The sequence below is a fragment of the Phyllobates terribilis genome, unplaced genomic scaffold (genome assembly GCF_046119375.1).
Source record: "Phyllobates terribilis strain yellow unplaced genomic scaffold, ASM4611937v1 Scaffold_10__3_contigs__length_209671492, whole genome shotgun sequence".
Classification (NCBI taxonomy): domain Eukaryota; kingdom Metazoa; phylum Chordata; class Amphibia; order Anura; family Dendrobatidae; genus Phyllobates; species Phyllobates terribilis.
In genome coordinates, this window is record NW_027362770.1 from 184,764,502 (window position 1) to 185,004,671 (window position 240,170).

At 48.3% G+C, this 240,170-nt stretch overlaps 4 protein-coding genes and 1 long non-coding RNA gene across 10 annotated transcripts; 3 read left to right on the forward strand and 2 right to left on the reverse strand.

The window, feature by feature from the left end:
- The first annotated feature begins 45,720 nt into the window (after positions 1 to 45,720).
- On the forward strand, positions 45,721 to 109,092 carry WNK1 (WNK lysine deficient protein kinase 1). Of its 6 annotated transcripts, XM_073650324.1 has the most exons (31): positions 45,721 to 46,474; positions 62,980 to 63,152; positions 67,400 to 67,620; positions 68,803 to 68,960; positions 77,030 to 77,118; positions 77,634 to 77,853; positions 77,940 to 78,222; positions 78,319 to 78,497; positions 85,657 to 85,890; positions 86,968 to 87,957; positions 91,060 to 91,128; positions 91,239 to 91,367; positions 92,072 to 92,269; positions 94,741 to 94,805; positions 94,915 to 95,077; positions 95,148 to 95,264; positions 95,355 to 95,528; positions 97,172 to 97,229; positions 97,349 to 97,474; positions 97,552 to 98,918; positions 101,120 to 101,203; positions 101,527 to 101,613; positions 101,972 to 102,041; positions 102,193 to 102,254; positions 102,332 to 102,903; positions 103,057 to 103,259; positions 103,347 to 103,526; positions 103,859 to 103,930; positions 105,283 to 105,324; positions 106,181 to 106,371; positions 106,515 to 109,092. In XM_073650324.1, exons 1-31 carry the CDS (start codon positions 45,941 to 45,943, stop codon positions 106,833 to 106,835), a joined length of 7,431 nt encoding a protein of 2,476 aa, XP_073506425.1. In that variant the 5' UTR covers positions 45,721 to 45,940; the 3' UTR covers positions 106,836 to 109,092. The 6 variants fall into 6 exon arrangements, with proteins under 6 accessions (XP_073506425.1, XP_073506426.1, XP_073506428.1 ...); XM_073650325.1 differs by lacking the exon at positions 103,859 to 103,930; XM_073650327.1 differs by lacking the exon at positions 85,657 to 85,890 and having other exon boundaries at positions 103,859 to 103,951.
- A 10,530-nt stretch (positions 109,093 to 119,622) lies between these two features.
- On the reverse strand, positions 119,623 to 129,667 carry RAD52 (RAD52 homolog, DNA repair protein). Its single transcript, XM_073650331.1, has 12 exons — positions 129,383 to 129,667; positions 123,840 to 123,932; positions 123,320 to 123,421; positions 122,727 to 122,820; positions 122,584 to 122,651; positions 122,186 to 122,304; positions 121,936 to 122,011; positions 121,504 to 121,697; positions 121,195 to 121,355; positions 120,917 to 121,009; positions 120,061 to 120,264; positions 119,623 to 119,870 (listed from the first exon to the last, which is right to left on the reverse strand). The coding sequence occupies exons 2-12, from the start codon at positions 123,918 to 123,920 to the stop codon at positions 119,818 to 119,820; spliced, it is 1,245 nt and encodes a 414-aa protein (XP_073506432.1). The 5' UTR covers positions 123,921 to 123,932; positions 129,383 to 129,667; the 3' UTR covers positions 119,623 to 119,817.
- On the forward strand, positions 129,496 to 148,225 carry LOC141164781 (uncharacterized). The gene is made up of 3 exons (XR_012250944.1): positions 129,496 to 129,888; positions 146,512 to 146,637; positions 147,055 to 148,225. It is a non-coding gene; the product is annotated as an uncharacterized lncRNA (long non-coding RNA).
- Positions 143,873 to 179,638, reverse strand: WNT5B (Wnt family member 5B). Its single transcript, XM_073650332.1, has 4 exons — positions 179,388 to 179,638; positions 159,129 to 159,376; positions 147,236 to 147,528; positions 143,873 to 145,640 (listed from the first exon to the last, which is right to left on the reverse strand). The coding sequence occupies exons 1-4, from the start codon at positions 179,621 to 179,623 to the stop codon at positions 145,182 to 145,184; spliced, it is 1,236 nt and encodes a 411-aa protein (XP_073506433.1). The 5' UTR covers positions 179,624 to 179,638; the 3' UTR covers positions 143,873 to 145,181.
- A 12,744-nt stretch (positions 179,639 to 192,382) lies between these two features.
- Positions 192,383 to 194,179, forward strand: FBXL14 (F-box and leucine rich repeat protein 14). Its single transcript, XM_073649389.1, has one exon. The coding sequence runs from the start codon at positions 192,667 to 192,669 to the stop codon at positions 193,867 to 193,869; it is 1,203 nt and encodes a 400-aa protein (XP_073505490.1). The 5' UTR covers positions 192,383 to 192,666; the 3' UTR covers positions 193,870 to 194,179.
- Positions 194,180 to 240,170: the final 45,991 nt, after the last annotated feature.

Here is a 240,170-nt window from a genome sequence, read left to right on the forward strand (position 1 = left end):
GGATCATAAACTCTTAAAGTAAGTGTGATGACCTTTAAGTATCATGGAATAAAAAAGCTAGAGCAGTGAAAAATATATACCAGAAATTGATAGGCTGCAGAGCATTGCATGGAGATACAAGGCAGTTTTCAGGACAGATCACACAAGCAGTGAAAAATATATACCTGTAAGAAGAGAAGAAAGATGAATATTAGCAATGCCATTTTCTAACTGCCAGGGCACTTTGCTAAATTATGGCACTTCGATAAAGTATGCATAAATGCTATATGCATAAATGCCCCCGCATAAATGCTGCCCCTTAACTAAGTCTCAATATATAGGGACGTATCTGCTTAGATCTGCACAGATTTAACTCATTAACAATCAATCACTAGCTTAAAAGACAACAGGAGACCATAAAGTGCAGGGAAAAAAAAACAAAAAAACAGACTAGTAAACTCGGCATGGATCATAAACTCTTAAAGTAAGTGTGATGACCTTTAAGTATCATGGAATAAAAAAGCTAGAGCAGTGAAAAATATATACCAGAAATTGATAGGCTGCAGAGCATTGCATGGAGATACAAGGCAGTTTTCAGGACAGATCACACAAGCAGTGAAAAATATATACCTGTAAGAAGAGAAGAAAGATGAATATTAGCAATGCCATTTTCTAACTGCCAGGGCACTTTGCTAAATTATGGCACTTCGATAAAGTATGCATAAATGCTATATGCATAAATGCCCCCGCATAAATGCTGCCGCTTAACTAAGTCTCAATATATAGGGACGTATCTGCTTAGATCTGCACAGATTTAACTCATTAACAATCAATCACTAGCTTAAAAGACAACAGGAGACCATAAAGTGCAGGGAAAAAAAAACAAAAAAACAGACTAGTAAACTCGGCATGGATCATAAACTCTTAAAGTAAGTGTGATGACCTTTAAGTATCATGGAATAAAAAAGCTAGAGCAGTGAAAAATATATACCAGAAATTGATAGGCTGCAGAGCATTGCATGGAGATACAAGGCAGTTTTCAGGACAGATCACACAAGCAGTGAAAAATATATACCTGTAAGAAGAGAAGAAAGATGAATATTAGCAATGCCATTTTCTAACTGCCAGGGCACTTTGCTAAATTATGGCACTTCGATAAAGTATGCATAAATGCTATATGCATAAATGCCCCCGCATAAATGCTGCCCCTTAACTAAGTCTCAATATATAGGGACGTATCTGCTTAGATCTGCACAGATTTAACTCATTAACAATCAATCACTAGCTTAAAAGACAACAGGAGACCATAAAGTGCAGGGAAAAAAAAACAAAAAAACAGACTAGTAAACTCGGCATGGATCATAAACTCTTAAAGTAAGTGTGATGACCTTTAAGTATCATGGAATAAAAAAGCTAGAGCAGTGAAAAATATATACCAGAAATTGATAGGCTGCAGAGCATTGCATGGAGATACAAGGCAGTTTTCAGGACAGATCACACAAGCAGTGAAAAATATATACCTGTAAGAAGAGAAGAAAGATGAATATTAGCAATGCCATTTTCTAACTGCCAGGGCACTTTGCTAAATTATGGCACTTCGATAAAGTATGCATAAATGCTATATGCATAAATGCCCCCGCATAAATGCTGCCCCTTAACTAAGTCTCAATATATAGGGACGTATCTGCTTAGATCTGCACAGATTTAACTCATTAACAATCAATCACTAGCTTAAAAGACAACAGGAGACCATAAAGTGCAGGGAAAAAAAAACAAAAAAACAGACTAGTAAACTCGGCATGGATCATAAACTCTTAAAGTAAGTGTGATGACCTTTAAGTATCATGGAATAAAAAAGCTAGAGCAGTGAAAAATATATACCAGAAATTGATAGGCTGCAGAGCATTGCATGGAGATACAAGGCAGTTTTCAGGACAGATCACACAAGCAGTGAAAAATATATACCTGTAAGAAGAGAAGAAAGATGAATATTAGCAATGCCATTTTCTAACTGCCAGGGCACTTTGCTAAATTATGGCACTTCGATAAAGTATGCATAAATGCTATATGCATAAATGCCCCCGCATAAATGCTGCCGCTTAACTAAGTCTCAATATATAGGGACGTATCTGCTTAGATCTGCACAGATTTAACTCATTAACAATCAATCACTAGCTTAAAAGACAACAGGAGACCATAAAGTGCAGGGAAAAAAAAACAAAAAAACAGACTAGTAAACTCGGCATGGATCATAAACTCTTAAAGTAAGTGTGATGACCTTTAAGTATCATGGAATAAAAAAGCTAGAGCAGTGAAAAATATATACCAGAAATTGATAGGCTGCAGAGCATTGCATGGAGATACAAGGCAGTTTTCAGGACAGATCACACAAGCAGTGAAAAATATATACCTGTAAGAAGAGAAGAAAGATGAATATTAGCAATGCCATTTTCTAACTGCCAGGGCACTTTGCTAAATTATGGCACTTCGATAAAGTATGCATAAATGCTATATGCATAAATGCCCCCGCATAAATGCTGCCCCTTAACTAAGTCTCAATATATAGGGACGTATCTGCTTAGATCTGCACAGATTTAACTCATTAACAATCAATCACTAGCTTAAAAGACAACAGGAGACCATAAAGTGCAGGGAAAAAAAAACAAAAAAACAGACTAGTAAACTCGGCATGGATCATAAACTCTTAAAGTAAGTGTGATGACCTTTAAGTATCATGGAATAAAAAAGCTAGAGCAGTGAAAAATATATACCAGAAATTGATAGGCTGCAGAGCATTGCATGGAGATACAAGGCAGCTTTCAGGACAGATCACACAAGCAGTGAAAAATATATACCAGAAATTGATAGGCTGCAGAGCATTGCATGGAGATACAAGGCAGTTTTCAGGACAGATCACACAAGCAGTGAAAAATATATACCAGAAATTGATAGGCTGCAGAGCATTGCATGGAGATACAAGGCAGTTTTCAGGACAGATCACACAAGCAGTGAAAAATATATACCAGAAATTGATAGGCTGCAGAGCATTGCATGGAGATACAAGGCAGTTTTCAGGACAGATCACACAAGCAGTGAAAAATATATACCAGAAATTGATAGGCTGCAGAGCATTGCATGGAGATACAAGGCAGTTTTCAGGACAGATCACACAAGCAGTGAAAAATATATACCAGAAATTGATAGGCTGCAGAGCATTGCATGGAGATACAAGGCAGTTTTCAGGACAGATCACACAAGCAGTGAAAAATATATACCTGTAAGAAGAGAAGAAAGATGAATATTAGCAATGCCATTTTCTAACTGCCAGGGCACTTTGCTAAATTATGGCACTTTGATAAAGTATGCATAAATGCTATATGCATAAATGCCCCCGCATAAATGCTGCCCCTTAACTAAGTCTCAATATATAGGGACGTATCTGCTTAGATCTGCACAGATTTAACTCATTAACAATCAATCACTAGCTTAAAAGACAACAGGAGACCATAAAGTGCAGGGAAAAAAAAACAAAAAAACAGACTAGTAAACTCGGCATGGATCATAAACTCTTAAAGTAAGTGTGATGACCTTTAAGTATCATGGAATAAAAAAGCTAGAGCAGTGAAAAATATATACCAGAAATTGATAGGCTGCAGAGCATTGCATGGAGATACAAGGCAGTTTTCAGGACAGATCACACAAGCAGTGAAAAATATATACCTGTAAGAAGAGAAGAAAGATGAATATTAGCAATGCCATTTTCTAACTGCCAGGGCACTTTGCTAAATTATGGCACTTCGATAAAGTATGCATAAATGCTATATGCATAAATGCCCCCGCATAAATGCTGCCCCTTAACTAAGTCTCAATATATAGGGACGTATCTGCTTAGATCTGCACAGATTTAACTCATTAACAATCAATCACTAGCTTAAAAGACAACAGGAGACCATAAAGTGCAGGGAAAAAAAAACAAAAAAACAGACTAGTAAACTCGGCATGGATCATAAACTCTTAAAGTAAGTGTGATGACCTTTAAGTATCATGGAATAAAAAAGCTAGAGCAGTGAAAAATATATACCAGAAATTGATAGGCTGCAGAGCATTGCATGGAGATACAAGGCAGTTTTCAGGACAGATCACACAAGCAGTGAAAAATATATACCTGTAAGAAGAGAAGAAAGATGAATATTAGCAATGCCATTTTCTAACTGCCAGGGCACTTTGCTAAATTATGGCACTTCGATAAAGTATGCATAAATGCTATATGCATAAATGCCCCCGCATAAATGCTGCCGCTTAACTAAGTCTCAATATATAGGGACGTATCTGCTTAGATCTGCACAGATTTAACTCATTAACAATCAATCACTAGCTTAAAAGACAACAGGAGACCATAAAGTGCAGGGAAAAAAAAAACAAAAAAACAGACTAGTAAACTCGGCATGGATCATAAACTCTTAAAGTAAGTGTGATGACCTTTAAGTATCATGGAATAAAAAAGCTAGAGCAGTGAAAAATATATACCAGAAATTGATAGGCTGCAGAGCATTGCATGGAGATACAAGGCAGTTTTCAGGACAGATCACACAAGCAGTGAAAAATATATACCTGTAAGAAGAGAAGAAAGATGAATATTAGCAATGCCATTTTCTAACTGCCAGGGCACTTTGCTAAATTATGGCACTTCGATAAAGTATGCATAAATGCTATATGCATAAATGCCCCCGCATAAATGCTGCCCCTTAACTAAGTCTCAATATATAGGGACGTATCTGCTTAGATCTGCACAGATTTAACTCATTAACAATCAATCACTAGCTTAAAAGACAACAGGAGACCATAAAGTGCAGGGAAAAAAAAACAAAAAAACAGACTAGTAAACTCGGCATGGATCATAAACTCTTAAAGTAAGTGTGATGACCTTTAAGTATCATGGAATAAAAAAGCTAGAGCAGTGAAAAATATATACCAGAAATTGATAGGCTGTAGAGCATTGCATGGAGATACAAGGCAGTTTTCAGGACAGATCACACAAGCAGTGAAAAATATATACCTGTAAGAAGAGAAGAAAGATGAATATTAGCAATGCCATTTTCTAACTGCCAGGGCACTTTGCTAAATTATGGCACTTCGATAAAGTATGCATAAATGCTATATGCATAAATGCCCCCGCATAAATGCTGCCCCTTAACTAAGTCTCAATATATAGGGACGTATCTGCTTAGATCTGCACAGATTTAACTCATTAACAATCAATCACTAGCTTAAAAGACAACAGGAGACCATAAAGTGCAGGGAAAAAAAAACAAAAAAACAGACTAGTAAACTCGGCATGGATCATAAACTCTTAAAGTAAGTGTGATGACCTTTAAGTATCATGGAATAAAAAAGCTAGAGCAGTGAAAAATATATACCAGAAATTGATAGGCTGCAGAGCATTGCATGGAGATACAAGGCAGTTTTCAGGACAGATCACACAAGCAGTGAAAAATATATACCAGAAATTGATAGGCTGCAGAGCATTGCATGGAGATACAAGGCAGTTTTCAGGACAGATCACACAAGCAGTGAAAAATATATACCAGAAATTGATAGGCTGCAGAGCATTGCATGGAGATACAAGGCAGTTTTCAGGACGGATCACACAAGCAGTGAAAAATATATACCTGTAAGAAGAGAAGAAAGATGAATATTAGCAATGCCATTTTCTAACTGCCAGGGCACTTTGCTAAATTATGGCACTTCGATAAAGTATGCATAAATGCTATATGCATAAATGCCCCCGCATAAATGCTGCCCCTTAACTAAGTCTCAATATATAGGGACGTATCTGCTTAGATCTGCACAGATTTAACTCATTAACAATCAATCACTAGCTTAAAAGACAACAGGAGACCATAAAGTGCAGGGAAAAAAAAACAAAAAAACAGACTAGTAAACTCGGCATGGATCATAAACTCTTAAAGTAAGTGTGATGACCTTTAAGTATCATGGAATAAAAAAGCTAGAGCAGTGAAAAATATATACCAGAAATTGATAGGCTGCAGAGCATTGCATGGAGATACAAGGCAGTTTTCAGGACAGATCACACAAGCAGTGAAAAATATATACCTGTAAGAAGAGAAGAAAGATGAATATTAGCAATGCCATTTTCTAACTGCCAGGGCACTTTGCTAAATTATGGCACTTCGATAAAGTATGCATAAATGCTATATGCATAAATGCCCCCGCATAAATGCTGCCCCTTAACTAAGTCTCAATATATAGGGACGTATCTGCTTAGATCTGCACAGATTTAACTCATTAACAATCAATCACTAGCTTAAAAGACAACAGGAGACCATAAAGTGCAGGGAAAAAAAAACAAAAAAACAGACTAGTAAACTCGGCATGGATCATAAACTCTTAAAGTAAGTGTGATGACCTTTAAGTATCATGGAATAAAAAAGCTAGAGCAGTGAAAAATATATACCAGAAATTGATAGGCTGCAGAGCATTGCATGGAGATACAAGGCAGCTTTCAGGACAGATCACACAAGCAGTGAAAAATATATACCAGAAATTGATAGGCTGCAGAGCATTGCATGGAGATACAAGGCAGTTTTCAGGACAGATCACACAAGCAGTGAAAAATATATACCAGAAATTGATAGGCTGCAGAGCATTGCATGGAGATACAAGGCAGTTTTCAGGACAGATCACACAAGCAGTGAAAAATATATACCAGAAATTGATAGGCTGCAGAGCATTGTATGGAGATCCAAGGCAGTTTTCAGGACAGATCACACAAGCAGTGAAAAATATATACCAGAAATTGATAGGCTGCAGAGCATTGCATGGAGATACAAGGCAGTTTTCAGGACAGATCACACAAGCAGTGAAAAATATATACCAGAAATTGATAGGCTGCAGAGCATTGCATGGAGATACAAGGCAGTTTTCAGGACAGATCACACAAGCAGTGAAAAATATATACCTGTAAGAAGAGAAGAAAGATGAATATTAGCAATGCCATTTTCTAACTGCCAGGGCACTTTGCTAAATTATGGCACTTCGATAAAGTATGCATAAATGCTATATGCATAAATGCCCCCGCATAAATGCTGCCCCTTAACTAAGTCTCAATATATAGGGACGTATCTGCTTAGATCTGCACAGATTTAACTCATTAACAATCAATCACTAGCTTAAAAGACAACAGGAGACCATAAAGTGCAGGGAAAAAAAAACAAAAAAACAGACTAGTAAACTCGGCATGGATCATAAACTCTTAAAGTAAGTGTGATGACCTTTAAGTATCATGGAATAAAAAAGCTAGAGCAGTGAAAAATATATACCAGAAATTGATAGGCTGCAGAGCATTGCATGGAGATACAAGGCAGTTTTCAGGACAGATCACACAAGCAGTGAAAAATATATACCTGTAAGAAGAGAAGAAAGATGAATATTAGCAATGCCATTTTCTAACTGCCAGGGCACTTTGCTAAATTATGGCACTTCGATAAAGTATGCATAAATGCTATATGCATAAATGCCCCCGCATAAATGCTGCCGCTTAACTAAGTCTCAATATATAGGGACGTATCTGCTTAGATCTGCACAGATTTAACTCATTAACAATCAATCACTAGCTTAAAAGACAACAGGAGACCATAAAGTGCAGGGAAAAAAAAACAAAAAAACAGACTAGTAAACTCGGCATGGATCATAAACTCTTAAAGTAAGTGTGATGACCTTTAAGTATCATGGAATAAAAAAGCTAGAGCAGTGAAAAATATATACCAGAAATTGATAGGCTGCAGAGCATTGCATGGAGATACAAGGCAGCTTTCAGGACAGATCACACAAGCAGTGAAAAATATATACCAGAAATTGATAGGCTGCAGAGCATTGCATGGAGATACAAGGCAGTTTTCAGGACAGATCACACAAGCAGTGAAAAATATATACCAGAAATTGATAGGCTGCAGAGCATTGCATGGAGATACAAGGCAGTTTTCAGGACAGATCACACAAGCAGTGAAAAATATATACCAGAAATTGATAGGCTGCAGAGCATTGCATGGAGATACAAGGCAGTTTTCAGGACAGATCACACAAGCAGTGAAAAATATATACCAGAAATTGATAGGCTGCAGAGCATTGCATGGAGATACAAGGCAGTTTTCAGGACAGATCACACAAGCAGTGAAAAACATATACCAGAAATTGATAGGCTGCAGAGCATTGCATGGAGATACAAGGCAGTTTTCAGGACAGATCACACAAGCAGTGAAAAATATATACCTGTAAGAAGAGAAGAAAGATGAATATTAGCAATGCCATTTTCTAACTGCCAGGGCACTTTGCTAAATTATGGCACTTCGATAAAGTATGCATAAATGCTATATGCATAAATGCCCCCGCATAAATCTTATCATGTATCTCTGTATACAGGGGGCTCCCCCTAGTGGTGACTGCAGACAGGATCTTATCATGTATCTCTGTATACAGGGAGCTCCCCCTAGTGGTGGCTGCAGACAGGATCTTATCATGTATCTCTGTATACAGGGAACTCCCCCTAGTGGTGACTGCAGACAGGATCTTATCATGTATCTCTGTATACAGAGAGCTCCCCCTAGTGGTGGCTGCAGACAGGATCTTATCATGTATCTCTGTATACAGGGAGCTCCCTCTAGTGGTGGCTGCAGACAGATCTTATCAAGTATCTCTGTATACAGGGAGCTCCCCCTAGTGGTGACTGCAGACAGGATCTTATCATGTATCTCTGTATACAGGGAGCTCCCCCTAGTGGTGGCTGCCGACAGGATGTTATCATGTATCTCTGTATACAGGGAGCTCCCCCTAGTGGTGGCTGCAGACAGGATCCTATCATGTATCTCTGTATACAGAGAGCGCCCTCTAGTGGTGGCTGCAGACGAATCTTATCATGTATCTCTCTATTCAGGGAGCTCCCCCTAGTGGTGGCTGCAGACAGGATGTTATCATGTATCTCTGTATACAGGGCGCTTCCCCTAGTGGTGGCTGCAGACAGAATCTTATCATGTATCTTTCAATAAAGGGAGCTCCCCCTAGTGGTGGCTGCAGACAGCATCTTATCATGTATCTCTGTATACAGGTAGCTCCCCCTAGTGGTGACTGCAGACATATTCTTATTGTGTATCTCTGTATACAGGGGGCTCCCCCTAGTGGTGACTGCAGACAGGATCTTATCATGTATCTCTGTATACAGGAAGCTCCCCCTAGTGGTGGCTGCAGACAGGATCTTATCATGTATCTCTGTATACAGGGGGCTCCCCCTAGTGGTGGCTGCAGACAGGATCTTATCATGTATCTCTGTATACAGGGACCTCCCCCTAGTGGTGGCTGCAGACAGAATCTTATCATGTATCTCTGTATACAGGGAGCTCCCCCTAGTGGTGGCTGCAGACAGTATCTTATCATGTATCTCTGTATACAGGAACCTCCCCATAGTGGTGGCTGCAGACAGAATCTTATCATGTATCTCTGTATACAGGGAGCTCCCCCTAGTGGTGGCTGCAGACAGGATCTTATCATGTATCTCTGTATAGAGGGAGCTCCCCCTAGTGGTGGCTGCAGACAGAATCTTATCATGTATCTCTGTATACAGGGAGCTCCCCTTATTAGTGGCTGCAGACAGGATCTTATCATGTATCTCTGTATACAGGGAGCTCCCCCTAGTGGTGGCTGCAGACAGGATCTTATCATGTATCTCAGTATACAGGGAGCTCCCCCTAGTGGTGGCTGCAGACAGGTTCTTATCATGTATCTCTGTATACAGGGAGCTCCCCCTAGTGGTGGCTGCAGACAGAATCTTATCATGTATCTCTCTATACAGGGAGCTCTCCCTAGTGGTGGCTGCAGACAGGATCTTATCATGTATCTCTGTATACCTGGAGCTCCCCCTAGTGGTGGCTGCAGACAGAATCTTATCATGTATCTCTGTATACAGGGAGCTCCCCCTAGTGGTGGCTGCAGACAGAATCTTATCATGTATCTCTGTATACACGGAGCTCTCCCTAGTGGTGGCTGCAGGCAGAATCTTATCATGTATCTCTGTATACAGGGAGCTCCCCCTAGTGGTGGCTGCAGACAGGATCTTATCATGTATCTCTGTATACAGGGAGCTCCCCCTAGTGGTGGCTGCAGACAGAATCTTATCATGTATCTCTGTATACAGGGAGCTCCCCCTAGTGGTGACTGCAGACAGGATCTTATCATGTATCTCTGTATACAGGGAGCTCCCCCTAGTGGTGGCTGCAGACAGGATCTTATCATGTATCTCCGTATACAGGAAGCTCCCCCTAGTGGTGGCTGCAGACAGAATCTTATCATGTATCTCCGTATACAGGAAGCTCCCCCTAGTGGTGGCTGCAGACAGAATCTTATCATGTATCTCTGTATACAGGAAGCTCCCCCTAGTGGTGGAGGGCCCATAGTGATCTTTTTAAACATGAGGTCTGCGCATCCTCTATGGGTCTACATAAAAGTGGGACCAGCTCTGACTTCCTAATCTACATTTTATATAGTATGCCATTATACAGACTTATTATAGCTCTGACCTACATGGAGCACCTGCAGGAGACTTGGACGCCTGAAGATATAGAACGATGCGAGATCTCCCCGTCTATGAATGTGACATTATGGAGGGTGATAACCAGCAGAGATGACAGAGGGTCTCTATCTGGAGCCCCAGTCTGTCTCTGCCTGACTCTTCTTGGTTGACCGTGCCTCCTCGCTGGCATCTCTCCATGTGTGCCAGCTGGGCCCAGGGAAGAAAGCCCAGTCTGTTTCATGACCACTTGGACTCCTCGAGACGCCTCCTCCCCCGCTTCTTACACTTTGTTTGTTGGGATAAGTGGAGGCTGAAGATAATAAGATCCAAGAAAACTGTGTCCTGTCAAGATGAGCGGAATGAATGAAGAAATAACACAGGGCCGGTGATGTCATGATACGAGAACTAAAGGAGCGCTGAGTGATGTCATCATAGAAGAACTAAAGGAGCTCTGTGTGATGTCATCATACGAGAACTAAAGGAGTGCTGTGTGATGTCATCATACGAGAACTAAAGGAGCAATGTGTGATGTCACCATACGAGAACTAACGGAGCGCTGTGTGATGTCACCATACGAGAACTAACGGAGCACTGTGTGATATCATCATACGAGAACTAAAGGAGCGCTGCGTGATGTCACCATACGAGAACTAAAGAAGCGCTGCGTGATGTCACCATACGAGAACTAAAGGAGCGCTGTGTGATGTCATACGAGAACTAAAGGAGCGCTGCGTGATGTCACCATACGAGAACTAACGGAGCGCTGTGTGATGTCATCATAGAAGAACTAAAGGAGCACTGTGTGATGTCATCATACGAGAACTAAAGGAGCGCTGAGTGATGTCATCATAGAAGAACTAAAGGAGCTCTGTGTGATGTCATCATACGAGAACTAAAGGAGTGCTGCGTGATGTCATCATACGAGAACTAAAGGAGCAATGTGTGATGTCACCATACGAGAACTAACGGAGCGCTGTGTGATGTCACCATACGAGAACTAACGGAGCACTGTGTGATATCATCATACGAGAACTAAAGGAGCGCTGCGTGATGTCACCATACGAGAACTAAAGAAGCGCTGCGTGATGTCACCATACGAGAACTAAAGGAGCGCTGTGTGATGTCATACGAGAACTAAAGGAGCGCTGCGTGATGTCACCATACGAGAACTAACGGAGCGCTGTGTGATGTCATCATAGAAGAACTAAAGGAGCACTGTGTGATGTCATCATACGAGAACTAAAGGAGCGCTGTGTGATGTCATCATACGAGAACTAAAGGAGAGCTGTGTGATGTCACCATACGAGAACTAAAGGAGCGCTGCGTGATGTCACCATACGAGAACTAAAGGAGCGCTGTGTGATGTCATCATACGAGAACTAAAGGAGCGCTGTGTGATGTCATCATACGAGAACTAAAGGAACGCTGTGTGATGTCATCATACGAGAACTAAAGGAGCGCTGTGTGATGTCATCATAGAAGAACTAAAGGAGCGCTGTGTGATGTCATCATACGAGAACTAAAGGAACGCTGTGTGATGTCGTCATGCGACAGCTAAAGGAGTGCTGTGTGATGTCATCATACAAGAAAAAAAGGAGTGCTGTGTGATGTCACCATACAAGAACTAAAGGAGCGCTGTGTGATGTCATCATACAAGAAATAAAGGAGCGCTGTGTGAAGTCATCATACAAGAACTAAAGGAGTGCTGTGTGATGTCATCATACTAGAACTAAAGGAGCGCTCTTTTATGTCATCATACGAGAACTAAAGAAGCGCTGTGTGATGTCATCATACGAGAACTAAAGGAGCGCTGTGTGATGTCATCATACTAAAACTAAAGGAGCGCTGTGTGATGTCATCATACGAGAACTAAAGGAGCACTGTGTGATGTCATCTTACGAGAACTAAAGGAGCGCTGTGTGATGTCATCATACGAGAAGTAAAGGAGCGCTGTGTGATGTCATCATACGAGAACTAAAGGAGCGCTGTGTGATGTCATTATACGAGAACTAAAGGAGCGCTGTGTGATGTCATTATACGAGAACTAAAGGAGCGATGTGTGATGTCATCATACAAGAACTAAAGGAGCGCTGTGTGGTGTCATCATATGAGAACTAAAGGAGCGCTGTGTGATGTCATCATACGAGAACTAAAGGAGCGCTGTGTGATGTCATCTTACGAGAACTAAAGGAGCGCTGTGTGATGTCATCATACGAGAACTAAAGGAGCGCTGTGTGATGTCATCATAGGAGAACTAAAGGAGCGCTGTGTGATGTCATTATACGAGAACTAAAGGAGCGCTGTGTGATGTCATCATACGAGAACTAAAGGAGCGATGTGTGATGTCATCATACAAGAACTAAAGGAGTGCTGTGTGATGTCATCATATGAGAACTAAAGGAGCGCTGTGTGATGTCATTATACGAGAACTAATGGAGCGATGTGTGATGTCATCATACGAGAACTAAAGGAGCGCTGTGTGATGTCATTATACGAGAACTAAAGGAGCGATATGTGATGTCATCATACAAGAACTAAAGGAGTGCTGTGTGATGTCATCATACGAGAACTAAAGGAGCGCTGTGTGATGTCATTATACGAGAACTAAAGGAGCGATGTGTGATGTCATCATACAAGAACTAAAGGAGCGCTGTGTGATGTCATCATATGAGAACTAAAGGAGTGGTGTGTGATGTCATCATACGAGAAACAAAGGAGCGCTGTGTGATGTCATCATACGAGAATTAAAGGAGCGCTGTGTGATGTCATCATGCGAGAACTAAAGGAGCGCTGTGTGATGTCATCATTGGAGAAGTAAAGGAGCGCTGTGTGATGTCCTCATATGAGAGCTAAAGGAGCGTTATGTGATGTCATCATACGAGAAACAAAGGAGCGGTGTGTGATGTCATCATACGAGAAACAAAGGAGCGGTGTGTGATGTCATCATACGAGATACAAAGGAGCGCTGTGTGATGTCATCATACGAGAACTAAAGGAGCGCTGTGTGATGTCCTCATATGAGAGCTAAAGGAGCGTTATGTGATGTCATCATACGAGAAACAAAGGAGCGGTGTGTGATGTCATCATACGAGAAACAAAGGAGCGGTGTGTGATGTCATCATACGAGAAACAAAGGAGCGCTGTGTGATGTCATCATACAAGAACTAAAGGAACACTGTGATGTCATCATGCGAGAACTAAAGGCTCGCTGCGTGATGACATCATACGAGAACTAAAGGAACGCTGTGTGATGTCATCATTTGAGAAGTAAAGGAGCGCTGCGTGATGTCATCATACGAAACTAAAGGAGCTCTGTGTGATGTCATCATACGAGACCTAAAGGAGCGCTGTGTAATGTCATCATACGAGAACTAAAGGAGCGCTGTGTGATGTCATCATCTGAGAACTAAAGGAGCGCTGTGTAATGTCATCATATCAGAACTAAAGGAGCGCTGTGTGATGTCATCATACAAGAACTAAAGGAGCGCTGTGTGATGTCATCATCTGAGAACTAAAGGAGCGCTGTGTGATGTCTTCATCTGAGAACTAAAGGAGCGCTGTGTAATGTCATCATATCAGAACTAAAGGAGCGCTGTGTGATGTCATCATACAAGAACTAAAGGAACGCTGTGTGATGTCATCATCTGAGAACTAAAGGAGTGCTGTGTGATGTCATCATATCAGAACTAAAGGAGCGCTGTGTGATGTCATCATACAAGAACTAAAGGAGCGCTGCGTGATGTCATCATACGAGAACTAAAGGAGCGCTGCGTGATGTCATCATATGAGAACCAAAGGAGCGCTGTGTGATGTTATCATCTGAGAACTAAAGGAGCGCTGCGTGATGTCATCATACAAGAACTAAAGGAGCGCTGTGTGATGTCATCATACGAGAACTAAAGGAGCGCTGCGTGATGTCATCATACGAGAACTAAAGGAGCGCTGTGTGATGTCATCATATCAGAACTAAAGGAGCGCTGTGTGATGTCATCATACGAGAACTAAAGGAGCGCTGTGTGATGTCATCATATCAGAACTAAAGGAGCGCTGTGTGATGTCATCATATCAGAACTAAAGGAGCGCTGTGTGATGTCATCGTATGAGAACTAAAGGAGCGCTGTGTGATGTCATCATAAGAGAAACAAAGGAGCGCTGTGTGATGTCATCATATCAGAACTAAAGGAGCGCTGTGTGATGTCATCATACAAGAACTGAAGGAGCGTTGTGTGATGTCATCATATGAGAACTAAAGTAGCACTATGTGATGTCATCATACGAGAACTAAAGGAGCGCTGTGTGATGTCATCATACGAGAACTAAAGGAGCGCTGTGTGATGTCATCATATAAGAACTAAAGGAGCGCTGTGTGATGTCGTCATACAAGATCTAAAGGAACGCTGTGTGATGTCATCATGCGAGAACTAAAGGAACGCTGCGTGATGACATCATACGAGAACTAAAGGAACGCTGTGTGATGTCATAATTTGAGAAGCAAAGGAGCGCTGCGTGATGTCATCATGCGAGAACTAAAGGAGCGCTGTGTGATGTCATCATACGAGAACTAAAGGAACGCTGTGTGATGTCATCATTTGAGAAGTATAGGAGCACTGTGTGATGTCGTCATACGAGAACAAAAGGTGCGCTGCGTGATGTCATCATACGAAACTAAAGGAGCGCTGTGTGATGTCATCATACGAGAACTAAAGGAGCGCTGTGTGATGTCATCATACGAGAACTAAAAGATCGCTGTGTGATGTCATCATTGGAGAAGTAAAGGAGAGCAGTGTGATGTCATCATACGAGAACTACAGGAGCCCTGTGTGATGTCATCATACGAGAACTAAAAGAGCGTTGTGTAATGTCATCATATGAGAACTAAAGGAGCGCTGTGTGATGTCATCATACGAGAACTAAAGGAATGCTGTGTGATGTCATCATATGAGAACCAAAGGAGCGCTTTGTGATGTCATCATCTGAGAACTAAAGGAGCGCTGCGTGATGTCATCATACAAGAACTAAAGGAGCGCTGTGTGATGTCATCATACGAGAACTAAAGGAGCGCTGCGTGATGTCATCATACGAGAACTAATGGAGCGCTGTGTGATGTCATCGCATGAGAACTAAAGGAGCGCTGTGTGATGTCATCATAAGAGAAACAAAGGAGCGCTGTGTGATGTCATCATATCAGAACTAAAGGAGCGCTGTGTGATGTCATCATACAAGAACTGAAGGAGCGTTGTGTGATGTCATCATATGAGAACTAAAGTAGCACTATGTGATGTCATCATACGAGAACTAAAGGAGCGCTGTGTGATGTCATCATACGAGAACTAAAGGAGCGCTGTGTGATGTCGTCATACAAGATCTAAAGGAACGCTGTGTGATGTCATCATGCGAGAACTAAAGGAACGCTGCGTGATGACATCATACGAGAACTAAAGGAACGCTGTGTGATGTCATAATTTGAGAAGCAAAAGAGCGCTGCGTGATGTCATCATGCGAGAACTAAAGGAGCGCTGTGTGATGTCATCATACGAGAACTAAAGGAACGCTGTGTGATGTCATCATTTGAGAAGTATAGGAGCACTGTGTGATGTCGTCATACGAGAACAAAAGGTGCGCTGTGTGATGTCATCATAAGAGAAATACAGGAGCGCTGTGTGATGTCATCATAAGAGAACTAAAGGAGCGCTGTGTGATGTCATCATACGAGAACTAAAAGATCGCTGTGTGATGTCATCATTGGAGAAGTAAAGGAGCGCTGTGTGATATCATCATACGAGAACTAAAGGAGCGCTGTGTGATGTCATCATACGAGAACTACAGGAGCCCTGTGTGATGTCATCATACGAGAACTAAAAGAGCGTTGTGTAATGTCATCATATGAGAACTAAAGGAGCGCTGTGTGATGTCATCATACGAGAACTAAAGAAGCGCTGTGTGATGTCATCATACGAGAACTAAAGGAACGCTGCGTGATGTCATCATACGAGAACTAAAGGAACGCTGTGTGATGTCATCATACGAGAACTAAAGGAGCGCTGTGTGATGTCATCATACTATAATAAAAGGAACGCTGTGTGATGTCATCATTGGAGAAGTAAAGGAGCGCTGTGTGATGTCATCATACGAGAGCTACAGGAGCCCTGTGTGATGTCATCATACGAGAACTAAAGGAACGCTGCGTGATGTCATCATATGAGAACTAAAGGAGCGCTGTGTGATGTCATCATACGAGAACTAAAGGAGTGCTGTGTGATGTCATCATACGAGAACTAAAGGAGCGCTGTGTGATTTCATCATACGAGAACTAAAGGAGCACTATGTGATGTCATCATACGAGAACTAAAGGAGTGCTGTGTGATGTCATCATCTGAGAACTAAAGGAGCGCTGTGTGATGTCATCTTATCAGAACTAAAGGAGCGCTGTGTGATGTCATCATACAAAAACTAAAGGAGAGCTGCGTGATGTCATCATACGAGAACTAAAGGAGCGCTGTGTGATGTCATCATATGAGAACCAAAGGAGCGCTGTGTGATGTCATCATCTGAGAACTAAAGGAGCGCTGCGTGATGTCATCATACAAGAACTAAAGGAGCGCTGTGTGACGTCATCATACGAGAACTAAAGGAGCGCTCTGTGATGTCATCATATCAGAACTAAAGGAGCGCTGTGTGATGTCATCATATGAGAACTAAAGGAGCATTATGTGATGTTATCATACGAGAACTAAAGGAGCGCTGTGTGATGTCATCATATAAGAACTAAAGGAGCGCTGTGTGATGTCATCATACAAGAACTAAAGGAGTGCTGTGTGATGTCATGATATGAGAACTAAAGGAGCGCTGTGTGATGTCATCATATGAGAACTAAAGGAGCACTATGTGATGTTATCATACGAGAACTAAAGGAGCGCTGTGTGATGTCATCATATAAGAACTAAAGGAGCGCTGTGTGATGTCATCATACAAGAACTAAAGGAGTGCTGTGTGATGTCATGATATGAGAACTAAAGGAGCGCTGTGTGATGTCATCATATGAGAACTAAAGGAGCGCTGTGTGATGTCATCATACAAGAACTAAAGGAGCGCTGTGTGATGTTATCATACGAGAAACAAAGGTGCATTGTGTGATGTCATCATATCAGAACTAAAGGAGCGCTGTGTGATGTCATCATAAAAGAACTAAAGGAGCGCTGTGTGATGTCATCATACAAGAACTAAAGGAGCGCTGTGTGATGTCATAACAAGAGAACTAAAGGAGCGCCGTGTGATGTCATCATAAAAGAACTAAAGGAGCGCCGTGTGATGTCATCATAAAAGAACTAAAGGAGCGCTATGTGATGTCATCATACAAGAACTAAAGGAGCGCTGAGTGATGTCATCATACTAGAACTAAAGGAGCGCTATTTGATGTCATCATACAAGAACTAAAGGAGCGCTGCTTTATGTCATAATAGAACTAAAGGAGCGCTGTGTGATGTCATCATACAAGAAGTAAAGGAGCGCTGCGTGATGTCATCAAAAAAGAACTAAAAGAGCACTGTGTGATGTCATCATACAAGAACTAAAGGAGCACTGTGTGATGTCATCATACGAGAACTAAAGGAACGCTGTGTGATGTCATCATATGAGAACTAAAGGAGAGTTGTGTGATGTCATCATATGAGAACTAAAGGAGCGCTGTGTGATGTCATCATATGCGAACTAAAGGAGCGCTGTGTGATGTCATCATACAAGAACTAAAGGAGCGCTGTGTGATGTCATCATATGAGAACTAAAGGAGCGCTGTGTGATGTCATCATATGAGAACTAAAGGAGCGCTGTGTGATGTCACCATACGAGAATTAAAAGAGCGCTGTGTGATGTCATCATACGAGAAACAAAGGAGCGTTGTGTGATGTCATCATACGAGAACTAAAGAAACGCTGTCTGATTTCATCATCTGAGAACTAAAGGAGCGCTGTGTGATGTCATCAGACAAGAACTAAAGAAACGATGTCTGATTTCATCATCTGAGAACTAAAGGAGCGCTGTGTGATGTCATCATATGAGAACTAAAGGAGCGCTGTGTGATGTCATCATACGAGAACTAAAGGAGCGCTGTGTGATGTCATCATATGAGAACTAAAGGAGCGCTGTGTGATGTCATCATACGAGAACTACAGGAGCCCTGTGTGATGTCATCATACGAGAACTAAAAGAGCGTTGTGTAATGTCATCATATGAGAACTAAAGGAGCGCTGTGTGATGTCATCATACGAGAACTAAAGAAGCGCTGTGTGATGTCATCATACGAGAACTAAAGGAACGCTGCGTGATGTCATCATACGAGAACTAAAGGAACGCTGTGTGATGTCATCATACGAGAACTAAAGGAGCGCTGTGTGATGTCATCATACTATAATAAAAGGAACGCTGTGTGATGTCATCATTGGAGAAGTAAAGGAGCGCTGTGTGATGTCATCATACGAGAGCTACAGGAGCCCTGTGTGATGTCATCATACGAGAACTAAAGGAACGCTGCGTGATGTCATCATATGAGAACTAAAGGAGCGCTGTGTGATGTCATCATACGAGAACTAAAGGAGTGCTGTGTGATGTCATCATACGAGAACTAAAGGAGCGCTGTGTGATTTCATCATACGAGAACTAAAGGAGCACTATGTGATGTCATCATACGAGAACTAAAGGAGTGCTGTGTGATGTCATCATCTGAGAACTAAAGGAGCGCTGTGTGATGTCATCATATCAGAACTAAAGGAGCGCTGTGTGATGTCATCATACAAAAACTAAAGGAGAGCTGCGTGATGTCATCATACGAGAACTAAAGGAGCGCTGTGTGATGTCATCATATGAGAACCAAAGGAGCGCTGTGTGATGTCATCATCTGAGAACTAAAGGAGCGCTGCGTGATGTCATCATACAAGAACTAAAGGAGCGCTGTGTGACGTCATCATACGAGAACTAAAGGAGCGCTGCGTGATGTCATCATACGAGAACTAAAGGAGCGCTCTGTGATGTCATCATATCAGAACTAAAGGAGCGCTGTGTGATGTCATCATATGAGAACTAAAGGAGCACTATGTGATGTTATCATACGAGAACTAAAGGAGCGCTGTGTGATGTCATCATATAAGAACTAAAGGAGCGCTGTGTGATGTCATCATACAAGAACTAAAGGAGTGCTGTGTGATGTCATGATATGAGAACTAAAGGAGCGCTGTGTGATGTCATCATATGAGAACTAAAGGAGCACTATGTGATGTTATCATACGAGAACTAAAGGAGCGCTGTGTGATGTCATCATATAAGAACTAAAGGAGCGCTGTGTGATGTCATCATACAAGAACTAAAGGAGTGCTGTGTGATGTCATGATATGAGAACTAAAGGAGCGCTGTGTGATGTCATCATATGAGAACTAAAGGAGCGCTGTGTGATGTCATCATACAAGAACTAAAGGAGCGCTGTGTGATGTTATCATACGAGAAACAAAGGTGCATTGTGTGATGTCATCATATCAGAACTAAAGGAGCGCTGTGTGATGTCATCATAAAAGAACTAAAGGAGCGCTGTGTGATGTCATCATACAAGAACTAAAGGAGCGCTGTGTGATGTCATAACAAGAGAACTAAAGGAGCGCCGTGTGATGTCATCATAAAAGAACTAAAGGAGCGCCGTGTGATGTCATCATAAAAGAACTAAAGGAGCGCTATGTGATGTCATCATACAAGAACTAAAGGAGCGCTGAGTGATGTCATCATACTAGAACTAAAGGAGCGCTATTTGATGTCATCATACAAGAACTAAAGGAGCGCTGTGTGATGTCATAACAAGAGAACTAAAGGAGCGCTGCTTTATGTCATAATAGAACTAAAGGAGCGCTGTGTGATGTCATCATACAAGAAGTAAAGGAGCGCTGCGTGATGTCATCAAAAAAGAACTAAAAGAGCACTGTGTGATGTCATCATACAAGAATTAAAGGAGCACTGTGTGATGTCATCATACGAGAACTAAAGGAACGCTGTGTGATGTCATCATATGAGAACTAAAGGAGAGTTGTGTGATGTCATCATATGAGAACTAAAGGAGCGCTGTGTGATGTCATCATATGCGAACTAAAGGAGCGCTGTGTGATGTCATCATACAAGAACTAAAGGAGCGCTGTGTGATGTCATCATATGAGAACTAAAGGAGCGCTGTGTGATGTCATCATATGAGAACTAAAGGAGCGCTGTGTGATGTCATCATACGAGAATTAAAAGAGCGCTGTGTGATGTCATCATACGAGAAACAAAGGAGCGTTGTGTGATGTCATCATACGAGAACTAAAGAAACGCTGTCTGATTTCATCATCTGAGAACTAAAGGAGCGCTGTGTGATGTCATCAGACAAGAACTAAAGAAACGCTGTCTGATTTCATCATCTGAGAACTAAAGGAGCGCTGTGTGATGTCATCAGACAAGAACTAAAGGAGCGCTGTGTGATGTCATCATATGAGAACTAAAGGAGCGCTGTGTGATGTCATCATACGAGAACTAAAGGAGCTCTGTGTGATGTCATCATACGAGAACTAAAGGAGCGCTGTGTGATGTCATCAGACGAGAACTAAAGGAGCGCTGTGTGATGTCATCATACGAGAATTAAAGAAACGCTGTGTGATGTCATCATACATGAACTAAAATAGTGCTGTGTGATGTCATCATACAAGAACTAAAGGAGCGCTGTGTGATTTCATCATACGAGAACTAAAGGAGCGCGGTGTGATTTCATCATACGAGAACTAAAGGAGCGCTGTGTGATGTCATCATACGAGAACTAAAGGAGGGCTGTGTGATGTCATCATAGGAGAACTAAAGGAGCGCTGTGTGATTTCATCATACGAGAACTAAAGGAGCGCTGTGTGATTTCATCATACGAGAACTAAAGGAGCGCTGTGTGATGTCATCATACGAGAACCAAAGAAACGCTATGTGATTTCATCATCTGAGAACTAAAGGAGCGCTGTGTGATGTCATCATACAAGAACTAAAGGAGCGCTGTGTGATGTCATTATACAAGAACTAAAGGAGCGCTGTGTGATTTCATCATACGAGAACTAATGGAGCGCTGTGTGATGTCATCAGACAAGAACTAAAGGAGCGCTGTGTGATGTCATTATACAAGAACTAAAGGAGCGCTGTGTGATTTCATCATACGAGAACTAAAGGAGCGCTGTGTGATGTCATCAGACAAGAACTAAAGGAGCGCTGTGTGATGTCATTATACAAGAACTAAAGGAGCGCTGTGTGATTTCATCATACGACAACTAAAGGAGCGCTGTGTGATGTCATCATACAAGAACTAAAGGAGTGCTGTGTGATGTCATCATAGGAGAACTAAAGGGGCGCTGTGTGATGTCATCATATGAGAACTAAAGGAGCGCTGTGTGATGTCATCAGACAAGAGCTAAAGGAGCGCTGTGTGATGTCGTCATACGAGAACTAAAGGGGCGCTGTGTGATGTCATCATACAAGAACTAAAGGAGCGTTGTGTGATGTCATCATACAAGAACTAAAGGAGCGCTGTTTGATGTCATCATACAAGAACTAAAGGAGCGCTGTTTGATGTCATCATACAAGAACTAAAGGAGCGCTGTGTGATGTCATCATACGAGAACTAAAGGAGCGCTGTGTGATGTCATCATATGAGAACTAAAGGGGCGCTGTGTGATGTCGTCATACGAGAACTAAAGGGGTGCTGTGTGATATCATCATACAAAAACTAAAGGAGCGCTGTTTGATGTCATCATACAAGAACTAAAGGAGCGCTGTGTGATATCATCATACAAGAACTAAAGGAGCGCTGTTTGATGTCATCATACAAGAACTAAAGGAGCGCTGTGTGATGTCATCATATGAGAACTAAAGGAGCGCTGTGTGATTTCATCATACGAGAACTAAAGGAGCGCTGTGTGATGTCATCAGACAAGAACTAAAGGAGCGCTGTGTGATGTCATTATACAAGAACTAAAGGAGCGCTGTGTGATTTCATCATACGAGAACTAATGGAGCGCTGTGTGATGTCATCATACAAGAACTAAAGGAGCGCTGTGTGATGTCATTATACAAGAACTAAAGGAGCGCTGTGTGATTTCATCATACGAGAACTAAAGGAGCGCTGTGTGATGTCATCAGACAAGAACTAAAGGAGCGCTGTGTGATGTCATTATACAAGAACTAAAGGAGCGCTGTGTGATTTCATCATACGAGAACTAATGGAGCGCTGTGTGATGTCATCAGACAAGAACTAAAGGAGCGCTGTGTGATGTCATTATACAAGAACTAAAGGAGCGCTGTGTGATTTCATCATACGAGAACTAAAGGAGCGCTGTGTGATGTCATCAGACAAGAACTAAAGGAGCGCTGTGTGATGTCGTTATACAAGAACTAAAGGAGCGCTGTGTGATTTCATCATACGAGAACTAAAGGAGCGCTGTGTGATGTCATCATACAAGAACTAAAGGAGTGCTGTGTGATGTCATCATACGAGAACTAAAGGGGCGCTGTGTGATGTCATCATATGAGAACTAAAGGAGCGCTGTGTGATGTCATCAGACAAGAACTAAAGGAGAGCTGTGTGATGTCATCAGACAAGAACTAAAGGAGCGCTGTGTGATGTCGTCATACGAGAATTAAAGGGGCGCTGTGTGATGTCATCATACAAGAACTAAAGGAGCGCTGTGTGATGTCATCATACAAGAACTAAAGGAGCGCTGTTTGATGTCATCATACAAGAACTAAAGGAGCGCTGTTTGATGTCATCATACAAGAACTAAAGGAGCGCTGTGATGTCATCATACGAGAACTAAAGGAGCGCTGTGTGATGTCATCATATGAGAACTAAAGGGGCGCTGTGTGATGTCGTCATACGAGAACTAAAGGGGTGCTGTGTGATATCATCATACAAAAACTAAAGGAGCGCTGTTTGATGTCATCATACAAGAACTAAAGGAGCGCTGTTTGATGTCATCATACAAGAACTAAAGGAGCGCTGTGTGATGTCATCATATGAGAACTAAAGGAGCGCTGTGTGATTTCATCATACGAGAACTAAAGGAGCGCTGTGTGATTTCATCATACGAGAACTAAAGGAGCGCTGTGTGATTTCATCATACGAGAACTAAAGGAGCGCTGTGTGATGTCATCAGACAAGAACTAAAGGAGCGCTGTGTGATGTCATTATACAAGAACTAAAGGAGCGCTGTGTGATTTCATCATACGAGAACTAATGGAGCGCTGTGTGATGTCATCATACAAGAACTAAAGGAGCGCTGTGTGATGTCATTATACGAGAACTAAAGGAGCGCTGTGTGATGTCATTATACGAGAACTAAAGGAGCGCTGTGTGATTTCATCATACGAGAACTAAAGGAGCGCTGTGTGATGTCATCAGACAAGAACTAAAGGAGCGCTGTGTGATGTCATTATACAAGAACTAAAGGAGCGCTGTGTGATTTCATCATACGAGAACTAATGGAGCGCTGTGTGATGTCATCAGACAAGAACTAAAGGAGCGCTGTGTGATGTCATTATACAAGAACTAAAGGAGCGCTGTGTGATTTCATCATACGAGAACTAAAGGAGCGCTGTGTGATGTCATCAGACAAGAACTAAAGGAGCGCTGTGTGATGTCATTATACAAGAACTAAAGGAGCGCTGTGTGATTTCATCATACGAGAACTAAAGGAGCGCTGTGTGATGTCATCATACAAGAACTAAAGGAGTGCTGTGTGATGTCATCATACGAGAACTAAAGGAGCGCTGTGTGATGTCATCATACAAGAACTAAAGGAGCGTTGTGTGATGTCATCATACAAGAACTAAAGGAGCGCTGTTTGATGTCATCATACAAGAACTAAAGGAGCGCTGTTTGATGTCATCATACAAGAACTAAAGGAGCGCTGTGTGATGTCATCATACGAGAACTAAAGGAGCGCTGTGTGATGTCATCATATGAGAACTAAAGGGGCGCTGTGTGATGTCGTCATACGAGAACTAAAGGGGTGCTGTGTGATATCATCATACAAAAACTAAAGGAGCGCTGTTTGATGTCATCATACAAGAACTAAAGGAGCGCTGTGTGATATCATCATACAAGAACTAAAGGAGCGCTGTTTGATGTCATCATACAAGAACTAAAGGAGCGCTGTGTGATGTCATCATATGAGAACTAAAGGAGCGCTGTGTGATTTCATCATACGAGAACTAAAGGAGCGCTGTGTGATGTCATCAGACAAGAACTAAAGGAGCGCTGTGTGATGTCATTATACAAGAACTAAAGGAGCGCTGTGTGATTTCATCATACGAGAACTAATGGAGCGCTGTGTGATGTCATCATACAAGAACTAAAGGAGCGCTGTGTGATGTCATTATACAAGAACTAAAGGAGCGCTGTGTGATTTCATCATACGAGAACTAAAGGAGCGCTGTGTGATGTCATCAGACAAGAACTAAAGGAGCGCTGTGTGATGTCATCAGACAAGAACTAAAGGAGCGCTGTGTGATGTCATTATACAAGAACTAAAGGAGCGCTGTGTGATTTCATCATACGAGAACTAAAGGAGCGCTGTGTGATGTCATCATACAAGAACTAAAGGAGTGCTGTGTGATGTCATCATACGAGAACTAAAGGGGCGCTGTGTGATGTCATCATATGAGAACTAAAGGAGCGCTGTGTGATGTCATCAGACAAGAACTAAAGGAGCGCTGTGTGATGTCATCAGACAAGAACTAAAGGAGCGCTGTGTGATGTCGTCATACGAGAATTAAAGGGGCGCTGTGTGATGTCATCATACAAGAACTAAAGGAGCGCTGTGTGATGTCATCATACAAGAACTAAAGGAGCGCTGTTTGATGTCATCATACAAGAACTAAAGGAGCGCTGTTTGATGTCATCATACAAGAACTAAAGGAGCGCTGTGTGATTTCATCATACGAGAACTAAAGGAGCGCTGTGTGATTTCATCATACGAGAACTAAAGGAGCGCTGTGTGATGTCATCAGACAAGAACTAAAGGAGCGCTGTGTGATGTCATTATACAAGAACTAAAGGAGCGCTGTGTGATTTCATCATACGAGAACTAATGGAGCGCTGTGTGATGTCATCATACAAGAACTAAAGGAGCGCTGTGTGATGTCATTATACGAGAACTAAAGGAGCGCTGTGTGATGTCATCATACAAGAACTAAAGGAGCGCTGTGTGATGTCATCAGACAAGAACTAAAGGAGCGCTGTGTGATGTCATTATACGAGAACTAAAGGAGCGCTGTGTGATTTCATCATACGAGAACTAAAGGAGCGCTGTGTGATGTCATCAGACAAGAACTAAAGGAGCGCTGTGTGATGTCATTATACAAGAACTAAAGGAGCGCTGTGTGATTTCATCATACGAGAACTAATGGAGCGCTGTGTGATGTCATCAGACAAGAACTAAAGGAGCGCTGTGTGATGTCATTATACAAGAACTAAAGGAGCGCTGTGTGATTTCATCATACGAGAACTAAAGGAGCGCTGTGTGATGTCATCAGACAAGAACTAAAGGAGCGCTGTGTGATGTCATTATACAAGAACTAAAGGAGCGCTGTGTGATTTCATCATACGAGAACTAAAGGAGCGCTGTGTGATGTCATCATACAAGAACTAAAGGAGTGCTGTGTGATGTCATCATACGAGAACTAAAGGAGCGCTGTGTGATGTCATCAGACAAGAACTAAAGGAGCGCTGTGTGATGTCATTATACAAGAACTAAAGGAGCGCTGTGTGATTTCATCATACGAGAACTAAAGGAGCGCTGTGTGATGTCATCATATGAGAACTAAAGGAGCGCTGTGTGATGTCATCAGACAAGAACTAAAGGAGCGCTGTGTGATGTCGTCATACGAGAACTAAAGGAACGCTGTGTGATGTCATCATACAAGAACTAAAGGAGCGTTGTGTGATGTCATCATACAAGAACTAAAGGAGCGCTGTTTGATGTCATCATACAAGAACTAAAGGAGCGCTGTGTGATGTCATCATACGAGAACTAAAGGAGCGCTGTGTGATGTCATCATATGAGAACTAAAGGGGCGCTGTGTGATGTCGTCATACGAGAACTAAAGGGGTGCTGTGTGATATCATCATACAAAAACTAAAGGAGCGCTGTTTGATGTCATCATACAAGAACTAAAGGAGCGCTGTGTGATGTCATCATATGAGAACTAAAGGAGCGCTGTGTGATGTCATCATACAAGAACTAAAGGAGAGCTGTGTGATGTCATCATACAAGAACTAAAGGAGCGCTGTGTGATGTCATCATATGAGAACTAAAGGAGCGCTGTTTGATGTCATCATACAAGAACTAAAGGGGCGCTGTGTGATGTCATCATACAAGAACTAAAGGAGCGCTGTGTGATGTCATCATACGAGAACTAAAGGAGCGCTGTGTGATGTCATGATACCGTTAACATGACCTTTGTGATGGTGCTATTGATATGGGCATTAGGATGGGGACTCCATGATGCCGCTGTCATTATGGAGGCACTGTGATGGTGCTATTGATATGGGCATGTAGATGTAATACTAATAGTGGCATATTCCTATAATGGTGCGATGTTAGGGGGAGGATTATGATGGCGCTGCTGACAGGGGCATTTCCCTAGGATTTTGATGCAGCTATTAAACTAGCACTTTGAGAGCAGTAATATGCACTGTTATGGGGGATCTGTGGATGACGCGCTGTTATGGGGGATCTGTGGATGACGCGCTGTTATGGGGGATCTGTGAATGACGCGCTGTTATGGGGGATCTGTGTGTGACGCACTGTTATGGGGGATCTGTGGATGACGCTGTTATGGGGGATCTGTGAATGACGCGCTGTTATGGGTTATCTGTGTGTGACGCGCTGTTATGGGGGATCTGTGGATGACGCTGTTATGGGGGATCTGTGAATGTCGCGCTGTTATGGGGGATCTGTGGATGACGCACTGTTATGGGGGATCTGTGGATGACACTGTTATGGGGGATCTGTGGATGACGCACTGTTAAGGGGGATCTGTGGAAGTCACTGTTATGGGGGATCTGTGGATGACACCCTTATGGGGGATCGGTGAATGATGCACTGTTATGGGGGATCTGTGAATGACGCCCTGTTATGGGGGATCTGTGGATGATACAGTGTTATGGGGGATCTGTGGATGACGCGCTGTTATGGGGGATCTGCGGATGACGCGCTATTATGGGGGATCTATGTATGACGCGCTGTTATGGGGGATCTGTGAATGACGCGCTGTTATGGGGGATCTGTGGATGACACTTTTATGGGGGATCTGTGGATAACGCACTGTTATGGGGGATCTGTGGATGACGCACTGTTATGGGGGATCTGTGCATGACGCACTGTTATAGGGGATCTGTGGATGACGCTGCTATGGGGGATCTGTGGATGACGCACTGTTATGGGGTCTGTGGATGACGCACTGTTATGGGGGATATGTGGATGACGCTGCTATGGGGGATCTGTGGATGACGCACTGTTATGGGGGATCTGTGGATGACGCACTGTTATGGGGGATCTGTGGATGACGCACTGTTATGGGGGATCTGTGGATGATGCACTGTTATGGGGGATCTGTGGATGATGCACTGTTATGGGGGATCTGTGGATGATGCACTGTTATGGGGGATCTGTGGATGATGCACTGTTATAGGGGATCTGTGGATGACACAGTTATGGGGGATCTGTGGAAGAAACTGTTATGGGGGATCTGTGGATGACACACTTATGGGGGATCGGTGAATGATGCACTGTAATGGGGGATCTGTGGATGATGCCCTGTTATGGGGGATCTGTGGATGACGCCCTGTTATGGAGGATCTGTGGATGACACTGTTATGGAGGATCTGTGGATGTTGCACTGATATGGGGGATCTGTGGATGACGTTGTTATGGGGGACCTGTGAATGACGCGCTGTTATGGGGGATCTGTGGATGACACACTGTTATGGGAGATCTGTGGATGACACTGTTATGGGGGATCTGTGAATGACGCGCTGTTATGGGGGATCTGTGGATGACGCTGCTATGGGGGATCTGTGGATGATGCACTGTTATGGATGATCTGTGGATGACGCACTGTTATGGGGGATCTGTGGATGACGCACTGTTATGGGGGATATGTGGATGACGCTGCTATGGGGGATCTGTGGATGACGCACTGTTATGGGGGATCTGTGGATGACGCACTGTTATGGGGGATCTGTGGATGACGCACTGTTATGGGGGATCTGTGGATGATGCACTGTTATGGGGGATCTGTGGATGACGCTGCTATGGGAGATCTGTGGATGACGCACTGTTATGGGGGATCTGTGGATGACGCACTGTTATGGGGGATATGTGGATGACGCTGCTATGGGGGATCTGTGGATGACGCACTGTTATGGGGGATCTGTGGATGACGCACTGTTATGGGGGATCTGTGGATGATGCACTGTTATGGGGGATCTGTGGATGACGCACTGTTATGGGGGATCTGTGGATGATGCACTGTTATGGGGGATCTGTGGATGACGCACTGTTATGGGGGATCTGTGGATGACGCACTGTTATGGGGGATCTGTGGATGACGCACTGTTATGGGGGATCTGTGGATGACGCACTGTTATGGGGGATCTGTGGATGATGCACTGTTATGGGGGATCTGTGGATGATGCACTGTTATGGGGGATCTGTGGATGACGCTGCTATGGGGGATCTGTGGATGACGCACTGTTATGGGGGATCTGTGGATGACGCACTGTTATGGGGGATCTGTGGATGACGCACTGTTATGGGGGATATGTGGATGACGCTGCTATGGGGGATCTGTGGATGACACTGTTATGAGGGATCTGTGGATGATGCACTGTTATGAGGGATCTGTGGATGACGCACTGTTATGGGGGATCTGTGGATGATGCACTGTTATGAGGGATCTGTGGATGATGTACTGTTATGAGGGATCTGTGGATGACGCACTGTTATGGGGGATCTGTGGATGACGCACTGTTATGGGGGATCTGTGGATGACGCTCTGTTATGGGGGATCTGTGGATGATGCACTGTTATGGGGGATCTGTGGATGATGCACTGTTATGGGGGATCTGTGGATGACACTGCTATGGGGGATCTGTGGATGATGCACTGTTATAGGGGATCTGTGGATGACGCTGCTATGGGGGATCTGTGGATGATGCACTGTTATGAGGGATCTGTGGATGATGCACTGTTATGAGGGATCTGTGGATGACGCACTGTTATGGGGGATCAGTGGATGACGCACTGTTATGGGGGATCTGTGGATGATGCACTGTTATGGGGGATCTGTGGATGATGCACTGTTATAGGGGATCTGTGGATGACACAGTTATGGGGGATCTGTGGAAGAAACTGTTATGGGGGATCTGTGGATGACACACTTATGGGGGATCGGTGAATGACGCACTGTAATGGGGGAACTGTGGATGATGCCCTGTTATGGGGGATCTGTGGATGACGCCCTGTTATGGAGGATCTGTGGATGACACTGTTATGTAGGATCTGTGGATGTTGCACTGATATGGGGGATCTGCGGATGACGTTGTTATGGGGGACCTGTGAATGACGCGCTGTTATGGGGGATCTGTGGATGACACACTGTTATGGGAGATCTGTGGATGACACTGTTATGGGGGATCTGTGGATGACGCTGCTATGGGGGATCTGTGGATGATGCACTGTTTTGGGGGATCTGTGGATGATGCACTGTTATGGGGATCTGTGGATGACGCACTGTTATGGGAGATCTGTGGATGACGCTGTTATGGATGATCTGTGGATGATGCACTGTTTTGGGGGATCTGTGGATGATGCACTGTTATGGGGGATCTGTGGATGACGCACTGTTATGGGGGATCTGTGGATGATGCACTTTTATGGGGGATCTGTGGATGACGCACTGTTATGGGGGATCTGTGGATGACACAGTTATGGGGGATCTGTGGAAGTCACTGTTATGGGGGATCTGTGGATGACACCCTTATGGGGGATCGGTGAATGACGCACTGTTATGGGGGATCTGTGGATGATACAGTGTTATGGGGGATCTGTGGATGATGCGCTGTTATGGGGGATCTGTGGATGACGCGCTGTTATGGGGGATCTGTGGATGATGCACTGTTATGGGGGATCTGTGGATGATGCACTGTTATGGGGGATCTGTGGATGATGCACTGTTATAGGGGATCTGTGGATGACACAGTTATGGGGGATCTGTGGAAGAAACTGTTATGGGGGATCTGTGGATGACACACTTATGGGGGATCGGTGAATGATGCACTGTAATGGGGGATCTGTGGATGATGCCCTGTTATGGGGGATCTGTGGATGACGCCCTGTTATGGAGGATCTGTGGATGACACTGTTATGGAGGATCTGTGGATGTTGCACTGATATGGGGGATCTGCGGATGACGTTGTTATGGGGGACCTGTGAATGACGCGCTGTTATGGGGGATCTGTGGATGACACACTGTTATGGGAGATCTGTGGATGACACTGTTATGGGGGATCTGTGAATGACGCGCTGTTATGGGGGATCTGTGGATGACGCTGCTATGGGGGATCTGTGGATGATGCACTGTTATGGATGATCTGTGGATGACGCACTGTTATGGGGGATCTGTGGATGACGCACTGTTATGGGGGATATGTGGATGACGCTGCTATGGGGGATCTGTGGATGATGCACTGTTATGGGGGATCTGTGGATGACGCACTGTTATGGGGGATATGTGGATGACGCTGCTATGGGGGATCTGTGGATGACGCACTGTTATGGGGGATCTGTGGATGACGCACTGTTATGGGGGATCTGTGGATGACGCACTGTTATGGGGGATCTGTGGATGATGCACTGTTATGGGGGATCTGTGGATGACGCTCTGTTATGGGGGATCTGTGGATGATGCACTGTTATGGGGGATCTGTGGATGATGCACTGTTATAGGGGATCTGTGGATGACACTGCTATGGGGGATCTGTGGATGATGCACTGTTATAGGGGATCTGTGGATGACGCTGCTATGGGGGATCTGTGGATGATGCACTGTTATGAGGGATCTGTGGATGATGCACTGTTATGAGGGATCTGTGGATGACGCACTGTTATGGGGGATCAGTGGATGACGCACTGTTATGGGGGATCTGTGGATGATGCACTGTTATAGGGGATCTGTGGATGACACAGTTATGGGGGATCTGTGGAAGAAACTGTTATGGGGGATCTGTGGATGACACACTTATGGGGGATCGGTGAATGACGCACTGTAATGGGGGAACTGTGGATGATGCCCTGTTATGGGGGATCTGTGGATGACGCCCTGTTATGGAGGATCTGTGGATGACACTGTTATGTAGGATCTGTGGATGTTGCACTGATATGGGGGATCTGCGGATGACGTTGTTATGGGGGACCTGTGAATGACGCGCTGTTATGGGGGATCTGTGGATGACACACTGTTATGGGAGATCTGTGGATGACACTGTTATGGGGGATCTGTGGATGACGCTGCTATGGGGGATCTGTGGATGATGCACTGTTATGGGGGATCTGTGGATGATGCACTGTTTTGGGGGATCTGTGGATGATGCACTGTTATGGGGGATCTGTGGATGACGCACTGTTATGGGGGATCTGTGGATGATGCACTTTTATGGGGGATCTGTGGATGACGCACTGTTATGGGGGATCTGTGGATGACACAGTTATGGGGGATCTGTGGAAGTCACTGTTATGGGGGATCTGTGGATGACACCCTTATGGGGGATCGGTGAATGACGCACTGTTATGGGGGATCTGTGGATGATACAGTGTTATGGGGGATCTGTGGATGACGCACTGTTATGGGGGATCTGTGGATGACGCGCTGTTATGGGGGATCTGTGGATGACGCGCTGTTATGGGGGATCTGTGAATGACGCGCTGTTATGGGGGATCTGTGGATGACACTGTTATGGGGGATCTGTGGATGACGCACTGTTATGGGGGATCTGTGGATGACGCACTGTTATGGGGGATCTGTGCATGACGCACTGTTATAGGGGTCTATGGATGACGCACTGTTATGGGGGATCTGTGAATGACGCGCTGTTATGGGGGATCTGTGGATGACGCACTGTTATGGGGGATCTGTGGAAGACGCACTGTTATGGGGGATCTGTGGATGATGCACTGTTATGGGGATCTGTGCATGACGCACTGTTATAGGGGGTCTATGGATGACGCACTGTTATGGGGGATCTGTGGATGACGCACTGTTATGGGAGATCTGTGGATGACACTGTTATGGGGGACCTGTGAATGACGCGCTGTTATGGGGGATCTGTGGATGACGCTGCTATGGGGGATCTGTGGATGATGCACTGTTATGGGGGATCTGTGGATGACGCTGTTATGGGGGATCTGTGGATGATGCAGTGTTATGGATGATCTGTGGATGATGCACTGTTTTGGGGGATCTGTGGATGATGCACTGTTATGGGGGATCTGTGGATGACGCACTGTTATGGGGGATCTGTGGATGATGCACTTTTATGGGGGATCTGTGGATGACGCACTGTTATGGGGGATCTGTGGATGACACAGTTATGGGGGATCTGTGGAAGTCACTGTTATGGGGGATCTGTGGATGACACCCTTATGGGGGATCGGTGAATGACGCACTGTTATGGGGGATCTGTGGATGATACAGTGTTATGGGGGATCTGTGGATGACGCGCTGTTATGGGGGATCTGCGGATGACACGCTGTTATGGGGGATCTGTGGATGACGCGCTGTTATGGGGGATCTGTGAATGACGCGCTGTTATGGGGGATCTGTGGATGACACTGTTATGGGGGATCTGTGGATGACGCACTGTTATGGGGGATCTGTGGATGACGCACTGTTATGGGGGATCTGTGCATGACGCACTGTTATAGGGGGTCTATGGATGACGCACTGTTATGGGGGATCTGTGAATGACGCGCTGTTATGGGGGATCTGTGGATGACGCACTGTTATGGGGGATCTGTGGAAGACGCACTGTTATGGGGGATCTGTGGATGACGCACTGTTATGGGGGATCTGTGAATGACGCGCTGTTATGGGGGATCTGTGGATGACGCACTGTTATGGGGGATCTGTGCATGACGCACTGTTATGGGGATCTGTGGATGACGCACTGTTATGGGGGTCTATGGATGACGCACTGTTATGGGGGATCTGTGGATGACGCACTGTTATGGGGAATCTGTGGATGACACTGTTATGAGGGATCTGTGGATGATGCACTGTTATGAGGGATCTGTGGATGACGCAATGTTATGAGGGATCTGTGGATGACACACTGTTATGGGGGATCTGTGGATGATGCACTGTTATGAGGGATCTGTGGATGATGCACTGTTATGAGGGATCTGTGGATGACGCTGTTATGGGAGATCTGTGGATGACACTGTTATGGGGATCTGTGGATGACACTGTTATGAGGGATCTGTGGATGATGCACTATTATGAGGGATCTCGGGATGACACTGTTATGGGGGATCTGTGGATGATGCACTGTTATGGGGGATCTGTGGATGATGCAGTGTTATGGGGGATCTGTGGATGATGCACTGTTATGAGGGATCTGTGGATGACACTGTTATGGGGGATCTGTGGATGACGCACTGTTATGGGGGATCTGTGGATGACGCACTGTTATGGGGGATCTGTGGATGACGCACTGTTATAGGGGATCTGTGTATGATGCACTGTTATGGGGGATCTGTGGATGACGCACTATTATGGGGGATCTGTGGATGATGCAGTGTTATTTGGGATCTGTGGATGATGCACTGTTATGGGGGATCTGTGGATGACGTTGTTATGGGGGATCTGTGGATGACGCACTGTTATAGGGGATCTGTGTATGATGCACTGTTATGGGGGATCTGTGGATGACGCACTATTATGGGGGATCTGTGGATGATGCAGTGTTATTTGGGATCTGTGGATGACGCGCTGTTATGGGGGATCTGTGGATGACGCTGTTATGGGGGATCTGTGGATGATGCAGTGTTATTTGGGATCTGTGGATGACGCAGTGTTATGGGGGCTTTGATGAGACACAGTATGTGGATACGTTCAGCCATTAGTGGAGCAGTGGGAACGTGTTGCAGATATGGGATCAGTGGTCGCCCTGTAATCCCGCTCACTGACCCCCCGGTGGCAGCTGTTGTGCGCGGCGTCACCTGTCGCCTGATCTGGAGGTTGTGTTGCTGGAATGTGAACGGCGCTGCGTCCTCGTATGTGAGCCGCTCTCTGGTGGATGAATCTGATTGGCTGCCAGCATATGAACTACATGAGTGTCAGTCCTTACTGCACATAGTATTCTATTCACAAACCAGGAGGCGCAGGATGAGCAGAGACTGTGACTGCAGCATCCATGGCTACAATCGGTGTTTTCTCTGGGAAAGGCCTTTCTGCTGCCCCTGATTACACGGTGGCGGCGCTGACGGTCACAGTTGTGTGCAGCAATCAGAGATGATTGAAGTCCGCCATCCAGCATGGCTCCACATGGGATCGGGGTGACGGGGTTATGGCATCTGTCAATTTCTGGGTGTCTGATTACAGCACATGCGGCGGAACCCCGGCCACTCTCCTGCCTCTGTGCCGCTGCCAGGACTCATACATCAAGGGATGAGAAGAGATCACTGCGGACAACTGGACAGCACAGAGGATGGCGGTGACACATGACGGCCAGCTGCGGCACACGTCAGGACCAAGGTGACAGCGACACGCCAGATATAACAGATATATAATATTCATACGGTATATTATATATGTGTACAGTGCAGTGGTATCATTACCGGTGCACAATATGATGGCATTACTTATGTATGTAATGTACGGTGGTATTATCTGTGTATAGTATGGCAGCAATACTTACAGTGGCATGTAAAAAGTTTGGACACCCCTGGTCTGTTATTGTGAACAGTGAAGCAAGTTGAAGATGAAATGATCTAAAAGGCCTAAAGTTACAGATGACATATTTCCTTTGTATTTTAGGCAAAAAAGAAAATATTGTTTATATTGTTTACATTTTAAAAATTACAAAAAGGAAAATGGGCCGATGCAAAAATTTTGGCACCCTTGGAGATTTTGTGTGCTCAGATAACTTTGACCAAGGTTTCAGACCTTAATTAGCCTGTTAGGGTTATGGCTTGGTCACTATCATCATTAGGAAAGGCCACGTGATGCAAATTTCCAGCTATATAAAAACCTCCTCCTCTAACCTTGTGCCAAAAACCCGCAGCCACAGATTCTTCTAAGCAGCTGCTGAGCTCTGACAATGCTGGAGGCCACGAAGCAGGAGAAGCTATAAGAAGATAGCAAAGCATTTACAAGTTGCCCTTTCCTCAACTCGAAATGTAATTAAGAAATGGCAGTTACCAGGAACAGTGGAGGTCAAGATAAGGTCTGGAAGACCAAGCAAAATGTGAGTGAGAGCTGCTTGTAGGATTGTTAGAGAGGCAAATCAGAACCTCCGCTTGACTGCAAAAGACCTTCAGAAAGATTTAGCAGACTCTGGAGTTGTGGTACATTGTTCTACTGTTCAGAGACACCTGCACAAATATGGCCTTCATGGAAGAGTCATCAGAAGGAAACCTCTCCTGCGTCCTCACCGTAAAATTCAGCATCAGAAGTCTGCAAAACAACATCTAAAAAGCCTTATGCATTTTGGAAACAAGTCCTGTGGACCGATGAGGTAAAATAAATCTCTTTGACCACAATGATCAAAGGTATGTGTGTAAGAAAAAGGGCACAGAATTTCAGGAAAAGAACATCCCGCCAACCATTAAGCATGGGGGAGGATCAATCATGCTTTGTGGTTGTGCTGCAGCCAATTGCACGAGGGCAACATTTCACTGGTAGAGGGAAGAATGGATTCAATGAAATTTCAGCAAATTCTTGATGCAAATACAGTGGGTATGGAAAGTATTCAGACCCCTTTACATTTTTCACTCTTTGTTTCATCTCAGCCATTTGGTAAATTCTAAAAAGTTAATTTTTTTCTCATTAAAGTACACTCTGCTCCCCATCTTGACTGGAAAAAAAAACAGAAATGTAGAAATTTTTGCAAATTTATTAAAAAAAGAAAAACTGAAATATCACACTTTGCCTCATTCTTCAAGCAGAAGATTGACACCATCAGACAAGACTTTCGCCTACAGTCCCCCCAGCCCCTCCTCATATCCTCTCAGCTCTCTTCTTCCAAATCCAGCTTCTCCACCATCACGGAAGATCAGCTTTCCTCTTTACTCTCCAGATCACATCTCACCATCTGTGAAGTTGACCCAATCCCATTCCACCTCATCCCAAACCTCACCACAGTCTTCATCCCAACCCTAACCCTAACCCATCTCTTCAAGCTATCACTAACAAGTGGTGTCTTCCCCTCATGCTTTAAACATGCCTCTATCACACCCATCTTCAAAAAGCCCTCCCTTGACCCATCATGTCTAACTATATCACACAAGGTGTGGGAAAGACTTGTGAAGTGAAACACAGAGGGGAAAGGGAAAGGGAGCCCAGACACTAGGGAAAGGGGGAGTGGGGACCTCCTAGTCTGGTCTAGTGTCACCCTGTCTCCACTAACGTCCCTATATTGCCTTTTCAGCAATTGTCGCACGCGTGCCTCGCCCTGTCTTTCCCTGGCGTATGGCTAAGGCTAGGGAAGGGAGGAGATGAGCACTAGTCGATCTCCACTAAACTCTACAGACAACAAGGGTAGACAAACAGGGGGGAATTGCTTAGCTTTAGACGACTCCAAACAAATGAGAACTCAAGCTCCAGAGAGGATGAAGTACTGCTCTTTAGTTATGAGCAAGCACTAAAATGCTGGGGTACTCGTTGCTCGGGTCGAGCAAATTGGAATACTCGGGTGCTCAACCCGAGTAACGAGCCCAATGTAAGTCTATGGGAAACTCGAGTATTTTTCAGGCGGCTCCTCTCGGCGGTTTGCGGAGGGCCTAAAAATTGCCCAAATCGATGGGAACAGTGCTCAAATGACATGGGAACAGCATGGGGAAGACCCCTGGAAGCATTTCTGACTCCCAGGTCACTGCTGTCAACAACGTTGTCAGAGTAATACGCCACTTTTACAGACTCACAATAAAACATACAAAAACAAAAACAAAATGGATTTTCCTGGGAAATATGTTAAGGAACATCCTTTCCAGGGTAATGACTTGTATATAAGGCAAAATAAATAACCAAAAACAAAAATATTCCTCCACACCTTGGGCTATGTTCACACGTAGCGATTTTTATGCGTTTCACTTTTGCATTGCTTTCAACCAAGCAATTGGAGCATTATATGGGGTCCATTATTCTGTATGGAGCATTATATGGGCCCATTATTCTATATGGAGCATTACATGGGGCCCATTATTCTATATGGAGCATTATATGGGGTCCATTATTCTGTATGGAGCATTATATGGGGCCCATTATTCTGTATGGAGCATTATATGGGGCCCATTATTCTGTATGGAGCATTATATGGGGTACATTATTCTGTATGGAGCATTATATGGGGTCCATTATTCTATATGGAGCATTATATGGGGTCCATTATTCTGTATGGAGCATTATATGGGGTCCATTATTCTATATGGAGCATTATATGGGGCCCATTATTCTGTATGGAGCATTATATGGGGTACATTATTCTATATGGAGCATTACATGGGGCCCATTATTCTATATGGAGCATTATATGGGGTCCATTATTCTGTATGGAGCATTATATGGGGTCCATTATTCTGTATGGAGCATTATATGGGGCCCATTATTCTGTATGGAGCATTATATGGGGACCAGTATCCTGTATGGAGCATTATATGGGGTACATTATTCTGTATGGAGCATTATATGGGGTCCAATATTCTGTATGGAGCATCATATGGGGTCCATTATTATGTATGGAGCATTATATGGAGCCCATAATACTGTATGGAGGACTATACTGTCCGGTCTGCACTGTGCGCTGTGAGGATTCGCCGGTTTCTGAGCTTTTGTAGAATTTACTATAGATATCGCTCATGTAATGGAAGAAGTGAAATCCTTGGCCTTGTACTATATATATATTTCTCTGCCGTATCTGTGCATCATGAATCGTGGTATGTGTTAAAGGGGCCACTGAGACTCTTTCACTTGGGGCCCATGAAAGCCTGGAGCCGGCCCTGGGAGAAAGAAATGGTAAGTGGGCGTGGATTGGGGTGTGGCCAGAATTTGCCAAGGCGCGCCACATGATGTGTCCCTCTTTCTCTTCTTCCAAAGTTTGGAAGTATGGACCTCTGCATACCTAACAGACCGGACATTCAGTGCCTCCCACTCACACTCCACCTCCTGATCACGCCCCCTATCTTCCGGTGTCTCCCGAGGTTCAGTTCTAGGACCCCTGCTCTTCTCCATCTACACCTTAGGCCTGGGACGGCTCATAGAGTTGCCTTGGGGTAACTTTGGACTCTGATCTCTCCTTCAAACCACATATCCAAGCCCTTTCCACTTCCTGCCGACTCCAACTTCAAAATACCCCCGGATCCGCACATTCCTCAACCACGAATCTGCAAATACACTAGTGCATGCCCTCATCATCTCCCGCCTCAACTACTGCAACCTCCTGCTCTGTGGCCTCCCTTCTAACACTCTCGGACCCCTCCAATCTATCCTAAGCTCTGCTGCCCAACTAATCCACCTGTCCCCCCGCTATTCCCCGGCCTCTCCTCTCTGTCAATCTCTTCACTGGCTCCCCATTGCCCAGAGACTCCAGTTCAAAACCCTAACCATGGTAAACAAAGCCATCCACAACTTGTCTCCTCCATACATCTGTGACCTAGTCTCCCGGTACTTACCTGCACGCAGCCTCCAATCCTCACAAGATCTCCTGCTCTACTCCCCTCTCATCTCCTCTTCACACAATCACATACAAGATTTCTCCTGGGCATCCCCCCCACTCGGGAATTCTCTACCCCAACACATCAGACACTCGCCGACCGTGGAAACCTTCAAAAGGAACCTGAAGACCCACCTCTTCCGACAAGCCTACAACCTGCAGTGACCACTGCTCCACCATAGCGCTGCACGACCAGCTCTACCCCCACCTACTGTATCCTCACCCGTCCCTTGTAGGCTGTGAGCCCTCGCGGGCAGGGTCCTCGCTCCTCCTGTACCAGTCGGTGACCCTTTTTCACATGTAAAGCGCCATGGAATAAATGGCGCTATAATAATAAATAATAATATGTGCAATGTATAGTGGTATCTTTTTCTGTGCACAGCATTTATTTTACTCACTTATATAGCGCCATTAATTTCACAGCACTTTACAGGCATCATCGTCGCTGTCCCCATTGGGGCTCACAATTTAAATTCCCAATATTCTGTATGGAGCATTATATGGGGTCCATTATTCTGTATGGAGCATTATATGGGGTTCAATATTCTGTATGGAGCATTATATGGGGCGCATAATACTGTATGGAGCATTATACGGGGCCCAATATACTATATGGAGCATTATATGGGGCGCATAATACTGTATGGAGCATTATATGGGGCCCATTATTCTGTATGGAGCATTATATGGGGTCCAATATTCTGTATGGAGCATTATATGGGGCTCATAATACTGTATGTAGCATTATATGGGTTCCATTATACTATATGGAGCATTATATGGGGTCCATTAGTCTGTATGGAGCATTATATGGGGTCCAATATTCTGCATGGAGCATTATATGGGGCCCATTATTCTGTATGGAGCATTATATGGGGTCCAATATTCTGTAAGGAGCATTATATGGGGTCCATTATTCTGTATGGAGCATTATATGGGGTCCAATATTCTGTATAGAGCATTATATGGGGAGCGTAATACTGTATGGAGCATTATATGGGGCCCAATATACTATGTGGAGCATTATTTGGGGTCCAATATTCTGTATGGAGCATTATATGGGGCTCATAATACTGTATGTAGCATTATATGGGGTCCATTATACTATATGGAGCATTATATGGGGTCCATTATTCTGTATGGAGCATTATATGGGGTCCAATATTCTGTATGGAGCATTATATGGGGCCCATTATTCTGTATGGAGCATTATATGGGGTCCATTATTCTGTATGGAGCATTATATGGTGTCCATTATTCTGCATAGAGCATTATATGGGGTCCAATATTCTGTATGGAGCATTATATGGAGCCCATTATTCTGTATAGTGTATTATATGGGGCTCGTAATACTGTATAGAGCATTATATGAGGCCCATTATTCTATATGGAGCATTATATTGGGTCCATTATTCTGTATGGAGCATTATATGGAGTCCGTTATTCTGTATGGAGCATTATATGGTGTCCAATATTCTGTATGGAGCATTATATGGGGCTTGTAATACTGTATGGAGCATAATATGAGGCCCATTATTCTATATGGAGCATTATATGGGGTCCATTATTCTATATGGAGCATTATATGGGGCCCATTATTCTGTATGGAGCATTTTATGGGGTCCATTATTCTGTATGGAGCATTATATGGGGTCCAATATTCTGTATGGAGCATTATATGGTGTCCACTATTCTGTATGGAGCATTATATGGGCCCATTATTCTATTTGGAGCATTATATGGCATCCATTATGGAGTATGATATAGGTCCATTATTCTATATTGAGCATTATATGGGGCCCATTATTCTGTATGGAGCACTATATGGGGTCCATTATTCTGCATGGAGCATTATATGGGGTCCAATATTCTGTATGGAGCATTATTTGGGGCTCGTAATTCTGTATGGAGCATTATATGGCGTCCCTTATTCTATATGGAGAATGATATAGGCCCATTATTCTTTATGGAGCATTATATGGGCCCATTATTCTGTATGGAGCATTATATGGGCCTATTATTCTATATGGAGCATTATATGGGGCTCATTATTCTGTATGGAGCATTAAATGGAGTCCATTATTCTGTATGGAGCATTATATGGGGTCCAATATTCTGTATGGAGCATTATATGGTCCCATTATTCTATATGGAGCATTATATGGGGTCCATTTTTCTATTTGGAGCATTATATGGGCCCATTATTCTATATGGAGCATTATATGGGGCCCATTATTCTGTATGGAGCATTATATGGGGTCCAATATTCTATATGGAGCATTATATGGGGCCCATTATTCTGTATGGGGCATTATATGAGGCCCATTATTCTATATGGAGCATTATATGGGGTCCATTATTCTGTATGGAGCATTATATGGGCCCATTATTCTATATGGAGCATTATATGGGCCCATTATTCTGTATGGAGGATTATATGGAGTCTATTATTCTGTATGGAGCATTATATGGGGTCCATTATTCTGTATGGAGCATTATATGGGGTCCAATATTCTATATGGAGCATTATATGGGGCCCATTATTCTGTATGGAGCATTATATGAGGCCCATTATTTTATATGGAGCATTATATGGGGTCCATTATTCTGTATGGAGCATTATATGGGCCCATTATTCTATATGGAGCATTATATGGGGCACGTTATTCTGTATGGAGGATTATATGGAGTCTATTATGTAACGGGTCTGGGAGGCGGAACCTCTGAGCAACTAAACAAGGGGGCGGTCCTTGTAAGGAAGCGGGTGGCTCCCAGGGGAGACGGGCAGGTAATCACGGCAAGTGACAGGGACAGTCTCTGGGTAGAAGGGCAGGTAGTCACGGCAAGTGACAGGGACAGTCTCTGGGTAGAAGGACGGGTACTCACGGCAAGTGACAGGGACAGTCTCTGGACAGGCAGGTGGTCACGGCTAGTGACGGCAGAGCCTCCAGGTAGGCTAGGAGGCAGGTAGCAGGTGAGCGCTCCTAGGTGAGCAGGCGAGAGTCTCTGGACAGGCAGGTGGTCACGGCAAGTGACGGCGGAGCCTCCAGGTAGGCTAGCAGGCAGGTAGCAGATGAGCGCTCCCAGGTGAGCAGACAAGAGTCTCTGGACAGGCAGGTGGTCACGGCAAGTGACGGCGGAGCCTCCAGGTAGGCTAGCAGGCAGGTAGCAGATGAGCGCTCCCAGGTGAGCGGGCAGGCTGGTCCATAGACAGACTGACAGGTGTCGGAAGGCAGACCGTCGGACCGCAGGCTTGCAAGCAGGTAAACGGATATCTGGCAGGTATCAAGCAGGAATCTGGCAGGTGACTGGCAGGTAACAGGCAGTAATCTGGCAGGTGACCGGCAGGTAACAGGCAGGAATCTGGCAGGTGACCGGCAGGTAACAGGCAGGAATCTGGCAGGTGACTGGTAGGTAACAGGCAGGAATCTGGCAGGTGACTGGCAGGTAACTGGAAACGGGACCTGAGGGCTGAAGCAGAGTGAAGGCTTTGCAACAACATTGCTCGGGCACCTCCATTTTGGAGGAGGTGCCTTATATATGGTGAAGTCCTCCGGCCATTGGCCGGGGACTCCTTAGGACGGCGCGCGCGGCCCCTTTAAGAGAGGGGGAGCGTGCAAGCGCGCGCCCTAAGCACCGTGGCCGGGAAGCAGCGCGCGCTGCCAGCAGAGCGGGAGGAAGACGCCGGGCACAGAGCGGAGAGGTGAGGGGAACAGCGTCCCTGCCTAGCAGGAGGCAGGGACGCCGAAGCTACATATTATACTGTATGGAGCATTATATGGGGCCCATTATTCTGTATGGAGCATTATATGGGGTCCAATATTCTGTATGGAGCATTATATGGGGCCCATTATTCTGTATGGAGCATTATATGGGGTCCAATATTCTGTATGGAGCATCATATGGGGTCCATTATTATGTATGGAGCATTATATGGAGCCCATAATACTGTATGGAGGACTATACTGTCCGGTCTGCACTGTGCTCTGTGAGGATTCGCCGGCTTCTGATCTTTTGTAGAATTTACTATAGATATCGCTCATGTAATGGAAGAAGTGAAATCCTTGGCCTTGTACTATATATATATTTCTCTGCCGTATCTGTGCATCATGAATCGTGGTATGTGTTAAAGGGGCCACTGAGACTCTTTCACTTGGGGCCCATGAAAGCCTGGAGCCGGCCCTGGGAGAAAGAAATGGTAAGTGGGCGTGGATTGGGGTGTGGCCAGAATTTGCCAAGGCGCGCCACATGATGTGTCCCTCTTTCTCTTCTTCCCAAGTTGGGAAGTATGGACCTCTGCATACCTAACAGACCGGACATTCAGTGCCTCCCACTCACACTCCACCTCCTGATCACGCCCCCTATCTTCTGGTTTCTCCCGAGGTTCAGTTCTTGGACCCCTGCTCTTCTCCATCTACACCTTAGGCCTGGGACGGCTCATAGAGTTGCCTTGGGGTAACTTTGGACTCTGAACTCTCCTTCAAACCACATATCCAAGCCCTTTCCACTTCCTGCCGACTCCAACTCCAAAATATCCCCCGGATCCGCACATTCCTCAACCATGAATCTGCAAATACACTAGTGGACGCCCTCATCATCTCCCACCTCGACTACTGCAACCTCGTGCTCTGTGGTCTCCCTTCTAACACTCTCTGACCCCTCCAATCTATCCTAAGCTCTGCTGCCCGACTAATCCACCTGTCCCCCCGCTATTCCCCGGCCTCTCCTCTCTGTCAATCTCTTCACTGGCTCCCCATTGCCCAGAGACTCCAGTTCAAAACCCTAACCATGACATACAAAGCCATCCACAATCTGTCTCCTCCATATATCTGTGATCTAGTCTCCCGGTACTTACCTGCACGCAGCCTCGGATCCTCACAAGATCTCCTGCTCTACTCCCCTCTTATATCCTCTTCACACAATCACATACAAGATTTCTCCCGTGCTTCCCCCCTACTCTGGAACTCTCTACCCCAACACATCAGACTCTCGCCTACCGTGGAAACCTTCAAAAGGACCCTGAAGACCCACCTCTTCCGACAAGCCTACAACCTGCAGTAACCCCTCGCTCCACCACATTACTGCACGACCAGCTCTACCCTCACCTACTGTATCCTCACCCATCCCCTGTAGACTGTGAGCCCTCGCGGGCAGGGTCCTCGCTCCACCACATTACTGCACGACCAGCTCTACCCCCACCTACTGTATCCTCACCCATCCCTCGTAGATTGTGAGCCCTCGCGCGCAGGGTCCTCGCTCCTCCTCCAGTCGGTGACCCCTTTTCACAAGCGCCATGGAATAAATGGCTCTATAATAATAAATAATATGTGTAATGTATAGTGGTATCTTTTTCTGTGCACAGCATTTATTTTACTCAGTTATATAGCGCCATTAATTCCACAGCGCTTTACAGAGATCATCGTCGCTGTCCCCATTGGGGCTCACAATCTACTTTCCCAATCCGTATGTCTTTGGAACAGCAGAATTTATATGGTTAATAGACAGTGGATTATTTATCTGTGCACAGTATGGCACAATGTGTAATGTATGGTTATATTATTTATGTGCACAGTATGGCGGCATTATTTATATGTGTGATGTATGGTAATAGTATTATCTGTGCACAGCAGGGCGGTATTATTTCTGCATGTCCCCTGAGCAGTGTAGAAGATCTGGGATTTTGCACTCTGCGGTCACGTGTTCTCCCTGCATGTTGCATTTTGTCATTGTAACACCCTGCTCTGGCAGCTCTGCATTGCTCACACATGACTCATCATCACTGAGCTGTTGAGTAACCATCTTATGGGGACACCCGCACATAGAACCGCCCTTTTAGTTCAAAACCCAGTAGGCCTCAAAATCATTTCAAAGACTACATTTCCCATCACGCCCTGGGGACTGCAGTGACGTCATTTCCCCCTTGGGCAAGGGAGAGTTAACTCGCATGCGTACATTGTTTTGGGCGTGACTACGTGTTTGGGCGTGGTCGATGAGGACCAAAACCAAACAATGGGCGTTGTCCTCGTCCTCAGCGGTTACAGTCTGAAACCGAAGGCGTGTCGGGTCTGTTACATGTGGTGGGCGGGGTTGCGTTTGTTAGTGGGCGTGTCTGGTCTGTGAGAGGCGTGTCCGGCGCTCGCTGTGTGTCGGCGCCGCGCCGCTGAGCGCCATTAGGCTGTGGAGTGTGAGGGGAGAGCTTCTTCCTGTCAGAGAGCGGCCTCCTCCTCTCATGTCCGCGTCTCAGCATGGCCTGTGAGCTCCGGCCGTGGGAGCCGACTCACAGCCCGCTGCCCGCCCAGGGCCCCGACCCCCGGCTCCGCTGAGACCACAGCCTGCGCTCCGCACCGGACACGACCATGTCCCTCGCCCCGCCGCGGCCTTCTAATGGCTCCAGCTCGGATACGTCGCTGGCGGCCCCCAGGGAGGAGGCTGACGGGAGGCCCGAGGAGTTCCGCCGCCGCCGGCACACCATGGACAAGGACAAGGCCGAGCACCGCTTCTTCCGCCGCAGCGTCATCTGCGACTCCAACGCCACAGCCCTGGAGCTGCCGTCCAACCAGTGCATCTCCCCGCCCGAGTCCGTGCTCTGCCTCCCGGCCGTGCCCGCGCTCTCCCGGCCCGAGGAGGAGGAGGAGAGCGGCCCGGACACCGCGGAGGCCGCAGCCCCGCCGCCCGCTCCCGCCGAGGCCCCGGACTCCCGGCTGCCGCGCTCCCTGCCCGAGGAGAGGGCCCAGGACGACAACGAGGAGCTGGAGACCAAGGCGGTCGGCTTCTCTCCGGACGGACGATTCCTCAAGTTCGACATCGAGATCGGGAGAGGATCGTTCAAGACGGTTTATAAAGGGCTGGACACGGAGACCACGGTGGAGGTGGCCTGGTGCGAGCTGCAGGTGAGAGGGGCCACAGGGCCAGGGGGGGTGGATGGCTGGGGTCGGCGAGAGGGTCTGCAGGTGAGTGGGGCTGGAAGACAGGGCCTGAGAGGCGGGCCTGCAGGTGACTGGGGGCCACAAGGCTAGTGAGAGGTCACAGGGCCGGAGGGAGACAGGGGCCCACAGAGAGGGTCTGGAAGGGCCCCAGGGCTAGGGCCAGGGTGGAGTTGGGGGGCTGGAGAGTGGGTCTGCAGGAAAGCAGGGCCCGGAGAGAGGTGACGGGGGGCCATAGGGCTGGGAAGAGAAGACAGTGGCCACAGGGTCAGACAGCAGCTAGGGGTGATGAGTGTCGGGGCCAGGGTAGAGGTGCTGCAGGCCACAGGGCCAAGGGAGAGGGTCTGGGGGTCATGGAGCGTTTGGGGAGATAAGTTAGGGGGGGGCCTCAGAGTCTGGAGAGAGGGGCTGCAGGTGATGAGGACCCTGGTAGTGGAGTCGGATTTACACTATAAACTGGATGTGGTTCCTTGTGACCTTTTATAACTGGAGCTTTTACTTTGGTGATGACTGGATGGAGGCCGGCGTCTGCGGCTGGAGTTGACGGGAGGGAGGCCGGCGTCTGCGGCTGGAGTTGACGGGAGGGAGGCCGGCGTCTGCGGCTGGAGTTGACGGGAGGGAGGCCGGCGTCTGCGGCTGGAGTTGACGGGAGGGAGGCCGGCGTCTGCGGCTGGAGTTGACGGGAGGGAGGCCGGCGTCTGCGGCTGGAGTTGACGGGAGGGAGGCCGGCGTCTGCGGCTGGAGTTGACGGGAGGGAGGCCGGCGTCTGCGGCTGGAGTTGACGGGAGGGAGGCCGGCGTCTGCGGCTGGAGTTGACGGGAGGGAGGCCGGCGTCTGCGGCTGGAGTTGACGGGAGGGAGGCCGGCGTCTGCGGCTGGAGTTGACGGGAGGGAGGCCGGCGTCTGCGGCTGGAGTTGACGGGAGGGAGGCCGGCGTCTGCGGCTGGAGTTGACGGGAGGGAGGCCGGCGTCTGCGGCTGGAGTTGACGGGAGGGAGGCCGGCGTATGGAGGGAGGGTCCTGTGAGTCAGGGTCTGGGTGAGCAGAGCTTTACTCGCTTGCGGAGTGGTGGTTGTGCAGATCACTACAGTCTGACCCTCCTGTATAACTTGTGGCATGCTGGGAGTTGTAGTGTCTAATCCGCTGAGCGCACAGGTTGCAGCCTCGCCTGGTGACTGATCGTGGCCTCTTTCGCTTGGGGTCAGTTTCTCGGCTTTCGAGTTTCCACATTATTAAAGTGAAGATCCCTGGAGAGGATGATGAGGTAGTAGTAGTGCCCTAGAGGAGGAACGCACTGCTCCTGGGAAAGTCTCTGCAGGCAGATACCACCAGGGGGGCAGAGTGGTGCAGGGTGATGGTCTCGCTGGGTATCACCACCCTCAACATCCATAAATTAGACTGAAGCTCTGCCACTTCCGGTGACTAATGTCTTTGCAGCTCTGAGCGTGGCACATACCTGTCCTGGAGACGCGGTGGTGAGGGCACAGCCTGGCACAGCTCATCTGCAGCTAATTATAGAGCAGGTTGTAATTATGCTGATTGCACGACGCGATCACCCGCTGCTCTGACCGGGCACCAATTAAAGGGCCGGCGACTGCTGCTCACCTGGCTGGCGGAGCTCCAGACTATGCACTTAACCTGTTCACTGCCAGCAGTTGGCATCATGCTTAGGTAACAGGTATTTCTTACAGCCGGTGGTCACCCAGCGCTTGAGGTGCCTCCTCGTAGCGAGACCTCTTAAAGAGACAGTAAGTCTGTAACCAATCTATTGTTCCCTGTTATCAGGCCGCTTATCTCTGGCATAGCAGCTTTGCGCTGTGAGGTCAGCGGCGCTCGGTGCAGTGAACGCTCCGTTTCCCTATAGGACTCGGCGTTGATTCTCACAGTTTCCAGTCCTCTAGAGACGCGTCCGACGCCCGTCCGCTCCCGGCCTCTGCTCCTTCAGGGCGCTTGGCACGGACTCTTTCCATCATCGCTCTCCTCCAGAGGCAGCACAGTTTTCCACAACACGCGGCACACAATGGAAAAACATGGCGACGGTGCGGACCGTGGTGATGGATGCAGAGCTCATCTCGGACTGTGATGAGCGGCGCCGCACGTGGTGAACCAGGGGAGGGCTTTTTTATGTCGTGCATCTGACTTATTTTATTTTTTCTTTAGCTGACAGCAATCCGTGATATTGAAAATGACGGCTAAGGGCGCATTGACTGGCGCTTTGTATCGCCCGCACTGGGCAGTGATATCTGTGTCTCGTGTGCGGCGCGGCCCGGGTGGTACAATGCCGCCCCATTGTACGCCGGCCGCTGCAGCACATTTCTCACATTCTTACTCTGCTGCGCACTGTGAACGGACATTTAGGTCTGCGGTGAAATATTCCCAAAGATCAGACAAGAAGCCGTAAAAAAAAAAAGCGTGGTGGGGCAGCCGTTCTGTGCTGTCTGCAGAGTTACCATCGTTTGCTTACAGTTACAGAAGATCTCTGCTTGTTGTCAGTGAATGGAGCAGTTATTGAATAACACGCATTTATTACTCTTTATCGTCCCGTTGCTCGATTATGATGAATATTCTATATTTTTCTTTTTTTATGGTAATTGTTCCCCGTCGCAGTTCCTCCGCTGGGTGCGGCCATGTCCTCCGCTGGGCACATGCTGTCTGCTCCGGCCGCTGCTTTGTGTCTCTGGCCGCACTGTGTTTGGTGACCTCTTGGTCAGGATGAGATCACTTCTCCCATACGGGCCGCCTCAAGTATGGGGGGGACACATAATTCTGCTCCATGGACAGCACAAGCCACTCGGCTTCTGGCCCTCAGAGAGCTAAATATATCCGGCCCCCCCACTGATTCCTAGAAAGTGATATTCTATAGTAAGAGCCACCGCAGCTTAACTGTGAGAGTGCCAAATCATCTCCAGACATCAGAATAGTGAGTGCAGCTCTGGAGTATAATACAGGAGGTAACTCAAGATCAGTAATGTAATGTATGTACACAGTGACTGCACCAGCAGAATAGTGAGTGCAGCTCTGGAGTATAATACAGGATGTAACTCAGGATCAGTAATGTAATGTATATACACAGTGACTGCACCAGCAGAATAGTGAGTGCAGCTCTGGAGTATAATATAGGATGTAACTCAGGATCAGTAATGTATGTACACAGTGACTGCATCAGCAGAACAGTGAGTGCAGCTCTGGAGTATAATACACAATGCAACTTTGGATCTGTTATGAGACTACAACTCCCAGCATCTGATTTATCTGCTTGTACTCTGCATTGCCTTTCAGTCCTGTGACAGTCGGCCTCTGTGGGCGGTCGTGCCTTGGGGCTGTTCCGTGCCGTCTTCCTCTTGTGGTCGCAGATTTGTAGCCTCAGCACTTCTGCTCGGTGACGACGCTGCGGCTGCTCCGCTTTATCGTACAGCAGAGCAGCGCGCGCTGGTTCTGTGATGACCTGCACAGACCTGATGCTTCTGTGTTGTCGCCTGTACATGGGGCTGACATCCGAGCATCAGCGCAGTGCAGAACTGCAGCAAACCCTCAGCTGTGACTGGCATTGTTGGGCCGTGTTTACAGTCACTGACACACAGCAGAGATGTTGTCGGGTTTGGATGAGGCCGCTGTTTACATGTCAGGGATAATCTGGACGATCACCTTCTCCGGCATCAGTGGCCGCATTGTAGACACGGGCCAAGGGAATCCCCGAATCCCGAGGAGTTCGGCCAAGTGACGACTAATCCCATGGGGTCACATAATAGATCGGTGACCCCCGAGGACAATGCCGGAGATTTCCTCCTCTTCCTTTGGGCATCGGATGCCAGGACATGGTGTTTTTCCTGTGTGCCGCCTCCCTGACAATGAGCAGACTGTCTGATCCGTGTGCTCGGGATAATCGCTGCTTCCTGCGCGCAGGTAATAGATGCTCTGCCCTCCGCGTGACCGATCTCCAGACAGATGGGCTTTGTGCGGCATTGCCGGCCGTCTTCACATGCCTTCTTGTCGGAAAGCTGGGTGACTACCATTACGGCTTCAGTGCCCGGTCTTATAGGGGCGCTCGCTCTCTGTGTATTTGGCAGTACCTCTGTACCTGGGGTCTCCTGCGGCGATATCGTACCTGTCTCGTAGCTGTCACCCCCTCGTGCCGCTCAGGTGAGCGGAGACCTTTCCTCGCTCCATAAACCTTTTACTCTTTCAGATCTGTATCTACGACTTCCTCATTTCTCCTCTTTATGTCGCCGTTAGGATGATTTATAAAAGCCTTAATCGCCCTTTATTACTGGTGGACAGAGAACATTGGAACATTAGGAGAGGCCCCAGGGGCCCCTGCTCCCAGCCGGCCGCTCCTCCACCAGTGCTATGCAATAACCAATGATGTAGTCAGCGAGGACGGATCATCAGCCATATACATATAGGGGGTCCCTGCACCCACCGCCTGGCGGCCGCTCGTCCGCCAGAGCTATGCAGTAACCAATGATGTAGTCAACGAGGACGGATCATCAGCCATATACATATAGGGGGTCCCTGCACCCACCGCCCGGCCGGCCGCTCCTCCACCGGAGCTATGCAATGACCAATGATGTAGTCAGCGAGGACTGATCATCAGCCATATACATATAGGGGGTCCCTGCACCCACCGCTTGGCGGCCACTCCTCCATCAGAGCTATGCAGTAACCGTTGATGAAGTCAGCGAGGACGGATCATCAGCCATATACATATAGGGGGTCCCTGCACCCACCGCCTGGCGGCCGCTCCTACATCGGAGCTATGCAATAACCAGTGATGTAGTCAGCGAGGACGGATCATCAGCCATATACATATAGGGGGGCCCTGCACCCACCGCCTGGCGGCCGCTCCTCCACCGGAGTTATGCAGTGACCAATGATGTAGTCAGCGTGGACGGATCATCAGCCATATACATATAGGGGGTCCCTGCACCCCCCCGCCCGGCCGTCCTCTCCTCCACCAGAGCTATGCAATAACCATTGATGAAGTCAGCGAGGACGGATCATCAGCAATATACATATAGGGGGTCCCTGACAACCCTGCACCCGGGGCCGACTACTTTTTAACTCCCTCTATAATTACAGACCGGGTCGCTGATTGTATCCGGTGGACACAGGCTTGTGACTAGGCGCTGGTTGTTCATACGTTCTCAGCGAGTTGCTATTTGAGCGCTTTCCCCCACATTGCGCAGAGTAGTTACTGAGGGTCACGGTGCAGTCAGCAGGAGGAGAAGGAGGTAACACGAAAACTCCTCTGGAGAGGAATGTGCATCTCCCTCATCAAACAAACGTGACACACGCATGATACATTTCCTCAGGAATCCAGGTCGCCTGGGAAAGCGCGGTGTAGCAGAGCAGAGGAGCCGTAGCATGCACAGGCTTGTCAACCCGCACTGTACCCACATTGCCTCATGGGAGAAAGGAAACATGGCGGCCCCGGCTGCTGCAGAACCCGCAGCCAGCAAAAAGCAACCTGCAAACGCCTGCTCCGGTGGTCGTGAGCGGCGGGGATTGTGCACTAAGGCTATGTGCCCACGATGCAGAAATGCTGCATATTTTTTCCGCTTCTCCCTGGCAGGAAAAACGCATGCGGATTGTACATGTGGATTTTACATGCTTTTTTCCCGCCAGGTAGAAGCGTTTGTCAAGCGTTTTTTCATGCATTTCTGCATGCGGGTTATCAAGCGCTTTTCCAAGCGATTTTTAGCATCGCTTGGAAAAGTGCTTGACAACTTGTTCACACTATATAAATCCATGCAACCGGCATGGCTTTATAGTAGTTTGAGCAAGTTAGTTAAAAAAAAGAAAAGAATAAGAATGGTAAAAAATAAAGATTATACTTACCTTCCGATGTCCTCCCGGTGTTTTCTCCACTGCGTCCGCTGTCTTGGGCGGCTCGCGATGGTGTGAAGGACCTGCGGTGACGTCATTGAGTCATGTGACAGGTCATCTGACTCAATGACTTCATGGCAGGTCCTTCACAACACCGCTACCCATACAGCAGACCAGACGGAGGGAAGAAAACACCGGGAGGACATCGGAAGTTTCTCCTCCAGACCCGGGTACCATCCGCACATTGAACAGTGTGATATCCGCATGTGCAGATGCAGTGATGCGGATGTCACGCGGTCCAATGCAAGTCAATGCGGGCGATTACGCTGTGTCCGCAAAATTAATGGACATGCTGCGGATTTTTCCGCAGGGATAAAAATTTCCGCAGCATGTGCATAGCACATGCGGATTATCATTGGGGACCATAGGGGACAGATTACCAAGTGTTTTTAAGCGTTTTCGCTGTGGAAATTCCACGACAAAAACGCTTGAAAAACGCATAGTGGGCACGCAGCCTTGGTGCCCAGTCATTGATATTTGTATGGGAAGGGTACGACTACCAGCCTGCTGACTGTTTCCAGTAATGGGTAGTGTCCTGCCTCAGACGCCGGCTCCTGTATTATTACCCTGCGCTGCTGCCGTTATTCGTTTCCTCATTCTTCACTGCGGCTCTGACATTGGATTTAGTGAACTATTTGGCCACCAAATGGCCAGCGGTATTTGTGAATCCAGCTTGATAATTTCCCCTAAATTTCTCACCAGTTTCCAGCACCTTTGGGATTTTGACACTCCGCCACCTTCTGTGACTGCAGACTGTGATCTGACTGAACCCTCACACTGTAGCAGCACCTCAGCAGCGGGGCACGGGGGAAAGGCCGCAGCTGTGTACTGGTGCTGAAATGAAAAGCTCTGCTTGTTGTCACCCTTTCCACCCCCGGCTGTGCGTTTCGCCTCCCCGGATTGGCAGCAAACAGAGCTCTTGGGATTGAGAACATTAAGAATTTTCAGGGACTTCAATGATGCACTGATGGGACACTTCCTCGGGGTCCCTGATGGGTTGGGGGTTCCTGGGGCAGGTTATGTACCATGAGCATATGTCTGGCAGTGGTGAGGAAGTTTCTCGCTCAGTCATTGGCTTATTGCTTGTTACGTAGATGCAGAAGTTTGGCGAGAGCAGCCTCGGAGCTGCGCTCCCTTTGGCCTCGTTCAGTAGATGTGTGTTGTACAGCTGGTGCCAGGCGGAGGGCACTGCCAGGGGTTAACCAGGAGCTCGGTGATTAGCCGCTGACTCACATATCGTTATAGTAACGAAACACCAGAGGAATAAAGGTGAGCACGTGCGGCCTCACCGGCGGGCGCAGCACCGAGGACGACCCACAGAGCAGATCCTCCATCCTGTCTCCCGGGGACAAGTCAGCTGAACTGCAGTTACTGGACATAATTCTGCCCTATTGGAGCAAAGCTGCAGTGTAAAGCACTGGAGTAGGACGGGGCAGGATCTGGCGAGCTGCCGCATGGATCCCCAGATCACCCATATCTGTAGTTGTAGTGTTCCCTCCAGCACAGTGTGGGTTAAGCTCCTTTACCTTTCTGTATGTTTCTGTAAATCCTGAGGATTTCCGCTCTGCAGGTCTCCACGTGCGGCTGCTGTAAGTCGCAGATGAGCGGAGCGGTCGGATGGACACAGGAGCGGGCAGCGGCTTCTTTCCTGCCCCGCTCGCGTGTCGGAATGTAAATGATCGGTGTAGAATGTGGCGCTCGGCGAGCGAGGACCAAACCCGAAACTTTCTGTATTTTTCTCTTTCTCACGTGGGTGCGAGAATCTGAGACTCATCAGATCACAGATGTGGTATTTCATCTAGGACAGGGGCCAGAATAATCTGCTAAATCATCCGTGCAGGAAGAGTGAGCGCTGCTCTGGAGTATAATACTGGATAAGTAATGTATATACATAGTGAGCACAGCTCTGGAGTATTATACAGGAGGTAACTCCGGATCAGTAATGTAATGTATGTACACAGTGACTGCACCAGAATAGTGAGTGCAGCTCTGGAGTATAATACAGGATGTAACTCAGGATCAGTAATGTATGTACACAGTGACTGCACCAGCAGAATAGTGAGTGCAGCTCTGGAGTATAATACAGGATATAACTCAGGATCAGTAATGTATGTACACAGTGACTGCACCAGCAGAATAGTGAGTGCAGCTCTGGAGTATAATACAGGATATAACTCAGGATCAGTAATGTAATGTATGTACACAGTGACTGCACCAGCAGAATAGTGAATGCAGTTCTGGGGTATAATACAGGGTGTAACTCAGGATCAGTAATGTATGTACACAGTGACTGCACCAGCAGAATAGTGAGTGCAGCTCTGGAGTATAATACAGGGTGTAACTCAGGATCAGTAATGTAATGTATGTACACAGTGACTGCACCAGCAGAATAGTGAGTACAGCTCTGGGGTATAATACAGGGTGTAACTCAGGATCAGTAATGTATGTACACAGTGACTGCACCAGCAGAATAGTGAATGCTGTTCTGGGGTGTAATACAGGATATGTAATGTATAGTGTGGCTACTGTGCTTTGTGCTATTTTCCCCTGTTATCAGCCCCTCAGTGACCCGGAATGTTGTGTATGACCCTATAACTGCAGGCCTCGCTCTGGCTGACGCTGTCGCTCTTGGGGGAAGATTTCGTGAGGTTTAGTGTAGGATCCTCTGTTTGTGGTTTCCGTTGTCGCTGCCAGATGTCTCTGTTCTGGGGACACTTCACTCCCTCTGGGAGCGGAGGAGAAACTTTTATTAATGGCCTCGAACCTTCATCTTATTTGCAGTAAGGATCTGCAAACAGTGGAGATCCAGCAACAGAGGACAGTGCTGCGGTCAGGAGCTCTGGGCTGTACCGGAGCGCTGCAGTTTGCAGATGTTCTGTGCCCGTGTACGAGTGTTGGCCGGACGACTTCTGGACTCCAGACCTCGCAAGTCCTGCTGGTTCAGGGTCTGGGTCATTGGAGATGCAGTTTACACCGGGCACAATATAGTGAAGAAAGTGGAACGCTGAGCGCTTCCTAAGTGCATTGCGTTATCTTGCTGTTGGCCAGCAGAATTGTGAGTGCAGCTCTGGATGGCACTGGAGTTGGAAACATTGTGTCATTTCCAGTTTAATTATTGTTTGATGTGACGTTCTGCGGCTCAGCCTCTGCTGTCAGTGATTGCACAGACCCAGCACTGCTGGCAGCTGAGGGTTTTGTACAGTTGTATCCGGTCTGAACAATCCACTACCTGATGGATTCTACCTGCGCTGATACATTGTAGCAAACAGTCCAGGAGGGAAGGAATTGTAGAGACTGGAGCTGTGGGAATCCGTGTGGGCCAGGTACCCACCCACAGAGGGACTGATGGCGGAGGGCAATGCTGGGAGTGGTAGTCGCAGATCCCCCTGTTCTTCCCCTTGTTTGGTCACTGCGACCCCCCCATAGACGGGATTAACCCCGATCAGAGGAATTACTGCGGATAAAACTCCTCCACAAAATGAGAAGAAGAAAGTCAGCGAGTCGTGTGCAGCGGGTTTAATGCAGGACAGATCGGCTTTCTGCTCCTCTTAAAGGGACAACGCACCTTTAATGCTTTGCCTTTTCATTGCTCTCTGTTATCACTTACAACCTATTTCTCCCTGTTATCAGCCATTTCAGGCCCCAATGACAACTACTGTGTGACATGTTCGCATTACTCAGCCCCTTATACCGCTCCAGCTCCCTTTTTATAAGCTCCTCGCTTTAGATTTTGTAGCGTTTGGGGTTTTCTTTCAGCTTTTTCTGCACCCTCCTGACGCTCTCCTTACCCATTCACAGAACACAGACTGCTGTAAACGGCAGATTCTTAAAGGGGAATACCCCATATTATTGCAGATGCTCCCCTTACATTTCTGGCCTTGTGGTTTAGCAGAGATGTGCAGGACACGGCGGCCTCTGCTCATCCTGTGGCTGCAGATCTGGTGCAGTGGGTCGGGGTTAATGCTGCGCAGTATAACCAGCTTCATACAATTAGTCGTCATCCCCTCCCCCAACCGTCCTGCGGAATGAGAGTCCACGGTGGGCAATGGGCTGCGTCTGTGTGTCAGAGATGATGGGGGTCTTACCTGTTGTGTTGATGGATGAAGGTCAAGAACTAATGACATTTTCTGGGGCAGATTCCTAGGTCGTGTCCGCACTTGTTACTTGTCTCCAGCCGGTGGTGAAACTACAACTCCTAGTGTGCAGTCATGTTGGCGGTTGTAGTGTTGTCACAGATGGACCATATCCTCAACACAATTACTTATGGTTTACTTTATCTAGTGCTGATATTGACTGTCGTCATGTCCTGTACTTCAATCACTTCCAAAACTGCAATCACAATTTTGGTTCCTTATGCTCCAGTCGCATCCAAAGCTGCATTCTCCATTCTGATTGCTTACTCTCCAGTTTCTTCCAAAGGTGCATTCTCCATCCTGGTTCCTTATGCTCCAGTCGCTTTCTAAGCTGCATTCTCCATCCTGGTTCCTTATGCTCCAGTCGCTTTCTAAGCTGCATTCTCCATCCTGGTTCCTTATGCTCCAGTCGCTTTCAAAGCTGCATTCTCCATCCTGGTTCCTTATGCGCCAGTCGCTTTCTAAGCTGCATTCTCCATCCTGGTTCCTTATGCTCCAGTCGCTTCCAAAGCAGCATTCTCCATCCTGGTTCCTTATGCTCCAATCGCTTCCAAAGCAGCATTCTCCATCCTGGTTCCTTATACTCCAGTTGCTTTCAAAGCTGCATTCTACATTCTAGTTCCTTTATGCTCCAGTTGCTTTCAAAGCTGCATTCTACGTTCTAGTTCCTTATGCTCCAGTCGCTTCCAAAGCAGCATTCTCCATCCTGGTTCCTTATGCTCCAGTCGCTTTCAAAGCTGCATTCTCCATCCTGGTTCCTTATGCTCCAGTTGCTTCCAAAGCTGCATCCTGGTTCCTTATGCTCCAGTAGCTTCCAAAGCTGCATTCTACATTCTAGTTCCTTTATGCTCCAGTTGCTTTCAAAGCTGCATTCTAGTTCCTTATGCTCCATTCGCTTCCAAAGCTGCATTCGGATTCCTTACGCTTCAATCGCTTCCAAAGCTGCAGTCACATGGCTATGATGTGTGAATGAGCCCCAGCACAGGCCTTGTGGGGTCTCGGACAAGCAGTTTGGGGTTGTGCGTCCATCACGGCAAGTTGGACCTGTAGAATTATGAGTGCAGCTCTGGATGTGACAGGAGCAGGGGGTGTACTGACCGGGCTTGTGCTCTGCAGTCCCCTCCTTGCCCTTGTGGGATTCTCAGAAAGGTGTTGGGGGGGTCCTTTGATGGATTAGTGGGGATCCCCGGGGGCTCGGCTGAATTGTGAACACATGTGGTGACCTCACGCGGGAGGAAAGTGCGTAGTAAAAGCATCAGCGAGGCTGGACGGGGGGTCCGCCAGCAGAGCGCCTTGGCCTGGACCCCTGACATAGCATCGCACAGTGACTCTCAGATCAGCAGGGGTGGGGTTAATCCTGCATGGCTTTACTTACATGGGGTCACAAGCAGCGGGGTCCCCAGCTTCACCTTCTGTGGGGCCCTTTCTCTAGGGGTGAGTTGTCCCATGTGAAATCTGGGACGGGCGATTCCTCAGGGGTTATAGTGTTCCCCTCCTACAGGATAAGGCGCGTCCCGCTATATAGGGCCTGTGTACACTGAGCAGATTACGGCATGCGTGCGCATAATCCGGGTCCGGCCGTCGCCGCTCACGTGCCGCTTGGCCCTAATGGATGAGATTAGCCAGAGCGTGATGGAGGATTCCTTCTAGAAACATACAAGCTTTTATGATCCCACTGGTAAAAGCCTCTGCTCCCTGCACTGACCCCCCCCCCCCTGCCGCTGGGGGGGCACGCTGCTCCCTGCACTGACCCCCTGCCGCTGGGGGGGGGGGCACGCTGCTCCCTGCACTGACCCCCTGCCGCTGGGGGGGGGGGCACGCTGCTCCCTGCACTGACCCCCTGCCGCTGGGGGGGGGGGCACGCTGCTCCCTGCACTGACCCCCTGCCGCTGGGGGGGGGGGGCACGCTGCTCCCTGCACTGACCCCCTGCCGCTGGGGGGGGGGGGCACGCTGCTCCCTGCACTGACCCCCTGCCGCTGGGGGGGCACGCTGCTCCCTGCGCTGACCCCCTGCTGCCCGAGGGGGGGGGGGGGGGGTTACGCTGCTCCCTGCGCTGACCCCCTGCTGCCCGAGGGGGGGGGGGCACGCTGCTCCCTGCGCTGACCCCCTGCTGCCCGAGGGGGGGGGGGCACGCTGCTCCCTGCGCTGACCCCCCCTGCTGCCCGGGAACAGGGAGTTAGAGTTAACCCCTCATATAACTTCCTCGTGGTACCAGAGCCCTTAGGTGGGGGAGGCGCTGGGCCGAGCCTCTGGGGCACATTTTTCGAGGCCTGGGCACCCTTGTGGTACAGCAGTGGTGCCCTTCCCCCAGGACGAGGGCTAAATGTTCATCGCCCCCATCATTCTCCCTCAGCTGATCTCAGCCGGTATAATCAGGGGTCACTGCCCGTCACTGCTGATATCCCATTACATCTGGATATTGGAGGAATTTCACCTCTCTGACCCCTTAGAAAAATTATAAAAACGTGATTGGGATTTTTCAGTGGGGGGAGGGGAACTGTCTGCAAAATCATGTCATGGCATCTGTGCCCCTGACCTTGGTGGCTGATAACGGGGAGCACTAGACACCCGGAGTAGCGCCCCTTTAAGCATCATTGTGAGCGGAGGACCAGAAAAAAGTGCAGCGTGGGCCCAAAGTAAGAGGAAGTAAAAGTGAAGAAAGTTTGTCATTTCCAAGCAGAAGTCGGTAAAAAGTGAAGTTTTGACTTTTTTTATGATTAGGAGTTTCTGCTTCTGACGCGCTTCACAATCCGGAGCGAGCGGACTACAACCCCCAGCATCCCAGCACACCCAGCCGCTCGCCAGGCAGCGGTCCGCACTTCTATAGGTCCCCAGTTATAAGCTAATGACTGGTCCCCAATGGTGAGACGATGAGTCCCCGGCAGGAAGTGTTCAGTTTCCCTGCAGCGCCTCCGCAGGAGAAATGGAGTATTGCATGGTTTCGGCGCGGCACCCCTGTATGATGTGCAGTGTCTCGGGAGGACGGTATTTTCCCTGCGCGCAGCGTACGTCCTGCTCTGCAGAACAGGAAGCCCCATTGTCGGGATCCTGCAGGAAGTCGCACATTCGCGTTGCCTTTTCTTGGGGCGGATGTGGTTATTACTGACGGGTGATGAAGCTGCGTCTAAATTTGGTTATATATATATTTTTTTCAATCTCTTGCAATTTCATCCGGCTCATCACAAGGTCGGAGATTCTCAAACTGCGCCTGGATGGATGTCTGACAATTTAGCGCCATGCTTTACCCTGCAGCATCGCTCTCGTGATTGACACACGTTCCCGCTCATTGTGTCTTCTGTGCATCTGGTTGATCCTGTAATCACTGCGGATGATGAGATCACTGCCGGATTATGGAGTTTCAGATCCCCCAGCGGAGCTGTAGTAAACTCCCCCCCCCCCAAAGAAAAAGAATGATCCCTCCACGTCAGGACCCCGGACGCGCGGCCACTTTTACCGTGAAGCTTTCGGGATTACTGAGGTTTGGTGATCCATTGTTCCCGAGGCCGGTGAGTAACGGATCAGTTTCCAGTAATCCCCCCGCTAATCCCTATAACCTCCGACAATTGTTCTAGTCCCGCGGTCACAGATCTCATCCCCGTCTTCATAAATTCCTCAAAAACACCTCATGGCGGAGGTTTCACACCCCCTGTGACCGGTCGGCCCTGCTTCCTGGGAGGGGGCGCACTTCTGTGTCTGCATCGGGCGATCGGGGTCACGTTGGTGGTCACCTGTATAATAGGGTAATGTTTGGAGGTTCCCTTTAATGGGGCCTTGTTTACTCCAGAGGGTCACGTTCTGATATTTTTGGGGTTAATCCCCCTAGCCGCTTGTTTTCCCAGCGTTGATCACCCAGAATGTTCGAGCTCCTGTAAACAGGCGATTGTCCGCCCGCCTCCGAGCAGGGGTTCGGCCGAGGCTCGTCTGTGGCCTCCTGTTATCCCGGGAATGTGCAGCCATTATTTCCCACCAGTTCTGTACATTAGTCTCGCAGCGGACATTTATTATACACCACGGCGCCCCCTGAAGCCAGGCGGAGGCCACTTCTGTCCATCGGTGCCCCCCGGTCATCTGACGTCCTTTAGCTGGGTATTGCGGGGTTAGGTATAACCGTAAGCTCAGAGGGTTGATCCAGATCCAGAGTTGTGATCTCCCCCCGAGTCTCCGGATTATGAAGCACCTGCCCAGATATATAAACAGTTGCGCCCCCCCTGTGCAGCGAGGGCGGGCGTCAGCAGCTCCTATTGATGTATTTATATGGCCGCCGCGGTCGGAGGGTTGTGTAACGTCAGGATGTCCGGCATACATGGGGCTGCACACAATGGCATGTGCTGGCCGCCGGCCACGGGCTGGAGAGGAGCAGCCGGACTAACACTCCCTGAGCACGACGGCACAGAGGGGCCGATATCATGTGATGAGGACCCCCCCTCGCCCCACCAAGAAAAAAATTGTGATAAAACATATTTTGATGAATTGTTTCTGCAGCGCAGCCGGCAGGAAGCTCGGTCACATCCTGCAGTGACACACGGCGGATCCTGCACGGGGTTAATGGGACATCCCGGCCGGGGGTCCGTCAGTACACCGCGGTAATAAAAAATACACTCACGGACGGCGTAAGAATAGATGCGTCCAAACGGGCGATGCGTGCGCTTATTTATACGGATTTAGTTTTGTGCGTTTTTTTTTTTTAGCATATTTTTATTTGTACTTTTTTTTTTTTAAAAAATTTGAATTTTATTTATTTTTTCGAGTTTTGACTTTTCCATTTATTTTTTTTGGGGAATTTTTTACTTTATTTTTATACTTTAGTGTTTTGTTTTCTATTAAACATTGTAATTTTTGTTACACTTTGCCATAGCCGCAGTGGCTGCCGGGCGGTTTGTCGCGGACTGCGGTTCCTGAGGCTTATAAATGCCCTTCATTTAGCAGCTGCAGTTTTCTTCTAGTCTGATTACCGGCCTGCATACGTCCATACCGCCGGCGGCCGCTCGCAGTCTGTCTGACTGGTATTTCAGGCTTACTGGGCTCTGTAACTGGTGCGGTGACCTGGGAGCTACGCAGGACGGAGGAGCCCTGTAGATACGCCACAATGGCGGCCCGCGTGCCCCCCCGGGCAGACAGAAGTGGGGCACAGTCACCGCCTCACCTGCTGCAGAGCAGCTTTACAGATACTTTTCCCTGCAGTCACCGCTCGCCGTTCCCGCAGCAGACGCTGTAGATGTATGGAAGCGTCAGCAGAACTGTGATTGCGGCTCTGTATGTGCCTGGAGTGTGTGGTTTGCAGGTGGAGCATGGCTTTCTGTGCTTGCTTCATCCTGATGTGAACCCCCTGCAGAGCAGCGCTCCTCTGTGCATCCTCGCTCTGGTTTGCAGACGCCTTTGTGGTCGTCCGCTCAGCGTTGAGGTGTGACAGGCGCCGCCGATCAGGACTGAGGTGTGACAGGAACAACAAGGCCGTCACAAACCAAGAACTGCAGCAGTCATCTGCTTTACGTCACTCCACCAGCGCAGGGCACACTATCTCTCTATGATCACCCCCTGGATTCCCCTGGGGTGGGATAGTCGGGGCACACAATCTCTGATTACCCCTGGATGCCCCCGGGCCGGGGTGGGATTCTTGGGCACACGTCTGCTGTTTCCAAGAAATAAACCACCTTCTGTTCCTAGAACGCGCAGTAAAGACAAAACCCTGTGATGCCGGAGCTGCGACATCCGGCCGAGCCTCGGGGACATCTATGGGAACAGGGCAAATTTCCCTTCTCCTATTTCTGTGCATTACTTCTAATTACCCCTAATATCCGTTTTTCTTGCGCTGCTTGGTGTACGCAGGCACCCTGCAACAAACAGCCCCCCTCCCAGTCAAATCGCTCATCAGTGGCCGGTTATGTAATGGGGCAGTCGGGCGCCATCTATCGATGTATCCGGTGGGTTAACGAGAAGGATGTTTGTCTGAAGTTAGGGAGAAGCATAGGGCTGCGTAGGAGCTGCGTACAGAGATCGGTGGTAGTACTAGGCGTCTGCTCCCCATTTCCCTCCTCAGTTACATATTTGGGTCAGCATTTTCCTTCTAGATATCTCCGGCAGGTTGGGGCTTGATGGCTGCAGAACGCTGTGGGATCTGAGTAAACGTCCTTCAGCGCTGCTGCCGCTGATATATTACCCAGGTGTAATGGCTGCTATTTCCGTCCTGCTAGCGGTGGCGGTGGCAGCCAATCTCCAGGGAAAGCGATTACACACAAATGTGGAGAAGGTCAAATTCGGACAAGCGATTGTCAGTCGTCACCGCAGGCTGAGATGTGGGAATGGGCGAACTGCAAGTGATGCCTGGGGAGGAAGTGATCGGGGATCAAGGTGATCCTGCAGATGGATTGCTCTGGCCTGGAGCGAGCACAGTGCGGCCATCATGGGGTTTTTGCACCCAGAAATTAAATTTTATTTTTTATTCTGACCCTCGCAGGACCGTAAACTGTCCAAGTCTGAACGCCAGCGCTTCAAAGAGGAGGCGGGCATGCTGAAAGGCCTCCAGCACCCCAACATCGTCCGCTTCTACGATTCCTGGGAGTCAACCCTGAAAGGAAAGAAGTTCATCGTCCTGGTGACCGAGCTGATGACCTCCGGGACCCTGAAGACGTAAGTCGCCGGCGTGACGCCAGTAAAGGGTCAGGAGGCAAAAAATAAATATTTATTATTATTATACACTGCTCAAAAAAATAAAGGGAACACTTAAACAGCACAATGTAACTCCAAGTCAATCACACTTCTGTGACATCCACCTGTCCAGTTTTGAAGCGACACTGATTGTGAATCAATTTCTCCTGCTGTTGTGCAAATGGAACAGACAACCGGTAGAAATGATCGGCAATTAGCAAGATACCCCCTATAAAGGAGCGGTTCTGCAGGTACCCTAGAGCAGGGTTCCCCAACTCCAGTCCTCAAGGCCCACCAACAGGTCATGTTTTCAGGATTTCCTTAGTATTGCACAGGTGATAATTCCATCATCAGCACAGGCAATAGTTACATCACCTGTGCAATACTAAGGAAATCCTGAAAACATGACCTGTTGGTGGGCCTTGAGGACTGGAGTTGGGGAACCCTGCCCTAGAGGTACAGTAGTATAAGGCGGTGTCTACAGTACAACCCACAGAAGTTGCTCAGGTAGTGCAGTTCATCCATGATGGCACATCAGTGCGAGCTGTGGCAAGAAGGGTAGATGTGTCTGTCAGCGTAGTGTGCAGAGGCTGGAGCAGATACCAGATGAGGGGGCCGTAGGAGGGCAACAACCCAGCAGCAGGACCGCTACCTCCGCCTTTGTGCAAGAAGGAATAGGAGGAGCACTCCCAGAGCCCTGCAAAATGACCTGCAGCAGGCCACAAATGTGCATGTGTCTGCATAAACGGACTCCATGAGGGTGGTATGAGGGCCCGACGTCCACAGATGGGGGTTGTGCTCACAGCCCAACACCGTGCAGGACGCTTGGCATTTGCCACAGAACACCAGGATTGGCAAAGTCACCACTGGCGCCCCGTGCTCTTCACAGATGAAAGCAGGTTCACACTGAGCACATGTGACAGACGTGACAGAGTCTGGAGACGCCGCGGAGAGCGATCTGCTGCCTGCAACATCCTTCAGCATGACCGGTTTGGCAGTGGGTCAGTAATGGCGTGGGGTGGCATTTCTTTGGAGGGCCGCACAGCCCTCCATGTGCTCTCCAGAAGCCTGACTGCCATTAGGTACCGAGATGAGATCCTCAGACCCCTTGTGAGACCATATGCTGGTGCGGTTGGCCCTCGGTTCCTCCTAATGCAGGACAATGCCAGACCTCATGTGACTGGAGTGTGTCAGCAGTTCCTGCAAGATGAAGGCATTGAAGCTATGGACTGGCCGCCCGTTCTCCAGACCTGAATCCGATTGAGCACATCTGGGGCATCATGTCTCACTCCATCCACCAACGTCACGTTGCACCACAGACTGTCCAGGAGTTGGCAGATGCTTTAGTCCAGGTCTGGGAGGAGATCCCACAGGAGACCATCCGCAACCTCATCAGGAGCAAGCCCAGGCATTGTAGGGAGGTCATACAGGCACGTGGAGGCCACACACAATACTCAGCCTCATCAGGAGCATGCCCAGGCGTTGCAGGGAGGTCATACAGGCACGTGGAGGCCACACACAATACTCAGCCTCATCAGGAGCATGCCCAGGCGTTGTAGGGAGGTCATACAGGCACGTGGAGGCCACACACAATACTCAGCCTCATCAGGAGCATGCCCAGGCGTTGTAGGGAGGTCATACAGGCACGTGGAGGCCACACACAATACTCAGCCTCATCAGGAGCATGCCCAGGCGTTGTAGGGAGGTCATACAGGCACGTGGAGGCCACACACAATACTCAGCCTCATCAGGAGCATGCCCAGGCGTTGCAGGGAGGTCATACAGGCACGTGGAGGCCACACACAATACTCAGCCTCATCAGGAGCATGCCCAGGCGTTGTAGGGAGGTCATACAGGCACGTGGAGGCCACAAACAATACTCAGCCTCATCAGGAGCATGCCCAGGCATTGTAGGGAGGTCATACAGGCACATGGAGGCCACACACAATACTCAGCCTCATCAGGAGCATGTCCAGGCGTTGTAGGGAGGTCATACAGGCACGTGGAGGCCACACACAATACTCAGCCTCATCAGGAGCATGTCCAGGCGTTGTAGGGAGGTCATACAGGCACGTGGAGGCCACACACAATACTCAGCCTCATCAGGAGCATGCCCAGGCGTTGTAGGGAGGTCATACAGGCACGTGGAGGCCACACACAATACTCAGCCTCATCAGGAGCATGCCCAGGCGTTGTAGGGAGGTCATACAGGCACGTGGAGGCCACACACAATACTCAGCCTCATCAGGAGCATGCCCAGGCGTTGTAGGGAGGTCATACAGGCACGTGGAGGCCACACACAATACTCAGCCTCATCAGGAGCATGCCCAGGCGTTGTAGGGAGGTCATACAGGCACGTGGAGGCCACACACAATACTCAGCCTCATCAGGAGCATGCCCAGGCGTTGTAGGGAGGTCATACAGGCACGTGGAGGCCGCACACAATACTCAGCCTCATCAGGAGCATGCCCAGGCGTTGTAGGGAGGTCATACAGGCACGTGGAGGCCACACACAATACTCAGCCTCATAAGGAGCATGCCCAGGCGTTGTAGGGAGGTCATACAGGCACGTGGAGGCCACACACAATACTGAGCCTCATCAGGAGCATGCCCAGGCGTTGTAGGGAGGTCATACAGGCACGTGGAGGCCACACACAATACTCAGCCTCATTGTGACTTGTTTTAAGGACATTACATCACAGTTGGATCAGCCTGTAGTGTGTTTTTCCACTGTAATTTTGGGGGTGACTCCACATCCAGGCCTCCATTGGTTAATAAATGTGATTTCCATTGATGATTTTTGTGTGATTTTGTTGTCAGCACATTCAGCTTTCTACAGAACAAAGTATTCAATGAGAATATTTCATTCATTCAGATCTAGGAGGGGGGATTTCAGTGTTCCCTGTATTTTTTTGAGCAGTTTATATATAAAAAGTAAATGGAAAGATAAAATGTAATAAAATAATAATTAGATGAAAAATAATAAAATATTAAAATTAATAACAAATTATACAATACATTTACATACACTCTTAGGACATGTCTGTCGTAGATAAGACATGAAGGAAATTTCCACTCGGCGGTGGAACTCGATGTGATCACTGGCACCCCTTCCCGGGGTGATCGCTGGCCTCTATCTCCATCTTTATATACATTTTCGCTGTATGACCTATTTTCGGCTGGACAGGACTTGCAGATATTTTTGTGGCGGTTTTTATCGGATGGATTGGGGCGATCGGTGTTTCTGGCTTCTGCACTACTTCTTCATGACAAAGGAATTCCTGAGTGGGGTACTGTGAGGAGAAAGCCGTCCCCGGGGTGGGGGGCAGCAGGAAGTTTAGGAGGAAATGGGTGGGTTTCGGCCTCTTTTGCTTTGTGCGTTTTGAGGTCTGCACACAGGGAAGGAATGCCGGGAATCCGGGACAGTCCGCTCCACATCGTCCATCGCTCCTCCGTCACCCGCTGCTGATTTAATCCGCAGGTGCCCTCTGCTGGCCGTCCCCTAGTACTACCGCCTGTGCATATTACAGCAGCAGCGGATGACGCTTATCACATGAGCACCGCCAGCTAAACAATGGGGCCGTTCTGTACCATAGATGTCGGCACCTCGACCACGAGTGCCCTGATGTCATGTCTGTATTCGTGGAGAGGGGAGCATGGCATCGTCCGCTCATCCTGATCCTCCTGGTGTCCTGAAGGCAATGTTGTCTTATTTTTTTAGCCCTGAAGCCGTTGATTAACAAGTGACGTGCAGGTGCAGCGCCTGGAGACTGCACCCACAGAATGCCTCTTTGTTGTCTGAGGTCTAGGTGCCACGTGCGGGCAGCGCCCACCTCTAAATTACTTTTATCGCAGGGTTTGTTCTCGTTTTTCCCGCTTATGTAGTGTTGGCACGGTCACGCTGGTTACCCGTAGGCATCGGCAGGACGGTGCCACATTAGTGCGGGCGTCGGAGGACGCCAGCGTTCAGCAATTAAAGGGGCTGTTATAATTAAAGTTCTGCAACTTTTCTAACTTAACCCCTTCCCGACATCTGCCATGCATCGTATGGCGGAGGCAGATCGGCCGAGGTACTAGCAGTCAGACCCACCAATTTCTGCAATTACAGGGGTTTTCCGGCGGCTTGACAGGTATTGCCCATGAGCAGCCATGGGCCACCGCCTCGGGGGCTCCAGACAGCCGAGTACACTACTCGCGCCACCCAATCCTAATTGTTTTTTCCGCCTCAGGTATCTGAAGAGGTTCAAGGTGATGAAGCTGAAGGTCCTCCGCAGCTGGTGTCGGCAGATCCTGAAGGGGCTGCATTTCCTGCACACGCGGACCCCCCCTATCATCCACAGGGACCTGAAATGCGACAACATATTCATCACCGGCCCCACCGGCTCGGTGAAGATCGGAGACCTGGGGCTGGCAACCCTGAAGAGGGCGTCCTTCGCCAAGAGTGTCATAGGTAGGTCCATGCGATCACTCGTCCTCCTCCTCGTCTGCCCTTCAGGGGCCGCCGCTACTTACATGTATGAACCTTCTGCTGGCGGGGGGCCGGGCAGGCAGTCACCCCTTTTAGCTATGAGTCACAGTGGGATTTATCAAGTCTGTTGCCGCTCCACTACTCACGTCCCTCCTGTGGGGGCGCCACTTATAAACAGCCCTATAAATGACCCCATAAATCAGTGACAACTGCATCCCCACATGTGTGCGGCTAAAAGTGGCCCTGCCGGCTCCGGCCCGCCCCGTGTTTCGGGGGGGGTCTCTTATAACGAGGGCGACTTGTGTTCTCCTATAACGTAGGGTATTCACTCACTTTCGGGCAGCTCTTAACCTTTTCTTTCCAGGATGGCTGATCAGTTTCCCAGGTCATAGACCGACCCCCTCCCAACCCCCCTATTACTGTCCCCGGAGCCCCCGCAGCACATGACGCTCCATCCTGACCACCTCTCTGTATTTTGAGTCTTTTTCTTGCCTGTAGGCCACGGGCTCCCCCATAATTGGCCGCAGTTGGCCATTTATTAGTGTGTACTGCAGTTTATGCCGTAAGTATGTGAAGAGCAGGGATCCGGTGAGTTCGAGTTCGGAGTGATTTTTTTTTCCCCCCGCCGTTTCCATTTTACAATGCGATGTATTTACTGCCGCTGCCCGGACTCGTGGCCGTTTTCCATTGCAAGGTTTCCTTCTCCTCATCCTCCTCCTGCGTCCGGTTCTCCCAGGTGAATGGAAAGTTGTGACTAACAGTCGTCTGTTCTTCCTCCCAGCAGCAGGTGGCGCCGTCCTCACAGGTAGGTACAGGTACCGTGCCGCGCTCCTGCAGCTCTCCATTTACTTGGTGATGGAAGGAGATTAACCCTACAGTGGCCGTAATCTTGGGGGTCGGGATTTTTGCCCCCCGTCCCACTTCCCTCCTGAGACCTTGCAATGGAAGACGTGTAAATTGCATTTTCTTTACAGCCTGACTAAGAAGCTTTCCTCCTCTTTTTTTTTTTCCTTTTTTTTTTTTTTCCTTCTTCTTCTTCTTTGCCCCCCACTGTCTTACTCACAGGTCTTCTGCCCCCGAACACTATCGTGGTGAGTAGTGCCGCCATCATCCTGCTCAAGACTATCAGGAAACTGAGCGTCTGAACCGTTCTTTTAATTTAAGGTACCCCTGAGTTCATGGCCCCCGAGATGTATGAGGAGAAATACGACGAGTCCGTAGACGTGTATGCGTTTGGGATGTGCATGCTTGAGATGGCCACCTCCGAATACCCCTACTCCGAGTGCCAAAACGCTGCGCAGATCTACCGGAGAGTCACCAGCGTAAGTGTCTGCGGGGAGCCAGCGGAGGATTGTAAGGAGAGCGGCGTGAAGAAAAAGTGTAATCTAGTGTGGCGGGGCTCTTTCGGGCAGCGGGGGCCTGTTCTTGCGGTCCCACAATGGGTGCCTTTTACGTGACATACCAGTAGATGGCAGCATTTTCAGCTTGTGACCCGTGTGGATCAGACTGTAATGTATTACCAGGGTAGAGGCAGTGGGTGCCATGCCCACTGCCACAGCCGTGCCATCAGGTGCTGCCACTATTCTTCGTGCGGTGGGCATGGCAGCTTCACCCGATCTCACTGCAGTGGTCTCTGTAAAGTGGGCACTGCCTGGAGAGGGGGCTTAACACTGGTGGGCAGTGGGGCAGTGCATGAGGCCGTAATCCCGCGCTGAAGCCCTGACCATCCCGAGCCACGCAGGCCATCATTGCAGAATGACCAGGAGATTATTGGGGGATGAGAGAGGGGCACATAACATTTTGGTTTCCGGCCGCAGTGTGACGTTGCAGCCAGCAGTGGGCGCACACATGAACCGCATTCCTTCCATTAGTGCTGGAGTTTTCTGCAGTCGCCTCCGGCACTACACCGGCCATAAAGCGGGATATTGTCGGCGCTCTGTTAAACATTTACACGTGGATGCCTTGTACCGAGACGGCACAGAACCTTCCGTACCGGGGCCTTCTTGTCCCGCTGCGCTCTTGCGTAATTCAATAGATTTTCCTGCATTTTTATTTTTTTAAATAAAAGAAAAATAATGTAATTATTGCATCACGCGGTTGTCCATTAGTCAGGAGTACGTAGTTGGTGTACGCTTTATACAGTGGAGGGTGTAGTCTTCACCCTTCTCTAAGGACCCCCTGACCCAGCAGATCTTGAACCCTGAATAATCGGCCTTAAAAATCTTCCTGCAGCGGCCACTAGTGGAGATTTGTAGGATTACATGCTGGCTATCTATGCTTCATGCTGGGAGTTGTAGTGCTGGTTGCGGACACCGGCAGCTCATTGAGGATTTACTTCTGTTGCTTTCAGCTTCACACTCAAATAAAAAGGAAAATGGGGGCGAGGAGTTTGTGTAAAGGTGACAAGTGATGTAATAACAGATTTATCCATTGTGACATTCGTAGAAGTTTTTGCTTTAAAAAAACAAAAAAAAAAAAGAGAAAAAAACCTAGCCATATACCAGGAATAACGTGCCCGACCTGTAAATCCTGAGGCTGTGCGGGCCCCGTACCTGCCGGCGATGTCACCGCGGATACATCATACCCGACACGCCGTAATGCTTAATAAAGAAGGGGGCCCCCCTACTGCTGAGCGTGACTGGGGGGAGGCAGGGGCACAAAGTATATCCTATACTATACCCCAGAGCTGCACTCACTATTCTGCTGGTGCAGTCACTGTGTACATACATTACATTACTGATCCTGAGTTACATCCTGTATTATACTCCAGAGCTGCTCTCACTATTCTGCTGGTGCAGTCACTGTGTACATAAATTACATTACTGATCCGGAGTTACCTCCTGTATAATACTCCAGAGCTGCACTCACTATTCTGCTGGTGCAGTCACTGTGTACATACATTACATTACTGATCCTGAGTTACATCCTGTATTATACTCCAGAGCTGCACTCACTATTCTGCTGGTGCAGTCACTGTGTACATACATTACATTACTGATCCTGAGTTACATCCTGTATTATACCCCAGAGCTGCACTCACTATTCTGCTGGTGCAGTCACTGTGTACATACATTACATTACTGATCCTGAGATACATCCTGTATTATACTCCAGAGCTGCACTCACTATTCTGCTGGTGGAGTCACTGTGTACATACATTACATTACTGATCCTGAGTTACATCCTGTATTATACCCCAGAGCTGCACTCACTATTCTGCTGGTGCAGTCACTGTGTACATACATTACATTACTGATCCTGAGTTACATCCTGTATTATACCCCAGAGCTGCACTCACTATTCTGCTGGTGCAGTCACTGTGTACATACATTACATTACTGATCCGGAGTTACCTCCTGTATTATACTCCAGAGCTGCACTCACTATTCTGTTGGTGCAGTCACTGTGTACATACAGTACATTACTGATCCTGAGTTACATCCTGTATTATCCTCCAGAGCTGCACTCACTATTCTGCTGGTGCAGTCACTGTGTACATACATTACATTACTGATCCTGAGTTACATCCTGTATTATCCTCCAGAGCTGCACTCACTATTCTGCTGTGCAGTCACTGTGTACATACATTACATTACTGATCCTGAGTTACATCCTGTATTATACTCCAGAGCTGCACTCACTATTCTGCTGGTGGAGTCACTGTGTACATACATTACGTTACTGATCCGGAGTTACATCCTGTATTATACTCCAGAGCTGCACTCACTATTCTGCTGGTGCGGTCACTGTGCACATACATTACATTACTGATCCTGAGTTACATCCTGTATTATACTCCAGAGCTGCACTCACTATTCTGCTGGTGCGGTCACTGTGTACATATATTACATTACTGATCCTGAGTTACATCCTGTATTATACTCCAGAGCTGCACTCACTATTCTGCTGGTGCGGTCACTGTGTACATACATTGCATTACTGATCCTGAGTTACCTCCTGTATAATACTCCAGAGCTGCACTCACTATTCTGCTGGTGCAGTCACTGTGTACATACATTACATTACTGATCCTGAGTTACCTCCTGTATTATACCCCAGAGCTGCACTCACTATTCTGCTGGTGCAGTCACTGTGTACATACATTACTGATCCTGAGTTACCTCCTGTATTATACTCCAGAGCTGCACTCACTATTCTGCTGGTGCAGTCACTGTGTACATACATTACTGATCCTGAGTTACACCCTGTATTATACTCCAGAGCTGCACTCACTATTCTGCTATTGGAGTCACTGTGTACATACATTACATTACTGATCCTGAGTTACCTCCTGTATTATACTCCAGAGCTGCACTCACTATTCTGCTGGTGCAGTCACTGTGTACATACATTACATTACTGATCCTGAGTTACACCCTGTATTATACTCCAGAGCTGCACTCGCTATTCTGCTGGTGGAGTCACTGTGTACATACATTACATTACTGATCCTGCGTTACATCCTGTATTGTACTCCAGAGCTGCACTCACTATTCTGCTGGTGCAGTCACTGTGTACATACATTACATTACTGATCCTGAGTTACCTCCTGTATTATCCTCCAGAGCTGCACTCACTATTCTGCTGGTGCAGTCACTGTGTACATACATTACATTACTGATCCTGAGTTACATCCTGTATTATACTCCAGAGCTGCACTCACTATTCTGCTGGTGCAGTCACTGTGTACATACATTACATTACTGATCCTGAGTTACATCCTGTATTATCCTCCAGAGCTGCGCTCACTATTCTGCTGGTGCAGTCACTGTGTACATACATTACATTACTGATCCTGAGTTACATCCTGTATTATACCCCAGAGCTGCACTCACTATTCTGCTGGTGCAGTCACTGTGTACACACATTACATTACTGATCCGGAGTTACATCCTGTATTATACTCCAGAGCTGCACTCACTATTCTGCTGGTGCAGTTACTGTGTACATACATTACATTACTGATCCTGTGTTACATCCTGTATTATACTCCAGAGCTGCACTCACTATTCTGCTGGTGTAGTCACTGTGTACATACATTACATTACTGATCCTGAGTTACATCCTGTATTATACTCCAGAGCTGCACTCACTATTCTGCTGGTGCAGTCACTGTGTACATACATTACATTACTGATCCTGAGTTACATCCTGTATTATACTCCAGAGCTGCACTCACTATTCTGCTGGTGCCTAATCACCAGAATTATAAGTGTAAACCGTTGACGTTAGAGGATTGTCTGGATTGGATTCAAGTGTAACAAACCCTCAGCTGTGATCTGCCAGGCTGAGCCTCAAGATATACTAAAAAAAATGCTTTTCCTGACTGCAGAGATCTGTAATTATTAACCGTGGAGACAAAGTTCCAGAACTTGTTGTTGTACATAGTTTGTGCCTTATTTCCCGCAGCGCCCCTTTAAGCCTTCAGGTGACTAGTTCATTAGGACCCTCCTCTGATATGAGAAGCCCCCTGCACGGCTTCTCTCCCCCCAGATTACTGTCCTGTATTATTCCTTAATCCCCTCAGTGTTAATTAGCCGTTTTGTAAATTCCTTTCCCGTGGGAGAAGATTTGGTGATGCCGTGTAGCTGCGAGCGCCCCATGTCTGCTCCCCCAGAGCCATGGATGGGGGGGTTCATGATGTACAGACAGTTTATATTTACGATGGTACTGGCCCTTTAAAATCCCCCTGGCAGCGACCCTGCCGGGACTGTGGCCACTGATTCTGTCTGGAGGGCTCCCGGTTGTCGGGCTGCGGAGTGTTTTTTACTTTTTACTCGTAGGGGGGGGGGGGGGTGTGCAGTTGTTTTGCAGCTGAGGTGTCGGCTCTTTTCATGAGTTCAGCACAAGGTCAGTTTTTCATGCGTCAGTAAATTAACATCAGAAAACATCAGCAGCTCCTGACACTAATTCACTGCAGGGGCCGGCGGCGGAGAAGGCTTATTCTTTTATATTCTTATACAGTTAGAGCCTATAGGATATATGTAGGGGTGTATGTATTCATGAGAAAAGTACACCCTCTTTGAATGTATGGGGACGTGACTGCCATTCTTTACTCTATCAGCCGTTGTGTTTTGCTGCGCGGGACCATCAGACTTGACCCAGTTTCGGCCGGGCGATCACTTTTGGATCGGTGACGCCGCGTTTGGCTCTATAACATTTTGGTAAACAAAGGGGTCCATGGGTCGACTCAACGACTGCCTGGTGCCCATGTCCTGTTGCTGCAAAACAAGTGCAAATCATCCCCCCTTCTCCACCACTGTGTTTCATACTTCTCCACTTTTGGTCTCGTCTCTCTTAAGGACGTTGTTCCAGAATTCTGGTGACTTTTTCATGTGCTTTGTTCGGTTTTTTTATTTTTAAGAAAGTTGCGGCTTTTATCCTTCCAAACGAGGAAAACTTCTTCAGCCTTTTTTTTTACTTTAATTGTAACACTCTAATTGAGGCCTTTAGAGTCTGAGCTTTAGCTCTTGGTTTTCTTACACACATTGGGGGCATTTGTTGGGACATCTGGTTTTGAATATTTTCACTTGTTTTCTCACTGTAAGATGAGGAGCTTTTAGTGGTTTGGACACAGTCTTTTAGCCCTTCCCAGATTGATGGCGGCAACGATCGCGTCTAAGATCATTGCTGGTTACACGCTCCTGAATGATGTGGACAAGCAAAATGCCAAAACTTCTGCTTTTATGGAGTTGGTTACGCACGGCACAACTTTGTGTTGTACAGAGATGTTCTGTCTGATGAGAGCCCCTGAGGGAGCAATCGCAGAGGCCATATACGAGACTGCTCCCTCAGGGGCTGTCACCCAGCTCTTCCAGCCTCCTGAATAGTAAGTGTGCTTGATAACACAGCGATATGGGGGCTTGTAGTTACAGGAGCTTGGGGCGGGCTCGATCGCTCCGGCAGAGCCGATAATTGGCTTTATTTCTCCTGCTCCGCCTCAATACAAAAATAATTAAATCCCAGCGGTCGGTCAGATTTCCTGGAAATAAACGTGTTTTGGTCCAGTCCGGTGACTTCTGGATACTGGTTATCCCAGCGCTGAGGCACACGCTGCCCGCCGGAGTGTGGGGGAAGGGGCGCAGTAACTTATTAGGGGAATAGGAATGCTACTGGTAATTATACCTCTTATTACAGCTCCGGTCTTGTCCAGCAAAAAAGATTCTAGAGATTGGATTATTTTCCTTAGTTGTGAGATGATGAAATACACAAAGATTTATAGGACTGGTTGGGAGATGTGGTCCCAGGACCTGGGCTGTGTGGTGGAGATGTGGTCCCAGGACCGGGGCTGTGTGGTGGAGATGTGGTCCCAGGACCGGGGCTGTGTGGTGGAGATGTGGTCCCAGGACCGGGGCTGTGTGGTGGAGATGTGGTCCCAGGACCGGGGCTGTGTGGTGGAGATGTGGTCCCAGGATCGGGGCTGTGTGGCGGAGATGTGGTCCCAGGACCAAGGTCTGTCATGTGGCGGAGATGTGGTCCCAGGACCAAGGTCTGTCATGTGGCGGAGATGTGGTCCCAGGACCCCAGGTCTGTCATGTGGCGGAGATGTGGTCCCAGGACCCCAGGTCTGTCATGTGGCGGAGATGTGGTCCCAGGACCCAGGTCTGTCATGTGGCGGAGATGTGGTCCCAGGACCAAGGTCTGTCATGTGGCGGAGATGTGGTCCCAGGACCCAGGTCTGTCATGTGGCGGAGATGTGGTCCCAGGACCCAGGTCTGTCATGTGGCGGAGATGTGGTCCCAGGACCCCAGGTCTGTCATGTGGCGGAGATGTGGTCCCAGGACCCCAGGTCTGTCATGTGGCGGAGATGTGGTCCCAGGACCCAGGTCTGTCATGTGGCGGAGATGTGGTCCCAGGACCCCAGGTCTGTCATGTGGCGGAGATGTGGTCCCAGGACCCCAGGTCTGTCATGTGGCGGAGATGTGGTCCCAGGACCCAGGTCTGTCATGTGGCTGCGTGTGATCACAGGACTGGGGTTGGGTTGCGCTGAATATGGCGGTAATAAATACCTGGTTATATGGGATTATTACACGTCTGACCTTCATTGTATGCTACGTTGCGGGACTGTGGCCCTTCCCTTTCTGTGGCGACCTGTGAAGGTGAGATGTGGAACTGACGGGTGAAGCTCTGCCGGGCCCCGTCCTGACATGTTGGGGGGAGCAGGCTAGGGCCGGCGTTGCCCCATTACTTGGGTATATTGGGCACGTTATGACCTTGCTGGCACAGAAGGGATAGTTGGCAGCGGGTAATTTCCGTGGTGTTGGCATATTACAGTGATACAATGTATTGCGGTCCCATCCTATCAGTGACTGTCCAGTAACCCCTTATTCTCTGCTGTTCACACCCGGGGGTGACACACGCGACCATGTTACAGAAGGGGTACGGTGCCATAGAGGAGACTGAGCAGTGAGGGGCCCCTGTGCTGCATGGCTGGTTACTCTGGACCGAGCGTGAGCCCTAGGGGGTCTGTGCACACGCGGAGAATATGCAGAGCACTTTCCACCTGGCACTGAAGGGTTAAGCTGTATGGGATGGAGCCATGGTGGACTGTGGTCCCTGGTGAGGAGGGGAGCGTGCTCCACCAATGGGGAGGGTGTGGGGGCCGGGCTGTGCACGGAGGGGGCTGGCACATTACCTGGGCTGCTTCTTCTCCCAGTGTAGGAGGCTCCGGCGTCCTCCAATAGTCCCAACACTATGCCCGGCTTGGTCACTGGTCGGCACCCTGCGCCCGCTGTGCGGTAATCGGGAGACCCCGCGTCTTCTGCTCCGTCCCAATGGATTATATGTGGAAGGATTTCTCCCCGGTGATCCTCATCGTGAGCTCCCGCTGCTGCTGCTGCTGCAGCGCCTCCCGGGAATGCCCGGCCAGTCAGGTGGGTGAGGTACTGGGGGAGCTGCCAACTCACACAGTGACAGGACACCTGCTGAATTCATCTATTGTCCTCTGGTATCAGCCACTTCAGCTTGTTTTGTTTGGTGGCATTAGTAGATGTTTGGGTCGCCTTCCCACCGCTGGTTAATGATACTATAAGGGGGGCACGTGACTCCCCCTTCCCCATCGCACTCTGGGCTCTGTCCACAATCACGTTTAGTAGAGCTGAGCCGCAATACCAAACCGACCTGTATCCAGTGGTGGCGCTGTTTTGTTGGCAGCTTTTTTCTTCCTGGATAGCTTGTTTTACCTGTGTGATTGGCGCACGTCGCCGCCATCGGAGGTGGCGCAGCACAACGTGAAGCTCCACAGCGCCCCCTCGCGTCCAGCGTGTAGATTGGCCGCTCCAGGAGCTGCGTTCACACCAAGCGTCCATTGTGCAGCGTGGGGGGGCTCTATCCATGTGTAATCACCTGACGACCCCCTCGATCCGCTGATCGCTCCTTTCTCCGTTTGCAGGGTGTGAAGCCGGCCAGCTTCGATAAGGTCGCCATCCCGGAGGTAAAGGAGATCATCGAGGGATGCATCCGCCAGAATAAGGATGAAAGGTAGGAACAATGAGTGCAGCACAGAGTATTTCAGCAGCACTCTGTTGAACATATAAGCATATTTGGTCACGTCCTGAGCTCTTCCCGTTACTGGTCCGATGCCATGTGACGGCATGAGGAGCAGTGGGAGGACCCGCAGTGCCTAAGACGGCGCCCCCTGTGGGCAGCCGCTATATGGCGGGTGATCTGGAGGTGACAGCTGCTTGTGTTTTCCGTTCACCTTTGCAATACTTTCCTGATCGTTAATATGGAAATGGCTACTTAAAGGGGCGGCCGCTGGCCCTCGTCCTGGCCCAAATGATTGGCGTTACTTCCTACAGAGCTGCATTCACAATTCTGCTGCGTGGCATTGCACCCGGCTATCAGTAGTATGAGCTGAGCTCCGATAATGCATTGCTTGAGTGCAGCTTTAGACCTAACTGGAGGGGAGGTTTTTGCAGAATTGATTGTTGCCCTCCACTTTTCTGCTAGTCTGTGGTCACGGCGTGGCTGACCCTCCCGTGTGTTTTGGGCAGGTACGTCATCAAGGACCTCCTGAACCACGCCTTCTTCCAGGAGGAGACCCGGGTGCGGGTGGAGCTGGCGGAGGAGGACGACGGGGAGAAGATCGCCCTGAAGCTGTGGCTGCGCATCGAGGACATCAAGAAGCTGAAGGGCAAATACAAGGACAACGAGGCCATAGAGTTCTCCTTCGATCTGGAGAGGGACGTCCCCGATGACGTGGCCCAGGAGATGGTGAGGGCCACATTCTGCTGCTTGGCATCTGGCTTCTTAAAGGGACACTGCACTTACTATCCCTTTAACTTCTGTCTCCTCTGCAGGTGGAGTCCGGCTACGTCTGCGAAGCCGATCACAAAACCATGGCCAAAGCCATCAAAGACCGAGTGTCGCTGATCAAACGCAAGCGAGAGCAGCGGCAACAGGTGCGGGAGGAGCAGGAGAAGAGGAAGCAGGAGGAGGGCGGCCTGCAGGTGCAGCAGGCTGAGGTGCAGCCCCACAGTCCCCCGGTGGGCACCGCTAAAACCTCCACGTCCCAGGTAGAGCCGGAGGAGCCAGAGGCCGATCAGCACCTGCAGTATCAGCAGCCCAGCATATCCGTGACCTGTGAGTCCAGGGGCGGATGGGGGGAGTAGTCCTCTATCGCAGTAGAAGCTCAGAGCAACCGCTTTATACTTCTCCTGACTTGTCTTCATTTCTTAGCGGACGGCACGATGGACAGTGGTCAGGGGTCCACGGTGTACTCTGAGTCCAGGGCTGCCAGCCAGCACGCCGTCTCCTACACCTCTCAGCAGGAACTAGGGGTCTCCTCCACCGCGGTGTCCGGCTACAGCAGTCCTAGCATACAGCCCCAGGCAGGCGGCTTTAGCACATCGGTAGGGGTAAGTGGCCGGGTACGTCCATTAGTTTCAGAGGGACAGACACGGGATAGGAATCAGTCTGCAAGCTTGTCCCCTTTTTACTCGCGGCCCGCCTCGGGTCCCCCCTTTTTACTCGCGGCCCGCCTCGGGTCCCCCCTTTTTACTCGCGGCCCGCCTCGGGTCCCCCCTTTTTACTCGCGGCCCGCCTCGGGTCCCCCCTTTTTACTCGCGGCCCGCCTCGGGTCCCCCCTTTTTACTCGCGGCCCGCCTCGGGTCCCCCCTTTTTACTCGCGGCCCGCCTCGGGTCCCCCCTTTTTACTCGCGGCCCGCCTCGGGTCCCCCCTTTTTACTCGCGGCCCGCCTCGGGTCCCCCCTTTTTACTCGCGGCCCGCCTCGGGTCCCCCCTTTTTACTCGCGGCCCGCCCCGGGTCCCCCCTTTTTACTCGCGGCCCGCCCCGGGTCCCCCCTTTTTACTCGCGGCCCGCCCCGGGTCCCCCCTTTTTACTCGTGGCCCGCCCCGGGTCCGTTGGGGAAAGTAGGAGTAGATTGAGCAGTCACATCCGGGTACCTGCCGCTTATCACTCCGTAGAGGTAACATGAATTCGGGACGTCCATATTTATTGGGGCCTCACCAGACTGCTGTATTAGCATGATATATTGCTGGGGTCTTTGCCTTCTGCCAGTATTAATGGGGTTATTGGTGGGGGGGGGGGGGGGGGGGGGGGGGCTGTTGTGGTCTCCCAGTGTAACCAGTGCTGCATGAGGTTCTCTTTCCCTTTGCATTGAGATATTTGCCTGATGTAGTGTAAATCCCTGGACCCCTGTCCTTTGCCCCCTGGACCCTCTGACACTCTTCCTCTGCCCCTCCCCTGCACGTCCCTTTTATTTACATTGAGTATTATAATTTATTAGCGCTAAGCTCCAGACAGGATGAGCGGCCAGAGGCCGGACCCCCCTGATCTCTTCCTGGGTTCCTTCTCTTTAAGTTATTCCTTTTCTTCACTTTTATTTAATCTGGTCCCTTAGTGAAATATTGAGGATCGGAAGCCACGATCCCAGAAATAGAGATGACGGGACCTGTACTCTCAATACATCTCGTCTTGTTCTCCAGTCCCACCCAGAGCTGCATTCACAATTCTGCTGGTTACATCCTGGAAGCCCTGTGTCGGCACACCAACCCTAAATCTGTTCCTTTACCCAGAATGCACTGCTGAGAACTCCATATTGTTCTGTCCGACAAAGTGCTGCAAAACAGGAACAGAATTGTGAGTCCAGCTCTGGGTGTGACTGGAGCATAATACAGGGTGTAACCATTAGAGCGTGCGTCACGCTGGTGGTTGTAATGGATATCCTCTCTCTGCACAGAGATTGTCCGTATAAACCGCAGTCAATCTGAACGAGCAGCGCTGCAGTGGAAAGGATGGCGAAACACAAAACTACATCCCGAGTCTGATATAGAAGAGGCACCTCAGACTTGGGTAGACTATTGTAGTCAAATGGAGCAGTGCTGCAGTGTAAACCATGTAGGAGAAACAGCAGAAGTCGGAGATGGGTGGATTGCCGACTACCGCCGGCTCCAGTAGACGTTTCACTTTCCTTTCTCTAATCCATTGAATCTGTTATTTTCTTATCACCCACGTCAGCGCCCAGAGAGAGAGGATCTGCCCTTCAAGGATCGGAAACCTACAGAATACGAGGGGGAGCCTCTAATGGTGTCAGTGTTTTCCTGTCCTTGGGGAGGGAATCTGCCCCCTGGGGCCAGTCCGGGGAGAAGATCATCATGGATTACTCGCCCTGATCCGGTCGTCTCCTGGGGACTTACGGTGTGCTGCCCGTGGCAGGTCAGGTGGAGAGCTGGGGCGCTGCAGCACATCCCCGGGGGAGTGCAGCTGCAGAGCGGTGGGACGGCGGTGTAAGTGATTCCGGGGACTGTGCGGGGCGCGTCCCACGTCAGGACCACGCTGCAAGTCTGAACAAGGCTGTGCCATCTGATCAGCGGGGTTCAGCGCAGAAGCGTGCTGGACTCACCAGAAGGATCGTGCCCGGACTTCATGACTGAGGAGTCCGCAGAGGAAGGCATCATTCGGAAGGTGCAATTCATCCTCCTAATCCGGCATCTGAAGGTTTCCGAGAGGGTGAGGCGAAGCTGTCAGAGGCGGGGGGAAAAAAAGATGGAGTCAGTCCTGCATTGAAGAAACCATGTGTGAAGAAATGGATATCAAAAGATTTTCTGCCCTTCATGGTATGTGGGTATTGAAGGCCCCCAGCTAGGAAGGCGGATGGTCTCCTAAGAGCCTGGGAGTCTTCTGCAGGTTCCTTTACGTTGGCCATAGTGGCCACCTCTACGGTCAGGTCCCCGATGATGATGGACCATCTGGAGGCTTCTCTGGAAATTATTACATCTTCTCTCACTATAATACAGGGGGCACGGCGTGTTTAGGAGATACGGTTCAGGTGGCAGCCAGATCTGCACAGCACAATCTGTTCTGTAGTCGGGAGATGTCCAGTCCATGTAAAGTCTTTGCTCCATATCCGGCCAAGGGGAAAGACCTGTTTGAACCTGTGTTGGACGACGTCCTGGAAAAAGCAGTGGATAGAAAAAAAGCGGTTCCCGAAGTTGATCTTGCCCTCGTGGACAACATTTTTTTCGAAGGAGATGTCGTAAAAGATCAGGATAAGTGGGGGAGACCAGAGGAAGAAAAGTAGAAGATTCATGTTTGTGGAGGTTCCTCCCCAGAAAGCAAAAAAGTCTACCCGGTCCCAGGTGGGGGAGGCTGTGAATCTTTCTTCCTGCCTGGTCTCGGATATCTGCAAAGTGGTGGATTCTCAATACCGAAGAATCAGGACTAAAGTTCCATCTGATCCTCCGAAGGGAAAAGAAAATCTCTTCAGACACAAGTCCCGAAAGCAGATGATGGTGGTGGTTCTACTTACCCCTCATTTAGGCAAAGAAGCCAGACTCTACTGTAAGTTCCTAAAAGTCAATACTTTCAGGATGGAATCCATGAGGTCTGTAATAAGCTTCTCTAACCAGATTGTTTCATTGCAGTTTGTAGTTCAGACGCCTCTTACCAGGTCACGATCTGAGTGGATCATCGTAAGTACGTGAGAGTGGCTCTCGCATAGAGGGGTAGATCCGGCACGTTCAGTTTCAGGCTCTTCCATTCTGAATATATATGGCTCCTTGGGTATTTACGCAGATGCTGTCCGAGATGGCGGCCAACTTTTGAGACCTTATCTGTACGATTTCCTGATAGTTGACAGATCCAGCCGACACTGCAGGGTCCAAATCGGAGCCACCCTGACGCGCTTAGGACGAATGTTAAAGTTAGTGATCGAACCTCTATCACAAAGGGGCACAAATATTCCTCGCCATGCTCCTGAATTCAATCAATCAGAGAAGTTTTCTTCCAGAAGAAAAGGCGGTATCTTCCCTGGGAGCCAATAAGGTCACAGCTTACAATGGGAATTCCTGGGGAAAAAAAAAACATTAAAGGCGCTCTTAGATGCCAAATTTACTCTTTCCAGCACTGCTAACCAGTCTCTCCTCTGGTGGCGAGAAGTGGAGAACCTGCCCAGACTGTTGCCCTGAATTATGAGATGCAAGTACTCAGGGCTGAAGGGCTCATCTGAGGGACTTGAGTCTGTGGTCAGAAGAGGGGTTCAGTTCCTCCAACCTGAAGGCACTTTCAGCAGTGAAATGGGCATTACTTTTGCGGATACTTGACCAGGAAAGAAACATCTTATCAGACAACCGTGTTATTGGGACATAAATCATCAAAAAGGGGAACAAGATCCAGAATCCCTGGTGGCATAAACCTATAAAATCCTTCAGGTTGAAGAATTGCATCCGTTATCTCTGTCAGTGCTTCACATAAGGGTGAAGGAGAATAGCAAAGTGGACCTTCTAGGTCATGGATACTAAATCAAGGTGTTGGAGCAGATCGTGAGTCGTTAGAGGTCTCCAGACATAAAGCAAACAAAATGGGAAAGTTAAAGTTTTGTTCTTTAGATCTTAAGAGAAGCCCTCAAGCAGGAGATGTGTTCCTCCTACGCAAGCGGGATTTCGGACTGACCGACAGTGATCATAGAATCATAGATGTGTCTGATAGGACATCAAGACTCTTCAGTGCTACGGACATGTGTAATAATATACGTAGGAAAAAACGTCACCCTAAAAAAGGACCTGGAAACTATATGCAGAGCTAATGAAGTAATAAAGTGAGGCTTGCAAGGGAGAGCAAAAGCAATAAAAAAGGATTTTGGGGGGGTCTCAAAAGTGAAACAAAAACCAAAGACTATAGGATTTTTTACAGGACGAAAAGGGTGAAGTGATCAAATGATGAGAAGACTGAACTTTTAAATTCCTATTTTGCATCTGTGTTCTCTAAGAAAGCAAATGTAACATCAACTAATCTTCATGGAGCGATCGAAGAAATAAAAGAATCCACACTAATATATATATATATATATATATATAGAGATATATATATAGAGATAGTGAGGGAACACTTAGCTAAGTTACATACATTTTTATGTCCTGGTCCAGATGAATTACATCCTAGGGTACTGACAGAAATTCCAGAGGAAATTGCAGAACCACTGGCCAGAATCTTTGAAAATTCCTGGAGAACAGGAGAAGTCCCAGAAGATTGGAGAAGGGCAAATGTTGTCCCCATCGTCAAAAAAGGAAAGCAGATGGAGCCAGGAAATTACAGGCCAGTTAGCCTTACTTCTATACCAGGGAATGACAGGCCATTGAGCCTTACTTCTAGATCAGGAAAGATCTTTGAACAAATTATTATGCAGCATGTATATAAGCACTTGGATGAGAATACAGTAATTAACCAGAGGCAGCATGGATTTGTAGCAAACAAGTCATGCCGGACTCCTCTAATTTCCTTCTATGACAGAATCACTGACTAGGTGGATCAGGGAAATGCAGTAGATACAGTATATCTCGACTTCAGCAAAGCATTCAATAAAGAATCTCTTGCTATCCTTATTGAAAAAATGACCAAGTGTGGGATTGACAAGACTAAGGTTAGGTGAATTCATAACTGGCTCAGTGATCGTACTCAGAGTGGTAATAAATGGTTGCACGTCCAATTGGAAGAGTGTTTCAAGTGGGATACCACAAGCTCTGTCCTGGCCCCAGTGGTGGTCATCATTTTTATAAATGATCTAGAGAAGAGAACTGCAGGGAAACGAATCAAATTTGCAGACGATGCAAAGCTAGGAGGGATAGCTTAACACTAGAGAAGACAAAGGATTCAGAAGGATATAGAGAAGCTTGAACACTGGGCAGCGACTGATAGAAATGGTATTTAACGGAGAAATGCAAGATTCTACATCCTTGCAAGAAAAATAAAAATGACATCTGCAGAATGGGAGAAATAGAATTAAGCAACAGCTCATGTGAAAAACAATTGGGTATACTAATAGACCACAGACTGCGCATGAGTCAGCAGTGTGATGCAGCAGCAAAAAAGGCAAACACAGTCCTGGGAAGTATTAAGAGACGCATAGAGATCACGTGAAGTAATTATCTCCCTCTACTCCTTGGTCAGGCCCCATCTGGAATACTGGGTCCAGTTTTGGGCACCACATTTTAAAAAATACGTTGAAAAACTGGAGCAAGTTCAGAGAAGAGCGACTAGGATGGTGACTGGACAGCAAACTATGTCCTATGAGGAAAGGTTAGAGGATCTGGGAATGTTTAGCTGGAAAAGAGAAGAATGAGAGGAGACTTAATGGCTGTCTACAAATATCTCAAGGGCTGTCACAATGTAGAGGGATCAGCTTTATTCTCATTTGCACAAGGAAACGAGAAAAGCAATGGGATGAAACTGATAGGGAGAAGATACAGATTAGATAGGCGGCCACGAGAGGTGGTGAGTTCTCCTTCAATAGAAGTCTTCACACAAAGACCGGACAGACATCTGTCTGAGATGGTTTAGTGACTCCTGCATTGAGCCCGGGGGTTGGACACGATGACTCCGAAGGTCCCCTCCAACTCACTTCCAGATCCCAGGGCCCGATTCTCCATCCCCGGGTATCCATCCTACACTTGACAGTCTGGAATTTGAAAGGGTTTTCGCCTAATCTGGTCTATATGTTGCAAAAATAAATTGGGAAGGGATTAACCACGAAAACATCCAGCAGATCATGGCAGACATTCCAATAGAGTTCAGGGATAAAAAAAAAAAAAAAAAAAAGATGTTGTACTCGACAGACCCATTCTAGAATTTCTCGAGAATGGATTGGAGAAGGGACTGTCTACAAGGACAAAGTTCAGGTGTCAGAGCTTTATACCTTTTATACCATTGTGATCTTGCAAGGAGTAGTTGGATTTCCAGGTCGATAAAGGCTAACTTTAGGTCCAGACCAATGTCCACCCCAAAACTGCCATCCTGGGACTTGAATCTGGTACTCGGTGCACTAAATAAGGCCTATGGGGCAATCACTGTAAACCATCCTTCTTGTGGCCCTAACCTCGGCCCTTATGGTTAGTGACCTTCAGGCCCTAGAAGACTTGGGGTTGTCTTCTGATCTTCCCTTTGGGAGAAGAGTTTTACAGGCAGTGGCCACTCTCTAAGGTTTAAGGGGTCTCTCCTATTCTCTTCGGTGTTGTCATGGGTGAACGGAACAGAAATTAATTGCTTACCGGTCATGGGGTTTTCTGGAACCCATGGCGGTACCCTTATCCCCTAAATTGGTGGGTCACTTTCCGATCTTTATTGGGTGGTTTTGGGCTCGCGTGGTGTCGCATAATAAAAAATTATTTTCGTTGAATGGTTTCTTTTGGAGGGGTGCTGATGTGATTGGAGAGGTTCCTCCTTTTACTCTGTAGGTTTCCTCTCCTTGGAGGGCAGATCCTGTTTCTCTGGGGCATTTTGATTAGTTTTGGAAAATCCTATAACCGGTAAGTAATTCAGGGCTTTCTCAGCTTTGTTTGGCGCAACCTGCAGGAAACATGTTGGGTTAAACGAAAGACAAGCTATTGATGGAGGTCCGTGCCAGTAGCCGGTCGCTAGTTGCCCCTTCCTGTCCAGTGGTCACCATCCATGCTGTCACCCCCTACCCCACAAGACTCCATTGTCACCAGCACTCGTCTTCACCTCCATTGTCCTGTTTGTTTTCGTGTTATGTTGATTTTCTGTGTTTTCTCTCCTCATAGCCACGCCGGGGTCGTAGCATGTCCGTGTGCGTCCCCGTCCGCTCCTCCACCCCTCTCCTGCCTCCGTACTCCCCTCCTCTGTCGGCCCCCGCCTCTCCTCACTGGACGTCCCCCGAGGAAACCTTTGCCGAAAAGCTTTCCAAGGCTCTAGAATGTATCCTGCCCATACGCTCCGGCAGCCCCAGCAAGCAGCAGCGGCGGCGATGCAGCATGCCCACCCTCTATACCAGCCCTGTATGTGTCCTTGCCTCTGCACCTCCCAGCATGGCAGCAGATAAGTCAGCATTCAATGCGGGCGGCCGGTGAGCGCTGGCGAGACTGGTGATGGTTTGGTGAAAGTAGCCGAGAAGGAGAGACCTGCACCAAAAAGTTCTAAAACTTTCTTCTAAACTTTGCCATTTCCAATCTCTCTGCTGGCGGTTTACTGCCGGTGACTGAAATACTCTACAGACCCGGTCGTCTCACACAGCTGAGGGTTTACTCCAATTCTCCAATTGTATCCAGTCCAGACCATCCTCAACGAGCTCCGGGTGGGATATAAAGGTCACCATTCACTGACAGCAATCAGAGATTTGGAAAGAATTGAAATAAAAAGTATTTTAGAACATTTAATTCTTTACGTAGTTGTGAAGACTCCCTAACCTATTAAAGGGGTCCTCCAGCGCCTGGAACACGATATCGGCCGGGCGCTCACCCACGCCACCGATGCCAATTTGAGCGGTTTTACGCCTTCCTCTCCTCGGCCTCCTCACCAGACATCGCCCATCTTGCCCCATACCGGCTGCATTAACGGTTCAATGGCGGCGTCAGCTGCTGACATGTTGCTGTTGCTTTCCAGTGACATGAAGTAATGACCACCATCCTCATTCTGTTCTTTGGGGAGTCTGGATGACTGTAGATCCTTCCCAAAACTGTGCAAGGCTGTTCCTTAAAGGGGATATTCACCCATCATATGGCATCGACCCACCGATGGGGGACCACCTATGTGGTGGCCGTTGCTGCTTTTCCCAATGTCCGAAATCTTCTTGCAGATTTATTTCTCAGGGTTCTGGGAAAGCTGGGTATAAGGTGCAGTCGTGCCCACCTGTGACAGCCCTCGTAGGGGTAAATGGTGATTTCTGGAAAGCAGCTGGTCCAGCAAGTCATGTCTCCGTCAATGCAGCCGTTGCGCCGGCCGCCATGCGTTCAATGGCCTGGTTCTCGTTGTCTGTCTCCATCCTCCCCTCTCCCCGTTGGGCGACTGTATTTTGTGCCATCTGTCTGTTTTCCTGCTGTCTAAACGTCTCACTTATCTCCTCCATATCGCTGCAGCCACAACCCACGGCGCATCCTTCACGCCCAGACTCGTCGCACTATTTCCCGACCATTCACGAGCGTCCCATTTCATTCTCTCCACCACCGACCACCGCGTCCCCAATGGCGGCAAGCACCCAAAGAAGAAAGAGCACGTCCTTCCTGGAGTCGCAGGTCCGCCATCACGGCCAGCCCCCCGTGCGGACACTTAGCCCCATTCCCCTCCTGGATGGGACGAGTGCACAGAGGATAACGAACCTCCGACATGATGGCGCTGGAGCGGCCGGAGACTCCCAGAACAGACCAGCAGAGGCCATATATCTGGCCAGCGTGCCCTATAACATACAGGCTGAAGGTTACGGCACCGCGGCGGCCACCGGGCAACCGAAGGATCCTATGATGGCACAAGTTGGCTCAGTGTATAATTATCAGACTGGTCAAACCTACCTGACCCGACCAGTGCTGAGACTGGAAACTGGTGCAGCCCAGCCGTCCGCTCTGGGCAGCATGTCTGCTCCGGTGACCGCCGAGCCCCATGTCCTGTTCCATCAGGTGTTCATGCCGCAGTCTGCTCCACCAGTCCTCGCACAGAGCACCGAAGGACAAGCCAGCTGCGTGTTTGAGTTTCACGTCCATTCATCTGGACCCGATGGTGCTGTGTACGTGCCCCACCGTGTCTACTGCGCCCGCTGTGGGTCTGGGGGGATGGAAGAGGTCTCCTATAGTACGCTGCTCCAGAACCGTCTCCAGACTGTGACTGAGGAGCAGAACGGACCCCCGGGCCCGGACCAACGGTGTCCGCTCATCTGTAACAGAGCAGAATACTCCAGCGACTCGTCCCAGAGAGACTCCAGAGAATATCTGTCTCTACCGCCTTCGGGGTCCAGCCAGAAGTTGGAGATGCCTCTGATGTACCCTCAGAAATTCCTGCAAGAGCCGCCAGTCGTCTTTTGTGTCCCCCCGTCCGGAGTGTCGTACTCTGCCCAGCCCGCCGTCTATGGCCACCAGGTTATTAGCTATGCGTTCTATCGTCGGGGGGGGCCCAGGACAGACCGTAGACCTCGCATCGCAGCCATACTGGATCAGACTCGACCCCGCACCACCGTAGGATAGCAGATGAGTTGTCGTGTTCCCTCGGTATCACTGCAGGGTCCCGCTCCATGTGCTGGTTCTGGTATTCTTGCCCTTCATTCTTGGTCTGGTCCATACTTTTGTATTTCCTCCTTTAGATGTAATGGCCTCCAGGGAGCGACCTAAAAATGTATGTGTATATTGAAGGGGGTCTCCACCACAAAAAAACAAAATTACCCTAATGGGAGCTGCACATTGCGGAACTACAGTGGGGAAAATAAGTATTTGATGCGCTGCTAAGTTTGTAAGTTTTCCTACCTACAAAGTATGGAGAGTTCTGTAATTTTTATCGCAGGTCACTTCACCTGTGAGACAGAATCTAAAAATAAAATCCAGAAAAATCACATTGTAAGATTTTTACATAATTAATTTGCATTTTATTGCATGAAATAAGTATTTGATCACCGACCAACCAGCAAGAATTCTGCCTCTCACAGACCTGTTAGTTTTCCTTTAAGAAGCCCTCCTACTCTGCACTCATTACCTGTATTCATTGCACCTGTTTGAACTCGTTACCTGTATAATAGACACCTGTCCACACACTCAGTCACACTCCAACCTCTCCACCGTGGCCAAGACCAAACAGCTGTGAAAGGACACCAGGGACAAAATTGTAGACCTGCACAAGGCTGGGATTGGCTGCTGGACAATAGGCAGCAGCTTGGTGAGAAGCAACTGTTGGCACAATTATTAGAAAATGGAAGAAACACAAGATGACTGTCAATCTTCCTCAGTCTGGGGCTCCATGCAAGATCTCGGCTTGTGGGGTAAGGATGATTCTGAGAAAGGTCAGGAATCAGCCCAGAACTACATGGGAGGACCTGGTCAATGACCTGAAGAGAGCTGGGACCACAGTCTCACACATTACTGTTAGTAACCCACTACGCCATCATGGATTAAAGTCCCCCTGCTTACGCCAGCACATGTCCAGGACCGTGTGAATTTCGACAATGACCATCTGAATGATCCAGAGAAGGCATGGAGAAGGTCATGTGGTCAGATGAGACCAAAATAGAACTTTTTGGTGTCCACTCCACTCGCTGTGTTTGGAGGAAGGAGTACAACCTCAAGAACAACTTCCCAACTGTGAAGCATGGTGGGGAAAACAACATACATTGGGGCTTCTTTTCTGCAAAGGGGACAGGTAGACTGCACCGTATTGATGGGAGGATGGATGGAGTCATGTATCACCAGATTTTGGCCAACAACCTAAAACTGAATCTGTCAAAAACTGAACTACTGTCTTTCCTCCCTCCACTAACCTACCTGTGCCCGATATTGCCATTTCTCTTTGTGGCTCAACCATTACTCCCCAGCAACAAGCCCGCTGGCTTGGGGTAATTTTTGATTCAGATCTTTCCTTCACTCCTCACATCAAATCACTCGCTCGTTCATGTCCTCTACACCTCAAAAACATCTCAAGAATCAGGACATTTTTCACCTTTGACTCGGCGAAAACTCTTACTGTCGCTCTTATTCATTCTCGTCTGGATTACTGCAACTCTCTACTTATTGGTCTCCCTCTTACTAAACTCTCCCCTCTCCAATCCGTCCTTAACGCAGCAGCCAGGATCATATTCCTCGCCAACCGCTACACCGATGTCTCTTCCCTGTGCCAGTCATTACACTGGTTACCCATCCAATATAGAGTTCAATTTAAACATCACGCTTACCCACAAAGCGCTCCATGCTTCAGTACCCCCCTACATCTCCTCTCTTGGCTCATTCTACCACCCTACCTCCATTCTGCCAATGACTTAAAACTAAAATCCTCCATAATCTGAACTTCCCATTCCCGTCTCCAAGATTTCTCGCGTGCTGCTCCAATTCTTTGGAATGCACTACCCAGGACAGTTCAATTAATTCCCAATACCCACAGTTTCATGCGGACCCTAAAAACCCATTTCTTTAGACTGGCGTATCGCCTAAACACACTCTGTCCGTCCCAGTTTTCCCCCATATTAAAATCTTCAATTTCAGGTTCATACCATCCATGCACATAATAGCCCCGGTCAGGACTGCACACATACTGGCAGGACACCAGTCCATGTATTAATTATCCTATATAGTATATCAAGGCTGCATTATACAATATATGTACTTTTTACCTTTTGTGTCTCCCCCATTTCCTCATAGACTGTAAGCTTGCGAGCAGGGCCCTCACTCCTTTCGATGTGATATGCTTATTCTGTATTGTCTGTATATGTCCCCCCTTAAAATTGTAAAGTGCTGCGGAATATGTTGGCGCTATAAAAATAAAGAAAATTATTATTAACAACCTCCTTGCCTCAGTAAGAGCATTGAAGATGGGTCGTGTCCGAGTCTTCCAGTATGACAATGACCTGAAACACACAGCCAGGGCAACTAAGGAGGGGCTCCGTAAGAAGCATTTCTAGGTCCTGGAGGGGGCCAAAATCCCTGCTTTATTGTGTGCAAACCTGGTCAAGAACTGCAGGAAACGTCTGACCTCTGTCATTGTAACAAAGGTTTCTGGACCAAATATTAAGTTCTGTATTTCTATTGTATCAAATACTTATTTCATGGAATAAAATGCAAATTAATTATGTAAAAATCTTACAATGTGATTTTCTGGTTTTTATTTTTAGATTCTGTCTCTCACAGGTGAAGTGACCTACGATAAAAATTACCGACCTCTCCATTATTTGTAGGTGGGAAATTTGCAAAATCGGCAGCGAATCAAATACTTATTTTCCCCACTGTACACCTAGTACGCTGGGGGTTGTAGTTACAGGGGCTGCTGCATGGGGTTGTCACTAGTGATTACTCCGCTGCTCCTAAGGAACAATTCGTAGCTGATCCCAATCCACAGCGCCAAATTTACCTGCCCCATGATTAGCATTACGTGGGCAAATTCAGGGCACGAAATGCGAGGGCAGGAGATGCTGCGGCTCAGTATTGGGGATCACTAGGGTTGTCATTCAGCGCTTTGACTTCGTCTTTTTATTGCTGTTGGCACAGGTACCCGGGCAGCCTCCCACATCATCCGTGCCCGGCGGTGTCGGCATCCAGATAGCCCCACACGCTCAGGTGACACTTTTGACCTCACCCCTTCCTTCCCCATTAGTGCAGCATCATCCTCGGCCATTATGGCTGCTGCGTCCCTTGTGCCCTTGTGAATATTTATTATCTCATTTCAGAGCGTGCAGCACCAGCCGCCCCCGGCCCATCCGACAACACAGTACCAGATGCCCGCTGCTCTGCCCAACCAACCGGCCCAGGTGCAGCCCATCATCACCCAGGTCCAGGTGGCTTCCACAGTCCCACAGGTGAGTGACGGCCCCGGGTGTGGAAAAGTGTGAGCTCCTCATAACCGCAAGTTACCTGCTACTCAGGTTTAAATGCCCTGTATAAAGTTATATAATACATTTGTCTGCAGCCACCACTAGGGGGAGCTCCCTGTATCCTGAGATACATTATAAGATTCTGACTGCAGCCACCACTACGGGGAGCTCCCTGTATACAAAGATACATGATAAGATTCTGTCTGCAGCCACCACCAGGGGGAGCTCCCTGTATACAGAGACCCCTAGTGGTGGCTGCAGACAGGATCTTATCATGTATCTATATATACAGGGAGCTCCCCCTAGTGGTGGCTGCAGACAGGATCTTATCATGTATCTATATATACAGGGAGCTCCCCCTAGTGGTGGCTGCAGACAGGATCTTATCATGTATCTCTGTATACAGGGAGCTCCCCCTAGTGGTGGCTGCAGACAGGATCTTATCATGTATCTATATATACAGGGAGCTCCCCCTAGTGGTGGCTGCAGACAGGATCTTATCATGTATCTATATATACAGGGAGCTCCCCCTAGTGGTGGCTGCAGACAGGACCTTGTGTATTTCTGTATACAGGGAGCTCCCGCTAGTGGGATAAAGTATCTCTGTATCGGGTGTCTCGTCCTGTGTGTAGACGCCGCTCGTCTCCGTATTTCCGTGCTGCTGACATCACATTTTGCTTTCTCTCCAGGGTTTTCCTGCTCCGGTTCCAGCCCATTTCCCTGTAGAGACCGGACCACCTCTTGCTGGTCACCCTCCGTCAGTCGTCTCTCCTCCCCTGGCGCAGCCCGGATACCAGGGTAACATGCCGCAGCCTTACATGGAGATCGGCGGCGTCCTCCCTGCAGCGCCACAGCCTGCGGTGCCTCCATCACAGCCCATCACAGAGGTACGCAGGCGATTATCAGTCATGGCAGCACATGATATACCGCAACTACTGACGAGGCTACGGCCGAGAGACCAGCGCCGCTGAGAGGACTGTGCAGATCAGTGTGGCTCTGTAGAAAACTACAACTCCCAGCATGTATTGTTGCATTAATTGGAGACCACTGATGTACACAAAGCCCCCACTGTGAGAATTACTGGGGTCTCCGCCTCTGGATGAATATTCCAATCTGTCAGCAATGTAATACTGAGCGTGCCCAGACCCTGCAGCCCCCAGTACTTGTAATATTGTGAGCACCTCTGGGCCTGTAGCCCCTCGTACATGTAATATTTTGAGTGCCTAGACTCTGCAGCCCCCCCATATATGTAATATTGTGGGCACCTCTGGGCCCGCAGCCCCCCATACATGTAATATTGTGAGAGCCCAGACTCTGCAGCCCCTCGTACATGTAATATTGCAAACACCTCGGGGTCCCGCAGCCCTCCGTACATGTAATATTGTGATCACCTCTGGGCCCCGCAGCCCCCCGTACATGTAATATTGTGAGCGCCCAGACTCTGCAGCCCCTCTTACATGTAATATTGTGAGCACCTCGGGGTCCCGCAGCCCCCCCGTACATGTAATATTGTGAGCACCTCGGAGCCCTGCAGCCTCCCGTACATGTAATATTGTGAGCGCCCAGACTCTGCAGCCCCTCGTACATGTAATATTGTGAGCACCTCGGAGCCCTGCAGCCCTCTGTACATGTAATATTGTGAGCACCTCGGAGCCCTGCAGCCCTCTGTACATGTAATATTGTGAGCACCTCGGGGCCCCGCTGCCCCTCGTACATGTAATATTGTGAGCACCTCGGGGCCCCGCAGCCCTCCGTACATGTAATATTGTGAGCACCTCAGAGACCTGCAGCCCTCTGTACATGTAATATTGTGAGCACCTCGGGGCCCCGCAGCCCCCCATACATGTAATAGTGTGAGCACCTTGGGCCCTGCAGCCCCCCATACATGTAATATTGTGAGCACCTCGGAGCCTTGCAGCCCTCTGTACATGTAATAGTGTGAGCACTTCGAGGCCCTGCAGCCCCCCGTACATGTATAATATTGTGAGCACCTGGGGGCCCTGCAGCCCCCCATACATGTAATGGTGTGAGCACCTTGGGCCCCGCAGCCCCCCGTACATGTAATATTGTGAGCACCTCGGGGCCCTGCAGCCCCCCGTACATGTAATAGTGTGAGCACCTTGGGCCCTGCAGCCCCCCCATACATGTAATATTGTGAGCACCTCGGAGCCTTGCAGCCCTCTGTACGTGTAATAGTGTGAGCACCTCGAGGCCCTGCAGCCCCCCGTACATGTATAATATTGTGAGCACCTGGGGGCCCTGCAGCCCCCCATACATGTAATGGTGTGAGCACCTTGGGCCCCGCAGCCCCCCGTACATGTAATATTGTGAGCACCTCGGGGCCCTGCAGCCCCCCGTACATGTAATAGTGTGAGCACCTTGGGCCCTGCAGCCCCCCCATACATGTAATATTGTGAGCACCTCGGAGCCTTGCAGCCCTCTGTACGTGTAATAGTGTGAGCACCTCGAGGCCCTGCAGCCCCCCGTACATGTATAATATTGTGAGCACCTGGGGGCCCTGCAGCCCCCCATACATGTAATAGTGTGAGCATCTCGAGGCCCTGCAGCCCCCTGTACATGTATAATATTATGAGCACCTGGGGGCCCTGGAGCCCCCCGTACATGTAATAGTGTGAGCACCTTGGGCCCTGCAGCCCCCCGTACATGTAATAGTGTGAGCACCTTGGGCCCTGCAGCCCCCCGTACATGTAATAGTGTGAGCACCTTGGGCCCTGCAGCCCCCCGTACATGTAATATTGTGAGCACCTCGGAGCCCTGCAGCGCTCTGTACATGTAATAGTGTGAGCTCCTCGAGGCCCTGCAGCCCCCCGTACATGTATAATATTGTGAGCACCTGGGGGCCCTGCAGCCCCCCATACATGTAATAGTGTGAGCACCTTGGGCCCCGCAGCCCCCCGTACATGTAATATTGTGAGCACCTGGGGGCCCTGCAGCCCCCCCATACATGTAATAGTGTGAGCACCTCGGGACCCCGCTGCCCCTGTACATCGTCCTCTCTCTCTTGCAGCGGGGGGACTCCATGTTGTGGCGATCGTGCTGTCACTGGTCCTTCTCCTGGGGCGTGAGTCTTCCACCTTCCCACTAGCATGGCTCAGCCCCCCGGGGTCCACGTCTCACCGCTGCTGGGCGATTGCTGTGTCTTCTGCTACTCACACTGCGGGGGTCCGGCTGTGCGGACGCTGCATGGCGGGGGCTGGGTACGGTCACCAGTCCTGCATGTTGAGGGCAGATCGGCGGGCGGTGCAGAGGGTCTTTGCTTTGTGTCAGGCCGGCATTGTACATTGCCATCATCTGCGCGGGTGATACAACTCCATAGTAAGTCTGCGCTTTATCTTAGGTGCCACACAGCGCTGCCCCTGTGGAGACACCGCAGACCACCCAGGTGGTCTCCTCCATGGACAGGTAAGTGTCAGATGGATATATACATCATGGGGTGTAAAGGATCACAAGGGCACCGGCCAAAAAAAAAGGACTTGGTCAAAGTTTAAACATTTTTTTCTTCCTCTTGCAGTGCCCACTCGGACGTGGCGTCCGGCCTGAGCGACGGCAATGAGGGCGTGGCAGCGTCCAGTGGAAGACACGAGGGCCGCACGGCCAAGCGCCATTACCGGAAATCTGTGCGCAGCCGATCCCGACACGAGAAGATGGCGCGCCCCAAACTGAGGATCCTCAACGTGAGTGACCCCTCCGGCGCTCTGTACGCTATGTGATCTTCGTGCGTCTTCATAACGAATCGTCTTTTAGGTATCGAACAAAGGAGACCGAGTGGTAGAGTGCCAGCTGGAGACCCACAACCGCAAGATGGTCACCTTCAAGTTTGACCTGGACGGAGACAACCCGGAGGAAATCGCCACCATCATGGTGAGTGACCTGCTTGTGTCAGGAAGACCGGATCAGTCTTCACGTCTCTCCCCCTAAAGCCGCTTTCTGTTCTTGTTTTCTCTCCCGCAGGTTCAGAACGTCTTCATCTTGGCCTCCGAGAGAGAATCCTTCGTGGAGCAGGTGAAGGACATTATCGAAAAGGCCGACGAAATGCTGAGCGAGGACGTGAATGCGGAGCCAGAGGGCGAACAGGAGGCGGAGAGCATGGAAATAAAGGACGACGCGTACTACCCGGAGGGACAGGTACCGGAGACGCTGCTCCCTCCCCAATCCTAACTACCCCCCCTCCGTGTCGCTGCTCCTCCTCCTCCTTCTCCCCCCTTCGTGTCGCCGCTTCTCCTCCTTCACGCCCCCCTCCCCCGTGTCACTGCTCCTCCTCCTTCTCACCCTCTGTCGCCGCTGCTCTTTCTCCTCCTCCCCCCTCCCTCTGTCGCTGCTCCTCCTCCTCCTTCTCCCCCCTTCGTGTCGCCGCTTCTCCTTCACGCCCCCCTCCCCCGTGTCACTTCTCCTCCTCCTTCTCACCCTCTGTCGCCGCTGCTCTTTCTCCTCCTCCCCCCTCCCTCTGTGTCGCCGCTCCTCCTTCTCCCCCCGTGTTGCCGCTCTGCCTTCTCCTCCTCCCTCCATGTAGCCGCTCCTCCTTCTCTTCTTCCCTCTGTGTCACCGCTCCTCTTTCTCCTCTTCCTCCCTCCCTGTCGCCGATCCTCCTCCTCCTCTTCCCCCCTCCCTCTGTGCCCACCGATCCTCCTTCTCCCCCCTCCCTCTGTCGCCGCCGATCCTCCTTCTCCCCCCTTCTCCCTCCTCTGTGTCGCCGCCGCTCCTCCTTCTCCCCCCTCCCTCTGTTGCTGCCCATCCTCCTTCTTCCCCCTCCCTGTGTCGCCGCCGATCCTCCTTCTCCCCCCTCCCTCTGTGTCGCCGCCGATCCTCCTTCTCCCCCCTTCTCCCCCCTCCCTCTGTGTCGCTGCCGATCCTCCTTCTCCCCCCTCCCTCTGTGTCGCGGCCACTCCTCCTTCTCCCCCGTCCCTCTGTGTTGTCATCGCCGCTCCTCCTTCTCCCCCCTTCTCCCCCCTCCCTCTGTGTCGCCGCCGCTCCTCCTTCTTCCCCGTCCCTGTGTCGTTGCCGCCGCTCTTCCTCCTTCTCCCCCCTCCCTCTGTGTCGCCGCCGCTCCTCCTCCTTCTCCCCCCTCCCTCTGTGTCGCCGCCGCTCCTCCTCCTTCTCCCCCCTACCTCTGTGTCGTTGCCGCCGCTCCTCCTTCTTCCCCGTCCCTCTGTCGTTGCCGCCGCTCCTCCTTCTCCCCCGTCCCTCTGTCGCCGCCGCTCCTCCTCCTTCTCCCCCTCCCTCTGTGTCGCCGCCGCTCCTCCTCCTTCTCCCCCCTCCCTCTGTCGTTGCCGCCGCTCCTCCTTCTCCCCCGTCCCTCTGTCGTTGCCGCCGCTCCTCCTTCTTCTCCCCCCTCCCTCTGTGTCGCCGCCGCTCCTCTTCCTTCTCCCCCCTCCCTCTGTGTCGCCGCCGCTCCTCCTCCTTCTCCACCCTCCCTCTGTGTTGTCGCTGCCTCTCCTCCTTCTCCCCCCTCCCTCTGTGTCGCCGCCGCTCCTCCTCCTTCTCCCCCCTCCCCCTGTGTCGCCGCCGCTCCTCCTCCTTCTCCCCCCTCCCTCTGTGTCGCCGCCGCTCCTCCTCCTTCTCCCCCCTCCCTCTGTCGTCGCTGCCTCTCCTCCTTCTCCCCCCTCCCTCTGTGTCGCCGCCGCTCCTCCTCCTTCTCCCCCCTCCCTCTGTGTCGTCGCTGCCTCTCCTCCTTCTCCCCCCTCCCTCTGTGTCGCAGCTTCTCCTCCCCCCTCTGTGTCGCCGCTCTTTTTACGTCTGTAACGTGCGGTGACTGCGTCTTCTCCTTCCAGAAGCTGGTGGGCGAGTTCAGGCATCCGGACCCAGTCTACTACTTGCCCCAGCGACCAGGTAAGTGGCGACCACCTCTCTCGTTGAGGGTTTTCCTGGGCGGTGCCCTTGCGGGGCGTCTGGCACGGTGAGGCCCAGGCTCCCGACCTGAGTTGCTGATTTACGGTTTTGTCCTCCAGACCTCGCCCCGATCCTGAACATGCAGGTGGTCCACTCCGCGGGGAGACGCTTCATCGTGAGTCCGGTCCCGGAGAGCCGCCTGCGGGAGCCCACCTTCTTCACCGCTCCGGCACAGGATCCTCCAGGTGATTGGTGGGGCTGAGCGCCGCTCTGTATACTGCCCCGTACATTAGGTGTCGTTCTCATCCTTTTTTCCCCTCAGTCCCAGCGTCTCACGGTCCCGGGATGAACCTCTCTCACTCCGCGTCCTCCGTCAGTCTGCACAACGCCTTCGCAGAGATGAAGCTGGCACAGATGGCCGAGGGTCCCAGCACGGCTCCGCCAATCTTTAACCAGACCGGACCCCCGTTCCCATCCTCACTGACCAATCTGGCCGGCTCTTTTTCATCCACGTTGCCCCCACCATCTGCCACCATCCCTGGCAGCTTGCACGCTGCTGCCCCACACCCGCTGGTGGAGCCGGTGACTGCTGCGCCGGCACGGAGTAGTGTGCCAACCTCGGTGCCTCCAATCACCACTGTGTCTGCTCAGCCGCCCGGCAGCGGAGAGTCTTCCGGTGTATCTGTATCCACTCCTCTCCCGGTGTCTGCGTTACCGGCACTTCCTCTGGTCATAGGGGTCTCAGTTGCCCCTGGTGCTATGACGTCCCCCTCTGTACAGCCTGCTCCTCCTGTCGGGACCCCTGCAGCGCTGCCTCAGTCACTGGTGTCTCCTCCGATGCCGCAGCCGATCGGCGGCATGGCCGGGAGCGCGCCTCACACCTCGGTGTCCGCTCCAGTCATCCCGAGCACCGGACCCCCAGCTCTGCTGAGCGGCAGCAGTTCTGCCCCGAGCTTTGTAGAAAGTGCCCCCGCGCCGCACCCCGAGGGCAGTATGAAGCCGGCGGAGGTCCCTGTGGTGGCCTCTACGGCTGGCATGTCCCTGCCCTTATCCGGGCCTCTCACCTATGCCGGGGTGGCAGCTGCAGGCCTGGCAGAGACTGGCAATCAACTGCTGATCCATCCGGCCCATCTGCCCCCGGGTGTTGCCACCACGCCGGTGGTGTCTCAGGCTGGAGCAGCTTCCACACCCCTGTCCTCCCAGGTCCCAGTGCCAGGAGCTTTGCCCTTGGGCCACCAAGTGCCAGTCCTTCAGCATTCTCTGCCGCAGGGCCAGCCGGGCACGACCCCTAGTCTCACCCATGCTCACTCCATCGAGGGCGACCCAGACAGCCTGAAGCCGGGCATCGATGACATCAAGACCCTGGAGGAGAAGCTGCGCACGCTGTTCAGTGAGCATGGCAACGTGGGCGCTCCGCACGGCCTCACCCCGCAGGAGGCATCTGGAGGACTCGAAGGTGTTCCCCTGCCCGGACCCCCGGCCACCACCGTCTCGTGCCAGACCAAGCCCACGCCAACATCACAGCCTTCAAGCTTGCCTTTGGGACCTTCTGGCGCTCCCATCCTGAGCCAAGGTCTGACCCCCGGGCAGGCGGCAACGCCAGTAACATATGTGATGGCCCCAGTCACCACGGCAACAGCAGGGAAAGCCGGGACCCCTCCTTCCAAGCCCCCACTCAGTAGAGTACCGGTAAGTGACTGTAACTGGGCGTAACCATAGAAACGAATAAAGGAAGCACCGACAATAGGTTATTATCCAGAGCTGAAATCACTCGGGATCAGTAATGTATGTACACACTGACTGCACCAGCAGAATAGTGAGTGCAGCTCTGGAGTATAATACAGGATGTAACTCAGGATCAGTAATGTAATGTATGTACACAGTGACTGCACCAGCAGAATAGTGAGTGCAGCTCTGGAGTATAATACAGGATGTAACTCAGGATCAGTAATGTAATGTATGTACACAGTGACTGCACCAGCAGAATAGTGAGTGCAGCTCTGGAGTATAATACAGGAGGTAACTCAGGATCAGTAATGTAATGTATGTACACAGAGACTGCACCAGCAGAATAGTGAGAGCAGCTCTGGGGTATAATACATGATGTAACTCAGGATCAGTAATGTATGTACACAGTGACCGCAACGGCAGAATAGTGAGTGCAGCTCTGGAGTATAATACAGGATGTAACTCCGGATCAGTAATGTAATGTATGTACACAGTGACTGCAGCAGCAGAATAGTGAGTGCAGCTCTGGGGTATAATACAGGAGGTAACTCCGGATCAGTAATGTAATGTATGTACACAGTGACTGCACCAGCAGAATAGTGAGTGCAGCTCTGGAGTATAATACAGGATGTACTCAGGATCAGTAATGTAATGTATGTACACAGTGACTGCACCAGCAGAATAGTGAGTACAGCTCTGGAGTATAATACAGGATGTAACTCCGGATCAGTAATGTAATGTATGTACACAGTGACTGCACCAGCAGAATAGTGAGTGCAGCTCTGGGGTATAATACATGATGTAACTCAGGATCAGTAATGTAATGTATGTACACAGTGACTGCAGCTCTGGAGTATAATACAGGATGTAACTCAGGATCAGTAATGTAATGTATGTACACAGTGACTGCACCAGCAGAATAGTGAGTGCAGCTCTGGGGTATAATACATGATGTAACTCAGGATCAGTAATGTAATGTATGTACACAGTGACTGCAGCTCTGGAGTATAATACAGGATGTAACTCAGGATCAGTAATGTAATGTATGTACACAGTGACTGCACCAGCAGAATAGTGAGTGCAGCTCTGGAGTATAATACAGGAGGTAACTCAGGATCAGTAATGTAATGTATGTACACAGTGACTGCACCAGCAGAATAGTGAGTGCAGCTCTGGAGTATAATACAGGATGTACTCAGGATCAGTAATGTAATGTATGTACACAGTGACTGCACCAGCAGAATAGTGAGTACAGCTCTGGAGTATAATACAGGATGTAACTCAGGATCAGTAATGTATGTACACAGTGACTGCACCAGCAGAATAGTGAGTGCAGCTCTGGAGTATAATACAGGAGGTAACTCAGGATCAGTAATGTATGTACACAGTGACTGCACCAGCAGAATAGTGAGTGCAGCTCTGGAGTATAATACAGGATGTACTCAGGATCAGTAATGTAATGTATGTACACAGTGACTGCACCAGCAGAATAGTGAGTACAGCTCTGGAGTATAATACAGGATGTAACTCAGGATCAGTAATGTATGTACACAGTGACTGCACCAGCAGAATAGTGAGTACAGCTCTGGAGTATAATACAGGATGTAACTCGGGATCAGTAATGTATGTACACAGTGACTGCACCAGCAGAATAGTGAGTGCAGCTCTGGAGTATAATACAGGAGGTAACTCAGGATCAGTAATGTATGTACACAGTGACTGCACCAGCAGAATAGTGAGTACAGCTCTGGAGTATAATACAGGATGTAACTCGGGATCAGTAATGTATGTACACAGTGACTGCACCAGCAGAATAGTGAGTGCAGCTCTGGAGTATAATACCGGATGTAACTGATTTACCAATCTGTATCTTACCTGTATAATGGAGTCCGTGTCAGATCCTTTGATACAGATATTGTACAGATGATGGGAGTGATGGTCCTTGAGCGCAGCAGTCCTCTCTCTATTTTCCATAGCACTAACAGGAATGCTCATTTCTAATCTATATCCGACATCCTCTTCATTGTCTGCAGTGCATGATGGGTACAGATACCAGTGGAGGATGGGGGTAGTAGTCTGACTCTCCCTTATGTGGGGTTGGGTGTGATGAGCAGGTTGTGTATGTCTTGCCTCTCTGATGGCGCTGCCTCTCCGTCCTGTAGGTGCCCCCGGCCGGGGCAGAGCACACAGTGGGCAGTCCGCCTGGTGAACCGCTGCCTCCTCTCCCAGGACCTTCACTAACTCAGGTGCCGCATGAGCCTCGTGTTCTTCCTTTTCTCTGTCCCCCATAACCCCTGAGCTCTGCACGTCTGTCTCCTCCTCTTTCTTATCCCAGGGCGGGGGCCGTGTAGTGGGGTGCACCGAGGGCGGGGGGATGGTGAGGCCGTGGGCGCACCGAGGGCGGGGGGCCGTGTGTTGGGGTGCACTGAGGACGGGGGTGCTGTGTAGTAGGGTCCACCAAGGGCAGTGGGATGAGGGGCCATGGGTGCACCGAGAGCGGGGGGCTGTGTAGTGGGGTGCACCGCACCAGGCCGGTGTTTGCTTGACCCCCCGGTGATTCTCATTTCAGTCCCAGCAGCCTCTGGAGGACCTGGATTTCCAGCTTAGACGGACGTTGAGCCCCGACACCGTCGCCGCGTCCTCCGCACCCAACGCTGTGAGTGTGACGCTGTGAGGGTACCTGATTGCTCAGCATGCCCGGGGGTCTTTGCTGCGCCCATTGCGGTCACTGAGTAAAAATAATGAATTTCAGGCCATTATCTGTGGGATGTTCCATCTAGAGGACGCACGGATATTGCTTGCGAATATGGCCGCCGCTAGTCTCTATAGATAGATCCAGGCGTGGCGGCTCGGCCCGATGCATCCCTCGTGACTTGCATCGTTATCTCCCTTGTGGACTATAGCGCCCTCTCATGGTGTGATTTCGTTTTTGTGCTTTGCTTTTTTGGCCTTTTACTGGGAGGTCAGGAAATATAATCCGGCGTCCATTCTGACCGCGTGTTCCTTCTACACAGCCTGCCCCCGCTGCCGGCCCGACGAGCGCCCCCGCACCTGCCAGCGCCTCTGCACAGCCCGCCGCCGAGGGTAAGTGCCGCACTGAGATGAGTGACTGAATATGGATGAATCTGTGTCTACCAATCCCGTCCTCCGTCTCGGAGCGATCGTGGGGGTCTCTGCACCCCCGGATTATGATGTATTTTTCAAAAACTAACTTCACTTTTTTTAAAAATTTCAGCTCAAGAACCACCAAAGCCAGAAGAGACGTCTGCAGGGGTCCTTAAGATGGGGCGATTTCAGGTTGGTGTGTGACGTCGGGGGTCCCGAGCTGCGGCGCATTGATGGCTGGCGCTGATGTCTCTGCTTTGTTTCTCCAGGTCTCTGTTGCAGCAGACGATGTGCTGAATCCTCCGGAATCTTCCTCTTCCTCGTCCACCTCCTCGTCCTCCTCTTCGTCCATGTCCTGCAGCAGCCCGGAGAGCACCTTGGTGGAGCCGCAGCGTTTGGGGGCCGCTCCTCTGGACATTGTGGATGGTGTCGGCTTCCCGCATCCCCTGGTGCGCAGCCCTTCCCCCAAACAGTCCGTTCAGGTGGGACGATTCCAAGTGACCACGTCGACGTCCACGGGCAGAGTCGGCCGCTTCTCAGTGTCTCGGGCCGAAGATGAACTTTCCCCAGGACACACGGACCTCGAGCCCCCTGGGTCGTCCTCTCCAAAGACTCAGCCACACCTGAACGGACCCTCGTCTCGCCCGGAGTCCTCGGCCTCCCTGAGTGACCCCCCCAGAGCCTCTCGCAATGACAGCCCGGTGGCGCAGCACTCCCTGGGGTCCAAGGTCAGCCTGCAGAGCCTCAGCAACTCCTTCAACACCTCGTACATGAGCAGCGACAACGAGTCCGACATCGAAGACGAGGAGCTGAAGAAGGAGCTGCGGAGACTGCGAGACAAGTGAGTGTCCGCTGGGGGTTATCCTGCGGGAGGACTGGGCTGGAGGCTTCTATTAATCCTGCTTCGGATGTAGCAGGGCTGTCTGGTTCTCGGTGACGCGATCAGCTCTGCTACATCGCCGGCTGCTTGTAACCTCGTATCTCTCGTCTCCAGACACCTGCGAGAGATCCAGGATTTACACGGACGCCAGAAGAAGGAGATCGAGCTGCTGTACACGGCGTTGGGAAAAGCGCCCCCTTCGGTTATCATCCCCCCCGCAGCGCCCCTCTCTGGCCGGCGGAGGAGACCCACCAAGGGGAAGGGCAGCAAATCCAGCAGAGGGAGCACCCACGGGAACCGCAGCCCCCATCACTCAGGTAGGGAGCAGTCAGTCACTGTGCACACAGGATGGAGACCCCCGGCCCTCGTCCCCGCTCCACCTCACCTATCGCTCTTTACTGTAGGCGACCTGTCCACGCAGAGCGCTCCGCCTGCGGCCCCTCCCCAGCAGAGCCTTCTCCTACCTCCTTGCAGTGTGGCACAGTCCGGATTCCTGAAACCTTCCCCTTCCAGCGACCTCCTGTGCTCTGCCTTCACCAGTGACGCCGCGCTGTCGGCACCGAGCTTATCGGGCCAGGGACAAGGTAAAACCTGCGCTCACTCCCCGACATTCAGTGCCGGCCGGGGAGGACCCAGAGCTGTGCATGGTCAGAGCTGGAGGCTGCCATCTCCTGGCCGATGGCGGTAGTGCAGTTCCTTGGTATTTTCACCCATTCATTGAATGGTGGTGGTCCCCGGACCCTCACTAGTCATTACTGATTACTATACGGTGCCCTGTGCTATTAGCAGTAGTGTTCGGTGCTGTAAATCCTCTGTGCTGCTGGGATGCGGGGCTCGCGTGTCGCTGTCTTGTCTCTGCTGTTGTATTTTTGTCTCTGTCCTTCTTGTCTCCTGTTTTATTCCGTTTCCATCACAGGCTGGGCCAAGTTTAACTGTGCGTCCGAGCGAGTCTCCTTCAAAGTGGCGGGCAGGAGGACGCGATTTCTCAGTACGCCCTGCTTGGCTCTTTGTGTGTAACTCTTTACTCCTTCCCCGTCTCTCCCCTCTGTCCCCTCCTGCTCGCATGCTTCCCCTCCCCCCCTAACTGGTACTGATCCGGCTGCCGTATAGGACGGGGCTGCAGGCCGGAGAGTGAGGGTCCGGGGAGTCGGGTACTGCCAGTCCTAGACTAGAGTAGTCTGCAACCCGGCTGTTGTGGAACTACAGCTCCCAGCATGCCACTGCCACACCACCTCGCTCTCCAGCAGCTGCTAGCTTTAGTTTTACAATAGGAGAGGTGGTGGGGCATGCTGGGAGTTGTAGTTTCCCAATTGCTCCCAGAAGAGCGAGCGCCTCGCAAAAAATCTTTTTTTTCCATGAACCTCATTGCTAATCGGCCATAAGGGGGCGCTCTTCAGAAACTTTGAACCCAACCTTTATTTTTTTTCCTCCCCGTGTTTTTTTTTTTCGGGACGGATTGTAGTTTTCACCATTCACTTTATAATCTCTTGAAAAACGGGGAAGACGTCCCAAGTGGCGTGAAACTGCTGAGAAAAAGTTACTCCGAAAACAATGATCTGGGAACGTCACTGTCGGGACAAACCCCTTTGCCCTCCCGCCATCGTGCGATGTCCGGCCGCTGCAGTTGCGGGCAGATGCCGGCTGTATAACGCAGCTCCAGACATGACATGTCTACTATTGCTTCACTTGTCTAGAAGGGGTTAAAGGCACAGGATTCCCAAAACACTGCAGAGAGGCTTCTAGGTTTGTATCCTGCCGCTCCCACTACAAGTCCCAGCATGCCGTCGGGTGTGCATTCCCGCAGCAGACGCTGCCGAGCTCCTCCTTGTGCAGTTTTCCTTCCTGTCTGGATCCTCCGTCCTCGTGATGTCACCTAATGGCGCGATGACCTCATTAGCGAGTACAATATACGTATCCCATCCTCAGCGTTTGTTACAATGTGTCAGCGCAGGTAACCTGCACATTCCCTATAGAGGAGGTCCCTGACCATCGCAGCTTTTTTTTTTAGGTCAGCTCATGAGCTTTTTCCATTAACGCGTCCAGTGCCGGCTGCCATCTTGGAAGCCCCTCGTGGTGCTGCTGCTGACTGGTCTATCGTCTGCTGATGCCCCTCCAGCTTCACCTCATTGCTCGGCTTGGCCTTAACCCGCAGCTGTGAGTGGATGTGCGGCCACTGGAGGCGCCGCTGCTCTGCTTCATGCCGCCTGCGCTCTGGCTGATCCCTCCCTGACCACTCGCTGCTTCTTCTTACTCTGATCTCCTCCTTCTCCCCCCGTTATCAGTTCATGCCGCCGGCTCAGAGCTAACACTTTTTTTTTTTTCTCTCTCTCTCTGCTTCAGGGAAGATGGTGAAAAAAGTCTGTCCTTGCAACCAGCTCTGTAGTAATTATCCTTTATATACATCTGTGTCGTGTCCGCGGATCACATCCTCATCCCACGTGTCCCGGCACCGATCATTGGAGCACCCGGGAAGGCTGATAATCCAGTCACTGGGCGCCTTAGAAATATAAGCACTTAGCGAGGACGTCTGTACATAGTACCTAGCAGCAGAATAGTGAGCGCAGCTCCGGAGTAGGCAATAAACCCCACTGCCTCCAATGAGTGCAAACCATCCTGTGGGCAGACAATGAGCTGCATGTGGTTGTAAAGACGCATTTTGGCACTTTTCATGTGAAAAATCCTACATACAGCCCCGACTGGGAGCGTACAGGACGGCCGGCGCGTTTCAAGCGCTAGTTCTTCCTCATGGCTGGAGCCGTCCTGTACGCTCCCCGTCATGGCTGCATGTATGAGATTTTTTTTTATCTTGGTGTGATTTTTAGGATGGATAGTGCCAAAATGCGTCAGACCATACGACTGAGGCCTCAGTAGCACCATTTTTTTTTCCCCACGGTCCAGTTTATTTGGATCAAACTTGTTGCAAAAATAAAATTAAAATAGACTTGAGTTTGTGCTTTCTTTAAAGGGTAGAAAAAAAATGGATGCAATGCGTATGTGAAAATCAGGTGTGAATAGGGTTTTAGGCTTGGGGTCTCAGCACACTAACCATCTGCTGTCCATAACCTACAACCATAGGGGGCGCCAGTCCCGTAACTAGCACAGTCCCATGTTCTGTGTAACTAATCATCTAGGAAGCATTCCCATTAGACGTGGAGGGCGCCGGATGTCCCGTGCGAGACGCCTCCGAGACGGTGCAGAAAGTCTTTCTTTACCCACGATCCAACTTCTTCTCTTGCAGGAACAAGCAGCACCAACACTGTGGCCCCTTCGAATTCTGCTGCCCCCCAGTCAAACACAGCCCCCGCTTCCTCCTCCAGCCGTAAGGGAACCTTTACCGACGACTTGCATAAACTGGTGGACAACTGGGCTCGGGACGCCATGAACCTGACTGGAAAAAAGAGCAGCAAGTCCGGACACCCGAGCTACGAGGTGAGCGGCGTCCGGCTGCTAAACTACGGCGTCCGGCTGCTAAGCTGCGGCGTCCGGCTGCTAAGCTGCGGCGTCCGGCTGCTAAGCTACAGCATCCAGCTGCCAACCTCCGATGTCTGACCATTTCATCTTTTATTTTTAAGGGACCTGGAATGGCACGGAAGTTCTCTGCCCCCGGACAGCTGTGCGTGTCTATGACTCCGTCCATAGGGGTCCCAGTCTCGATGCCTGCTGCCTCTGCCAACTCTTTGGCTCACTACCCAAAAGGAATCTGCCCGCAACAGTACGGCTTCCAAAGCACACCGTTCCAAAACCAATGGAGTGGACCTGGTGGGCCGTCGCCCCCTCAGCCCATTAGCCAGTTTGCCCCGACTGTGACTACTTCTTTACAAAACTTCAACATCAGCAGCAGCCTTCAGAAATCCATCAGTAACCCACAAGGATCCAACTTGCGGACTACCTAGGAAGACGGCCGGCTGGTGGACTGAAGACGTTCTGGGGGGCGCTGGCTGCGTCTATAGTGCGGCACCGACGTCCCGGCCGTTACGTGCCCCACAAGAACCCTTCCCACCGAGGAGGCAGGCACGGCGGTTACAGGGGGCACCCCACAGCCGTGCACCATCATACACTGGGGTGGCGTGAGATTGGGGACGGTGCAGGGCAGCAGCAGGGAGGCAGCGCCCACCCCGATCTCCGGTAATAGGTCATTAATGCTTTCAGAACTATTAACGGCGATTGACTGCAGCATTACAATGTACGGAATAAAAGTTATAAAAATATATATAAATATATAGAAGTTTATTAAACAGAAAAAAGTTAAAGTTTAAAAAAAAACAACAAAGTTCGGTGAGGACAATTCTCTGCCATCATTATGATGTGGACACACTGTGATATATAAATATATTTATGTTGTTGGACAACAGTAGTAATTAATAGCAGAACGTTAGAGGGTTACAGACGATGCGGAGCGGCCCGTTCCCACCTCATCAGTCACTTTAAATAAAAAAAAAACAAACAAAACTTTTTTGCTCTGTCCTTTTATTAGATTTAATGTGAATGTAAAATTGTATAAAGGTAACTTGAACCCAGCTCCTCCCCCCACCGGAATATTGTCCGCTGCGTATTTTAGTGCCTTGAGAACCTGGAAGTTTCTTTTCTTTTAAGACATGGGTCGATGTTTTGGATTTCTCCGGAGTGGAGGCCCCAGGTGGTGGATTTGTTGTTGTTAGACATGGGTCGATGTTTTGGATTTCTCCGGAGTGGAGGCCCCAGGTGGTGGATTTGTTGTTGGTAGACATGGGTGGAGGTTTTGGATTTCTCCGGAGTGGAGGCCCCAGGTGGTGGATGTGTTGTTGTTAGACATGGGTCGAGGTTTTGGATTTCTCCGGAGTGGAGGCCCCAGGTGGTGGATTTGTTGTTGTTGTTGTTGTTATGTAAGTGATTTGTGTTGGCATGGCTGGAGAGAAGTGAGGGGTTAAATCTGTGGCGCCCTCACCACCTAAAACTCTGCCGGTCGAGAGGTTAAATACTAAGTGGTGGAAGGAGGTTAGACGAGAGGTGGTGCTGGTCTGGTGTTTCTTCTAGTGAAGCTGTGAAGGTGCCTTGTTGTCCTGGTGGTCGTCACGTCTGTAGTTAGTCGCGTCCAAACTCCTCTCACAATCCGTGGCGGCATCTTTTATACTTGAAACCTGTTTTTTTTTTTTTTTTTTTCCTCTCACTTTCGGCACTTTTGAGAAAGCGACGTAACCTGCGAGCAGTATTATTCTGTCGGGCGGCACGGCTCGTCTTAAGAGTTTATACCAGGTGGATCTTTTTTCTTAGGAAGTCGAGCGGATCTGGGACTCGGGAGATCCCGCGCTGTCGTGTTTCATTGTTTCACCGTCCGTCTGTTTAGTAAAAGTTTGCAGTGAAAATGCAAAACTTCTTGCGATGTTCTCGGTCACCCCCCCCCCCCGGTCTTGTTTTTTTTGTGGTTCTATGCAACAACTCGCACTTATATCATCGGGGAAACGGACTTCAGTCGTTGTCTCCGCTTTGTGTAAAGGGGTAATTTACCAAAAAAACATCCCATGACGTGCTATGGCAGGCGAAAGCCCAAAGTGGAAAATCCCTTTAAGAAAACTTGTAGTGAATGTATCAGAAATGCTGATCATACCCGACCATTGTAGCCCCCCCCCCCCGTCCTGATGGTGCGGACCCCGAGCGTTGGTTTCCTATGTCGTCCATCAGTGCCGATCCTCCATTCCAGGGTAAAGCGGCGGCTGGTTGTCAGGAGCGAGGCGGGGGAAGGGTGGGATCGTCTGATAAGGGATTATTAGGCGGCAGGTGAATATTTATTTTACATACGTATTTTATCATTTTCTTCCGCTTTGAGATCATTTGTTTCTCCATCTACGTTGTGCATGCTCTTGGTTTATTTTCCACCATTTTTATTTTTTCCTTCCTGTGGACACAAAATAATTACAAAAATTAAGAAAAAAAAAAATGCTACTGACTTCTTCCTCGCTGTGTAGACGCCTTTGCATCCGGCCTCCCCGTACATGAGCCTCTTCCTGACATTATTTAACACTGTATTAAGCTGAAAGAAATGAGATTTGTGGGATCCCTGGAGCTGTGAATTTTCCCGTTTGCACTTTTGTCCTGCATCTTTCTGTACAAATTTGCACTTTTCTCTTTTTACCGCCTCTGTAGACTGATATTAATAAAAGAAGCCTTATTTTACCTCTGTTATGACGTCTGATTTGCTGTGGTTCTTCTTAAATCGTGGATTTCTTACTGCGCGCCACAGTCCCGCGCCGTCACCTCGTGTGTGTGAGATCATGTCCCGCGCCGTCCCATCGTGTGTGCGAGATCACGTCCCGCGCCGTCCCATCGTGTGTGTGAGATCACGTCCCGCGCCGTCCCATCGTGTGTGAGATCACGTCCCGCGCCGTCCCATCGTGTGTGTGAGATCACGTCCCGCGCCGTCCCATCGTGTGTGAGATCACGTCCCGCGCCGTCCCATCGTGTGTGAGATCATGTCCCGCGCCGTCCCATCGTGTGTGAGATCACGTCCCGCGCCGTCCCATCGTGTGTGTGCGATCACGTCCCGCGCCGTCCCATCGTGTGTGTGAGATCACGTCCCGCGCCGTCCCATCGTGTGTGAGATCACGTCCCGCGCCGTCCCATCGTGTGTGAGATCACGTCCCGCGCCGTCCCATCGTGTGTGTGAGATCACGTCCCGCGCCGTCCCATCGTGTGTGAGATCATGTCCCGCGCCATCACCTCGTGTGTGTGAGATCATGTCCCGCGCCATCCCATCGTGTGTGAGATCATGTCCCGCGCCATCACCTCGTGTGTGTGAAATCATGTCCCGCGCCATCACCTCGTGTGAGATCGCGTCCCGCGCCATCACCTCGTGTGTGAGATCATGTCCCGCGCCGTCACCTCGTGTGTGTGAGATCACGTCCCGCGCCGTCCCCTCGTGTGTGTGTGTGTGTGTGGGGATCGCATCCCGCGCCGTCTCCCCGTGCGTGCGTGAATGGGGAAATGCGTCCCGCACAGTCTCCCCGTGCGTGCGTGTATGGGGATCGCGTCCCACACAGTCTCCCCGTGCGTGTGTATGGGGATCGCGTTCCGCACAGTCTCCCCGTGCGTGTATAGGGATCGCGTCCCGCGCAGTCTCCCCGTGCACCATCCGTTTGGGGCCTTCTCCCATTTCTTTATATATGATTGTGTCACGGTCTCCCCATGTATGATAGTGCAGGACAGGTTGGCGCACAGTCACCTCACAAAATTGGGACCCGCTGCCCCAGGACCTCCGGCGTACTCTCATATAAGATTGGGACCCGCTGCCCCAGGACCCCCACATAAGATTGGGACCCGCTGCCCCAGGACCTCCGGCGTACCCTCACATAAGATTGGGACCCGCTGCTCCAGGACCCCTGGCGTACCCTCATATAAGATTGGGACCCGCTGCCCCAGGACCCCTGGCGTACCCTCATATAAGATTGGGACCCGCTGCTCCAGGACCCCTGGCGTACCCTCACATAAGATTGGGACCCGCTGCCCCAGGACCTCCGGCGTACCCTCACATAAGATTGGGACCCACTGCTCTTGGACCCCTGGTGTACCCTCATATAAGATTGGGACCCGCTGCCCCAGGACCCCCGGCGTACCCTCACATAAGATTGGGACCCGCTGCCCCAGGACCTCCGGCATACCCTCACATAAGATTGGGACCCACTGCTCTTGGACCCCTGGCGTACCCTCACATAAGATTGGGACCCACTGCTCCAGGATCTCCGGCGTACCCTCACATAAGATTGGGACCTGCTGCCCCAGGACCTCCGGCGTACCCTCACATAAGATTGGGACCCACTGCTCTTGGACCCCTGGTGTACCCTCATATAAGATTGGGACCCGCTGCCCCAGGACCCCCGGCGTACCCTCACATAAGATTGGGACCCACTGCTCTTGGACCCCTGGTGTACCCTCATATAAGATTGGGACCCACTGCTCTTGGACCCCTGGTGTACCCTCATATAAGATTGGGACCCGCTGCCCCAGGACCCCCAGCGTACCCTCACATAAGATTGGGACCCACTGCTCCAGAATCTCCGGCGTACCCTCACATAAGATTGGGACCCACTGCTCTTGGACCCCTGGTGTACCCTCACATAAGATTGGGACCCACTGCTCCAGGATCTCCGGCGTACCCTCACATAAGATTGGGACCTGCTGCCCCAGGACCTCCGGCGTACCCTCACATAAGATTGGGACCCACTGCTCTTGGACCCCTGGTGTACCCTCATATAAGATTGGGACCCGCTGCCCCAGGACCCCCGGCGTACCCTCACATAAGATTGGGACCCACTGCTCTTGGACCCCTGGTGTACCCTCATATAAGATTGGGACCCACTGCTCTTGGACCCCTGGTGTACCCTCATATAAGATTGGGACCCACTGCTCTTGGACCCCTGGTGTACCCTCATATAAGATTGGGACCCGCTGCCCCAGGACCCCTGGCGTACCCTCATATAAGATTGGGACCCGCTGCCCCAGGACCCCTGGCGTACCCTCATATAAGATTGGGACCCGCTGCTCCAGGACCCCTGGCGTACCCTCATATAAGATTGGGACCCGCTGCCCCAGGACCCCTGGCGTACCCTCATATAAGATTGGGACCCGCTGCTCCAGGACCCCTGGCGTACCCTCACATAAGATTGGGACCCGCTGCCCCAGGACCTCCGGCGTACCCTCACATAAGATTGGGACCCGCTGCTCCAGGACCCCTGGCGTACCCTTATATAAGATTGGGACCTGCTGCCCCAGGACCTCCGGCGTACCCTCACATAAGATTGGGACCCACTGCTCTTGGACCCCTGGTGTACCCTCATATAAGATTGGGACCCGCTGCCCCAGGACCCCCGGCGTACCCTCACATAAGATTGGGACCCGCTGCCCCAGGACCTCCGGCATACCCTCACATAAGATTGGGACCCACTGCTCTTGGACCCCTGGCGTACCCTCACATAAGATTGGGACCCACTGCTCCAGGATCTCCGGCGTACCCTCACATAAGATTGGGACCTGCTGCCCCAGGACCTCCGGCGTACCCTCACATAAGATTGGGACCCACTGCTCTTGGACCCCTGGTGTACCCTCATATAAGATTGGGACCCGCTGCCCCAGGACCCCCGGCGTACCCTCACATAAGATTGGGACCCACTGCTCTTGGACCCCTGGTGTACCCTCATATAAGATTGGGACCCACTGCTCTTGGACCCCTGGTGTACCCTCATATAAGATTGGGACCCGCTGCCCCAGGACCCCCAGCGTACCCTCACATAAGATTGGGACCCACTGCTCCAGAATCTCCGGCGTACCCTCACATAAGATTGGGACCCACTGCTCTTGGACCCCTGGTGTACCCTCACATAAGATTGGGACCCACTGCTCCAGGATCTCCGGCGTACCCTCACATAAGATTGGGACCTGCTGCCCCAGGACCTCCGGCGTACCCTCACATAAGATTGGGACCCACTGCTCTTGGACCCCTGGTGTACCCTCATATAAGATTGGGACCCGCTGCCCCAGGACCCCCGGCGTACCCTCACATAAGATTGGGACCCACTGCTCTTGGACCCCTGGTGTACCCTCATATAAGATTGGGACCCACTGCTCTTGGACCCCTGGTGTACCCTCATATAAGATTGGGACCCACTGCTCTTGGACCCCTGGTGTACCCTCATATAAGATTGGGACCCGCTGCCCCAGGACCCCCAGCGTACCCTCACATAAGATTGGGACCCACTGCTCCAGGATCTCCGGCATACCCTCACATAAGATTGGGACTCGCTGCCCCAGGATCTCCGGCGTACCCTCACATAAGATTGGGACTCGCTGCCCCAGGATCTCCGGCATACCCTCACATAAGATTGGGACTCGCTGCCCCAGGATCTCCGGCGTACCCTCACATAAGATTGGGACTCGCTGCCCCAGGATCTCCGGCATACCCTCACATAAGATTGGGACCCACTGCTCCAGGATCTCCGGCATACCCTCACATAAGATTGGGACTCGCTGCCCCAGGATCTCCGGCGTACCCTCACATAAGATCGCTGCTCACTCACACTTGAGAATTGTGGCCTTAGATGTTTTTATCAATGCTTTCAGCTGGGACTCGCACTCCTAGGACTGCGGACACTGGCGGCCTTTCCGGCAGCTCAGATGCGGATACTGATTGCAGCGTCTAAGGGGTTTATTTATATGAAAGCTCCACTGGTTTCTGCAGACGAGATAGTCTTGTGAAGACCGGGGGTCTTCTGTGGGCGTAATGTGACTCAGACAACACAGCGTGGCAATACTTTATTGAACCAGAATGCGGACAATAAACACACAGAACAGTCCCAGTAAATCCCCAAGATGGTAGAACATTACACAGTCTCACCCTTCCTTCTCCGCCCGCCTGGGATAGAACAGCTGCGACTTTGGAGACTTCCAGGGCCGACTACCTCAACCAGTAGCCCCCTGCTTCTGGCGGGCCCCCACAGAGAGAAGGGAGCAGCAAGCTTAGGAAGCTAGCAGTCCATCAAGGTACAAGGCCAGGAGACCCAAGGGTCCCACCCTGGCCTGTCCGAGAGTTTCCATGGGGCCAGATGAGCGGCGGGTCCCAATCTGGCTTCTCCGAATGTCTCCAGACAACATATCCATGGGGCCAGGTGACTTCTTCGTAGCACCCTGGTCTACCCAAAATGTATCCATGTCTCTCTGATAGTCAATGGAGCAGATCCGTATCTTTTCAGTCAGGGCCGATACCCTTAGACTAGAATCATGTAGAATACAAATCTGTGTCTCTTTGGGTAGTGCCATGCAATCCATCTACTGTCTTGAAGGTTGTCTCTCATTCTCCTTGTAAAATCTTTCTCCAATCTCTGTTTCAAGTGTGACTGCTACAAAAACACATGCCCCTTCTGCTTCTCTGGACTCAGCCCCCTGAATGGCAGAACTGCTCTCACCCTCCTCCCCCAAAGCTAAGTGTGCATCAGTGGAGGTATCTCTCGGGTGGACCACATCACTGGGGTCTACATGTGAGACTCCCTGGATCTTCTTTCAACACTTACACAATGGGCCTATGATTAGAGGCTCCTGAGATACTAATGAGATTAGTGGAACGCTGGACACTTTACACGATACATTAGTGTACATAACCTGACCAGCAAGCAGAACATTAATAAACACTGCCAGCAATCTCTAATAAAACACAATAGATTTGTTAATCCAAGAGAAATACCTTAATCGTCTGGCTAATTAAGATTTTACGCTGCATAGTCACAAGACTCTATGGGGTCGGCCCCGACTGCACCTTCCTCAGTGACCTCCCCATAACACTACAGCCCCAGTGGATGTCGGGGGGAGGATATCACTGGGTCATGACTATTTTTGCGCTGCGTGTGTCTCATCTGAGGGTCCGGCCCCCACTTTCCTTCCAGTAGGTGCAGACTGTGATGTAGGAGGCCGGGCCGCAGCGCTGTGCTAAGCATCGTCCTCCGGCTCCACACTGACAGATCGGGGAAAGAAACTGATGAACAAATAATAGATCGCTGCTCTACTAATATTAACCCCTTCGTGAGCTTGGATGTATAGATATGTCATAGGTCGTGTCCCGGCATTTGAGGCGGGCTCCGGCGCTGAGCCCGCATCTTTTCTGGCACATGACAGCTGATCATGTGACCTAACAGCCGCGGGGGGAGCCGGGATCCACCCGCTGAGTCCAACGTTAAATATCTCTGACAGCGGCTTGTAACTGAGAGCCAGAAGCGCGTCCTAACACCTGATCGCGGGGCACCGATGGGATGGCATGACAACCAGGGGTCTACAGAAGACCCCCCGTGCTGGTCATTGCAGATCTGCTATGAGCGCCGCCGGTGGTCGGTGTTAAGAGGAGATGAACATTTCTGCTACACATAGCGGAGCTGCAGCACAGCCATGTACAGCACAGCCATGTACAGCACAGCCATGCACAGCACAGCCATGCACAGCACAGCCATGCACAGCACAGCCATGCACAGCACAGCCATGCACAGCACAGCCATGCACAGCACAGCCATGCACAGCACAGCCATGCACAGCACAGCCATGCACAGCACAGCCATGCACAGCACAGCCATGCACAGCACAGACATGTACAGCACAGCCATGTACAGCACAGCCATGTACAGCACAGCCATGCACAGCACAGCCATGCACAGCACAGCCATGTACAGCACAGCCATGTACAGCACAGCCATGTATAGCACAGACATGCACAGCACAGTCATGTACAGCACAGCCATGTACAGCACAGCCATGCACAGCACAGCCATGCACAGCACAGCCATGCACAGCACAGCCATGTACAGCACAGCCATGTACAGCACAGACATGCACAGCACAGCCATGTACAGCACAGCCATGTATAGCACAGCCATGTATACTACAGCCATGTATACTACAGCCATGTACAGCACAGCCATGTACAGCACAGCCATGTACAGCACAGCCATGTACAGCACAGCCATGTACAGCACAGCCATGTACAGCACAGCCATGTACAGCACAGCCATGTACAGCACAGCCATGTACAGCACAGCCATGTATAGCACAGCCATGTATACTACAGCCATGTACAGCACAGCCAAGTATAGCACAGCCATGTACAGCACAGCCATGTATAGCACAGCCATGTACAGCACAGCCATGTATAGCACAGCCATGTATACTACAGCCATGTACAGCACAGCCAAGTATAGCACAGCCATGTACAGCACAGCCATGTACAGCACAGCCATGTACAGCACAGCCATGTACAGCACAGTCATGTACAGCACAGCCATGTACAGCACAGCCATGTACAGCACAGCCATGTACAGCACAGCCATGTATACTACAGCCATGTATAGCACGGGCTGCAGCACAGCCATGTACAGCACAGCCATGTATAGCACAGCAATGTACAGCACAGCCATGTACAGCACAGCCATGTATAGCACAGCCATGTACAGCACAGCCATGTACAGCACAGCCATGTACAGCACAGCCATGTACAGCACAGCCATGTACAGCACAGCCATGTACAGCACAGCCATGTACAGCACAGCCATGTATAGCACAGCCATGTACAGCACAGCCATGTATAGCACAGCCATGTACAGCACAGCCATGTACAGCACAGCCATGTACAGCACAGCCATGTATAGCACAGCCATGTACAGCACAGCCATGTACAGCACAGGCATGTATAGCACAGCCATGCACAACACAGCCATGTATAGAACAGCCATGTACAGCACAGACATGCACAGCACAGCCATGTATAGCACAGCCATGTACAGCACAGCCATGTACAGCACAGACATGCACAGCACAGCCATGTACAGCACAGCCATGTACAGCACAGACATGTACAGCACAGACATGCACAGCACAGCCATGTACAGCACAGCCATGTACAGCACAGCCATGTACAGCACAGCCATGTACAGCACAGCCATGTACAGCACAGCCATGTACAGCACAGACATGTACAGCACAGCCATGTATAGCACAGCCATGTATACTACAGCCATGTACAGCACAGCCAAGTATAGCACAGCCATGTACAGCACAGCCATGTATAGCACAGCCATGTACAGCACAGCCATGTATAGCACAGCCATGTATACTACAGCCATGTACAGCACAGCCAAGTATAGCACAGCCATGTACAGCACAGCCATGTACAGCACAGCCATGTACAGCACAGCCATGTACAGCACAGTCATGTACAGCACAGCCATGTACAGCACAGCCATGTACAGTACAGCCATGTACAGCACAGCCATGTATACTACAGCCATGTATAGCACGGGCTGCAGCACAGCCATGTACAGCACAGCCATGTATAGCACAGCAATGTACAGCACAGCCATGTACAGCACAGCCATGTATAGCACAGCCATGTACAGCACAGCCATGTACAGCACAGCCATGTATAGCACAGCCATGTACAGCACAGCCATGTACAGCACAGGCATGTATAGCACAGCCATGTACAGCACAGCCATGTACAGCACAGCCATGTATAGCACAGCCATGTACAGCACAGCCATGTATAGCACAGCCATGTACAGCACAGCCATGTACAGCACAGCCATGTATAGCACAGCCATGTATAGCACAGCCATGTACAGCACAGGCATGTATAGCACAGCCATGCACAACACAGCCATGTATAGCACAGCCATGTACAGCACAGACATGCACAGCACAGCCATGTATAGCACAGCCATGTACAGCACAGCCATGTATAGTACAGCCATGTACAGCACAGCCATGTATAGCACAGCCATGTATAGCACAGCCATGTACAGCACAGCCATGTACAGCACAGCCATGTATAGTACAGCCATGTACAGCACAGCCATGCACAACACAGCCATGTACAGCACAGCCATGTATAGCACAGCCATGTACAGCACAGACATGCACAGCACAGCCATGTATAGCACAGCCATGTACAGCACAGCCATGTATAGTACAGCCATGTACAGCACAGCCATGCACAACACAGCCATGTACAGCACAGCCATGTATAGCACAGCCATGTACAGCACAGACATGCACAGCACAGCCATGCACAGCACAGCCATGTACAGCACAGCCATGTATAGCACAGCCATGTACAGCACAGCCATGTATAGTACAGCCATGTATAGCACAGCCATGCACAACACAGCCATGTACAGCACAGCCATGCACAGCACAGCCATGTACAGCACAGCCATGCACAACACAGCCATGTACAGCACAGCCATGTATACTACAGCCATGTACAGCACAGCCATGCACAGCACAGCCATGTACAGCACAGCCATGTACAGCACAGCCATGTACAGCACAGCCATGTACAGCACAGCCATGTACAGCACAGACATGTACAGCACAGACATGCACAGCACAGCCATGTACAGCACAGCCATGTACAGCACAGCCATGTACAGCACAGACATGCACAGCACAGCCATGTACAGCACAGGTATGTACAGCACAGCCATGTATACTACAGCCATGTACAGCACAGCCATGCACAGCACAGCCATGTATACTACAGCCATGTACAGCACAGCCATGCACAGCACAGCCATGTACAGCACAGCCATGTATAGCACAGCCATGTACAGCACAGCCATGTACAGCACAGCCATGTACAGCACAGCCATGTACAGCACAGTCATGTACAGCACAGCCATGTACAGCACAGCCATGTACAGCACAGCCATGTATAGCACAGCCATGTATAGCACAGCCATGTACAGCACAGCCATGCACAGCACAGCCATGTACAGCACAGCCATGTATCGTACAGCCATGTATAGCACAGCCATGTACAGCACAGCTATGTATAGCACAGCCATGTATAGTACAGCCATGTACAGTACAGCTATGTATAGCACAGGCTGCAGCACTGCTATGTATAGCACAGCCATGTATAGTACAGCCATGTACAGTACAGCTATGTATAGCACAGGCTGCAGCACTGCTATGTATAGCACAGCCATGTACAGCACAGCCATGTACAGCACAGCCATGTACAGCACAGCCATGTACAGCACAGCCATGTACAGCACAGCCATGTACAGCACAGCCATGTACAGCACAGCCATGTACAGCACAGCCATGTATACTACAGCCATGTACAGCACAGCCATGTACAGCACAGTCATGTACAGCACAGCCATGTACAGCACAGCCATGTACAGCACAGCCATGTATACTACAGCCATGTATAGCACAGCCATGTACAGCACAGCCATGCACAGCACAGCCATGTACAGCACAGCCATGTATACTACAGCCATGTATAGCACAGCCATGTACAGCACAGCCATGTACAGCACAGCAATGTATACTACAGACATGTATAGTACAGCCATGTATAGCACAGACGATCAGAGATTGCAGCTTCACTTTTGGAACAAGTAAAACAGAAAAAATATTAATTTAAAACCACCCCCATTCAAAATAAAATAAAAAATACACATTTGGTATCGCTGCGTTCAGAAATATCAAAACATAAAGTACATTAATCCGATCGGTAAATGGCGTAACTAGAAAATAAATCAAAACACCAGAATTACATTTTTTGGTCACAGCAACATTGCAATAAAATGAAATAATAAGCGATCAAAACATTGTATCTACCCTAAATGGTATCAATAAAAACATCAGCAACAACTAATCCCTCACCCGGCCCCAGATCCCGAAAAATGGAGACGCTACAGGTCTCGGAAAATGGCGTCATTTTTTTTTTCTTACAAAGTTTGCATTTTTTTTCACCACTTAAATAAAAAAGAACCTGTACATGTTTGGTGTCTATGAACTCGTAATGACCTGGAGAATCTTAATGGGAAGTCAGGTTAGCATTTAGTGAACATGGTAAAAAAAAAAAACAACAAAAAAACAATTGTGGAATTGCAATTTTTTTTTTGAATCCCCCCCCCCATTTTCCATCAATAGAGTCATTCAAAAGTACAACTTGTCCCGCAAAAAACAAGCCCTTGCATGGCCATATTGACGGAAAAATAAAAAAGTTATTACTCTGGGAAGACGGGGAGCAAAAGCGGAAAATAGCAAGGTTGTGAAGGGGATAAAAGATATAAAAAAAAATACACGTGGCCATAAACGTCTGATCTATCAAAAGGAAAGTAAAAAAAAAAAAAAAAAGTTCAGAGCGAATAAAACATGATAAAATGTTCAATAATAAAACGTAACTTTTCTTTTATTAAACAAGAATAAAACATCACAATCCTATAAAACAAACCAGCAGATCTGTCACCGTCCGCAGGCGGGAACCCTCGCTCCTTTACTCGTCAGATGCAGAATTTAACGATCCATATTCTTAAAGTGACGGCGATCGGCAGGAGAAGGTGCGCAGGGAGACCTCAGTCACGTGGCGTCGAGCCGCCGCTTCTTCATGTCATGACAGTGCGGGCCTTTATCTTCAAAATATAAAAATATATACATATATATATATATATATATATATATATATATATATATCTATCAATAAGACACGTTTTATAAAAATGAAATGATTTGGGATTTAGAAAAAAAAAAAAGTATTAAAGCTTCATGACATCCTCGGGGAAGGAGCAGAACGGCCGCTCTATAAAAGCACATTTCTGTCACCTGTTCGCTGCTGTCCGGCTGCGTTTCCAACCGTCTGGTTCCAAGACATCGCTCTCATCGGCTGCCGCTCGTTGTTGGGTCTCTGGGGGGTCTTGCTCCGTGTCAGCATCTGATGGTGGGCGAGGGGGGTTCCAGCCGCTGCCGGCATGGTGGCGTTGGAGAAGCCCTCGAACTCTACAGGGATGTTCCAAAGCTCCGGGTCATCTGAAAATGCCAAAAAAATGAGAGATTACCAAAAAGTGAAGGCTGAGAATATGCAAGTGACAGTCAATTGACTGACTGTCCCTTGTTACATGACGGGTGCCGATCCTGTAAGAGCCGTGTTTTTCTAATCCTGTGCCCCCCTTTGTCGGGCAGAGCAGACTGTCCTGAGCCGCTCACCGTCCACGTCTGCTACGTGTCGTATATTATACGTGTGCTGTGCAAAAACCTGGGGCTGCGAAAAGGAGCGGAATATAAGATCGGCCGCTCAGGTGCAGGGGTCTGAGCCCTGTGGAGACGTCAGTGATTACGAGGCGGCGGCAGCAGTAGTGTCCACCTCATACGGACGCATATAGCGGCCCCTATAGACGGCTGGTGGGGCAGCGGCTTTTTCGTGTAGACATTTTCTCTTCCAGTCATAAACAGATGTCGGCCGGCAGCCGCCCCAATCTTATCAGCTCTTGAAATCCGACATTAGCGTCTACGGGGGTCTCGGTAGATTTTGGTGGGAAGCTTTAGTGTAACAGAAAGCAGTCAATGCACCAGATTAGCGGAAATATATTTATTTATTAAATGTACAGATCACCTATATTTTTGTGCCTTATATTCAAGCAGCAATTTCAGGTTTGCAAAAGGTGACGGTGCATAGCCTCACCTGGCAGATACTCATCAGGGGGAGCAGCTGCGGCCAGCACTGATGCCGGGGTGCTGTGTCCGACAGGTGGGACCCTCAAAGCGGTAGATGCTCCTGCAGAAAGGAGAGGATTAGGTCAGTACATGACACATCATTTATCTTTATGATCATCGTTAATGTAGAAGCGGATGAGTGTAAGAAGCATAAAGACCCCTGTAAATAAAGGCTCTGGCCCAGCGGTCACTGACTACCTACAGGGTCCTGGGAATCTTTTGTAATGAATTTGGCTTTATTCTCACCGCCTCTCCCTGTGTCCGTAGCGGGCCCCGGATCCCGGCATTGCTTCTTCTCCATCTCCTCGCGGAATCGCTGTTGCATTTGCTTTTGCCGCAGTTTGCGTTGGAACGTGGCGTCCATCTCGGGCTGAGCCACCGAACTCGCCAACCCACACCCGGAGCTGCTGGTATCAAAAGGAACATTTACAGGTTTTTACATTTAAATATTCAGGCAATTATGGCCACAATGTGTACACGGTCCATCCAATATTCCTCTTCTGGGTGATGGTACACGGATGCTCGGGTGCAGCCATTTCGCCTCCGGTGAGGTACCTGGGACCACTTTGGTTGTTGTCGCTGTTTGTTTCTTGCTGCCATTCGGTCGGTGACGCCTCTTTGGTCTTTTGCGGATCCGATGCTCCATCTGCAATTTTCTGTTCTTGAAGGAAACTATTATATCGCACGTTTTCCAGTGCGGCGTCGTAGTCCTGACGCTTCGTCTGAGCCAAATCCAGCTCCCCCTGAGGCTAAAACATGGAGGGAAAGAGAGATATTTTACCAATTGTAACACCCCCGAATTTACACAAATATAAGCAGCGCCCCTCCAAAAAAGCCGGGGTCTGGCAACTACAAATACTGACATCTGTGTCATTACAGTTTCTTTACGTCGATCTTCACAAAGTAAATCTGGGACTAAACCTGCCCCCTGGTGGACAATGGTGATATTACATGTAATTATTTAATGTCTTTATATAAATTTCTCACCAATTTTGGAAGTTTATTAACAGCGCGGAGATAATCTTTGTCCATTATGCAGTTGCCAAGAACATTGCCGAAGCACCTAGAATAGTAAAAACACATAAATTAATTGTGTGATGATCCCCGGGATAAATAAATATAATAACTGACCTTATTTAAAAAGTGCAAACTGATAAAACTATCACAAAGAGCTAATAAAAAAAGGCGACGGGAATTAGAAAGATTTTTATAGGTGGGGGGGGGGGATTTTTCTTACTTCAGCGCTCTCTTCAGCCCGTCCGTTACCGCTTCCTTCCGAGCTTTCTCCAAAGAAAGAGCTTTAGACTTCAGCCCCTCGCTGACGCCATAGCCGACATCTTCGTGGTAAGAGCCGTCCTACGTGTCACAAATGGAAGAGGACGGTGACTTCAGCCTCTCGGTCACTATACATACGCTTTCCAATGATCCAGTCTGGTTTGCAGGGATGGTGTGACGCAATGCTAAGTCTAGGGATGCTGGCAGATAGGACGCAGGTCGCAGGGCTCCCGTCGGGTGGCCACGGATAATGACGTGACCGCCGGACTGGGGTCCTGAGAATCTATTTGCTTATTTCTACAGTTCACAATCGATTGAATCATTCTATCTGCGCAGAAACGATAGAATAAAACAGATTACCTTCAGCTGGACCTTTACAAATGCGCAGACCCCGACATAAAACCTGCCGTTACTCAGGTCCACAAAATCTGCAGGAGTAGAAATCGTTCAGTAAATCTGCCGCTGCCGATCGTCCTCGTATCGTGGATGTTACCGACTCTCACCGACATTTTGCTGAGTTACAGAATGCGACCATCCGTTGTATCCAAACATCTCATTGGCCAAACTGATCACCTTGTGCCCCTCGATGTAACAGACCTGAAAAGGAAGAAAAGAAAATGATAAAATTATCGCATTTCATCCTCCCGGGATGAGCACGAATCTCCTTATTTTTGGCTTTGTGATGAGAGTGAGAAATGTAAGGCTTCATTCACACTCACAGATTTTTATTTGTTAACAAGAGGTAAAAAAAACGAGATTTTTTTTTACTGCTTCGGTAAACGCTCCGTCTTTGGAGCATTTTTTTTTTTCTCTTGAAGGTTTTATTCATTTTGTTTTTTGCTTTTTTTTATCAGGAGTCGCTGCAAAGAAGCGATAGGAGCGGTCTTTTTCCCTTCCAGGTTTTCTGAAGCAGAAAAAACACTGAACCTATAAACTGTGCAGTAGCTTTACAATTAACATGCAGAGGAAGAGTCCAAAGAAAACTTCTAAAAAAAACCTCTGTGTGCACACAGCCTTACAGTTCAGCGCCTAGAGTCCACAATAAGGGCACAGAAATGCCGCAATGGGGCTGTACGAGGCGGCCGTCGCCACCCACCTTCTGCCCCCCGCCTGCCTGCCGGCTGCTGATGTACTCCGGTCCGAGCTTCTGGCGCAGGGCGCTCTGTATGGCCTGGTATTCATCTGCACTGTACTTATGCTGCAAAGAGAAGAAGAAATAAAATTATAAAATAAAATGCAATAAAGCAGTGGGTTATCAGTAGTTGCCGATGTGCAGGGAAATCGTGTGACGTAGACACTGTGCTGGATCGTTCGCAGGATGGTGGTTCGGTCCTCACCAGTCATGAAGAGACGGCATATCCCACCTATATATTATCAGCTTATAATATATCCCTTCAGGACATCACAAGGTCCACGATCTGTGTCTGTCCAGCTGATGTAACACGTCATCTCCCAGCACATCCAGCCGGCAGCTGTCAGCACCTGCCGGATCGGTCGGTCATAGGATTCAGGGAGTTGTAGTTCGGCAGCAGAGCCGGACGAGAGATGACGATGATATCACTGGGCGGTAAGATATTATATGGACCCCGTGGTTATGTACAGGCACATCCAACTACCTGTCCAAAGCTCGGAGGTTGGCCCCCGCTAGGTCCCGTCTCCCCCGACTTCATCGCGTCTCTGATCTTTCCCACAGACATTGTCGTCCCCAGCTGGAAACGTCAAAGAAAACAGACACATAAACAAAAGGTTATATTATATACATACAGTACAGACCAAAAGTTTGGACACACCTTCTCATTTAAAGATTTTTCTGTACTTTCATGACTTTGAAAATTGTACATTCACACTGAAGGCATCAAAACTATGAATTACCACATGTGGAATTATAGACTTAACAAAAAAGTGTGAAACAACTGAAAATCTGTCTTATATTCTAGGTTCTTCAAAGTAGCCACCTTTTGCTTTGATGACTGCTTTGCACACTCTTGGCATTCTCTTGATGAGCTTCAAGAGGTAGTCACCGGAAATGGTTTTCACTTCACAGGTGTGCCCTGTCAGGTTTAATAAGTGGGATTTCTTGCCTTATAAATGGGGTTGGGACCATCAGTTGTGTTGTGCAGAAGTCAGGTGGATACACAGCTGATAGTCCTACTGAATAGACTGTTAGAATTTGTATTATGGCAAGAAAAAAGCAGCTAAGTAGAGAAAAACGAGTGGCCATCATTACTTTAAGAAATGAAGGTCAGTCAGTGCGAAAAATTGGGCAAACTTTCAAAGTGTCCCCAAGTACAGTTGCAAAAAGCATCAAGCGCTACAAAGAAACTGGCTTACATGAGGACCGCCCCAGGAAAGGAAGACCAAGAGTCACCTCTGCTTCTGAGGATAAGTTTATCCGAGTCACCAGCCTCAGAAATCGCAGGTTAACAGCAGCTCAGATTAGAGACCAGGTCAATGCCACACAGAGTTCTAGCAGCAGACACATCTCTACAACAACTGTTAAGAGGAGACTTTGTGCAGCAGGCCTTCATGGTAAAATAGCTGCTAGGAAACCACTGCTAAGGACAGGCAACAAGCAGAAGAGACTTGTTTGGGCTAAAGAACACAAGGAATGGACATTAGACCAGTGGAAATCTGTGCTTTGGTCTGATGAGTCCAAATTTGAGATCTTTGGTTCCAGCCACCGTGTCTTTGTGCGACGCAGAAAAGGTGAACGGATGGACTCTACATGCCTGGTTCCCACAGTGAAGCATGGAGGAGGAGGTGTGATGGTGTGGGGGGGCTTTGCTGGTGACATTTTTGGGGATTTATTCAAAATTGAAGGCATACTGAACCAGCATGGCTACCACAGCATCTTGCAGCGGCATGCTATTCCATCCGGTTTGCGTTTAGTTGGACCAACATTAATTTTTCAACAGGACAATGACCCCAAACACCTCCAGGCTGTGTAAGGGCTATTTGACCAAGAAGGAGAGTGATGGGGGGGCTAAACCAGATGACCTGGCCTCCACAGTCACCAGACCTGAACCCAATCGAGATGGTTTGGGGTGAGCTGGACCACAGAGTGAAGGCAAAAGGGCCAACAAGTGCTAAGCATCTCTGGGAACTCCTTCAAGATTGTTGGAAGACCATTTCCGGTGACTACCTCTTGAAGCTCATCAAGAGAATGCCAAGAGTGTGCAAAGCAGCCATCAAAGCAAAAGGTGGCTACTGTGAAGACCCTAGAATATAAGACATATTTTCAGTTGTTTCACACTTTTTTGTTAAGTATATAATTCCACATTTGGTAATTCATAGTTTTGATGGACAATTTTCATAGTCATGAAAATACGGAAAAATCTTTAAATGAGATGTGTCCAAACTTTTGGTCTGTACTGTATATTATATAAAGCAATGTACATATACAGTGTTATACAGGCGTATAATGATTATATACCGTACTATATAGGGGTGTAATGTACATACAGGCATGGCTGAAAGTGCTGACACCCTTGAAATTGTTCCAGAAAATGAAGTATTTCTCCCAGAAAATTATCACAATTAGGCTATGTTCACATGATGCGTTTTTTTTTTTTATGCAAATTTTCAGCTACGTTTTACAGTACCAGCAAAGTCTATGAGATTTCAGAAATCTCATGCACACATCTTGTTTTTTTTTTGTCAAAGAGCTGTCTTTTTGCAAAATGCAGCACGTCTCTTCTTTCAGCGTTTTCCACCAATTGAAAGCAATGAATAAATGCAAAAATGCAGCAAAAAATGCAGGTATTTGATGCCAAAACCTGAGGAAGTTGAATCAGATTATTTTTTTCATGCACTAAACTTTATCAGCATGCACAAGAGACAAAGGGACACTGACAAAAACGTGGAAAAAAGGGCACCAAAAAACTGCTGTTTTAGGTTGCTCTTTTACTGTCAAGAAAGCAGGTTTTGCTTGCAGAAAAAAAAACACAGCAAAAACGCAACATGTGAACATAGCCTTTTACATGTTTTCTTATACACAGGTTTATTTCCTTTGTGTGTTTTTGAACAACACAAAAAACAGGAAAAAAAGGCAAATTGGAGATAATTTCACAGAAAACCCCCAAAATGTTCCGGACACAATTATTTCCCCTCCATAATATTTGGTGTCGCCTTCTGGAATAAATTTCTGCAATCAGTCGCTTCCTATAACCATCAGCTTCTTCCTCCTCAGCTGGGATCTTGGACTCTTCTTACAATCGTCTCCAGGTCTCTCATATCTGAAGACGTCTTGTAAGATCTCTCCACAGGGGTCAATGGGATTTAGATCCGGACTCATTGCTGCCTCTTCAGAACTCTCCAGCGCTTTGTTTTCACCCATTTCTGGGGGCTTCTTGAAGTATGCTTGGGGTCATTATCCTGCTGGAAGACCCATGACCTAGGACGCACATCCAGCTTTCTGACACTGGGCAATACATTGCCACCCAAAATCCTTTGTAATCTTCAGATTTCATGATGCCTTGCACACAGTCAAGGCACCCAGTGCCAGAAGCAGCAAAATAACCCCAAAACATCAGTGACCCTCCACCATATTTGACTGTAGGTACTGTGTTCTTTTCTTTGTTGGCCTCATTCCATTTTTGGTAAATAGTAGAATGATGTGCTTTACCACAAAGCTCTATCTTGGTCTCATCTGTCCACAAGGCGCTTTCCGAGAAGAATTTTGGCTTAACCACATACATTTTGGTAAACTGAAGTCTAGCTTTTTTATGCCTCTGTGTCAGCAGTGGGGTCCTCCAGGGTCTCCTGCCATAGCGTTTCATTTCATTCACATGTGGACGGACACTTCGCGCTGACACTGATGCACCTGAGCCTGCAGGACAGCTTGGATTTCTTTGGATCTTGGTTGGGGCTTATCCACTATCTGGACTATCCTGCGACGTCTTGATTATGCTGTACATCGTGGACAAAGGAACATCAAGATCTCTGGAGATGGACTTGTAACCCTGAGATTGTTGATAATAGGACCTTATATGCATCCATACGGGTGCATGTGAAATCTATTTTTAATATATTGTTGAAATGAAGTTTCATTTTATTTATTCACTGTCTTTTTCCCCCTTCCCATTAGTCTATGGCCTTATTGGTGGTGTACATCCGTGAATAAATGTGAAGTGAGATATGACAAACTCTAATAATATAATGTACATATACTGTATATAGGGGTATCATGTACAGTACAGACCAAACGTTTGGACACACCTTCTCATTTAAAGATTTTTCTGTATTTTCATGACTATGAAAATTGTACATTCACACTGAAGGCATCAAAACTATGAATTACCACATGTGGAATTATATACTTAACAAAAAAGTGTGAAACAACTGAAAATATGTCTTATATTCTAGGTTCTTCACAGTAGCCACCTTTTGCTTTGATGACTGCTTTGCACACTCTTGGCATTCTCTTGATGAGCTTCAAGAGGTAGTCACCGGAAATGGTCTTCCAACAATCTTGAAGGAGTTCCCAGAGATGCTTAGCACTTGTTGGCCCTTTTGCCTTCACTCTGCGGTCCAGCCCACCCCAAACCAAGCAGCAGTCATCAAAGCAAAAGGTGGCTACTGTGAAGAACCTAGAATATAAGACATATTTTCAGTTGTTTCACACTTTTTTGTTAAGTATATAATTCCACATGTGGTAATTCATAGTTTTGATGCCTTCAGTGTGAATGTACAATTTTCATAGTCAAGAAAATACAGAAAAATCCTTAAATGAGAAGGTGTGTCCAAACTTTTGGTCTGTACTGTACATACAGTATATATATATATATATATATATATATGGGTATAATGTTCATATACAGTATTATATGGTGGTATAATGTACATATACAGTATTATATGGTGGTATAATGTACATATACAGTATTATATAGGAGTATAATGTACATATACAGTATTATATAGGGGTATAATGTACATATACAGTATTATATGGTGGTATAATGTTCATATACAGTATTATATGGGGGTATAATGTTCATATACAGTATTATATGGTGGTATAATGTACATATACAGTATTATATAGGAGTATAATGTACATATACAGTATTATATAGGAGTATAATGTACATATACAGTATTATATAGGGGTATAATGTACATATACAGTATTATATGGTGGTATAATGTTCATATACAGTATTATATGGGGGTATAATGTTCATATACAGTATTATATGGTGGTATAATGTACATATACAGTATTATATAGGGGTATAATGTACATATACAGTATTATATGGGGGTATAATGTTCATATACAGTATTATATGGTGGTATAATGTACATATACAGTATTATATAGGGGTATAATGTACATATACAGTATTATATGGTGGTATAATGTTCATATACAGTATTATATGGGGGTATAATGTTCATATACAGTATTATATGGGGGTATAATGTACATATACAGTATTATATAGGGGTATAATGTACATATATAGTATTGTATAGGGGTATAATGTACATATACAGTATTATATAGGGATATAATGTACATATATAGTATTATATAGGGGTATAATGTACATACACAGTGTTATATAGGGTTATAATGTACATATATAGTATTGTATAGGGGTATAATGTTCATATACAGTATTATATAGGAGTATAATGTACATATACAGTATTATATAGGAGTATAATGTACATATACAGTATTACATAGGGATATAATGTACATATATAGTATTATATAGGGGTATAATGTACATACACTGTGTTATATAGGGTTATAATGTACATATATAGTATTGTATAGGGGTATAATGTTCATATACAGTATTATATAGGAGTATAATGTACATATACAGTATTATATAGGGGTATAATGTACATATACAGTATTATATAGGGGTATAATGTACATATACAGTATTATATAGAGGTATAATGTACATACACAGTGTTATATAGGGTTAAAATGTACATATATAGTATTGTATAGGGGTATAATGTACATATACAGTATTATATAGAGGTATAATGTACATACACGTATTATATAGGGATATAATATCCATATACAGTATTATATAGTGGTATAATGCACATACACGGTATTATATGAGGGTATTATGTAGATATACAGTGTTATATACAGGAATATAAGGTATATATAGAGTATTACGCAGGAGGTAGGCGTCCTCCCTCTCCCTCAGACGCCGCCGTCTTCTGCGCCTCAGCTTCCGCTTGTCGTTCCCGCCTTCGGCCGCCAGCCGATCAGAGTCCTCGCTCGCAGTGCATGTCGGGATGCGGCGGCTTCACCTCAGCAGACAGTGACGGCTCTGTCCTGTGGTGAGGCGGGGGCGATAATGGCGGCAGTGAGGTGTGAGCGGAGCCCCGGGAGAGCACGGCGGGGGAGGAGGACCGCACAGAGCTGCAGGGCACCCGGGGAGCTCCAGGGGGCGCTCCTCAGGGCTGGAGCCCGCGGCCGCCATCTTGGTGCTCCAGCCACAGAGAGTGGGGTCGTGTGTGAAGAACTTGGGGGTGTGGGGGCTGCGGCTCAGTCACATAACTCATCCGCCCACCCTGTATGTGCTGACCGCAACTATAGGCCATCCAGCCGCTGACAGGGCATCCTGAGAGTTGTAGTTCCACATCAACTGAAGAAATCCCCCCAATAGTGATTACCAGGTACAGATGCATCTCACTAAATTAGACTATCGCCAAAAAGTTAATTTATTTCAGTTCTTCAATACAAAAAGTGAAGCTCCTATATTATATAGAGACATGACACAGAGGGATCTATTATATAGAGTCATTACACGCAGAGGGATCTATTCTATAGAGTCATTACACGCAGAGGGATCTATTATATAGAGTCATTACACGCAGAGGGATCTATTCTATAGAGTCATTACACGCAGAGGGATCTATTCTATAGAGTCATTACACGCAGAGGGATCTATTATATAGAGTCATTACACCCAGAGGGATCTATTCTATAGAGTCATTTCACGCAGAGGGATCTATTATAGAGAGTCATTACACGCAGAACGATCTATTATATAGAGTCATTACACGCAGAGCGATCTATTATATAGAGTCATTACACGCAGAGGGATCTATTATATAGAGTCATTACACGCAGAGGGATCTATTATATAGAGTCATTACACGCAGAGGGATCTATTCTATAGAGTCGTTACACGCAGAGGGATCTATTCTATAGAGTCGTTACACGCAGAGGGATCTATTCTATAGAGTCGTTACACGCAGAGGGATCTATTCTATAGAGTCGTTACACGCAGAGGGATCTATTCTATAGAGACGTTACACGCAGAGGGATCTATTCTATAGAGTCGTTACACGCAGAGGGATCTATTCTATAGAGTCGTTACACGCAGAGGGATCTATTCTATAGAGTCGTTACACGCAGAGGGATCTATTCTATAGAGTCGTTACACGCAGAGGGATCTATTCTATAGAGTCATTACACGCAGAGGGATCTATTCTATAGAGTCATTACACCCAGAGGGATCTATTCTATAGAATCATTACACCCAGAGGGATCTATTCTATAGAGTCATTTCACGCAGAGGGATCTATTATAGAGAGTCATTACACGCAGAACGATCTATTATATAGAGTCATTACACGCAGAGCGATCTATTATATAGAGTCATTACACGCAGAGGGATCTATTATATAGAGTCATTACACGCAGAGGGATCTATTATATAGAGTCATTACACGCAGAGCGATCTATTATATAGAGTCATTACGCGCAGAGGGATCTATTATACAGAGTCATTACGCGCAGAGGGATCTATTATACAGAGTCATTACGCGCAGAGGGATCTATTATACAGAGTCATTACGCGCAGAGGGATCTATTATACAGAGTCATTACGCGCAGAGGGATCTATTATACAGAGTCATTACGCGCAGAGGGATCTATTATACAGAGTCATTACGCGCAGAGGGATCTATTATACAGAGTCATTACGCGCAGAGGGATCTATTATACAGAGTCATTACGCGCAGAGGGATCTATTATACAGTCATTACGCGCAGAGGGATCTATTATACAGAGTCATTACGCGCAGAGGGATCTATTATACAGAGTCATTACGCGCAGAGGGATCTATTATACAGAGTCATTACGCGCAGAGGGATCTATTATACAGAGTCATTACGCGCAGAGGGATCTATTATACAGAGTCATTACGCGCAGAGGGATCTATTATACAGAGTCATTACGCGCAGAGGGATCTATTATACAGAGTCATTACGCGCAGAGGGATCTATTATACAGAGTCATTACGCGCAGAGGGATCTATTATACAGAGTCATTACGCGCAGAGGGATCTATTATACAGAGTCATTACGCGCAGAGGGATCTATTATACAGAGTCATTACGCGCAGAGGGATCTATTATACGGAGTCATTACGCGCAGAGGGATCTATTATACGGAGTCATTACGCGCAGAGGGATCTATTATACAGAGTCATTACGCGCAGAGGGATCTATTATACAGAGTCATTACGCGCAGAGGGATCTATTATACAGAGTCATTACGCGCAGAGGGATCTATTATACAGAGTCATTACGCGCAGAGGGATCTATTATACAGAGTCATTACGCGCAGAGGGATCTATTATACAGAGTCATTACGCGCAGAGGGATCTATTATACAGAGTCATTACGCGCAGAGGGATCTATTATACAGAGTCATTACGCGCAGAGGGATCTATTATACAGAGTCATTACGCGCAGAGGGATCTATTATACAGAGTCATTACGCGCAGAGGGATCTATTATACAGAGTCATTACGCGCAGAGCGATCTATTATAGAGTCATTACGCGCAGAGCGATCTATTATACAGAGTCATTACGCGCAGAGGGATCTATTATACAGAGTCATTATGCGCAGAGGGATCTATTATACAGAGTCATTACGCGCAGAGGGATCTATTATACAGAGTCATTACGCGCAGAGCGATCTATTATACAGAGTCATTACGCGCAGAGCGATCTATTATAGAGTCATTACGCGCAGAGCGATCTATTATACAGAGTCATTACGCGCAGAGGGATCTATTATACAGAGTCATTACGCGCAGAGGGATCTATTATACAGAGTCATTACGCGCAGAGGGATCTATTATACAGAGTCATTACGCGCAGAGGGATCTATTATACAGAGTCATTACGCGCAGAGGGATCTATTATAGAGTCATTACGCGCAGAGGAATCTATTATACAGAGTCATTACGCGCAGAGGGATCTATTATACAGAGTCATTACGCGCAGAGGGATCTATTATATAGAGTCATCACGCGCAGAGGGATCTATTATATAGAGTCATCACGCGCAGAGGGATCTATTATGTAGAGTCATTACGCGCAGAGGGATCTATTATATAGAGTCATTACGCGCAGAGGGATCTATTATATAGAGTCATTACGCGCAGAGGGATCTATTAGTCATTACGCGCAGAGGGATCTATTATATAGAGTCATTACGCGCAGAGGGATCTATTATATAGAGTCATTACACGCAGAGGGATCTATTCTATAGAGTCATTACACGCAGAGGGATCTATTCTATAGAGTCATTACACGCAGAGGGATCTATTCTATAGAGTCATTACACGCAGAGGGATCTATTCTATAGAGTCATTACACGCAGAGGGATCTATTCTATAGAGTCATTACACGCAGAGGGATCTATTCTATAGAGTCATTACACGCAGAGGGATCTATTCTATAGAGTCATTACACGCAGAGGGATCTATTCTATAGAATCATTACACCCAGAGGGATCTATTCTATAGAGTCATTACACACAGAGGGATCTATTATATTGAGTCATTTCACACAGAGGGATCTATTATAGAGAGTCATTACACGCAGAGCGATCTATTATATAGAGTCATTACACGCAGAGGGATCTATTATATAGAGTCATTACACGCAGAGGGATCTATTATATAGAGTCATTACACGCAGAGGGATCTATTATATAGAGTCATTACGCGCAGAGGGATCTATTATATAGAGTCATTACGCGCAGAGGGATCTATTATATAGAGTCATTACGCGCAGAGGGATCTATTATACAGAGTCATTACGCGCAGAGGGATCTATTATACAGAGTCATTACGCGCAGAGGGATCTATTATACAGAGTCATTACGCGCAGAGGGATCTATTATACAGAGTCATTACGCGCAGAGGGATCTATTATACAGAGTCATTACGCGCAGAGGGATCTATTATACAGAGTCATTACGCGCAGAGGGATCTATTATACAGAGTCAATACGCGCAGAGGGATCTATTATACAGAGTCATTACGCGCAGAGGGATCTATTATACAGAGTCAATACGCGCAGAGGGATCTATTCTATAGAGTCGTTACACGCAGAGGGATCTATTCTATAGAGTCGTTACACGCAGAGGGATCTATTCTATAGAGTCGTTACACGCAGAGGGATCTATTCTATAGAGTCATTACACGCAGAGCGATCTATTATATAGAGTCATCACGCGCAGAGGGATCTATTATGTAGAGTCATTACGCGCAGAGGGATCTATTATATAGCGTCATTACGCGCAGAGGGATCTATTATATAGAGTCATTACGCGCAGAGGGATCTATTAGTCATTACGCGCAGAGGGATCTATTATATAGAGTCATTACGCGCAGAGGGATCTATTATATAGAGTCATTACGCGCAGAGGGATCTATTCTATTGAGTCATTACACGCAGAGGGATCTATTCTATAGAGTCATTACACGCAGAGGGATCTATTCTATAGAGTCATTACACGCAGAGGGATCTATTCTATAGAGTCATTACACGCAGAGGGATCTATTCTATAGAGTCATTACACGCAGAGGGATCTATTCTATAGAATCATTACACCCAGAGGGATCTATTCTATAGAGTCATTACACACAGAGGGATCTATTATATTGAGTCATTTCACACAGAGGGATCTATTATAGAGAGTCATTACACGCAGAGCGATCTATTATATAGAGTCATTACACGCAGAGGGATCTATTATATAGAGTCATTACACGCAGAGGGATCTATTATATAGAGTCATTACACGCAGAGGGATCTATTATATAGAGTCATTACGCGCAGAGCGATCTATTATATAGAGTCATTACGCGCAGAGGGATCTATTATATAGAGTCATTACGCGCAGAGGGATCTATTATATAGAGTCATTACGCGCAGAGGGATCTATTATACAGAGTCATTACGCGCAGAGGGATCTATTATACAGAGTCATTACGCGCAGAGGGATCTATTATACAGAGTCATTACGCGCAGAGGGATCTATTATACAGAGTCATTACGCGCAGAGGGATCTATTATACAGAGTCATTACGCGCAGAGGGATCTATTATACAGAGTCATTACGCGCAGAGGGATCTATTATACAGAGTCAATACGCGCAGAGGGATCTATTATACAGAGTCATTACGCGCAGAGGGATCTATTATACAGAGTCAATACGCGCAGAGGGATCTATTATACAGAGTCATTACGCGCAGAGGGATCTATTATACAGAGTCATTACGCGCAGAGGGATCTATTATACAGAGTCATTACGCGCAGAGGGATCTATTATACAGTCATTACGCGCAGAGGGATCTATTATACAGTCATTACGCGCAGAGGGATCTATTATACAGTCATTACGCGCAGAGGGATCTATTATACAGAGTCATTACGCGCAGAGGGATCTATTATACAGAGTCATTACGCGCAGAGGGATCTATTATACAGAGTCATTACGCGCAGAGGGATCTATTATACAGAGTCATTACGCGCAGAGGGATCTATTATACAGAGTCATTACGCGCAGAGGGATCTATTATACAGAGTCATTACGCGCAGAGGGATCTATTATACAGAGTCATTACGCGCAGAGGGATCTATTATACAGAGTCATTACGCGCAGAGGGATCTATTATACAGAGTCATTACGCGCAGAGGGATCTATTATACAGAGTCATTACGCGCAGAGGGATCTATTATACAGAGTCATTACGCGCAGAGGGATCTATTATACAGAGTCATTACGCGCAGAGGGATCTATTATACAGAGTCATTACGCGCAGAGGGATCTATTATACAGAGTCATTACGCGCAGAGGGATCTATTATACAGAGTCATTACGCGCAGAGGGATCTATTATACAGAGTCATTACGCGCAGAGGGATCTATTATACAGAGTCATTACGCGCAGAGGGATCTATTATACAGAGTCATTACGCGCAGAGGGATCTATTATACAGAGTCATTACGCGCAGAGGGATCTATTATACAGAGTCATTACGCGCAGAGGGATCTATTATACAGAGTCATTACGCGCAGAGGGATCTATTATACAGAGTCATTACGCGCAGAGCGATCTATTATACAGAGTCATTACGCGCAGAGCGATCTATTATAGAGTCATTACGCGCAGAGCGATCTATTATACAGAGTCATTACGCGCAGAGGGATCTATTATACAGAGTCATTACGCGCAGAGGGATCTATTATACAGAGTCATTACGCGCAGAGGGATCTATTATACAGAGTCATTACGCGCAGAGGGATCTATTATACAGAGTCATTACGCGCAGAGGGATCTATTATAGAGTCATTACGCGCAGAGGGATCTATTATACAGAGTCATTACGCGCAGAGGGATCTATTATACAGAGTCATTACGCGCAGAGGGATCTATTATACAGAGTCATTACGCGCAGAGGGATCTATTATACAGAGTCATCACGCGCAGAGGGATCTATTATATAGAGTCATCACGCGCAGAGGGATCTATTATGTAGAGTCATTACGCGCAGAGGGATCTATTATATAGAGTCATTACGCGCAGAGGGATCTATTATATAGTCATTACGCGCAGAGGGATCTATTATATAGAGTCATTACGCGCAGAGGGATCTATTATATAGAGTCATTACGCGCAGAGGGATCTATTATATAGTCATTACACGCAGAGAGATCTATTATATAGTCATTACACGCAGAGGGATCTATTATATAGAGTCATTACACGCAGAGGGATCTATTATATAGTCATTACACGCAGAGGGATCTATTATACAGAGTCATTACACGCAGAGGGATCTATTATACAGAGTCATTACACGCAGAGGGATCTATTATACAGAGTCATTACGCGCAGAGGGATCTATTATACAGAGTCATTACACGCAGAGCGATCTATTATACAGAGTCATTACGCGCAGAGGGATCTATTATACAGAGTCATTACGCGCAGAGGGATCTATTATACAGAGTCATTACGCGCAGAGGGATCTATTATACAGAGTCATTACGCGCAGAGGGATCTATTATACAGAGTCATTACGCGCAGAGGGATCTATTATACAGAGTCATTACGCGCAGAGGGATCTATTATACAGAGTCATTACGCGCAGAGGGATCTATTATACAGAGTCATTACGCGCAGAGGGATCTATTATACAGAGTCATTACGCGCAGAGGGATCTATTATACAGAGTCATTACGCGCAGAGGGATCTATTATACAGAGTCATTACGCGCAGAGGGATCTATTATACAGAGTCATTACGCGCAGAGGGATCTATTATACAGAGTCATTACGCGCAGAGGGATCTATTATACAGAGTCATTACGCGCAGAGGGATCTATTATACAGAGTCATTACGCGCAGAGCGATCTATTATACAGAGTCATTACGCGCAGAGCGATCTATTATAGAGTCATTACGCGCAGAGCGATCTATTATACAGAGTCATTACGCGCAGAGGGATCTATTATACAGAGTCATTACGCGCAGAGGGATCTATTATACAGAGTCATTACGCGCAGAGGGATCTATTATACAGAGTCATTACGCGCAGAGGGATCTATTATACAGAGTCATTACGCGCAGAGGGATCTATTATACAGAGTCATTACGCGCAGAGGGATCTATTATAGAGTCATTACGCGCAGAGGGATCTATTATACAGAGTCATTACGCGCAGAGGGATCTATTATACAGAGTCATTACGCGCAGAGGGATCTATTATATAGAGTAATCACGCGCAGAGGGATCTATTATATAGAGTCATCACGCGCAGAGGGATCTATTATGTAGAGTCATTACGCGCAGAAGGATCTATTATATAGAGTCATTACGCGCAGAGGGATCTATTATATAGAGTCATTACGCGCAGAGGGATCTATTAGTCATTACGCGCAGAGGGATCTATTATATAGAGTCATTACGCGCAGAGGGATCTATTATATAGAGTCATTACGCGCAGAGGGATCTATTATATAGTCATTACACGCAGAGGGATCTATTATATAGTCATTACACGCAGAGGGATCTATTATATAGAGTCATTACACGTAGAGGGATCTATTATATAGTCATTACACGCAGAGGGATCTATTATACAGAGTCATTACACGCAGAGGGATCTATTATACAGAGTCATTACACGCAGAGGGATCTATTATACAGAGTCATTATACGCAGAGTGATCTATTATACAGAGTCATTACACGCAGAGCGATCTATTATACAGAGTCATTACACGCAGAGGGATCTATTATACAGAGTCATTACACGCAGAGGGATCTATTATACAGAGTCATTACACGCAGAGGGATCTATTATATAGAGTCATTACACGCAGAGGGATCTATTATACAGAGTCATTACACGCAGAGGGATCTATTATATAGAGTCATTACACGCAGAGGGATCTATTATATAGTCATTACACGCAGAGGTATCTATTATATAGAGTCATTACACGCAGAGGGATCTATTATATAGAGTCATTACACGCAGAGCGATCTATTATATAGAGTCATTACACGCAGAGCGATCTATTATATAGTCATTACACGCAGAGGGATCTATTATATAGAGTCATTACACGCAGAGGGATCTATTATATAGAGTCATTACACGCAGAGGGATCTATTATATAGAGTCATTACACGCAGAGGGATCTATTATATAGAGTCATTACACACAGAGGGATCTATTATATAGAGTCATTACACACGGATCTATTATATAGAGTCATTACACGCAGAGCGATCTATTATATAGAGTCATTACACGCAGAGCGATCTATTATATAGAGTCATTACACACAGAGGGATCTATTATAGAGTCATTACACACAGAGGGATCTATTAGAGTCATTACACACAGAGGGATCTATTATATAGTCATTACACACAGAGTAATCTATTATATAGAGTCATTACACAGAGGGATCTATTATATAGAGTCATTACACAGAGTGATCTATTATATAGAGTCATTACACACAGAGTGATCTATTTCACGTGGTTATTTCTGTTAGTGTTGATGATTATGGCTTACAGCCAATGAGAACACAAAAGTCATTATCTCAGTAAATTAGAATAATTAACAAAAAACACCTGCAAAGGCTTCCTAAACATTTAACAAGGTCCCTTAGTCTGTTTTAGTAGGCTCCACAATCATGGGGAAGACTGCTGACTTGACAGATGTCCAGAAGGCAGTCATTGACACACTCCACAAGGTCCCAGAGTCTGGAGGAAGAGCGGAGAGGCCACAATCCAAGCTGCTGGAGGTCTAGTGTGAAGTCTCCACAATCAGTGATAGTTTGGGGGGCCATGTCATCTGCTGGTGTAGGTCCACTGTGTTTTATCAAGACCAAAGTCAGCGCAGCCGTCTACCAGGACATTTTACAGCTCTTCATGCTTCCCTCTGCCGACAAGCTTTTTGGAGATGGAAATGTCCTTCTCCAGCAGGACTTGGCCCCTGTTCACACGGCCAAAAGTAACAATACCTGGTTTACACACAACAGTATCACTGTGCTTGATTGGCAGCAAACTCGCCTGACCTTAACCCCATAGAGAATCTATTATAGAGAATCTATGGGGTATTGTCAAGAGGAAGATGAGACCCCAGACCCCACAATGCAGACAAGCTGAAGGCTGCTATCAAAGCCACCTGGGCTTCCATAACACCTCAGCAGCCACAGGCTGATCCCCTCCATGCCACAGGCTGATCCCCTCCATGCCACAGGCTGATCCCTTCATGCCACAGGCTGATCCCCTCCATGCCACAGGCTGATCCCCTCCATGCCACAGGCTGATCCCCTCCATGCCACAGGCTGATCCCCTCCATGCCAAGATCGGTGATTGGTCGTGGCCGCTATTTAAATGTGGCGCCCAAATCGGTGATTGGTCGCGGGCAGCGTCCGCGACCAATCAGCAGAGCGGTGTTTAACTTTAGCGCCAAGATCACTGATTGGTCGCGTGCGGAGAGCGCGACCAATCAGCGAATCGTATTGGTGAGGAGCGGGGAGCGGAGTCGTATTAGTGAGGACCGGGGAGCGGCGCTGCCTGTGCGGCTACTTCCGCTGCAAGAAGCCGGGAGATGAGCGACTGCTCGCAGCAGAAGTATCCCGACCCGCAGCGCCCGGTCCTCCCTTCCGCATGGAGGTCAGTGGCGCCGGCGGTCGAGGTCCTTCTGCTGCTACCGGCCGGGAGATGAGCGCCTCGTGCCGGTCATCTCCCGGCTGCATCTCCGTCCGGCAGATGAGCCGCTAACGGCCGCCATCTTTTTTCAGAAATCCCGCGGCGCTGATTGGCCGCTGCCGGACCAATGAGCGACGCGGGATTTCCAGGACAGACAGAAAGAAAGACAGACGGGATAAGACGATTATATATATATATAGATTCTAATTTACTGAGATAATGACTTGTGTTTTCATTGGCTGTAAGCCATAATCATCAACATTAACAGAAATAAACACGTGAAATAGATCCCTCTGTGTGTAATGACTCTATATAATAGATCCCTCTGTGTGTAATGACTCTATATAATAGATCCCTCTGCGTGTAATGACTCTATATAATAGATCACTCTGTGTGTAATGGCTCTATATAATAGATCCCTCTGTGTGTAATGACTCTATATAATAGATCACTCTGTGTGTAATGGCTCTATATAATAGATCCCTCTGTGTGTAATGACTCTATATAATAGATCCCTCTGTGTGTAATGACTCTATATAATAGATCCCTCTGTGTGTAATGACTCTATATAATAGATCCCTCTGTGTGTGATGACTCTATATAATATAGAATATGGATCCACGCAGCCATTCAGGGGTCGGAACTTCAATCCTCTTGCCACGTACTCTCATCAGAGGGGTCCTAGACCCGATCATCTCCCTCGCTTTCCCTCTATTTTTCAATAGTTTTTTTTATTTGTTCCAAATGTAAAGGCCAAAATGATCGCATTCAGCTCCTTCACAGCGTTGGCGATTTGTGTGACATTCCCCTCCAGATCACAATGTCGTCTATGTACCGTGCCCAGAAGATAATTCAATGTCGGGAGTAGGGTCATCACCAAAAACCACAGTTTCCTCCGAGCCGCAGTTTAGCATAGGTAGGAGCACAAGGGCCCCCATCGCTGTGCCCCTGAGCTGGTAAGATGGGGAGGAGGAAGGGTCCGAGGGGCCTGGCCTTGGTTGGCTTCCCTCTCCCCACTGAGAACTCATGCATGCTCAGCTAGACTGATTGTACATGTCTATGTGGGAGAAGGACAGGTGCCTTTTGCAGCGCTCATGGCCTCCTCTCCTGTGGGAGGAGTCTCCATAAGATCCTGGGGAGTCTGTAGAAGGTGTCACCTTTCCAAGCTCCGGCTCCGATACCTGGGGGAGAAAGCTCCGGGACACCGATACCTGGGGGGTGGGGAGCTCCGGCTCCGATACCTGGGGGGTGGGGGGGGGAGAGGCTCCGGCTCCGATACCTGGGGGGGGGGAGCTCCGGTACACACCAAATTACTAGTACTTGAGCTTTTTTTCCCTTAGGAGTTTCATCAGTGGCCGAATTATCAGATTATCAAATACCAGACTTTCACAATCTTTCCTATGGTGACTTTCTGGACCATCAGAGCCTGCAGTAATAAAGGATTCTTGGTATATGAGTTACCAAGAAACTATACAGTCCAGTAATCCAGAATATCTGGTAATCCGGCACCTGTCAGATTCCATTTGTGAATTTTGGAAGTATTGGAATAAGCAGACGTCACACATTCTGGACGAGCAGCCGCAGCCGTAATAGAGGCTAATAGCTATACAGACTGTCCAGTAATCCAGGATATTTGGATCAATTCCTGCTGGATTAAAGGAAGTTTAGAGATTTCCAGTATAGATACAGTGAGGAAAAAAGTATTTAGTCAGCCACCAATTGTGCAAATTCTCCCACTTATAAAGATGAGCGAGGCCTGTAATTGACATCATAGGTCGACCTCAACTATGAGAGACAAAATGGGAAAACAAATCCTGAAAATCACATTGTCTGATTTGGAAAGAATTTTTTTTCAAATTTTGGTGGAAAATAATTATTTGGTCAATTAGAAAAGTTCATCTGAATACTTTGTTATATATCCTTTGTTGGCAATGACAGAGGTGAAACGTTTTCTGTAAGTCTTCACAAGGTTGGCACACACTGTTGCTGGTATGTCGGCCCATTCCTCCATGCAGATCTCCTCTAGAGCAGTGATACTTTGGGACTGTCGCTGGGCAACACGGACTTTCAACTCCCTCCAAAGGTTTTCTATAGGGTTTAGATCTGGAGACTGGCTAGGCCACTCCAGGACCTTGAAATGCTTCTTACGAAGCCACTCCTTCATTGCCCTGGCGGTGTGCTTGGGATCATTGTCATGCTGAAAGACCCAGCCACGTTTCATCTTCAATGCCTTTGCTGATGGAAGGAGGTTTGCACTCAAAATCTAACGATACATGGCCCAATTCATTCCTTCATGAACACGGATCAGTCGTCCTGGTCCCTTGGCAGAGAAACATCCCCAAAGCATGATGTTGCCACCCCCATGCTTCACAGTAGGTATGGTGTTCTTTGGATGCAACTCAGCATTCTTTCTCCTCCAAACACGACGAGTTGTGTTTCTACCAAACAGTTCTGCTTTGGTTTCATCTGACCATATCACATTCTCTCAATACTCTTCTGGATCATCCAAATGCTCTCTAGCAAACTTCAGACGGGCCCGGACATGTAATGGCTTAAGCAGGGGGACATGTCTGGCACTGCAGGATCTGAGTCCCTGGCAGCGTAGTGTGTTACTGATTGTAGCCTGTGTAACGTTGGTCCCAGCTCTCTGCAGGTAATTCACTAGGTCCCCCGTGTGGTTCTGGGATTTTTGCTCACCGTTCTTGACATCATTTTGATCCCACAGGGTGAGATCTTGTGTGGAGCCCCAGATCGAGGGAGATTATCAGTGGTCTTGTATGTCTTCCATTTTCTAATTATTGCTCCCACAGCTGATTTCTTCATACCAATCTGCTCACCTATTGCAGATTCAGTCTTCCCAGCCTGGTGCAGGGCTACAATGTTGTTTCTGGTGTCCTTCGACAGCTCTTTGGTCTTCACCATAGTGGAGTTTGGAGTGTGACCGTTTGAGGTTGCGGACAGTTGTCTTTTATACTGATAAGAAGTTCACACAGGTGCCAGCACTACAGGTAATGAGCGGAGGACAGAGGAGCCAGCGCTACAGGTAATGAGCGGAGGACAGAGAGGAGCCAGCGCTACAGGTAATGAGCGGAGGACAGAGAGGAGCCAGCGCTACAGGTAATGAGCGGAGGACAGAGAGGAGCCAGCGCTACAGGTAATGAGCGGTGGACAGAGAGGAGCCAGCGCTACAGGTAATGAGCGGAGGACAGAGAGGAGCCAGCGCTACAGGTAATGAGCGGAGGACAGAGAGGAGCCAGCACTACAGGTAATGAGCGGAGGACAGAGAGGAGCCAGCGCTACAGGTAATGAGCGGAGGACAGAGGAGCCAGTACTACAGGTAATGAGCGGAGGACAGAGGAGCCAGTACTACAGGTAATGAGCGGAGGACAGAGGAGCCAGCACTACAGGTAATGAGTGGAGGACAGAGGAGCCAGCACTACAGGTAATGAGCGGAGGACAGAGGAGCCAGCGCTACAGGTAATGAGCGGAGGACAGAGGAGCCAGCGCTACAGGTAATGAGCGGAGGACAGAGAGGAGCCAGTACTACAGGTAATGAGCGGAGGACAGAGGAGCCAGTACTACAGGTAATGAGTGGAGGACAGAGGAGCCAGTACTACAGGTAATGAGTGGAGGACAGAGGAGCCAGCGCTACAGGTAATGAGTGGAGGACAGAGGAGCCAGCACTACAGGTAATGAGCGGAGGACAGAGGAGCCAGTACTACAGGTAATGAGCGGAGGACAGAGAGGAGCCAGCGCTACAGGTAATGAGCGGAGGACAGAGGAGCCAGTACTACAGGTAATGAGTGGAGGACAGAGGAGCCTCTTAAAGAAGTTACAGGTCTGTGAGAGACAGAAATCTTCCTAGTTTGTAATTGACCAAATAATTATTTTCAATCAAAATTTTCAGGATTTGTTTTCCCATTTTGTCTCTCATAGTTGAGGTCGACCTATGATGTCAGTTAGAGGCCTCTCTCATCTGTTTAAGTGGGAGAACTTGCACCATTGGTGGCTGATTAATACTTTTTTTTTCCCCACTGTATTATATACAGCAATGGAGGTAGAAGTAGTCATCAGCACAAAATACAAGGACGCTGGGGGTTGTGGTCTAATTTTTTTTTTGTTTCTTGTGGTACAATTTGGTAAAGTATCATCAAACGTACAAAGCAAACAAAGAAGATCTATACAAACAGGAGAGTTTCCTCCGTCGGCGGCAGAGCGCGGATTATATTTACACCCGTTGTTGTCCTGCTGGTGACAGACTGTCTCTTGTACCCCCCCCCCCCCTCAAAAAAAAAATATTTATATATATAAAAAAAGATATAAAACAAAAAGAAAATAAATAAAATAAAAAAAAAAAAATATATCGAGGTTAAAATGAACTCACGCATTGCTAGGCCAGCAGGAAAGGGGTTAACGGTGGCTGCCTTCGTACTTTTTTCACACTTTAAAAAAAAAAAAAACTGCCCGCGGCCCGGGGGTCTCTTCGTTTATGGTGAGGGTCTGATATCAGTAACACTCAAAATGTTTAGATTTTTGTTTTCTGAAATCTTGCCCACTAGAGGGCAGTATTGTAGAGCGAGAGCATAATTGTGCGGCAACTGATGGGGGGCGATAAAAAAAGAAAAAAAACTTGAGAAGTTTCAAAAACTTTTTTAAAAAAACCAAAGTTTTTACATTATTTTCGCACAAAACATCCCAGAAGTAAATACAACTGAGAAACTGAAAGCAGGAGTGCGAGTCTGACGCTAGGTGTAATAACGGGTGTCGCTTTCACCCGTCTCCTAGTTTCCTTAAAGGGGTTTTCCTCTTAAATGGACCCCCAAACAGTCTCATATACCTAAAATAACAGAGCAGGTACTCGCCCTCCTCCCCCCGTCCAGCGCAGTCTCCCTGCCACTGATCGGGTCACATCGACAGCATGCATTGCTGCATCCAATCGCCAAGCTTAGTGATTGGCTGCAGCAGTGATGAGCTCTCTTGATGCGACATCACCGCTGGAACAGGGGGAGGGCCTATACCCCCCACTCTGTGTGTTATTTTCTGTGCATAAGAGCGTTTGGGGTCCACCTTATCCCAGTGATGGTCCCGAGAGTGAAGCGGGCACATATCTCTCACTATTTACTGCAGGGAAAGTGATCGTCTGCAGCATGACGGATGCAGACACGACACAGTCTTTCTGATACCGCTTCCCCTGCCAGTCTCTGCCATGTTGCCAGGCACGGGCAGCAGCGAGTCCACACCCCCACACGTTGCCCTTTGCCCCCTCCCCCGGTGCTGTCCGCTCTCGCATTTCCTTTGTACACATATAAAAATATATATCTACACATATAGATTTCATTTTATATCCTATACATATATATTTCTGCCTCCCTTCCGAGTGCCGGGGGAGGGGTGCGCTGGAGGTGGTGGCGCTGGGGCGCAGCAGTTACTTGCACACGTATTGGTCCACAATCTCCGTGCACTTTTTGCACTTGACGAAGCAGCACCAGTGGAACTTGCAGTGACAGCGCTCCACCTGCATGGTCTTGAACTGGTCGTATCCGCGTCCGCAGCACATCAGCTCACAGCCGTCCATCCCCTCCGACGTCTTGTTGCACAGACGCCCCTGGGTTCCCAGGGAGCCGGTGGTCTCGTTGCGGAGGCAGTAGTCCGGGCTGGGGTCCAGATACACCAGGTCCTCCGGCGTGGGGGCGTTAAAGCGCTGGTTCACTTGCTCCAACTTGCTGCGGCGGTTCAGCCTCATGGCGGCCGCGCTGTCGTACTTCTCCTTCAGGTATTCGCCCACTTTGCGGAAGTCGGCGAGCTGCAGCCAGCAAGTCTTTAAGCTGCACGATCCCGAGACGCCGTGACATTTGCAGGAGACGTCGGCGAGTTTATACACAGCCTGGAAATAAGGATAGAAGAAAGCTTGGGTTAAGTGTGGCAGAAATACCGTCCTGTGGGGATTTCTGCTCCGCAGCCCTGAGCTGGTGAATGCTACTGCCACATCTAAATTGTGCAGCGATGGGTAACAGCCACCAGGTGGGGCTACGATCCTAGTCCAAACTATATTCACTGCTAGGACTATATACCCCAAGGGTCCGGGTGAGTGGGGGTCTTAATTCCCTCGTTCTGGGCTCCATCATGGAGATTAGTGGGGGTCCCGCACTTACAGCACAAAATCAAATGTACGACTGGCCGACCCTTTTAACACCTCCTGGCATTGGTCTTGCCCACCTTATTTCGCTTATGCCATGGGTGACCACAATGGGGCAAGACCACGGCCAGGAAGAGCAGACAGAGTGACTGAGAGCCCAGGGATAACAGGAAACCTAAGCCCCCATCAGTGGGGGTCCCAATGCCCAGAGCCCACTCCTCCATTGCAGGTAATTGCTGGTCTGTCTGTTCAGAGACCTCTCACCATTTACATATTAAAGGGATTATTTCCTCATGTAGGAACTTAGCAATTAGGTCGCCCCCCCGGGGGGTCTTAGATCTCAGAGGTAGGGGGTGTAGACAGGCCTGGGGTCAACTGGCCTCACAATGCACTTTACTACAAGGTCCGCATTCACTGAGCGCTTCCCCCTAAAATCACAAGAGACTCATCCCCTAATGTCAAGTTCTCTCGGCTCCTGGGATGTGACCAATACATCTGCGATTTCCCCAGGGATGGACACCGTTCATTCGGTCCCTAAAGGCGTGTGCCTGTCCCTTTAAGAACAGTTCTTTATTTTATATATTTTTTGGAACAAATTCTCTCTTTGTGTTTTCTGAAGGGTCGTTACAATGTATCCAGAGGACTCCATTGTGGCCGTGGCCGGGATTGTGTCCTTTTGAACTTGGTATCACTTGGTCGCTACATGAGATCCTGAAAGTCAAACACAAGAGAAGGGACCCCCGAGGTAAGACAAACAGGGAGCGGGAATGGGGGTCCACAGTTAATAGTAAAGGGGGGGAGGAGGGTAGCTGAAAATAAAGGAAGTGCTAGAACAACAGAGGAGAGGGGGCCATAAAGTCAAGAGGAGGAAGAATGGGAATCCCCCCCCACCTCACCATATGTGCTGGTGTGAGGGTCCACAGCCTTATGTGGAGGGGGTGCAGGTGAGATTGGGGCTTTCGGATCTCTGCTTGCTGTCAGCGAATGTGAACAGACCCCGGATGGCGAGGCCGCCCGTGTGCCAGTCTTGTGTGTTGTCTTATTGAGGGTCCGTCACACTTTCTGGGTCCCCCCCACATGGTGTTGTGTCAGCTGAACGCCTTTTGTTTGTCCGGCAGCTGAATCTACTGATCTGGTGATGCCGTAATCTCATTTACAACAGGTGATGATGACCTCTCGCCTTCGGCGGTCGGGGACATCGGACCCCATTACAGCACACAGACCCCTCTGCGATATCCAAGAAAAGTTTTGCAACTTTGGTTTCTATGCTTCTTGTCAAGGCCAGAAATGGCTGATAACAGAGAGTGATAGACTGCATGTATATTAATCCTTCAACGACTTACCCGGCGGCCGGCCTCGTTGTTCTGGAGGTTCATCAGCGCCCGGGCCTGATCCTCCGACCCCTTGGGGTAATTCTTCTCCCTTTCTCTGGCATCTACAAACTCCTTGGCAAAGCGGTATCCGTACTCCACGTTGTCCCCGCAGCCGCCCCACAGCCAGTCCCGGGGTAAGTCCTTGGGACGAGACGTCCGGCTGCAGCCGCAGGTCGACAGCTCTCCTTCACGGCAGGCGCGGCTGATGGCGTTCACCACCCCGGCGGCGCTGACGGCGTACGTGAAGGCGGCTTCTCTGCTTCCTGGAAATGGAGATGATCAGAGGTCAGAGTCGGACAGACCATAAGGTTCTCTGTGTTTTGGCTGCAGCGGTAACATCAATATTACTGCAGCCAATTATTAGCAGAGCCACTGAGCTCAGTGATTGGCTGCAGTGGTGACATGTGATGTAGTCATGATGTCACCCCTGCAGCCAAAACACAGGGACTGGAAAAGTGGTGGAACCAGCGCTGGACCCGAGAAAAGTGATTAACACAGATGTTTAAAAAATACATATATATTTGGGGACCACTTTCTTGAAACTGGAAGATCCCTTTAAAATTTATTTACATCACTCTGAACAAGCCTTTTCATTTGGAGGGAGCTCCCTGTATACAGAGATGCATGATAAGATCCGTTCTGCAGCCACCACTAGAGGGAGCTCCCTGTGTACAGAGATACATGATAAGATCCTGTCTGCAGTCACCACTAGAGGGAGCTCCCTGTATACAGAGATACATAAGATTCTGTCTGCAGCCACCACTAGGGGGAGCTCCCTGTATACAGAGATACATGATAAGATCCTGTCTGCAGCCGCCCCTAGGGGGAGCTCTCTGTATACAGAGATACATGATAAGATCCTGTCTGCAGCCACCACTAGGGGGAGCTCCCTGTATACAGAGATACATGATAAGATCCTGTCTGCAGCCACCACTAGGGGGAGCTCCCTGTATATAGAGATACATGATAAGATCCTGTCTGCAGCCACCACTAAGGGAATCTCCCTGTATACAGAGATACATGATAAGATCCTGTCTGCAGCCTCCACTAGGGGGAGCTCCCTGTATACAGAGATACATGATAAGATCCTGCCTGCAGCCACCACTAGGGGGAGCTCCCTGTATATAGAGATACATGATAAGATCCTGTCTGCAGCCACCACTAAGGGAATCTCCCTGTATACAGAGATACATGATAAGATCCTGTCTGCAGCCTCCACTAGGGGGAGCTCCCTGTATACAGAGATACATGATAAGATCCTGTCTGCAGCCACCACTAGGGGGAGCTCCCTGTATACAGAGATACATGATAAGATCCTGTCTGCAGCCACCACTAGGGGGAGCTCCCTGTATACAGAGATACATGATAAGATCCTGTCTGCAGCCACCACTATGGGGAGCTCCCTGTATACAGAGATACATGATAAGATCCTGTCTGCAGCCACCACTAGAGGGAGCTCCCTGTATACAGAGATACATGATAAGATCCTGTCTGCAGCCACCACTAGGGGGAGCTCCCTGTACACAGAGATACATGATAAGATTCTGTCTGCAGCCACCACTAGGGGGAGCTCCCTGTATACAGAGATACATGATAAGATTCTGTCTGCAGCCACCACTAGGGGGAGCTCCCTGTATACAGAGATACATAATAAGATTCTGTCTGCAGCCACCACTAGAGGGAGCTCCCTGTATACAGAGATACATGATAAGATTCTGTCTGCAGCCACCACTAGAGGGAGCTCCCTGTATACAGAGATACATGATAAGATCCTGTCTGCAGCCACCACTAGAGGGAGCTCCCTGTATAGAAAGATACATAATAAGATTCTGTCTGCAGCCACCACTAGGGGGAGCTCCCTGTATACAGAGATACATGATAAGATTCTGTCTGCAGCCACCACTAGAGGGAGCTCCCTGTATACAGAGATACATAAGCTCCTGTCTGCAGCCACCACTAGAGGGAGCTCCCTGTATAGAAAGATACATAATAAGATTCTGTCTGCAGCCACCACTAGGGGGAGCTTCCTATATACAGAGATACAGTACAGACCAAAAGTTTGGACACACCTTCTCATTTAAAGATTTGTCTGTATTTTCATGTCTATGAAAATTGTACATTCACACTGAAGGCATCAAAACTATGAATTACCACATGTGGAATTATATACTTAACAAAAAAGTGTGAAACAACTGAAAATATGTCTTATATTCTAGGTTCTTCACAGTAGCCACCTTTTGCCTTGATGACTGCTTTGCACACTCTTGAACATGACCAGTTTACTGTCCTGAACATTTGTAGGACACATCAGATATGTTTACACCTCGGGGTCTCTGCATTTTTCAGGCTGATATCAGTAGGGCTGATAACAGATAAGGTCTCCATTGCCCTGGTGCTGACACTGGCTGAGGGGCACTGGAGACCCCCAGGGGGCTGCTAGGAACCTGTTTTCCTATTTCAGTCAATGATTCGACTCTGTGCTGCCATCGAGTGGCCGCTGCTGATGGTGCGGCAGGGAGATCCCTGGAGCCAGGTTATCTGGGTGGGGATCCTGTAGGGCAGTTGTTTAGGGTCTGATTACATGCAGGAATCCACAGAGAACAAGACTGGTGATAATGGGGCCTCCAAATATGGGGGCTGATAAGGTGCTGGGACCCCCTTAGGGCCAATAAGGGAGGGGTCCCGGTGTTGTGAGAATGCCCCCCCCCCCCCTCCCCTCCAGGCACTGATTACTGGACACTGGAAAAATAACTTTCTCCGATGTGAGATCCTTGATGCGAGACCCTGGCATGGCTGACTGTGGGGTCTCCGTCTGTATAGGGGGTGTATGGCAATGAGCAGCTCTATGGTGACTGCTGCTGTTCTTTGGGGGGTTTCCTGGGGTCTTATAAGCTTCCTATTTGCTTTAGTCTTGTTCGAAGAGGAAAGTGAGTGAAGCTGCAGTAATGATGGAACTGGTGGTCCCAGCCCCCTCCCATCTGAGGATCAGGAATGCAGGGGGCTCTGCCCCTTTCACACCTATTTTTATTATGTGGCCTGAGACTCTGGAGACTCTTCTCCATTTCAAAAACATGGAGACAATGAGACCTCACACCTCAAATCAAAGGGGAGATGTTCTGCTAATGACGGGGGAGGGGGCAGAGGGGCTGCGGCCAGGGACAGCCCCCACTACAGCAACACACACCCTGCCATATGTGGTGGTGTTACCCCAAAACATCTGCACCTCCCTTGTACCCAAGTGGCACTGTGCAGTGTATACATACACACACACTGGACAGGAGGAGTGGCACTGTGCAGCGTACATATACAGGACAGGAGGAGTGGCACTGTGCAGCGTACATATACAGGACAGGAGGAGTGGCACTGTGCAGCGTACATATACAGGACAGGAGGAGTGGCACTGTGCAGCGTACATATACAGGACAGGAGGAGTGGCACTGTGCAGCGTACATATACAGGACAGGAGGAGTGGCACTGTGCAGCGTACATATACAGGACAGGAGGAGTGGCACTGTGCAGCGTACATATACAGGACAGGAGGAGTGGCACTGTGCAGCGTACATATACAGGACAGGAGGAGTGGCACTGTGCAGCGTACATATACAGGACAGGAGGAGTGGCACTGTGCAGCGTACATATACAGGACAGGAGGAGTGGCACTGTGCAGCGTACATATACAGGACAGGAGGAGTGGCACTGTGCAGCGTACATATACAGGACAGGAGGAGTGGCACTGTGCAGCGTACATATACAGGACAGGAGGAGTGGCACTGTGCAGCGTACAAATACAGGACAGGAGGAGTGGCACTGTGCAGCGTACATATACAGGACAGGAGGAGTGGCACTGTGCAGCGTACATATACAGGACAGGAGGAGTGGCACTGTGCAGCGTACATATACAGGACAGGAGGAGTGGCACTGTGCAGCGTACATATACAGGACAGGAGGAGTGGCACTGTGCAGCGTACATATACAGGACAGGAGGAGTGGCACTGTGCAGCGTACATATACAGGACAGGAGGAGTGGCACTGTGCAGCGTACATATACAGGACAGGAGGAGTGGCACTGTGCAGCGTGCATATACAGGACAGGAGGAGTGGCACTGTGCAGCGTGCATATACAGGACAGGAGGAGTGGCACTGTGCAGCGTGCATATACAGGACAGGAGGAGTGGCACTGTGCAGCGTGCATATACAGGACAGGAGGAGTGGCACTGTGCAGCGTGCATATACAGGACAGGAGGAGTGGCACTGTGCAGCGTGCATATACAGGACAGGAGGAGTGGCACTGTGCAGCGTATATATACAGGACAGGAGGAGTGGCACTGTGCAGCGTATATATACAGGACAGGAGGAGTGGCACTGTGCAGCGTATATATACAGGACAGGAGGAGTGGCACTGTGCAGCGTATATATACAGGACAGGAGGAGTGGCACTGTGCAGCGTATATATACAGGACAGGAGGAGTGGCACTGTGCAGCGTATATATACAGGACAGGAGGAGTGGCACTGTGCAGCGTATATATACAGGACAGGAGGAGTGGCACTGTGCAGCGTATATATACAGGACAGGAGGAGTGGCACTGTGCAGCGTATATATACAGGACAGGAGGAGTGGCACTGTGCAGCGTATATATACAGGACAGGAGGAGTGGCACTGTGCAGCGTATATATACAGGACAGGAGGAGTGGCACTGTGCAGCGTATATATACAGGACAGGAGGAGTGGCACTGTGCAGCGTATATATACAGGACAGGAGGAGTGGCACTGTGCAGCGTATATATACAGGACAGGAGGAGTGGCACTGTGCAGCGTATATATACAGGACAGGAGGAGTGGCACTGTGCAGCGTATATATACAGGACAGGAGGAGTGGCACTGTGCAGCGTATATATACAGGACAGGAGGAGTGGCACTGTGCAGCGTATATATACAGGACAGGAGGAGTGGCACTGTGCAGCGTATATATACAGGACAGGAGGAGTGGCACTGTGCAGCGTATATATACAGGACAGGAGGAGTGGCACTGTGCAGCGTATATATACAGGACAGGAGGAGTGGCACTGTGCAGCGTATATATACAGGACAGGAGGAGTGGTACTGTGCAGCGTATATATACAGGACAGGAGGAGTGGTACTGTGCAGCGTATATATACAGGACAGAAGGAGCGGTACTGTGCAGTGTATATATACAGGATGAGTGGTACTGTGCAGCGTATATATACAGGACAGGATGAGTGGCACTGTGCAGTGTATATATACACAGGACAGGAGGAGTGGTACTGTGCAGTGTATATATACACAGGACAGGAGGAGTGGTACTGTGCAGTGTATATATACAGGACAGGAGGAGTGGTACTGTGCAGTGTATATATACAGGACAGGAGGAGTGGTACTGTGCAGTGTATATATACAGGACAGGAGGAGTGGTACTGTGCAGTGTATATATACAGGACAGGAGGAGTGGTACTGTGCAGTGTATATATACAGGACAGGAGGAGTGGTACTGTTCAGTGTATATATACAGGACAGGAGGAGTGGTACTGTTCAGTGTATATATACAGGACAGGAGGAGTGGTACTGTGCAGTGTATATATACAGGACAGGAGGAGTGGTACTGTGCAGTGCATATATACAGGAGGAGTGGTACTGTGCAGTGCATATATACAGGAGGAGTGGTACTGTGCAGTGTATATATACAGGAGGAGCGGTACTGTGCAGTGTATATTTACAGGACAGGAGGAGCGGTACTGTGCAGTGTATATATACAGGACAGGAGGAGTGGTACTGTGCAGTGTATATATACAGGAGGAGTGGTACTGTGCAGTGCATATATACAGGAGGAGTGGTACTGTGCAGTGTATATATACAGGACAGGAGGAGTGGTACTGTGCAGTGTATATATACAGGAGGAGTGGTACTGTGCAGTGTATATATACAGGACAGGAGGAGTGGTGCTGTGCAGTGTATATATACAGGACAGGAGGAGTGGTACTGTGCAGTGTATATATACAGGAGGAGTGGTACTGTGCAGTGTATATATACAGGACAGGAGGAGTGGTACTGTGCAGTGTATATATACAGGACAGGAGGAGTGGTACTGTGCAGTGTATATATACAGGACAGGAGGAGTGGTACTGTGCAGTGTATATATACAGGACAGGAGGAATAGTACTGTGCAGCATATATATACAGGAGGAGTGGTACTGTGCAGTGTATATATACAGGACAGGAGGAGTGGTACTGTGCAGTGTATATATACAGGACAGGAGGAGTGGTACTGTGCAGTGTATATATACAGGACAGGAGGAGTGGTACTGTGCAGTGTATATATACAGGACAGGAGGAGTGATACTGTGCAGTGTATATATACAGGACAGGAGGAGTGGTACTGTGCAGTGTATATATACAGGACAGGAGGAGTGGTACTGTGCAGTGTATATATACAGGACAGGAGGAGTGGTACTGTGCAGTGTATATATACAGGACAGGAGGAGTGGTACTGTGCAGTGCATATATACAGGACAGGAGGAGTGGTACTGTGCAGTGCATATATACAGGACAGGAGGAGTGGTACCGTGCAGTGTATATATACAGGACAGGAGGAGTGGTACCGTGGAGTGTATATATACAGGACAGGAGAAGTGGTGCTGTGCAGTGTATATATACAGGACAGGAGGAGTGGTACTGTGCAGTGTATATATACAGGACAGGAGGAGTGGTACTGTGCAGACTATATATACAGGACAGGAGGAGTGGTACTGTGCAGTGTATATATACAGGACAGGAGGAGTGGTACTGTGCAGTGTATATATACAGGACAGGAGGAGTGGTACTGTGCAGACTATATATACAGGACAGGAGGAGTGGTACCGTGCAGTGTATATATACAGGACAGGAGAAGTGGTGCTCTGCAGTGTATATATACAGGACAGGAGAAGTGGTGCTGTGCAGTGTATATATACAGGACAGGAGAAGTGGTGCTGTGCAGTGTATATATACAGGACAGGAGGAGTGGTACTGTGCAGTGTATATACAGTGGCTTGTGAACGTGTACATCTTGGACTTTTACCTATATTAAACCCTGTGTGTAAATATTCTTGTAATCTGATTAGTGCTGATGCATCAGGCACAAAATAGTCTAAGTTGGTGAAGTGAAGTAAGAAAAATATAGGCAAAAATTACATTTATGGGAGGAAATAACTAAAAGTTGGCATGTGCATATGTATTCACCCCTTTTTCTATGAAGCCCCCTAAAAATTTCTGGTGCAAGCAATTCCCTTCTTAAGTCCTATGCTTAGTGACAGACGTTCACCTGTGTGCAATCTAATGTCACATCTCTGTCAGTATATACACTTTACTTTTTCTGAAAGGTCACAGAGGCTGCAACACCATTAACAAGAAGCATCACTAACCAAAGAACACCATGAAGACCAATGAGATCTCCAAACAACACCATGAAGACCAAGGAGAGCTCCAAACACCACCATGAAGACCAAGGAGAGCCCCAAACACCACCATGAAGACCAAGGAGAGCCCCAAACACCACCATGAAGACCAAGGAGAGCCCCAAACACCACCATGAAGACCGAGGAGATCTCCAAACCAGTCAGGGACAAAGTTGTTGAGAAGCACAAGTCAGGGTTGGGTTACAAAATAATATCCCAATCTCTGATGATTCCCCAGAGCACCATCAAATCCATTATCATCAAATGGAAAGAACATGGCACCACAGTAAACCTGCCAAGAAAGGGCGCCCACCAAAACTCTCAGCCTGGGCAAGGAGGGCATTAATCAGAGAGGCAGCACAGAGACCAAAGGTAACCCTGAAGGAGCTGCACAGTTCCCAAGCAGAGACTGGAGTATCTGTCCATATGACCACAATAAGCCGTACACTCCATAGAGGTGGCCTTTACGGAAGAGTGGGCAGAAAAAGCCTTTACTTACACACAAATATTGTAAGAATCATTTTGAGTTTGCCAAAAGACATGTGGGAGACTCCCCAAATGTATGGAGGAAGGTACTGTGGTCAGATGAGACCAAAACTGAACTTTTTGGCCACCAAGGTAAAAGCTAGATCTGACCTCAAACCAACACAGCTCATCACCCCAAGAACACCATCCCCACAGTGAAACATGGTGGTGGCAGCATCATGCTGAGGGAATGTTCTTTGGCAACCGGGACGGGGAATATGGTCCGAGTCGAGGGGAAGACTGATGGTGCGAAATAAAGGGATATTCTTGAGCAAAACCTGTTTGTCTGCACAATACCACTTCTCCTCCTGTCCTGTATATATACACTGCACAGTACCACTTCTCCTGTCCAGTATACAGTAGCTTGCGAAAGTATTTACTCCCTTGGCATTTTTCATGTTTGGCTACCTTACGACCTGGAGTTTCACTGTTTTTGAGGGTTTGCATCAGTTCAGTTGTTTTTATTGTGATGCAAACAACAAATAGGAGAAAATAACTGAAAACCTCAGTGTGCATAAGTATTCACCCCCCTAAAGTCAGTCATTGTGGAGCCTCCTTTTGAGACAATTACAGCTGCAGTCGCTTTGGATAAGTCTCTGTGATCTTTTCACATCTGGCCACTGGGATTTTTGCTCAAGGCAAAATTGCTCCAGCTCCCTCTGGTTAGATGGTTTCCTCTGATGAACAGCGATCTTCACGTATGACCACAGATTCTCCATTGGATTAAGGTCTGGGCAGTGACTCGGCTGCTCCAGAACATTTACACGTTACACCACTTGAGTGTCGCTTTAGCAGTATGCTTTGGGTCATTGTCTTGTTGGAAGGTGATCCTCCGTCGAGTCTCAAATCACTGACAGACAAACAGGTTTTGCTCAAGAATATCCCTGTATTATGCACCATCCATCTTCCCCTCGACTTGGACCATTTTCCCTGTCTCTGCTGTCGAAAAAACATCCCCACAGCCTGATGCTGCCACCACCATGTTTCACTGTGCGGATGGTGTTCTGGGAGTGATGCACTGTGTTGGATTTGATGGTGCTCCGGGGGATCATCATAGTTTGGGATATTTTTTTATATAACCCAATCCTGACTTGTTTGGAGCTCTCCTTGGTCTTCGTGGTGGTGCTTGGAGCTCTCCTTGGTCTTCGTGGTGGTGCTTGGAGCTCTCCTTGGTCTTCGTGGTGGTGCTTGGAGCTCTCCTTGGTCTTCGTGGTGGTGCTTGGAGCTCTCCTTGGTCTTCGTGGTGGTGCTTGGAGCTCTCCTTGGTCTTCGTGGTGGTGCTTGGAGCTCTCCTTGGTCTTCGTGGTGGTGCTTGGAGCTCTCCTTGGTCTTCGTGGTGGTGCTTGGAGCTCTCCTTGGTCTTCGTGGTGGTGCTTGGAGCTCTCCTTGGTCTTCGTGGTGGTGTATGGAGCTCTCCTTGGTCTTCGTGGTGGTGTATGGAGCTCTCCTTGGTCTTCGTGGTGGTGTTTGGTTATTGGCGCCTCTTGTTAATGGTGCCTGCAGCCTCTGTGGCCTTTCAGAAAAGGTAAAGTGTATATATGTACAGACATTAGATTGCACACAGGTGGACATCTGTCACAAAGCATAGGACTTATGAAGGGAATTGCTTGCACCAGAGTTGAATACATATGCGCATGACAATTTTTAGTTATTTGATCCCATAAATGTGATTTATGCCGATATTTTTCTCACTTCACCAACTTAGACTATTTAGTGCTGATGCATCACACACAAATCAGATTATAGAGAAGTATTTACACACAGGTTGTAATGTAACAAAATAGGTAAAAAGCCAAGGGGGTGAATACTTTTGCAAGCCACTGTATGTATGTATGTACAGTACAGACCAAAAGTTTGGACACACCTTCTCATTTAAAGATTTTTCTGTATTTTCTTGACTATGAAAATTGTACATTCACACTGAAGGCATCAAAACTATGAATTACCACATGTGGAATTATATACTTAACAAAAAAAGTGTGAAACAGCTGAAAATATGTCTTATATTCTAGGTTCTTCAAAGTAGCCCCCTTTTGCTTTGATGACTGCTTTGCACACTCTTGGCATTCTCTTGATGAGCTTCAAGAGGTAGTCACCGGAAATGGTCTTCCAACAATCTTGAAGGAGTTCCCAGAGATGCTTAGCACTTGTTGGCCCTTTTGCCTTCACTCTGCGGTCCAGCTCACCCCAAACCATCTCGATTGGGTTCAGGTCTGGTGACTGTGGAGGCCAGGTCATCTGGCGTAGCCCCCCATCACTCTCCTTCTTGGTCTAATAGCCCTTACACAGCCTGGAGGTGTGTTTGGGGTCATTGTCCTGTTGAAAAATAAATGATGGTCCAACTAAACGCAAACCGGATGGAATAGCATGCCGCTGCAAGATGCTGTGGTAGCCATGCTGGCTCAGTATGCCTTCAATTTTGAATAAATCCCCAACTGTGTCACCAGCAAAGCCCCCCCACACCATCACACCTCCTCCTCCATGCTTCACGGTGGGAACCAGGCATGTAGAGTCCATCCTTTCACCTTTTCTGTGTCGCACAAAGACACGGTGGTTGGAACCAAAGATCTCAAATTTGGACTCATCAGACCAAAGCACAGATTTCCACTGGTCTAATGTCCATTCCTTGTGTTCTTTAGCCCAAACAAGTCTCTTCTGCTTGTTGCCTGTCCTTAGCAGTGGTTTCCTAGCTGCTATTTTACCATGAAGGCCTGCTGCACAAAGTCTCCTCTTAACAGTTGTTGTAGAGATGTGTCTGCTGCTAGAACTCTGTGTGGCATTGACCTGGTCTCTAATCTGAGCTGCTGTTAACCTGCAATTTCTGAGGCTGGTGACTCGGATAAACTTATCCTCAGAAGCAGAGGTGACTCTTGGTCTTCCTTTCCTGGGGCGGTCCTCATGTGAGCCAGTTTCTTTGTAGCGCTTGATGGTTTTTGCAACTGCACTTGGGGACACTTTCAAAGTTTTCCCAATTTTTCGCACTGACTGACCTTCATTTCTTAAAGTAATGATGGCCACTCATTTTTCTTTACTTAGCTGCTTTTTTCTTGCCATAATACAAATTCTAACAGTCTATTCAGTAGGACTATCAGCTGTGTATCCACCAGACTTCTGCACAACACAACTGATGGTCCCAACCCCATTTATAAGGCAAGAAATCACACTTATTAAACCTGACAGGGCACACCTGTGAAGTGAAAACCATTTCCGGTGACTACCTCTTGAAGCTCATCAAGAGAATGCCAAGAGTGTGCAAAGCAGTCATCAAAGCAAAAGGGGGCTACTGTGAAGACCCTAGAATAGAAGACATATTTTCAGTTGTTTCACACTTTTTTGTTACGTATATAATTCCACATGTGGTAATTCATAGTTTTGATGCCTTCAGTGTGAATGGACAATTTTCATAGTCATGAAAATACAGAAAAATCTTTAAATGAGGTGTGTCCAAACTTTTGGTCTGTACTGTATGTATACACATATCTATCATTGGCGGTTGCAGGATGTTCTCTCCCGTTTGCCTCCATATACGTCTATGCTTGGTTTAGAATTAGAGGGTATACACCACTCTCTGCTACTCTTCTGACTTCTCTTCTAGCATATGTTATCTCTGACCTATCCCTTTCCCCTGCCCGATCCCCCTTACCTGTACCCGATCCCCCTTTCCTCTGCCCTCTTCTCTGGTTGGGGTCGGCCCTGTATGAGATGTATATATTGCCCAGGACAGATGCCACTCGAGTGCGGGGGGCACAGGACGTCTCCGCCCGATCACTGGGGTCTCCAGTAAGTAGATGATGGATTCCACAACTAAGGCTTGGCAGATTATTCACCCTCTGAGAGGGACACCGGACGTATATTTTCGGGTGGTCTTCAGATTGCCGCGGTTCTTACCGATCTGCATGACTCTCCCGAAGACGGAGGCGTTGTCCACGGTGCTGCAGTTCCACCTCCTCTGCTTGAACTGCTGCTGACACTCCTTGATGCCGGTCTTGGCGCCCTCCCCGATGTACACCATGTGGTCCTGGTACAGGTGGCACAGCTTCCTCTGCCCGGGGGAGAGGCCACTCAGCTGGCTGCACAGAGGCTGCGCCCCAATTATGTACATCTCAGGCCTCTGGATGGGGTTCAGGGCCAACGACCTGAAGGATCAGAGAGGAAGATGAGAACACCTAGAAGCTCCCCAGAACCTGCACATAAGCCCCACCATCACCTGCATTATACCACAGAAGCCCCCCCATCACCTGCATTATACCACAGAAGCCCCCCCATCACCTGCATTATACCACAGAAGCGCCCCCCCATCACCTGCACAGAAGCCCCCCCCATCATCTGCATTATACCACAGAAGCCCCCCCATCACCTGCATTATACCACAGAAGCCCCCCCATCACCTGCATTATACCACAGAAGCCCCCCTTATCACCAGCACCTGCATTACAACACAGAAGGCCCCCCCATCACCTGCACAGAATCCCCCCCATCACCTGCATTATACCACAGAAGCCCCCCCATCACCTGCATTATACCACAGAAGCCCCCCCATCACCTGCATTATACCACAGAAGCCCCCCAGCACCTGCACAGAAGCCCCCCATCACCTGCATTATGCCACAGAAGCCCCCCCATCACCTGCACAGAAGCCCTCCATCACCCGCATTATAACACAGAAGCCCCCCCATCACCCACATTATACCACAGAAGCCCCCCCATCACACCACAGAAGCCCCCCCCATCACCCACAATATACCACAGAAGCCCCCCCATCACACCACAGAAGCCCCCCATCACCCACATTATACCACAGAAGCCCCCCCATCACACCACAGAAGCCCCCCATCACCCACATTATACCACAGAAGCCCTCCCCCCCATCACCCGCATTATACCACAGAAGCCCCCCCATCACCCGCATTATACCACAGAAGCCCCCCCATCACCCGCATTATACCACAGAAGCCCCCCCATCAACTGCATTATACCACAGAAGCCCTCCCCCATCACCTGCACAGAAGCCCCCCCATCACCTGCACAGAAGCCCCCCCATCACCTGCACAGAAGCCCCCCCATCACCTGAATTATACCACAGAAGCCCCCCAGCACCTGCATTATACCACAGAAGCCCCCCCCCCATCACCTGCACAGAAGCCCCGCATCACCTGCATTATGCCACAGAAGCCCCCCCATCACCTTCACAGAAGCCCCCCATCACCCGCATTATAACACAGAAGCCCCCCCCATCACCCACATTATACCACAGAAGCCCCCCCCATCACCTGCATTATACCACAGAAGCCCCCCAGCACCTGCACAGAAGCCCCCCATCACCCACATTATACCACAGAAGCCCCCCCATCACCCGCATTATACCACAGAAGCCCCCCCCATCGCCTGCATTATACCACAGAAGCCCCCCCATCGCCTGCATACCACAGAAGCCCCCCCATCGCCTGCATTATACCACAGAAGTCCCCCCCATTATACCACAGACGCCCCCCCATCACCCGCATTATACCACAGAAGCCCCCCCCATCACCTGCATTATACCACAGAAGCCCCCCCATCACCCGCATTATACCACAGAAGCTCCCCCATCACCCGCATTATACCACAGAAGCCCCCCCATCACCTGCATTATACCACAGAAGCCCCCCCATCACCTGCATTATACCACAGAAGCCCCCCTTATCACCAGCACCTGCATTACAACACAGAAGGCCCCCCCATCACCTGCACAGAATCCCCCCCATCACCTGCATTATACCACAGAAGCCCCCCCATCACCTGCATTATACCACAGAAGCCCCCCCCATCACCTGCATTATACCACAGAAGCCCCCCATCACCTGCATTATGCCACAGAAGCCCCCCCATCACCTGCACAGAAGCCCCCCATCACCCGCATTATAACACAGAAGCCCCCCCATCACCCACATTATACCACAGAAGCCCCCCCATCACACCACAGAAGCCCCCCCCATCACCCACATTATACCACAGAAGCCCCCCCATCACACCACAGAAGCCCCCCCCATCACCCACATTATACCACAGAAGCCCCCCATTACCCACATTATACCACAGAAGCCCCCCCATCACTAGCATTATACCACAGAAGCCCCCCCATCACCCGCATTATACCACAGAAGCCCCCCCATCACACCACAGAAGCCCCCCCCATCACCCACATTATACCACAGAAGCCCCCCCATCACACCACAGAAGCCCCCCCATCACCCACATTATACCACAGAAGCCCCCCATTACCCACATTATACCACAGAAGCCCCCCCATCACCCGCATTATACCACAGAAGCCCCCCCATCAACTGCATTATACCACAGAAGCCCTCCCCCATCACCTGCACAGAAGCCCCCCCATCACCTGCATTATACCACAGAAGCCCCCCAGCACCTGCATTATACCACAGAAGCCCCCCCATCACCTGCACAGAAGCCCCGCATCACCTGCATTATGCCACAGAAGCCCCCCCATCACCTTCACAGAAGCCCCCCATCACCCCACAGAAGCCCCCCCCATCACCCACATTATACCACAGAAGCCCCCCCCATCACCTGCATTATACCACAGAAGCCCCCCAGCACCTGCATTATACCACAGAAGCCCCCCAGCACCTGCATTATACCACAGAAGCCCCCCCCCCATCACCTGCACAGAAGCCCCCCATCACCCACATTATACCACAGAAGCCCCCCCATCACCCGCATTATACCACAGAAGCCCCCCCCATCGCCTGCATTATACCACAGAAGCCCCCCCATCGCCTGCATACCACAGAAGCCCCCCCATCGCCTGCATTATACCACAGAAGTCCCCCCCATTATACCACAGACGCCCCCCCATCACCCGCATTATACCACAGAAGCCCCCCCATCACCTGCATTATACCACAGAAGCCCCCCCATCACCCGCATTATACCACAGAAGCTCCCCCATCACCCGCATTATACCACAGAAGCCCCCCCATCACCCGCATTATACCACAGAAGCCCCCCCCATCACCTGCATTATACCACAGAAGCCCCCCAGCACCTGCATTATACCACAGAAGCCCCCCCCATCACCTGCACAGAAGCCCCCCATCACCCACATTATACCACAGAAGCCCCCCCATCACCCGCATTATACCACAGAAGCCCCCCCCATCGCCTGCATTATACCACAGAAGCCCCCCCATCGCCTGCATACCACAGAAGCCCCCCCATCGCCTGCATTATAGCACAGAAGTCCCCCACATTATACCACAGACGCCCCCCCCCATCACCCGCATTATACCACAGAAGCCCCCCCATCACCCGCATTATACCACAGAAGCTCCCCCATCACCCGCATTATACCACAGAAGCCCCCCCATCACCCGCATTATACCACAGAAGCCCCCCCATCACCAGCATTATACCACAGAAGCCCCCCCATCACCTGCATTATACCACAGAAGCCCCCCCATCACCTGCATTATACCACAGAAGCCCCCAGCACCTGCATTATACCACAGAACCCCCCCATCACCAGCATTATACCACAGAACCCCCCCCATCACCAGCATTATACCACAGAAGCCCCCCAGCACCTGCACAGAAGCCCCCCCATCACCTGCATTATACCACAGAAGCCCCCCATCACCTGCATTATACCACAGAAGCCCCCCCCCCCCATCGCCTGCATTATACCACAGAAGCCCCCCCCATCACCTGCATTATACCACAGAAGCTGCCCCCCATCACCTGCAATATACCACAGAAGCCCCCCCATCACCTGCAATATACCACAGAAGCCCCCCCATCACCTGCATTATACCACAGAAGCCCCCCATCACCTGCATTATACCAGAGAAGCCCCCCCCATCACCTGCATTATACCACAGAAGCCCCCCCCATCACCTGCATTATACCACAGAAGCCCCCCCATCACCTGCATTATACCACAGAAGCCCCCCATCACCTGCATTATACCACAGAAGCCCCCCCATCACCTGCATTATACCACAGAAGCCCCCCCATCACCTGCATTATACCACAGAAGCCCCCCCATCACCTGCATTATACCACAGAAGCCCCCCCATCACCTGCATTATACCACAGAAGCCCCCCCCATCACCTGCATTATACCACAGAAGCCCCCCCCATCACCTGCATTATACCACAGAAGCCCCCCCATCACCCGCATTATACCACAGAAGCCCCCCCATCAACTGCATTATACCACAGAAGCCCTCCCCCATCACCTGCACAGAAGCCCCCCCATCACCTGCACAGAAGCCCCCCCATCACCTGCACAGAAGCCCCCCCATCACCTGAATTATACCACAGAAGCCCCCCAGCACCTGCATTATACCACAGAAGCCCCCCCCCCATCACCTGCACAGAAGCCCCGCATCACCTGCATTATGCCACAGAAGCCCCCCCATCACCTTCACAGAAGCCCCCCATCACCCGCATTATAACACAGAAGCCCCCCCCATCACCCACATTATACCACAGAAGCCCCCCCCATCACCTGCATTATACCACAGAAGCCCCCCAGCACCTGCATTATACCACAGAAGCCCCCCCATCACCTGCACAGAAGCCCCCCATCACCCACATTATACCACAGAAGCCCCCCCATCACCCGCATTATACCACAGAAGCCCCCCCCATCGCCTGCATTATACCACAGAAGCCCCCCCATCGCCTGCATACCACAGAAGCCCCCCCATCGCCTGCATTATACCACAGAAGTCCCCCCCATTATACCACAGACGCCCCCCCATCACCCGCATTATACCACAGAAGCCCCCCCCATCACCTGCATTATACCACAGAAGCCCCCCCATCACCCGCATTATACCACAGAAGCTCCCCCATCACCCGCATTATACCACAGAAGCCCCCCCATCACCTGCATTATACCACAGAAGCCCCCCCATCACCTGCATTATACCACAGAAGCCCCCCTTATCACCAGCACCTGCATTACAACACAGAAGGCCCCCCCATCACCTGCACAGAATCCCCCCCATCACCTGCATTATACCACAGAAGCCCCCCCATCACCTGCATTATACCACAGAAGCCCCCCCCATCACCTGCATTATACCACAGAAGCCCCCCATCACCTGCATTATGCCACAGAAGCCCCCCCATCACCTGCACAGAAGCCCCCCATCACCCGCATTATAACACAGAAGCCCCCCCATCACCCACATTATACCACAGAAGCCCCCCCATCACACCACAGAAGCCCCCCCCATCACCCACATTATACCACAGAAGCCCCCCCATCACACCACAGAAGCCCCCCCCATCACCCACATTATACCACAGAAGCCCCCCATTACCCACATTATACCACAGAAGCCCCCCCATCACTAGCATTATACCACAGAAGCCCCCCCATCACCCGCATTATACCACAGAAGCCCCCCCATCACACCACAGAAGCCCCCCCCATCACCCACATTATACCACAGAAGCCCCCCCATCACACCACAGAAGCCCCCCCATCACCCACATTATACCACAGAAGCCCCCCATTACCCACATTATACCACAGAAGCCCCCCCATCAACTGCATTATACCACAGAAGCCCTCCCCCATCACCTGCACAGAAGCCCCCCCATCACCTGCATTATACCACAGAAGCCCCCCAGCACCTGCATTATACCACAGAAGCCCCCCCATCACCTGCACAGAAGCCCCGCATCACCTGCATTATGCCACAGAAGCCCCCCCATCACCCCACAGAAGCCCCCCCCATCACCCACATTATACCACAGAAGCCCCCCCCATCACCTGCATTATACCACAGAAGCCCCCCAGCACCTGCATTATACCACAGAAGCCCCCCAGCACCTGCATTATACCACAGAAGCCCCCCCCCATCACCTGCACAGAAGCCCCCCATCACCCACATTATACCACAGAAGCCCCCCCATCACCCGCATTATACCACAGAAGCCCCCCCCATCGCCTGCATTATACCACAGAAGCCCCCCCATCGCCTGCATACCACAGAAGCCCCCCCATCGCCTGCATTATACCACAGAAGTCCCCCCCATTATACCACAGACGCCCCCCCATCACCCGCATTATACCACAGAAGCCCCCCCATCACCTGCATTATACCACAGAAGCCCCCCCATCACCCGCATTATACCACAGAAGCTCCCCCATCACCCGCATTATACCACAGAAGCCCCCCCATCACCCGCATTATACCACAGAAGCCCCCCCCATCACCTGCATTATACCACAGAAGCCCCCCAGCACCTGCATTATACCACAGAAGCCCCCCCCATCACCTGCACAGAAGCCCCCCATCACCCACATTATACCACAGAAGCCCCCCCATCACCCGCATTATACCACAGAAGCCCCCCCCATCGCCTGCATTATACCACAGAAGCCCCCCCATCGCCTGCATACCACAGAAGCCCCCCCATCGCCTGCATTATAGCACAGAAGTCCCCCACATTATACCACAGACGCCCCCCCCCATCACCCGCATTATACCACAGAAGCCCCCCCATCACCCGCATTATACCACAGAAGCTCCCCCATCACCCGCATTATACCACAGAAGCCCCCCCATCACCCGCATTATACCACAGAAGCCCCCCCATCACCAGCATTATACCACAGAAGCCCCCCCATCACCCACATTATACCACAGAAGCCCCCCCCATCACCTGCATTATACCACAGAAGCCCCCCAGCACCTGCATTATACCACAGAAGCCCCCCAGCACCTGCATTATACCACAGAAGCCCCCCCCCCATCACCTGCACAGAAGCCCCCCATCACCCACATTATACCACAGAAGCCCCCCCATCACCCGCATTATACCACAGAAGCCCCCCCCATCGCCTGCATTATACCACAGAAGCCCCCCCATCGCCTGCATACCACAGAAGCCCCCCCATCGCCTGCATTATACCACAGAAGTCCCCCCCATTATACCACAGACGCCCCCCCATCACCCGCATTATACCACAGAAGCCCCATCACCTGCATTATACCACAGAAGCCCCCCCATCACCCGCATTATACCACAGAAGCTCCCCCATCACCCGCATTATACCACAGAAGCCCCCCCATCACCCGCATTATACCACAGAAGCCCCCCCCATCACCTGCATTATACCACAGAAGCCCCCCAGCACCTGCATTATACCACAGAAGCCCCCCCCATCACCTGCACAGAAGCCCCCCATCACCCACATTATACCACAGAAGCCCCCCCATCACCCGCATTATACCACAGAAGCCCCCCCCATCGCCTGCATTATACCACAGAAGCCCCCCCATCGCCTGCATACCACAGAAGCCCCCCCATCGCCTGCATTATAGCACAGAAGTCCCCCACATTATACCACAGACGCCCCCCCCCCATCACCCGCATTATACCACAGAAGCCCCCCCATCACCCGCATTATACCACAGAAGCTCCCCCATCACCCGCATTATACCACAGAAGCCCCCCCATCACCCGCATTATACCACAGAAGCCCCCCCATCACCAGCATTATACCACAGAAGCCCCCCCATCACCTGCATTATACCACAGAAGCCCCCCCATCACCTGCATTATACCACAGAAGCCCCCCCATCACCTGCATTATACCACAGAACCCCCCCATCACCAGCATTATACCACAGAACCCCCCCCATCACCAGCATTATACCACAGAAGCCCCCCAGCACCTGCACAGAAGCCCCCCCATCACCTGCATTATACCACAGAAGCCCCCCATCACCTGCATTATACCACAGAAGCCCCCCCCCCATCGCCTGCATTATACCACAGAAGCCCCCCCCATCACCTGCATTATACCACAGAAGCTGCCCCCCATCACCTGCAATATACCACAGAAGCCCCCCCATCACCTGCAATATACCACAGAAGCCCCCCCATCACCTGCATTATACCACAGAAGCCCCCCATCACCTGCATTATACCAGAGAAGCCCCCCCCATCACCTGCATTATACCAGAGAAGCCCCCCCCATCACCTGCATTATACCACAGAAGCCCCCCCCATCACCTGCATTATACCACAGAAGCCCCCCCATCACCTGCATTATACCACAGAAGCCCCCCATCACCTGCATTATACCACAGAAGCCCCCCCATCACCTGCATTATACCACAGAAGCCCCCCCATCACCTGCATTATACCACAGAAGCCCCCCCATCACCTGCATTATACCACAGAAGCCCCCCCATCACCTGCATTATACCACAGAAGCCCCCCCATCACCTGCATTATACCACAGAAGCCCCCCCCATCACCTGCATTATACCACAGAAGCCCCCCCATCACCTGCATTATACCACAGAAGCCCCCAGCACCTGCATTATACCACAGAACCCCCCCATCACCTGCATTATACCACAGAAGCCCCCCCATCACCTGCATTATACCACAGAAGCGCCCCCCCATCACCTGCACAGAATCCCCCCATCACCTGCATTATACCACAGAAGCCCCCCCCATCACCTGCATTATACTACAGAAGCCCCCCACCACCTGCATTATACCACAGAAACCCCCCCATCACCTGCATTATACCACAGAAGCCCCCCCATCACCTGCATTATACCACAGAAGCCCCCCAGCACCTGCACAGAAGCCCCCCCATCACCTGCATTATACCACAGTAGCCCCCCCATCAACTGCATTATACCACAGAAGCCCCCCAGCACCTGCATTATACCACAGAAGCCCCCCCATCACCTGCATTATACCACAGAAGCCCCCCCATCACCTGCATTATACCACAGAAGCCCCCCCATCACCTGCATTATACCACAGAAGCCCCCCAGCACCTGCACAGAAGCCCCCCATCACCTGCATTATACCACAGAAGCCCCCCCATCACCTGCATTATACCACAGAAGTCCCCCCCATCACCTGCATTATACCACAGAAGCCCCCCCATCACCTGCATTATACCACAGAAGCCCCCCATCACCTGCATTATACCACAGAAGCCCCCCCATCACCTGCATTATACCACAGAAGCCCCCCCATCACCTGCATTATACCACAGAAGCCCCCCCATCACCTGCATTATACCACAGAAGCCCCCCCATCACCTGCATTATACCACAGAAGCCCCCCCATCACCTGCATTATACCACAGAAGCCCCCCCATCACCTGCATTATACCACAGAAGCCCCCCCATCACCTGCATTATACCACAGAAGCCCCCCCATCACCTGCATTATACCACAGAAGCCCCCCCATCACCTGCATTATACCACAGAAGACCCCCAGCACCTGCACAGAAGGCCCCCATCACCTGCATTATACCACAGAAGCCCCCCCATCACCTGCATTATACCACAGAAGCCCCCCCATCACCTGCATTATACCACAGAAGCCCCCCATCACCTGCATTATACCACAGAAGCCCCCCAGCAACTGCATTATACCACAGAAGCCCCCCCATCACCTGCATTATACCACAGAAGCCCCCCCATCACCTGCATTATACCACAGAAGCCCCCCCATCACCTGCATTATACCACAGAAGCCCCCCCATCACCTGCATTATACCACAGAAGCCCCCCATCACCTGCACAGAAGCCCCCCATCACCTGCATTATACCACAGAAGCCCCCCAGCAACTGCATTATACCACAGAAGCCCCCCCATCACCTGCATTATACCACAGAAGCCCCCCCATCACCTGCATTATACCACAGAAGCCCCCCCATCACCTGCATTATACCACAGAAGCCCCCCCATCACCTGCATTATACCACAGAAGCCCCCATCACCTGCATTATACCACAGAAGCCCCCCCATCACATGCATTATACCACAGAAGCCCCCCCATCACCTGCATTATACCACAGAAGCTCCCCCATCACCTGCATTATACCACAGAAGCCCCCCCACCACCTGCATTATACCACAGAAGCCCCCCCATCACCTGCATTATACCACAGAAGCCCCCCAGCACCTGCACAGAAGCCCCCCCATCACCTGCATTATACCACAGTAGCCCCCCCATCACCTGCATTATACCACAGAAGCCCCCCAGCACCTGCACAGAAGCCCCCCCATCACCTGCATTATACCACAGAAGCCCCCCAGCACCTGCACAGAAGCCCCCCATCACCTGCATTATACCACAGAAGCCCCCCCATCACCTGCATTATACCACAGAAGCCCCCCCCATCACCTGCATTATACCACAGAAGCCCCCTCATCACCTGCATTATAGCACAGAACCCCCCCCCCATCACCTGCATTATAGCACAGAACCCCCCCATCACCAGCATTATACCACAGAAGCCCCCCCATCACCAGCATTATACCACAGAAGCCCCCCAGCACCTGCATTATACCACAGAAGCCCCCCAGCACCTGCATTATACCACAGAAGCCCCCCAACACCTGCACTATACCACAGAAGCCCCCCCATCACCTGCATTATACCAGAGAAGCCCCCCATCACCTGCATTATACCACAGTAGCCCCCCGATCACCTGCATTATACCACAGAAGCCCCCCCCCCATCACCTGCATTATACCACAGAAGCCCCCCCCATCACCTGCATAATACCACAGAAGCCCCCCCATCACCTGCATTATACCACAGAAGCCCCCCAGCAACTGCATTATACCACAGAAGCCCCCCCATCACCTGCATTATACCACAGAAGCCCCCCCATCACCTGCATTATACCACAGAAGCCCCCCCATCACCTGCATTATACCACAGAAGCCCCCCCATCACCTGCATTATACCACAGAAGCCCCCATCACCTGCATTATACCACAGAAGCCCCCCCATTAACTGCATTATACCACAGAAGCCCCCCCATCACCTGCATTATACCACAGAAGCCCCCCCATCACCTGCATTATACCACAGAAGCCCCCCCACCACCTGCATTATACCACAGAAGCCCCCCCATCACCTGCATTATACCACAGAAGCCCCCCAGCACCTGCACAGAAGCCCCCCCATCACCTGCATTATACCACAGTAGCCCCCCCATCACCTGCATTATACCACAGAAGCCCCCCAGCACCTGCACAGAAGCCCCCCCATCACCTGCATTATACCACAGAAGCCCCCCAGCACCTGCACAGAAGCCCCCATCACCTGCATTATACCACAGAAGCCCCCCCATCACCTGCATTATACCACAGAAGCCCCCCCATCACCTGCATTATACCACAGAAGCCCCCCCATCACCTGCATTATAGCACAGAACCCCCCCCCCCCATCACCTGCATTATAGCACAGAACCCCCCCATCACCAGCATTATACCACAGAAGCCCCCCCATCACCAGCATTATACCACAGAAGCCCCCCAGCACCTGCATTATACCACAGAAGCCCCCCAGCACCTGCATTATACCACAGAAGCCCCCCAACACCTGCACTATACCACAGAAGCCCCCCCATCACCTGCATTATACCAGAGAAGCCCCCCATCACCTGCATTATACCACAGTAGCCCCCCGATCACCTGCATTATACCACAGAAGCCCCCCCCATCACCTGCATTATACCACAGAAGCCCCCCCCATCACCTGCATTATACCACAGAAGCCCCCCCATCACCTGCATTATACCACAGAAGCCCCCCCCCATCACCTGCATTATACCAGAGAAGCCCCCCATCACCTGCATTATACCAGAGAAGCCCCCCCATCACCTGCATTATACCACAGAAGCCCCCCCCCCATCACCTGCATTATAGCACAGAACACCCCTATCACCAGCATTATACCACAGAAGCCCCCCAGCACCTGCACAGAAGCCCCCCCATCACCTGCATTATACCACAGAAGCCCCCCACCACCTGCACTATACCACAGAAGCCCCCCCCATCACCTGCACTATACCACAGAAGCCCCCCCCATCACCTGCATTATACCAGAGAAGCCCCCCCATCACCTGCATTATACCACAGAAGCCCCCCCCCCATCACCTGCATTATAGCACAGAACACCCCTATCACCAGCATTATACCACAGAAGCCCCCCAGCACCTGCACAGAAGCCCCCCCATCACCTGCATTATACCACAGAAGCCCCCCACCACCTGCACTATACCACAGAAGCCCCCCCCATCACCTGCATTATACCACAGAAGCCCCCCCCATCACCTGCATTATACCACAGAAGCCCCCCCCATCACCTGCATTATACCACAGAAGCCCCCCCCATCACCTGCATTATACCAGAGAAGCCCCCCATCACCTGCATTATACCAGAGAAGCCCCCCCATCACCTGCATTATACCACAGAAGCCCCCCCCCATCACCTGCATTATAGCACAGAACACCCCTATCACCAGCATTATACCACAGAAGCCCCCCAGCACCTGCACAGAAGCCCCCCCATCACCTGCATTATACCACAGAAGCCCCCCACCACCTGCACTATACCACAGAAGCCCCCCCATCACCTGCATTATACCACAGAAGCCCCCCCCCCATCACGTGCATTATACCACAGAAGCCCCCCACCACCTGCACTATACCACAGAAGCCCCCCCCATCACCTGCACTATACCACAGAAGCCCCCCCATCACCTGCATTATACCACAGAAGCCCCCCCCATCACCTGCATTATACCACAGAAGCCCCCCCCATCACCTGCATTATACCACAGAAGCCCCCCCATCACGTGCACTATACCACAGAAGCCCCCCCCATCACCTGCATTATACCAGAGAAGCCCCCCATCACCTGCATTATACCAGAGAAGCCCCCCCCCCATCACCTGCATTATACCAGAGAAGCCCCCCCCCCATCACCTGCATTATACCAGAGAAGCCCCCCCCATCACCTGCACTATACCACAGAAGCCCCCCCATCACCTGCATTATACCACAGAAGCCCCCCCATCACCTGCATTATACCACAGAAGCCCCCCATCACCTGCATTATACCACAGAAGCCGCCCCATCACCTGCATTATACCACAGAAGCCCCCCCATCACCTGCATTATACCACAGAAGCCCCCCCATCACCTGCATTATACCACAGAAGCCCCCCCCATCACCTGCATTATACCACAGAAGCCCCCCCCATCACCTGCATTATACCACAGAAGCCCCCCCCATCACCTGCATTATACCACAGAAGCCCCCCCATCACCTGCATTATACCACAGAAGCCCCCCCATCACGTGCACTATACCACAGAAGCCCCCCCCCCATCACCTGCATTATACCACAGAAGCCCCCCCCATCACCTGCACTATACCACAGAAGCCCCCATCACCTGCATTATACCACAGAAGCCGCCCCCCATCACCTGCATTATACCACAGAAGCCGCTCCCCATCACCTGCATTATACCACAGAAGCCCCCCCCATCACCTGCATTATACCACAGAAGCCCCCCCCCATCACCTGTATTATACCACAGAAGCCCCCCCATCACCTGCATTATACCACAGAAGCCCCCCCATCACCTGCATTATACCACAGAAGCCCCCCCCATCACCTGCATTATACCACAGAACCCCCCCCATCACCTGCATTATACCAGAGAAGCCCCCCCATCACCTGCATTATACCACAGAAGCCCCCCCATCACCTGCATTATACCACAGAAGCCCCCCCCCATCGCCTGCATTATACCACAGAAGCCCCCCCCCATCGCCTGCATTATACCACAGAAGCCCCCCCATCACCTGCATTATACCACAGAAGCCCCCCCATCACCTGCATTATACCACAGAAGCCCCCCCATCACCTGCATTATACCACAGAAGCCCCCCCATCACCTGCATTATACCACAGAAGCCCCCATCACCTGCACTATACCACAGAAGCCCCCCCCATCACCTGCATTATACCACAGAAGCCCCCCCACCACCTGCACTATACCACAGAAGCCCCCCCCATCACCTGCACTATACCACAGAAGCCCCCCCATCACCTGCATTATACCACAGAAGCCCCCCCATCACCTGCATTATACCACAGTAGCCCCCCATCACCTGCACTATACCACAGAAGCCCCCCCATCGCCACCACAGAAGCCCCCCCATCGCCTGCATTATACCACAGAAGCCCCCCCATCGCCTGCATTATACCACAGAAGCCCCCCCCCCATCGCCTGCATTATACCAGAGAAGCCCCCCCCATCACCTGCATTATACCACAGTAGCCCCCCCATCACCTGCATTATACCACAGTAGCCCCATCACCTGCATTATACCACAGAAGCCCCCCCATCACCTGCATTATACCACAGAAGCCCCCCCCATCACCTGCATTATACCACAGAAGCCCCCCAGCACCTGCATTATACCACAGAAGCCCCCCATCACCTGCATTATACCACAGAAGCCCCCCAGCACCTGCATTATACCACAGAAGCCCCCCCATCACCTGCATTATACCACAGAAGCCCCCCATCACCTGCATTATACCACAGTAGCCCCCCGATCACCTGCATTATACCACAGAAGCCCCCCCCCATCACCTGCATTATACCACAGAAGCCCCCCCCATCACCTGCATTATACCACAGAAGCCCCCCCATCACCTGCATTATACCACAGAAGCCCCCCAGCAACTGCATTATACCACAGAAGCCCCCCCATCACCTGCATTATACCACAGAAGCCCCCCCATCACCTGCATTATACCACAGAAGCCCCCCCATCACCTGCATTATACCACAGAAGCCCCCCCATCACCTGCATTATACCACAGAAGCCCCCATCACCTGCATTATACCACAGAAGCCCCCCCATTAACTGCATTATACCACAGAAGCCCCCCCATCACCTGCATTATACCACAGAAGCCCCCCCATCACCTGCATTATACCACAGAAGCCCCCCCACCACCTGCATTATACCACAGAAGCCCCCCCATCACCTGCATTATACCACAGAAGCCCCCCAGCACCTGCACAGAAGCCCCCCCATCACCTGCATTATACCACAGTAGCCCCCCCATCACCTGCATTATACCACAGAAGCCCCCCAGCACCTGCACAGAAGCCCCCCCATCACCTGCATTATACCACAGAAGCCCCCCAGCACCTGCACAGAAGCCCCCATCACCTGCATTATACCACAGAAGCCCCCCCATCACCTGCATTATACCACAGAAGCCCCCCCATCACCTGCATTATACCACAGAAGCCCCCCCATCACCTGCATTATAGCACAGAACCCCCCCCCCCCATCACCTGCATTATAGCACAGAACCCCCCCATCACCAGCATTATACCACAGAAGCCCCCCCATCACCAGCATTATACCACAGAAGCCCCCCAGCACCTGCATTATACCACAGAAGCCCCCCAGCACCTGCATTATACCACAGAAGCCCCCCAACACCTGCACTATACCACAGAAGCCCCCCCATCACCTGCATTATACCAGAGAAGCCCCCCATCACCTGCATTATACCACAGTAGCCCCCCGATCACCTGCATTATACCACAGAAGCCCCCCCCATCACCTGCATTATACCACAGAAGCCCCCCCCATCACCTGCATTATACCACAGAAGCCCCCCCATCACCTGCATTATACCACAGAAGCCCCCCCCATCACCTGCATTATACCAGAGAAGCCCCCCATCACCTGCATTATACCAGAGAAGCCCCCCCATCACCTGCATTATACCACAGAAGCCCCCCCCCCCATCACCTGCATTATAGCACAGAACACCCCTATCACCAGCATTATACCACAGAAGCCCCCCAGCACCTGCACAGAAGCCCCCCCATCACCTGCATTATACCACAGAAGCCCCCCACCACCTGCACTATACCACAGAAGCCCCCCCCATCACCTGCACTATACCACAGAAGCCCCCCCCATCACCTGCATTATACCAGAGAAGCCCCCCCATCACCTGCATTATACCACAGAAGCCCCCCCCCCCATCACCTGCATTATAGCACAGAACACCCCTATCACCAGCATTATACCACAGAAGCCCCCCAGCACCTGCACAGAAGCCCCCCCATCACCTGCATTATACCACAGAAGCCCCCCACCACCTGCACTATACCACAGAAGCCCCCCCCATCACCTGCATTATACCACAGAAGCCCCCCCCATCACCTGCATTATACCACAGAAGCCCCCCCCCATCACCTGCATTATACCACAGAAGCCCCCCCCATCACCTGCATTATACCAGAGAAGCCCCCCATCACCTGCATTATACCAGAGAAGCCCCCCCATCACCTGCATTATACCACAGAAGCCCCCCCCCATCACCTGCATTATAGCACAGAACACCCCTATCACCAGCATTATACCACAGAAGCCCCCCAGCACCTGCACAGAAGCCCCCCCATCACCTGCATTATACCACAGAAGCCCCCCACCACCTGCACTATACCACAGAAGCCCCCCCATCACCTGCATTATAGCACAGAAGCCCCCCCCATCACGTGCATTATACCACAGAAGCCCCCCACCACCTGCACTATACCACAGAAGCCCCCCCATCACCTGCACTATACCACAGAAGCCCCCCCATCACCTGCATTATACCACAGAAGCCCCCCCCATCACCTGCATTATACCACAGAAGCCCCCCCATCACGTGCACTATACCACAGAAGCCCCCCCCATCACCTGCATTATACCAGAGAAGCCCCCCATCACCTGCATTATACCAGAGAAGCCCCCCCCCCATCACCTGCATTATACCAGAGAAGCCCCCCCCCATCACCTGCATTATACCAGAGAAGCCCCCCCCATCACCTGCACTATACCACAGAAGCCCCCCCATCACCTGCATTATACCACAGAAGCCCCCCCATCACCTGCATTATACCACAGAAGCCCCCCATCACCTGCATTATACCACAGAAGCCGCCCCATCACCTGCATTATACCACAGAAGCCCCCCCATCACCTGCATTATACCACAGAAGCCCCCCCATCACCTGCATTATACCACAGAAGCCCCCCCCATCACCTGCATTATACCACAGAAGCCCCCCCCATCACCTGCATTATACCACAGAAGCCCCCCCCATCACCTGCATTATACCACAGAAGCCCCCCCATCACCTGCATTATACCACAGAAGCCCCCCCATCACGTGCACTATACCACAGAAGCCCCCCCCCCATCACCTGCATTATACCACAGAAGCCCCCCCCATCACCTGCACTATACCACAGAAGCCCCCCCCATCACCTGCATTATACCACAGAAGCCCCCCCATCACCTGCATTATACCACAGAAGCCCCCCCATCACCTGCATTATACCACAGAAGCCCCCCATCACCTGCATTATACCACAGAAGCCCCCCAGCACCTGCATTATACCACAGAAGCCCCCCCATCACCTGCATTATACCACAGAAGCCCCCATCACCTGCATTATACCACAGAAGCCGCCCCCCATCACCTGCATTATACCACAGAAGCCGCCCCCCATCACCTGCATTATACCACAGAAGCCGCCCCCCATCACCTGCATTATACCACAGAAGCCCCCCCCATCACCTGCATTATACCACAGAAGCCCCCCCATCACCTGCATTATACCACAGAAGCCCCCCCCCATCGCCTGCATTATACCACAGAAGCCCCCCCCCATCGCCTGCATTATACCACAGAAGCCCCCCCATCACCTGCATTATACCACAGAAGCCCCCCCATCACCTGCATTATACCACAGAAGCCCCCCCATCACCTGCATTATACCACAGAAGCCCCCCCATCACCTGCATTATACCACAGAAGCCCCCATCACCTGCACTATACCACAGAAGCCCCCCCCATCACCTGCATTATACCACAGAAGCCCCCCCACCACCTGCACTATACCACAGAAGCCCCCCCCATCACCTGCACTATACCACAGAAGCCCCCCCATCACCTGCATTATACCACAGAAGCCCCCCCATCACCTGCATTATACCACAGTAGCCCCCCATCACCTGCACTATACCACAGAAGCCCCCCCATCGCCACCACAGAAGCCCCCCCATCGCCTGCATTATACCACAGAAGCCCCCCCATCGCCTGCATTATACCACAGAAGCCCCCCCCCCATCGCCTGCATTATACCAGAGAAGCCCCCCCCATCACCTGCATTATACCACAGTAGCCCCCCCATCACCTGCATTATACCACAGAAGCCCCCCCCATCACCTGCATTATACCACAGAAGCCCCCCCATCACCTGCATTATACCACAGAAGCCCCCCCCATCACCTGCATTATACCACAGAAGCCGCCCCCCATCACCTGCATTATACCACAGAAGCCCCCCCCATCACCTGCATTATACCACAGAAGCCCCCCCCCATCACCTGCATTATACCACAGAAGCCCCCCCATCACCTGCATTATACCACAGAAGCCCCCCCATCACCTGCATTATACCACAGAAGCCCCCCCCATCACCTGCATTATACCACAGAACCCCCCCCCATCACCTGCATTATACCAGAGAAGCCCCCCCATCACCTGCATTATACCACAGAAGCCCCCCCATCACCTGCATTATACCACAGAAGCCCCCCCCCATCGCCTGCATTATACCACAGAAGCCCCCCCCCATCGCCTGCATTATACCACAGAAGCCCCCCCATCACCTGCATTATACCACAGAAGCCCCCCCATCACCTGCATTATACCACAGAAGCCCCCCCATCACCTGCATTATACCACAGAAGCCCCCCCATCACCTGCATTATACCACAGAAGCCCCCATCACCTGCACTATACCACAGAAGCCCCCCCCATCACCTGCATTATACCACAGAAGCCCCCCCACCACCTGCACTATACCACAGAAGCCCCCCCCATCACCTGCACTATACCACAGAAGCCCCCCCATCACCTGCATTATACCACAGAAGCCCCCCCATCACCTGCATTATACCACAGTAGCCCCCCATCACCTGCACTATACCACAGAAGCCCCCCCATCGCCACCACAGAAGCCCCCCCATCGCCTGCATTATACCACAGAAGCCCCCCCATCGCCTGCATTATACCACAGAAGCCCCCCCCCCCCATCGCCTGCATTATACCAGAGAAGCCCCCCCCATCACCTGCATTATACCACAGTAGCCCCCCCATCACCTGCATTATACCACAGAAGCCCCCCCCATCACCTGCATTATACCACAGAAGCCCCCCCATCACCTGCATTATACCACAGAAGCCCCCCCCATCACCTGCATTATACCACAGAAGCCCCCCAGCACCTGCATTATACCACAGAAGCCCCCCATCACCTGCATTATACCACAGAAGCCCCCCAGCACCTGCATTATACCACAGAAGCCCCCCCATCACCTGCATTATACCACAGAAGCCCCCCCATCACCTGCATTATACCACAGAAGCCCCCCCATCACCTGCATTATACCACAGAAGCCCCCCCATCACCTGCATTATACCACAGAAGCCCCCCCCATCACCTGCATTATACCACAGAAGCCCCCCCCATCACCTGCATTATACCACAGAAGCCCCCCAGCACCTGCACAGAAGCCCCCCCATCACCTGCATTATACCACAGAAGCCCCCCATCACCTGCATTATACCACAGAAGCCCCCCCATCACCTGCATTATACCACAGAAGCCCCCCAGCACCTGCACAGAAGCCCCCCATCACCTGCATTATACCACAGAAGCCCCCCCCCCCAATTACCTGCATTATACCAGAGAAGCCCCCTGCTCGGGCAATGGCCGGGGGACCTGAAATCCAAGGGTCTCGCTGATAGAAAGGGGTCCTGATCTCCCCCCCCCCCCCCCCCATTCCCTTTATATTCCCAATATGGCAGTAATATGGACAATCCCTTTAAATTCGTTGATGTTCCAGATGTTGTTGAAGTCCCTGAATAAGTCACAGAACTGACACCTAAGTGTGAGGTACTAAGGGGGCTTCACTACAGGCAGCTCTGGTGCAGGGGGGACCTTCTCAGCCTCACAGATGGGATGTGGGGGTCTTCTCTGCATATAATGGGGCACAAACAGTAACTGAATGTAGAGGTGACAGACAAGAGTTCACACTTCACAACTGCTCCATCTCTCCTACTTTTAGATACAGTGCCCCCCATATATCCCCCAGCCAGCAACAATGTATCAAACAAGACACAACAATGTCCCACATGATGCCACCCCATCTGCCACCTCTGGCCCCCCGGTACTCACCACCAGGAGTTGGCCCCCACCAGGGGCAGGAGGGCAGTGACCAGCAGCAGCACCAGCGGTGATCGCCCCCTCATGCTGCCCCCAGGACAGCGCCGCTCCGAGGATCTCCAGCAGCAGCTCGGGGGTCCCTGGTGAGAAGGAGACTGATGAGACCGTGAGCAGCGTCCTGCCAGAGCCGGGCCGCGCTCTGCCGGCCGCACCCCGCACTGCAGCCCCGGCTCCGGACTCATTAACATTTTATTACCTGGGAAGTGAGAGACACTAGAAAGAGACAGCTAGAGACTGCCAGAGAGACAACAGAACTGTCACCTGGGAGAGACAGCTAGAGACTGCCAGAGAGCAGAACTGTCACCTGGGAGAGACAGCTAGAGACTGCCAGAGAGCAGAACTGTCACCTGGGAGAGACAGCTAGAGACTGCCAGAGAGCAGAACTGTCACCTGGGAGAGACAGCTAGAGACTGCCAGAGAGCAGAACTGTCACCTGGGAGAGACAGCCAAAGAGACAGCTAGAGACTGCCAGAGGGCAGAACTGTGACCTGGGAGAGACAGCCAGAGACTGCTGGAGAGACAGCCAGAGAGCAGAACTGTGACCTGGGAGAGACAGCTAGAGACAGCAGAACTGTGACCTGGGAGAGACAGCCAGAGACAGCAGAACTGTGACCTGGGAGAGACAGCCAGAGACAGCAGAACTGTGACCTGGGAGAGACAGCCAGAGACAGCAGAACTGTGACCTGGGAGAGACAGCCAGAGACAGCAGAACTGTGACCTGGGAGAGACAGCCAGAGACAGCAGAACTGTGACCTGGGAGAGACAGCCAGAGACAGCAGAACTGTGACCTGGGAGAGACAGCAGAACTGTGACCTGGGAGAGACAGCCAGAGACAGCAGAACTGTGACCTGGGAGAGACAGCCAGAGACAGCAGAACTGTGACCTGGGAGAGACAGCCAGAGACAGCAAAACTGTGACCTGGGAGAGACAGCCAGAGACAGCAAAACTGTGACCTGGGAGAGACAGCCAGAGAGCAGAACTGTGACCTGGGAGAGACAGCCAGAGACAGCAGAACTGTGACCTGGGAGAGACAGCCAGAGACAGCAGAACTGTGACCTGGGATAGACAGCCAGAGACAGCAGAACTGTGACCTGGGAGAGACAGCCAGAGACAGCAGAACTGTGACCTGGGAGAGACAGCCAGAGACAGCAGAACTGTGACCTGGGAGAGACAGCCAGAGACAGCAGAACTGTGACCACAAACACGGGAGAGATTGCTAGAGAGCTCAGAGACTGGAAGAGAGACAACCAGAGAGCAGAACTGTGACCTGGGAGAGATGGCCAAAGAGACTGCCGTTCAGCAAAATTGTGACCGGGAAAGACAGATAGAGACAGTCAGAGACTGCCAGAGAGCTGAGAGACTGCCACATACAGGGTGAGACAGCCAGAGACAGAGACTGTCAGTGAGAAGTACTGTGATCTGTGGGGGGGTAAACACAAGAGAGACTGCCAGAGACAGCTAGAGAGCTCAGAGACTGCCAGAGAGACAGCTAGAGAGCTCAGAGACTCCCAGAGAGACTGCCAGAGAGCGCAGAGACTCAGCCAGAGAGCTCAGAGACTGCCAGAGAGCAGAACTGAGAGCGGAGAGCAAACACAGGAGAGAATGCTAGAGACCTCAGAGACTGCCAGAGAGCAAACACAGGAGAGACAGCCAGATACAGGTGGAAGACTGCAGAGAGCTCAACTGTGATTGAGGCCCCCCCCCCCCCCCCCCCAAACATGAGAGAGAGGGCCAGGGACCTTAGAGACTGCCACATACAGGGAGAGACAGCCAGAGAGCTGAGACACTACCACATGTGTCAGTCTCTCTGACTGTCTCCTCCTGTATGTGGCAGTCTCTCAGCTCTCTGGCTGAGACTACCACCCACAGGGGAAGAAAGCCAGAGAGACAGCCACATACAGGAGGAGACAGCCAGAGAGCTGAGAGACTGCCACATATAGGAGGAGACAGCCAGAGAGCTGAGAGACTGCCACATACAGGGGGAAATTGCCACAGAGCTGAGTGACTGCCACATACAGGGAGGGAGACAGCCAGAGACCTGACAGACAGCCACATAAAGGTGTGAGAAAGTCAGAGACCTGAGAGACTGCCATATAAGGGGAAGACAGCTAGAGAGCTGAGAGACTGCCACATACAGGGGAGACAGCCAGAGAGCAGGGAGACTGCAGATACTGGAGTGACTGCCACATACAGAGGGAAAGACAGGCAGAGATCAGAGAGACAGTCATATATCAGGGAGAGACAAGCCAGACATCTCAAAAACTGCCACATACCTGGCAGGGAGGAGGAGGGGGGGTGAGAGACTGCCACAGAGCCGAGAGACTACCAAGAAAGCTGAGAGACTGCCACATATAGGAAGGGAGACAGCCAGAGAGCTCTGAGACTTCAACATATAGGGGGAGACAACCAGAGAGCTGAGAGACATCCAGAGGAATGAGAGACTGTGACATACAGGGGGAGACAGCAAGAGGAATGAGAGACTGCGACATACAGGGGGAGACAGCCAGAGGAATGAGAGACTGCCACATACAGGGGGAGACAGTCAGAGACCTGAGAGACTGCGACATACAGGGGGAGACAGTCAGAGACCTGAGAGACTGCGACATACAGGGGGAGACAGCCAGAGGAATGGGAGACTGCCACATACAGGGGGAGACAGCCAGAGGAATGAGAGACTGCGACATACAGGGGGAGACAGTCAGAGGAATGGGACACTGCGACATACAGGGGGAGACAGTCAGAGACCTGAGAGACTACCACATACAGGGGGGAAGGCCAGGGAGCTGAGTGACTGCCAGAGACAGAAGAAAGCCAGAAACTAGATAGACTGCAAGAGACAGTGGAAGACACAGCCATATACCGGAGGAAACAAGCTCGAGACCTGAGAAACTGCCAGAGACAGCAGAATAGACTGCCACATCCAAAAGGAGAGAGTCAGAAAGACTGTTAAACGGGGAGACAGACAGAGACTGCCACATATGGTGGACAATAGCCAGAGACCAGAGACTGACACATAAAGGAAACAACCAAATAACAGAGACAGGAGACTGGCACATACTGGAGACATGACCAATGATACTACCACATATGGGGAGAAAGACAAAAGTAGAGACACATACAAGGTGAGACAGCCAGACTGCCACATACATTGAGAGACAGCAAGAGACTGCCACCTACTTAGGAAAAGGAGCAGCCAAAGACCAGAGACACAGATCAGAAAACCTGCCATATATAGGGGAAGACAGCCAAAGACAGACTGACACACAAAACATGAGACAGCCTAGAGAGAGACTGCAAACAGCAGGAGGGAAACTGTCACCTACAGGGAAAAGGCTAGGAGAGAAAAAAATAGACTAACAATCTGAGTGGAGAATGGCACAGAGAGAGACTGTCAGGCATGCTGGGAATTGTAGTTTTGCAACAACTGGAAAGCCACAGGTTGGACACCACTATTGGACCATATGACCGGCCACGATGCTTGCAGACCAATACACTTAACTAGAAATCAATACAAAATGCGGCACCGTAATGGGCACCCCGGTGACGCTGCACATGTATGGAAGCCTAAGGGTGACATATCAATGATGCACTGCAGCTGCTCATTGCTCTGGGTCCTGTCCTTATCCAACACAAGGACTGTTGCCCACAGATGATGTCATATGATTAAATGGCATCCAGACACAGAGATAAGGACTCATGCCTGCACCCCTCGCGGTACCTAGTTTATTTAACCAGCACCTCAAAATATATAAATACAGTCACAGTGAAGTCCTGGACTCATTAAAAAAAAAAAGTCACACTTGGCATGTGTCAAACTTCCCTGGCTGACAAATCCAAAGACAAGACCCTTAAAGGGGTTGTCCCATCTGAGATATTTGTAACATATTGGTAGAGGTATGCCATAAATGCACAAGGGTGGATGGCACGCTGGAAAGCAGGTGGCACATACTCGGCTCTCGGAATTCATTTCTGTGGGTACTGTAATGGCCATGGTGGTCACCCGGCTTTCCCAGACTTTTTTGGAGTTGGGGTATTTGGGCTTCTGCTCCTGACTCTGTGCCAGCCTGTCATGGTGATTTGTGTCTGTTTGCCTACAGCTGCCCCCTGTACCTGCGCTGCTGCTCTCACCTGGTGGGCAGATGTTGTGTGCCGTCTTGTGTTGTCTGACAGGGGCAGGTGGGATGTAAACGTTCTGCCTCATTTTTGGATGACATCACTGGTGCCGCCACGCTGCCATTTCTCATACAATGTTAGATTCTTATTTTTGGGGTCTGTTTTGGAAACTCGTCCAATGGAGCATGCAGGATGATGGGGGGGGGGGGGGGGACAAGAGCCGGGGTGGTGTGAGGAAAACGGTAAAATCACTGCACAGCGCCCTCCGGTGGATGCCCGCTGGCACTATCTGCTTTCTGATGGTTTTATTTTCTTCTCTCTTTGCTATTTTACCTGCTTTTGTTGCGTTTCTCCTCTATGGGATGATTTTGGGTAGAGCTCGGTTGGATTCCTCTCTTGGTGTCAGGGATCGTGCCCCCAGGGCGGCGGACCCCCACCGTGTCTCACTTTTCACTCTTCTCACACTATTAGTCCAGAGCCAGCGTCCTGCCCCCACAGCAGTGCCCATCACAACTGGGCATGCTGTGTCTTGTAGTCTCACCCCGTCCCAGTATTTGAGCAATGCTCTTGCTGCATGGAGGAGATGACGTGTGGAATAACACCAGTGGACACAGCCCATGCCCTCTGCTATCAGGATTAATCGCCTTCGCTGGCGCAGCAGCCGCCACTTGCAGATTCTGATGCTCTTTGGTAATGGGTAAAGTGACTTTCCTTCCGAAAACGCGATTAATGGCATCTGTTCACATTTCCAGCTCTGACTGATGGTCTTTGGCCGGGTCACAGCGCTGTGGATCATAGTGATCAGCAGGTATAGAGGGCCCCCTACTGGCGGATGGCAGGAACTGCACCCCGGCAGGTAAAAGCTCCTGTATACAGGAGATTGGATCGGAGAGATCAGCATGTGTGACGGCAGAGGGGCCGGGATCCATTAGCTGTTTTTTGCTGCTTCTCCTGCAGTTTTTTTATATAGCAGAACAGCGAAATGCAGCGATACGATTGTAGTGAGTGAATGGAAGCAGCCGAGCTAATATCCAGAGGCCGACCCCCCCAATAAGATTTCTGTTATCCCAGTGCTGTGACATCACTGTGTGCATGATCTCTGTGCTGTGACATCACTGTGTGCGTGATCCCAGTGCTGTGACATCACTGTGTGCATGATCTCTGTGCTGTGACATCACTGTGTGCGTGATCCCTGTACTGTGACATCACTGTGCATTATCCCTGTACTGTGACATCACTGTGCATTATCCCTGTACTGTGACATCACTGTGTGCATTATCCCTGTGCTGTGACATCACTGTGTGTATTATCCCTGTACTGTGACATCACTGTGTGCATTATCCCTGTACTGTGACATCACTGTGTGCATTATCCCTGTACTGTGACATCACTGTGTGCATTATCCCTGTACTGTGACATCACTGTGTGCATTATCCCTGTGCTGTGACATCACTGTGTGCATGATCTCTGTGCTGTGACATCACTGTGTATTATCCCTGTACTGTGACATCGCTGTATTATCCCTGTACTCTGACATCACTGTGTATTATCCCTGTACTGTGACATCACTGTGTATTATCCCTGTACTGTGACATCACTGTGTATTATCCCTGTACTGTGACATCACTGTGCGGATTATCCCTGTACTGTGACATCACTGTGTATTATCCCTGTACTGTGACATCACTGTGCGGATTATCCCTGTACTGTGACATCACTGTGCGGATTATCCCTGTACTGTGACATCACTGTGCGGATTATCCCTGTACTGTGACATCACTGTGCGGATTATCCCTGTACTGTGACATCACTGTGCGGATTATCCCTGTACTGTGACATCACTGTGCGGATTATCCCTGTACTGTGACATCACTGTGCATTATCCCTGTACTGTGACATCGCTGTGCATTATCCCTGTACTGTGATATCGCTGTGTATTATCCCTGCACTGTGACATCACTATGTATATTATCCCTGCACTGTGACATCACTGTGTGTATTACCCCTGTACTGTGACATCACTGTGTATTATCCCTGTACTGTGACATCAGTGTGTATTATCCCTGTACTGTGACATCACTGTGGATTATCCCTGTACTGTGACATCACTGTGCGGATTATCCCTGTACTGTGACATCACTGTGCGGATTATCCCTGTACTGTGACATCACTGTGCGGATTATCCCTGTACTGTGACATCACTGTGCGGATTATCCCTGTACTGTGACATCGCTGTGCATTATCCCTGTACTGTGACATCAGTGTGTATTATCCCTGTACTGTGACATCACTGTGGATTATCCCTGTACTGTGACATCACTGTGCGGATTATCCCTGTACTGTGACATCACTGTGCGGATTATCCCTGTACTGTGACATCACTGTGCGGATTATCCCTGTACTGTGACATCACTGTGCGGATTATCCCTGTACTGTGACATCACTGTGCGGATTATCCCTGTACTGTGACATCACTGTGCGGATTATCCCTGTACTGTGACATCACTGTGCGGATTATCCCTGTACTGTGACATCACTGTGCGGATTATCCCTGTACTGTGACATCACTGTGCGGATTATCCCTGTACTGTGACATCACTGTGTGCATTATCCCTGTACTGTGACATCGCTGTGTGTATTATCCCTGTACTGTGACATCACTGTGTATTATCCCTGTACTGTGACATCACTGTGTGCATTATCCCTGTACTGTGACATCACTGTGTATTATCCCTGTACTGTGACATCACTGTGTTCATTGTACTGTGACATCACTGTGTATTATCCCTGTACTGTGACATCACTGTGCGGATTATCCCTGTACTGTGACATCACTGTGCGGATTATCCCTGTACTGTGACATCACTGTGCGGATTATCCCTGTACTGTGACATCACTGTGCGGATTATCCCTGTACTGTGACATCACTGTGCGGATTATCCCTGTACTGTGACATCACTGTGTGCATTATCCCTGTACTGTGACATCACTGTGTATTATCCCTGTACTGTGACATCACTGTGTGCATTATCCCTGTACTGTGACATTACTGTGTGCATTATCCCTGTACTATGACATTACTGTGTGCATTATCCCTGTACTGTGACATCACTGTGTATTATCCCTGTACTGTGACATCACTGTGTGCATTATCCCTGTACTGTGACATTACTGTGTGCATTATCCCTGTACTGTGACATTACTGTGTGCATTATCCCTGCACTGTGACATCACTGTGTATTATCCCTGTACTCTGACATCGCTGTGTGCATTATCCCTGTACTCTGACATCGCTGTGTGTATTATCCCTGTACTGTGACATCGCTGTGTGTATTATCCCTGTACTGTGACATCACTGTGCATTATCCCTGTACTGTGACATCACTGTGTGTATTATCCCTGTACTGTGACATCACTGTGCGGATTATCCCTGTACTGTGACATCACTGTGCGGATTATCCCTGTACTGTGACATCACTGTGTGCATTATCCCTGTACTGTGACATCACTGTGTATTATCCCTGTACTGTGACATCACTGTGTGCATTATCCCTGTACTGTGACATCACTGTGCATTATCCCTGTACTGTGACATCACTGTGTATTATCCCTGTACTGTGACATCACTGTGTGCATTATCCCTGTACTGTGACATTATTGTGTGCATTATCCCTGTACTGTGACATTACTGTGTGCATTATCCCTGCACTGTGACATCACTGTGTATTATCCCTGTACTCTGACATCGCTGTGTGCATTATCCCTGTACTGTGACATCGCTGTGTGTATTATCCCTGTACTGTGACATCACTGTGCATTATCCCTGTACTGTGACATCACTGTGTGTATTATCCCTGTACTGTGACATCACTGTGTGTATTATCCCTGTACTGTGACATCGCTGTGTATTATCCCTGTACTGTGACATCACTGTGTGCATTATCCCTGTACTGTGACAACACTGTGTGTATTATCCCTGTACTGTGACATCACTGTGCATTATCCCTGCACTGTGACATCACTGTGTGCATTATCCCTGCGCTGTGACATCACTGTGTGCATTATCCCTGCGCTGTGACATCACTGTGTATTATCCCTGCGCTGTGACATCACTGTGTGCATTATCCCTGCGCTGTGACATCACTGTGTGCATTATCCCTGTGCTGTGACATCACTGTGTGCATTATCCCTGTACTGTGACATCACTGTGCGTATTATCCCTGTACTGTGACATCGCTGTGTATTATCCCTGTACTGTGACATCGCTGTGTATTATCCCTGTACTGTGACATCACTGTGTGTATTATCCCTGTACTGTGACATCACTGTGCATTATCCCTGCACTGTGACATCACTGTGTGCATTATCCCTGCGCTGTGACATCACTGTGTGCATTATCCCTGCGCTGTGACATCACTGTGTATTATCCCTGCGCTGTGACATCACTGTGTGCATTATCCCTGCGCTGTGACATCACTGTGTGCATTATCCCTGTACTGTGACATCACTGTGTGCATTATCCCTGTACTGTGACATCACTGTGTGCATTATCCCTGTACTGTGACATCACTGTGTGCATTATCCCTGTACTGTGACATCACTGTGTGCATTATCCCTGTACTGTGACATCACTGTGTATTATCCCTGTACTGTGACATCACTGTGTGCATTATCCCTGTACTGTGACATTACTGTGTGCATTATCCCTGTGTGCATTATCCCTGCGCTGTGACATCACTGTGTGCATTATCCCTGCGCTGTGACATCACTATGTATTATCCCTGCGCTGTGACATCACTGTGTGCATTATCCCTGCGCTGTGACATCACTGTGTGCATTATCCCTGTGCTGTGACATCACTGTGTGCATTATCCCTGTACTGTGACATCACTGTGTGCATTATCCCTGTACTGTGACATCACTGTGTGCATTATCCCTGTATTGTGACATCACTGTGTGCATTATCCCTGTACTGTGACATCACTGTGTGCATTATCCCTGTACTGTGACATCACTGTGTATTATCCCTGTACTGTGACATCACTGTGTGCATTATCCCTGTACTGTGACATCACTGTGTATTATCCCTGTACTGTGACATCATTGTGTGTATTATCCCTGCACTGTGACATCGCTGTGTATTATCCCTGTACTCTGACATCGCTGTGTATTATCCCTCTACTCTGACATCGCTGTGTGTATTATCCCTGTCCTGTGACATCGCTGTGTGTATTATCCCTGCACTGTGACATCATTGTGTATTATCCCTGCACTGTGACATCATTGTGTATTATCCCTGCACTGTGACATCACTGTGTGTATTATCCCTGTACTGTGACATCGCTGTGTGCATTATCCGTGTACTGTGACATCGCTGTGTATATTATCCCTGTACTGTGGCATCGCTGTGTGTATTATCCCTGTCCTGTGACATCGCTGTGTGTATTATCCCTGTCCTGTGACATCGCTGTGTGTATTATCCCTGTCCTGTGACATCAGTGTGTATTATCCCTGTACTGTGACGTCACTGTGCGCATTGTCCCTGTACTGTGCCGTCACTGTGCGCATTATCCCTGTACTGTGACGTCACTGTGCGCATTATCCCTGTACTATGACGTCACTGTGCGCATTATCCCTGTACTGTGACGTCACTGTGCGCATTATCCCTGTACTGTGACATCACTGTGTGCATTATCCCTGTACTGTGACATCACTGTGTATTATCCCTGTACTGTGACATCACTGTGTTCATTGTACTGTGACATCGCTGTGTGTATTATCCTTGTACTGTGACATCACTGTGTATTATCCCTGTACTGTGACATCACTGTGTATTATCCCTGTACTGTGACATCGCTGTGTGTATTATCCCTGTACTGTGACATCGCTGTGTGTATTATCCCTGTACTGTGACATCGCTGTGTGTATTATCCCTGTACTGTGACATCGCTGTGTGTATTATCCCTGTACTGTGACATCGCTGTGTGTATTATCCCTGTACTGTGACATCACTGTGCATTATCCCTGTACTGTGACATCACTGTGTGCATTATCCCTGCGCTGTGACATCACTGTGTGCATTATCCCTGCGCTGTGACATCACTGTGTATTATCCCTGCGCTGTGACATCACTGTGTGTATTATCCCTGTACTGTGACATCACTGTGTGCATTATCCCTGTACTGTGACATCACTGTGTGCATTATCCCTGTACTGTGACATCACTGTGTGCATTATCCCTGTACTGTGACATCACTGTGCATTATCCCTGTACTGTGACATCACTGTGCATTATCCCTGTACTGTGACATCACTGTGTATTATCCCTGTACTGTGACATCACTGTGTGCATTATCCCTGTACTGTGACATCACTGTGTGAATTATCCCTGTACTGTGACATCACTGTGTATTATCCCAGTACTGTGACATCACTGTGTGCATTATCCCTGTACTGTGACTTCACTGTGTATTATCCCTGTAATGTGACGTCACTGTGCGCATTATCCCTGTACTGTGACATCACTGTGTGAATTATCCCTGTACTGTGACATCACTGTGTGCATTATCCCTGTGTGCATTATCCCTGCGCTGTGACATCACTGTGTGCATTATCCCTGCGCTGTGACATCACTGTGTATTATCCCTGCGCTGTGACATCACTGTGTGCATTATCCCTGCGCTGTGACATCACTGTGTGCATTATCCCTGTGCTGTGACATCACTGTGTACATTATCCCTGTACTGTGACATCACTGTGTGCATTATCCCTGTACTGTGACATCACTGTGTGCATTATCCCTGTACTGTGACATCACTGTGTATTATCCCTGTACTGTGACATCATTGTGTGTATTATCCCTGCACTGTGACATCGCTGTGTATTATCCCTGCACTGTGACATCATTGTGTGTATTATCCCTGTACTCTGACATCGCTGTGTATTATCCCTGTACTGTGACATCGCTGTGTGTATTATCCCTGTCCTGTGACATCGCTGTGTGTATTATCCCTGCACTGTGACATCATTGTGTATTATCCCTGCACTGTGACATCACTGTGTGTATTATCCCTGCACTGTGACATCACTGTGTGTATTATCCCTGTACTGTGACATCACTGTGTATATTATCCCTGTACTGTGACATCACTGTGTATTATCCTTGTACTCTGACATCGCTGTGTGCATTATCCCTGTACTGTGACGTCGCTGTGTGCATTATCCGTGTACTGTGACATCGCTGTGTATATTATCCCTGTACTGTGGCATCGCTGTGTGTATTATCCCTGTCCTGTGACATCGCTGTGTGTATTATCCCTGTCCTGTGACATCAGTGTGTATTATCCCTGTACTGTGACGTCACTGTGCGCATTATCCCTGTACTGTGACGTCACTGTGCGCATTATCCCTGTACTGTGACGTCACTGTGTGCATTATCCCTGTACTGTGACATCACTGTGTGCATTATCCCTGTACTGTGACATCACTGTGTGCATTATCCCTGTACTGTGACATCACTGTGTATTTCCCCTGTACTGTGACATCACTGTGTATTATCCCTGTACTGTGACATCACTGTGTTCATTGTACTGTGACATCGCTGTGTGTATTATCCCTGTACTGTGACATCACTGTGTATTATCCTTGTACTGTGACATCACTGTGTATTATCCCTGTACTGTGACATCACTATGTATTATCCCTGTACTGTGACATCACTGTGTGTATTATCCCTGTACTGACATCGCTGTGTGTATTATCCCTGTACTGTGACATCGCTGTGTGTATTATCCCTGTACTGTGACATCACTGTGTATTATCCCTGTACTGTGACATCACTGTGCATTATCCCTGTACTGTGACATCACTGTGCATTATCCCTGTACTGTGACATCACTTTGTGTATTATCCCTGTACTGTGACATCGCTGTGTGCATTATCCCTGTACTGTGACATCACTGTGTGCATTATCTGTCCTGTGACATCGCTGTGTGTATTATCCCTGTCCTGTGACATCGCTGTGTGCATTATCCCTGTACTGTGACGTCACTGTGCGCATTATCCCTGTACTGTGACGTCACTGTGCGCATTATCCCTGTACTGTGACATCACTGTGTGCATTATCTCTGTCCTGTGACATCGCTGTGTGCATTATCTCTGTCCTGTGACATCACTGTGTGCATTATCCCTGTACTGTGACGTCACTGTGCGCATTATCCCTGTACTGTGACATCACTGTGTGCATTATCCCTGTACTGTGACATCACTGTGTATTATCCCTGTACTGTGACATCACTGTGTTCATTGTACTGTGACATCGCTGTGTGCATTATCCCTGTACTGTGACATCACTGTGTGTATTATCTCTGTACTATGACATCGCTGTGTGTATTATCCTGTACTGTGACATCACTGTGTGCATTATCTCTGTACTTTGACATCGCTGTGTGCATTATCCGTGTACTGTGACGTCGCTGTGTGCATTATCCGTGTCCTGTGACGTCGCTGTGTGCATTATCCGTGTCCTGTGACGTCGCTGTGTGCATTATCTGTCCTGTGACATCGCTGTGTGCAGTATTACTGCAGGGTGACACAGAGATAACACGGAGAGGACAAGAAGTAACTTTCTGACTGTCACTGCCGCCACGAGAGGGTTAATCGGAGAGGAAACTGCGGGCAGTAGAGGGCGGTCACCATGGTAACAGGTCTCCTGCGCCCGAGACAAAGGAGCAGACGCGTGTGACTCCGCCTAGTTCCGGCAGCGCGCACTCGCCCGCGCATGCCCAGTACCAATCCCGCCCACAACCTCCTCTCTTCTGTTATGTAGCCTTATCGGCGGCGCCGCGCATGCTCAGGGCGGAGCCGCGCACGTCAGACCCCGGCAGCGCGCACGTCACCCATTAACGGTCCAGTCAGGACTCCGGCCGGCGGCTGTCTGTATCCGCGGACTGACGGTGAGATAGGAGCGGAGCAGGATGCCGGGCCCCCGGAGAGCGGGGCCGGGCTGAGCAGAGACTGAGACCCCGGAGCCAGAGCAGGCGCGCTCCCTCCTTCCCGCACGGCGGCCTCGGGCAGCACGACGCTCGCCAGGCCGCGGCCTAGTCAGGGGGATGCCGGGATGGAGAGCCACATATCCTGCCTTTTCCCGGAGCTGCTCGCCATGATCTTCAGCTACCTGGACGTCCGCGACAAGGGCCGGGCGGCGCAGGTGTGCGGGGCCTGGCGGGACGCGGCCTACCACAAGTCAGTGTGGCGGGGCACCGAGGCCAAGCTGCACCTCCGCCGCGCCAACCCGTCGCTGTTCCCCAGCCTGCAGGCGCGGGGCATCCGGCGGGTGCAGATCCTCAGCCTGCGCCGCTCCCTCAGCTACGTCATCCAGGGCCTGCCCGACATCGCCAGCCTGAACCTCAGCGGCTGCTACAACCTGACGGACAACGGCCTGGGCCACGCCTTCGTGCAGGAGATCCCGAGCCTGCGGGCGCTCAACCTCAGCCTGTGCAAGCAGATCACGGACAGCAGCCTGGGCCGCATCGCCCAGTACCTGAAGCGGCTGGAGGGGCTGGAGCTGGGGGGCTGCTCCAACATCACCAACACGGGGCTGCTGCTGATCGCCTGGGGGCTGCACGGCCTGAAGAGCCTGAACCTGCGCAGCTGCCGCCACGTCTCAGACGTGGGCATCGGTCACCTGGCCGGCATGACCCGCAGCGCCGCCGAGGGCTGCCTGAGCCTGGAGCAGCTCACCCTGCAGGACTGCCAGAAGCTGACCGACCTGGCGCTCAAGCACATCGCCCGGGGGCTGCAGGGGCTCCGCGTGCTCAACCTCAGCTTCTGCGGGGGCATCTCGGACGCCGGGCTGCTGCACCTGTCCCACATGGGTGGTCTACGGAGCCTGAACCTGCGCAGCTGCGACAACATCAGTGACACTGGCATCATGCACCTGGCCATGGGCAGCCTGCGACTCTCCGGCCTGGACGTCTCCTTCTGCGACAAGGTGGGCGACCAGAGCCTGGCGTACATCGCCCAAGGGCTGTACGGACTCAAGTCCCTGTCACTCTGCTCCTGTCACATCAGCGATGACGGCATCAACCGGATGGTGCGGCAGATGCACAGCCTCAGGACCCTGAACATCGGCCAGTGCGTCCGCATCACCGACAAGGGCCTGGAGCTCATTGCAGAGCACCTGAGCCAGCTGACTGGCATCGACCTTTACGGGTGCACCCGCATCACCAAGAGGGGACTGGAGCGGATCACGCAGCTGCCTTGCCTCAAAGTGCTCAACCTGGGGCTATGGCAGATGACCGAGAGCGAGAAGGTCAGGTGAGGGCCGGCGCGCCCAGCTCTATGCCACCCGCGAGACTCTCCGGACTGCTGCATTATACTGCCTGCTAGGGCCACACAAGCTGGGAAGAGAACGGGCCACGTGTGGTGCCAGAGATGAGCAGCGTCAGGTTGTTACCAGCGAGGTGTAAATGACGGGGGCACACTGGTTTGTGGCATGGGTTACCCACGAGCAGCACCTTGTGCTGGAGAACTGCCCGGGACCCCATCCCTAATGTTCTCTGCTGCGGGTTAGAGAATGTGCTGCCAGCGCCTCCTCGGCTGCAGGCTAGGGGACGCAGCGCCTCCTCCTCCTCCTCCTCAGGCTAGGGGACGCAGCGCCTCCTCCTCCTCAGGCTAGGGGACGCAGCGCCTCCTCCTCCTCAGGCTAGGGGACGCAGCGCCTCCTCCTCCTCAGGCTAGGGGACGCAGCGCCCCCTCCTCCTCGGCTGCAGGCTAGGGGACGCAGCGCCCCCTCCTCCTCGGCTGCAGGCTAGGGGACGCAGCGCCCCCTCCTCCTCGGCTGCAGGCTAGGGGACGCAGCGCCCCCTCCTCCTCGGCTGCAGGCTAGGGGACGCAGCGCCCCCTCCTCCTCGGCTGCAGGCTAGGGGACGCAGCGCCCCCTCCTCCTCGGCTGCAGGCTAGGGGACGCAGCGCCCCCTCCTCCTCGGCTGCAGGCTAGGGGACGCAGCGCCCCCTCCTCCTCGGCTGCAGGCTAGGGGACGCAGCGCCCCCTCCTCCTCGGCTGCAGGCTAGGGGACGCAGCGCCCCCTCCTCCTCGGCTGCAGGCTAGGGGACGCAGCGCCCCCTCCTCCTCGGCTGCAGGCTAGGGGACGCAGCGCCCCCTCCTCCTCGGCTGCAGGCTAGGGGACGCAGCGCCCCCTCCTCCTCGGCTGCAGGCTAGGGGACGCAGCGCCTCCCCCTCCTCGGCTGCAGGCTAGGGGACGCAGCGCCTCCCCCTCCTCGGCTGCAGGCTAGGGGACGCAGCGCCTCCCCCTCCTCGGCTGCAGGCTAGGGGATGTGCCGCCGCCTCTTCCGCGGCTGCGGGTCAGAGGATGTGCCACCTCTTCCTCTACCACCATTGCTGTCACTGAACGTCACAGGCTGGCATCGTCCACATTGTAACGGTATTTGCCTACGAGCGGACCACCATCCTCTGATCTTCATGTGCAAAGGGGGTCAGAAGACTAGGTGAAATTGCTGCAGTTTTGAAAAATTACACAAAACTCCAGCCACAATTTCAACCCCCGACCCAGGAAGGTGGACACGTGGCAGCGTAAGCAGAGTGGCTAACCCATGCCGAGAGCTAGTCACCGCTCCATGCTCCAGCATTAGAAGGGGTTAACGGGAGCTGCACCCCTAACATTTCTTATATTTTTAGTTATTTTCTATGTTTTGTAAAGTAGAATGAAGTTTCCAGTGAAGAATCTTTTATCTGACACATTCCCTCCCCCGGCCCTGGAGATGAGAGCTCCTCCACCCCCCACTCGTGGTTTTCCTTACGGCCGGCTACCTCGTTATTAATTTTCACAACCTAAAAAAAAAAAAAAAAGTGTGATTTTATTTGGCCCCTTTATTATGTTTGTGCCTAAACTGGAAAGATTGGTCCTTTCTGTTCTGACATTTCAAGAAATCATGTGCCCCTCTGCGTGACGAGGCTGCCTACTTATTTGTCATCTAATGCCAGTCTGTTGCATAATTACTAGCGTCCCATGCCGGGATCAGACACGAGACCCCCCCACGCCCCCCTGTATGAGTTTAATGGGACTTTCCTTAATTTGTAATCATGTTATTGACCAATTTGAGTTGTAGAACTTTAGTGCAGATCTTTTGCCTTTCTTAACTCTTTGCTGCTGATGGACGAGAAAAGCCGAGCGCTGACGATAGTCAAATTATATATGCAAACATTAGACCCCCACCCCACCTTTTGCTTTTCTACCGGGGGGGCAGAATCCGTGGTCGTTCTGAGATCGGGGAACTTTCTGTCCTCGTTTCCGTGGAGCACATTCAGCTCCATTTTAGACTTTTTTTTTTTGCAAAAAGAAAAAAATTACCACCGTGGACTTCATTGGTATTTTCTCTCCCCCCCGCCGCCCTGTCCACTCACTGAACATCTCCCCAGTTGGATCTCACCTAGAAAACGTGCCGAATTTCATTGTACTGTCTGTGAATTTGTATAAAAAGATCCTCCGAGAAACGCTTTATATTCTTACAGTTAAAAGGAAAAACGGATATTTATATAATAAAAGAGGAAATATGATGTATGTTTTTGAGAAAAGAGTCTGCTGGCGTGTTATTCCGGTGATAGGGCAGAGAGCATGCTGGGGGTTATCTGATGGGGGGTTGTAGGACAGTGCGTGGAGAAGCCAGAGTAATGTCCCTCTACGGTGGTTGTAAACTACAACTCCCAGCATGCTCTAGCAGCTTACATCAGGCAGAGCATGCTGGGAGCTGTAGTTCTGCAGCAGCTGAAAAACAACAGGTTGGAGACTAGAAAGTTGTGTGGCTGCAGCAAAACCCCCCGAATATTAGAGGAGAATTGCTCGTCCTAAACCCCCTGACAAAGAGGAACCGTGTAAATCATCATCTTTCCTGCGGCTGGACCACATGCAGACCTGTGCGCTGGCACCGAGCCGCCTCATCCTACAAATGCCAGCGTCTGGATGTGGCCACAGACCGGGGAGGACTTCATGTTTGGTGCTGGAAATACAGTTGCCATGGATTGGAATGTATTCACATGAGCGGGTACAGTGCCACAGGGACAGAACTGCGCATATATATATATATATAATCGTCTTATCCCGTATGTCTTTCTAGGAAATCCCGCGTCGCTCATTGGTCCGGCAGCGGCCAATCAGTGACGCGGGATTTCAGAAAAAAGATGGTGGCCGTTAGCGGCTCATCTGCGGGACGGAGATGCAGCCGGGAGATGACCGGCGCGAGGCGCTCATCTCCCGGCCGGTAGCAGCAGAAGGACCCCGACCGCCGGCGCCGCTGACCTCCATGCGGCTAGGGTGTCAAGGGAGGACCGGGGAGCGGCGCTGCGGGTCGGGATACTTCTGCTGCGAGCAGTCGCTCATCTTCTGGCTTCTCGCAGCGGAAGTAGCCGCACAGGCAGCGCCGCTCCCCGGTCCTCACCAATACGATTCGGTGATTGGCCGCGGTCTCCGGCCGCGACCAATCCGTGATCTTGGCGCAAAAGTTAAACACCGCTCTGCTGATTGGTCGCGGCCCGCGACCAATCACCGATTTGGGCGCCACATTTAAACACTGCTGTGCTGATTGGTCGCGGATGCCAGCCGCGACCAATCAGCGAGATTGGCGCCAAATTTAAACAACTTAGATCTCCCGAAGGCAAGTGTGAACGGAGGAGCGGCGCCGCCGGTCGAGATGCTTCTGCTGCGAGCAGCAGCTTATCTCTCTGCTGCTCGCAGCGGAAGTAGCCGCACAGGCAGCGCCGCTCCCCGGTCCTCACTAATGCGATGCTGATTGGTCGCAGTCGCAACCAATCAGCGATATGGGCGGCAAATTTAAACCCCACTCTGCTGATTGGTTGCGGCCGGCCACCTCGACCAATCAGCAGAGTGGGGTTTAAATTTGGCGCCAAAATTGCTGATTGGTTGCGGCCGGCCACCTCGACCAATCAGCAATTTTGGCGCCAAATTTAAACCCCGCTCTGCTGATTGCGCCCGGTCGGGCGCATACATATTCTAGAATACCCGATGCGTTAGAATTGGGCTACCATCTAGTCTTACTATAAGTGCCTGGCTGTGTGATGGCTAGGAAAACCGGAATTAAACAAATGTTGGGATCCAGTTGCCCACCGCATGCCAGTACGTACATGCCCTCAGGGTGCCCGTACCCAGTGTGGGTTTTACACACACTGGACACGGGCATGCTGAGGGAATATATACAAACTTGGTATGGGCACCCTTAGAGTGTACATAGACATTGGCACTGGGTACCAGCACCCCGAGGGCTTAGTGATCGGACTCAAAGGGTGGTTGTAAATGGCTTCACATACAGCTGGATGAATGTCTCAAGTGGGGTACCACAGGGCTCCGTCCTGGGACCTGTATTGTTCAACATCTTTATCAATGATTTAGATGAAGGAATTGAGGGTAAACTGATTAAATTTGCTGATGACACAAAGCTAGGAGGGATAGCTAATACTAGAGAAGAGAGAGAGAGGCTTCAAAAAGACCTAAATAAACTGGAGCAGTGGGCAGCAACCAACAGAATGTTTTTTAACAGGGAAAAATGCAAAGTACTACATCTGGGCAATAAAAATGAAAAAAGCATATACAGAATGGGAGGAATAGAGCTAAGCAACAGTACATGTGAAAAAGACTTAGGTATACTAATAGATCATAGACTGAACATGAGTCAACAGTGTGATGCAGCAGCAAAAAAGGCAAATACAATTCTGGGATGTATTAACAGAAGCATACAGTCTAGATCACGTGAAGTCATTATCGGTCTTTACTCCTCTTTGGTCAGACCTCATCTGGAATACTGTGTACAGTTTTGGGCACCACATTTTAAAAAAGACATCGACAAACTGGAGCAAGTTCAGAGAAGAGCGACCAGAATGGTGACTGGTCTGCAAACCATGTCCTATGAGGAACGGTTGCAGGATTTGGGAATGTTTAGCTTGCAAAAAAGAAGACTGAGAGGAGACTTAATAGCTGTCTACAAATATGTCAAGGGCTGTCACATTGTAGAAGGATCATCTTTATTCTCATTTGCACAAGGAAAGACTAGAAGCAATGGGATGAAGCTAAATGGGAGGAGACACAGATTAGATATTAGAAAAAACTTTTTGACAGTTAGGGTGATTAATGAGTGGAACAGGCGGCCACGAGAGGTGGTGAGTTCCCCTTCAATGGACGTCTTCAAACAGAGGCTGGACAGACATCTGTCTGAGATGATTTAGTGAATCCTGCTTTGAGCAGGGGGTTGGACCAGATGACCCAGGAGGTCCCTTCCAACTCTACCATTCTATGATTCTATGTACACACTGGTGTATATTCACACACAGGGTATGGGCACCCTTAATGTGTGTGTAAGATCATATATATATATATATATATATATATATATATATATATATATATATATATACACAGTACAGACCAAAAGTTTGGACACACCTCATTTAAAGATTTTTCTGTATTTTCATGACTATGTAAATTGCACATTCACACTGAAGGCATCAAAACTATGAATTACCACATGTGGAATTATATACTTAACAAAAAAGTGTGAAACAACTGAAAATATGTCTTATATTCTAGGTTCTTCACAGTAGCCACCTTTTGCTTTGATGACTGCTCTGCACACTCTGGGCATTCTCTTGATGAGCTTCAAGAGGTAGTCACCGGAAATGGTCTTCCAACAATCTTGAAGGAGTTCCCAGAGATGCTTAGCACTTGTTGGCCCTTTTGCCTTCACTCTGCGGTCCAGCTCACCCCAAACCATCTCGATTGGGTTCAGGTCTGGTGACTGTGGAGGCCAGGTCATCTGGCGTAGCCCCCCATCACTCTCCTTCTTGGTCAAATAGCCCTTACACAGCCTGGAGGTGTTTGGGGTCATTGTCCTGTTGAAAAATAAATGATGGTCCAACTAAACGCAAACCGGATGGAATAGCATGACGCTGCAAGATGCTGTAGTAGCCATGCTGGCTCAGTATGCCTTCAATTTTGAATAAATCCCCAACAGTGTCACCAGCAAAGCCCCCCCACACCATCACACCTCCTCCTCCATGCTTCACGGTAGGAACCAGGCATGTAGAGTCCATCCGTTCACCTTTTCTGCGTCGCACAAAGACACGGTGGTTGGAACCAAAGATCTCAAATTTGGACTCATCAGACCAAAGCACAGATTTCCACTGGTCTAATGTCCATTCCTTGTGTTCTTTAGCCCAAACAAGTCTCTTCTGCTTGTTGCCTGTCCTTAGCAGTGGTTTCCTAGCAGCTATTTTACCATGAAGGCCTGCTGCACAAAGTCTCCTCTTAACAGTTGTTGTAGAGATGTGTCTGCTGCTAGAACTCTGTGTGGCATTGACCTGGTCTCTAATCTGAGCTGCTGTTAACCGGCGATTTCTGAGGCTGGTGACTCGGATAAACTTATCCTCAGAAGCAGAGGTGACTCTTGGTCTTCCTTTCCTGGGGCGGTCCTCATGTGAGCCAGTTTCTTTGTAGCGCTTGATTGTTTTTGCAACTGCACTTGGGGACACTTTCAAAGTTTTCCCAATTTTTCGGACTGACTGACCTTCATTTCTTAAAGTAATGATGGCCACTCGTTTTTCTTTACTTAGAATTTGTATTATGGCAAGAAAAAAGCAGCTAACAGTCTATTCAGTAGGACTATCAGCTGTGTATCCACCAGACTTCTGCACAACACAACTGATGGTCCCAACCCCATTTATAAGGCAAGAAATCCCACTTATTAAACCTGACAGGGCACACCTGTGAAGTGAAGACCATTTCCGGTGACTACCTCTGGAAGCTCATCATGAGAATGCCAAGAGTGTGCAAAGCAGTCATCAAAGCAAAAGGTGGCTACTGTGAAGAACCTAGAATATAAGACAGATTTTCAGTTGTTTCACACTTTTTTGTTAAGTATATAATTCCACATGTGGTAATTCATAGTTTTGATGCCTTCAGTGTGAATGGACAATTTTCATAGTCATGTGTCCAAACTTTTGGTCTGTACTGTATATAATCTATATCTCTTACACATGGACAACCTGTCCCCCCTCCCATCCTCACCATTAAATCCATTATCATCAAATAGAAAGAACATGGTACCACAACAATCCTGCCTAGAGAAGACGCCCACCAAAATGCTCAGTTCGGACAAGAAAGGCAGCACAGAGACCAAAGGTAACCGTGAAGGAGCTGTAGAGACTGGAGTATCTGTCCATACAACCACAATAAACCGTACAATCCATAGAGGTGGCCTTTATGGAAGAGTGCGCAAAAAAAAAAAGCATTTACTTACACACAAATACTGTAAGGCTCGTTTTAAGTTTGCCAAAAGATGTGGGAGACTCCCCAATTATATGGAGGAAGGTACTGTGGTCAGATAAGACCAAAATTGAACTTTTTGCCCACCAAAGTAAACGCTAGGTCTGACCTCAAACCAACACAGCTCATCACCCCAAGAACACCATCCCCACAGTAAAACAAAGTGGTGGCAGCATCATGCTGTGGGGATGTTTTTTCGGCAGCAGAGACAGGGAAAGTGGTCTGAGTCGATGGGAAGATGGATGGTGAAAAATACAGGGATATTCTTGAGCAAAACCTGTTTCAGTCTGTGAGTGATTTGAGACTGAACGGAGGTTCACCTTCCAACAAGACAATGACCCAAAGCATACTGCTAAAGCATAACTCGAGTGGTGTAAGGGGAAACATGTAAATGTTCTGGAGCGGCCGAGTCACAGCCCAGACCTTAATCCAATGGAGAATCTGTGGTCAGACGTGAAGATCGCTGTTCACCAGAGGAAACCATCTAACATGTAGGAGCTGGAGCAGTTTTGCCTTGAGGAATGGGCAAAAATCCCAGTGGCAAAATGTGGAAAGCTCATAGAGACTTATCCAAAGTGACTGCAGCTGTAACTGCCGCAAAAGGAGGCTCCACAAAGTACTGACTTTAGGGGGTGAATAGTTATGCACAGTGAAGATTTCAGTTATTTTGTCCAATTTGTTTTTGCTTCACAAAACAGAAAACCAAATGTTCACAGTTGTCGGCATGTTCCTTACATGAACTGATGCAAACCCTCAGAACCACCAGTGAAACTCCAGGTTGCGAGGTAGAAAAACACAAAAAATGCCGAGGGGGTGAATACTTTTGTAAGCAACTGTAGCGGGTCTTGAAGATTTGCACAGAATGGAGACTAGCTGCCCGATTCCACAGAAAATTGATTATGACCCATCACAGCGAGGATGGGAAGCAGTCGGGAGCGGCAGGGGGTGACGTCCCCGGGGCAGAGACGGCTCCAGGTCAGAGACTCCACGTTTCCTGGCCCGAGCGGCGGGTACATCGGAGCCGCTATGTGCAGAATACCGCAGCCGCTCGGATCTGGCGGTTTGCAGGTTAAGGGGCTGTAATGTAATTCTCATCACAAGTTTACTCTGGCAGCTCCTGGCGGCCGCGCTGTGTGTGCTGTCAGGATGAAGCAGCTGTCACATCTGATATTCACAGGCTGATGTTTACCAGAGAGGTCCCCGCTGGCAGCGATTAGACTGCTCCAGAGCCAGCGAGACCGGCAGCCAGAGCAGAGCGCCCACCGGGGTAACGTCACATCATAATCTACCTCCCAGGGGCAGGACGGCGATTAACGGGTTAAAGGAAATCCACCACCCCAGCCAGAAGATTACAGTCAGAGCAGACAAGAGGTATACATACACCTGTACAGAGACTGATGACCATCAACCCCCTCATCCATCACCAGAGATCAGCGGTGACATCACTGAGAATGCCACCTATCCATCACTAGAGATCAGCGGTGACATCACTGAGAATGCCTCCTATCCATCACCAGAGATCAGCAGTGACATCACTGAGAATGCCTCCTATCCATCACCAGAGATCAGCGGTGACATCACTGAGAATGCCGCCTATCCATCACCAGAGATCAGCGGTGACATCACTGAGAATGCCGCCTATCCATCACCAGAGATCATCGGTGACATCACTGAGAATGCCGCCTATCCATCACCAGAGATCAGCGGTGACATCACTGAGAATGCCGCCTATCCATCACTAGAGATCAGCGGTGACATCACTGAGAATGCCGCCTATCGATCACCAGAGATCAGCGGTGACATCACTGAGAATGCCGCCTATCCATCACCAGAGATCAGCGGTGAGGTGCAGCTGCTTATCTTCCATACATACTGTACATCTTCCTCACCATCTCTGACACTGCACCGACTGCAGTCCCGCTCTCTGCCAGCGAGGGGCAGCAGTGTCGCACGGTCCCGGTCCCCTCTCTCTGTTCAGCTCATTGTAACCGGAGAATCGGCCGGTGGCAGCTAATTGCCGGCCCCGCTGCCCTGCAGGAAACCGCCCGGCCCTGAATGTATAATTAAACTGCGCCGCTTTGTATTTTGTGTAACAGAGGGCACTTGTCAGGGGACGGACACAGGGGCAGCCACCAAATCCTTCCCTGCGCCGCACGTACATGAACATGAGGAGGGGGCACAAACTTTTCTGAGCAGAGCCCTCCCTGGAAAATGAGGATTTCTCTGACTTTCAGTTCCATTTCCTTTTTTTAATTTTATAATACCTCTTGCTCCCTGTGAATGAAGAAGCTAAAAAGTCATTCTGACCTAATACCAGTCACAGCTGAGGATCTGTTACAATTGTTTCCAGTCCAGACAATCCTCTGGCCACAGTCACCAGCAGCCCTGGCCTCTCCTGTGCTGTTACATTGTAACAAACCATCAGCCAAGAAGAGAGATTTCTGCTGCTGAGTTCAGCTCACACAGAGCATTGTATGGACTGAAGCAATTGTAACAAACCCTCAGCTGCCACAGGTATTAGGCAGAGGGGAGAGGGGGGGGCGACATTTTTACTGCCAGGGGCCATATGGATATTTATACCGTCACTTAAGGGGTCACACAATTATCAATTTGAAAATGATCCTGCGACATTTGGTCAAATAATTAAACTCCCCGTATAGGCATCACGTAGGAGACGCCGAGGCTGCCGTATAGGCATCACGTAGGAGACGCCGAGGCTGCCGTATAGGCATCACGTAGGAGACGCCGAGGCTGCCGTATAGGCATCACGTAGGAGACGCCGAGGCTGCCGTATAGGCATCACGTAGGGAGACGCCGAGGCTGCCGTATAGGCATCACGCAGGAGACGCCGAGGCTGCCGTATAGGCATCACGTAGGGAGACGCCGAGGCTGCCGTATAGGCATCACGTAGGAGACGCCGAGACTGCCGTATAGGCATCACGTAGGGAGACGCCGAGGCTGCCGTATAGGCATCACGTAGGAGACGCCGAGGCTGCCGTATAGGCATCACGTAGGAGACGCCGAGGCTGCCGTATAGGCATCACGTAGGAGACGCAGAGGCTGCCGTATAGGCATCACGTAGGAGACGCAGAGGCTGCCGTATAGGCATCACGTAGGAGACGCCGAGGCTGCCGTATAGGCATCACGTAGGGAGACGCCGAGGCTGCCGTATAGGCATCACGTAGGAGACGCCGAGGCTGCCGTATAGGCATCACGTAGGAGACGCCGAGGCTGCCGTATAGGCATCACGTAGGAGACGCCGAGGCTGCCGTATAGGCATCACGTAGGAGACGCCGAGACTGCAGTATAGGCATCACGTAGGAGACGCCGAGACTGCCGTATAGGCATCACGTAGGGAGACGCCGAGGCTGCCGTATAGGCATCACGTAGGAGACGCCGAGGCTGCCGTATAGGCATCACGTAGGAGACGCCGAGGCTGCCGTATAGGCATCACGTAGGAGACGCCGAGGCTGCAGTATAGGCATCACGTAGGAGACACCGAGGCTGCAGTATAGGCATCACGTAGGAGACGCTGAGGCTGCCGTATAAGCATCACGTAGGAGACGCCGAGGCTGCCGTATAGGCATCACGTAGGGAGACGCCGAGGCTGCCGTATAGGCATCACGTAGGAGACGCCGAGGCTGCAGTATAGGCATCACGTAGGAGACGCCGAGGCTGCCGTATAGGCATCACGTAGGAGACTCGGCTGTAAAAGGAATGCTCCCCATCACTGACAGCAAGCTGAGATTTTGAAAATAGCGAGCAATTGAAACAGACTGTGTGCAAGTAGCCGTATAGGGAGGAGGATCCTGAGTCTTTTGAAGAGTTTTTGCAGCAGAAACTTTCCGCCTCAAAAACTTGGGTGTTCCCGCTCTGCTTTTGCTCCAAAAACTCAGTGTGAACATACCCCAAGCGGTACATATAGGAAGCCACCCACCCTAGTAATAAACCTGCACAATCCAGTGACCGAGCTGAATAACGGATCCCAGCTGCACTGTGGATCTACCTGAATCTGCAGGATTTATACGGGGAGCATGGTGATGGAAAAATAGGATGCGGAGATAGGAAGACCCCAAACCTTATCTGCAGATCCTGAGAGACAATTACACGGAGCCATTCCTTCCCATCCCACAGATATCCACAAAATAGAAACCAGACAAAATCTGCCACCATGAGCTGAACACATACTGACATTTTGCTACAAGGTGTCATTCCAAGATGTTTGGCTCAGAGGAGCAGCTACACTTGGTGCAACTGTAACAGACCCTCAGCTGTGACACCATTAGGTCAGCGCAGGATTACAGCAATTGAGAGCAACTGAGGATATTGAAATAGGTTTATTAGCAGCAGCAGCAGCAGATCCTGGTGGGACATCAGGTCAGGAAACCTGCGGCGCTGTGTGCCGGGCACCGTCATTATACCGCTTCCTGCAGAAGGGCTCTGGCGTCGTCACAATGGCCTATTCTGCAGAAAGGAATGCAGCCGGCGGGCCGCAAAATCAGCCCTCGCAAACCCACCGACCACAAGGAAACACCAAGACTGGCAGCACCGACACTACACACCACCTGTCACCTAAGGAAGTGGACGGCTAGGCGGCATTCTCAGTGATGTCACCGCTGATCTCTGGTGATGGATAGGCGGCATTCTCAGTGATGTCACTGCTGATCTCTAGTGATGGATAGGTGGCATTCTCAGTGATGTCACCGCTGATCTCTGGTGATGGATAGGCGGCATTCTCAGTGATGTCACCGCTGATCTCTGGTGATGGATAGGAGGCATTCTCAGTGATGTCACCGCTGATCTCTAGTGATGGATAGGTGGCATTCTCAGTGATGTCACCGCTGATCTCTGGTGATGGATAGGCGGCATTCTCAGTGATGTCACCGCTGATCTCTGGTGATGGATAGGCGGCATTCTCAGTGATGTCACCGCTGATCTCTGGTGATGGATAGGCGGCATTCTCAGTGATGTCACCTCTGATCTCTGGTGATGGATAGGCGGCATTCTCAGTGATGTCACCGCTGATCTCTGGTGATGGATAGGCGGCATTCTCAGTGATGTCACCGCTGATCTCTAGTGATGGATAGGCGGCATTCTCAGTGATGTCACCGCTGATCTGTAGTGATGGATAGGCGGCATTCTCAGCGATGTCACCGCTGATCTCTGGTGATGGATAGGCGGCATTCTCAGCGATGTCACCGCTGATCTCTGGTGATGGATAGGCGGCATTCTCAGCGATGTCACCGCTGATCTCTGGTGATGGATAGGCGGCATTCTCAGCGATGTCACCGCTGATCTCTGGTGATGGATAGGCGGCATTCTCAGCGATGTCACCGCTGATCTCTGGTGATGGATAGGCGGCATTCTCAGCGATGTCACCGCTGATCTCTGGTGATGGATAGGCGGCATTCTCAGCGATGTCACCGCTGATCTCTGGTGATGGATAGGCGGCATTCTCAGCGATGTCACCTCTGATCTCTGGTGATGGATAGGCGGCATTCTCAGCGATGTCACCGCTGATCTCTAGTGATGGATAGGAGGCATTCTCAGCGATGTCACCTCTGATCTCTGGTGATGGATAGGCGGCATTCTCAGTGATGTCACCGCTGATCTCTGGTGATGGATAGGAGGCATTCTCAGTGATGTCACCGCTGATCTCTGGTGATGGATAGGCGGCATTCTCAGCGATGTCACCGCTGATCTCTGGTGATGGATAGGCGGCATTCTCAGCGATGTCACCGCTGATCTCTGGTGATGGATAGGCGGCATTCTCAGTGATGTCACCGATGATCTCTAGTGATGGATAGGAGGCATTCTCAGTGATGTCACCGATGATCTCTAGTGATGGATAGGCGGCATTCTCAGTGATGTCACCGATGATCTCTAGTGATGGATAGGCGGCATTCTCAGTGATGTCACCGCTGATCTCTAGTGATGGATAGGCGGCATTCTCAGTGATGTCACCGATGATCTCTAGTGATGGATAGGCGGCATTCTCAGTGATGTCACCGATGATCTCTAGTGATGGATAGGCGGCATTCTCAGTGATGTCACCGCTGATCTCTAGTGATGGATAGGCGGCATTCTCAGTGATGTCACCGCTGATCTCTAGTGATGGATAGGCGGCATTCTCAGTGATGTCACCGCTGATCTCTAGTGATGGATAGGCGGCATTCTCAGTGATGTCACCGCTGATCTCTGGTGGTGGATAGGAGGCATTCTCAGTGATGTCACCGCTGATCTCTGGTGATGGATAGGTGGCATTCTCAGTGATGTCACCACTGATCTCTGGTGATGGATAGGCGGCATTCTCAGTGATGTCACCGCTGATCTCTGGTGATGGATAGGCGGCATTCTCAGTGATGTCACCGCTGATCTCTGGTGATGGATAGGAGGCATTCTCAGTGATGTCACCGCTGATCTCTGGTGATGGATAGGCGGCATTCTCAGTGATGTCACCGCTGATCTCTAGTGATGGATAGGAGGCATTCTCAGTGATGTCACCGCTGATCTCTAGTGATGGATAGGCGGCATTCTCAGTGATGTCACCGCTGATCTCTAGTGATGGATAGGCGGCATTCTCAGTGATGTCACTGCTGATCTCTAGTGATAGATAGGCGGCATTCTCAGTGATGTCACTGCTGATCTCTGGTGGTGGATAGGCGGCATTCTCAGTGATGTCACCGCTGATCTCTAGTGATGGATAGGCGGCATTCTCAGTGATGTCACTGCTGATCTCTGGTGGTGGATAGGCGGCATTCTCAGTGATGTCACTGCTGATCTCTAGTGATTGATAGGAGGCATTCTCAGTGATGTCACTGCTGATCTCTAGTGATTGATAGGTGGCATTCTCAGTGATGTCACCGCTGATCTCTGATGATGGATAGGCGGCATTCTCAGTGATGTCACCGCTGATCTCTGGTGATAGATAGGCGGCATTCTCAGTGATGTCACCGCTGATCTCTGGTGATGGATAGGCGGCATTCTCAGTGATGTCACTGCTGATCTCTGGTGATGGATAGGCGGCATTCTCAGTGATGTCACTGCTGATCTCTAGTGATGGATAGGCGGCATTCTCAGTGATGTCACAGCTGATCTCTAGTGATGGATAGGCGGCATTCTCAGTGATGTCACTGCTGATCTCTAGTGATGGATAGGCGGCATTCTCAGTGATGTCACTGCTGATCTCTAGTGATGGATAGGCGGCATTCTCAGTGATGTCACCGCTGATCTCTAGTGATGGATAGGCGGCATTCTCAGTGATGTCACTGCTGATCTCTGGTGATGGATAGGCGGCATTCTCAGTGATGTCACTGCTGATCTCTGGTGATGGATAGGCGGCATTCTCAGTGATGTCACTGCTGATCTCTAGTGATGGATAGGCGGCATTCTCAGTGATGTCACCGCTGATCTCTAGTGATGGATAGGCGGCATTCTCAGTGATGTCACCGCTGATCTCTGGTGATGGATAGGCGGCATTCTCAGTGATGTCACCGCTGATCTCTGGTGATGGATAGGCGGCATTCTCAGTGATGTCACTGCTGATCTCTGGTGATGGATAGGCGGCATTCTCAGTGATGTCACCTCTGATCTCTGGTGATGGATAGGCGGCATTCTCAGTGATGTCACCGCTGATCTCTGGTGATGGATAGGCGGCATTCTCAGTGATGTCACCTCTGATCTCTGGTGATGGATAGAAGGCATTCTCAGTGATGTCACCGCTGATCTCTGGTGATGGATAGGCGGCATTCTCAGTGATGTCACTGCTGATCTCTGGTGATTCCATTTTAACATTTAGATACAAGAAAAGTCCCCAATAGAAATCTTTGTGTTTGTGATGCACAGTCAGACATGTAGGGCGTCCCGTAGGTAATTTATAAGGATCTTTAGAGCTGAGGACATCGCTGCAGCGTCTCGCTCTCTTTGCTTTCATATTCTGAAGCCAAACTCATTTGCTCAGGACTCCTATGTCTGCCAAGACCCCAAACTCCGATTCCATTATTTATGCACTTTTATTATTTTCAAATTTAAGAACCAAATACAATCCTGAGTAATAATCTGCAATAAGCAAAAGTCCGAGCGAGCGCCCCTCCCCCCGCACTGGGGAATGGATCAGACCTGAATGAGGTGAGAATGCAGCACAGCTCCCAAATCTGGAATTTGGTTTGGATTACAGGAAGTTAAGCAGGGGTGGCCGAGATTCAGAGACCCTGAAAAGGACCATTTTACTGCAATATAAATATTTTATGCCGGGGATTTACTAGTAAAATAATGTAGAGCCTTAAAATAAGGAAGAGGATAATTTAGAGATCAGCGACACATTTCACGTCAGACAGCGAACGTGGATAAAGTCATAGAAACGTCTAATAACAAGAGAAATGTATCCAGAGCCATAAAAGCAACACTGCCCCCTATCTACAGGAATATAACTACTAGAATACTGCCACCTATGTACAACAATATAACTACTATAATACTGCCCCCTATCTACAGGAATATAACTACTATAATACTGCCCCCTATCTACAGGAATATAACTACTAGAATACTGCCACCTATGTACAACAATATAACTACTATAATACTGCCCCCTATGTACAAGAATATAACTACTATAATACTGCTCCTATGTACAAGAATATAACTACTATAATACTGCTCCTATGTACAAGAATATAACTACTATAATACTGCCCCCTATGTACAAGAATATAACTACTATAATACTGCTCCCTATGTACAAGAATATAACTACTATAATACTGCTCCTATCTACAGGAATATAACTACTAGAATACTGCCACCTATGTACAACAATTTAACTACTAGAATACTGCCACCTATGTACAGGAATATAACTACTATAATACTGCCCCCTATCTACAGGAATATAACTACTAGAATACTGCCCCCTATGTACAAGAATATAACTACTATAATACTGCCCCCTATGTACAAGAATATAACTACTATAATACTGCCCCCTATGTACAAGAATATACCTACTATAATACTGCTCCTATGTACAAGAATATAACTACTATAATACTGCTCCTATATACAAGAATATAACTACTATAATACTGCCCCCTATGTACAAGAATATAACTACTATAATACTGCCCCTATGTACAAAAATATAACTACTGTAATACTGCTCCTATGTACAAGAATATAACTACTATAATACTGCCCCCTATGTACAAGAATATAACTACTATAATACTGCCCCTATGTACAAGAATAGAACTACTATAATACTGCTCCTATGTAGTAGAATATAACTACTATAATACTGCCCCCTATGTACAAGAATATAACTACTATAATACTGCTCCAATGTGCAAGAATATAACTACTATAATACTGCCCCCTATGTACAGGAATATAACTACTATAATACTGCCCCCTATGTACAAAAATATAACTACTATAATACTGCCCCCTATGTACAAGAATATAACTACTATGTAGGGCATTATAACTACTATATTACTGACCCTATGTACAAGAATATAACTACTATAATACTGCCCCCTATGTACAAGAATATAACTACTATAATACTGCCACCTATATACAAGAATATAACTACTATAATACTGCCCCCTATGTACAAGAATATAACTACTATAATACTGCCCCCTATGTACAAGAATATAACTACTATAATACTACTCCTATGTACAGGAATATAGCTACTATAATACTGCCCTCTATGTACAAGAATATAACTACTATAATACTGCTCCTATGTACAAGAATATAACGACTATAATACTGCCCCCTATGTACAAGAATATAACTACTATAATACTGCCCCCTATGTACAAGAATATAACTACTATAATACTGCTCCTATGTACAGGAATATAGCTACTATAATACTGCCCCCTATGTACAAGAATATAACTACTATAATACTGCCCCCTATGTACAAGAATATAACTACTATAATACTGCTCCTATGTACATGAATATAACTACTATAATACTGCTCCTATGTACAAGAATATAACTACTATAATACTGCCCCCTATGTACAAGAATATAACAACTATAATACTGCTCCTATGTACAGGAATATAGCTACTATAATACTGCCCCTATGTACAAGAATATAACTACTATAATACTGCTCCTATGTACAAGAATATAACGACTATAATACTGCTCCTATGTACAAGAATATAACTACTATAATACTGCCTCCTATGTACAAGAATATAACTACTATAATACTCCCCCCTATTTACAAGAATATAACTACTATAATACTGCCCCTATGTACAAGAATATAACTACTATAATACTGCCTCCTATGTACAAGAATATAACTACTATAATACTGCCTCCTATGTACAAGAATATAGCTACTATAATACTGCTCCTATGTACAGGAATATAGCTACTATAATACTGCCCCTATGTACAAGAATATAACTACTATAATACTGCTCCTATGTACAAGAATATAACTACTATAATACTGCCCCCTATGTACAAGAATATAACTACTATAATACTGCTCCTATGTACAGGAATATAGCTACTATAATACTGCCCCTATGTACAAGAATATAACTACTATAATACTGCCCCCTATGTACAAGAATATAACTACTATAATACTGCTCCTATGTACAAGAATATAACTACTATAATACTGCCTCCTATGTACAAGAATATAACTACTATAATACTGCCCCCTATTAACAAGAATATAACTACTATAATACTGCCCCTATGTACAAGAATATAACTACTATAATACTGCCCCTATGTACAAGAATATAACTACTATAATACTGCCCCTATGTACAAGAATATAACTACTATAATACTGCCCCTATGTACAAGAATATAACTACTATAATACTGCCCCTATGTACAAGAATATAACTACTATAATACTGCCTCCTATATACAAGAATATAACTACTATAATACTGCCCCTATGTACAAGAATATAACTACTATAATACTGCCCCCTATGTACAAGAATATAACTACTATAATACTGCCACCTATGTACAAGAATATAACTACTATAATACTGCCCCCTATGTACAAGAATATAACTACTATGTAGGGCATTATAACTACTATATTACTGACCCTATGTACAAGAATATAACTACTATAATACTGCCCCCTATGTACAAGAATATAACTACTAGAATACTGCCACCTATGTACAAGAATATAACTACTATAATACTGCTCCTATGTACATGAATATAACTACTATAATACTGCTCCTATGTACAAGAATATAACTACTATAATACTGCCCCCTATGTACAAGAATATAACAACTATAATACTGCTCCTATGTACAGGAATATAGCTACTATAATACTGCCCCTATGTACAAGAATATAACTACTATAATACTGCTCCTATGTACAAGAATATAACGACTATAATACTGCTCCTATGTACAAGAATATAACGACTATAATACTGCCCCTATGTACAAGAATATAACTACTATAATACTGCTCCTATGTACAGGAATATAGCTACTATAATACTGCTCCTATGTACAAGAATATAACTACTATAATACTGCCTCCTATGTACAAGAATATAACTACTATAATACTCCCCCCTATTTACAAGAATATAACTACTATAATACTGCCCCTATGTACAAGAATATAACTACTATAATACTGCCTCCTATGTACAAGAATATAACTACTATAATACTGCCTCCTATGTACAAGAATATAGCTACTATAATACTGCTCCTATATACAGGAATATAGCTACTATAATACTGCCCCTATGTACAAGAATATAACTACTATAATACTGCTCCTATGTACAAGAATATAACGACTATAATACTGCTCCTATGTACAAGAATATAACTACTATAATACTGCTCCTATGTACAGGAATATAGCTACTATAATACTGCCCCCTATGTACAAGAATATAATTAATATAATACTGCTCCTATGTACAAGAATATAACGACTATAATACTGCCCCCTATGTACAAGAATATAACGACTATAATACTGCCCCCTATGTACAAGAATATAACTACTATAATACTGCCCCCTATGTACAAGAATATAACTACTATAATACTGCTCCTATGTACAGGAATATAGCTACTATAATACTGCCCCCTATGTACAAGAATAGAACTACTATAATACTGCCCCCTATGTACAAGAATATAACTAGTATAATACTGCTCTTATGTACAAGAATATAACTACTATAGTACTGCCCCTATGTACAAGAATATAACTACTATAACACTGCTCCTATGTACAAGAATATAACTACTATAATACTGCCCCCTATGTACAAGAATATAACTACTATAATACTGCCCCCTATGTACAAGAATATAACTACTATAATACTGCTCCTATGTACATGAATATAACTACTATAATACTGCTCCTATGTACAAGAATATAACTAATATAATAATGCCCCCTATGTACAAGAATATAACTACTATAATACTGCTCCTACGTACAGGAATATAGCTACTATAATACTGCCCCTACGTACAAGAATATAACTACTATAATACTGCTCCTATGTACAAGAATATAACGACTATAATACTGCTCCTATGTACAAGAATATAACTACTATAATACTGCCCCTATGTACAAGAATATAACTACTATAATACTGCTTCTATGTACAGGAATATAACTACTATAATACTGCTCCTATGTACAAGAATATAACTACTATAATACTGCCTCCTATGTACAAGAATATAACTACTATAATACTCCCCCCTATTTACAAGAATATAACTACTATAATACTGCCCCTATGTACAAGAATATAACTACTATAATACTGCCTCCTATGTACAAGAATATAACTACTATAATACTGCCTCCTATGTACAAGAATATAGCTACTATAATACTGCTCCTATGTACAGGAATATAGCTACTATAATACTGCCCCTATGTACAAGAATATAACTACTATAATACTGCTCCTATGTACAAGAATATAACGACTATAATACTGCTCCTATGTACAAGAATATAACTACTATAATACTGCCCCCTATGTACAAGAATATAACTACTATAATACTGCTCCTATGTACAGGAATATAGCTACTATAATACTGCCCCTATGTACAAGAATATAACTACTATAATACTGCCCCCTATCTACAGGAATATAACTACTAGAATACTGCCACCTATGTACAACAATATAACTACTATAATACTGCCCCCTATGTACAAGAATATAACTACTATAATACTGCTCCTATGTACAAGAATATAACTACTATAATACTGCTCCTATGTACAAGAATATAACTACTATAATACTGCCCCCTATGTACAAGAATATAACTACTATAATACTGCTCCCTATGTACAAGAATATAACTACTATAATACTGCTCCTATCTACAGGAATATAACTACTAGAATACTGCCACCTATGTACAACAATTTAACTACTAGAATACTGCCACCTATGTACAGGAATATAACTACTATAATACTGCCCCCTATCTACAGGAATATAACTACTAGAATACTGCCCCCTATGTACAAGAATATAACTACTATAATACTGCCCCCTATGTACAAGAATATAACTACTATAATACTGCCCCCTATGTACAAGAATATACCTACTATAATACTGCTCCTATGTACAAGAATATAACTACTATAATACTGCTCCTATATACAAGAATATAACTACTATAATACTGCCCCCTATGTACAAGAATATAACTACTATAATACTGCCCCTATGTACAAAAATATAACTACTGTAATACTGCTCCTATGTACAAGAATATAACTACTATAATACTGCCCCCTATGTACAAGAATATAACTACTATAATACTGCCCCTATGTACAAGAATAGAACTACTATAATACTGCTCCTATGTAGTAGAATATAACTACTATAATACTGCCCCCTATGTACAAGAATATAACTACTATAATACTGCTCCAATGTGCAAGAATATAACTACTATAATACTGCCCCCTATGTACAGGAATATAACTACTATAATACTGCCCCCTATGTACAAAAATATAACTACTATAATACTGCCCCCTATGTACAAGAATATAACTACTATGTAGGGCATTATAACTACTATATTACTGACCCTATGTACAAGAATATAACTACTATAATACTGCCCCCTATGTACAAGAATATAACTACTATAATACTGCCACCTATATACAAGAATATAACTACTATAATACTGCCCCCTATGTACAAGAATATAACTACTATAATACTGCCCCCTATGTACAAGAATATAACTACTATAATACTACTCCTATGTACAGGAATATAGCTACTATAATACTGCCCTCTATGTACAAGAATATAACTACTATAATACTGCTCCTATGTACAAGAATATAACGACTATAATACTGCCCCCTATGTACAAGAATATAACTACTATAATACTGCCCCCTATGTACAAGAATATAACTACTATAATACTGCTCCTATGTACAGGAATATAGCTACTATAATACTGCCCCCTATGTACAAGAATATAACTACTATAATACTGCCCCCTATGTACAAGAATATAACTACTATAATACTGCTCCTATGTACATGAATATAACTACTATAATACTGCTCCTATGTACAAGAATATAACTACTATAATACTGCCCCCTATGTACAAGAATATAACAACTATAATACTGCTCCTATGTACAGGAATATAGCTACTATAATACTGCCCCTATGTACAAGAATATAACTACTATAATACTGCTCCTATGTACAAGAATATAACGACTATAATACTGCTCCTATGTACAAGAATATAACTACTATAATACTGCCTCCTATGTACAAGAATATAACTACTATAATACTCCCCCCTATTTACAAGAATATAACTACTATAATACTGCCCCTATGTACAAGAATATAACTACTATAATACTGCCTCCTATGTACAAGAATATAACTACTATAATACTGCCTCCTATGTACAAGAATATAGCTACTATAATACTGCTCCTATGTACAGGAATATAGCTACTATAATACTGCCCCTATGTACAAGAATATAACTACTATAATACTGCTCCTATGTACAAGAATATAACTACTATAATACTGCCCCCTATGTACAAGAATATAACTACTATAATACTGCTCCTATGTACAGGAATATAGCTACTATAATACTGCCCCTATGTACAAGAATATAACTACTATAATACTGCCCCCTATGTACAAGAATATAACTACTATAATACTGCTCCTATGTACAAGAATATAACTACTATAATACTGCCTCCTATGTACAAGAATATAACTACTATAATACTGCCCCCTATTAACAAGAATATAACTACTATAATACTGCCCCTATGTACAAGAATATAACTACTATAATACTGCCCCTATGTACAAGAATATAACTACTATAATACTGCCCCTATGTACAAGAATATAACTACTATAATACTGCCCCTATGTACAAGAATATAACTACTATAATACTGCCCCTATGTACAAGAATATAACTACTATAATACTGCCTCCTATATACAAGAATATAACTACTATAATACTGCCCCTATGTACAAGAATATAACTACTATAATACTGCCCCCTATGTACAAGAATATAACTACTATAATACTGCCACCTATGTACAAGAATATAACTACTATAATACTGCCCCCTATGTACAAGAATATAACTACTATGTAGGGCATTATAACTACTATATTACTGACCCTATGTACAAGAATATAACTACTATAATACTGCCCCCTATGTACAAGAATATAACTACTAGAATACTGCCACCTATGTACAAGAATATAACTACTATAATACTGCTCCTATGTACATGAATATAACTACTATAATACTGCTCCTATGTACAAGAATATAACTACTATAATACTGCCCCCTATGTACAAGAATATAACAACTATAATACTGCTCCTATGTACAGGAATATAGCTACTATAATACTGCCCCTATGTACAAGAATATAACTACTATAATACTGCTCCTATGTACAAGAATATAACGACTATAATACTGCTCCTATGTACAAGAATATAACGACTATAATACTGCCCCTATGTACAAGAATATAACTACTATAATACTGCTCCTATGTACAGGAATATAGCTACTATAATACTGCTCCTATGTACAAGAATATAACTACTATAATACTGCCTCCTATGTACAAGAATATAACTACTATAATACTCCCCCCTATTTACAAGAATATAACTACTATAATACTGCCCCTATGTACAAGAATATAACTACTATAATACTGCCTCCTATGTACAAGAATATAGCTACTATAATACTGCTCCTATATACAGGAATATAGCTACTATAATACTGCCCCTATGTACAAGAATATAACTACTATAATACTGCTCCTATGTACAAGAATATAACGACTATAATACTGCTCCTATGTACAAGAATATAACTACTATAATACTGCTCCTATGTACAGGAATATAGCTACTATAATACTGCCCCCTATGTACAAGAATATAACTAATATAATACTGCTCCTATGTACAAGAATATAACGACTATAATACTGCCCCCTATGTACAAGAATATAACGACTATAATACTGCCCCCTATGTACAAGAATATAACTACTATAATACTGCCCCCTATGTACAAGAATATAACTACTATAATACTGCTCCTATGTACAGGAATATAGCTACTATAATACTGCCCCCTATGTACAAGAATATAACTACTATAATACTGCCCCCTATGTACAAGAATATAACTAGTATAATACTGCTCTTATGTACAAGAATATAACTACTATAGTACTGCCCCTATGTACAAGAATATAACTACTATAACACTGCTCCTATGTACAAGAATATAACTACTATAATACTGCCCCCTATGTACAAGAATATAACTACTATAATACTGCCCCCTATGTACAAGAATATAACTACTATAATACTGCTCCTATGTACATGAATATAACTACTATAATACTGCTCCTATGTACAAGAATATAACTAATATAATAATGCCCCCTATGTACAAGAATATAACTACTATAATACTGCTCCTACGTACAGGAATATAGCTACTATAATACTGCCCCTACGTACAAGAATATAACTACTATAATACTGCTCCTATGTACAAGAATATAACGACTATAATACTGCTCCTATGTACAAGAATATAACTACTATAATACTGCCCCTATGTACAAGAATATAACTACTATAATACTGCTTCTATGTACAGGAATATAACTACTATAATACTGCTCCTATGTACAAGAATATAACTACTATAATACTGCCTCCTATGTACAAGAATATAACTACTATAATACTCCCCCCTATTTACAAGAATATAACTACTATAATACTGCCCCTATGTACAAGAATATAACTACTATAATACTGCCTCCTATGTACAAGAATATAACTACTATAATACTGCCTCCTATGTACAAGAATATAGCTACTATAATACTGCTCCTATGTACAGGAATATAGCTACTATAATACTGCCCCTATGTACAAGAATATAACTACTATAATACTGCTCCTATGTACAAGAATATAACGACTATAATACTGCTCCTATGTACAAGAATATAACTACTATAATACTGCCCCCTATGTACAAGAATATAACTACTATAATACTGCTCCTATGTACAGGAATATAGCTACTATAATACTGCCCCTATGTACAAGAATATAACTACTATAATACTGCCCCCTATGTACAAGAATATAACTACTATAATACTGCTCCTATGTACAAGAATATAACTACTATAATACTGCCTCCTATGTACAAGAATATAACTACTATAATACTGCCCCCTATTAACAAGAATATAACTACTATAATACTGCCCCTATGTACAAGAATATAACTACTATAATACTGCCCCTATGTACAAGAATATAACTACTATAATACTGCCCCTATGTACAAGAATATAACTACTATAATACTGCCCCTATGTACAAGAATATAACTACTATAATACTGCCACCTATGTACAAGAATATAACTACTATAATACTGCCCCCTATGTACAAGAATATAACTACTATGTAGGGCATTATAACTACTATATTACTGACCCTATGTACAAGAATATAACTACTATAATACTGCCCCCTATGTACAAGAATATAACTACTAGAATACTGCCACCTATGTACAAGAATGTAACTACTATAATACTGCCACCTATGTACAAGAATATAACTACTATAATACTGCTCCTATGTACAAGAATATAACTACTATAATACTGCCCCCTATGTACAAGAATATAACTACTATAATACTGCCCCCTATGTACAAGAATATAACTACTATAATACTGCCCCCTATGTACAAGAATATAACTACTATAATACTGCCCCCTATGTACAAGAATATAACTACTATAATACTGCTCCTATGTACAAGAATATAACTACTAGAATACTGCCACCTATGTACAAGAATATAACTACTAGAATACTGCCACCTATGTACAAGAATATAACTACTAGAATACTGCCACCTATGTACAAGAATATAACTACTATAATACTGCCCCCTATGTACAAGTATATAACTACTAGAATACTGCCACCTATGTACAAGAATATAACTACTATAATACTGCCACCTATGTACAAGAATATAACTACTATAAGATTGCCACCTATGTACAAGAATATAACTACTATAATACTGCCCCCTATGTACAAGAATATAACTACTATAATACTGCCCCCATGTACAAGAATGTAACTACTATAATACTGCCCCCTATGTACAAGAATATAACTACTACAATACTGCCCCTATGTACAAGAATATAACTACTATAATACTGCCCCCTATGTACAAGAATATAACTACTATAATACTGCCCCCTATGTACAAGACTATAACTACTATAATACTGCCCCTATGTACAAGACTATAACTACTATAATACTGCCCCCTATGTACAAGAATATAACTACTATAATACTGCTCCTATGTACAAGAATATAACTACTATAATACTGCCCCCTATGTACAAGAATATAACTACTATAATACTGCTCCTATGTTCAAGAATATAACTACTATAATACTGCCCCCTATGTACAAGAATATAACTACTATAATACTGCTCCTATGTACAAGAATATAACTACTATAATACTGCCCTCTATGTACAAGAATATAACTACTATAATACTGCCCTCTATGTACAAGAATATAACTACTATAATACTGCCCTCTATGTACAAGAATATAACTACTATAATACTGCCCTCTATGTACAAGAATATAACTCCTATAATACTGCCCCTATATACAAGAATATAACTCCTATAATACTGCCCCCTATGTACAAGAATATAACTGCTATAATACTGCTCCTATGTACAAGAATATAACTACTATAATACTGCTCCTATGTACAAGAATATAACTACTATAATACTGCTCCCTATGTACAAGAATATAACTACTATAATACTGCCCCTATGTACAAGAATATAACTACTATAATGCTGCTCCTATGTACAAGAATATAACTACTATAATACTGCCCCCTATGTACAAGAATATAACTACTAGAATACTGCCACCTATGTACAAGAATATAACTACTAGAATACTGCCACCTATGTACAAGATAATAACTACTATAATACTGCCCCCTATGTACAAGAATATAACTACTATAATACTGCCCCCTATGTACAAGAATATAACTACTATAATACTGCCCCCATGTACAAGAATGTAACTACTATAATACTGCCCCCTATGTACAAGAATATAACTACTACAATACTGCCCCTATGTACAAGAATATAACTACTATAATACTGCCCCCTATGTACAAGAATATAACTACTATAATACTGCCCCCTATGTACAAGAATATAACTACTATAATACTGCTCCTATGTACAAGAATATAACTACTATAATACTGCTCCTATGCACAAGAATATAACTACTATAATACTGCCCCCTATGCACAAGAATATAACTACTATAATACTGCCCCCTATGTACAAGAATATAACTACTATAATACTGCCCCCTATGTACAAGAATATAACTACTATAATACTGCTCCTATGTTCAAGAATATAACTACTATAATACTGCCCCCTATGTACAAGAATATAACTACTATAATACTGCTCCTATGTACAAGAATATAACTACAATAATACTGCCCCTATGTACAAGAATATAACTACTATAATACTGCCCCTATGTACAAGAATATAACTACTATAATACTGCCCTCTATGTACAAGAATATAACTACTATAATACTGCCCTCTATGTACAAGAATATAACTACTATAATACTGCCCCTATATACAAGAATATAACTCCTATAATACTGCCCCCTATGTACAAGAATATAACTACTATAATACTGCCCTCTATGTACAAGAATATAACTACTATAATACTGCCCCTATATACAAGAATATAACTCCTATAATACTGCCCCCTATGTACAAGAATATAACTGCTATAATACTGCTCCTATGTACAAGAATATAACTACTATAATACTGCCCCCTATGTACAAGAATATAACTACTATAATACTGCTCCTATGTACAAGAATATAACTACTATAATACTGCCCCTATGTACAAGAATATAACTACTATAATACTGCTCCTATGTACAAGAATATAACTACTATAATACTGCTCCTATGTACAAGAATATAACTACTATAATACTGCCCCTATGTACAAGAATATAACTACTATAATACTGCCCTCTATGTACAAGAATATAACTACTATAATACTGCCCTCTATGTACAAGAATATAACTACTATAATACTGCCCCTATATACAAGAATATAACTACTATAATACTGCTCCTATGTACAAGAATATAACTACTATAATACTGCTCCTATGTACAATAAGATAACTACTATAATACTGTCCCTATGTACAAGAATAGATCTACTATAATACTGCCCCCTATGTACAAGAATATAACTACTATAATACTGCTCCTATGTACAAGAATATAACTACTATAATACTGCTCCTATGTACAAGAAGATAACTACTATAATACTGCCCTCTATGTACAAGAATATAACTACTATAATACTGCCCTCTATGTACAAGAATATAACTCCTATAATACTGCCCCTATATACAAGAATATAACTCCTATAATACTGCCCCCTATGTACAAGAATATAACTACTATAATACTACTCCTATGTACAAGAATATATCTACTATAATACTGCCCTCTATGTACAAGAATATAACTACTATAATACTGCCCTCTATGTACAAGAATATAACTACTATAATACTGCCCCTATATACAAGAATATAACTGCTATAATACTGCCCCCTATGTACAAGAATATAACTGCTATAATACTGCTCTCTATGTACAAGAATATAACTGCTATAATACTGCTCCTATGTACAAGAATATAACTACTATAATACTGCCCCCTATGTACAAGAATATAACTACTATAATACTGCTCCTATGTACAAGAATATAACTACTATAATACTGCTCCTATGTACAAGAATATAACTACTATAATACTGCTCCTATGTACAAGAATATAACTACTATAATACTGCTCCTATGTACAAGAATATAACTACTATAATACTGCTCCTATGTACAAGAATATAACTACTATAATACTGCTCCTATGTACAAGAATATAACTACTATAATACTGCTCCTATGTACAAGAATATAACTACTATAATACTGCTCCTATGTACAAGAAGATAACTACTATAATACTGCCCCCCTATGTACAAGAATATAACTACTATAATACTGCTCCCTATGTACAAGAATATAACTACTATAATACTGCCCTCTATGTACAAGAATATAACTACTATAATACTGCCCTCTATGTACAAGAATATAACTACTATAATACTGCCCTCTATGTACAAGAATATAACTACTATAATACTGCCCCTATATACAAGAATATAACTCCTATAATACTGCCCCCTATGTACAAGAATATAACTGCTATAATACTGCTCCTATGTACAAGAATATAACTACTATAATACTGCTCCTATGTACAAGAATATAACTACTATAATACTGCTCCTATGTACAAGAATATAACTACTATAATACTGCCCCTATATACAAGAATATAACTACTATAATACTGCTCCTATGTACAAGAATATAACTACTATAATACTGCTCCTATGTACAAGAAGATAAGTACTATAATACTGTCCCTATGTACAAGAATATATCTACTATAATACTGCCCCCTATGTACAAGAATATAACTACTATAATACTGCTCTAATGTACAAGAATATAACTACTATAATACTGCTCCTATGTACAAGAATATAACTACTATAATACTGCCCCTATGTACAAGAATATAACTACTATAATACTGCCTCCTATATACAAGAATATAACTACTATAATACTGCCCCTATGTACAAGAATATAACTACTATAATACTGCCTCCTATATATAAGAATATAACTACTATAATACTGTCCCTATGTACAAGAATATATCTACTATAATACTGCCCCCTATGTACAAGAATATAACTACTATAATACTGCCCCTATGTACAAGAATATAACTACTATAATATTCTTGTATATAGGGGGCAGTATTATAGTAGTTATATTCTTGTACATAGGGGCAGTATTATAGTAGTTATATTCTTGTATATAGGGGGCAGTATAACTACTATAATACTGCCCCCTATGTACAAGAATATAACTACTATAATACTGCCCCCTATGTACAAGAATATAACTACTATAATACTGCTCCTATGTACAAGAATATAACTACTATAATACTGCCCCTATGTACAAGAATATAACTACTATAATACTGCCCCCTATGTACAAGAATATAACTACTATAATACTGTTCCTATGTACAAGAATATAACTACTATAATACTGCTCCTATGTACAAGAATATAACTACTATAATACTGCTCCTATGTACAAGAATATAACTACTATAATACTGCTCCTATGTACAAGAATATAACTACTATAATACTGCCCCCTATGTACAAGAATATAACTACTACAATTCTGCCTCCTATGTACAAGAATATAACTACTATAATACTGCCCCCTATGTACAAGAATATAACTACTATAATACTGCCCCTATGTACAAGAATATAACTACTATAATACTGCCCCCTATGTACAAGAATATAACTACTACAATTCTGCCTCCTATGTACAAGAATATAACTACTATAATACTGCTCCTATGTACAAGAATATAACTACTATAATACTGCCCCCTATGTACAAGAATATAACTACTACAATTCTGCCTCCTATGTACAAGAATATAACTACTACAATTCTGCCTCCTATGTACAAGAATATAACTACTATAATACTGCTCCTATGTACAAGAATATAACTACTATAATACTGCCCCCTATGTACAAGAATATAACTACTATAATACTGCCCCTATGTACAAGAATATAACTACTATAATACTGCTCCTATGTACAAGAATATAACTACTATAATACTGCTCCTATGTACAAGAATATAACTACTATAATACTGCCCCTATGTACAAGAATATAACTACTATAATACTGCTCCTATGTACAAGAATATAACTACTATAATACTGCTCCTATGTACAAGAATATAACTACTATAATACTGCTCCTATGTACAAGAATATAACTACTATAATACTGCCCCCTATGTACAAGAATATAACTACTATAATACTGCTCCTATGTACAAGAATATAACTACTATAATACTGCCCCCTATGTACAAGAATATAACTACTATAATACTGCCATCTATGACTGCGCAGTATGGAGATCTTTCCTTAGCGGTCTCTTTTGCTCTTCAGGAATGACTTTCTCATTTGTCCTGGGTCATGTAGACTATGTGTCATTATACCTCGCCCCATGCTCCAGATTCCTCCAGTGTATGACCGCTCCCCAGGGTTCGGGGGCATTTATAAGGTGTCGTCCTGATGTGATGGGGAGGATCCTTCCCGCTGACAACATGGAGGAGAAGAGATGATGGTGAGAAATTAATGAAACTGGTAACAAGTTAATTAAATAAAGAATGAGAAAAAAAAAATTAGAATCCCAGCTCCAGCGGCTCAGTGGACGGTATCACACAGGGGGGTCTTAGATACAGCGGCTCGGCGGACGGTATCACACAGGGGGGTCTTAGATGCAGCAGCTCAGTGGACGGTATCACACAGAGGGGGTCTTAGATGCAGCAGCTCAGCGGACGGTATCACACAGGGGTGTCTTAGATGCAGCAGCTCAGCGGACGGTATCACACAGGGGTGTCTTAGATGCAGCAGCTCAGCGGACGGTATCACACAGGGGTGTCTTAGATGCAGCAGCTCAGCGGACGGTATCACACAGGGGTGTCTTAGATGCAGCAGCTCAGCGGACGGTATCACACAGGGGTGTCTTAGATGCAGCAGCTCAGCGGACGGTATCACACAGGGGTGTCTTAGATGCAGCAGCTCAGCGGACGGTATCACACAGGGGTGTCTTAGATGCAGCAGCTCAGCGGACGGTATCACACAGGGGTGTCTTAGATGCAGCAGCTCAGCGGACGGTATCACACAGGGGTGTCTTAGATGCAGCAGCTCAGCGGACGGTATCACACAGGGGTGTCTTAGATGCAGCAGCTCAGCGGACGGTATCACACAGGGGTGTCTTAGATGCAGCAGCTCAGCGGACGGTATCACACAGGGGTGTCTTAGATGCAGCAGCTCAGCGGACGGTATCACACAGGGGTGTCTTAGATGCAGCAGCTCAGCGGACGGTATCACACAGGGGGGCTTAGATGCAGCAGCTCAGCGGACGGTATCACACAGGGGTGTCTTAGATGCAGCAGCTCTGCGGACGGTATCACACAGGGGGGTCTTAGATGCAGCAGCTCAGCGGACGGTATCACACTTGGGTGTCTTAGATACAGCGGCTCAGCGGACGGTATCACACAGGGGTGTCTTAGATGCAGCAGCTCAGTGGACGGTATCACACAGAGGGGGTCTTAGATGCAGCAGCTCAGCGGACGGTATCACACAGGGGTGTCTTAGATGCAGCAGCTCAGTGGACGGTATCACACAGAGGGGGTCTTAGATGCAGCAGCTCAGCGGACGGTATCACACAGGGGTGTCTTAGATGCAGCAGCTCAGTGGACGGTATCACACAGGGGGGTCTTCGATACAGCGGCTCAGCGGACGGTATCACACAGAGGGGGTCTTAGATGCAGCAGCTCAGCGGACGGTATCACACAGGGGTGTCTTAGATGCAGCAGCTCAGCGGACGGTATCACACAGAGGGTGTCTTAGATGCAGCAGCTCAGCGGACGGTATCACACAGGGGGGCTTAGATGCAGCAGCTCAGCGGACGGTATCACACAGGGGGGTCTTCGATACAGCGGCTCAGCGGACGGTATCACACAGAGGGGGTCTTAGATGCAGCAGCTCAGCGGACGGTATCACACAGGGGTGTCTTAGATGCAGCAGCTCAGCGGACGGTATCACACAGAGGGTGTCTTAGATGCAGCAGCTCAGCGGACGGTATCACACAGGGGGGCTTAGATGCAGCAGCTCAGCGGACGGTATCACACAGGGGGGTCTTCGATACAGCGGCTCAGCGGACGGTATCACACAGAGGGGGTCTTAGATGCAGCAGCTCAGCGGACGGTATCACACAGGGGTGTCTTAGATGCAGCAGCTCAGCGGACGGTATCACACAGAGGGTGTCTTAGATGCAGCAGCTCAGCGGACGGTATCACACAGGGGGTCTTAGATGCAGCAGCTCAGCGGACGGTATCACACAGGGGTGTCTTAGATGCAGCAGCTCAGTGGACGGTATCACACAGGGGGGTCTTCGATACAGCGGCTCAGCGGACGGTATCACACAGAGGGGGTCTTAGATGCAGCAGCTCAGCGGACGGTATCACACAGGGGTGTCTTAGATGCAGCAGCTCAGCGGACGGTATCACACAGAGGGTGTCTTAGATGCAGCAGCTCAGCGGACGGTATCACACAGGGGGGCTTAGATGCAGCAGCTCAGCGGACGGTATCACACAGGGGGGTCTTCGATACAGCGGCTCAGCGGACGGTATCACACAGAGGGGGTCTTAGATGCAGCAGCTCAGCGGACGGTATCACACAGGGGTGTCTTAGATGCAGCAGCTCAGCGGACGGTATCACACAGAGGGTGTCTTAGATGCAGCAGCTCAGCGGACGGTATCACACAGGGGGGCTTAGATGCAGCAGCTCAGTGGACGGTATCACACAGGGGGGTCTTCGATACAGTGGCTCAGCGGACGGTATCACACAGAGGGGGTCTTAGATGCAGCAGCTCAGCGGACGGTATCACACAGGGGTGTCTTAGATGCAGCAGCTCAGCGGACGGTATCACACAGAGGGTGTCTTAGATGCAGCAGCTCAGCGGACGGTATCACACAGGGGGGCTTAGATGCAGCAGCTCAGCGGACGGTATCACACAGGGGGGTCTTCGATACAGCGGCTCAGCGGACGGTATCACACAGAGGGGGTCTTAGATGCAGCAGCTCAGCGGACGGTATCACACAGGGGTGTCTTAGATGCAGCAGCTCAGCGGACGGTATCACACAGAGGGTGTCTTAGATGCAGCAGCTCAGCGGACGGTATCACACAGGGGGGCTTAGATGCAGCAGCTCAGCGGACGGTATCACACAGGGGTGTCTTAGATGCAGCAGCTCTGCGGACGGTATCACACAGGGGGGTCTTAGATGCAGCAGCTCAGCGGACGGTATCACACAGGGGTGTCTTAGATACAGCGGCTCAGCGGACGGTATCACACAGGGGTGTCTTAGATGCAGCAGCTCAGTGGACGGTATCACACAGAGGGGGTCTTAGATGCAGCAGCTCAGCGGACGGTATCACACAGGGGTGTCTTAGATGCAGCAGCTCAGTGGACGGTATCACACAGGGGGGTCTTCGATACAGCGGCTCAGTGGACGGTATCACACAGAGGGGTTCTTAGATGCAGCAGCTCAGCGGACGGTATCACACAGGGGGGTCTTAGATGCAGCGGCTCAGCGGACGGTATCACACAGAGGGGGTCTTAGATGCAGCAGCTCAGCAGTGAGTGGACTTGGTCTCCAGCATTTGCTGCTTCTGCATCTTGTCACTTTAGGATCTGTCAATCCACTAAAAAAAAAAAAAAAAAAAAAAAAACCCTACAAACACAGAGACACAAGTACACAGCCGCACTGCGCCCCCACATCTGCGTAGGATCCACAGCTAATCCTCTTGTTCTACATCATCCATCTCTTAGGAAAGGGTTAAGTGAGGAAGTGAAGATGGCAGCTCCCCTGACTGTGCCCGGGCATAGGGAAGATAGCCACCAACACCAAGAGCTATTAACCAGTAATGCACCGGACACAAGGGGCACTGTGCAGTATATATACAGGACAGGAGGAGCGGTACTGTGCAGTGTATATATACAGGACAGGAGGAGCGGTACTGTGCAGTGTATATATACAGGACAGGAGGAGTGGTACTGTGCAGTGTATATATACAGGACAGGAGGAGTGGTACTGTGCAGTGTATATATACAGGACAGGAGGAGCGGTACTGTGCAGTGTATATATACAGGACAGGAGGAGCGGTACTGTGCAGTGTATATATACAGGACAGGAGGAGCGGTGCTGTGCAGTGTATATATACAGGACAGGAGGAGCGGTACTGTGCAGTGTATATATACAGGACAGGAGGAGCGGTACTGTGCAGTGTATATATACAGGACAGGAGGAGCGGTACTGTGCAGTGTATATATACAGGACAGGAGGAGCGGTACTGTGCAGTGTATATATACAGGACAGGAGGAGTGGTACTGTGCAGTGTATATATACAGGACAGGAGGAGTGGTACTGTGCAGTGTTTATATACAGGACAGGAGGAGTGGTACTGTGCAGTGTATATATACAGGACAGGAGGAGTGGTACTGTGCAGTGTATATATACAGGACAGGAGGAGTGGTGCTGTGCATTGTATATATACAGGACAGGAGGAGCGGTACTGTGCAGTGTATATATACAGGACAGGAGGAGTGGTACTGTGCAGTGTATATATACAGGACAGGAGGAGTGGTACTGTGCAGTGTATATATACAGGAGGAGTGGTACTGTGCAGTGTATATATACAGGACAGGAGGAGTGGTACTGTGCAGTGTATATATACAGGACAGGAGGAGTGGCACTGTGCAGTGTTTATATACAGGACAGGAGGAGTGGTACTGTGCAGTGTATATATACAGGACAGGAGGAGTGGTACTGTGCAGTGTATATATACAGGACAGGAGGAGTGGTGCTGTGCATTGTATATATACAGGACAGGAGGAGCGGTACTGTGCAGTGTATATATACAGGACAGGAGGAGTGGTACTGTGCAGTGTATATATACAGGACAGGAGGAGTGGTACTGTGCAGTGTATATATACAGGAGGAGTGGTACTGTGCAGTGTATATATACAGGACAGGAGGAGCGGTACTGTGCAGTGTATATATACAGGACAGGAGGAGTGGTACTGTGCAGTGTATATATACAGGGGGTGGTACTGTGCAGTGTATATATACAGGGGGTGGTACTGTGCAGTGTATATATATATATATATATATATATATATATGGGGTGGTACTGTGCAGTGTATATATACAGGGGCTGCACTGTGCAGTGTATACAGGAGCCGCTGCCTCTGGTGATGTATAGAGCGCAGCTCTGGAGGATGGTGTGATGGGTGAGGTAGGTTACATTGCAGCAGGTGTCAGTGGGGAGCTGTGGGTCTGCGGGGAGCAGCCTCTCCGCACTCAGGATCACACTTCACCTCCAGGACACCCGGGATAATCTATTCTTTTCCATCCAGGAAACCTCTACACATTTCACACATTATAAGACTGGATACAGCAGCTCAGCAAGTATTATCATATCACACATCAGATTAGATACATAGCCCAGCAGACATTATCACACGTCGAAGGCTTAGATACACTGAACGACACTATGACCAAAGCTAAGTCCATCCAGAGCTTCCTGGTTCATGAAAAATACAGCAAATGAAACAGACACAATGTATCAACCCGATAGGGATGTTACATGTAGTTCTGGAACATGGTAACAGTTACCATGGAAACGGCTCAATCGGTTCATAAATGTCAACTCATTCACTGACAGCAAGCAGAGGCCTTCACTACTTTTCCCCCCTGACTGCATGGTACAATTATTATATAACTATTTGCAGGGAAACCTAATTATATTTACAGCTGCCAGAGGAGGAAGGAGACCAACTGGGAACTATATTTACAGTTGCCAGAGAACGAAGGTGACCAACTGGGGAAGATACTGGGCACTACATTACAGTAGCCAGAGGATATAAGAAGCCATCTATGAATCTTATAGGGAACAACATTTACAGCTGCCAGAGGGGGAAGGAGACCAAGAAATTTACTGTGTACTATATTTAAAGCTGCTTGAGGATGAAAGAACCTGAATGAGTCCTTCCTGGGTAGTTTATTTACAGCTACCAGAGGGGGAAGAAGGCCAACTGGTAATATACTAGGAACTATATTCACAGCTGCCAGAGGAGGAGGGACACCAACTGTGGAATTACTGGGGACGAGGGTTACAGTTGTCAGAGGAGAAAGGAGACTGGTAGCTGTACATTTAGTCCCTTGTTAGAGGGGAAAGGAAACGAACTAAGGAAGGAATGAACTAAGTGCAGAGTCCACGCAAAGGGCTTTAAACAGTAAGTAGTCACCTGGCGCTGCTGAGCAGCCCAGCCACTAGGTGGCGACACTAAGGAGGCCAAGCGCACAGAGGCCGAGCGCACTCCAGATGAGGCTCTGCACAGCATCATCCTCAGTTTCAGACCCCCGTTCTCATGGGCAGTGGGGGTCCCCGCAGACAGACTCCAGTGATCACCCCCATCCTATAGATCTGGGCATACCCCTTTATGACGGGCGGGCAGAACATCCCCTACGGAGCCATGCGGGAGCCACCATTTCATGGCAGTCAGGGTGGAGGGGACGGGCAGACCCCAGCATTGGGTCACGCCTCTGCCCTACGAAAAGCCGCCTGAAATTTGGTCAAAGGACAAAGGTTTGTTGGCTGCTGACACGAGGAAGATGCTGAGGTGACATTCCCAGAACCTGCGCTCCACCAGCGCCGAGCTCCACCGCCCAGACTCACTCAATGTCCCTCAAGGTTTATAAACTTGGGGCAACATGTGTCCTAGATTAACTGGGAGGCTCTGGAAAGGGGGAGCCTCGGCAATGTGAGACGATGGAGGCCGGAGAGGAAGCGGAGGGTGGGACGGGGAGGACGGGGGGGATGGAGAACATGCTCATGTGCAGATTGAAAAATCCTTTTTATTCCGGCTGACATCTCCGCCAGGATTAGCCCATAACAGAAAATGTATCTGCAGGAGACGGCAGACATGAGGGGTTAAAACGTGAAAAACGCCAGCCGCACGGCAGCGCCCAAACAGCACAGACGGCCAGCCGCACAGCAGCGCCCAAACAGCACAGACGGCCAGCCGCATGGCAGAGAGCCAGCACAGTACACACGGCCAGCCGCATGGCAGAGCGCCCGCACACTCACCCTGGCAGAGGGGACGAGCCCGAACAGGACCACAAGGAGCCCGGCAGCGCCCCCGACCTATTACATACATTACGGCCATATAACAGTGCCCAAATAGAAGGGCGAGGAGACGGCCGTGGCCACACAGGAGGGCGAGGAGACGGCCGTGGCCACACAGGAGGGCGAGGAGACGGCCGTGGCCACACATTTATTATATACAGTGTCAGTGGTTATATCGCAATGCCCCAGGCCACGTCACGTGGTTCATGGTAACAGATATACTCCAGAGCTGTATTCATAACTCTGTAGGCATATATAATAACCAGAATGCTTACAATTTATAAATAGCAATCAGCAGAATAGTGAGTGCTGCTCTGGAGTAAAATACAGGATGTAACTCAGGATCAGTAATGTAATGCATGTACACAGTGACTGCACCAGCAGAATAGTGAGCGCAGCTCTGGAGTATAATACAGGATGTAACTCAGGATCAGTAATGTAATGTATGTACACAGTGACTGCACCAGCAGAATAGTGAGTGCAGCTCTGGGGTATAATACAGGATGTAACTCAGGATCAGTAATGTAATGTATGTACACAGTGACTGCACCAGCAGAATAGTGAGCGCAGCTCTGGAGTATAATACAGGATGTAACTCAGGATCAGTAATGTAATGTATGTACACAGTGACTGCACCAGCAGAATAGTGAGTGCAGCTCTGGAGTATAATACAGGAGGTAACTCAGGATCAGTAATGTGATGTATGTACACAGTGACTGCACCAGCAGAATAGTGAGTTCAGCTCTGGGGTATAATACAGGATGTAACTCAGGATCAGTGATGTAATGTATGTACACAGTGACTGCACCAGCAGAATAGTGAGTGCAGCTCTGGAGTATAATACAGGAGGTAACTCAGGATCAGTAATGTAATGTATGTACACAGTGACTGCACCAGCAGAATAGTGAGTGCAGCTCTGGGGTATAATACAGGAGGTAACTCAGGATCAGTAATGAAAGTACACAGTGACTGCACCAGCAGAATAGTGAGTGCAGCTCTGGAGTATAATACAGGATGTAACTCAGGATCAGTAATGTAATGTATGTGCACAGTGACGGCACCAGCAGAATAGTGAGTGCAGCTCTGGAGTATAATACAGGATGTAACTCAGGATCAGTAATGTAATGTATGTACACAGTGACTGCACCAGCAGAATAGTGAGTGCAGCTCTGGGGTATAATACAGGATGTAACTCAGGATCAGTAATGTAATGTATGTACACAGTGACTGCACCAGCAGAATAGTGAGTGCAGCTCTGGGGTATAATACAGGAGGTAACTCAGGATCAGTAATGTAATGTATGTACACAGTGACTGCACCAGCAGAATAGTGAGTGCAGCTCTGGGGTATAATACAGGAGGTAACTCAGGATCAGTAATGTAATGTATGTGCACAGTGACGGCACCAGCAGAATAGTGAGTGCAGCTCTGGGGTATAATACAGGATGTAACTCAGGATCAGTAATGTAATGTATGTACACAGTGACTGCATCAGCAGAATAGTGAGTGCAGCTCTGGGGTATAATACAGGAGGTAACTCAGGATCAGTAATGTAATGTATGTACACAGTGACTGCACCAGCAGAATAGTGAGTGCTGCTCTGGAGTATAATACAGGATGTAACTCAGGATCAGTAATGAAAGTACACAGTGACTGCACCAGCAGAATAGTGAGTGCAGCTCTGGAGTATAATACAGGATGTAACTCAGGATCAGTAATGTAATGTATGTGCACAGTGACGGCACCAGCAGAATAGTGAGTGCAGCTCTGGAGTATAATACAGGATGTAACTCAGGATCAGTAATGTAATGTATTTACACAGTGACTGCACCAGCAGAATAGTGAGTGCAGCTCTGGGGTATAATACAGGAGGTAACTCAGGATCAGTAATGTAATGTATGTACACAGTGACTGCACCAGCAGAATAGTGAGTGCAGCTCTGGGGTATAATACAGGATGTAACTCAGGATCAGTAATGTAATGTATGTACACAGTGACTGCACCAGCAGAATAGTGAGTGCAGCTCTGGGGTATAATACAGGAGGTAACTCAGGATCAGTAATGTAATGTATGTACACAGTGACTGCACCAGCAGAATAGTGAGTGCAGCTCTGGGGTATAATACAGGAGGTAACTCAGGATCAGTAATGTAATGTATGTACACAGTGACTGCACCAGCAGAATAGTGAGTGCAGCTCTGGAGTATAATACAGGAGGTAACTCAGGATCAGTACAGGATAATGAGGCCCCTTGGGACTGTGATAAAAGCTGCAGGGTCCCATGTCCCCCACAAGCAGTAGAATATCAGTTTTGTCTCCCGCTCCCTCAGTCCCTCTAATTACCTGCTGGATGCTTCAAAGAGAAGATGGCTTCTATTAGGCAGCTCCTCTCTCCTCGCCCCTCTTACACCTTATCTATTTTATCTGGGCTCTTTCATCTATTATGGGGCAGGAAGCCTCTTCCTCTCCTCCAGTATCTGCGGAGTCGATCTCCTGTTACTTTATATCCTTTCAAGTTAAATCATAATCAAAGTTAGACGATTTCCTAAACATGGCGCCCACACAGCGAGGGATGGTCAGAAGTCAGAAGTGGCGGACGGTCAGAAGTGGCGGACGGTCAGATGCGGCGGACGGTCAGATGTTGATGGGGGGTGGGCGTCTCCTTATATACACAGTCCACAGTAGCCGACATACTGTATGTTCTTCACAGATATAAGAATTGGTCCCCTCGTCTTCATCACTGAAATCCAGTTTCTCATCTGGTTCCGTCACCCCTCGGTGTATAACATTCGGACCATCGCTTCATGGCGCAGCAGCTGCTGCAGCCGTACATCACCAAGCACAATGCGTCGGATGGAGTGGTGTAAAGCCACCACTGGACTCTGGAGGAGACGTGTTCTGTGCAGTGATTGCACTTCTCTATCTGCGTCTGATGGACCTTTTCTGTTCCCCATGACTGTCCCCCAGTGCATGAGCTCCATACAGATACAGGGGGGAAGGGGAGAACATGAGCAGCTCTGAACCCGGACCCCAACCCCATCCAATAATGGAGATTGTGAGCCCGGCCTCCCCCAACATCAGAGTCTGATCTCACAATGGCTCTTCTGGATGAAAAGGCAAAATCCCCACAGATGTCTCCAAAATCTTGAAGAAAACCAAGAGGTGCGACTTCATATTTATGTCTAAGGAGGACATTGAAGTCCCTGGCAGTGGATGTGGAGGGGGGCACATACTTTTCTCCATATTAATGTGTATGGATATAGATGGAGGACAGAAAAGCCCCTGGAGGGGAATATGCAACCTGCACAATAGGAGAAACCATCAAATGGATTAAGACTGGCATGAAACGCGACTTCATATAGTACAACGCATTTCACACCCTTATGGACCCCTTTAAACAGTGAAGACGCTGACAACGTTTAGGAATAATATATACTTCCTTAGGGATGGAAGAGAATCTCCGATTGTGCTGGATCATTGCCAACTGATAAGTCAACACGTTTTGGAGTCTATAATCCGCTATACACATTGGATAACTCATTGGGATCGTCCGACAGGCTACTGTGTAAGGTGAAGTGGGGGGGGAGGGTGGAAGGACCGGGCACTTGGGATTTCCGATGGCCGATCTTTATGATATCAGGGGGAACTTGGGAGAGATAATCATCGGCCCAAAGCAGCTATACGGTATGGGGGCTTCACAGACCTCTTCATCAGGGGCAGGGCGGTATTATTTCAAGATAAAACCCATTAAAGTTACTATATGAAAAAGAAAATAATCAAGTCGCCGAGTAACAAAAGCTTCAGCCCCGATTGCCTCAAGTACAACGCGCTTCAGGCCCTCACAGTTCTCCATAGAGTGAAGGCAGCGCTGTCTTACGTTTCCTAAAAGCTTTTGTGCCCACCCCCCCAGATAAAATCTGAGACGTTGCCTTATTCCCTGGAGTGCGGCTCCATATCCCCGGATGGATTGGAGATTTTGGCGTCATATCCATAGAGGATCCTGCACCCACATAGGTGAATGTTGCCCCTCCGGCCCGACCGTTACTGGAAATAGATCAACAACGCGTTTCGGCCACCCCCATCCACTGAGATCGGCCATTATATGTAGAGTCATCTCAGAAAGAAACAGCAAGTAGCACTGGATCGCAAAACGCGTCGAGGCAGGTTCAAAGAAGAAACTATTGCAAAAGTTGCTGTAAAATATTAGTGTCACTTATTCTCCATCTGATTGACAAGAGATCCTCCCGATATCTCAGCAATGGCCGCCCTTCACCTTCACGACCCCAAGATCACCTCTCTGATCCCACCACGGTGAACTCGTCTGACATTGGACCACCCATATCCCACAGCTCTGATTCCTTTGTAGAAGTGATCACTTCCCAAAAGTGCTACCAAGTTATACGGAAGTGAATGATTCACTATTCCTGGAAATTTTAGGGGAACCAAAAAATATCATATGCCTCAAAAGCACCCAAGCAATTTGTTTTGTTTTTTTAAGCTTAAAGGCAATTTACTTAGACATAAAATGATAATACTTCCTGCAGCTGCCACTAGAGGGAGCTTACAGCAAACTGAGCAACAGAGACAAAATGATCAGCTGCCAGAAGGGGAAGGAGATTGATTCTGTCCAGCAGCATCAACAGGGACACACACAAGGCTAAATTAATTCAAGAGCTATTTCTATACAAACAACGTAAATTACTCTAAAAATCACCTTACAGGATTTTCTTCTATAAGATCTGACACCTGACAATTATGTTCTGTCTGTAAAGCGCCACGGATTATGACGGCGCTACAGTTGTAAATGCATTCAGGTCAGACAGCAATATTATTACCAAAATTAATAAGCTAAAAAATACATAAGATCAAATCACAATTGAGACTCCAACTTTCCCAAAATTAGCACCAGATCATCATCAGCTCCTGACTACAAGACACAAAGTCACACGACCCGGTCTGGTGTTAATCAGGACCAAAAGTAAGAGAAGTTGTGGTCACCAGTAATAGTCACAGATAAGAGAGCAAGCAAAGGTCAGCAGCAAAAAGCACAAGAGGGGAGCGAGAAACTATCAGAAAGCTCAGGAGAAAAAGCATAAAACTAAAGAAAAGCGGTAATTCTAGAATATTATAGCAGTTATATTCTTGTATATAGGAGCAGTATTATAGTAGTTATATTCTTGTACATAGGGGGTAGTATTATAGCAGTTATATTCTTGTACATAGGACCAGTATTATAGTAGTTATATTCTTGTACATAGGGGCAGTATTATAGTAGTTATTTTCTTGTACATAGGAGCAGTATTATAGTAGTTATATTCTTGTACATAGGGTCAGTATTATAGTAGTTATATTCTTGTACATAGGGGCAGTATTATAGTAGTTATATTCTTGTACATAGGGGGCAGTATTATAGTAGTTATATTCTTGTACATAGGGTCAGTATTATAGTAGTTATATTCTTGTACATAGGGGCAGTATTATAGTAGTTATATTCTTGTACATAGGGGGCAGTATTATAGTAGTTATATTCTTGTACATAGGGGGCAGTATGATTGTAGTTATATTCTTGTATATAGGAGCAGTATTATAGTAGTTATATTCTTGTACATAGGGGGTAGTATTATAGCAGTTATATTCTTGTACATAGGACCAGTATTATAGTAGTTATATTCTTGTACATAGGGGGCAGTATTATAGTAGTTATTTTCTTGTACATAGGAGCAGTATTATAGTAGTTATATTCTTGTACATAGGGGGCAGTATTATAGTAGTTATTTTCTTGTACATAGGAGCAGTATTATAGTAGTTATATTCTTGTACATAGGGGGCAGTATTATAGTAGTTATATTCTTGTACATAGGGGGCAGTATTATAGTAGTTATATTCTTGTACATAGGGTGCAGTATTATAGTAGTTATATTCTTGTACATAGGGGGCAGTATTATAGTAGTTATATTCTTGTACATAGGGGGTAGTATTATAGCAGTTATATTCTTGTACATAGGACCAGTATTATAGTAGTTATATTCTTGTACATAGGGGGCAGTATTATAGTAGTTATTTTCTTGTACATAGGAGCAGTATTATAGTAGTTATATTCTTGTACATAGGGTGCAGTATTATAGTAGTTATATTCTTGTACATAGGGGGCAGTATTATAGTAGTTATATTCTTGTACATAGGGGGCAGTATTATAGTAGTTATATTCTTGCACATAGGAGCAGTATTATAGTAGTTATATTCTTGCACATAGGAGCAGTATTATAGTAGTTATATTCTTGTACATAGGTGGCAGTATTATAGTAGTTATATTCTTGTACATAGGAGCAGTATTATAGTAGTTATATTCTTGCACATAGGGGGCAGTATTATAGTAGTTATATTCTTGTACATAGGAGCAGTATTATAGTAGTTATATTCTTGCACATAGGGAGCAGTATTATAGTAGTTATATTCTTGTACATAGGGAGCAGTATTATAGTAGTTATATTCTTGTACATAGGAGCAGTATTATAGTAGTTATATTCTTGCACATAGGGGGCAGTATTATAGTAGTTATATTCTTGTACATAGGAGCAGTATTATAGTAGTTATATTCTTGCACATAGGGGGCAGTATTATAGTAGTTATATTCTTGTACATAGGAGCAGTATTATAGTAGTTATATCCTTGTATAGGGGCAGTATTATAGTAGTTATATTCTTGTACATAGGGGGCAGTATTATAGTAGTTATATTCTTGCACATAGGGGGCAGTATTATAGTAGTTATATTCTTGTACATAGGAGCAGTATTATAGTAGTTATATCCTTGTATAGGGGCAGTATTATAGTAGTTATATTCTTGTACATAGGGGGCAGTATTATAGTAGTTATATTCTTGTACATAGGAGCAGTATTATAGTAGTTATATTCTTGCACATAGGGGGCAGTATTATAGTAGTTATATTCTTGTACATAGGAGCAGTATTATAGTAGTTATATCCTTGTATAGGGGCAGTATTATAGCAGTTATATTCTTGCACATAGGGGGCAGTATTATAGTAGTTATATTCTTGCACATAGGGAGCAGTATTATAGTAGTTATATTCTTGTACATAGGGAGCAGTATTATAGTAGTTATATTCTTGTACATAGGGAGCAGTATTATAGTAGTTATATTCTTGCACATAGGGGGCAGTATTATAGTAGTTATATTCTTGTACATAGGGAGCAGTATTATAGTAGTTATATTCTTGTACATAGGGTGCAGTATTATAGTAGTTATATTCTTGCACATATGGGGCAGTATTATAGTAGTTATATTCTTGTACATAGGAGCAGTATTATAGTAGTTATATTCTTGCACATAGGGGGCAGTATTATAGTAGTTATATTCTTGTACATAGGAGCAGTATTATAGTAGTTATATTCTTGCACATAGGGGGCAGTATTATAGTAGTTATATTCTTGTACATAGGAGGCAGTATTATAGCAGTTATATTCTTGTACATAGGGGGCAGTATTATAGTAGTTATATTCTTGTACATAGGGGGCAGTATTATAGCAGTTATATTCTTGTACATAGGAGCAGTATTATAGTAGTTATATTCCTGTACATAGGGGCAGTATTATAGTAGTTATATTCTTGTACATAGGGGCAGTATTATAGTAGTTATATTCTTGTACATAGGGGCAGTATTATAGTAGTTATATTCTTGTACATAGGGGCAGTATTATAGTAGTTATATTCTTGTACATAGGGGCAGTATTATAGTAGTTATATTCTTGTACATAGGAGCAGTATTACAGTAGTTATATTCTTGTACATAGGGGCAGTATTATAGTAGTTATATTCTTGTACATAGGGGCAGTATTATAGTAGTTATATTCCTGTACATAGGAGCAGTATTATAGTAGTTATATTCTTGTACATAGGAGCAGTATTATAGTAGTTATATTCTTGTACATAGGAGGCAGTATTATAGCAGTTATATTCTTGTACATAGGGAGCAGTATTATAGTGGTTATATTCTTGTACATAGGGAGCAGTATTATAGTGGTTATATTCTTGTACATAGGGTGCAGTATTATAGTAGTTATATTCTTGCACATATGGGGCAGTATTATAGTAGTTATATTCTTGTACATAGAGGGCAGTATTATAGTAGTTATATTCTTGTACATAGAGGGCAGTATTATAGTAGTTATATTCTTGTACATAGGGGGCAGTATTATAGTAGTTATATTCTTGTACATAGAGGCAGTATTATAGTAGTTATATTCTTGAACATAGGGGGCAGTATTATAGTAGTTATATTCTTGTACATAGAGGCAGTATTATAGTAGTTATATTCTTGAACATAGGGGGCAGTATTATAGTAGTTATATTCTTGTACATAGAGGCAGTATTATAGTAGTTATATTCTTGAACATAGGGGGCAGTATTATAGTAGTTATATTCTTGTACATAGGGGCAGTATTATAGTAGTTATATTCTTGTACATAGGGGCAGTATTA

Bases quoted from the DNA above. Each gene is read 5' to 3' on its own strand.
- FBXL14 (XM_073649389.1), top strand. From the start codon at position 192,667: ATGGAGAGCCACATATCCTGCCTTTTCCCGGAGCTGCTCGCCATGATC.
- WNT5B (XM_073650332.1), bottom strand. From the start codon at position 179,623: ATGTTAATGAGTCCGGAGCCGGGGCTGCAGTGCGGGGTGCGGCCGGCA. The intron at 147,529-159,128 runs GTAAGAACCGCG...CTCCATTTCCAG, and splicing joins CGGGAGAGTCATGCAGATCG to GAAGCAGAGAAGCCGCCTTC. The intron at 145,641-147,235 runs GTAAGTCGTTGA...CCTTATTTCCAG, and splicing joins ACAACGAGGCCGGCCGCCGG to GCTGTGTATAAACTCGCCGA.
- RAD52 (XM_073650331.1), bottom strand. From the start codon at position 123,920: ATGTCTGTGGGAAAGATCAGAGACGCGATGAAGTCGGGGGAGACGGGA. The intron at 122,652-122,726 runs GTGAGAGTCGGT...CTACTCCTGCAG, and splicing joins TGTAACTCAGCAAAATGTCG to ATTTTGTGGACCTGAGTAAC. The intron at 121,698-121,935 runs GTGAGAAATTTA...TCCATGTTTTAG, and splicing joins TTAATAAACTTCCAAAATTG to CCTCAGGGGGAGCTGGATTT.
- WNK1 (XM_073650324.1), top strand. From the start codon at position 45,941: ATGTCCCTCGCCCCGCCGCGGCCTTCTAATGGCTCCAGCTCGGATACG. The intron at 92,270-94,740 runs GTACGCAGGCGA...GCTTTATCTTAG, and splicing joins CATCACAGCCCATCACAGAG to GTGCCACACAGCGCTGCCCC. The intron at 101,614-101,971 runs GTGAGTGTGACG...CCTTCTACACAG, and splicing joins CGTCCTCCGCACCCAACGCT to CCTGCCCCCGCTGCCGGCCC.